Below are 288,358 nucleotides of genomic sequence, written 5' to 3'. Positions count from 1 at the left end.
TATAATCAAAATTATCCATTTTGCTTTTTATAATGTTCTCTATCTCCTGTTTGGTCATGAATTCTTCTGTTCTCCATAGATTTGATAGGTAAACTATTCCTCGTTTTCCCAGTTTACTTATGGTATCAGCCTTTATATCTAAGTCATGAACCCATTTTGACTTTATTTTGGTATATGGTATGAGATTTGGGTCTATGCCTAGTTTCTGCCATACTCTTTTCCAGTTTTCCCAGCAGTTTTTTTTCAGAGTGTATCCCCTACTCTCCACCCTTTCTCCCCATCCCCACTCCCCGAATATTACATCTCCCATCACTCACACCCTCTTCCTCTCTTACAACTTCCTCCTTCTTTCTCCTTACCCACTCTCCCGTCCTCCATCTCTGCCCTTCACATTCCCTCCTCCTTTCCTCCCAGCCCCCATCTTCATCCCCATCTTCTACCCACCTTTCCCCATTCACACGCCTTCCCCCTTTTCTACTCACCCTCACTCCCTCCCCCATCCCATCCCCCACGTCCCCATCTCCCTCTTTCATCCCTCACTCCCTACCCCTTCTCTTATCCCCCTTCACACATTTCCCCTCCCCCACACTTCACAATCCCACTTTCTACCATTCCTCACTTCCTCCTTCTCCCCAGCTCTCACACCAGTTTTCCCTCCCCTGCCATCCCCTTCCCATCCCTCACACGTGCCCCCCCTCCCATTCTCCTCCCCTCCCTTCTCCTTCAGACATTCTCCCTTTTCGTACATTTCCCCATACCTCTCTCCCTCCTTCCCCTTCACAAAAACTCTGCCCTAATTAGTTGACAGCCTCTCCTCAGTCACCCGGGCCCAGCCCCCACCCAGCTCCTCCTTCATTCCACCGTAGCTACCCCCCCCAGCTCCAGGACGAAATCCGGCTCCACGTTTTTCCGCTCGCTCCAAGTTCAGCCCCGCCCTTCCCCGCCCCCCACCCCCCACGAGCTCTCACCCAATTACCACGCGCCTCGCCCGTCCGCACTCGCTCACTGGCTACCTGCCCGCCTCAGCCCCGCCCCCTCCTCCTGCTCTCCACCTCTTCCCCTGTCCGGTCTTTCCTCTTGTTTTCATTCCCAGAGTCGCACGAGGCGTGTCGGTCGCGGGGGGAGTGGGGGCGGGCGCGGGAGACCGGCGCCTTGGGCGGGAGGGAAGAGCACGTTACCCACGCCTCTCCTCCTTTCCCGCTGCATTGTGGGATGCTGGCGTCCCAGCTCTATCCGTGACCTCCACTTCCCTTCCCCGCCCGCGCTCAGCCGGGCTCTCCGCGGCTGAGGGGGAAGAGGGGAGGGGGGGGGCCCGGTCGAGGCTACGGAGGCCGGGAAGGGCCGGCCCGGAAGAGGAAGGCGGCAGTAGAGGTGCTGTTTGCTCCAGCTGCCGCCATGGCCGCGCACCTAAAGAAGCGGGTGTATGAAGAGTTCACCAAAGTCGTGCAGGTAAACGGCCCTCGGTCTGGGGGACCGCAGCAGCGGCCGGGGAGCAGGATGCTGGGTCCCGGGGCGCGACCTGCGAGGGTTTCTCTCGAGGCCCGGCCAGCCCGGGCTAGTCAAAACACCTGGGTCCTAATTCCGCATCCATCCCGCCGATCTCTTCTCTCTCTCGACCTCAGTTTCCTCCTGTGTAAAATGGGCACAGTGATCCCTTTGCCTTCTGGTTAGGATTGTAATAAGCCTAGCCCATACCTGAGCATAGGTTCCGGCCCCAGCCCCTCGCAGCTCTGATTGTTCGGAAGTTCTGGCTCACTCCTAGCCTAACTTTGCCTGTTTGCTTTTGTTCTGGCCCTGACCTGTATGTGTAGTCAACAAACATTATAGTCCTAGGAGAAGATAACGGGAACCTAAGGCACTGTCCCTCCCATCTAGGAACTCACTCTGTAGTAGAGAAATGTGATAGCCACATAAACTCTTTGGGCCCCAGTGAGCTCATCTGTACAGTGGGCTGGTTGGACCAGCCGACCTGGGCTACATACCGGTAGACGGAGGACACAATTCTAGAGGCGTTTATTTTATAAGCGCCTTGCATGTCAGGCAGGTGCAAAGACCAAAGCATGGCCTCTGCCATCAGAGAACTATGCAAGGTGTCCTGAAAGTTTTAGGGAAGTTTTGTTTTTTTGGGGGAAAAGAACAGTACACGGAATAGTAGATACAAAGTATATATAAAATAAATGAGACGTTAATTTCCCAGGTTGTGGCCTAGAGGGAGCAGCAAAGGCCTCTTGTAGAAAGTGGCTCTTGATTGCAGACCTAGAAGTGTCAAGGTGAGCAAGTAGAGCATTCCAGGCATAGGGGGACAAGTTGTGTAAAGATGCGATGACTGTGAGTGGAATATGGTGTATGGAGAGCAGCCATGAGGGCAGTTTGGCTGGATTGTATCAGGGAGGGGGCGTGACACGTAATCAGCCTTAAAAACAGGGTACTACCAAATTGTTGAGAACTTTAGAAGCCAAATAGAGGTATTTGTGTTTTATCCAAGAAGAAGTAAGGAGCCACTGAAGCTTCTTGAATGAAAGGATGAGGAGGTTAAAAATGGGTGAGTTAGCTGGCCTTAGTAAGTGCTGGGAATACAAGAAAGGCAAAATCAGTCCATTCCATTAAGGAGTTCACAGTCTGATGAGGGAGATGACCTTCAAACAGCTATGTAACCACAAGATATTCTAAAGACTGTGTTTTAGGTATACCAATTTGATAGTTGTTTGGAAGATGGATTAGAGAGCAGAGTTTGAATGTAGGAAGACCAATAAGATAAAAGGATATGAGGGTCTGAACTAGTTGTGTGAGTGGAGAGAATGAGACAAGTGGTAGAGATATGGAGGTAGAATCAGCAAGATTTGTTAGCTGATTGGATAATGTCAGGGTGGAAGAAAGAGAGAAGTTAAGAGTGAGTCAGCGATGCTAAGTACAGACCTGTTGTGTTCTAAATTTGAAGCAGTGCATAGGTTTATTTTTTTAGTTGCATCTGACTCTCTGTGACCCTTTTTGGGATTTCCTTGGCAGAAATACTGGAATGGTTTGTCATTTCCTTCTGTAGCTCCTTTTTACAAATGAGGAAACTGAGGCAAACAGGGTTAAGTGATTTGACCAGAGTCACACTGCTAGTAAGTATGTGAGGCTGGATTTGAACTTGGATCTTCCTGACTCCACTCCTGGAGCTCTATGTACTTCACCTAGCTGCCAAATATCTCGATTAGAGAAGTGGAAAACAAAGTCCCATGTCAGTCCCATGGAATTAGTCAGTTAACAAGCCTTTACTGGATGCCTCCTGATGTGCCAGGCATTGCTAATCACTGGAGATGCAAACAATCTATAGAACCTGGCAACTCATCTGTAATTTGGTTTTAGAGAATTGCCTGGAGGTATTTTTTATTTTATTTTGCTTCATCAAGATAATCTGCTTTAATCCATTGCAGCAACAGCATGAAGAAATTGCAACCAAGAAGCTCCGGCTGACAAAACCAAGTAAATCAGCAGCACTCCACATAGATCTCTGCAAAGCTACATCACCAGCAGATGCCTTGCAGTATCTCCTTCAGTTTGCTCGGAAACCAGTGGAGGCAGAGAGTGTGGAGGGAGTCGTCAGAATTCTGTTGGAACATTATTACAAGGTGAGGGGACTACCATTGAAGTCCTCCTGTGATGCCTCAGTGTGGAGTGCAGGGGGATTCTGGGTTCTCAAAGTCTGGGTCAGAAGAGTGGTAAGCCTCTGGAAGAGCGTACCAATCTAGACTGGCTTAAGACATTTGACTAAATTGTAGATTGGATGTAGGAGGGAACTAGAGGAAATGATAGTGTAAAAGAAAGAGGTCTTAACAGATGCTGAGTGCCCATACTGTGTACAAAGCTGCTTGGCTGGGTGCTGGGGGAGATGAGTAAGGCACCATCCCTCATCAAGGAGTTTACAGGCTACAGGCATACCTAATCTTATTGTATTTTGCTTTGTTTTGCTTCACAGATAATTGCTTTCTTTTAAAAAAATAATTTGAAGGTTCATGGCAGCCCTGTAGTTGAGCAAGTCTGGCTGTGCCATTTTCCCAGCAGCATGTGCTCATATCATGTCTCTGTGTCACATTTTGTTAATTCTTGCAATATTTCAAACTTTCATTATTATTATGTCTGTTAGGGTGAGTGGTGTTCCTTGATCTTTGATGATACTGTTATAATTGTATGGAGGAAACAGGCGGGAGAAACTGTACCCTTAGAAGACAGTGAACTTACTAAATGTCGTGTGTTCCCCATCCTTTGGCCTCCCCATTCCCTAAGACACAGCGGTATTGAAATTAGGCCAACTAATAACCCTGCTGTGGCTGCTAAGCTTTAGAGTGAAAGGAAGAGACAATTAGTATGGCAAATTTCATTGTTGCCTCATTTTAAGAAATTGTCACAGCCACCCCAGCCTTCAGCAGCCATCACCTCGATCAGTCAGCAGCCATCAACATTGAGGCAAGACATAATGTTTGTGTAGTACCCGAAGATATTAGCAAATTCATGGTGTAGATTGTATATGTAAGTGTGAAATGTCTTCCGTTGGTCTTCCTCCTGCAGAGTGATGCAGTCTTACGCTTTTCATAATGAGATGGCACCGTGATTAGAGTGCTGGGCCCAGAGTCAAATCCTGCCTCAGATACTTAATAGCTGTATGACTATAGACAAGTCACTTAACCTATTTGTCCTCCTCAGTTGTAAAATGGGGGTGACAATAGCCCCTCCCTCCCCAGGGTTGTTGTAAGGATCAAATGAGACAGTGTTGGTAAAGTGCTGGGCATGTCATTGTTCTTGCTGTTGCTCAGTTGTTTTCAGTCCCGTGTGACTCTTTGTGATCCTCTTTGGAGTTTTCTTGGCAGAGATACTGGAGTGGTTTGCCGTTTCCTTCTCTAGCTCAGAGGAATCTGGGACAAACAGGGATAAGTAACTTGCCTAGCTAATAAGTGTCTGAGATCAGATTTGAATTTGGGAAGATGTATATTCCTCATTCCAAGCTCAGTGCTCTGTCCACTGCACTAACTAGCTGCCCTGTGGCACGTAGTAGTCATTCAATAAATGCTTGTTTCCTCTTTCCCCCAACTTAGCTAGCAGGAGGTGAGAGGCATGTTTCGTATTCAGTCTTCAGGACTTGTCCCTATTGTACAGAGAGGTTAAGTCAGTCCATAAGCATTTATTAAGCACCTACTATGTTCCAGGCCCTGTGGTTTAATGACTTGTCCAGAGTCACATAGCTAGTTAGCAACTGAGGCAGGATTTGAATTTAGGTCTTCCTGACTTTCAAGTCAAGTACTCTAACCACTATGCCACCTTGTCTTCATAAATATTTGTTAAGTGCCTACTATGTGTCAGGCAGTATTAGGCCAAATAGAATAGAGAGCTAGTCAGTGCCCTAAACAAGGTCACATTTTATTAGTATAAGGAAGGCTGAGAATTGGAGAGACCCATCAGTGTTGCCTGTGAGATGATGAGTGTTTCATCCATAACAGCTCTTGAAGATGATGTACCAAGTTAGAGGCTTATTGTGATTTTTTGTTTTGTTTTGTTTTTTTAGTTGGACAGTGGGGGTTAAGTGACTTACCCAGGGTCACACAGCTAGTAAGTGTTATGTGTCAGAGGCTGGATTTGAACTCAGGTCCTCCTGAGTCCAGGGCTGGTGCTCTATCCACTGTGCTACCTAGCTGCCCCCAATTGTGATTTTCTAATGGAGAACCCATGTTAACAAAGTTCCCAATCCTTAAGTGCTGATAAATTGATATAGCATTATGTAGCCCAAGGGTCTGACCTTCTCTTTTTGGCTGTGTGCCATCTTTTGGGGCAGCTAAGTGGTGAAGTGGGTGGAAAGTCCCAGTTCTCTCTTATCCCAGAATAGCAAAATTAGTAGTTCTGAACTGAATCCCTGGACTAGATAGTCCACTGAGTCTCTTCTACTATTTTGCTTCCGTTAATCTGTTGGTTTATGGTTAATTGAAAGAAGCATGTAGGGGGCAGCTAGGTGGCACAGTGGATAGAGTACTGGCCCTGAAGTCAGGAAGACCTGAGGTCAAAAACACTTGACACTTATTAGCTGTGTGATCCTGGACAAGTCACTTAACCCCAGTTGCCTAAAAGACAAAAGAAAGAAAGAAAGAAGAGTGTGAAGGTAACAATCACTTCTTTTGTTCCAGGAAAATGATGCATCTGTGAGACTGAAAATAGCTTCATTGCTGGGTTTGCTTTCAAAGACAGCAGGATTTTCACCTGACTGTATCATGGATGATGCCATTAACACCCTTCAGAATGAAAGTAAGTTACAGTTTTTAAAAGCAATATACAGGGCAGAGACCTTTGATTGCTTTTATACTAAGTTTCAGATGGTGACAGAATTGATAAGAGGAATGCATTTTCCTTACTTGAAATTTGGTCGCAATTACAGGAGCTGTCATGGTAAAAAAATATCATTTTTAATTTTGGTTCCATTTAATGACATCTACCTTCATGCAGGATTTATTTCCCTCTTATTCTTTTTGCTTCTGCCTGCTGAAAATTTTTTGTTCTGAGGGAGAGTGGGAAACAATTTGATGTGTTGCTTGCTTGTCTGTCCTATATAGGTTAGTTCTGAACAAGGTATTTTAGGTATAATCTGTTAGTGAAATGATTAAGTTTTAGATTTTAAAAATAGCGATTCTAATGTTTTTTGAAAAGTGTGAACTTTTACTCAAAAGCTTATGGAAATGCATGTTGAAAACTAAAAATAAATTAATTTAAAAAAAAACAGTACTGAGGATTATGAAGTCCTGAGCAAGAAACTAAAGAGGTTAAGGACTGAGGTGGTGTCTTCCTCAGTATTGCTGTTGGAAGGCAGGGGTTTCAGAAGAAAGGTAGAGATTTGGGAAGTAAACAGGTATTTAAAAAGATTGTGTTTGAAATTGGGTTTTGCATTTCTGTACCGCAACTTAAACTATAGGAATGATGTCCGATTAGAGATAAAGTATAGCAATAAGGGCTGGTTAAAATATAGTTGCCTGCAGTCTTTAAAACATAATTGAGAGAATTAACCTGAAAAGAAAGAGGAGGGAGAAAAACATTTACAGATACCCACTAAGCGAGATGTCATGGGAAAAGCCATCTGTAACATACAAAGATATCAGTAGAGTTATATAGTAATTCTTAGGAGATAAAGTACGAGGACATGTCCTTTAAAAGTAAAAATATTTTTAAAAAATTTTTTGGGGGCGGAGCCAAGATGGTGGAGTAAAAGTAGTGCCTTGCTTGAACTCTCCCCCAAACCCCTCCAAATACCTGTAAAAAATGGCTGTAAACAAATTCTAAAGCAGCAGAACCCACAGAAAGACAGAGTAAAACAAATTTCCAGCCCAAGACAACCTGGATGGTTGATCTGAAAGTTATGTCATGCCAGGTAAGGAGAGGAGTGCAGTGCGGCGTGGGCGCGCAGGCCGCAGCAAACCTGGAGCAGGCCTCAGAGGATTTCAGGCAGCTATGGTGGTTTCCAGACATCTCAACCCATGAATGCCAAAGACAACTTAGAAGGTCATTGGGAGGAGTCTGTTTCTGCAGTACTGAGAGAGGAGCATGGGGTCTCAGCTCCATTCCCCTAGGAAATTGGCCCCGGGGAGGTGGCTGCGTCCTGAGCTTCCGGCCCACAGACTGAGGGGGAATCCTGTGGCTGATCAGAGGTGGATTGCAGGGATCTCTTGCTTTGCCCGTGCTTGGATCTGGGTCACAGTTCTGGGTGGCGGTCCTGGGTTGAGGAGGAGCACTGATGTGGTGGAGCTTATAGTGGCGGTGGAAACCCTTGTCACAGTTCCGAGACAGAAAAGACTGCTTATGGTTGGTCACTCATAGACCAGAGCACAGGCCAGGAAAAGAGTAAACACCTTGACCCTTATCATACCACCTTGGAAGAACTGAAAATTTACAGGTCCCTACAAGTATCTCTGAAAACAGCTGTATAAACCCCCAAAGCTTGGGACAGTACATTCTCCACATATGAAGCAGAGTCTTACCTTAACAAAGAGTTTAAAACCCAGGTAGTTGGCTGGGATCATGAGCAAACCTCGCAAAAAGAGTCAGACTATATTATCTTACTTTGGTGACAAAGAAGATCAAAACATACTACCAAAAGAAGACAACAAAGTCAAAGCTCCTACATCCAAAGCCTCCAAGAAGAATATGAATCAGTTCCAGGCCTTGGAAGAGCTCAAAAGGGATTCTGAGAAGCAGGTAAGAGAAGTAGAGGAAAAACTTGGAAGAGAAATGAGAGTGATGCAAGAAAATCATGAAAAACAAGTCAACAGTTTGCTAAAGGAGACCCAAAAAAATACTGAAGAAAATAACACCTTAAAAAATAGCCTAACCCAAGTGGCAAAAGAGGTCCAAAAAGCCAATGAGGAGAAGAATGCCCTAAAAAGAAGCATTGGCCAAATGGAAAAGGAAGTCCAAAAGCTTACTGAAGAAAATATTTCCTTAAAAATTAGAATAGAGCAATTACAAGCTAGTGACTTTATGAGAAATCAAGACACTGTGAAACAAATCCAAAAGAATGAAAAATTAGAAAACAGTGTGAAATATCTCATTGGAAAAACAACTGACCTGGAAAATAGATCCAGGAGAGAGAATTTAAAGATTATTAGACTCTCTGAAAGCCATGATCAAAAAAAGAGCCTAGACATCATCTTTCAAGAAATTATCAAGGAAAACTGCCCTGATATTTTAGAACCAGAGGGCAAAATAGAAATTGAAAGAATCCACTATCTCCTTCTGAAAGAGATCCCCAAAGGAAAACTCCTAGGAATATTGTAGCCAAATTCCAGAGTTCCCAGGTCAAGGAGAAAATATTACAAGCTGCTAGAAAGAAACAATTCAAGTATTGTGGAAACACAATCAGGATAACACAAGATTTAGCAGCTTCTACATTAAAGGACCACAGGGCATGGAATATAATATTCCAGAGGGTAACGTACATAGGATTACAGGCAAGAATCACCTACCCAGCAAAACTGAGTATAATCCTTCAGGGGGAAAAATGGTCATTCAGTGAAATAGAGGACTTTCAAGCATTCTTGATGAAAAGACCAGAGCTGAATAGAAAATTTGACTTTCAAATACAAGACTCAAGTGGAACATGAAGAGGTAAACAGGAAAGAGAAATCATAAGAGACTTATTAAGTTGAACTGTTTACATTCCTGCATGGAAAGATGATATTTATAACTCATGAGACCTTTGTCAGTATTAGGGTAGTTGAGGGAAAAAATTATGTGTATGTAGATAGATAGTAGTAGATAGTAGAGGGCACAGGGTGAGTTGAAGATAAGGGTCATATCTGGAGAATAAAATTAAGGGATGAGAGAGGATTATACTAGGAGAAGAGAAAGGGAGAGGTAGAATGGGGTAAATTATCTCAAAAAAACAGAAAGAAAAGTCTTACAGTGGAGGGGAAACGGGAAGGTGAGAGGAATGAGGAATCTTATTCTCATAGGATTTGGCTTAAGGAGGGAATAACATACACATTCAATTGGGTATGGAAATCTGTCTTACCCTACAGGAAAATAGGGGGAAGGGGACAAGAGAGCAGGGGATGATAGAGAGAGGGCAGATTGGGAAAGGGTAATCAGAAGAAATACTTCTGAGGAGGGACAGGGTCAAAAGAAAGAATAGAATAAATGGGGGGCAGGATAGGATTAAGGGAAATAGAGTTAGTTTTTCACAACATGTCTACTATGGAAGTGTTTTGCATAACTGCACATGTATCATATATTGAGTTGCTTGCCTTTTCAATGAGGTGGTGGGTGGGAGGAAGGGAGAAAATTTGGAACCAAAGTTTTAAAAACACATGTTTAAAAAAATGTTTTCACATGCAACTGGGAAATAAGAAATACAGGAAATGGGTACAGAAATCTATCCTGCCCTACAGGAAAATAGAAGGGGAAGGGATAAGAGAAGGAGGGGGAGAGATAGAAGGAGGCAGACTAGGGGAAGGGTATTCAGAATGCATGCCATCTTGGTGGGGGAGGGCAAGATGGGGTGAAAATTTGGAATTCAAAATCTTGTGGAAGTAAATGTTGAAAACTAAAAATAAATTTATATTTAAAAAAATTTTTAGGCAATTGGGGTTAGGTGCTTTGCCCAGGGTCACACGGCTAGTAAGTGTCAAGTGTTTGGTCTGAGGCTGGATTTGAACTCAGGTCCTCCTGACTTCAGGGCCGGTGCTCTATGTACTGCCACCTAGCTGCCCCTAAAAGTAAAAAAACTTAATTGAGATTAAAACAATTAGCAGTGGGGGAAAAAATGGGTAAACTTTTATTTATTTGACATACTTAAGGTTTATTGTAGTTGAATAGACTAGCTCTATTTCTAGTAATCCAGGAATGTTTAGAAAACATTTAAAGAGTAAGAATGAGAAGGCTGACAAATAAGCTCTGCTGAATATGCAAATTTATCCATTATAATGACTTGTATGAAGTGTTATCTGGAATAGTGAGCCATTTGGTCAGTAAACAAGCACTTATTATGCTCTTTCTATGTTCCAGACACTGTGATAATCCTAGGGATTCAAAAATGCAAAAGCAGTCTTTCTGTGCTCAAGGTTCCCACATTCTGTTGGGGAAAACAGCATGTAAATCACTAGGTACATGGAGGATATGTTTTCAGAGTTGTTACAAGATGGTTTTAGAGGGGAAGGGTCTAGTGGCTGGAGGGACTAGGGAAGAGCCCCCTTTAGAAGGTGGGGTTTGAGCTGAGTCTTGAAGGAAACCAGAGAACATGGGACATGGGAGTGAGGAGAGGAGCCATTTCAGCCATAGGAGACAGTAAGAGGAGGTGACATCTGAAATGTTGGTGGTGGGCTAGTGTAGCCAGACTGTTGACTCTGCAGACAGGTGTAAAGTCTAAGAGGACTGGAAAAGTAGCAAGGGCCTGCTGGTTAAGATGCAGAGGACTTTATATTTAACCCTGGAGTGAATAGGGAACTACTCGAATTCATTGCTTGGGGGGGGTGTCACATGGTCACACCTCCACTTTTAGAAAATCAGTTTGGTAGCTCTATGGATATGTTTAATAGGAATGTATATGTAGAGTCTGTATCAGATTGCATGTCGTCTTGGGGAGGGAGGTGGGGAGGGATGGGGAGAAAATTTAAAACTCAGAATCTTATGGAAGGTAGCTCTATGGAGGCTGGATTGGAATGGGGAGAGACTTGAAGCAGGGGTATCAGTTAGAAGCTTTTTCAGTAATCCAGGCAAGTGGTGGTGTGGGCCTGAACTAGGGTGGTGGCTGTGTAATTGGTGAGAGGGAACATCGATGAGAGATGTGAAATCCAGTAGATTGGATAAGTGGGGTGAGGGCGAGTGAAGGTGGTTATATAAGGGCCTAGTTCAGTGAGAGAATGGTGGTGTCTTCAATAGTAAGAGAGAAGTCAGTCCCATCAACAAGTGTGTGTAAGTGCTTATTGGAATGTTTTTCTTATACTAAAGTTACACCGTTAATAACATTTGTACTCGGGTGTAATTTATAGCTTCTATGGAATTATTTATTAAACAGAGGAAATTTTTTTTAAATAATGAAAGTATTCATTGTCTAGATACAGGAAATGTCTTTTTCATAAAGAAAAATATGGTTGCAATTGAGTGAATTTCACATGTGGAGATGGAGAAGAAGAAGAGTGTAAGGTTCTTACAGTCATAGGATGTGATCTCAGCTCATCTAATCTAACCTTTTCAGATGAGGAGACTGAAGGCTGAAAGATATAGTAGCTGGGCTGTGACTAGAACCCAATCAAGACTCTTTCTATTTACTGTGTTTTAAATAAATTTTTTTTTCCTAGAAAATATATTCAAAAGGAAAAAAAAATAATGTGGTCCAGGCCCTATCCTGTCTCTTAAATAGGACAAGGACTTTATATTATTTCCAGCAGGAAAAGCTGATTCTCCTTGAATTATTTAGTATTTCCATTGTAGTGTTCTGCTTAACAGTCTCATTTCTTTCCTGCTAATATTGTCTCTGCATTGGATTCATGGAGTAATAGAATTTGAGTGGGAAGGGAAATCAACAGTGGGCTCATGAAGCTGGAAGGAAATGGACATTGTGTAATCCAATCTGGGAATGTTTTCTCACATGTATAATAAGGGATCCATGTGCAGTGGCACTAGTAAATTTGTGGTAAAGCTAGAATGGAAATCAAAATCTTCTGAATAAATCCACTGTACTTTTTGGTTTTTGTTTGTTTGGTTTTTGTTTGTTTTTTATTTTTGTTTTAAATTTTATTAATTTATTTTGATTTATCAACAATCACTTCCATCTGCTTTTGAGTTGAAAAATTTTCTCCCCTTTCCTCCCCCCCATCCTCCCCAAGACGGCGCACAATCTGATCCCACTGTGCTTTTTGCAATGAACGTGTGTAACATCCTACTGAGATGTGATTATGGCCCCCAGAGAATCTGGCTTAATAGATACGTTCTTAGTCTTTGGATGGGGACTGAACGTATGATTTCATTGGCTTAGGGAACTTTGAGGAGAGGAAACTCCATTGACCAGTTCAGACCATGCTGTTTTCTGCAGTTGAGGCTCTTAGAGAGCAGCCCAAAGAACTAAGAGGACAAGTGACTTGCCCAGAGTTTCAGAGCCAGTGTGTGGCAGAGGGGGACTTGAGAGTCCCGGGTCTTCCTGGCTTTGAGGCCAAGGTCTATATGCTAAACATGCTGCCTCTCCCAGAAGGCTTCATTTGGTTAAAATCAGTCAATTTAGAAGTATTTATGGAGTCTATGCTATGCATTTAGCATAGATGGGTGCAAGGAAAACTGTAGGATAATTTGACATGGTCTCTACCCACATGATGCTTACATTTTCTTGGAGAGACAAGACTTAAACTCCCAAACTCTCATGACCAAGTAGACATATGCTCTTGTCTCATTTTCATATCTATAATTCTACTTTGCTTCTAGAATCTCATCAAGTCCTTGCTCAGCTTCTGGATACACTTTTAGCAATTGGTACTAAACTTCCAGAGAATCCAGCTGTTCAAGCACGACTGATTGATGTTGCCTGCAAGGTAAGAGAGTATGAGTTTTAAAAAATTATTCTTTAATATGTTATTTTGCATTACCTCATATGGTGGTGTTTTCCATAGGTGTGATTCAGATAAAGTTGTTCTTTGTGTCTTATATTTTCAAGCATGAAGTTACTGAATCCATTTTTTTATAATCTCTAAAACAGTACTTCATTTTTACTTTGTGTTCAGTTGAGGAAGATGCTGGCTATTTACATAGAGAGATAATCAAAACTCTCCGGGGAAAACAAAAACAAAGATGTTTAGAAAACCTTGACTTGGAAAATCATAGGTCCTGGATTGTTTGTAGATATTCTCTAATCAACTCACATTTATAGTGTTTACTTTCTTCACAACAGCCTTATGAAGTAGATAGTGCCTGTATTATCCTCATTTTACATATGAGGAAACTGAGGCTAAAAGAGGTACCTGCCATCACATAACTATTAAGTGTCAGAGTAAGAATTCTCGGGGGTTTTTTCCAAAATGTTTTCTGTAATGCCTTTTTTCCCCTTTGAAAATGTAGTTTATTGATTGGTAGTTATCTCAGTAATGAAATAATTAAACTAATTTTGAAAGGAAAAACAAGTAGCATACGTTCTTGGAGTTATCATGAGTATTAGTCAAGGAATCAGGAGACTTGATTTCCCTTCTGTGCTGTACCCTTTAGTTTCCTCACGGCATCCCTGTGAGATTTGTAGTGTGAGCATTACAGTTAGATGAAGTACCCAAGATCACACTGGCCACGATGGGATAGAGCCAGGGCTTGACCCTGGATCTTTTGGTTTAATCTGAGCCCAACTTCCTCACCTTGAAAAGGGGGATAATGACTGTGTGTGAACCTGCTCTACAGGGCCAGTGGAAAGAGAGTGTTTGGGAAACCATAGGATGTTTTATAAGTAGGAACTCTTATTCTTCTAGTTTAGTCTTGGTTTCTAATCAGCATTCTTTTATGCATAGCATTTGCATAACATTATATGCACTGAGTGCTTCATAAATACCTTTTCAAAAGATTATTTTGAGATTCTGAAGAAAAAGAATCAAAATAGGTATGAAATTAGGTAGCTATTTTTGATTTCTGGGACTTGATTAATTTATTCCTTTTTAAATACCTTTGAGGATAGGCATAGTAATAAAATGACTTTATTCTAAACTATTATTTTAAAGCTGAGGATTTGGTCCTTTCCAGCTGTGATTTCATTCTAGTTTGAGTTCTGTAGGTAGCATGTGCGTTATCACATGGTGCTGGTCATTGGTGGTGGGAGCTTTTAACCATCCTTAATATGGGTTTTGAATTTGCCTCTTTGTTGTATAGAAGGCTCAAGACCTTTGCTTCTAAAGTGATTTTTAATAGTACAGGGCAGTCTTTTCATCTGTACTATTTGGTGGGATTGTTGGGTTTTAGCAATTGTTACTGATTAGTGATAATTTTCTTAATCACAGTAAGTGAAATGGTCTTTCTTTGTGTTATGTTTTATCTGTGAACTCTTAGAAACCTTATTTCAAAGAAAATGAGCCCAATAGCACAGAACTTTAACTGTAGCACAAGTGGTAAGGAATTCTGGGTATTTAACTCACTCATTTGTTCAAGTCATCTATTAAGTGCTTCCTGTGTACAGATGACCATTCTGGGCACTTGGGGGCATGCAAATATAGCATCCTTTGTGGCCACAGAATCGTTAACTAGAAAGGGACATAAAGCATAGATAGGCATAGTGAACTATCATGAATCACTTTTTTCCATTTTTAGGATTTAAGTATTTTATTTTTCAGATTGATATTTTGAACTTTTTAAATTGGAAAAATATCTAAATCAACATCTAGACAAATGTTTTGCACATAGCAAATGCTTAACAAATGTTGAAAGAATGAATGATTTGTGCAGTTTGTAAAGAAAAAGTTATATGAATTTGAAGAATTTAGCTCCCCAGAAAATTCAAATAATACTTTTTTGTTGTTACTCTAGCATGATAGTGATTAGGGTAATTCACACTCTGAGCTTTATAAAGTGCTTTCCTCACAAAAGCCCATGAGGTAGGTAAATAATTAATTGCTAATATTTAGGACTTTAAGGTTTGCAAAGTGCTTTATATCAGGGGTATCAAACTCAAATAGAAATAGATCCCTGTGGTGCATATTGACTTAAAAAGCCATAAATTAATTTTATCCATATTTTAATTTATTTTTCAAACATATCCCAATTGCATTTTAATCTGGTTCTGGCAGTTTTGCGACAGTTTGACACCCGTTTTACATACATTATTTCATTTGATCTTTATGACATCAGTGAGGTGTAGACACTGCATGTGTTACCTCTAATTTGCCAACAGGAAACTGAGACTTAGTACATCTTAACAGTATTCTAATGTTTTTTTTAATTGGGTAATCTGTAGCATATATATGGTAAAAGATTAGCAGGGGCACTCCATTTTCTGGTCATTCTGCATAAATGATAATAACTAGAACATTTTGGGAGGAAAATTGTCTGTGATCTGTTAGGAGTGCTTATTAGAATCAAAATAATAGATTTTGTTCCAACCCTTTATTTTAACTCTGTGTCAGTCTTTATGTTTCAGGTATGTTTCTTATAAACAACATGTTGTTAGATTTTGTCTTCTAATCCATTTTGCCAACCTCTTGCATTTTATGAGTTCATCTCATTCATATTCAGAATCTTGATAGTTAATTGTTTATTTCCCTCATTTAATCTCTTATACTTTTTCTTCTTTATGCTCCACTGTCCTTGTTTATTTCCAGTGATTAACTTTAGAATTGTTCATTGGCATGTAATGACGACTTGTCTTAGCATACAACGCATAGTTTTTTATTTGCTGTGTCTTACTACTGTCTTCACTTTCTTCTAAATCGGAATTTGTGATTTCATCAGCATGGTTAATTCTATTTAGAAATTCCTGTCAGTGGAGCAGATCTGCAACTCACCTGTAACTTTATACTTAACAGAGAATTGGCTGGTATATTGAGAGGTTAAATGCCCTGCCTGTGGCTGCTCACCTACTTATAGTGTCAGAGGCAGTATTTGAGTCTGGATCTTACTATGAAATGCTTGGTTTGGTTCCACTTGTTTTCATTGCTGACATTTCATGTAAGTCTTCACATATATCTTACTATTCATCAAATTCATCATTCTTTTTAGTGCAGTAATATTTCATTAAATTCATACACCACAATTAGCCATTGTCTAGTCATTAGACACATACTTTATTTTCATTTTTTTCTTATTTAAAAAAGTGCTGCAATATTTTTATGCAGGTGTATTTTCATTTTAACAACTTCCTTAGGGTATAAATTTGTAAAAATGAAATTGCTACCTCAAGGTGTATGAATGTTTTTTGCAACTTTTACTGTATAATTTCAAATTGTTTCCCATGATAGTTGAAGCAATTCATAGCCCCACCAGCAGTGAATTCGCATACCTATTTTCCCATATCCCTACCGATAATGAATTTTTTTTGTCTTTTACCATTTTTTATCAGTTTAGATATATGGTAGTAACTCAAGAGTTGTTTTAATTTTATTAGTGGTTTTGGATACATTTACAATTGTCTGTCAGTAGTTTGCATTTCTGCTTTTGAGTACAGTTGTGTTTTTTTTTAATATACTTTGACCACTTAACTATTAGAAAATTATTCTTAGTCCAATAAGCAAGCAGCCTTCTATGTGACAGATTCTGTGCTTGGTGCTGGGGATACAAATACAAAGAAAGAAAAAATCCTTATTCTCCAGGAGTTTTAAAATCTTGTATAAATTTCACATAGATTTGAAATAATCAGATTTTGATCAGAAATACCTAATGCAAAGATTTTTTTCCCAGTTCATATTTTTCCTTCTTATTTTGGTCGCATTATTAATTTTTTATCATTGAAATCATCTGTTTTTTCTTTTTATAACTTCCTTTGAATTGTGACTTGTTAAGATTTCCCCCCTCTTTTCCAGTTATAAAATTATAAAACATTCTCTAATTTGTGATACAGCTTTTAAAAAAAATTTTAGGTGTTTGAGCCTTTTGAAATTTTTTTTGTTGTATATTGTGTAAAGATAATGGTATAATTCTGTTTTCTGTCAAATTTGTATCAAATTTTTGTCATATTCCACTTTGAAAAACTTGGTATTTATTCCTTTCCTGCCAAGTCCTTGAAAAAAAAATGTCCAGACTAGATCTGGGGGATGGAGGACTTTCCATTAGACACCCGTTCTAGATTGACTTTGATTCATTATTGCCTACTCACAGACTCCTCAGACTTGGAAGGGACCTGACAGGCCACCCAGCATAATCTATACAAGAATAATTTTATAGCATATCCAACAAATGGTCATTGGGCTTTGCTCAAAGCCTCAGGTGAAGGGAAAACCACTCTTTCCAGAGGCAGACTATCTACTTCTGAGTGGCTCTAATTGTTAAACTTTTTTCTTTTCATCGAGCATAAATCTGCCTCCCTGCAGTTTCCACCGATTGCTTATACCTCTCAGCTTTATCTTTTTCCGTAAATTTGATAAGGATTCAATCTATATCTTTATTTAAGTCATTGGTAAGCACTGGATTTTGGGTCAGAGGACCTAGTTTCAAATCCTGGCTCTGGCCCTTACCATCTGTGTGACCTTAGGCAAGTCCTTAATTTCTCTGGACCTTTGTTTCCTCATCTACAAATGAAGAGTTTGGGTTAGATGAGCTTTAAGGTCTCTTTTAGCTGTGAATATGTGGTCCTGTTTTAATTATCACAGGGCCACGGACAGATCTTTGGAGTATTCCACTGGAAACCTCTCTCTAATTTGACATCAAACCAGGAGTGGCTACTCTCTAGATTTGGCCATTTGGGTATTCCCATATGCACTTAACTTCATGTTGTTGAGCCTAGTAATTTCTAAATTTTTTTGAGTACACACCCTAAAAGTAAAAAAATTTTGAGCATGGAGCCCCAGTGTTATATATTTATAATAACTACTGTACTAATATGTACATCATAAAACATTCACAAAATAGAAATTAGAAAAGGTGAGATGAAATGAGCTTTTTAAAAATATATATTTTTCATTCTATTAATAGTACAAAAAACCTTTTTGCTTGAGCCAGAGGTCTTAGAAAGTTTGTGTTTCTGCAATAAGGGCAGAGGAGGGAGACAAGGTATTCTAGGGCCAGGGGCCAGGTAAGGAATAACTAACTGCAATTCTGAGGAGAAGCACATGAGTAGGAGGCTGTGGATGGGGATGGAGTGCAGCAGAGGAAGGTGGGGGCCATAAGCATGCTGTTCAGTTGTGATACTTCCTCAGTTCTAATAATTTCTTTATCCCCCCCCCAGTCGATTTTCTTGTGCACTCCACTTTGGAGACCACTGGTCTGACGTGGTCACATGAACAAGTCATTTAAATTGTCAGAGGCGGGAATGAAAGCCAGATCTTCCTGGCCTCCAAAAACTGTACTCTCCTTTTTACAGGGCTGTTGCCTTTCATCTGCTTGTCTACTAATCATGTCAATTAAAGAAATTAGGTTGGTGTGTCATGACCTTTTTTTCCCCTTTTATTTGTTAATTTTGTTAATTTTTATTTTTAGGTCTGAATTCTCTTCTTTCTTCTACTCCTTTCTCCATTTATTGAGAAGGCAAGCACTATGATACCCCTTATGCAGACAAAGTTGTGCCAAACATGTTTCCATGTTAGCCAGGTGCTGGGGAAAAAAACTAAGAAAACTGCTTCAATCTTGTGCTCTGAGTTCATCAGTTCTCTCTGGAGGTGTGGATAGCATTTTTTATCATGAGTTCTTTGGAATTGTCAAGGATTATTGTACTGAGGGGATGAGCTAAGTCTGTCACAGTTGATCGTTTGTTACAATATTGCTGTTACTGGGTACAGTGTTGTCCTTGTTCTTCTCGCTTCACTTTGTATCAGTTCATATAAGTTTTCCCAGGTATTTCTGAAATCATCCTCTGCATCATTTCTTACAGCACAATAGTGTTCCGTCACTTCCGTGTACCATAACTCGTTTATCCATTCCCCAACTGATGGACATCTCTTCAGTTTCCAATTCTTTGCCCCTACAAAAAGAGCTGCTGTAAATATTTTTGTACATATGGATCCTTTTCCTTTTTCTTTGATCTCTTTGGGATACAGACTTGTATCGGTATCAGAGGATGTGCACAGTTTTATAGCTCTTTGGGTATGGTTCCAAATTATTTTTCAGAATAGTTGGACAGTTTGGTTGCACAAACATTGCATTAGTGTACCAGTTTTTTCACACTCCCCTCCAGCATTTGTCATTTTCTTTTTCTGTCTATTAGCTAATCTGATGGGAGTGAGGTAATACCTCAGAATTGTTTTAATTTGCATTTCTCTGATTATTAGTGACTTAGAACATTTTTTCATATGGTTATTGATAGCTTTGATTTCTTCTGAAAACTTCGTGTTCATATCCTTTGACCATTTATCAATTGGAAAATGGCTCTTGTTTTTATAAATTTGGCTTCGTACCCTATATATATGAGAAATGAGATCTTTATCAGAGAAGTTTGCTGTAGACTTTTTCCCAGTTTCCTGCTTTCCTTCTAATTTTGACCGCATTAGTTTTGTTTGTACAAAACTTTTAAATTTAATTTTATCAAAATTACCCATTTCACCTCCCATGATCCTCTCTATCTCTTATATTTGGTCATGTTATGATCTTTTCTTCAAGAAACAGTGCTGGCTTTTGGTGACTACTAATATGAGTCCTTGTCTAGAAGTCCACCACTTATCCCCCTTTAATATAATACATTTTAGAATTCTATCAGGAATTGAAATCAGACTTATTGGGCTGAAGTTTGTGCACTAGAATGTCTTCCCTGTTTTGAAAATCAGAACATTGATTCTCCTACAATATACCAGCACCTTTGCACAGTCTTTAGAAATCAATGATAATGGCTCATCAGTCACCCTTGCGAGAGTTTTCATTATCCTGGTGTCTAGTTGTTGAATTCTGGTGACTTGAACTCATCAAAGGCAAATAAGTACCACTTCTTCCACTGACAGAAGAGATGGGAATATTCTCTCTCCACTATTCACCTTCTCTTTGGTGGTGGGGGGATGCCCCTACCCTCACTTACTATCATTCTATTTATTTCGAATCTGTATTTCTATCAGTCATTCTTGTTCTTTCCTTTCAAAAACAAAGATGATTCTTCTTGGTAGGGAAAACAGAAGCAAAATAAGAGCGACTAGTGCTTCCTTCTCTCCACTGTCCATTATCCTAGCTCCTTCAGGCTCTGCCACTGTTGTTTATTTGTCCTTTTCCGCCCCCTCTCTAATAGAGCTTAGAAAGTAAAACAAAACCCTTTTTGTTATTCTTAGCCTGAGCCTTAGTAATCCTGATGAGGTTATTACAGACCTTGCCATGGCACTTGTAGTCATACTATCACAGGGGATCCCTTAGTTCTATCTAACATACATGCTTTTAAAAAATCTAGATTGGTCAATGCATTCTCTGGGCCTCCATTGATCTTAGGCAGTTCCCTCTTTTCATTCTTTTAAAATTGTTTCTCATTGTGCATTCAGAAAGCTGAGTTAACTTCTGTAAAATTTTAGGCCTTGATATTCTCACTAATCTCTTGGGAGACCTGTTCTCATAAAATCTATGGCATTCTTCATGCTGTGTTTGGCTTTATTCTCCTTATTCTTTGGATTTTGTTATTCAGCCGGTCACCAAACTACCTAATGGAAGACTCTTCTAGCCCATATTTCTTCACATTGTCTATATGAGTATCATGAGAGACTTTGTTGAATTCAAACTTTGCTGAATTTCAGTAGGCATCTAACCTTAACAGAAAAGGAAATTAGGTCAGTCTGGCAGATGAACAGACTGTTCTTTTATTTATTTTAAAATTTTTATTTTATTCTACGCCTAGGAAACATCAAAAGAAAAAAAATGAACATTTCCACATACATGGAACAGGGGAGAAAAGTGATTACATGAGTCCACAAATTTCTGTTATGTGTAATTAAAGGTGTATAATAAATTCGTTACTTCTTTGCTATCCTGCTTATCTGTCTTTGCTTCTGAACCTCTCTTCTCCTCTGTGCATTTTCTTTAAAATGTTTGAAAGCTTTTTTTTTGACACATTAATGCTGGTATCCCATTCTCCCCATGTCCCCCACATTGGAGAAAAAGAAACAAAAATTGTGTAACAAAAAAACATGGTCACAGAACCAATCCACATGCTAGCCATGTCCAAAAATGTATTTCTTCTCCTACACATTGAATCTGTCCTTGAATCTCTCAGGAAGGGAATAGATCCCTTTAGGACTGGGCCATGACCTGTTCTTAATGAAGCCATGCTGGCTCTTGTGTTGTTTGTGAAATCTAGGTAATTTTAATTTAAATTTGACCCATGTCATATTATAGTATAGAGAACAGGGGGCTTGGAAGTTAGAAGACCTGAGTTTTAGTTCTGGCCCTGCTGTTTAATAATTCAGTACACATAAGCATGATTCTCCTTCATTTCTTAGAGCATCAATACCAGTATCTGGAACAAGGATGATAATGTTTACAATACATGGCTTATGTGGAGGTGTTGTGAGAAAAACACTTTGTTAACCATAAAACATAGGAATGTGAGCGAGCTGCTGTTATTACTTCCATGTTAAATTTAAAACATGACTTTTTAGAAATTTTATAACTTTTCTACTTTGATTTCTTTAGAGCTAGACAAGGCATGTAAAGGGAGGATGGCAGGTAGTTTGTTTAAGTGACATTAAAGGGGCAGCCGTTATCACTGATTTCTAAAGACTGTGCAAAGGTGCTGGTATAGAGCACCAGCCCTGAAGTCAGAGGACCCGAGTTCAAATTCGGCCTCAGACCAAACACTTGACAATTACAAGCTGTGTGACCCTGGGCAAGTCACTTAACCCCAGTTGCCCCCCACCACCAAAAAAAAAGACGTTAAAGAATTTCTTGTGAGGTCTTGAATATAATTTGAGATGAAATGTGCTTATAGCATTTAAAATTCATCTTGGGTTGACATAGTTTTCATTGTTAATTACTGAATTATCAAGCCAATTTGGTAGGTTAAGAAATAGAAATTGATCAGTGGAACATATTAGGTACACAATATATGGAAGCAAACGAACACAGTAGGAAGCTCATTTTGTGGGATAAATTCCAAAGTTCATCAAAACTGGTGTTTGACAAACTAAAAAATCCCAGCTACTGGAGCAGGAACTCACTCTTTGACAAAAACTGTTGGTATAAGTGAAAAGCAGCCTTACAGAAATTGAGTATAGACTAGTATCTCATACCACATTCCAAAATAAGACTCAAATGGGTACGTGACATAAACAGATTAGTGGAGTGAGTAAGAAATTGCCTGTGAGATCTGTGGAGAGGGGAAAAGTTTATGACCAAATGATAGTGTGAATTACAGAAGGTAAAATGGACAATTTTGATTCCATAAAATTGAAAAGGTTTTCACAAACAAAACCAATGTGACTAAAAATTGGAAGGGGAATAAATAAATAAGAAAAATCTTTGCAAGCAGTTTTCTCTGATAAAGGTCTAATTTCTAAGATATATAGGGAACTGTTTCAGATTCATAGGAATAAAAGCCATTTCCCAATTAACAATTGGTCAAAGCTTATAAATAGGTAGTTTTCAGAGGGAGAAATCCAAACTATCCACAGCCTCATGAAAAAATGCTCTGAATAACTACTAATTAGAGAAATGCAAATTAAAACAACTCTGAAGTACCACCTCCTGCTTACGAGATGTTGGAGGGGCTGTGGGAAAATGGGTACATTAATGTACTGCTGGTGGAACTGTGAATTGGTCCAGGCCATTTTGGAAAGCAGGATGAACTGTGTTTAAAAAGTTACTAAAATGCCCATGCCCCTTTGACCCAGTGATACCACAACTAGGTCTGTACCCCAAAGAGATTAAAAAAACAGAAAAAGGACCCATATGTAGAAAAATATTTCTAGAAGCTCTTTTTTGTGGTGGCAAAGAATTAGAAAGTGAGAGAATGATCACAAATTGGAGAATGGATGCGTAGTTAGTAAGAGGCCTACACAAATTGCGGCCTGTGGGCATGCGAAAGGATTTCTGTTGGCCCCCGAAAAATGCAGATGAGAGGATGTTTTCCTCTATGTTTTTCATGGGCCGCCAGAAATCCTTTAGTGTGCCACAAGCGGCCCCCAGGCCACAGGTTGTACTGGCCTGGTTTATTCAATAACAACATTTTGTAAAGACAAAAAACTTTGAAAGACTTAAAAACGATTATAGTCAACACAAAGACCAACCATAGTTCAAAGGATTCATGATGAAACCTTGTCCCTCCCATTAAGAGGTTTGTTTTGTTTTTCTTACTTTCTCAATGGGGTGAGAGGTGGAAGGAGGTAGGGAAAGAAAGAATGCTGAACTGAAAGTAATGTAAAATTGCATTAAAACTTTTTTTAAAAATTAACCTCAGTAACACCTTTTGGTTTCTTCTTATTATTGTAGCATCTCACTGACACTTCCCACGGTGTAAGAAACAAATGCCTGCAGTTACTCGGCAATCTGGGCTCTTTGGAGAAAAATGTTGCTAAGGATGCTGAAGGCCAGACTACCAAAGACGTCCAGAAGATTATAGGGGATTATTTTGTGGATCAGGACCCTCGTGTTCGGACAGCAGCTATAAAAGCAATGGTAAACAAAGTCGTCAAAATGAATTAGGGACAATTGTGATTGTTTTGTTTTGAATTTGGGTCAAACTATTGTTAGTGTATCATGTGCCCTTGTATATATCTTTTTCTTGGCAGGGCCTTCAAATTTAGTTTCAGAACTAAAGATTTTCTAGAAATGAAAGACATGGATTCTTCTATGATGTGATTAGACTTTATGATTCCCTATGAATCTGGACTCCTTGAGGTCGAGACCTCTGGGGTTTTTGTTGTTGTTGTTGTTTGTTTGTTTGTTTGTTTTTAATCTTTGTGCCCCTTACAATGCCCACTATAATGAGTATTCGGTAAATGTTATGTGGTGTCTTATGGCATGTTTCAAGATGTGTGTGGTTGTGGGTGTGTTCCAGTGTTTCTGTGTCTGTTATATATACTTCACATGTGTGATTCTAAATGTGTCTGCATCTGTGCACCTCTGAGTAAGTTTGGGAGTATGCACAATTCGATATGTGCCTTGTGTACATACTTCTGTAAGGTCTGTGTGCCCAGGTGAATGTGATTAGAAATAGAAATCATCACTAAAAGTTAGCATGTCTTCATACAGACCAGGTCCTATCAGACTGACTGATGATGAGTTGCCATCCAGATTATAAATTTAGGTTTCAATAAAACGTGTGATCGATTTTCTTATGTTCTGATTGTGAATAAGATGGAGGAAGAAGGTTGAGGCTTGGTGAGCCACAGTGAGTGAAATGACATGGGAATAAAGGACTTAATAAGAGAACAGTGGAGCTCTGAAGTGGTTCACCGAGGGTCAGTATGGGGAAAGGAGGAGAGAGGGGCCAGTCTAGGCTACACGGCCTGGGAGAGAGCTGACTAGAGGTCACAGTGTGGACGACAAGCAGAATTTGGGAAGGGAAAACAGGGAGAGGTGGAAAGCCAATAGATTATGACTGGATAAGGGGATTTCAGAATTTTTGAATACTTCAGAGGCCCGGGCTCAACTGTCTCTGATGCGCACCACTTGTGTGACCTTGGGTGGGTCCCTTCACTTCCCTGGGGCTTTCATTTTCTCCTCTATAAAATGAGAGGATTGGAGTTGATGGCCTCTGGGGTCCATTCTAGCTCTAGCTCTGTGATCCTGTGATGGAGTATTTGAAGGGCTGCCATTTGGAAAGAGGATTAGACTTGTTCTGCTTGGCCGCAGAGGGTGGAAGTTGTACAAAGACATGTTGAAGGCTGACGTAAGGAAAATCTTCCTGAGCATTAGAGCAAGCCCCAAGTACAGTGGGCTGCCTCAGAAGGTAGAGTTCCCTTCATTGAAGGGGTTTGAGAAAGGGCTGGACAACATATGGCTTGTTGGGGAAGGAATTTTTGTTCAGTTATAGTTTGAACTGATGTCTTCGGTGCTCAGGTTATTCATTCCCTGAGATTTTACATGTATCTGTGTGTGAGCATGTGATTGAGTGTTATGCCTTAACGAAAGTTCCCATGGGTTTGTACATAGCACCTAGGACTGATTCAAGTATTAACTGGCTTTTAATGCTGTGGAGGTTGAAGGCCTAATGTTTGACAGGTGTTTGGGATTTTTTTTCCCTGCTTTTGAAACGCAGGTGAAATGAATTTTTGTTTCTTTAGTTCTTCCTTTCTCAGACAACCTTTTTTGTTAGTTTTATTGCTGCCTTTCTCACTTCTATCTCATTCGTTTCTGACTATAACCCTCTTACTTCTCCTTCTTTTTAACAAAGAGTAAAAAAAGAAAAAGGGAGCAGTAAGATTAGCCAACACAGTAACCACTTTCTAACAGCATGTGCACCATTCCTCACCTCTCCAAGGAAAGTGTAGAGATACTGTTTTTTATTTATCCTCTAAGGCCAAGCCCTGTTTTTATAACTGTACAACGTTCACTTTTCTTTTTCCTGCCCGTTTTGTTGTGCTAGTATAGATTTTTTCACTCTGCCTCAGTTTATGTAAGTTTTTCCATATTTCCCCTCAGGCTGCTTGTTAATATAGCCAAATTTTTCTCACAGCCATATCTGAAAACTGAGAGGTTGATGCCTGGATTCGCTGAGTTTGCCTTATTTGTTTGACATCTTCAATGAAAAGTTCTCACGAAATATTTCTTCATGTTCTTTGATTGTGTAGCTCTGATACTGAGGGAGAGTTCTCTTAACTTTATTTTCCTCATCTATTCAATGGAAATGGTGTTTCCATTACCCACTCCCCAGAGTTGTTGGGAGGAAAGCACTGTGCAGACTATGAGGTCCCTTGGAAATGTTAATAGTGTTATGTTAATATTGGATAAACATGCTGTCCAAATGTTGAAGTTGCCATTTCTTTCTTCTTTAGTTGCAGCTCCATGAAAGAGGACTGAAATTACATCAAACGATTTATAACCAGGTAACTTAATGACTTTTGTCGTGGGGGTTCGGTGAAAATTGTTGTTTTTGGGTGATGGGAGGTTTTATCAGGGTTCCACAGAGCAGGTGGGTTTTAGGAGAAAAACAAAACAACCAGTCATTCCAGCTCTTTGTGACTGGAAGCATGAAAGTAATCTCTCCTGCTTAGAGTTCTAGAATCTTCCATATACTGTTCATTGAATCAGAAAGCTGCCCTGCTTTGTTGTCAGGGTTAAAATGGAAATAAAAGGCATTTTTAGTATGAGGGCAATACCTTGATCCACCATCAGCCTCTTCTAGGACACGTACCAGGCAATACGATAATTTTTGTGTGCTGTCTCTGGCATACTGTGCCTGCAGCCCCTCCAGATCTTACCTCATCCTATTTTCCTCATGTACACTGTGCTCTAGCCACACTGTATTACTTTCTGTCCCCAGTTATGTCCTGTACTCTACTGACTTATAATGTTCCCAGTCATGGAATCTTCCTTCCCTTGTCTCCCACCTCTACCCAGTGGCATCCTTCCACCTTTCAAGGCCTATCTCAAATGCCATTTCCTAGAAGAAGCCATTCTTAATCTCATCACACAGAAGTGATTTCTTCCAATCTGATCTCATAACACATTATTTCCCTGAGCTCTGATCATGTTCTAATTTAATTGTATATCTCTTATCTCCCCAATTGGATTCCAAGCGCCTAGAAAATAGCAGCATAGTTTATCTAATTTTGTTATCTTCCTCAGTGCCTAACAAAGTATATATTGCATGTGCTTGGATTTGTGATCTTATCATTTTGAGTACTCCCTCCACTGATGCAAATTGCAGTCTGCCCATATTGCTTGTTCTGTGAAATTTTTTGTCCATATATATATATATATTTTTTTTTTTTTTTTTTTTTTTTTTTTTTTTTTGGTGAGGCAATTAGGGTTAGGTAACTTGCCCAGAGTCACACAGACAGATTTGAACTCAGGTCCTCCTGACTCCAAAGCCAGTGCTCTATCCACTGCGCCACCTAGCTGCCCCTTGTCCATATTTTCTAAGAAATCTTAAATTTTCTAATATGTTGTTGTACTTGGGAGGCCTCATTCTTGTTCTGTTAGGGTTTTAGGAGTGCTGGTCTATCTGTTTATACTCATTCTCAGTACGGTAATGGCCTACTTCCTGTTCTGGTCGTACACATTCTTCATAATGCCTTTCATTGTTATTTTGTTTATATGATTGATCATACTAATTGTTTTTTCTAATGTTGAACTATCCTTGTATCCCTGGTATGGATCAAACTTGGTTATAATATATTATTTTCAGGTTAGGTATAGACATGCATGAGTACATACAAATATCCTTGTGAGGGTTTTATTTAAAATTTTTGCATCAATATTTATTAGTGAGATTGGTCTGTATTTCTCTTTCTCTACTTTGACTTTTCCTGATTTGGTTATCAGGATGGATGATATTTGTTTCATAAAAGGAGTTTCGTAGGATGCTTTTTGTCTCTATATTTGAGAATAACTTTTAGCATAGATGATAATTGCTCTTTAGATATTTGATAGAATTCACTCATAAATTTGTTTGAACCATGTTCCTTTTCTTTGGCAATTCATTTGTGGCATTCTCAATTTCTCTTTTTTTAGGAGTGGGTTAGGATTTGTATTCCTTGGTTTTTTTTAGCTGGAATATTTTATATTTTTCTAGATACCCATAAATTAACTTTGAATTCTCAGTTTTGTTGGCATATAATCATGTATAGTAATTTTTGACAATTCTTTTCCTTTATGTTATGAATTTACCTTGTTTATTTTCTTTTTCTTAATTATGTTGGCTATTTTTTTGTTGATTTTGTTAGTCTTTTAAAAAACCAACTTTTTATCTGTTCTGTGGGATTTTTTGCTTTTGAATTTGTTTCCCCTCTAAAGTTCAAGATTTTTCCTTTTATACATGTTTTAGAATTCCTTTAAGTCTGTTTAATTGTACACTCAGTTCATTGTCTGGTCTATGTCATTTTTGCTACTCTTCTGTCACAACTCATTGTCGGTAGCACTCTGCATCCACTCATATCCATCATTTATGTTCAGTTGGCCTTTGAGGCATTTGCAGTAACTCTTTTGTGGTCATGATGTTCTCTGATTCACAGTCATATTTAGCACAATGTGCAGTGTTAAAAAGATTGAGTTTTTATAGACTTGTGATCATTGAAAGTATTACAAAATTTCCCAAATGCATTTTAGTCTTATCATTTCCTCTCCAATTTGGCCCCAGCTCATTATCCACCTTTATGATTTGTTGAATAGAAGCAACTAGGTGGCACAAGACTTGGAGTCCAGAAAGATCTGGGTTTGAGTGCTGCTTCAGCCCCTTACTAGCTATGTGACCTACAGGCCACTTAAACTTTCTCAGTCTCAATTTCCTGCTCTATAAAATGGGGATAATAAGAACAATACCTGCTTCATAGGGTGATTATTGAATTAAGTGAGATGACACGTAAAGAGCTTTGTAAATCTTAAAGTGCTATATAAAGCATTATTGAAGTTATGGTTACTAGTAGACTAACTGGATGTCTTATCTGGCTGCATAGTGTAATCTGGGCAGTATGTTTTTTCATCCAAGGTTCCTTTACCCCCTTCCACCCCCCAGTGTGGATGATAACAATGTTTCATATTGCTGTGGGTTTGTCTGAGGAGCTTCTATAGGGTTCCAGGTTTTAAAACAATTTGTATGTTGCCATCTGCAAATAGTAATGTGATGCAGTGGATGGCGTGGACCAGGAGTCAAGAAGACTTGAATTTAAATCTAGCCTCAGATACTTAGTTGTGTGACCTTGAGCAAGTCAGACAACCTTTGTTGGCCTCGTTTTAATTCTTTTTTTTTTTTTGCTTTTTGGAGAGGCAGTCAGAGTTCAGTGACTTGCCCAGGGTCACACAGCTAGTAAGTGTCAAGTGTCTGAGGGCAGATTTGAACTCAGGTCCTCCTGACTCCAACGCCAGAGCTCTATCCACTGCATCACCTGCCTGCCCCTTTCTTCATCTTTAAAGTAGGGACAATAACAGCACCTACCTTCCAGAGTTGTTGCGAGGCCAAATGAGATATTTGTAGAGCACTTAACACAGCACCTGGTACATAGTAGGTGTTTACTAAATATTTGTTTCCTTCCTTCCTCACTTTTTCATTGATAGTCTTTGGCTTGTTTTTGATACTCTAGTGAGTGTCAGTCATGTGAGATTATAGGCACCTTGTGGCCCAAGGCATGTGAAAATACTGGTTTGCCATAGGACTTTTATGTGGCACGACACCCACTTCAGAGAGTGAAACATTGTTCCCAAAGTTTGTGTGATTGTGTTACCTCAACTACAGTTGCTTTGGTGATAAGGGGTAAGTAAGCAATTCTATAGTTGTTAGATGAAATACTAGAAAAATCAGAATTATTTTACTCAGCTGTAAGTTTCTGTTTACTATCTTATCCAAATCTCATCCCCATTTTTGTTTTTTTCAGACAAGTGTGCAAGAAGGCTGCCCTAAGGGGCAAAGATTCCACATCCAAAATCTGTAACAACAAATGTTTATTAAGCGGGCACTATGCACAGTGTGGGGGAAATAAAAATTTTAGATCAAAAATGGAACTTATAAGTTATATTAGCGGTTAAGATGATAATATTACAATGTAAATAGATTAAAGAATTATTTTTTAAAAAGTTATTTATTGTAATGGCCCAGGTATATTTTAATTGCCCTAATGTAGCTATCTTTTCTTCTTTTCAAAAATAGTTTGAAAATCACTTTGGGGGATGAAGGAGGAATATGTAATTAAAGTGTTATTGGAAACTTTCCTTACAGGCCTGTAAACTGCTCTCCGATGATTATGAACAAGTACGCAGTGCTGCTGTCCAGTTGATTTGGGTTCTTAGTCAGCTCTATCCTGAAAGGTTAGTGTGGGGGTGAAAAGAAACTTCTGTTCATCGTCACACAATTTTTTTCCTTCCCACTCATAAAGCCCCAAAAGAACTCACTGGGGATATACAAGGTTCACATACTGGAAGGATGTGAAAGTGCTATGTAATTATTACTGAACCAAATAATTATAAATGACTGCCTGTTTCAGAACACTAAATCGTCATGTTTCCCGGTGCCATAGCCAGACTGATTTTATGTTGCTTCATATTCCAAAAGTAAAAATATTTACTTGCTGTTGGACTAGTCTTATTTATTGTTGTATCTTTAATGTTCCCATGCACATTACAGTCATTTTTATTATGTTGGTTCCAAACCTAAGAACTCATGGTTTAGATCGTGCTTTTTGTTGTTGTTGCTGCTTTGTTTTTTTAGCATTGTCCCCATTCCTTCTTCTAATGAGGAAATTCGCTTAGTTGATGATGCTTTTGGAAAAATTTGTCACATGGTCAGTGATGGTTCTTGGGTGGTTCGAGTCCAAGCAGCAAAACTTTTGGTAAGTCATTTACTTTTTTCTCCCTGCCAATATTAGATACAGGGTTTGGTTTGGGAGGAGGGAAAGTTTATCAGAAACATTGAACATTTATTTTTAGGGGGTAATTAATGTGATGATAGAATTTACCCTTTGAATAGTAAGCTTTCCTAGTTCATTTCAGTATGATTTAATTTGTGTACAGCTGTTCAGGATTGTGCAACTCCTATAAAACAAGGCATTGAATGAAAGCATTCATGTCCTAGCTCTCAATAACCAGTGATGTCACCTTGAAAAAAATTACCTAACTCTTCTTGTGTGTGATACCTTATGTAAAGTAATGTAATGATATAAAGCTTTATTTAGAGGCTTGTAGCTGCATGATTGATTGATTAGTGCTCCTGCCCTGTGAATTAAATTTTGAATCAAGCTCTCAGTGAAGATATACTTTCTTTACTAATGCCACTGGTCTGCAACTAAATTACTTGCCCAAGGTCACACAGCCAGTATGTGTCATAAATAGGACTTGAATTCAGGCCTTCGTCTTGGAAGTTAGCCCTTTCTCGGGGGTACCATCCTGCCTTGTAGCTACATTGGAAAACCCAAAATAATTATCATATTTGATCCTCCCTGAGTGAGGACACCACAGCCCTGATCCAACTATTGCCCTTCCAAAAACCAGGGTAGGTTTTATGGAACAAAATTTTTCTTGCAATCTCTATAGAGATTGTAAGAGATTGTAATTGTTTCTAATGTAGAAACAGTCCTAGTTATAGAACAGGTGTCTTTGGGCCTCCTGTGGAGGCTTGAACTTTTGGCATCATTGTCATTGTTATTATAAATAGGCATGATAATGACAATGACAAAGACAGTACTTTACATTCATAGAGGACTTTTCAGTTTATGCACTGTGTAGGCGGTGTGTTGGTCCCATTTTACAAAACTGATGAAATTGAGAAATGATGAGAGTAGGTCTTACCATGTGTTTTCTACTTTAGATAATAAAATGCAAATCACTTTTCAAAATTTAGTATATGTATTGGTCTAGAAAATAACACACCATATATGGTTGCTTCACTTCAGAATATTTCAAAAAGGAGCCCTTTGAAGGCATCTAGCCCTGAAATACAGTAGAAGAAACTCTTTTGACTCAGGTTAGGTAGGCGTAGGCTCTTCCTAGAATGTTAGAAGTTATGTCAAAAGTAAAACAGAACTCAATGGGAATATACCAGGTTCACATGATGGAAGGATGTGAAAGTGGTGTGCTGTTATTACTTAACCAAAGATGCCAGGATCATGCACTGCGTCCTAGGCTATCTCCAGCTACTGGACTTTTGTCTGTGTCATTTAAATACAATTCACAAACAAGTCAAGACATCACCCTCTGGTAATCTTTGAAAACAAGGGGAAAAAACAACCAGTTATCCTTCTCTTTTTCTCATTAGATTGTAAGCTCCTTGAAGGCAGGGACTGTCTTTACCTCTTTTTGCATCCCCAGTGCTTAACACAGTGCCTGGCACTTAGTGGGCACTTACTAAATGTTGATTGATTGATTGATCTTGACTCTCTCTTTTTCGCTCTCTTAACTGCCAGTCTCCCTTAACTGTCACAAGGACACTCCAGAGAATCAAGTCAACTCATTGACATTTACTGTGATCTTCCTTCAACTTTCTCTGTAACTGAAACAGAATCATTGTTGTATTTACTAATTGAAACGTTTTAAGGTCCTTTTGAAGTCCTTTTATTTTTATTTACTTTTTTGAGTTCTGTTACTTTTCTGTAAAAGGACTTAAAATTATGTTTGAAAATTTCCTAAGATTTAAAAATGAAAATGTTACTGCCAGATGGTAGAAAAAAGCATTCTCCTAGGACTTAGGTGACTTTGGGTGTAGCCTTGGCTCTGGTGCTTTCTGTCCATGTGACATTGGGCAGGGTCTATAAATTCTTAAGGCCTCAGTTTCGTCATTGGTATTAATGGTGATAATTCCCATTTCTTTTGTGCTTTACCATTTTCATATGCCACTGTGAAGTAGATACACTAAGCATTAGTCTCTCTCTTTCTTTTTCTCTCTCTTTCCCCCCTTCTGTTTCTTTTTTTAAAGTATCTCTTTTTGACAGATGAGGAACCAGGCTCAGGGGGCTTAAGTGAACTCTGCTCTGCTTCTCTCAGCTACAAAATGAAGGAGTTAGACTAGGTTATCTTTAAGGTACCTTCCAACTCTGATCTTCTTTGCTTCCTGGAAGTTGTCAGTCAAGCAGCACGCATTTATTAAGTGCCTGCTGTGTTGGGCCAGGCACTGTGCTCTGTGTTGGGTCAGGAAGACAGAAATGGAAAACCCTTCAGAAGCTTTTGTTCATTGAGAGAGACTGTGTGTAGGTCAATAAGTGGATGTAGAACATTGCCCTGGGGTGGAGAGGTGGGGGGCCTGTGAATCAGGAGAGGCTTCCTCTTTTCTCTTAGGGGTCAGTTTCCCAGGAGGCAAATTTTTGTTCGCATATTCACTAGCACTAAAGATGTATAAGAATTATAGATTTTTTAATGGGTTTTTCATTTAATATTTACCAAATAGGTGGTACCTAAAAGCTTTAAACCAGTGTGGAAAATTGCTATTAGACTTCTAGATTTATTAAGAGTTAATTTCACATATTTATCAAGTATCTTCTTTGTGCCAAAATCTTGGCTGTGGTACTTGCAGAGAGAAAAAGCTGACCTCAGATGTGTTCTGTACTTCATGAAGCATGCGCTCTGCTTGGGAATGTGTAACATGCACATCTTCCCCTTTCAGATTCCTTATTCTTCAAGAATCGACTCAGGTGTGACTTAGTGCAATTAGCCTTCCCCAATTTCCTCCCTCCCTCCCTCCCTTCCATCACACCCTCCCCCCAACAAATGGTGTTTTCACCCTTCTCAGATATTCCTAGAAGAATCAGAACCAGTTAATATTTATTAAGCACCTTCTATGTGCCAGGCACTGGGCCAAGTCCTGGGGATACAAAGAAAGGCACAGGACAGTGCCTGCCCTCCAGGAGCTGACAGTATAATGAGGGAGACCACATAAAAAGCTGAAAAGTTGGGGGTAGGGGCAGAGAATAGGAGAGAAAGATCATGGGAATGGGGGAGCATGATGAAGTTATGGAGCTGGGGAGTGAAATGAACTGAAATGATCTGAAGAGGTATGGGTTTTCCACTTTATCATTCAGGCGACTATTATTTATTAAACACTTAATATTTGTCAGGCACTGTGCTAAGTGCTGGAGATACAAGGGAAGGCAAACAACAGTCTCTGCCTCAAGGAGTTCACAGGCTAATGGGGGAGATAACATGTAAACAGTTAGGTACAAACAAGATCTATACAGAATAAATTGGGGGTAATCTCGGAGAGAACGTACTGAGATAAAGGAGGACTGGGAGGTACTTCTTGTAGAAGGTGGGACTTTAGCTGGCATTTGAAGGAAACCAAGACAAGTAGGAGGCAGAGATGAGGAGAGATCGTGTTCCAGGCATGGGAGACAGCCAGGGAGAATTCACTGAGTCAGGATGGGGAGGATCCTTGTTTGAACTCTGGATCACCGAGTCCATGGAGGGGAGACAACTGGAAAGGTGGGCCAGATGATGAAAGACAAAGAGAAGATTTTGTATTTGATCCTGGAGGTTACAGGGAACAAATGGAGATTATTGAACAGGAGATGATGTGATCAGACTTGTACTTTAGGAAGATCAATTTGACAGCTGAGTAGAGGATGGATTGGAGAGGTGAGAACAAGACAGGGAGGGGCAGTTAGGTGGTACAGTGGATAGAGCACAAGCCCTGGAATCAGGAGGACCTGAGTTCAAATCCAGCCTCAGACACTTGATACTTACTAGGTATGTGACCCTGAACAAGTCACTTAACCCTAACTGCCTCACGCCCTCCCCCTCCCCCCAAAAGGCAGGGAGACAAGCCTGCAGATTCTTATAATAATCCAAGCATTAGAGGGTAAAGGTTTGCATGAGAATAATTGCAGTGTCCTAGGAGAGAAGGAAGCATGTATGAGAGATGTTATGAAGGTAGAAAAATAGGACTTGACAACTAATTAAAAATGCAAAGTGAGAAAGAGACTCTTCTGGCACCTGGCTTGTAAGCCTGGGTGACAGGGAGAATGGTGGGGGAAAGATAACAAGTTTAGTTTTGAACATGTTGGGTTTAAGATGTCAATGAGACATGCAGTCTGAGATGTCCATCAGGTAATTGATACTGTGAGACTGGAGGTTGGAAGAGATGTTTGAGCTAGACAAGTAGAATTGAGATTTATCTGCATAGCGATGATCATTGAAGCCTTGGGAGTTGATGAGTTCACCAAGTGAAATAGAGAAAGAAAAGAGAAGAGGGTCCAGGAGGGAGCCTTGGGAGGACCCCCATGGTTAACAGGTATGATGTGGATAAAAATCCAGCAAATGAGAATGAAGCAGAAGTGGTCAAGCAGGTGAAAGGAGAAGCTGGAGAGAGCATTGTCAGAAAAACTTAGAGAAGAGAGCATCAAGGAAAAGACAGTGATTGACGGTGTCAGAGGCTACAGAGAGGTCAAGTAGAGTGAGGACTGAGAAAAGGCCATTAGATTTGGCCATTAAGAGATAACTAGTTACTTTGGAATAACTTTATGAGCCTTCTCTTTAAGACCCATCGTTCCCTGCCCTGTGTTAAGCTTATCTGTGTATATTGTGTCAACCCTTCTACTCAGTAGACTGTGAAATTCCTGAGGACAGATGATATTTTTGTTATATTCACTAAATCAGATTTTTGCACATAGTAGTATCAATATTTTTGCCCAAACTAATAAATGTTTGCTAAACTTAATCAATTACATGATTAGTTCATTATACAATTATAAAACAAAGGAATATGTGAAGTCCGAGGGGAAGAAACCATTATCCTGACAGGAAAAGGATAGGGAAGGCTTCCATAGAAGTAGTTGCATATGGATTGAAAGGAATTGAACAGGTAAAGAGGAAGAGAGAATGCTCCAGACATTAAGGAACAGATCTCTGCAGAGACAGAGAGGGTGGCAAGCACATTCTTCATTCTGACATCAAGAAAGAAGCACTTCATAAATAAAAGACTTTTCAGAATTACAGAGATGCATGTCTGTATGTGGACTCTACTGCCAAATGTTCTTCTTCAGTGCTGGCAAATTTAGGCTCATTCTAAAATGTGATAAATAATGGTGGTACTGCAAGTTGAGGGAAAACCTAATTTGTGTGCATTTGCTACTATTAAAGTGGATGAGAACTCAGTTGGGTGTTTTTTGTTGTTGTTGAGGTGTTTTTTTTTTTTGGAGGGGGATAGGTGAATGAAGGCTCTGTGTGTATGTGTGTGTGTGTTTAGGGACTTTACCTACATGAAGTAGGTAATATATGTAAGTAATATAAGTAGGTTATATATATATTTAATATAAAGTAGTACATAAAGGTAATAACATAAAGTAGGTGATAAGATGGGAAGAGCACACAAGACTTAACATCAGGATATATAGAATCTTATCTGGATGATGCTGTTTGAATCTCAGTTTCATTGGTAAATAGGGATGAGCTGGACTACATCCATCTCTGGATAGTCAGTTGGGGTGGTGAGAGGACTAGAAACCATGCTATAGAAAGATATCCATCAAATATAGCATTTCAGTGTTGTCTTTACAGTGCTCTGCCCTGTGAGAACACATCTGGAGTATTATACTTATTTCTAGGTATCACATTTTAGAGTGGATATTGATAAACTGGAACAGGTCTAGAGGAGGACAGCCAGGATGGAACAGGGATTGGATACCATGCATTAAGGAGGATTGGTTGGAAAGTTTCATTTGGAGAAAAGAAGACTTAGGTGGTTATGGTCCAGTATTTGGAAGACGGTCTTTTTTTTTCTTCTCATTAGCCCTAGGGGGCAGAACAATTAGTAGTGGGTAAAAATGGGAAAAGAGCAGGTTTAGCCTCCACATAAGGAAAAACTTAATAAGAATTAGATCATTTCCAATGTAGAATGGACTGTCTCAGGAGGGAGTGAACTCCATATCACTAGGAGTTTTCTAACAGACTGATGACCTGATACTTGTCAGAAATGTTGGAGAGGAGATTCCTATTCAGGCATTGTTCATCATGTTTTAGACAGATTCTGAAAGGTTGGAAGTTAGTCTTACTCTGAGATTCAATACTCACCCTCCATTTTTTATTCACAGGACTGTTGTGATTAAAAAACACTTTCAAATTATAAAGAACCATAGGCATTTGAGCTACTACAGTATTTGTTAATAAACTACATGTGAATTGTAAGACCATGTTCAAAGCATAGAAGCCATTTTATGTACTTAATTGATTCATCATTTTACAGGGTTCCATGGGGCAAGTTAGTTCCCATTTTTTGGAGCAGACCCTTGATAAGAAGCTCATGTCGGATCTCAGGGTAAACTGATATTTCTTCACATTATCTAGACTTTTGTAACTAATGTTCCTTGGTTGGATATATGCTGAGTTAATCTAATATACTTTTCAGTTTTATCCTTTTCTTGAGACATCTAGTGAGTAGTTAGCTGATTAACACTTTGGAACTGAAAAACTAATTTTAAAAATTCTATTAGTTTATTTTGATTTATCAACAATCACTTCCGTATGCTTTTGAGTTGAAAATTTTTCTCCTCCTTCCTCCCCCCCACCCTCCCCAAGACGGCACACAATCTGATATAGGCTATACATTTACATTCCTATTAAATATATTTTCACATTAGTGAAGTTGTGAGTAAAAATTAAAACCAATAGGAGGAATCATCAGAAAGAGGAAACAAAACTCAACAGAAGAGAAAAAAATGATAGCGATTCAACTTCCATAGTTCTTTCTTTGGATTTGGATAGCATTTTCCATCACGAGGCCTCTGGAGATGTCTTAGATCCTTGTAATGCTGAGAAGGGTTAAGTTTATCAATATTAGTCACTGCACAATGTAGCTGTTATTGTGTACAAAGTTCTCTTGGTTCTGCTCACTTCACTCAGCATCAGACCATACAAGTCTTTCCAGGTTTTTCTGAAGTCAACCTGTTCATCATTTCTTATAGCACAGTAGTATTCCATTACATTCATATACCACAGCTTGCTCAGCCATTCCCCAATTGATGGGCATCCTCTCAATTTCCAATTCTTTGCCACCACAAAAAGAGCTGCTATGAATATTTTTGTACATGTGTGTCCCTTTCCCATCTCTATGATCTCTTTGGGATATAGCCCTAGAAGTGCTATTGCTGGATCAAAGGGTATGCACATTTTTATAGCCCTTTGGGCATAGTTCCAAATTGTTCTCCAAAATGCTTGGATCATTTCACAACTCCACCAACAATGCATTAGTGTTCCAATTTCCCCACATCTTCTCCAACATTTATCATTTTCCTGTTTTGTCATGTTGGCCATTCTGATAGATGTGATGTGGTACCTCAGAGTTGTTTTGATTTGCATTTCTCTAATCAATAATGATTTAGAGCATTTTTTCATATGACTATAGATGGCTTTAATTTTTTTAAATTAATTTCTTTTGATTTATCAACAATCACTTCCATATGCTTTTGAGTTGAAAATTTTTCTCCCTCTTCCTCCCCTCCACCCTCCCCAAGACAGTGCACAATCTGATATAGGCTTTACATTTACATTCCTATTAAATGTATTTTCACATTAGTGAAGTTGAAAGTAAAAATTGAAACCAATGGGAGGAAGATAGCTTTAATTTCTTCATCTGAGAACTGTCTGTTCATTTATCAATTGGGGAATGGCTTGTATTCTTATAAATTTGTCTTAATTCTCTATATATTTTAGAAATGAGGCCCTTATCAGAGAGACTGGTTGGAAAAATTCTTTCCCAGTTTTCTACCTTCCTTCTAATCTTAGTTGCATTGGCTTTGTTTGTGCAAAAACTTTTCAATTTAATGTAATCAAGATTATCTATTTTGTTCTCTATCTCCTGTTTGGTCATGAAGTCTTCTGTTCTCCGTAGATGGAACTGAAAAAACAAATAACAAATTACTTCATAAGTATTCATTGTATAGTAGGAGGAGGAGGAAGAAGAGGAGTCATCAAAAAATTAGTGTGGGTAATAAGTTTCCTTTAAAAAGAGGAAGATTTAACGTGGAAAGTCTCCTGACTTTACTAAGTCTCATTTGATTGAGGCAGAATGATTCAGTTCTGATGTTTGAAATGCTATTGTATATAATGTCTTGCAGCCCATTTTCAGCATTAGTTCCTACTTGGTAGCAATGGAAGCTTCACTTTCTTCAAAATTCTTCCCAAAATTCTTTTTTGGTAGGATTAAGCTGTAACTAGGAAACTCTCCTGACTCCTCTGTTACTTTGGTGGGAGCTAGGGGGGAAAATCATTTTAAATTTTATTGTAAATAGACTTTTGTGAGTGTTTTCTACGAATGTTAATTTTAATGTTGGTCTTTGCAGAGGAAGCGCACAGCGCATGAGCGTGCCAAAGAACTGTACAGCTCAGGGGAGTTTTCTAGCGGCAGAAAATGGGGTGATGATGCCCCCAAAGAGGAAATAGACACAGGTGCTGTGAACTTGATTGAATCTGGAGCATGTGGAGCCTTTGTCCATGGGTTGGAAGATGAAATGTATGGTAAGCAGTAGCTGAAAGCCTTCTTAGACAGGAAAATGGAGAAAGCTGGTCCTAGAAGTGACCTTAATAGCAGTGCCTCAACTAGGATAATGATAAAAACTCACCCATAGGGCTTTTAAGGATTCCAAAATGCCCTCCTCTTAACAGGAGGTTGCAATCTAGGTGAGATCCGTATTAACATCCCCATCACTGAAAGGCATCATACTACAGTGCAAAGTGGTACATTTGGAGTTCGAAGATCTTGGGTCAGTTATTTAACTTCAACTGAACCTCAGTTTCTATTACTATAAAATGGAGGTTATAGTACTTGTATATCTACCTCATGCTGAGTATACAGAGTAATAAAAAACATGATCTATACGTCTCTCAATGGGTATACAGTTGATTCAGGGCGTAAGTTGGCTAACAATGTAGTTTATAGCATGTGCTGAGTGCCATGTGAGTTCTCCCCACAGAGCTGTGGTAATGATCATTTGAGATGATGAACATAAGGTGCCTGAGAACCATTTTCTAAATATAAGCTATTATTGATATATAATTATGTGACCTTTATTACTAACCCGCATGGCACTATTTCCCTACTGACTTAGGGCTTGTCTTAATTAGAAGAATGTATAAGGGCAGCCTGGCTGAGGTTCAGTTAAACCAAGATCAGAAAATTCTATTGCAATGCATTATAAGCAGTAGGTAGAGAATATAATATTCTAATTTCTTTCTTTCTCTTGCTATCCAATTGAGATTTACTGGGTTTGTCAAATTAACGATGTTTTCAGGGCTTATGGAAAGACATTGCATGCTTCAAATAGGTGGAAAAATTAGCCAACTGTTTGTATGTTTGGGGCCTGATTCCGTCCCTGAATTTCTCTGTAATATTTGGCAAGTTCATTAATGTGTTCATTATCTTGTATTCAATTTATTTGCCTCAGAAATCAAGAAAATACTTTATCTTTTAGACAATGGAAAGAATTTCCAAAAAAATTGTGTGTTGTAGTAGAAAAAATGGACTTTGAGTCTGCAGATGTAGGTTAGAATCCCAGCTCCGATGCTTCCTAGCTGTGTGGCCATTGGTAAGTCACTTAACCTTCCTGAGTTCTCGGCATCCTCAGCCTTTTTTGATTTCACCAACATTTATTAACTACTTACCCTTGGCCAAGTTCTTAAAATTAACAGCTATCAACAGATGTATAATTATAAGCATAAAAATAAGGAATAAAATTTTGCATAAAACCCTTAAAACCTTAAGTAAAATCAAACACAGTAAACAAAAAATAGTTTTATCCTATGTTTTGTCAAGTCTGTCTAAAGTTCTGCTGCCTTTGACTTTGTTTTCTCTTTTTCTGAATTAAAATCGATGTGAATGCAGTTCTGGTTCTACTGACTTCACTTTGGAACTTGTGTATTTAAGGACTTGGCCTGCTAAGATTTTTATTCTGAGAATCTGGTCCCTCTGCTAAGCAGCAGCCCAGAATCCCTCACCCCTCCACTCCAGGACGGGCATCACTTAGATAAAAAAGATTAAACATGTTTTTTATGATTGTAAAATGCCTTTTAATTATTTGAGATTTTTGCTCATAAGATCCAAACTGCTGATTTATAGGAAAGGCTCTTGATCATCTTCACCTTGAACACATTGGACAGGTGCTATTGACACACACATCACATTTCTTAAAGACTTTCCTGCTTACAGGCACTAATAGGTCTGTAAGGTGAGTAGTGCAAGTGTTTTTATTCCCATTTTACAGGAAAGCAAACTGGCAAAGAGAGAGCAGGTGACTTGCTCCAGGCTGCTCACAAGCTTGTGGTGGAGCCAGGACTGAAGCCTGGCTGGGTTTGTACAAATCCTGGGCTCTTCCCACAGTGGCATGTGTGCTTATTTGGCAGAGCACTGGTGAGTGAGACTTTGAGAGGCTCACAGCTGGAGTCACTCAGGCTGCTGTTCCCCCTTTCTCTCCATAGAGGTCCGGATTGCTGCGGTAGAGGCTCTATGCATGCTGGCCCAGTCTTCGCCCTCTTTTGCAGAGAAGTGCCTTGATTTTTTAGTAGATATGTTCAATGATGAAATTGAAGAGGTGCGCCTCCAGTCAATACACACCATGAGAAAGATCTCTAATAACATTACCCTCCGAGAGGATCAGCTTGATACTGTGCTGGCTGTCTTAGAGGTGAGTAGGGCACTCTCTCCACACCTTCTATCATCTCTTCGGGGTTTGACTTCAGCTAGCAGTAACTGTGCTTCCATCGGTTTCATTGGGCTTCCAAAGTAGGGGCTTTGGATTTTTCAGCTATTTATTAATTAATCCAACAAATCTTTATTGTTATAGTACCTGCGACTGTGCAAGGTCCCATGCTAGGCGTCTTAGAAGAGACAAAAATAAATAAGATACCATTGTTGCTCTCCAGGGAATGTGGGGTTTAGTAGGAGAGAGAAGACATGTTTACAAATAGCTTTATTTCAAATGTAAGTACAGTAAGAGGTATAAACAAATCCTTTTTCCTTATTTTTTAACAAAACATTTATCTGCACTAAAATCATCCTTTAGTGCAAGATTCTTGCGCTGAAGTCCACAGACCTTCCTTCAAGAGGGCTATAAACTTGGATGAGGGGGGAAAAAATCACATCTTTATTTCGCTATAATTTGTTTACTTTGTAACCCTATACATTTTATTTTATGCCTTTTAAAAACATGATTCTAAGGGGCAGCTAGGTGGCGCAGTGGCTAGAACACTGGCCCTGGAGTCATGAGGATTTGAGTTCAAATGTGGCCTTAGACCAGATACTTGACACTTACTAGCTGTGTAACTCTGGGCAAGTCACTTAACCCCTTGCCTCAAATAAGTAAGTAAGTAAATGAAATAAAGTAGAATAAAAAAACCACGATTCTGAGAAGGGAGCCCTGGGCTTCCTTAGACAGACTGACTGCCTGAGGAGACCAGCAGAGGGGAAGAGCAGCTGCTCTAGTGCTGGCTCTGGACCAAAGCCCTTCCCAAGCTGCAAAGGTCTCTAGCATAGCGTAAAAGAAGTTTCAGATCTGTGGTCCCCTGTCATTTGGTCACAAGTTGACAACAATTTTCTGACTATAAGAACTCATGAAACTGGCTCCTGAGGTGGAGAGGGGCTGTGGTTTGCAGCTCTGGAGAGTGTATACACGCCGGTGATGTCACAGAATCTCGGAGGCCTTCTGGTCCCATCTCTCCCCTGACAGGAATCACTAAAACAATGTACTTGAAAAGTGTCCTCCAGGGAGGAGTCCGTTCAGCCCCCACTCCTTCTGCAGGGAGGCCTTAGGGAGTTGGTCATCACACAAAGCCTGAGTCAGCTTCTCTGCTGCTTGGAACCATTGCTTTAAGTTCTCCCCTGTAGGGCCGTGCATAGTGAGCCTGACATCTCCTCTGGGTGACAGCCCTTCAGACACTTGAAGACCAGTCTCACAATGCCCCAGTCTGCACCTTCCTAGGCCTCTGCAGCTTGGATCCTTCAGCTTGAGACCCTTCTTTCTTGATTGTCTTGAGGGAACACAGTCAGCCAGGCGTGTTATAATTAGGTCCAGGGAGAGCTTTCTATCCCTAGTTGCCCACTTCTCTTCATGCACAAGCTCACTTTACACTGTGGTGTCATTTAGCTTGCAGTCCATAAAGACTCTCTTTTTTGGGGGGGGGTTAGGCAGTGGGGTTAAGTGACTTGCCCAGAGTCACACAGCTAGTGAATGTCTGAGGCTGGATTTGAACTCAGGTCCTCCTGAATCCAGGGCCAGTGCTCTATCCACTGTGCCGCCTAGCTGCCCCAAGACCCTCTTTTTTCAAACAGGTTGCTGTCTGGCTATGTTTTTTCTATCTTAAACTTGTATAAAGTTGATTTCTTGAATTCCATTGTAAGATTTTACATTGATCCCTATTAAATTTCATCTTTATTGGCTTCACCCCAGCCTGCCATTTGGATATTATAAATCTTTGGAGTAATTTAAGTCCAGAGACAGAAATTATAGATTGTAATAGTTCTAGTACTGCCCTTGAGCTTGAACAGCAACCCTAGAGGATCCAAAACCAATATGGAAAAGAATGTCTCCGTTATAATAATCATAATATCATCTGAGTCATAACATCACTTAGAGAATTCAGCTTTGCATTGCCTCCCAAATACATTTCCTTCTAGTTTGGAGTGGGCTGGGCCTGGGAGTAGGATGGGATGGGATGGGCATGGGGTGGAGGTGGGGTAATGGCTTCGACAGTGCATGACACCGATTCAACTAAATTCAAGAAAATTTTTTAAACATCAGCTTTGTGTAAGACACTTTACTTAGTTGCAGGAATACAAAAATGAACAACAAATACACAGCAGAGTTTCAGCTAGAGAAATGAGGAAATCAAGGAGAGGTTTCACTTCTTGCTTGGGGAATGGAATTGGAACCCAAGAAGGCTTCCTGGAGGAGGTGGCATCTCAGCTGGTCATTGAAATAAGAATTTCAGGAGCCACAGATGGGCAGGAAGTTTCTTCCAGGTTTACGGAATAGCCTTCATAAATGAATGGAGATATAAGAGGGCAGGATGAGATTGAGAAGAGGTTTGTTTGGTTGGTTTTGGTTTTTATTTTTTGAGCTTCTTTTATTTACTCACTTTTTCCTTGAGAAAATTTATTTCCATTGAAGATGGGAAAATCCTTAGAGATGCCCTGTATCAGTTTGTTGTTGTTGTTGTTGTTGTTCTGCTGTCTCTTTTCTCTTTAAATTAAATTTTTGTTTTTTTCAATTAATCAAAATCTGCCTTCTCTCTCTCCCATATCTCCTTGCCTCCCTACTTGGAAAAGAAAAACAAAGCTTTGTAACAAATAGGTGTAATCAAGCAAAACAAATTCCCTCATTGGCTAAGAAGACAGATAGGTCTCATTCAGTGTCCTGAGACCACCACCTCTCTTTCAGGAGGTGGGTAGATAGAATGTTTCATCGCTAGTCCTCTGGAATCATGGTTAGTCATTATAGTTATCAGATTTCTTAAGCCTTTCAAAGTTGTTCTGATATAGTTAGTTTTAAGCCAGCATCATTCATATGGTAGTATTACTATTTTTTAATTGTTTTCATTTATTCATTGTAGGATAGTAGCTCCCATGACGCTCTAAGTTTTAAAAAATATTTTCCTCATAGCAGTTATGTGAAGTAGATACTATATGTATTGCTACATTATTAATATTAGTATTGCTATATTACAGATGAGGAAACTGGGGATGGGGTGAGTGGGTTATGAAATGATTTGTCCATGATCACAGCTAGTAAAAAGAAAAGAACTGCCATTTGAACCCAGGTCTGTGTCAAGGATGATATTCCTTTCTACTATAAAGTGCTGCCTTTGTAAAATATTGTTAGTCAAGACTTTGGAGATTGGCTTCTAAAGTAACATAAGGTTTTACCAGTGTTTCTGCTAGGCATATATGCATATATACATACACATACACACACACAACACATCAAAGATGCCATATTGCACCAATGTGAAAAATAAAGGGGAAAGGATCTATGTATGCAAAATGTTTATGGGGGAATTTTTTGTTGTTCCAAAGAATTGGAAGCAAAAGGGGAATATCTGTGCATTGGAGAATAACAGTATGTAGGTGTGATGTAATATTATTGTGCTGAACGAAATGGTAAATATGAAGAATTGAGAAAAACTTGGGTAGACTCATGCGAACTGAAACAGAGTCTAATAAGCAAAACTGGAAGAACATCTTAAATGATGAACAAAATTATATAAAGAAAAACAACTTTGAGGCCACTCCAGCTCTGAATGTTTGTGATTGGTGGGCTTTTCACCCTTCTGGTGTGGTGAATTGGATCAGATGATGTCTGAGGTTGCTCCTCATTACTGTAGGATCATAGACTTAGAGCTGGAAGGGACCTGAGAGACAGTTTTGCCCGGCCTTTTAAGAAGCTAGGTATCCTCTTAGTTTCCTGGCCTAGAAATAAACGTGAATACAGCTTGGCCCAGGTGAAAGAATGCTGGATTTAGAGTCAGAGGACCCAGCTGCCTCTTACTTCCCTATGTGACCGTGGGAAAGTAACTTAACCTTTCTTGGCCTGAGTCTCTTCATCTGTAAAAAGAGGAGACTGGATTAGAGGCTTTTACAGTCACTTTCATGATCCTATAATACTATGTGGGCATCTTGTTTAACATAAGTGTCTTTAAATTTACATTTGTCTTTTAAAAAGGATTCCTCACGAGATATACGGGAGGCTCTTCATGAACTACTGTGTTATACAAATGTGTCAACCAAAGAAGGAATCCATCTTGCACTGGTTGAGCTCCTGAAGAATTTAGCTAAGTACCCAACAGACAGAGAATCTATATGGAAGTAAGTCAATTTTTCTTTTTTTGATTTGTTCACTTGAGATAAAATCATCTGTAGTTTACCATATTGGTCCAAGTAGAGGGTTCACTTTTCCCACCAAATCTTGTTTATGTAAAATATGAATGTAACTGTAATGGGTATTAGATTTCAGTGTTTCCATATTTTTCCTTTCAAATACTATATTATATTTCTGTGTCTTTTTCACTCTTTTTCACAACAACCTTTTGACCTAGTTTACAAATTAATTATTAGAGCAGTTTTACAGATGGCAAAACTGATAATACACTAAGATTAGTTAAACTTGCTCTGGGTGACATGGTAAGCAGTCATACAAATATGAAATTAAACACAATCCCTGCCCTTAAAAAGCTCAAAGTTCAGGAGGAGGAAGAAGATACATGTACACATACCTGTAAGATGAATTAGGTACAGAAGAAATGTCTGTACGATTTGTTATGAAAAATTCAAGAAGAGACAGCTCAGTTTACTTATGGAGAATTAAAGAAGGCTTCATGGAAGAACTGTAATGTGAATTGGTCCTTGAAGGAAGGGAATGATTTGAACAGACATTGATGGAATGGAATCCATTTCAAAAAGTAACAGGTGTGACATGAGGATTGATTGAAGTGACCGAGGAAACAAAGGTTTGAGCTTCTGAGCATATTGATTTAGTAAGCAGTGCATGCCAATTGTATAACACATTGGGACCAGACCTCCAGCTTGGCATTAGACCCTCAATACAGGGGGAGACAGACTTTTGTGCACTAAAAAAACCCAATTAACAGGATATAAACCAGGATACAAAATTAGATAATCTGATTTATAATTGGGAGAAAGATTAGGGACTTTCCAAGTTGGGAGGGGGAGAATAGACAGATGCAGTTCCCTGAAATCAGAAAAAGAGGTGTCGAGGCAGCTAGGTGGCAAAGTAGATAGAGCCCAAGCCTTGGAGTCAGGAGGACCTGAGTTCAAATGTGGTCTCAGACACATGACACTAACTGGCTGTGTGACCCTGGGCAAGTCACTTAACCCCAATTGCCTCACCAAAAAAAAAAGCAAAAAAAAGAAAAAGGTGGCATCCCCCCAAATGTCTGTATTCAGTCAAAGGAAAAAGGAAACAGTAACTGATTGTCCAGTATGGGATCAATTTTTAGATAAGACGTATAGATTACTTGAGGTGTATAATTGTGAGAAAATTCCTTACATCAGTCTTTGGATCTGACTGGATTTCTGGTCAGGATAACCTAGGTCCTTAGTTAAGAGTAGAGGTGGTCTAGTTTCCCAACTATGCAGGGCTAGGTTCAAACAATACAGTGACATTTTCTCACGAGACAGAAATTGGACCAGACTCAATCATAATTGAATAGAAAGAAAACTGAGCTAGATCCAGAATTCAGTCACAAGATGGAGTCAGGGTGGTTCACTCAATTCCCAAAATTCCCACACAGGCCAGGAAACAGGACAAGGCAGCATGGGGGACGCTGAGAAGCTGCTTTTGTCTCCAATAAGAAGGTGCTAAGGGGAGTAATTGAAGTAAGGTTAGAGTCAGATTGCATAGGGTCTTAAACGTATTTGGCTGTGGAGTTTATGTTCTGTTATGTACCGTGGGGATTTAGTCAAGGTTTGTAAGTGAAGAAGTGACATGGTCAGTGCCCTGGGCATTAGGAAGATTGTTTTGTCAGCTAAATGAAGGATAGATTGCACAGAGACCAGCAAAGAGGCTGTTACTATAGTCCAGGTGAGAGATCATGAGGGTTTCAGGATAATGGCTTCAGGATAAAGTAAGAGTAGAAAGGAGAGGGCAGATTGGAGTTTTGTTACAACCAGACATGACAAAGGTTCGCAATTTTAGCACTTCATGTTTTAGATCCTTTTAGATATAAAATGTATGTCTACCTCCTTAAATACTTAAATGAGGTTTCTATGAAAGGTCATAAAGGCTCCATTTTTTCTTTCCTTTTTTTTAAATAAAGATTTGGTGCTAAAAATTAAAAGAATGTTGTATAAAATATAAGTTTGAAAGGTTGAAACCTAAAAATACCAAAGAAAATGAGCCAGTGACTTTAGGGTAACATTTTGGTATCTGGCTTCTGGTTATTCTGCCTATATTCCTATTTCTCCCATGAACAGAATAAAACTTATGTAGGCACTTGATCTGAGTCTGTTTCAGTGAAGATAGTCATTAAACTGAAATTTCTTAAGCATACTGCTATCAAAGAATACTTTTGATAACTCTTCTGCATATTGTATAAAATGTAGGATAAATAAGCTACATCTGGAATATGACAGTCAGTTCTGAGTTTCATATTTTATTGAGCAATGTTGATGGGTTAGAGAGCAACCAGAATTGGGAGAGAATCTTGAAACAATGACATTTGACGATCAGTTGAAGGAACTCCTGAGATGGGATATAATCATGATCAACAATATTTAAAGGGTTGTCATTTGGCAGGGTGAGGACTAGGTTTATTCTGCTTGGCCCCAAAGGAATTAAGTAGATATAAATTATAAGAAGGTAATTTTTGGCTTATTGTAAGAAAGAACTTCTTTATAGAGTTACCCCTCAGAGAAATGAACTACTGCAGGAGGAATAGTGAGTGCTCCATATTGATAAGGGTTGGCTGATGACCTGTCAAGGATACTGCTGTAGGAAGGATATAGGTGAGGGTTAAATTAAGTAACTTCTGGAAGGGGAGGTCTCTTCCATCTCTGATAGTCTAGAGTGGGTAAGAGAGGTTGTTCCCTGGTAACTTCAGATTCATTAAAAATATACATAGTAACAGCCACATTGTGAGATGACTAATGTTGATAGATTTAGCCCTTCTCAGCAATGCAAGGAACTAAGACATCTGCAAAGGTCTCATGGAAAATGCTATCCACATCCAAAGAAAGAACTATGGAGTTTGAATACAGATTGAAGCGTACTATTTGCTATTTTTTTTCTTCTGTTTTGTTTTGTTTTCTCTTTCTTGTGGTTCCTCCTATTGGTTCTAATTCTTCCTTACAACATCACTAATGTGAAAATATGTTTAATAGGAACGTATATGTATAGCCTGTATCAGATTGCATGCCATCTTGGGGAGGGAGCAGGAGAAGAATTTAAATTTCAAAAGCTTATGGAAATGATTGTTGATAAATCAAAATAAATTAATAAAAATAGATAAATAGAAGCAGCTAGGTGGTGCAGTGTATAGAGCACTGGCCCTGGAGACCTGAGTTCAAATTTGCCCTCAGACACTTACTGTGTGACCCTGGGCAAGTCACTTAACCCCATTGCCTGGCCAAAATAAGTAAATAAATAAAGTGCCACTGAATGAAGAGCCCAGAAGTGACAATTTGTTTTTACATCTTAATTGAACAGACTTCAGTTGTTTCCCTCCGAGCTTTAGACCATGCCATTCCCCACTACTCTCTGCACTTTTGATTCTTATTTATCTTACAGGTGCTCAAGTCTCATGACTAGTCCAACCCACAGTGATATCTCTTCCTTCTCTGAATATCTATGGAATCTATTCTCTGCCGTTCATTTGGCACTTACTGCTTTCTGTTACCATTATCTTTGTAGGCCTTGGTCAGTTTATGACAAACCAGAATTTAAGGTTGGGGAGGTTGGAATGGAATGTAGTCTTTACTTGGACCAAAAAGCATTAGATTTGGAGTCACAACACTTGGTTGCAAATGTTGATTCTTTTACTGCATGTGTGATCCTGAGCAAGTCACTTCATGGTTTCTTCATTTGTAGAATGAAGAAGTTGGACTAACTGATCCCTGAGGGGCCTTCCATCTCAAAACTGACAGCCCTGCTGTCTTCTGCATGTCTGAATTGCACACTTCTTATAGACAGGGACAGTGTTTTATCCTTCGTGGCCTCCGTTACTCCTAGGACAATTCTTAATCCTACCAGTAGGTGCCTAATGAACATCTGTTGATTATAGCGGACCATTATCCACGTCTTTTTCAGATGCTTGAAGTTTCTGGGAGGTAGACATCCAACGCTGGTGCTTCCCCTCGTCCCAGACCTCCTGAGCACACACCCATTCTTTGACACTGCTGAGCCCGACATGGATGACCCAGCCTGTATCCTTTGTGCTTAGAGCAGGCACTGCTGACCCAGAAGGGAGTCCTGCATATCTCTGCATGCCGCGTCAATTAGAGAGTTTGTGTTTTGTTTGGTTGTTTTTATTTCTTCAGATGAGAAAGTGTCTTTCATCTTCATTCCTTAGGCGTTATGTAGTTTAACAAAAAGTACAGTTTATTCTTAATAATAGTAATAATAATGATAGCATCCCTTGTGCTTTACCATTTCCCTACAATTCTGTGAAGCAGATAGTGCAAATATTAGTCCTTTTTACAGATGAGGAAACTGAGGATCCAGAAAGATTGAGATTTGCCCATGGTCACATACCTAGTAAGTATTAGAGCTGAGATGTGAACTTGGATCTCTTGACACGAGGTTAGTGTTTTTTCCCCTTTGCTGTGTTGCTTCATTGAGGGTAGTAGTAGGGTAAAGTCAAACATCTACTCGCATGTTAAACAAGAGCTGTAGTAATAATATGCCATCATTAGAGCATTGGAAATGGGCTTGCCTTGATGTATCCATGGTATCTGACTTGGTCTCTGTTGTGGCTACAAGGATGTGTTTATAAGAAGACTAACTGGGGTGAAGGATGCAGAAAAGTTCTAACAAGCTGCGTAGGCCCTGGACCCACCACCATCCTGATTCTGCTACTGAGTACATGTGTGACCCCAGCCAGTGACTTCACTTAACAAGGCCTCAGTTTCTTCATGTGTAGAAAGAAGACATTAAACCTTAGCATCAACGTGGATTTGAAACACCAGAACTAACTGCCCTCTTACTGTATTTGTGTAACTCAGAGAATTTTAAATGGTATAATCATAATGAGCATAATGGCCATTTGGGACTCAACTGTACTTTGGCTACAACCACAGTTTGACTTTGGCCTTCCTTCAGGGGGTGCCAAAGCTTCAGCTTTGTGAAACTGCCATCAAGGAAGACTGGGAGTATTCAAAGCAAAGGCTGGATAGTGACTTCTTAGGCAAAGAACTGGACCAGCTGACTTCTGAGGTCCTCATCAGCCTTGGTGTTCTGTAATGCTAACTAGAGGGTTTTTGTAACAGTGCTTGGCATGCAGCATGATGTGGCGAGAGGTGAGCTCGCTGGATTTAGAAGTGGAAGACCTGGATCACTTGGGGTTCTTCCACTTAACCAACCGTGTGATTTTTGGCAAGTTGTTTAACTTCTTTGAATCTTGGCTTCCTCATCTAGAAAATGAGGATAGTACTGTGTGCATTCCCTCTCTCATGGAGTTGTTTTGAAGAAAGAACTTTTTAAAGCCTTCAAGCAGTATTGCAGTAAGCCTCAGTTTCCTTAACCTTCAAAATGAGAGGGCTGGGTCACTTGGTCTGACAGGCCCTTCTGGATATGTATCTGTGATCTGCTGGCAGTTGTTAACTGTTAATAATATTACTTTGAGGGTAGTTTAATTTACTTTACATGATCCAAACAAGAAGTAAGAAATCTGTAGCCCCTGGTGTAATTTTAAAATGTGCTCATTTGATAATTAATGGGGAGTGTTTCTTTCAAAGATTATGTAAGTGAGGTTTTTACAACCCCTTTTGATAGAATGCCTGCCAAACTTGTCTTCACTTTTCCTTTATGACGTTGAAGGATTTTTCCTTAACTACCTATGTTAGATATTGCTGTGTTGGTTCTTATCTTCAATGCCGCTGAAACCTGCCCCACCATGCCTGCTCTATTCTCAGATCATACCTTCAGACACTATGCTTACCTGCGTGACAGTCTTTCTCACCTTGTTCCTGCTTTGAGAGTATGCTAAAAATCTCCTTGGGTCAATTTTGGCTTCTTTGGTTGCCTTTTAAGGAAATAGGAAAAAGCAAAATCATACTTAGTCTCAGATGAAAGCCAGTTTATTTTTAAAGAAAAAATACTTTCCCTTTGCTACACTGTTCTTTATTTGATATTATGGAGGGTGAGGAAGAGGTCTGTGTGTATTGATGTATTTTAGGCTTTGAATTACATCATGGCTTATTACAGCAAAGACTTCTGATTGTCCTCATCTGACACTATTCTTTGTATCTTGTTTCAGACTCAAAGTTAGGAATAAATCACTCAGATACAGTGAAAAAAAAATGTAAAATGATGATGATAGGGAGAGGGAATGGACATATGAAAATGTGATGGTAATTAGGAATAACTTTTTGTCCGCATGAAATTGATTTCATTATTGTTTGAGCTCCCAGGACCCAGACTTCTTCTACCAAAGCAGATCATCAGCTCTTCTGCAGTTGTTTTCTTAGAGAGCTGTTTGGGATACTGGGAGGTGAAGTGAATCCCTTGCCCAGGTCCTGTGGCCTATCTGAGGCAGGTCATGGACCTCTGTCTTCCTGACTCCAAGGCCAGGTTTCCACCACAATCATACTGCCTCTTGTGGCATATTTTTATTTTTAATAAACATCATAGTAATATTAAGGGAGAGTCTCCCTAAATCTCTCCTCTGCTTCCTTGTGTTATGGAGGTGACCCTGGGGTCTCAGAGGTTCAGCCAGAAATCACAAGTTCTTGCTAGTCTTACCAAGCTAGAAAAGCTTGAAGCTGAGCCTAATGATGGACTGTGTTATCCAAAGACCAAATGAGCTAAGTTCAGAGAAGCCTGATCACAAGGTGGTTTTTTTTTTTTAGGCAATAGCTCATTAAGCCATCTCCTAAGACATGGAAGGGCTGTTGATGTGAGTCACTACCAAGCTTGTAATCCATTTCTGTCCTTTTTATAAAGCACAAGTCAGCTATGTGGGAACAGGTGATCATAATTTTCAGGGCGTTTCTTTAAAGAGCAGACTAGAATCTGGCCTCTTTTCACTTTGCCCTTCCCCCTGATTTGGTTGGTAAAAGAGAATGGTTCCCAGAACTACACAGAAGCAATAGCATATAATAGAATGAAGACCAGATTTGGACTCAGCAGACCTGGGTTTGAATCCTAGCTCTGCTGTTTGCTATCTCCTAACGTTTGGCAGGTATATTCACCTCTCTGAGCCAGGTTTATTACCTATAGAATGAGAAATTTGAACTCTCAGATAATCTCTGAGGTCTTTTCTAGCTTGATCCACCACTATATGAATAGTAGCATCACTCCATTGTGTTTGTTTGCTTAGTTACCAGGTAGAAAACTACTGTCATCACCTGTTTCCCCGAGCATCACGCCACATGAAGACCCTTCCCAACAGTTTCTGCAGCAAAGCCTAGAGAGGGTGTATAATCTTCAGCACCTTGATCCTCAGGGCACTCAGGAGCTGCTTCAGTTTACAATCCGGTAAGGTGATCTTCTTGGAAATTTTGTGATCTCGTTCCTTTAACTTAGTAATACATATGAGCTTTCTAACTGGATTGTTTTTTATTTACTGTGCAATCCAGCCAAACTAGACTAGTCACCATTTTTGCCAACCCTGTCGTGTACTTTCTTAACCCCGTGCTTTCATTCTCACTGTTACCTGTACCTTAAAAATACTCCTTCCTTTGCCACTTCATTTCTGGAAATCTTTGTTTAAATTCTTCTAAGTTTTCAAAGTCCAATTCAAATGGCATGTCCTTTATGAAGACTTCCCTGATTCCCCCCAAACTAAAAGTGATCTCTTGCCCCCCTGAGCTCTCATGGCACCTCATTTGTTCTTGTTTTTTTTTTTAACCTTTTTAGGCAATTGGGGTTAAGTGACTTGCTCAGGGTCACACAGCTAGTGTCAAGTGATTGGTCTGAGGCTGGATTTGAATTCAGGTCCTCCTGACTTCAGGGCCAGTGCTCCATCCACTGCGCCACCTAGCTGCACCATGGCACCTCATTTGGCTCTCTGTTTCCATTTCCTCTATATGTCTCCCCCCTTTTTCCTTCTGTCTCTGTCCCTTTTTTTCCCTCTCTCTTCTCTTTCTCCCTCTCTGTTTTTCTCTCTCTTTCCCTCTCCCTTTTTCTCTTCCCCCCAACATTTGCCCTTCTTCTCCCCTATTCCTGCCTGTATCCTTTTTTGCTTAGGGTAGGCATAGCCAGCCTGGCAGAGACACTTAGGTATCTTTCTATGCATGTTTTAGTTTAGGTTTTTATGTTTTGTAAATTTCTTTCAGATGAAAGATTTCATTCTTAGAGTTGTTTATATTTTAACTAAAATAACATAGTTTATCTTAATAATATTGATAATCAAGATGTTATTTATAGTATACAAAGTATTTTTATTTCAATAGTCCTAGGAGGTAAGTAGTACAAATAAGGATTGAGAAGACTTGTTACCCCTTTTTCTCCTCTTCCTACCTGCCTTCTTTACTCCTCCTGTCTTTACCTACTAGATTAAAAGCTATTAGAGGACAAGAACCTGTAAAAATCACCATTTTTTAAAAAAGGACCATATCATATATGTAGTAGACACTTAGTAAATATTTTGTTTGAGTGAATGAATTTATTAGGCTATTGTTTTGTTCTTATGATCTAAGTGTGAGACCATTTTTTTTTAAGTTCCTTGCCTTTTTTCCCCCTTATCAGATCTTGGCCTGATTGATGGTTAGTGAAGACATAGAATCCATTAGAGAGAAGTTCTTTGCAGTTTGACTCCTTGTCAGGGGAATTCAAATGAAAATGAAAGGAATAGAAATTTTTTAAAATGACGTTCAAAAGCCAAGTCTGGTTATCAAAATTTCGCACCTCAAGTCGAATTTTTATTTTAATGGACAAGAAAACAGTGTCTGCCATCTTTTACTTGTGGTTTAGTGGGATTACTTCTTCTCTTGCCCTCAAGAATTCCTGGTGCCAGCCATTATTTTGTTAATGTAATGGGATTTAAAATTTGATAATTTAGTCTGTTCCTTTTTTTTTTTTTAATTTTTCTTGCTCCACAATTATTCAGATATTTGTGCCGTGTCTATTATGTCCAAGCCCCTGTGTGAGGGGATACAAAAAAGTATACAGTTAATTCTTAACCTCCCTTTTCCAGAAAGTAAGAGATTGGAGGTATTACTCATGTGAAGAATTATAGAAAATTGGGAGAGTAGAAGGATCTTAGAAATTCATTCATTTAACATTTATTAAACACTGTGCCAGATGTTGTAATAGGCCCCCAGAAAAATACAAAAATTCTAGATGTAAAGCACAGTGTCTAACTAGATATCACCTCTGATACCATTTAATCTGACACTTTCAATTAGCTTTCTTTTTCATAGTTTTATTGTAAATAAAACTTATAAAACATATAAACATGTTAAAAGTTATTTTCAGTAAAAAACATTTTAGTAAACTAATAACAGCAAAAATCTCTCCGTTATTCCCTTCTTCTTCCATTTCAGCAGCAGTTCAACAGACATTTATTCAGTGCCTGTGTAGAGGACTGTGGGGGATATAAAGTTTAGGTAAAACTCATTGCTCTTGATGGAGTTTATAGTCTAATTGGAGAGTATGACATCTCTAGATACTGCCAGACTACATAAAAGAGATGTAGACAGGGGGATGGGAGGAAGGTCAAAAAGGCTTACTGAAGTGGGTAGCTTTTTAAGTGAGGGGGATGAATTCAGTAAGCTGAGGGAGGGGTAAAGAATATTCGAGTCAGAGCAGGAGCAGATGCTTACCAGTAGAGCTAAATAGCTTTCCTCCTGCTGCACAGTGTGGGATGGGCCAGGAACCCGAGAGGTGTGAGCTGACTTCCCTGGCTTCCACAAAACCAGCCTGGGCTGTGGCTATTTGGAAGCTGTAGTGGAGACCTGGGGCCATGGGAATTAGCATTGCCCCAGGTGGACTGGTGTGGGCCCTAGGGGCAAGAGGAATAGAAAAGGTTTTGAGACTTTGATTCTAACCTTTTTGTGACTCATTTGTTTTTGTTCTCTGAACTGCTTTTGAACTGCCTCGAAAAATGCTTCTGCCTGAAGACATTGGAATACAACTTTTGCAAAAGGAGTATTCATTTAAACCCTTTTGCTCTGCGTGGTCCATTGTACCAGATACAGGAGAGGGACTCCAGCAGAGGAAGGAGAGAATGGGTAGTGATTACAAGAAAATTTTAGAAACAGTAGAGGAAAGAGGAGCTCCCTTAGGTTCAGTGAAAATACAGCTCAAGAAAGCAATCAGTTCAGTGTCCATTTTTTCAGCCCCACTGGAAGAAAAATGGTGCTTCTGTCCATCCTCTGAGGGAGAGGCAGCATGGCATGTGGTCTGTGGATAGAGGTCTGGTCTGCATCAAGAAGGCTTGGGGTCAAACCTCCCCTTTGACACATACTGGCTGGCTGACCCTTAACTAGTCAAGCACTCTCTGAAACACCAATGAGAATCTAGATCCAGACCTAAAGTGAGGGCAACATGAACATAGGTGATGGGCACTTAAAAAAAGACAGCACTTACTATGCTTGTGGGCTGTGTGAAGTCTTGTGTGGAGATCACAGAAGGCACCGGCTGGCATTTCGATATTGCTCTAAGATTTACAGAGCCCCTGCTTCACAGCTCCTTTGAAGGTAGTGAGGGTATGTATTACCGCCATTTAACAGCCACAGAAGCTGAGGCTCAAAGCGGTTGGACACTTTTCTCAGACTCTCACAGTCAGTAAGTGCCAGAGCCCTACCATATGCCACATTGGTCAAATGACTTCTGCAGTACTGGGTTCAGCTGCAGGCAAAGCATTATAATATGAAAAGCATTTAGCAAGCAATTATGACTTATCAGGTGCTGAGTGCTACAGATAATTAAAGAAGCAAGCAAGACAGTCCCTCCCTTCGAGGAAGTTCACTTTCTAGAACGGGAAGAGAGCAAATATAGGGGAGCAAGAGTGGCAAAGCAGAGGTTAGGAGGGAGGGTTTGGCACATGGTTTGCATGTGGCAGCCTCCCTTGAAGGTGGCTAGGAAAGGAGATGATGGGCCCACAACCAGGTGGAAGCTCACCATTCAGAGCTTGGTCCCAAGAGAGGGAGATCTGCTAGGAGGAGGCAGGCCTGTGGACAGCACTGTTTAAAGATGGCCGGGAAGTGGCAAACTTAAGAGTGACTAAGATAGTATGAATTCAGGAAACCGCCTCAGACCAGGAATTCTGCACAGGTTTAGCCCAGAGAAGAAGAGACTAGAGGGTGATAAAGCTGCCTACAAATATCTGGACTGTTTCATGGAAGATACCACAGACACGTTCTGTGATTTTTTTCAGAAATCAGAACTCTAACAAAGAGGTGGAAGCTACAGAGAAGTAAATTTGGGCTTAACATAAGAAAGAATCTCCTCATTACTAGGAACTATCCAACACTGGATATATTTCTCTTTTATCTGAGGTTGAGAGCTCCAAGTAACTATTCAGTTGGTTTCTAGACGACTGTCTCTCAGAAATGCTGTAAGAGGGATTGCTGAGTGGTTGGGATTTTGGAATAGATAATGTTAAAATTCCCTTCCAACTTAAAGATTCTATGATTTTGATCTAAAGAAAATAAAATATTCCAGTGGATATGTGTTCTTACCAATTTGGAAATTCCTTCAAACAATGCAGATTGCGCCTCATCCATGCTTGCTGTCCTGTGCGTTCTCATCCATAAACTCCTAAAAGTTTGTCACAGCAGTGCCTGCCCAGTGGTATGGGGTTCTCTCCTCTTTGTTCCTGATATTGCTCACCCCTCATCCGTCACTCTCGTTTGTCCAGACCATTTTCTCTTTCTGCCCACATACAATTCCTTGATAGCATCTGCTGTTCTTGTTCTTTGGAGTTCTTCATTGGTTATGTCTTACAACTTCTGCACATGCACCGTATGCCTTTGCTTCACCGTCTGTGTGAAGATAGGTCTGAAATAATGCACTTTTAACCAACACCCGATGAGCATTTCCTAGTGTTAGAGAGCCTAGTACTAGATGCCAAGGAGATACCAAGACAAGCCAGCTCCTACTTTCAAGGGGCTTAGAATCTTCCTTATGTCTTTGAAGATATGACAAGGACCCAAATAACCAGAACAGAGTAGAGTGTGATAAGTTTGTAAGAGAGGTCTAGATGAGTTTCCACAATTCTTGTGTGAAAAGCCCTGATTAAGCTAAACCTTTTTTAAAAAATAAAAACCTAGTGATGTATTCTTATGTATACCATCTCCTTTCATTTTGGTAGCAACAGCTATGTATTGTAAGCTAGACCCTGATATGAGGCCTGACCTTAGTGAATGAGCACATAATTGCTTGGTTTGGAAATTTGGCTTATGCTGACCTCATTATGCCTCCTATAATGACTGCAGTCTAAGAGAAGCAGTAGCACAGTACAATTGTAAAAGCAGTGACTTAGGAATTAGAAAACCCGAGTTTATGTCCCATCTCTGCTAGCAGCTGTATATGATACCTAACAAGTTACTTAACCTTTCTCCTCTAAAATAGGGAAGGTAGTGTTGGCTCTGCCTGCCTCACAGGTTTCTTGTAAGCCATTTGTCAGCTATACCTCTTTGTATTACTCCAAGTTGCTCTTCTTTATCAGAGGTAATAAGTTTTAATCATAAAAGTTTAGGCTTCCTAATGAAAATGTGCCTGTTATTAGAGTATGTGTCACTGTACCACTTTGATAGGATCCCTGAGAATCCTAGAACCTCAGTGCTAGAGAGAACTGAAGCAATTCTGTAGGCCAGCATAATTTCCCTTGATGAACATGTTACGGGCGTGCTATACTCAGAGCTCTGTTGTGGGCGCCAAAGAGGATAAAATGTTTAGGTAACAGATGGTGCTTACTGCCATGGACCTTAGATTCTGGCAGGCTGTTCATTTCAACAAACATTTATTAAGCACCTTCTGTGTTCCAGCCGTTGTGTTACTTGTCAGGGCTACAAAGACAGAATGAAACAGGCTTTGCCCTCAAGGAGTTCACCTTCTGTTGAGGGTAGGGAGGGAACAATAGTTACATACAGATACAAAATATATGTATGAAGTCATTTCCAGAAGGCGCCCATGGGTCTAATAGGAAGGTTAGAAAGGGGGATAGAGATGCAGCAAGGATGAACCTGGCATGGAAATAGGTGTGAGAGAGCCCTGAGTGGCGGTCAGAGCTTCAGCTTTGACAGCCTGATATTCACAATCAGAGGTAGCCATAGGGCAATAAATTATCACATCTTTTACAATAGCGAAAGTAATATGAATAAAATACGTGTAACAGTACATGTATAAATAACTAATAAGTGAGTGAGAGAAAGACATGCATATAAATATGGTAAAAGGGAGAGTGAGCTAAGTGCAAAGGTGAGGTCCAGCCAAAGTGCTGTGATACCTCTGAGGAGGAACAGATCACTTCCACCTAAAGGTCATGGCCAGGAAGCCTTTATGTGGGAGGTGACACCTAAGGTAGTGCTCAAAGGGAAAGGGGTCTGAGGCTACATAGTCCATGCCATGTAGGAATTGGATGAACAAAGACAGAGAGGCAGGAGAGGGCAGGATGAAAACAGGGAACCAAGGATAAGAGTGTGTGGAAGGAAAGCGTGTGAGGCAAGCCTGGAAAGGTATATTGGAGCAAGGCGCAAGGCTGTGGAGGAACTTGAATTCCACAGCCAGCAGTTTATGCTGTTCTCGGTAGGCAGCTGAGAGCAACACGGCAGATTGTTTAACATAGAAGCAACGAGGTGGCATTGTGGATAGAACTCTGGTCCTAGAGACAGGAAGACCCAAGTTCAAATCTGGCCTCAAGTATTTATGAGCTGTGTGATCCTGGGCAAGTCACTCTGTCTCCATTCCTCAGAATTGAGATTATAAAATGGCAACAAAGGTAGCACATGCCTCTTAAAGTGGTTGTGAGGATCAGATGAGGTAGTATTTCTAAAGGGCTTTGCAAACCAAAAAGCGTTCTATATATTATATAGGAGTGACACGAGGAGCAGTCCATTAAGAAAACTACTTGGCCAGTGTTCTGAAGGAATGGATTGGAAAGGAGATAGACTGCAGAGAGGAAGGATTGTTTTAAGAGACTGTGGTGGGGGGCAGCGAGGTGGTACAGTGGATAGAACACAGGCCCTGGAATCAGGAGGGCCTGAGATCAAATCCTGCCTCAGACACTTGACATTTACTAGCTGTGTGACCCTGGGCAAGCTGGACAAGTCACTTAACCCTGATTGCCTCACAAAGAGAGAGAGAGAGAGAGACAGACAGACAGACTGTTAGAGGAGTCTAGATAAAAAGAGATGAAGGCCTGAACCAAATACTGGAAAGGCTGTCATGTGGTGTCTTCAGTTTCTGTGGGTTCTTCACTTTCTGAGATTCCATGAATGGAGTTTCAGTATATGTGCAGTTCTTCTGGGGCAGAGTGTGAAACAGATGGTATGCTTAGCTTGCTTAGAAGTGATAGTAATTTGTATAAAGTGCATCTTGTGTTTTCTCTTAGGAATGTTTTACCTATCAGCTTCTGTCTATGTGTGGTGTGATTGTGTCTTTTGAAACAATATGCTGCTGCCCAGCTTTGGAAGTCTCCCTAGAGCTGTGCACGTTTTCTGATCTGGGAACTATTTCAGAAAAGAGTGAGGTGCAAAGGGAATGTTTATAATCTGTAATCATCGGGGAGCAGAGTTGAAAATAGCTGTTGAAAACTCACCAAAACTCTGTTCTTATTTTGATCTTTCTAACATACCTTGTTACTATGTAAGCCTCTAAGTGGAATTAATAGTAAATTCAGTGTTTAGATATTCTCAGAGACAGAAAGAGAAATATTTGCCATAAATAACATTTGGTTTAACAATTTAATCAGCATTTAATTTTTGTGACTGGCTTTATCCATGAATTTTAACAGAACCAAGGATGATTTTTTAAAATTAATGTATTTAATCTGTTATATTGTTTGTGCAACTCATCAAACATAGCAAATGTATTTTTAAATGTTTCGAAAATATTTACACCTTCATATGGACTCAGTTCTGCTGAAGTGCCTTCTATTTGGAGTAGGGATGGGAATGGGAAAGACTATTTCTCTCTCCCAGATTTCACTGTATTTTCTTGTGGCTCCTTATGCTTGTCCTGAAATCAGTATTTTTTTTTCCATTTTGACTCTTGTTCTCATAGATACCTGATCAGTAAATGAATAAACGTTCATATATCAGTTGACTAATTGTTGGGTTCATGGAGAGTGGTAGAGGAGCATTGCCTTCAGAGAACTTCCAATCTAATTGTAGAAACAAAAGACAAATTATCGAACATATTGTGTTATTCTAAGTGCTGTAAGAGTTGGTGTAAGATTTACCTTTTGTATTTTTAATTTATTTTTTAATTAACAAAAAATGTGTACTCAGCCTCCCACACCCCAAAATTGGGTAGGGAGAGAAGCAAAATGAAATCTTTGTAACATTTCAAGCAAAATGAATTCCAACATTGGCCATATCCAAAAAATATGTTTCAGTGGGCATGCTGAGTCTGTGACCTTTATCATTAATATAATTAAAACTGTTCATTTTTTCTTTTGTGATCCGTACTGTCTCTTGTTTGATTATGAAGTCTTCCCCATCCATAGATATAAAAGGTAACTTTTTTCTTGCTCCTCTAATTTGTTTAGAATGTCATCTTTTATGTCTGAGTCATAAAGAACTTGGTGTAAGATAGAAGGTGTCGGTCTGCACCTGGTTTCTGCCAGACTTCTTCCCAGGTTACCCAGTAGTTTTTGCTGAAGAGTGAGTTCTTGTTGCAGGAGCTGGAGTCTTTGAATTATTCAAATATTAGGTTACTGTTTTTGTTTGCTTCTGTTTTATTTAATTAATCTGCTCCATTGATCAACCTCTCTATTTCTTTTTTTAAATTAATTCATTTTGATTTGTCAACAATCACTTCCATAAGTTTTTGAGTTTTAAATTTTTCTCCCCCTGCCTCCCACCCTCCCTCCCCAAGACGGCACCAATCTGATAGAGGCTATACATATATATTCCTCTCCCCCCACCCTCCTATTTTTGTGAACTCTGCTAGTTAGCATTTCCCTCGGTTGAATGGAAATGTGTTCCTTGGTTTTCTGTCCAAATTAAAGGTGATTGCATTCATTGTAGAAACTGTGATATCAGTAGGTTTCCCAGCGGTCTGTGGAGTCATGTACCATAATGAATGACTAGCTGCAGGGCCTGTTGTGCTAGCTAGCCAACAAAGAGTAGGATGAATTTGGCAGGTGCCCAAGTCGAGTTAGCTGCACAGCTGGTTCAGCATCTCTCACATGGCGAAAAATCTACCTAGAGAGCAAAGGAGAGCTAGGTCAAGGAAACAGACATAAAGAACAGGGATTCCACTGTGAGCTAGTTAGGGTTTTTAGGTAACATCTAGATGACACTTGTAGGAGATGACATCAAAAGGGATTCATTCTTCAGAGAGGGGTTAGACTAATGCCTGGCTTTCACAAAAGCAGTGTTCGGGCAGCTACATGGTACAGTGGATAGAGTGCTGGGCCTGGAGCTGGGAAGACTCATCTTGGTGAATCAAATCTGGCATCAGACACTTACTAGCAGTTTGTGTCTGGGCAAGTGACTTAACCCTCTTTGCCTCAGTTCCTCATCTGTAAAACGAGCTGGAGAAGGAAATGGCAAACCACCCCTGCCAAGAAAACCCCGAATTGGGTCTCAAAGAGTTGTATGTGAATGAAAAATGACTGAACTGAAGCTGTGTCTACTGGCCAGCTGTCCTACATACTCACCTGGTGCGACTTTAGCATAGGTCCTTTCACCTCTGTAAAAATGAGTGAATTGGACTACATCGCTGTCAGGTTCCTTTCAGCTCCAAAGTCTATGATCTATGAAATAAGAGAAGTGGATTACAGGCCTGATTCTGCCACTCACTACCAGTATGGCCTTGGGCATGAAACTCATAGATCCCTTGCTCTGAGCTCCACTTTTCTATCTATAAAAGAAAGGTGGCATAGTATATGATTTCCAAGGCTCCTTTTCATCTTCAGTATGTGTGGGTTTAAGACCTTTGAGGTCCCTTCTAATTCTGAGACTCAGTGTTTTAAGGTTTTTAGTCTCATATGGTGATTTTTATTTCTGTGTATTCCCTATCTACATTTGCTTCTGGGTTTTCTATCTTGCAGTGACCTGCAGAGACTTGGAGAACTTCAGTCTGACCTGGCAGGAGTAGCAGACTTTTCCGCCACTTATCTTCAGTGTCAGCTGCTTCTCATCAAGGTTGGGCCCTGTCTTAGGGTTGTGGTAGTTATGATGTAATGACATTTTTAAGCCTTGGGGCAAGTCTTAGAGACCACATAGTGTGGTGGGAACAGTGCTGGCCTTGGAATAAGAGGTTTGGATTGGAACTCAGTTCTGATACACTGACTAGCTTTGTGATCAGGACATAGACTGACCTCCTCTGAGCCTCAGTACTTTTCATTTGTAAAAGGGGAATAATGATGCCCAATACTGCCTGTGTCATGGAGTTTCAATGAAAAGTCATCGTGAGCCTTGAAGTCCCATAGAAATGTGAGAATTAGCGGTTGTTTGTTGTTAGTATTTACAGGGAGAAATTGTCCTCTTACAGAGACCACATGTTTACCAGTATAATTATGTTTGCCCTTTAATTAAAGAAATAATATCTCTTCCAGGAAATAGGTTATTTTTCTGATCCTTTGGGGTAGTTGCTAAAGACTTACAGTTTTGTAAATGTGAGATGTCAGCACAGCAGGCAGCCAAGGAGATGTGTTTATGTATTTAAGATGTCTTACCAAGGGATGTGTTTATATCAGCATCCCGAGGAAATCATTCTTTTGATGGAAATGTAAAAGTTGAATGACAAAGGACTTGCTTAAATTTTTTTGGTATTCTTTGTGGAGGCACAAGTCATTTTATTAAAGTTTTCAAAAACAACCCTACTTTTCTTTACTCTTCAAAGCCAACCCTTATTGATATTTCATCTTAGCTAGCCAATAAATCTTGGCACACAGGATTGTGATCCAAGAAGCTATTTTAGGTCAGCAGAAATAGACCGGTTAGGCTAGCCGAATGCTTTGATATCTTCAGTAGTTTTCTATACAATAAACCAATGCATCAGATTTAGGGGACACCTTAAGAGACTATTCCCAGTTGATAAATCTGTGCAGCAATCATACTTCACTTTTAGCCTGAATCTTTTTAGTATCAAAAATGATTAATGATGTTTTGGCTAAGGTCAGAATAAATGAGAGTTGGCAAGTGAGACCAAGATGATTGTCAGAGGCTATTTTCTCCATTAGCATGCCAGTGTATTATAAAAGAACACTGGGTTTCAGTCCCAATTCTACCAGTTAATTAATTTTTTTATTTTCTGTCAGCCTCAGTTACCTTATTTGTAAAGTATGCATAATAATGCCTTGCCCTGCCTAACATTGATGATAGGTTTTATTTACATAGCTCTTCCTGGCTACAAAATGCATGGTGTCAGTAACACTAGCCTGAGAGTCAGGAGACTTTGAACTAATACTTCTGCTACTATTTTACTGTTTTTCCCTGGAAGTATCACTTCTTTGTCTGAACTTGTTTCCACCTCTGTAAGAAAGAAGGTAGGGGGTTTTTTTGTTTGTTTTCTTTTGTTTTGTTTTGTGCTAGGCAATGGGGTTAAGTGACTTGCCCAGGGTCTCACAGCTAGTTAAGTGTCAAGTGTCTGAGGCTGGATTTGAACTTAAGTCCTCCTGGCTCCAGGGCTGGTGCTCTATCCACTGTGCCACCTAGCTGCCCCAAAGGTAGTTGGACTACATGATAGCACAGGTCCCTTCCAGCTCTGTCATTTGATGCTTTAATATGTGTACTAACATTCTGTACTTTAAAGTCAGTTCTAGCACTGTTAGTCTTTGTCCCAAAGGCCCCTCCAACTCTAGCATTCTCCATTTTAAAATCCCTTAGCTCCAAAATCCTGTGAATCAAATTTAAATGGCATGAAAAAGCAATTGCCAGAAACTTATCCAGCTACCTCCTCTGCACATCTCCTCATGAGTCAGCTATCTTGCTTCCTCATTCCCAGCAATAGGCAGAGGCCTTCAGTGCAGCAAACGTTCTTTTAAACTCCTCCTATGCACAGTTTTCTGTGTTAAATACTGGCCTTGATAATACATTTGATGGACTTGAGACTTAAGATCAAAAATGGATCATAAAATTTAGAGCCAGAAGGGCTTTAGAGATCATCTAATCCAATTCCCTCATTTCTGAGTTAAGGAAACTAATGCCCAGAGAGATGAAATAACTTGCAGAAAGTCACTGAGGTTGTAAGTGTTGGAGTTAGGATGCTGGTCTGGGGCCTTTTCCATTACACCACAGCTAGGACTCTGACAGGCCTAGAAACAGAAACCTCTCTTCTGAATCACGCCTGGCCTCTTCCTCTTGGCATCCTGCTTATTCTGCAAGGCCCAGTTCAGGTGTTGTCTCTCCTATAAATAAGACCTTTCCAAAGTCTCTTAGCTCTTTCACCTGACCTCAGAGAGCTCTGTATTTTTTTTAAATACACTTACATTCTAGTTTGTATATAGCGATTATCCTTCTGTTCAAATCTAAACTCCTTGAAGACAGGGACTATGTATTTTACAGCATCTAGTACTTAATATGGTGCAGTTAATAAGTATAATGATTTATTAATTTAAAAAGTATTTATCCCCATCGTTTACTATTCCCTACTACCTAGTCTCCTAGGGACTTTTCATTAGTCAAGATATACTCCCTGCCCTAAATTGACTCTTTCAGTATTTCTAAACTTTGTGAAACTGCACCGTTAATCAATAAACATTAAGCACTAGCTTTGTGCCAGGCACTGTGCTGAGCACGATGAAGTCTTTGTAGATGTTATTTCATTGATGGGCTGCTGCATCATGGTTCCTTTCTTTGCAGGCCTTGCAGGAAAAACTATGGAACATGGCTGCCCCACTCTATCTGAAGCAGAGTGACATGGCATCAGCTGCCGCCAGACAGGTGAGTTTGGAATGATAGCCCCTCAGACACAGCCTAGCGAGAACCAAAAACTGGCTGGCTGGGTCAGAGCTGTAGATTATCCCACCTTTTAATGAAAGAGTTGAGATAATATATGTAAAGCTCTTTACACACTTAGAGCACTATCATTCTTGATCCACAGCCTATTAGGCATCAAGGTAATGTATGGAATAGAATGCCACACTTATAGCTGCTAGAAAGACCTGAGTTTGAATCCTGCCTCAGACACTTACTAGCTCTGTAAATCCTGGGCATGTCACTTAACCTCTGGGAGTTTCCTCATCTGTAAAATGAAAATAACAATACACTTTCTTCACAGGATTGTTTGAAGTTTAAATGAGGTAACGTGTAAAGTGCTTTGTATGACTTCAATTTTTTTTTTTTTTGGCTAGGCAGTGGGGTTAAGTGACTTGCCCAGGGTCACACAGCTAGTAAGTGTGATGTGTCTGAGGCCAGATTTGAACTCAGGTTCTCCTGACTCCAGGGCTGGTGCTCTATCCACTGCACCACCTAGCTGCCCCATTAAAGTGCTTTGTAAACCTTAAAGATAGCTATAGCTATATAGTTAATATATTAATAATATAGTTAACAATATATAATATGTGTGTATTAACTATCATTTACATAGAATTTACTATGTGCCAGGAACTATTATTCTTAGTGTTTTACAAATATTATCTATTTTGATCCTCACAACAACCTAGGGAAGTAGGTGCTATTATTATCATCCCCATTTTACATTTAAGGAAATCAAGGCATATAGGTTAAGTTACTTGCCTAACTTAGCCAATAAATGTCCAAGGCCACATGTGAACTCAGATGTGCATGATTCCGGGCCCATCACCGTATCTACTGTTGTGTGTGTGTGTGTGTGTGTGAACACATATATGTCAAAGCTATGATTTTTCCAGTAGCAGTGTATGGCTATGGGAGTTGGACTGTAAGGAAAACTGAACACTGCAGATTAGCACTTGAATTGTGGTGCTGGAGAAGACATTTGAAAATCCCTTGGACAGCAAGGAGATCAAATCAGTCAATACTTTAAAATTTTAATTTAGACTGTTTATTGGGAGATCAAATTGTGAAGCTGAAGCTTAAATACTTTGGCCACATGATGAGAAGATAGGACCCATTGGAAGAGACCCTGGTGTTGGGAAAGATTGAAGGCGAAAGGAGAAGGGGATGGCAGAGGATGAAATGGATAGTGTCACAGAAGCAAAAAACATGAGCTTGGACAGACTTTGAGAGATCATGGAGGATAGGAAGGCCTAGCATGGTATGATCCATAGGGTCACAAAGAGTCGGACACAACTGAACACTTCTATACACATCTAATGCAATCTATAATTAGTTGTCATTGTTTATTTACTATTTCTCTGAATTATCCAAAGGTAAGGCTATTTGGGTATTAACCTTGATATTTTGCAATATGCTTAGAAGCAATATTTACATTTTTAAACAGCACTGATAACAGTGATGAACTCTAATTTCTTTAGTGCTTTAATATTTGTAAAGCACTATCTCTGTTGTGCCATACTCTGTCTCTCTAAAGCGCCCCTACCACAGAATCTTAAGTGTCTTAATTGTGTGTGGGATCATTATTGTCATTACTAGGCAATGCCATTTTGTTTATAGATCATGGAAGAAACCTACAAGATGGAATTCATGTACAGTGGAGTGGAAAGCAGACAAGTGGTGATCATTCACCACATGAGGTTGCAAGCCAAGGCACTGCAGCTTATAGTAACAGCCCGGACCACTAGAGGGTGAGTGATCCCTTGCATGTAGGAGGGATTGAATTTTTGCATCAGTAAGTGACAGGAAAAGAAAAAATACTCTTGAGATGAAGCTCTCTTAAGTGTAATACACAAGAAGGTGCCGGAGTCAAAGTCAGGAAACCTCAGTTCTATATTTGACTACTATCAATTTGCTACATCACCTTCAGAAAGTCAGTTTTCCCTCTGTGGGCCTCAACTTCCCATTCTTCCCATTAAAATGAGAAGGCTGGATTAGATGGCTCCTAGATGAGTCCGTTGGATCAAAGAATTCTAGATTTAGAGGTAGAAGGGACCTTGGGGGTCATCAAGTCCAGCCCTCCTCATTTGCATAGGAGGAAGCTGAGGTCCAGAGAAGTTAAATGATTTGCCTAGGGTCATACAGCTAGTGTCTGGGGTGAGATTTGGACTCAGGTCTTCTTGGCTCCAATCCTAGTGCTCTGACATTCTAGCATTCTGTTGCTATAAAATTTAAGTATGTAAGCAAGGGCTTCAAAATAATCAATCTGAATGGAGGCAAACTATTTTATTCCCACATAGTCCAGCAAAAACCTAAAAATTGCCCCAGATTGAATGGTGATTAAGAAATCCAATAAGAAACCACATTCAGTGATTCTTCTGCCTCAGAAATGCACAAGAAGTCATCCAGAAGTCCACACAGTAGGAAATGGGGCCACCAGCAAAGCCAGCACAGAGATGATAAGCTACTGGCCTTCCACTGTCACCAGGGACAAGCCAAAGACACATTTATCCCGGAAGGCTTTGTCTCTGGAGGCATCAGAAGTAGAATACACCTCTCTCTCAGACACCCCCCAGCCCCAGCAAAACCCCAAGTGGTTAGAATTCTCTAGTTAGGGATCTTAGTCCTAGAGAGGGGGAGTGACCAAAGCTGCCTAACAGTATTCAAACCAGGACAGCCCAAGTGCCTGGAGATCCCTAGAACTCTGTCCTGAGGTGCTGTAGAGGAGCCTGAACATCAAAGAGCTAGGGGGACTAATCCTGGGAGGGGGAGATCAGTGCAGAAACCAAGAGGACCCAAGGAGAGGCCAAACAGTGCCAACCATCCCATGCAAAAGGAAAATAAATTAAACAAAACATCAGCTATTAATGAAAAATTATTGTAGATCTAGAGATTGCCCCAAAAGAGGCGAGTGACTAACCACTGTGAGCAGAAGACTTGGGGGGGACATGGGCTTTTCATGAGGATTACATGAGTGCCTAGGAGAAAGGAAGCAAGAGATTTGAAATTAAATAATCCTTTAGAGGAAAGAATCGGAAGAGTAAGTAAGTTAGGAGAGAAAAGGTGAAGCTTACCCCCAAAATGGATTCCCTGAAGAGTAGACTAGACCAAAAGTCAAGGAGAAAGAATTTAAGAATCATTGGACTCTCTGAAAACCATGATTTAAAAGAAAATAAAAGCCTGCACATTGTATTTCAAAAATCATATGTGAAAGCTGCCGAGATCTATTAGAACCAAAGGACAAAGAGAAGATAGAAAAAATCTGCCACTTACCTTCTGAGAGAAACTCTAAAAGGAAAAATCCCAAGAATGTCGACAGTAGCCCAAATCCAGAGCTTCTACTTCAGAGAAAAACTGTTGCAAGCATGCAGAAAAAAGCCGTTCAGATACCAAAGGACAGCAGTCAGGATCACATAAGACCTGCCAGTCTGTACTCTAAATAAGAGATCTTGGAATACAGCAGTGCAGAAGGCAAAAGAGAGGCGTCCAGCCACGAATAGCTTACCCTGCAAAGCTCAGTGTATCATCCTACAGAGGGGAAAGGGATAGATGTCCCCTAGGCATCTTTAACTCTGCATGGTCAAAACTGAACTCATTAGTTTTACCCCTAGACCTTTGATTTTCCTATTTCTGTCAGGGGCAACACTCTCTTCCCAGTCCCTCCAATTCACAGCCTAGGTGTCATCCTCAGCTTCACACTGTTTCTTACCCATCCATCCCATCTGTTGCCAAGGCCTGTTGATTTTGCCTTTGTAACATCTCTTGAGTGCACCTCTGACGCTGTCACCATCTTGGTGCATCACTAAATGCCCAGACTATTCCTACAGTCCGCTGGTGGGTCTGCCTGTGTCAAATCTCTCCCCATTCCAATTCATCCTTCGTTCAGCCGCCAAAGTGTTTTCCTAAAGCATAAATCTGACCATGTCACCCCTCTAACTGCTCAATAAATTCCAGTGGTTCTCTATTTTCCTCCAAGGTCAAATACAAAATCCTCTGTTTAATGATCAAAGCCCTTCATAACCTGACCCCCTACTTATCTTTTCAATCTTTTTATACCTTACTCCCTGCCGAGTACTTTTTCATCCAGTGGCACTGGCCTCCTTGCTGTTCCACGAACAGGACACTCCATCTCTTAACTCTGGGTATTTCCTCTGGATGTTACCCATGTCTTGAATGCTCTTCCTCGTCTGCTTCGTCTGCTGACTTCCTTGGCTTTCTTTAAGTCCTAACTACAATCCCACCTTCCACCAGAAACCTTCCCTAACCCCTTTGTTAAATATTTCCTATTTGTTCTTCATATAACTTGTTTGTACATATTTGTTTGCTTTTGTTTCCCTCATTAGATTGTGAGCCCCTTAAAGTCAGGCATTGTTTTTCACCTCTTTTTTGTATCCCCAATGCTCTTAGCACATTGCCTAGCACATAGTAGGCGCTTATTAAATGTTTATTGACTGACAAGTAGTTGAGGGGATCAGAAAAGGCTTCATGTAGGAGGTGATCCTAACTTTGTGTTGAAAAAAGAAAGGGATTTTGTGAGGCAGAGGTGAGGAGGAAGTGCATTCCAGGCATGGGGGATGGCCAGTGGGAAGGCACAAAATGGAGTGGAAGTCTCCTATGCAAGAAACAGAAGGGGCTGGAGGAGGTCTTTCAGGCTGGCTCAAAGAACACGTGATGGGATGTCATGTACTACAAGGCTACCAACCACAGACTGGGCCAAGGATGAGAATAGCTTTAAAAGCTAAACAGAAGAGTTTATATTGTATCCTAAAAAGCAATAGAAAGCCACTGAAATTGGTTAAGCAGGAGAGTGACACATGGTCAGATAAGTGCTTAAGGAAAATTACTCTGACAATAATAGTGTTGATAGACCAGTTAGTAGATCTTTGTGATCATCTTGGTGAGAGGTGACAAGGGCCTGAGCTAAGGTGGTGCCTATGGGAATGGACAGAATGTTGTGGAGACAGAAATGGTGAGATTTGGCAACTGCTTGGCTGTATGAGGTGAGAATTAGTGAATATTTGAGTATAATGCCATATTTAGAAAGAGACCAGAACAGTGATGCCTTCTGCAAAAATAAGGAAGTTTGGAATTGGGGGTTAGGGATGAGGGTTGTGGGAGAAGGAAATAATAAGGCCTATTTTGGAAATACTGAGTTTGAGGTATTTTTAGGACAGCCAGTTGTACCATAACTAGGTAATTGATGATGCAAGAAAAAGGCTAAGGGGAGAGACTGGGGCTGGATATACTATGTCATCCACATAGAGAAAATAATGAAACCTATGCAGGCTGATAAAGTCACCAAGAGAAACAGTATAGAAAGAGAAGAGTTGGGGATCTAGCATAGAATCTTGAGGAACATAGAAACGTGGAGCGGCGGGGAAAGGCATGATGTGAATGATGATAAATCAGTAAAAAAAAAAATGTCTAAGTGATCAGATGGGAAGGACAGACAGCCAGGGGAGAATAGTGTCCCTAAAGCCCAGAGAAGAGAGAGTCTCCAGGACAGTGTCAGGTGCAGATGGGTCTAGAAGGATGAGGACTGCAGAAAGACCATCAGATTTGGCAATATTGCTAACTTTGGGAAGAGCTGTTTGAATCAAGTGAAGAATTGGGAAGCTGGACTGCAAGGAGGTGAGAAATGAGTGAAAGTGGTGGTGAGTGGGGGGCAGAGCCAAGATGGCGGAGTGAAAGCAGTGACTTGCTTAAGCTCTCCCTCAAACCCCTCCAAATATTCATAAAAAATGGCTCTAAACAAATTCTGAAGCAGCAGAACCCACAAAAAGACAGAGTGAAACAAATTTCCAGCCCAAGACAACCTGGATGATTGATCAGAAAGGTGTATTGCGCCTGCTGGGAGCGCAGCACGGCATTGGAGCGCAGGCCTCAGAGGAGTGAATCACAGGCAGCTGTGGAGGTTTCCAGACTCCTCAACTCACTAATGCCAAAGACAACTTAGAAGGTCAGTGGGAAAAGTCTGGTTCTGTCGGTGCTGAGAAAGGAAGGCTGGGTCTCAGTTCCATTCCCCAAGAGCCTGGTGGGGGAGGGCAGCTGGTTTCCCAGCTTCCCGCCCACAGACTGAGGGGGAATCCAGTGGCTGATCAGAGAGGGATTGCAGGGATCTCTTTGCCAGTGCTGAGGCAGGAATCTCTTGCTTTGCCCGTGTTTGGATCTGGGTCACAGTTCTGGGTGGCGGTGCTGGGGTGAGGAGGAACGCTGGCGTGGCAGAGCTTGTAGTGGCTGTGGAGAGGAACCCCTCCTCACAGTTACAAGACAGAAAGGAATACTTGTGGTCACAGGCCAGGAAAGGAGTAAACACCTAGTCCCTTATCATACCACCTTGCAAGAACTGAAAATTTACAGGTACCTACAAGTATCTCTGAAAACAGCTGTACTACAAACCCCTGAAGTTTGGGGACAGCACATTCTCCACATTGGAAGCAGACTCTTACCTTAACAAAGAGTTTAAAACTCAAGTAATTGGCCGGATCATGAGCAAGCAGCACAAAAAGAGACTATATTATCTTACTTTACTGACAAAGAAGATCAAAATATACAACCAGAAGAAAACAACGAAGTCAAAGCTCCTACATCCAAAGCCTCCAAGAATAATATGAATCAGTCCCAGGCCTTGGAATAGCTCAAAAGGGATTTTGAGAAGCAAGTAAGGGAAGTAGAGGAAAAACTGGAAGAGAAATGAGAGTGATGCAAGAAAATCATGAAAAACAAGTCAACAGCTTGCTAAAGGAGACCCAAAAAAATACTGAAGAAAATAACACCTTAAAAAATAGCCTAACCCAAATGGCAAAAGAGGTCCAAAAAGCCAATGAGGAGAAAAATGCCCTAAAAAGAAAAATTGGCCAAATGGAAAAGGAAGTCCAAAAGATTACTGAAGAAAATACTTCCTTAAAAATTAGAATAGAGCAATTGGAAGCTAGTGACTTTATGAGAAATCAAGACACTGTAAAACAAATCCAAAAGAATGAAAAATTAGAAAACAATGTGAAATATCTCATTGGAAAAACAACTGACCTGGAAAATAGATCCAGGAGAGAGAATTTAAAAATTATTGGACTATCTGAAAGCCATGATCAAAAAAAGAGCCTAGACATCATCTTTCAAGAAATTATCAAGGAAAACTGCCCTGATATATTAGAACCAGAGAGCAAAATAGAAATTGAAAGAATCCACAGATCTCCTCCTGAAAGAGATCCCCAAAGGAAAACTCCTAGGAATATTGTAGCCAAATTCCAGAGTTCCCAGGTCAAGGAGAAAATATTACAAGCTGCCAGAAGGAAACAATTCAAGTACTGTGGAAACACAATCAGGATAACACAAGATTTAGCAGCTTCTACATTAAAGGACCACAGGGCATGGAATATAATATTCCGGAGGGCAAAGGAGATAGGATTACAACCAAGAATCACCTACCCAGCAAAACTGAGTATAATCCTTCAGGGGAAAAAATGGTCATTCAGTGAAATAGAGGACTTTCAAGCATTCTGATGAAAAGACCAGAGCTGAATAGAAAATTTGACTTTCAAATACAGGACTCAAGTGGAACATGAAGAGGTAAACAGGAAAGAGAAATCATAAGAGACTTATTAAGATTGAACTGTTTACATTCCTGCATGGAAAGATGATATTTATAACTCATGAGACCTTTGTCAGTATTAGGGTAGTTGGAGGAAAAAATTATATGTATGTAGATAGATAGATAGATAGATAGATGGCACAGGGTGAGTTGAAGATTAAGGGGTCATATCTGGAGAATAAAATTAAGGGATGAGGAGGATTATACTCGGAGAAGAAGAAAGGGAGAGGTAGAATGGGGTAAATTATCTCACAAAAAAAACAGAAAAGAAAAGTCTCTTACAGTGGAGGGGACAGGGGAAGGTGAGAGGGAATGAGGAATCTTATTCTCATAGGATTTGGCTTAAGGAGGGAATAACATACACATTCAATTGGGTATGGAAATCTGTCTTACCCTACAGGAAAATAGGGGAGAAGGGGACAAGAGAGCAGGGGGATGATAGAGAGGAGGGCAGATTGGGAAAGGGTAATCAGAAGTAAATACTTCTGAGGAGGACAGGGTCAAAAGAAAGAATAGAATAAATGGGAGGGCAGAATAGGATTAAGGGAAATAGAGTTAGTTTTTCACAACATGTCTACTATGGAAGTGTTTTGCATAACCGCACATGTACAACCTATATTGAGTTGCTCGCCTTTTCAGTGAGGGTAGGTGGGGAGGAAGAGAGAGAATTTGAAACCTAAAGTTTCAAAAGCATATGTTTTTTAAAAAAGTTTTCACATGCTATTGGGAAATAAGAAATATAGGAAATGGGGTACAGAAGTCTCTCCTGCCCTACAGGAAAATAGAAGGGGAAGGGGATGAGAGAAGGGGGGGAGAGATAGAAGAAAGGCAGACTAGGGGAAGGGATATTCAGAATGCATGCCATCTTGGGGTGGGGGGAGGGTAAGATGGGGTGAAAATTTGGAACTCAAAAACTTGTGGAAATGAATGTTGAAAGCTACAAATAAATAAATTTATATCAAAAAAAGGGAAAAAAAAAGAAAGTGGTGGTGAGTGAAAGCAGTAAGTGTAGGTAGCTTTAGATAGCTGATGGTAGACTGAGGGGGACAGTAGGGCTTAGGGAAGGGTTTTTAAGGATAAGGGTGTTTGAAGGCAGAACTGAAGGAAGCAGTAGGTAAAGCGAGATCAGCTCTGTTCTTTGGTTTTCTAGTCTTTCTACTATATCATCTTGACTCTGACAAGATTTACAAGTGTCCTGTAGGATAAAAGATAAATTTGGGATGGACAGAAAAGGATGTTGATTACAAATGTCTTGCATAAGAGGCAGCAGCCAGTAGAAACAAGTACATCACTGCTGTAGTACAAGGAAGACCAACAAGTAGAAGAAATAGACGTCTGGAAAGACTTAAGAAATGCGAAATCCAAACTGAAGCAGAATTAGGAGAATAGCGTATACACATCTTGTCATTATATGAGGAAAAGTAAATGAGAATGAATGTACAACAAATTTTGCTGGGGACTTAAAAGATATTTACTGAAACAGGTAATACTTGATGCATTAAACTTAATTTAACTATAAGTAGTTTTTAACAAGTTTAGTTTTTTTATCACTGATCATTGCTAAGTTTTAAAAAAATCATTTGAAAAATAAGATCAATAGATCAGAATGAAAATATAGTTTTTGATTGGTAACTGACTGATTAGGCATGTACCTTGTATGTTACTAACCGGAGAAACCTAGATATGTACCCTGTGGCCTTGCTTTAATCAAAGATTCTCCTGAATCTCTTAGGTGTTGTCTCTGTATTAGAGATTATTTTTATAGTGTAAATATGTTCGTTACTGTATAATTTGGACCTTGAGCCTTCTCTCTTTGCAGATTTCGTACACAGAAGACAGGTTTTGCTTTTTTAGATTTGAAAATAAGTGCTTGCCACTGAAGTCTATGGCAGTGTCAAATGGTTTAACATCAGAAATTGATAGCAGTTTGTCAGTGGAAATGACATTACAAAGATGCATTGCTATGTGCTTTCTCACTGCACCCTAAGGACCATGGGACCTTTTCATGTGACGTGGAGCTGAAAGACTTCCATGTGTGTTGTCTCCTCCGGGAGAATGGGAGCCTTGTCGATTTGTATCCCTAGCACTTAGTGCAGAGCTTCGCACATGGTAAAGTGCTTCATAAATGCTTTCCTGCTTCATTGGTATTGGCATCTTGTTTTTCTCCCTTATAGAATGGAGCCCCTTTTTGGAATGTGTGAAAAATTTTTACAGGAAGTGGACTTATTTCAGAGGTAAGCATTTCATAGTGTACCCTGCAGTCACCCCTTATTTTACAGATGGCAAACTAAAGTTAATTGAAGTGACTTGCTCCAAGTCACATAGCTAGAAGGGGTAGAGGTAAGACTTGAACCAAAATGTCCTATCACCAAATCTAGTTCTGTGCCTAACCAGAATGAAAATGACAGGATCTTATGGCTGGAAGACACCTCAGAGGACATCAAGGTGCAGCCTGTAACTAAGCAGAATACCCTTTACAGTATCCCTAACTGTGATTTTCTGGCCTATACTTGAAGACCTCCATTGAAAGGTAACCCACTGCCTTAGGAAAGAGAACATTCCATTGAATATTAATTTTTAAGGTTATTATAAGAAATAACAGATTATTAGTTTTTTCTTTATGTTGAGCTAAATTTTTTCTTTTTATTTTTTATTAGTTTATTTTTAGTTTTTAATAATCTCTTCCATAAACTTTTGAATTTTAAATTTTTTCCCCCTTTTCTCCTCACCTCCCTTCCCAAGATGGTGCGCATTCTGATATAGGCTCTGCATATTCATTCCTATTAAACATTTTCACATTAGTCATGTTGTAAGGAAGAATTAGAACCAATAGGAAGAACCACAAGAAAGAAGAAACAAAACAAAATAGAAGAAAAAAAAGAGCAAAAAGTATGCTTCGATCTGTATTCAGACTCCATAGTTCTTTCTCTGGATTTTAAAAATTGTCAACTGTGACTTTTAGTCATTGGTCCTGGTTCTGCATTCTAGGGCCAAGCATTCTGTTCCCTCTTCCACAGAGGGTCATGAGGTCATGGATTGTGAGCTGGAAGGGACCTCAGAGGCCATTGAGTCCAGCTCCCTCACTTCACATGATCAGAAAACTGAGGCACAGAGAGATGAAGTAACTGAGGCAGGATTTGAATCCAGGTCTTCCTGACTTCATGTCCAGGGCTCTAACCACTATTACATGTTACCTTTAGACTAATGATGACAACTCACATTTCTATGTCACTTTAAATTTTCCAGATTCTTACCTTAGATGATCCCTGTGGGTAATCCCCATTTTACTGATGAGGAAACTGATGCTTGGCATTGTTAAAGCCAGGATTTGTACATAGTTTTCTCTTCATCTCCATTCCAGTCCTATTTCCTTTCTACCACATCATCTCCCAATCTCTTCAGCCTAGCCTATTTATGACCCTAAGTCCTTATACTAAAACTCATACACCATGACTTTTAGTTAAAGAACTTTTTAGACTCTTAATTTAGTGCTTATTTGGATGGTGTCGTGTGTGTGTGTGTGTGTGTGTGTGTGTGTGTGTGTGTGTTTTGTTTTTTGGTGAGGCAGTCAGGGTTAAGTGACTTGCCCAGGGTCACACAGCTAGTAAATGTCAAGTGTCTGAGGCCACATTTGAACTCAGGTCCTCTTGATTCCAAGGCTGGAGCTCTATCCACTGCACCACCTAGCTGCCCCCTTATTTGGTTTTATTTTACATATAATTCTAATCATCTTAGTGCTCATACTACCCTCGGAGGGCCAGAATTCAGATCTTGGGGGTAGGTAGGTGTCGCAGTGGATAGAGCTCTGGCCATGGAGTCAGGAGGAGCTGAGTTTAAATCCAGCCTCAGACACTTATTAGCTAGCTGTGTGACCCAGGGCAAGTCACTTAACTCCCAATGCCTCCAAAATAAAAAAAAAAATTTAAGATCTCAGTTATGGACTTTATTGCTTTATTATGACCTTTACCAAATTACTTCATCTCACTGAGCCTCAGTATTGTGAGGTAGGGCTATTTTAAGTATTAGATAGGAAGAGGGATGTAAAAATGATTCTCAATTTAGAGTTTCCATATAAATTTAAATCTGTTATAGTCATCAAGAATGTTGGAGGCTAATCGGGTCTCAGACCAAACACTTGACACTTACTAGCTGTGTGACCCTGGGCAAGTCACTTAACCCAATTGCCTAAAAGCAAAAAAAAAAAAAAAGAATGTTGGAGGCTGTTTATAGAATTGAGTTGACTGTCACTGAGCCGGAAGTGGTTTTCTCCTAGCTTCTCAGAAAGCAGAATTAGAAATAATGGGTACAAGTTATAGGAAATCTGATCTTGGCTGAATATATGTAAGGATTTCTTAGCAGTCAGAGTTGTCCAATAATGGAATGGACTTGGACTCTTAAGTGAGACCTCCATCATTGGAAGTATTCAAGTGGAATATGGATAACAACTTGTTGAGAATTTTGATATTCTTTTATGCTAAGAGTCTACCAAACCTTGGTTCACTGACTAAAATCTGTGAATGCTGAAGTGTCTTCTGTCTGATTTATTCCTGTGCCTTCAGCATGACCATTTTTCCAATCATAAACATCCTTCTGGCTTTAAAGAATGACAGAGACTCATTTTTTCTCACAAACTTGGTGCCATTGTCCATTGTTGCAGTTGCCTTGCTAAGCCAAGATAATGAAAGTTGGAATCAATGGAATTTGCTGTATTGGGCGCCTGATGAGCAGAGTTACACTCACTTCAAGCATAGTGGAGGTTGTGGCCATCAGTGAACCCTTCATTGACCTCAACTACATGTTCTATATGTTCCAGTATGATTCTACCCCATAACAGGTTCAGTGGCATTGTCAAGGCTAGGGATGGAGAGCTATTGGTCAGTGAAGGAGCCATTACTACCTTCCAGATGCATGATTCCACCAGTATGAAGTGGGAAAATATTGCAGCTAAGTCCATTGGTGTCTTTTCCACTTGAGGAAAAGACTAGGGCTGACTTGAGATGGAGCTAAGTCTGTCATCTTCTCTGTCCCTTTTGCCAGTGTTCCTGTATTCATGATACGCATGAAACATAAAAAATGCCATCACTAATGACTTCTGCACTACCAACTGCTTGGCTTCCCTGACCAAGGTCATCCATTACGATTCAGGCATTGTGGAAGGGCTCATGACCACAGTCTGTGCCATGACTTCTGCCTAGAAAATGAAAATAATAATAGCTAATATGTATATAATGCTTTAAGTTTTACAAAGCATTTTACATACATTATCTCATTTGATCCTTATAGTGACCCTAGGAGTAGATATTGTTCTTTCCATTTCCATACGGAGGCAGACATAGGTTAAGTGACTTGCCCAAGGTCAAGCAGCCAGTAAATGTCTGAGGCAGGTTTTGAAATCAGGTCTTCCTGACTACAGGCCCAACACTGTATCCACTGTGCTAGCTAGTTGTCCCAAGATAGTAAATGGCTCCTTAGGCAAATTGTGGCATGATGGGCATGACACTTCTCAAAACATTCTCCCATTGGAACACTAATGCATTGTTGGTGGAATTGTGAACTGATCCAGCCATTCTAGAGAGCAGTTTGGAACTATGCCCATAGGGCTATAAAAATGTGCATACCCTTTGATCCAGCAATACCACTACTAGGTCTGTATCCCAAAAAGGTCATAAAAAAAGGGAAAAGGACCCACATGTACAAAAATATTCGTAGCACCACTTTTTGTGGTGGCCAAGAATTGGAAATTGAGGGGATGCCCATCAGCTGGGGAATGGCTGAACATGTGATATATGAATGTGATGGAATACTGTTGTGCTATAAGAAATGATCAGTAGGGATCTAAGACATCTTCAAAAGTCTCATGATGGAAAAAGCTATCCATATCCAGAAAAAGAACAATGGAGTCTGAATACAGATCAAAGAATACTATTTGCTCTTTTTTTTCTTCTGTTTTGTTTTGTTTCTTCTTTCTTATGGTTTCTCCTATTCGTTCTAATTCTTCAAAACATGACTAATGTGAAAATATGTCTGTAATAGGAATGTATATGTAGAGCCTGTATCAGATAGTACGCCATCTTGGGTGGGGGGGATTTAAAATTCAAGAGCTTATATGAAAGTGAATGTTGAAAACTAAGTTAATTAATTTAAAAAAAAATTTTAATGATGAGTAAGGTGGATTTCAGAAAAACCTGGACTTATGTGAACTGATGCTGAATGAAATGAGCAGAACCAGAACATTGTACACAGAACATTGAATACATTGTAACAGCAACATTTTACAGTGATCAACTCTGATAGACTTAGCTCTTTTCAGTAATACAGTGATCCAAGACAATTCCAAAAGACTCATGATAGAAATACTAGTCACATTCAGAGAAGGAACTATGGAGTCTGAATGCACATCAAAGCATCCTATTTTCATGTGTTTTTTTTAACTTTGTCTTTCTCGTGGTTTTTCCCTTTTGTTTCTTATTCTTCTTTCACAGTGTGACTAACGTGGAACTATGTATAACCTATATCAGATTGCTTGCTGTCTAGGGAAGAGAGGGAGGGAGAAAAATTTGGAACTCAAAATCTTGCAAAAATGAATGTTGAGGGCAGCTAGGTATCACAGTGGTTAGAGCACTCACCCTGGAGTCAGGAGGACCTGAGTTAAAATCTAACCTTAGACACAAGCTCTGTGACTCTGAACAAGTCATGTAACCCTGATTACCTCAAAAAAAAATGAGTGTTGTAAACTATCTTTACATGTAATTGGAAAAAATAAAATACTATCAAGTTGGGGGGGGGGATTTTCCCTGCTTCTGCTGACACTGCATATTAGCCTACACAGAAGACCAGGTTGAGTCCTGTAACTTTTAACTCTTCCACCTAGAATGCTAGTGTGATATTGCTCTTAATTGTTCTGTTAGACTTATTTCTTGGCATGACAGTAAGTGTGGTTCTAGCATGTGTATAGGGGACTACACCAAAAAGTAAAGTGGAAGACATAGGTCTTCTTCCCCAGCCAGAAGAGGAGCTCCACCCCTGAGGAGCCCACATCCCAAAACTGGTGATCTCTTACCTCTCCCTACACACAGTCTCTACCTCAAGGCACCCCTGAAAGTAAGGCAGAGGCTCATCTGTAGAAGGTTACAGAGGAGGATTGTAAAAGGGTATGAGTAGTATTGTCACAAAACAGCACAGGCATGCTGGAGAAGTTAACTTGTAGGCAACTTGGTCTGAGATCCAACCAAGCCAGCTAACAGAGGGAAACTGGGACAGACCTGTCCATATTGTTACCACTGACCTATTTTTATTAGCTATGCTAAGACCTCCACGTTTGGATGCTACCCCAAGGTATCCAGTATATTGCATGAGGAAGGTGGCTCTTAAGATGAGGTCAAGGAAGAGCAGCTGACCCTCACCAGAAGGGCCCAGAAGAAAACCGAGGCTGGAGATGACCCAGTTTACAGCAGCACTTGGATGGTTGTCAGCATAACTCAGAGGGCTCCAGGGAATTCAGAAGACGGCAGAAGATCACAGAGGGGTGCTTCAGCAAGGGAAAGGCCGACGTCAGCTCCTGAGTTGATCTCTCTACTTGATCTCTCATTTGTATAAAATTATTGAGAATGATCTGCACATCCTTAATGAAAAGTTTGGAAGGGAACAGCCAGGTTTTTGCAGGTGGTTCCCTGTAGCAGAGCACATCTCTGAAGTCACATAGCTGATGACTTTACAGACACTGCCAATATTGCTTGTATTTGACTCTGTAGAATAGAACATAGTCTTGTAATTTCTTCTTAAGATATCTCTCAAACATTTGTTAAAGTTAGATAAGCTTCTGACACGTGGCAGTTATAGAAAGGGCGTGTTCAGGGACGTGCCGAGAATTGCCATAAATTTGGGTATGACCCAAGCATTCATCAGTGCCCTGTTATATCACTTACAACCTATGTTTTATTTCACCTCATGGGGTTTTCTTGTTTACTAAATGAGGTCCTGGATGATGTCTGAAGTCCCTTCTGTCTTCTGATGTTATGATATTATGTTTTGTGTAGCATCCAAACAAATAGATTTCCTATTGAAACCACATTTCTCTGACTGCCTCATCCATGAATAACATTCTGCTAATTATATTGAACGTTACAGGTTTCCTCAGGGAAATCAACAGCAACTGAGGATCTAAACACATGAATGAAAAATGCATGTTGCCCAGACATGATACACAGCTAGATGGGCAGCCTTTTGATTAGTCTTTTAATATTTGTGGGCATCAGTGCAGCACCTGGGCAGACAGATGAGTAGAGAGAGAAAGGAATGAATGAGATTTGGATGAGTAGCACAGATCTGTAGATGGACAATAAGGTGGGCCTAAAATTGAATGGGAAAAAATCAGGGTGGATTTTATTTGGGAAATTTTGCAGTACTTTGAATGGTGCCAAACTGCTCATTTCCTCCAAAGCCTCTCTAACAGTATTATCTCCTTTCGATGCTATAGAAAGGCAAATCAGAAACACTGTAATGTCTCAAAAACTGAAATTACTGTTTGCTCCAAGAGTGGTGTAAAGGCTCCTGGTGGACATAAAGTTGCTGCATAGAACCATCAATTAAATGCCTAGCAGAAGTGCTTTGAACCATCAGCAAGGACATACCTGATTAAGAAAAGCTGGTGAGATGGCAAGAAGGCTTCACCTGACCACTCCATTGGTATTCTGGAGATGCTCAAAGACCAGAGGCAGCTTCCAGCGTGGTGCATGCTTCCTCTGTTGAGGGTTTATAGGAGAAAGTGGCTAGGAATCCCACAGGATGGGCAGGCGGGTATGAGAAGGCTAGCATCTGCACTGGGACAAGGAGCGTGGCTCCACTGAAAAGGAAGACCCTTTGTCGAATCGATTGGGTGCATATAGTATCTCTGAGGAGGCCCTCAGGAAGGGCGTCCTGGGTTAAGTGCCTGCTCTCTGCCAGGGCCTGCCTGGGCAGCTCCGGGCAAGCCCTTCTTTGACCCTCTGTCACATACATGTCATCATTCTGGGGCTCCTTAGGCATGTTCCTTCATAGCACCATGATTCCCATTACTGCCACTGATTCTTGTCCTCATCCCCAAGCCTAGTAATATCTTACATTTATGTGATATCCGGAGAGGTGTCATTTAGGTAGCACTTGAAGAGCCGGCCCTGGGATTGGGGAGACCTGAATTCAAGTACCCCTATTGGCTCTGTGACCCTGGGAGCGTCACGTCTTAGTGCTCTGAATGGCTCTCCAAGACTGGATGCTGATCCTCATAAGTAGAGGAAATTTTGAGAGTTCCCTGTGCTGATCACATCACAGGTCTAGTCCTAAATATCAGATGTAACACTAATACATTGTCTCCTTAATACCCTACAATAATCTAGTGAAGTTGGCAACATAAGTATTATTACACCTGAGACAACTGAGGCTCAAAGAAATTGTGACTCATCTCAGTAATGTTGGGCAGGCTGGTCGGGGCAGAGCTGAGCTTCAGAACCTGGTCTTCCAAATCTGATGCCTTGTATGCCATACCACAGCGTTAACCACCGCCTTTCTGACACAGTTCCCAGAACTAGTTCTTCCCCATTTTGCTGAATGCTTGCAACTTCTTCTGAAGCTATGCCATGCCATCACACTTCGTCAGACATTATATGTTTTAGTCCAGAATTCCTGAAATTCATTGATTTGGATCAGTTAAGGAATTAATGCCTACTTTTGTACGTAGAAATATGTAAGTTTGAAATTCTGTATTTTTATGACAATTTTAATTAGTTTTTGGAGTGATTCACAGAATAAACACTGGTGATCTAAAACATGAAATAATGTGATGTAGCATAGAGAATTAATCAGAAGATGTAGTTTATTCCCAGCTGGTCACTTTAGTTACTTTTCTGAGGCATGGTTTCATCCCCTATTAAAAGTCCGATAACATTTGCAGCACCCTTCTTTTATTTATTTATTTTTAGTTTTCGTCATTCACTTCTGTAAGATTTTGAATTCCAAATTTTCTCATGTTGAACCTATTTTCACATAAATTATGTTGTAAAGAATCAAAACCAATGGGAGAAACCACAATAAAGAAGAAACAAAGAAAAAGAGCAAATAATATACTTTGATCTTCATTCGGACTCCATGGTTCTTTTTCTGGATTGCACCACCTTTCTTACAAGATTTTTTCAGACTAGGTAGTTGGGGGCTGTGTTAGCTCTGAGTTGTTATGTAAGTAGAAGTAGTTATTATCCTAGCATTAAAAAGGTGTGGGTGATTCCTAGGAATATTGTGAACAAAAGCTGCATGGTCGGTCATTTCCATGTGTGTCTTCCCAATCAGATGTTTCATCACCGAGTTGCCTCACTTGCAGGACAGCTTTGTGGACAAACTGCTAGACCTCATGCCTCGACTGATGACTTCCAAGCCTTCAGAAGTAGTAAAGATTCTGCAGGCCACTCTTCGACAGAGTACTTTCCTTCACCTTCCTCTGCCAGAACAGGTCCGTTTCTATGTGCATGGTCAGCAATTCAGTGGATATTCGCTAAGTGTTGTGTGTAAAGCTTGTGCTTGGGGGAGGAAGACCGAGGCAGCCAGCCAGACGTAGTCTCTGCCCTTGAGGAGCTATCTGCCGATACAAGGGAAGGGAGATATTGACTTGGAATAACAGCAGCACAAACTGTAATGTGGAAGTGCCTTTGAAAGGAGTACAGACAAAAAGTTGAGATTCCAGAGATGAGTTCACTGGGGGCTGGAGGAATTAGGAAAGGCTTCCTGGAGGGTGTGGCACTGGATCTGGGCTTGAAGGATAAGAACACTAGGGATAAGTGGAGCTGGAGGTGGTGAAGGGAACTTTAGGAGCAGAGGAGGAGAGACAGCATGGTGTACAGGGTGCCGTTTAGTAGGAGGCATATCACAGTCTGGTGCCAGCTCCCTGAATCCTCAGCTCACAGCTTTGGATTTGAGTCCTGTGGGTCATAGGGAGACACGAAAGGTTTGGAGCAGGAGAGTCACGTGGTCAGAACAGGGCTTTTAGGAAGATACATCTGGTACTATAAACCCTGAGTTTTGGGGAACAAGAGACTAAAATTGGGGGGGGTAAATGTACACAGATGAAATATTTGGTAGTAATAGGAACAGGTGAGCCAGAGAAATCCAGACTTTTCGGTACTGCCCTTATTCACCTATAACTTCAACAACATGGAAGAGCGAGAAAAATATTGAACTTAATAATAAAAAATAAATGAATAAATGACTTAATAAGGCATTTCCCTGCCTCTGGACCACAATTTCCTTATTTGTAAAGTGGGAGGAAAATATAACTCATATACTAGCTGGCTGCCAGAGCTTGTTAACACTTAAAGCTGTTTAAAAACATGGAGGATTATTATTATTATTATTATTATTATTATTATTATTATTTTGTTATTTTTAGTTAGGCTTGGCCCGTGAACCATTGTAGTGGTTGGAATGGGGAATCTCATTAAACTAGGAATACAGGCCCTTGGATATAAGCTCATTGTGAAGATTTTCCTTGTTTGTACTTGTATCTCCTGTGCCATCCTTTACTTCCCAAGGCCATTCTGTCCCCTCCATCACTGTGTGCTTCTCTGCCCTGCAGATCCACAGAGCATCGGCCACAATTATTGAGCCAGCTGGTGAGTCAGACAACCCTCTGAGGTTTACCTCTGGGCTGGTGGTGGCACTGGATGTTGATGCAACACTCGAGCACGTGCAGGATCCTCAGTCAATTGTCAAAGTGCAGGTCTGTCCACTTGAAGTATTTACGAGACTGAGATCAAAAATTATTTGGGTGTGTTTGGGGTAACTCAGATTTAGTCAGACTGCTGCTTGGGATTCATGTGATTTAGTCATGTAATGAGTCTGTTCATAGACAAAAGTACAGATATGGTTGAGAATTCACTGTTGCTTATCTGAAAACTGTAGTGTATAGAACAAATTTTGTATATTCACAATTCTTTAGAAAAAGGCATATTCCATTTTAGGAAGTGAATTCTGGGATGATTTTTAATCTCTGCAGTTAATATTTTAAAGAGATTTTCACTGATCAGATTTTTAAAAAATATAACACTATTCAATTCAGGAAGCCTTTATTGAGCATCTACTGTATGCTAAGCATTGTAGATGCCAAGACAGAAATGGAATAGTCTGTTTCCTTGGAGAGCTTATATCCTACAGTAGGAAACAGTATGTACACAGAGAAGTAAATACAAAATACCTACGGTGTAAATACACAGTCATTTCAGGGAGAGGGAAAGCACTCACAGCTTTCCAACAGTCACGTAAAATTTTCTCCATATGAGTGTTACAGTTAACTACACATGAATCTCTCCTGGGGCTGAACTGTGCCATGAAAGACACATGTAAGAGGAAAGTCTGGGCAGATGGACACAGGCCCTGCCTTGGTAATTTTCATACAGAATTTTTGGAGATGATTCTAAGTGATTGTTTACATATTTGATAAAGTGATAGGAAAGATGTTAGAAAACACCAGTATTAGGTGGCAAACAAACTTGGAAGTGTGAGTGTGACCAACAGGCATTCTGGGGTGGGGTAAGAACCTTTGTAGCACAATTTTTACATTTACCCTGCCTTTGGAGGATTGCTAAAGTCCTAATTGCAGGTCATGAGTAAAGAGGTGTACATGTGAGGAAGCCAAAGAGTTACTATTTTGGAGCCCTCTGGAAATTCACAAATGAACATTTTAAGGGAAGGAAAAAAACTCACTGTGGATGGTTCCAAGTCACATAAATTTTAAAAATGTTTGTTCCTCTGCTGAAAAAACACTTTTGTCATGGAGAAAAATATCACATTTGCTGTTGCTTCTTTCTTTTTAAAGAATGTTTTTATTTTTTTTTTCTCAATTACATATAAAATTTTTTAACATTCTTGTTTTCTAATTTTTGAGTTCTAAATTCCCTTCTTCCTTCCCTTCTCCACCATACTTGAGGAGGCAAGCACTTTGATATAGATTATATATGTGCAGTCATGCAAAACATATTTCCACATTAGCCGTGTTGCTGAAGAGAATGCACACACACACACACACACACACACACACACACACACACACGAAAAATAAAGTCAAAAAAGTATGCTTTGATCTGCATTCAAACTCTTATCAATTCTTTCCCTGGAGGTGAATAGCATTTTTTCATCATGAGTCCTTCAAAATCGTTTTGGATCATTGTATTGCTAAGACTAGCTAAGTCATTCACAGTTGATCATAGTATAGTATTGCTGTTACTGTATACAGTGTTCTTCTGGTTCTGCTTACTTCACTTTGCATCAGTTCATGTAAGTCTTCCCAGGTTTTTCTGAGAACATCCTGCTCTTTATTTCTTACAGCACAGTAGTATTCCATCACAGTCATATACCGTGACATGTTTAGCCATTCCCCAGTTGCTGCATTCTCAGTAAAAGAAATCGTTATTAGAGAGAAATGCTGAGGCAGCAGAGCAGAGTGGGATGAGTACTGGCATTGGCGGCAGGAGATCTAGGTTACTTAATAGTTCTGTCCATGCACAAGTAACCTCAGAGCATCAGTTTACTTCTCTGTAAAATGCAGTTCAGGTCACTACCTACCAAATAAGGTTGTTGTGAAGAAAGCACTTGTCAGATCTCTAAGCATTATACTAATCTAAGTTGTTATTCTTGAATGATGATGATTTCCTCAGAGACTTTGCACCACAACAATAGCCTTGGTTTCTTTTTAAGTTCTTCATAAAGAACATGTAATGATAGAAAGGAAGGATGGTTTTCATCGCCATTACAATGGGAAGCTGAAATTTAACGGATTTGATGTTTAAAAGTAGAATTATGGTTGAAATATCCCTCCAGAACTGAGCCAAAATAGGGTTGTGGGAAGAAAATCAGAAGACCTCATTCATAATATATTTGTGACCTGAGACAAGTCATTCAACCCATCTGAGCCAAAATTACCTCTTTGTAAAATGGGGCTGAGAATGCTTGAATTCCCTCCCTTCCAGGTTTATTGAGAGAAAGGCAGTATGAGGGCTGTAAGATGTTTTAAGAAATCTGAGTTCTGAGTTAGGTAAGGAAGACAGCCTGTAGCCAGTCAATTCAGCGTGTATTTGCATGTCTCCTAAAGGCTTCCTCTGCATTTTTTAAAGCTCTGAGGGAGGAGCTTAAGCTTAAGTGCTGTCAAGTCCTTCAAAGACCAAAATTCTGCCAGGGCAGGCCCAGCGACAAACTGGGATGGCCCCAGCCTCTCATGACATTGGCCACCACTGCCGTTCATGTTGTAGTCTGAACAGGTCTTATACGAATGCAGTCACAGAGATACTACGTGCTGAGTGTTCTGGAGGTACTGAAAAATGAAAGGCATATTGCTTGTCTTCAGTTCACTTACCTGAAGTGGGCAGAGGCTACTGATCTCTATTCAGGTTCTGACTTGACCTTTTTTTTTTTTCCTTTGTGATCTTGGACAAATCACTTAGCCTCTTTTGACTTTTTTTTTTTTTGGTCTATAAAATTAGGGGTTTGGAACAAAAATTCTCTGATTCTGAGTCATTTAAACTCTTTTGAGCCTTAGTTTCTTCATCAGTAAATAGAAGTGATAATCCCTGCTCTTAATAATCTCTTGATGGGGCTGTAGTGGGGATCAGATGAGATAATGGATGTGTAAATGCTTTGTCATTAGTAATGTTGAGGTCTAGGGGTGCTGGGAATCCTGAAATTCAAGGGCACAAGACACGAGTCCTGCCTCAAAAGAATTTGACTCAAGCCTTCTTTCAGTGAGAGACAAAGTTTATTAAAACACTGGTTTATAATAAAACTCAGATTTTAAGAATCTAAGCCTTTGTAATGGGAATACAACAGGGCCAGACTTTTAAGGAATCTGAGTGATTTAATGGGGGCAAAATGGATATTCATATACAGTGGTCCTGAAGTGGGTCTAGATGGAATCAAGGAGTGGTGGGAGCCAGATGCAGACAGTGAGGGCTGGACTGGGTTAGTGGTAACAGAATTGGTACTGGGAAGGGCTAGGTGCCCCAGGCCCAATGCCAGGGACCAGGGCCAGGGCCTTGTGGGAAAGACCAGGGCTTTTTAAGCATTCATCATTAGTGCCCCAGCAGTAATGCCCAATACAAGTCTAAATTGTTAGAAGTCTTACTCTAGGGAAGGACCTGTAGGGTTGTTTTGTTTTTCACCTTGCTATGATTTTGAAGCATAAGGATTGCTTTTGGCCCCAGCGTGATTTCATTGGTGTGGGAAACTCCCTCTAGCAGTGTAGGTTGGCATCTCTTCTGCAAATTCAAATCTTGAAAGGGAGCTCTGAAAGATAAAGGGGCTCAGTCTGGAGACACACAGCCCAGTATGGGGTCAGAGGTGGGGCTTGAGCCTAGGCCTTCTGACTCTGTGAGCAGACCTCTATTCCGTGGGCCATGCTGCTTCTCATCATCGTCATGACGATTACCTTTCCCATTTATGTAGCTGTCAGATTGACTGAAAACTTTCCTTGCAGCCACACTGTGAGGGAGGTAGTACAAGTGTATTATGCCCATTTTATAAATGAGAAACCTGAAGGACATGTGCAGAAGTTAGTTGGTTTGCCCAAGGTCATACAGTGATTTCCTTGCAAAGCTGGAAAAGGTCTTGACTCCACATGCCTCTCTTCCTCTTTTCTCTGTCTCGTCTCTCATGTTTAGTCCCACACCATTTCTTCTGTATTGTTCACACTGCCTCTAATGAATCAGAAGATAAGCTGTGTTTGTCTGGCTCTTTCTGGATACTGTGGAGTGATAGATGCAGAGGGAGTAGCTTTACAGATAAAACTGACAGGAATACAGGCAGCTTCCTTGGTTCAGAATCTGTGTCTTTTCTCTGTTTTCTTTAAATATCAGCATCAGATGGGTGAAACTGATTGTCTTACTGTGACTTCCACTTAGGTCATTTTTTCAGTATCTCCTCTTGGCATAGAGTGACCTTGGATTCTCAAAGGCCATCTCAGTGGAGCACAGTCTTGACTGTTGTTTCCAAGCTGGAAGAACTTGAGTAAAGGCCTGGTCTTATGTCCATCATTTCAGGAACCAGCCTGGTGAAGAGTGGAAACCTCATTACCAAAGAATTGGATACCAAGAGATTGATTTTTTTTTTAATCTCTACAACTCATGAAACTTTCTCCTAAGGTATCCACATGGATGGTATTATTAATCCTTGAAGATGAAATTAGAATATCCTGGACAAGTACATTCTATGCCAAAAGTGGTGTTTGCTTCCTTACATTCCTGATTTGTTTCTTTTCTTAGGTATTATATCCTGATGGTCAGGCTCAGATAATCCATCCCAAACCTTCAGACTTCCGAAATCCTGGGCCTGGAAGACACAGGCTGATAACTCAGGTTTACCTCTCCCATGGTGCCTGGACAGGTAAGGAGCGATGAGTCTGATTTCCTAGGCACTCCTGGGTCCCTCAGTCCTCAAGTGAGGGGAGAGTGTGCAAGGAAATAGGCGCTTCCAGAATAAGAAAATCTTCTGATGGAGCTAATTTCCTGCCTCTCCCAGGGATTTGCCTTCATGCCCAGTAGAAGGGTGGAATCTCCCAGTCTCAGAACTGGAAGTGACAGCAGAGACCCCCTCAGAATCCAACCTGTCCCAGAAGCAAGGATGCCTTCTACCACATTCCTGACAAATGGCCATCTAGACAGTGCTTGAATACTAGTGACCAAGAACTCTCTACTTCCCAAGGTAGCCCATTCAGTTTTTGAGAGCTCTGATTATTTCAAAGTCCTTCCTTCTCTTCAAAATCATAGGATCATAGGATTTAGAGGTCGAAGGAGCCTTAGATAAGGATGAAGTCAGCCTCCTCACTTTAGAGATGAACTGAGGTCCAGAGAAAAGGAGAGCTTTGCCCAGGGTAATACCTAGTAAATGACCAGGTACAGACTCCAATGTGAGTCTCCTAAGTACAAACCCAGCGCTCTGTGCATACACCCCTCCCCTTATCCCACTCCCTGCCCAGCTCCCCTTGAGCTTCACTCTCTTCTGTGGGGTCAGCTGAAAGGACTATGGGCCCTCCTCACCAGAACTGTCTGTTAGAAAGAGGTTAGGAGATATGTTCCTTCTCATTTTCTCTTCTCAAGGCTTCTTTTTCTCTGCTAGAGACTGAACTTCATGTTCCCAAAATAATTTGTACTGTTCTCTTACACAGGTCTGCCACCATAGGGGATCATTTTGTTTATAAAAATAGAAGGAAAGTAACAATAGAAAAGGTCTCATGTAATGGCAATAACAATGGAAATATTGATGCTATATGATTTATCCACAGAGAGGCAGCAGAGGGCATAGTGGGTAAAGAAAACCTGGGTTCAAGCCTGCCCTCTTGTGTCTCCTGGCTCTGTGACCTTGGGCAAGTCACTTGACTTCTTACAGTGCTCTAGACTGTTTATGTTGAGGTTCAGGGAACCATATGTTGAGGTTTAGGGGTTCTGGGACTGTGAAATAGCGACAGGAGGGTCCTGTCCAAATGAATTCAACCCAAGCCTTCTTTCAGCCAAAGACAGGGTTTATTAAAGACCTTCCATATTGAATCCAAACATTTGTGATGCTAGTATTGGCAAGCAGGCTAGAGTAAATCTCAGCCATTGGCTAGATTTTAAGAATCTGAGCACTTGGCTAGAATCTTAAAGAATCTGAGCATATTAATGGAGGCCAGCTGGACCTTATATACAGAAAGACTGTGGGAGGGATCTAGGAGTAGCCAAGTAATTTGGGGAGACTGGAGGAGAGTCTAGGGAGGATCTTGATGGGAGTGACTAGGAGATAGAATTGTGTCTAGATAAGATCAATGGTGGGAAAGTAGTTAGGTAACAGACAATGGAGGGCTGGGCTAGGTTAAGGGTTACAGAATTGAGAGATTGGAGGGAGGTGATGATGAAAGGCCAGTTGATAGTATTATAGCCTCAGGTGAGACCTCCTGGACCGAGTGGGAGAGTTCAAGGAGAGTCCAAGGTATGGTTTTCAAGGGCCTGTAGACAAATGGGACCCAAATTCTTTTTGGAGTAAAGGGCTAAGGTCTCAGCTTGGGCCCATACCCTGTCATTTACAATCGGTCATAGAGAAGGTTACAACCTGCATTGCTAGGGGGAATTTATTTGCTTGGAATTTCCCTGTACCAATCCAGTCCCTTCTCCTTTAGCAGCACAAATAAGTACTGCGCTGCTCCCCCAGAGTACTTTTTTCCTACATTTTCTCATTTGAGCCTTAAAATAACCTTCCTAAATAAAATATTGAGACTCAACATTGTGTAAAAGAACAGTCCTTTTAATTATCCCATATTCTTCCTGTCTCACTATGCCTACCCTAGGAGGCCCCTTTTGCCCCCTGTACCCATTGCCTTTGGGGATCATCTGTCTCCTAGCTATGGTGACAAGACAAGCTAGGAGAACCAGTGAGGATTAAAGGCGGCACACCAGCCTAACACTGGCTTCTCCGGGGGATGGTGGCCCTCAGGGTTGGGAAGTGAGTCATTGTGGGCAGGGGTTAGGGCTGGGACACTGAGAGTTCCCTGGAAAAAGAGACTAGAGGAAATTTTGTTGGGGAAGATCGCCTTGGTGAACTGAGTGGGTGGTGGTTGCAATTTTCCTGAAGATCAGAGCCCATTTTTTCCCCTTAATCTGCCCTGAGTTGATGACTCAGCTGTTGTATTTGGCAGGGATAAGTGAATTGTTCCGCAAGAGATCTGTGCATTTCTCAAGTAAGGGATTCTGAGAGCCTTGATGAGTTATTACCCTTCCAGGAAGCTTTGCAAGGCCTAGGTGTTTTGCTTTCCCACCCCCCACCCGTGTGTGTGTGTGTGTGTGTGTGTGTTGTGTGTGTGTGTGTGTGTGTGTGTGTGTGTGTGTGTGTGTGTGTACACACGTACATGTGTAGGCATACTAAAGATTGATAAACATGCAGGAGAGTAAGACATCCAGAGCCTCAGGGTCATCAGTATGCTGAGGATGCATGGCCCACAAATTCTGTTTTCCTCAGTGCCAGATTGAGTCTCTTTCCTTTTCCCAAAGCCTCCCTGAGGTGTAGGAAGCCTGGTTGAAAAGCAGCTAGCTCCTGTTCAGTCCTGCGGAAACAGAAGCTCTTCTGTAGGCTGGGGAAAAGAAGCAGGAGGACTGCTGATGCTTTCATGGGGCTCAGTCTGGGCTTCTGAGTTTGGGGCTTTGTAACTGTTGCCCACTTCCTAGTAGATTGTATTTGACACAGCTGCTACCTTTCAAGTAGCCTGTAATTGTTGAAGGTATTTTTAGTGGAAGAGACATTTAGAGCAGATAGAGCTAGAAAGTCAGGAAGCCTGGGTTCTAGTCCCAGGTTTTGCACTGATCTTGACAAAGTCTCTTTCTGTTATATCTTATTTCTTGTCCTTTTAAATTGAAGCTCTACAAGGAGTGCTCAGTACTAAAATTCTACAGATTTAATAAATAAATCTGGGCATTTAAGGGTCTTACTACACAAGAATGTTTTGTAGCTGCCTTTGGAAAATACTCACAAAGCAGGGATGCATGAAAAATCATCAGTGTGACTTGTACCTCTAGCTTATGGCTAAAAGGCCCTTTTTTTTTTAAGAGTTTTGGTTTGATTTTTTAGCTCATTCTTTGTTCCCTTTATCAGCTAACATGTCTTCCAACTGCTGGAGTGCTCAAACCTAAAGTTAGGATGGCACCCATTGCCATCTGTAAGATTAACCTCTAGATTTGGGCTGTTAAGCCAGAAGGATCCAGGAGCTATACCAATATCACAGAAAACCTTACTACTTCCATTGAAAGGAAAGGTTCTTAAGCTGGGGGGGGAGGGGTAGTCTGTGAACTTGTTTTTTAAAATAGTTTGATGACTATATTTCAATATGATGATGTATTTTGTTGTATGTACATGATTAAACATTAAACATTAATTCTGAAAAGGGGCCCATAGGGTTCCCATAGAAGCATGGCATAAAGAAGGTTAAGCACCCCAGATCCCCAGATTCCAGGAAAGCATAGCACAGAGATAAAAGCCCCTGTACCTTAGAGTCTAGGGACCTAGATTTAAATCCTAGCTTTCACTGGTATTTAAATCACTTAAGCTCTCTGAAGCCTCAAAGGTCTTCATGTGTAAAAATTGGGATAATGATGTTTACACTGCTTTCCTTATAGAGTTATGTTAAAGAAAGCATTATGTAGAGTACTTGTTTGTACGTATTCATTTGCTTATTGTCTCCCCTTAGATTGTGAGTTCCTGGAGAGCAGGGACTGTCTTTTGCCCCTTTTTGTATCCCCAGTTATTTAACACTACACCTGGAACATAGTAGGCACTTACATGTTTATTGACTAATCCAGAAATGGGCAGCTAAGCGGCCAAGTGGATAGAGTGCTGGGTCTGCAGTCAGGAAGACTCATTTTGCTAAGTTCAAATCTGGCCTCAGACACTTACTTAGCCGAGTGACCCTGCAAGTCACTTATCCCTGTTTGCCTCAGTTTCCTCATCTGTAAAATGAGATAGAGAGAGAAGTGGCAAACCATTCTAAGATCTCTGCTAAGAAAACCCCAAATGGGGTCAGGAAGAGTCAGACATGAGTGAAACGACTGAACGACAACGTCCTGACCCACGAAGAGTCAAACATAACTGAACAGCAACAGTACAGAAATGAAATTTGTTCCTAAAGTACATTTTTTACAATTGATTTGCCTTGATATTTCATGCAGATTTCCCAAAGCTGCCCAACTAAGTATCTTACTATGTGGAGGGCCTTAAATTCACAAGGGCTGTCTGTCTCTTCTTTTCAGAACCATGTCAGATTGAAGTGAGGCTGCTGTTGGCCTATGATTCCTCTACCCGAATCTCCAGACCTGCTTGTTTGGACAGCGCAGAAGCCTTGCCACTGGTAGAGAACAGTATTGAAGGAACCATCCCTTTTAGCAAACCTGTCAAGGTTTATATCATGCCTAAACCAGCTCGACGCTGAAATCTCCCCATCTCTGAGGTCTTCCTGTGTAAAGCAGCATCCCAGGGCTACCAGAAGATTGATTCTGGTCACCCTGTCCTTCACCTCTCTGGGCAGAGTTGACCTTTTCTTAATTCTGTCACTGAGCAGCAGCCCATGTTATAATACTTGGCTAATTCAGATTTGTGTTGCTGTATGCTCAGGATGGGCTGACCACCTCGCAGCTGTGAATGGACATGGATGCCATGGGACTCACAGGGTTAGTTAGCGGCAGCCAGAAGTTCCCATACAGTAAGGCTGGATTGTCATAGCTTTCCTCAAGGACTGGTGCACTAAGACTCTTGTTTTGCCCAGTTCAAAGCACAGGGTAAATAATTTTACATTAAAACAACCAAAAAATTTCAAGTCTACTTTTTTTTAATAATAAATGTTGAGAAAATATCCGTTTTTGTCTTAAAAACATAATTCTGTGTTTATAGGGATTTGCATTCTCATTGGAAAAAGTTTGCTTTCCTCAGATATTCAGCATAAAACCCATTTTTAAAAAAATCTACCCTCCAATCTCTTCCCCCGACAAGAATTGGTTAATTTTGCCATGTGTTTGCTTTACATGTGTTTGCTTGTGTGTTTATTGGGACCTGCAATTTTATTCGTTGAGGTAATGTACATTATGAAAATGCACCAAAAAATAGTGGAATCAGTTGAGCATTTATTAAGTCCTGCTTTGTCTCAACTCTGTGCCAGGCATTGGGGAACTTGGATTTTTTTCAGAGATGCTACATCTGACAAAATGTACCAGATAGACCAGCAGCTATAGAATCAGGAAAGGTTTCATGCAGAAGCTTGTACTTGAGTCTTGAAGGAAACAAGGGATGCTGAGCTGGAGGTGAGGGCATGAAGTCAGAAAATGGGGTGCTGTGTATGAGGAGTAGCAAGAAGGCCTTGCTGACTGATTGTCAGCATGGAAGCCTAGGAGATCGATTGTGGGAATGATCTAGGGTTGGGATTTGGCTTTAGGACAATGAATGAATGAAAAGGCATTTAATAAGTCCTTACAGTGTTCTAAGCACTAGAGGTACCAAGAGAAAAAGATGGCAAACTGTGCCATCAAAGAGCTCACATTTTAACATTTAGAACCATACATAGGAGGGCTCAAGTACAGGGAGAATGTCGGGCCGGGAGACTTTGGGGTCCATCCAGGCAATTGCCCCAAACAACAGGGAGCCTGGAGGGGACCAGCCCACTTCTGTTGGGAGGGGGAGAGGTGGGGCCTAAGATTCAGAGTGAAATGGAGATTCCGAGTTCCATCTCTCAAAGCTGGGGTGAGGAAGAGATCAGTGTCCATCAGGAAGGGGTAGGATCTGCAAGTTCAGGGTTCCAGGAAAGAAGATGGTGTGGAGCTAAGCTGGTTAACTAAAGGGATGAAGCTGGGAAAAATGGAAAGTGAAGCGAGAGGAGGAGTGACAGCTGGTGAAATACTGAAGGAGGGAGAGATTGGAGGTTACCGAGACTGAACAATAGGTTTAGAAGGAGTGAGGTGTAGAAGAGGGGTGTCCAGAGAGGGCCACTTTGGTCTTGTGAGTTATAAGAATGGTGAGTAGCGTCAGAGGGAAGTAGACTGTTGCATCCCTTCCAGGAACAATGTCAGAATTCATTTGACCATGGCTCCAGAATTGTAGAGATGGGCACGGGAATGGGAGTAGGTGAGATGTCCAAAGATGAGGGACTGAAATGCCATTAGTACAGTGGGGCCCCAGGCATTAGTTCTGGGGATGAAATGGTTGGAATGATAGGAGGTTATGATCAGACAAAGGAATTCCAGCATTCTTGATCGTGGAAGTGGAACATTTGTGGGTGATGGCAGGATCAAGGTATGGCCATCCCTATGTGCAGCTGAGATGGAGTAGAGAAGTTAAAGTTGGGGGTCCATAGATAATAATCACCAGGTAGATAGAGATGATGGTTAGGCGGGTAGATAGAGGAGAGACGGACAAGCACCTATAAAGTGCAATGTGCCAGGCACAGAGCTAAGCACTTTACAGTACTTGTTTGATTCCCACAACAACCCTTGGAGATGGGTGCTATTGTTATCCCCATTTTACTGTTGAGGAAACTGAGGCAGGCCAGGGTTAAATGACTGGTATCACACAGTAAGTATGTGTCTGAGAATTTGAAGTGGGGTCTTCCTAACTCCAGCCTCCCTCCAGAGAGAAGGGAAAGGGAGGGAGAAAATCGGCTGAGTTCTCACTCTGTCCAGCACTGTGCTAAGCACCAGAATCTAGCCTTTGAGGAGATTGGTCACAGATGGGGACATATGATGTACCCAAGTGTACACAGCCAACATCTTCATCACAGCTGGAAGTTTCCCTACAGAAATCATCCCTCGGACCACAACTTCTGTCCTTCAGCCTCCCTCTGCCCCGCTTCTAAACTCCTTCTCCATCCTTCTCTCTGCCCATCCCTCTTCTGATGTAATTCACCCCCCTGCTCTGGTCTTACTCTTTTCCTCGTGGTTTACCAATTCGGCCTTAGATCCCATCTTTTCTCCTATCAATCACCAGTTCCTCCTGAACTCTCAAACCCTGGGTTATCTCTTCCCTCTCCCAGCCCTCCATCTACCTTCTCTGCTCTTAACTGTAGTGCTTTGGGAGAAAGTCCACAGGACTGATTAGATTGACTAAGAATTTATGTTATGTAATCTCACCTGGGCCCTGCTTCACTTAGGCTCTACAACTCTACAATGACTATCCCAAGCACCTGTTTCAAACCTCTTAAATCATCACTTTCGCCCTTTCAACAGAAGACTTTGCCTCCTACATTACTTTAAAAAAAAATGGAGGTGTTTATCTCAAGCTCCCTCTCCTCCATACTTGGAAACCTCTCTTCATTTCTCATTCTCTCCTTTGCTCCAGTCTGATGAATAGGTAGTCCTGCTAAAGCCAACCTCTCCACTCACATTCATCCCATGCCCTTTTGTCTCCTCCAGCAGCTTCTCCCCTTAATCATTCACTCTTATCTTTAGTCTCTCTATCCACAGGCTCCATTCCCTGTTCTTAAAAGATCTTCATTTGATCATGCAGTCCCTTCAAGCTAGCATCCTATGTCACGTCTCTTGGAGCCAAACTCCTCAAAAAGCTTATACTCTGACTCTTGTTTACTCACCTTCAGTGCTTTGCAATCTGGTTTCCTAACTCACTGTTAGACTGAAACCTCTCCAAGGTTACCCAAGATCTCAGTCCAGTGGCTTTTCTTCAACCCTTACACTTCATGTCTCCATAACTTTTGACATTGTTGAAGCCCTCACATACTACCTCTGTTGGCTCTTTTAGTTTTCCTACTTACCTGACAGTCTCCTTTAAAGTTTTGTCATTTTGCTCCTACTCACAAAGCTTGGATGTGCTGAGGCCTTCTCCCTACACTTTCTCCTTTGGTGATCCCTTCAGCTGTTATAGTTCTAATAATCACTTCTGAGATGACTCCCAGATATATGTAGGCAGACTTAAGCTCTGTTGTATCATCAGCTGTCAACTGGAAACCTCTACTAGGTATCTAAAATGCTACATGTCCAAAATAATATTTATCCCCAACCATTCCCTTCTCTTCCCCCCTTCCCCTTTCAAATTTCTTATTTCTGGAGGGCATTGCTATCCTTACAGTCATATTGAGTCTATCTCTATATAAATCTCTATCATTCCCCTTTTCTCCAATTAGGTGGCCACCATCCTAGTTCAAGTCTTCAGCCTCCTAATTTATCCCTACTTCCGCTCTCTCCTCCAACCCACCCTCCACAGAATTGTCAAATAGATAATCCTAAAATGCAGCTATGACCACATCATTCCCCACATCAGAAATCTCCAGTGGCTTCCTGTTGCCTATAGGATGAAATACAAAATGATCAACCTGGCCTTGGCCTCCATGATGTGGCTTTCCCTTTTGTAATCTTATGTCATGTTACTCCCCCTTACACAAACTGTTCCAATCAAACTGCCCTGCTAGTTGTCCCATCTACACAAAAATCCATGACCCACCTCTGTGTCTGTGCCAGGTGGTCCCCCATGCCTGGAAGGTACTCATTCCTCACCTCTACTTGATTCTCTAGCTTCCTTCAAAGCACTGCTGAGATGCCACCTTATCTGGAGACCTTCCCTCATTCCCCCAACTCATAAGTGGTGTCTTTTTTGTTTTTTTGGGGTTTTTTTGGTGAGGCAATGGGGTTGAATGACTTGCCCAGGGTCACACAGCTAGTGTCAAGTGTCTGAGGCCACATTTGAACTCGGGTCCTCCTGACTCCAGGGCTGGTGATCTACCCACTGTGCCACCTAGCAGCCCCCTATAAGTGTTGTCTTCTTGAAACTGTGTGAATACTTCATTTTCTTTTGTACATAGGTTCTTCCAGTTGAACATAAACTTTTTTTTTGAGGCACACAGGGTTAAGTGACTTGCCCAGAGTCATGCAGCTAGTGTCTGAGGCTCAATTTGAACTCGGGTTCTCCTGACTACAGGACCAGTGCTCTATCCACTGTGCCACCTGGCTGCCCCAAACATAAGCTTTTTGAGGAACTTTGGTTTCTGTATTTGCATCCTTGCTGTATAGCACATTCCCTTACGTATAGTAAGTACTTAATATTTATTGAATTTAATTGAAGGACATTGAAGCAATTACTCCTGTTAAGGTATGGGTGAGAATAGATACCCTCTGAGAACCCTTCCAGTTCTAAGGTTTTGTGGTCTTGTGAAGGGATTGTAGAGCTCCTTCATTTTCCTCCCACCCCCAACCCCTATCTTTGACAGACAATTAAGGCACAGAAAAAGAGTGACTGGCCAGGATTAGAACCCAGGTCTTATGGTCTATTTTTCTATTTATTGTTCTGTCCTAAAAAGTGTTGCTGGTTTTGTACAAAAAGAAGCCTTAAAAATTGGAGTGGAGGTCTTAAACTAGACTCTGCATGCTATAAATGAGCTCTAAATGAGGCCAGGATTGAACAGGCTCATGCATAGCATGCCATTCCTCTGGCTTCTGTAGGCTACATTGAGATAGAAGGATAAAGCACTTTCACTGAACAAGCATCTATTAAGTGCCTACTATGTGCCAGGCAATACACTAGACACAAAAAGTCTCTTCCCTCAAGGAACTTGCTTTCTACTGGGGGAGATAACAGCATGTCCGCAGATAAAGTTCTACAAAGATCACATATGAATGTGTACAAGATAGATGTATATGAAATTAGTGCAAAGTAATTGAAGGGTGACAAAAAACAACTGAGAATCAAGGAAGTCCCCCAGAAGGAAACCTGAATAAGCCTTGAATAGAGCTAGGAATTTCCGGAGAGAGAAGAGAGGCAAGAGAACATTCCAGGCTGTCCAGATGCACAGTCTATGGAAAGGTGTGGAAGTGCCGTGTATGAGGAAATAGAGGCTAGTTTGGCTGGAGTGTGGGTGAGGTGGAGTCATGCAGAACCAGTCTGAAAAGAGAGTCCAGACCAGTCTATTGCTAAAGTCTTTTAATGTCAACCAAAGGAGTTTGTCTTTTATGCTAAAGCCTTAGCTACCTCCTGAGAATAAGCTATATGATCTTGGGCAGATCACAGGATCATGTATATTCAGGATTGTTCTAAGAGATCTTACAGGTCATTGAGTCCAGTCTTTATAGATGAGGATGTGAAGGCCCAGAATTGGGAAATAATTTTGCCAGGGTTACACATGTAGTAAGTATTGGAAGTAGGATAGAAACCTGGTTCTCGCACACTAAATCTAGGGCCACCGCACTATCTCTCTCTCTCTTACTCTCAATTTGAAATTCTGTAAAATGAGGGTGTCAGGCTAGGTGGTCTCTGAGGTCCCAGTTCTGACAATCTATACTTTCTCCCATACAAGCTTCCTTTGTGACATGCAAAGGCCCTTGCACTGGGAGGTCAAGAAATCCCAGTGGGATTATGCTGCCCAGGGAGTTCAAATCCTGATCTCTCTTTGCTAGAGTTCTTGAAAATTGTCTTAGAACTAATATATTGGACCACAAGAAAGAGTAGTACATCTGCTAGCACAGGTTCTGGCTGTGGTCATCTCTTGGGCTGGGAAGTTCACTGTCAGGAGCTTGAGTTTCCAACCCTGTGCTAGAAGAGACCTATGAGACCATCTAATAGAGTCATAGGATTGTGGGCAGTCAAGGGGAAAAGTGCTGAATTGGAGGTCACAGGACCTGAGTTTGATGCCAGCTCTGCCACTATATATGTGGCCTTGAGTAAATCACTACACTTCTGTCACCTTCTCCTCTGTAAAACAAAGGGACTACACAAATGATCTCTAAGTTTCCTTTCAGTGTTAGATTTTCAACCCTAAGATCCAGTCTAAAATTTTCACTTCATAGATGGGAAACTGAGGCCCTTAGAAGCAAAAAGTGGCAGAGCCTTGATTTGAACCTATGTCCTCTGATTCCAAATATAGCACTTTCCACCATAATACACCACTTTCTGTACCAGAAAGAAGTGATTTGCCCAGGGTTACACGGAGAGTTCTTGCTGGGGCCAGGAATAGAACCCAGGTCCTCCTTCTTCCTCCCAGACTAATGCTATGCTCTTCCTATACCTAGTTAAAGAATAAAAGGAGTACAATGAAGACAGATACAAGGATGATGAAGAAGATATGGGAATCTATGAAGCTGTGGCATTATGCCCAGTCTGTGTAGTTTTCACAAGTTCATTTACCACCAGGTGTCGCTGTGAGGCAAGGTTTGGCTATGTAAGAGCCCTGAAAAGGAAGAAAAGTGAGGCAGGAGAAGGGAACATATGCTTCTCTTTTTGAATTACATTTTTCTCCTTCCACTAGTGGCGTCAGAGGAATGATTTTCCTTTGTTTTGCACTCTGTTCAACCATCTTCATATCTGAAGCTGAAGTTTTCCCCTGAGGCACCCTTATTCTAAGTCATGCCTGGCTTTGGTTACAACAAAGTTTCATTATAGCTTGAGGGTAAAATAATCTTGGTTCCAAAGGACCCTCTATCTGTTTTGTTGTTCGGTCATTTCAGTCATGTCTGATTCTTTGTTGACCCCATTTGGGGGTTTTCTTGGCAAAGATACTGGAGTGATTTGTCATTTCTTTCTCCAGCTCATTTTACAGATGGGGAAACTGAGGCAGACTTAAGTGACTTGCCCAGGGTCACACAGCTGGTAAGTGCCTGAGGCCAGCTTTGAACTCAGGTCTTCCTGACTCTAGGCCCAGCACTGTATCCACTCACCTGGCTGTCCTATTCCCCAATAGAACACCCCTTTAGTTTCCCCTTTTTCACTACAAAAAGAGCTACTATAAATATTTTTGTACATATATAGTTTCTCTGACGTATAGATCTAGAGGTGGGGATAGATGGGTCAAAGGGTAGGCTTAGTTCAATAACTTACTGGGCATAGTTCCAAATTATAGCTGGATACATTCGCAGCTCCCCCAACTAATCAACCTGTTCACCCACACCCCTTCCAACATTACTTATCATTTTCCCCTTTTGTTGTTGTTGCCAGTTTGATAGGTGGCACCTTAAAGTTGCTTCACTTTGCATTTCTTTAAATATTAATGATTTTTAAAAGGAAAAGAAGGCTAGGGAAAATTTTCTTATATAGTCACAGTGTGCAAGGAGACATCTGTATGAACAAGGAAGAGCGCGTAGGGAGAAGCAGCTGTATGTCACTCTCATCTGAACTAGTCAAAGGAGGGAAGAATACACATACACCCACACCCATATGCACAGTTGGGTATATAAATGTATTTCATTCAACAGGCAAATAAGAGGGAAAAAGAGGAGGGGGAAGGGAGAATTGGAGGGAACATCAAAAGAGAAATCATTCCCAAGCAAAACAAATTTTTTACTGCGGATGTGCAGAAATGTTTATGGCTCTCTTTGGGATGGCAAAGAGTGAGAATCTGAGGGGGTGCCGCGATAAATCGGAGAATGGCCAAGCAAGTTGTCAATAGACATTTATTGTTTACCAAGTGCCAGGCACTGTGCTAGGAGATAGGGGTACAAACACAAATAAAAACAAAGACAGTCCTAGCCTCAATGAGCTTCCAATTTAGCAGGGGAAGACAGTACACGCAAGGAAGCTGAAAAGAAGGTATGGCTGGGAGGGATTCCAAAGAAGTCTAAAGGCAGTGTGGCTGGTGTGATGGAAGATGGGGATTAAATTGTGGTGAGCCCCTCCTTAAATAGAGGCCCTGGAGCCTACGGTCCTGCTCTCCTGTCAGAGGGGCAGCCGATATTGATGAGATTTGAATATCAGACATTTAATCTAGCAGGATAATGAGATATCCCAATGATGTGTTTCCTGGGGAAGGAAGGCGTGCTGCAGAGTCCAAAGAAATCTGAAAGCATTGAAACTGGTGGGGAATGTCATGGGATAAATACAATTATGCTGTAAGAAATGATAGCAAAGATGGCTTCAGAGAAACCTGGAATGGTTTGTATGAACTGATGCAGAATGAAGTGCACAGAATGAAGAGAACAATTTATAAAATAACAACATGGTAAAGAGAATCAACTTTGTATAGAATTAGGAATTCTGACCATTACTGTGACCAACCATAATTCCAGAGGACTAATGATGAAACAGGCTACCCACCTCCTTATGAAGAGGCGAAGAATGAGTCTTTTTTGGGATGTGGCCAGTTTAGAAATTCGTTTTCTTGACTATATATGTTTATAACAGGGTTTTGATTTCTTTTGTTCTCAGTTGGGGGGAAGGGTTGGAGTCGGAAGGAGAGGAATTGCTAATGGAGGAAAATAGAATATAATTAACTTAAAAAATAAATGTTAGTGATTTAATCGATACATATTTATTAAGTACCTACTATATGCTAGGTACTGTGCTGAGTGATGGAGGTGCAAATCCAAAAAAAAGAAAAAAAAAAGAATCCCTTCTGTCGAGGAGCTTTGCAATCTAATAGAAAGACAACACGTAAAAGATAACTGAAATGTGGGTGGGGTGTGGAGAGGTACTCCTAGAAGAGTCATGTTGGAGAAATCAAAGAAGTTCAAAATGAGTACTGCTAGAGGAGTCAAAAGAGATCCAAAATGAATGTAGCTGAGGGGGAAATGAGATGTTTAAAGAGATGTTTGTTGGGGCAGCTAGGTGGCGCAGTGGATAGAGCACTGGCTCTGGATTCAGGAGAACTTGAGTTCAAATATGACCTCAGACACATAACACTTACTAGTGGTGTGACCCTGGGCAAGTCACTTAACCCCAACTGCCTTAAAAAAAAAAGATGTTTGTCCTTAAACGGAGAAGTTTTATGGCTCCACCCTCCAATCAGAGGAGCAGGGAGTACTGATTTAGAACACTTTTTTCATATAGCTGTTAATAGTTTGGGTTTCTTTGAAAACTGCGTGCTCATATTCTTTGACCATTTTTCTATAGGGGAATGGCTTAGATATTTGAATATGTTCCTTATATATCTTTGATATGAAACTAATTTAGAGAAACTTGTTGCAAAGACTTTTCTCCAGTTGCTTGTTTGTTTCCCTTCTAATTTTCCCATTAGACTTCAGTGTGCAAAACCTTTCATTTGGTATAATCAAAATTGTCCATTTAATCCTTATCTTCTGTCCCTTTTTAGTTGAGAATTCTTCCCTATCTGTGGAGCTGAAAGGTAATTTCTTCCTCCTTTAGTTTGTTTATGCGATCCTTTATATCTAGGTCATTTTACCCATTTGGAGCTTATCTTGGTGTCTGGTGTGAGGAGTTGCTCTCCAACCAGTTTCTGCCCGACTGCTGTTCAGTTTTCCTAATATTTTTTGTTAATAGTGTATGTTCCCCCAAGTAACTGGGGTCATTGGCTTTATTAAACTCTATGCTACTGTTTGTTTGCATCCGTATGTTGGATGACTAATCTGTTTCCTGATTGACTTTTTTTTTAAACCAGTACCAAATTGGTTTAATGATTACTCCTTTGTGGTACAGTTTGAGATCTGGTGCTGATTTCTTTCTTCCCAATTTTTTTTTATCATCTTTGAGATTTTTTATCTTCTTCTATATGAATTTAATCGTTTTTTTCAAGCACTATGAAAGTTTCTTTTGGGAGTTGGGTTGGTATAGCACCAAGCAAGCAAACCAATTTAGATAGTATTGTCATTATGTCATATTGTCTTGACCTTCCCATAATCAATTGGTGCTTCTCCAATTATTTAGATCTTTCCTTATTTCTGCATCTTGGAAGAAACATTTTCAAGTATTGTATAGCTTCTGTAGTTATTTTGAATCAAATTTCCCTCCCTAGCTCTGCTTGCTGGCTTTTATTGGTCATATATGAGAATGCCGATTATTTGGTATGGATTTATCTTATATCTTGCAGTTTTGCTGTGATTATTAATTATTGTAATTAATTTTTAGTTGATTCCTCAGCTTTCTCAAAGTACACTGCATTATCATCTGCAAGTGGCAATAATTTCACTTTCATTTTGTTTATGCTTATTCCTTGAATTTTGTTTTCCTATCTTGTAGCTATAGCTAGAATTACTAGCAATATATTAAATAGTAGTGATGAAAATGGGAATCATTGCTTTACCACTGATCTAATTGGAAAGGCTCCTAATTATTTTCCATTACATATAATGTTTGTACTTGGGGTAACCTTGTACTCTAGACCCATCTCTCTCTTTTTTTAATTAACATTTTTATTTAAAGTTTTGAATTCCAAATTCTTTTTTTAGAACAGAATATTTTTTAATTTATCTATTTTTAGTTTTCAACATTCACTTTTATAAGATTTTGAGTTCTAAATTTTCCCTCTCCCTCTTCTCCGCCTTCCCCAAAATGGCATGTAATCTGATATATGTACAATCATATTAAACATATTTCCAGTCATGTTGTGAAAGAAGAATCAGAACAAAAGGGAAAAATCATGAGAAAGAAAAAAAGAGAAAAAACAGTATGCTTTAGTCTGCATTCAGAGTCCATAGTTCTTTCTCTGGATATGGATAGCATTTTCCATCATGTGTCTTTTGGAATTATCTTAGATCATTGCATTGCTGAGAAGAGCTAAGTCTATGCAAGTTGGTCATCACACAATGTTGCTGTTACTGTGTACAATGTTTTCCTGGTTCTGCAAACTTCACTCACTATTAGTTCATGTAATAAGTCTTTCCAGGTTTTTCTGAAATCTGCCTGCTCGTCATGTCTAATGGATCAGTAGTATTCCATTACATTCATATACCACAACTTGTTCAGCCTTTCCCCAATTGATGAGCATCCCCTCAATTTCCAATTCTTGGCAACCACAAAAAGAGCTATTATAAATGTTTTTGTACTTGTGGGTCCTTTACCCTTTTTTATGATCTTTTTGGGATACACACCTAGTAGTGGTATTACTGGATCAAAGGATATGCACAGTTTTATAGCCATTTGGGCATAGTTCCAAATTGCTCTCCAGAATGGTTGGATCAGTTCACATGAGTTCCAAATTCTATCCCTCCTTCCTTCCCCTCCCTCCTCCCTGAGATGGTAGGCAATCAGATATAGGTTATATATGTGCAATTATGTAAAATGTTTCCATATTAGTCATTTTGTACAAAAAGACTCACATAAAAGGAAAAGAATGAAAGAAAGTGGAAAAATAGCATGCTTCAGTCTGTATTCAAACAATATTGGTTCTTTCTCTAGAGACAGATAGTATGCTTCATCATTAGTCCTTTGAGATTGTCTTGGATCATTGTATTGCTGAGAATGGCTAAGTTATTCACAGGTCTTCATCATACAATATTGTTGTTACTGTGTACAACATTCTGGTTCTGTTCACTTCACTATGCATCAGTTCATGTAATTCTTTCCAGGTTTTTCTCTAGTCATCCTGCTTGTCATTTCTTACAGCACAATAACATACCACAATTATATTATTATTACATATTATATTACAATCATATACCACAGCTTGTCCAGCCATTTCCCAATTGATGGACAGCTGTGTGTTCCTGGGCAAGTCACTTAACCCTGTTTGCCTCAGTTTCTCATCTGTAAAGTGAACTGGAGAAGGAAATGGCAAACCACTCCAGTATCTTTGCTTAGGAGATTCCAAATGGGGTCGCAAAGAGTCAGACATGACTGAAAAATGACTCAATAACAACAACAAAAAGAAATTCTTCCTTTCTCCTTCAAGACTTCTATAATATCTTCAGCTGCATGCACAGGATTTACTCCAAATGTCAGTAATTTCTTTTGAATGTTAATATTCATAAAATGCCACTATTCTCTAAGTATTCATTATTATTTTTACAGTATTGATTCAAAATGCTTATATTTAGCCAATTACCAAATGGATAATTTCACTAAATGACCAAAAATATTGTCAGACTCCAAGATTATAGATACCTAGCAGTATGCAAATCAGCAGCAATAATACCAATAGCAAGTATTATCAATATATCAATTATCAGCAGATTACCAACAAGGCAAATATGAAAATAAAAATTATAAAAAAGGTATTCAACTTGTACATCAATAAGAAGTTATAGTTAGCGTTCATTTTGGCATCACCAAATAATGAGTTGCAACATATCAGGGCAGTAGATTGGAAGGTAGATGTACAGAAAAGGTGGATGGAGGGAGGGAAGCCACTAAAAAATAAATTAGAAAGCAACCAAATCCAAAGCATATTCAAAATGAAAAATTATCCATCTGATAACTTTAGTGAGATAGAGAAGAAAATTAAATATCACAAAAGGAAATAAAAATTATTTCAAAGAAAATTGCACATCAAAATTGAGAAAAATAGAGAAAAAATTTGTCAAATTTGAAATTAAATCAAAGAGAAAATTCAGTAATCAATAATCTTCCTCAAAAGTAGCAACTGTTGGGCTAAATTCAACTTCAAACTTAAGCTATAAAAGAAAAATGAATTATCATAAATTATTTTTTTGAAATTCACAAAGTAAAAATGAAAATTATAGTAAAACAAATGTAGCCAAAGAAATGCTACACAAGCGAAACTAAAAGAAAAATTAAAATACCAATTCCCAAAATACTAAATTAAAAGTATACATATATCCCAGATATAAGTCCCATCTGTAATGAATAGGTATCTCTGTGAGGCAAAGTTTGGCTATATGAGGCAGCTGGTGGTACAGTGCACAGAGTGCTGGCCCAGGCCTGGAGTCAGAAAACATGAGTTCAAATCCAGCCTCAGGTACTTAGTAGCTTTGTGATTCTGGGCAAGTTATTTAACCTGTTTGCTTTAGTTTCCTGAACTGTAAAATGGGGTTAATAATAGCACCTACTTTTCAGGGTTGTTGTGAGGATCAAATGATCCTCATTAGTTTAAAAATAAAGTGCTTAACACAATGCCTGGTATGTAGTAGGTATTAGATAAATGCTTATTCCCTTCCTTCTCCCCTTCTCTGTATCAGGGAAACCAATTTTATTTTATTTGGGGGAGGGGGTTGTTTGTTTTTTTAGGCAATTGGGGTTGAGTGACTTGTCCCGGGTCACACAGCTAAGTGAGTGTCAAGTGTTTGGTCTGAGGCTGGATTTGAATTCAGGTCCTCCTGACTCCAGGGCCTGTGCTCTATCCATTGCGCCACCTAGCTGCCCCTATTTTATTTTTTAAAGTCACTTGTTTTAGTCTCTCCTTTCACTGGATAGGAGGAGGGGCAGGACAGATTCCTTCTGAACCCCCTAGTTCTCTCACTAGGGAGCCCCAGAAGCATGACTTTCCTTCTCTACTATACACCCATTTATATCAAAGGATGAAGTTTTTCCCTGAGGCACTCATGTTTTAAGCCACGTGTGGCTCTGTTTATGACATTGACTTATTTTAGCTTCGGGGAGAAACAATTCCAGTTCACAGTAGTCATCTATCCCTTCTATGAAGGAGGCAATAAAATTTCCAATATCATGACCTTTTTTTCATGATTAAGTTGCCCTTCGTGCTCCTCCCACCACTCCAGCCAGGAACCCCTAGCATTCTGGCCAGAGGTCAAATCCTCTGACACTCTGTGTGTGTGTGTGTGTGTGTGTGTGTAAATCAAGCTAATCCTCCATTGCACTTTTCCCTGCATGCAATTAATATGTAGACGTGCGTCATAAAGCTATTAAGATTGATCATAATTTTATATCAAGGGTAGAATGCTTTTAAAGGCATGAATTAAATCGAGTTATAAACAGACTCAAATAATAGACACTCTGGGTAAATGTCTGCTATCTGCAACCAGTAGCAGAGGTAAAGGGTAACTGAAGCACTTTACCAGTTATCTCAGTCTCCTGGACCTCTCAGCCAGAGATTTTCTGGGCAGAAATGGTTTGACTTCCAAAAGTTTGGTCTTATTCTGTATTCAAAATACCTGTGATCTACTCGTCTGAATTGCTTGCTTTCTCCTCTTCTTCTATCAGTTTTCTTTCATCCGTCTCTCTCCAAAACTAAAAGCAGAACCCCCTTTTTACTTTATTTAGTTCAGCTTTAAAACCCCCAGTGAGGTGAGGACACTCACCTGGGCTCAGAGCTCATGATATCCTCCTCAGTCTCTCCATTGGCAGCAAGAGAATACTGTCCAGGATGGCAATCCCAGGATTTACAGTTAGGCTCTGGACAATGAGTCTACCACAGAGTCCTGTTACAAATGTATATTTACATTTTGCAAATTTTTATTTTCTTTTGCAAATGTTCAAGAGGCAATGTAGTGTTTGGCTTTGGCAAAGACTGGGTGTGAGCCTCACATGACCTTGGGCAAATTGTTTAACTCTTATGAATCTAAATTTCTTCACCTGTGAAATGAGGATAATAAATGATTACTTGTATGAATGTGAATCATGGAATGAATGACACGTGGTAGATGTAAATAGGCTACAGCACATTATTAACAATTACTTGTTTGAAAGTGGCTCAAAGACCTCCTCAAGGACACATATAACCAAGAAGGTGAACTGGTCATGGAACTAGAATGAGATAGAACAGCTGGATGGCTTTATTTCTGTACAAGTACACCTGAGACTTAAAAAAAAAGAATTAGGGGGAAACATTGAAGATGTTTAGTTAATTTCTCTATTCTCCCCTGGAGGATTCACAGAAAGATAGGGACAAGAATCTCAAAGGAAGAAAAGCTGCTGAGGAATTGCAATTGGCATAAATGGAAGATTGCATTATTTCATGAGTCACATTCATACAGTGATGCTATGTATCTATATCTTTGAAATATTACATATATACCATATATTTGAGGTATATATGAGACATATAGATACATATATGTATGTATATATCTATGTCTGTATCTTGGAAAGCATTGGTGTTAGAGATAAGCTTTTGCAGTTGTGATCAGTTTAGGATCAGATAATTTTTCCACTTCCCAAATGTAATCCAGACTTACTTCCTCCCCATATTTAATTCTGGATCCTGCTAACTCTCCATTTGCTATGCCTGTGTAGGAAATACATAAACTAATTCAATTCCCAGAATCACAGAATCATAGAGCTGGACAGGAACTAAGGCCATCTAGTCCAGCTTCTATCCAGTGGTATACTGGTAAAGGTTTAACACCAGAATCTCAGGGTGCAGGTAGGAGGAAATGTACACACGGCACACTTTTAAGGTTTACCCACATTATTAACATTTTCTCCATCACTTAAAAAAATTCAGATAATCAACAAAACAATAAATTAAGCCGTAATGTCTAGCATTTGTTTTATTTTTGAGGTATAAATGCTCACTGAAAAATGTAACAATTCAAGAGCTGGTTCCAGCACAACCCTGCCTATGTCCTAATAAGAATCCTCCCTATATCCAGTTAAGCTTTTATCAAGCATTTATTGTGCTAAGCTCTGGGAATATAAATACAAGCAAAAAGAAATAGCCCTCAAGGAGCTTATATCCTAATAAAGTAAGACATCACATAAAAGTAAGCTGAAAAGCTTGGAGGTCGGGAAAAGGAAAGGAGAAGGTACCTTTGAGAAGGCATAGTAGAGATAAAAGTTCAGACAGAGGCACGGATCCCAGAGAGGAATGAAGGAGTGAACATAACTAGCCAGGGATACTTTCCTTAAAATGGAGGTTATGGATGGAACTGACCAATCAGAGGAAGCCATAGGGGATGAGTGATCTTTCTGGTGAGTTTTTCTGGGTCATGATAGAGAAATAAGCCTGGAGAGTCCTAAGTGGAACCCAGACAAGAAGAAAGGAGTAACTATATCTGACATACGGTCTTGCTCAAAGACATCCATTGAGGGGATACCAACCCTATCATTACCTTCAGTGAGGGGAGCTCCATTTTTGGATAGCTCTCATTGTTCTCCTTGTGTTTATCCCAATTTTGCCTCCTTGGATCTTCTTTCATTGCTTCTAGTTCTGCCCTCTGATACCAAGAACAAGTCCAATCCCCTTTCCACATACTTAAAGCCCATACTTTACTTGCCCAACTTTGCTCTTCTCCATGCTGAACATTCCTAGTTGAACAACATGTATTTTAATCCACTTTGATTTTCCAGTGTCGAGGGTCAAGATGATTACCACAGAATCTGATGGAGACAGCCCAGAGCCCTAGGAATAGCAGTGTGGTAGAAATTGCTGGCCCTAATTCCAATCCAACCTCTGCAGTTCTGAGAATAAAACTTTGCAGAGATGCAACCTAGGCAACTGCTTCTGCATGGGCTGCAAGCCCTGTCTTCTCAGCAGCCAGAGTTACTCAGAACAGGGGTGTGGGTGGTTAATTTTCTGATTACTGAAATGCTTGGCATTTCCAAGTGGTTCAACATCAGACATGGATATAGTTTTATCAGTGTAAGCAACATTAAAGAAGAAATGTCAACAAAGTTATTAAACACTATATGCTGGGCACTATATTAAGTGCTGGGGATAAGAAGAAACAGTTCCTTCCCTAATGGGGAGTGTATGTACATATATATGTGTGTATGTATGTATGTACATATATGTACATACATATGTGTGTATATATACATTTATATGAATATTAAAATAAATGAAAGACTGGATCTCCCCCATCTTTCCTAAGCTGGAAGGGCAGAGATAACTTACAGGCCCAATCCCATTACTTACTGGCATGGGAGCTTTGACCTACTCTGTTTCTGACCTGGGCTGGTTTGCCTCTCTTTAGTCAATTAAGGTGGTTTCCCACTCCCCATCTTAATGCTGAATATATTTCAGACATCTGATTGGCAAAACCCACTGAAGTTCCTGAACTCAAAAGAGCCCCAAGCCTCCCTTGTGGCTGGGATTATAGGCTTCCACCTCCTTGCTTGGCACATTTAATGGGAGAGCCAATATGTAAATAACTAGCTACATAGGTGATATATACAAAGTTGATGGAAGGAATCTCCAAAGGGAAGGCACTAGCAGCTGGAGGGATTAGGGAAGGCTTCTTAGAGAAAGAAGAATCTAAGTTGAGTCTTTAAGAAAGCTAGGGAAACGGAAAGACAGAGGTGAAGGGACACAGCATTCCACATGCGGGGGGGGCACTCTATGCAAAGGCATATGAGAATGCAATAGGAATAGCAAGCAGATCAGTGCAGCTGGATTTTAGAGTTTATAGAAAGGAGTAAACTCTAAGACTAAAAAGGTAGGAAGAGGCCAGAATACGAAGAGCTTTAAGTGTCAGAGGAATTTATATTTGATCTTGGCAGCGATATACAAAATCTCTCGAGCTCTGTGGGCAGGATGGTTACATGGGCAAGCCTGGGCTTTAAGAAAATCATCTTGTCAGCTGAGCAGAAGATGGATTGGTGTGGAGAAGGCCTTGAGACTGGGGCACTAATTAAAAGGCTGCTGCAATAGTCCAAGTAAGAAGTACCGAAGGCATGAACTAGGCTGGCGACTGTGTGAGTAGAGAGAATGTGACATAAGGATGTTGTGAGAGTAGGAAAAACAAGATCTGGCAGCTGACTGGATATGTGGGGTGAGAGCAGGGGATTGAGGATGACATCAAAGCTCTGGCTTGGGTGACTAGGAAGACAGCAGTACCCACGACAGAAATAGGTAAGCTGGGGAGAGACGAGGGGTTAGTAGGGTAACGTACTGAGTTCTAGGGAGTCTGACATGTCTAAATGGCAGCTGGTAATAGAAGACTTTAGCTCAGGTGAGAGGCTAGCGCTGTATGTATAGGAATCATCTGCATAGAAAGGTTAAATGACCCCACAGGATCTTGGTGTAATCCCCCAGTGAAACAGTATAAAATGAAAACAGAATGAGGGCCAGGAAAGAGCTTCTGGGGCCACCTACTACTGTCAGTGCACGTGACATGGATGAAGAACCAGCACAGGAGAATTAAGAGTAATTAAACAGACAGGAAAACCAGGAGGGAGCAGTGCTACAAAAACCTGTACGTAAAAGAGTATCCAGGAGAAGAAGGTGATCCATCATGTCAAATGCTGCAGAGGTCTTAGTAAAGGCCACTGGATTTGACAATTAAGAGATCACTGATAACTTTGAAGAGGCAGTTTCAGTTCAGCAATGAAGTTGGAAGCCATATTATTGAGACAGCAGGTGAATCCAGTTTGGGAAATAAATAGTATGTTAACTTGACCACAGAGCATATGACAAGGAGTGATATGAAGGCTAGAAAATTAGTTTTTAGGTCAGGTAAGTCAGCTATCTCCTAGGCAACGAGGACCCACCATAAGTCTCAGAGTGGAGTCATGCCTAGACATTAGGAAGATTATTTGGATAGATATGGGAAAGATGAACTGGAATGGGGAAGAGGATATATGTAAAGAAATAAGGTAGGGGGCTATGCTTACAGTTCAGGTGAAAGGTGATATGGACCTGAACTGGCAACGTGGACAGAAAAGGAGATGAAACTGATGTTGAAGAGGAAGACTTGAATGGGGTGAGAGGGTGAGGATGAGGAAAGACAACATTCTATATCTTGGATGAGATTAGGGAAGTTGGGAGGAGATGCTGATTTAGGGGGAAATGATGTTCAGTTTTGGAAGGCCAAGCTTGAGGTCCCAAAAGGATAAAAGTGGGAGATGTAAAGGGAGGAGATTGGGCTGACATAAAAGTAAGAGTCAGCCTGAGGCCATTTAGTCCACATAGACACCCTTCGATACAGACATAGCCCCTGAGAGTGTTGCTGGATTATGGGACAGGGTAATAATTGCGGTGAATAATAATAATGTGAATAACAATATGATCCTTAAGTCATGAAGTACTGTTACATATAGTAGATTGTCTTTAATAAGGCAGGTGTTAAATGAAGTCATTAGAATGGGGAAAATCACCAACCAGAAAGGGTGCTGAAAGATAAGAAAGCCTAGGATAAAGCTTTAGAGGATGCTAGGCAAAGTATATAGGACCATGGTGGTTAGGTAGAAAAAGCAGTCTTGTGGTGATTACAGGAAGAGAGATTGTTCGAGAGTCAGAAGTGTCAAATGGTACAGAAAAGCCCAGGAGGTCAAAGACTGACAAAAAGATCATCACACCTTGCCAGTAATGTCTTATTGTGAAAGTTTTCCTCTGTTCCTCATTCTCCAGGCCCTTACTAAGCCTGGTTTAGACTCACGGAGACCTTTTCATTTCCTGACCAGCTGCACGCTTTTGGATTTCTTCCTTGTGCCCCAGGAACCTCACCATCCTGGAAGAGCCCATCAAGCCCTGGCACTCAGTCCTGCTTTGGGCCCCTCCCTCCCTTGGTGTCCAGGCCAGCCACCTCTGCATTTCCTACCTGGCTGCACTCTTTGAGACTTCTCCATTATGCCTCCTCACCAGATACCTTCCCTTCCTACCCCCTTTTCCCTTTGTGTACTGTCTTCTCCCGTTAGACTGTAAGCTCCTTGTGGGCAAGGAATGTCTTTTTCATATTTGTAATCTGCAGCATTTAGCACAGTGGTTGGCACACAGCTTGTTCTTAATAAATGTTTAATGACTGACTAGGGTGAAAGGAGAGGGTATAAGTGATAAGTCACATTCATGAATCAGTTTTATTTTTTTCTAAACTTGGAAGGTGCCATCAGCAGGTAGAGTGGAAGACACCTCCCACTTTGACTCCTTGAGCAGCTAGAGCATTGTATTCTTTCACAGCCTGTTCTGTCTGGAGGACCAGGACATTTATCCCTTGTCTCTTGAGGTAGTCCACGGTAGATGCTGGCACCTGGGAAAGAGATAAACGTGATAATAAAGCTTGAGCCTAAAGACCCAGCTACTGTTAATGGCCCCTTTCTCATTACCATTAGGAAACACAAGGGCACTACTCAACGACAATGATGAGGGTAACATCTCATTCATGGGAACATCACTTATCTAGCAACTTTGACTATTTGGAATACAGCTGAAAACCCAGAAGGAAGTATAAAGGGTGTCTGAACAGCTAAAAGAGATGTCTTGAAGTCTATGCTTTAAAACTCTCTTCATAAGAGGCCCCTGCTTCAAGCCTATACATTTATTCTTATTTTAAAATTAATTCTAACACCGGTTGTTAATCTCAGTTTCCAGTCTGCAGCAGATTAGAAGCTGTAAATCAGAAAGGCAATATCAGGCTACACAAAAACACCCTGAGAACAATAAAAAGTGACAGCTGATAACATGCCAGGGAGGAAAGAGCCAGAAAAGCTAAACGATGTAAATAGCAGACACAGAAAAAAACAAAACATAACAAACAAAAACTAAAAAATCCTCAAATATCTAAATGTATGGGGCCCCTCAGTGCAGGGGCAGTCTCAGCTCTGAGAGTAGCAATAGATTGTCGAGCTGGAAAAAAATTAATGTTAACAATAATCCCAAGTCATCAGGAAAGGTTTTGGTTCTATTCAATTTACTACATTTAATAAGACAGGGAACTGTGTTAGCCATAAAGAAAGCTTCCATCCAGTACTTCTATACATCTGCGTCTTCACTGGAAGGGGCAGTTGCTCCACAAATGTGTATCACAAATCTTAAACATTTTTGCAAATGGTCTTATAAATTACCAAATTGCCAAAATGCAATTCTCCCTTTACTGGCCAACTGTATGCATTTGGTTAGACTAGTTTTCTGACAACAGGCATGTGATATTTTGTCTTCAGGCCTTTCAGGCTGGCAGGACCTGCCAGAGGGTGTGCTCCACTGGTTTAGGCTCTGGCTGTGAAGAACATCGAAAATAGTTATAATTTAAAAATTAAAAGCTTGGTAAAGTTAAAGGAGCTACACTTCAGTTTTTTAGAAATTTTGCTTATGTGAGAAAATAAGCTCAGATCTTGTATTCGGTTCTCATTTAGCCAATGTATGAAAAAATGAGTCACAATCGAGAGTTTTTTATTTGTCTTTTGCCTGTGGCTTGCACTGAGTGAATCACTAGGTATATTTATGGCATAAAAGATGAACAGTACAGCATGATGAAAAGAGCACTGATGTGTAAAAGGTCAGTTATTGATCTGAAACTTCCCAGCTATGTGACTGTGGACAAGTCACTTAACTTCTCTAAGCCTCAGTTTTCTCATCAGTAAAATGGGGAAGAAAACACTTACCAATTACTTTTGTTAGTGAGAAAAAAGCGCTATAGAAATGGGAGCCATTTCCTACTGTTGGACAACTGGGATAATAGTTGCCTCTATGTACCTTTTAATAGTGTTTTGAAGATTATTTAAAAAGAGAAACTGGGGGTAACTTCTTTATAGATGTGAATTTTCTCCCCTGCTTCCTCCACTCTTCCTGGCTATGCCTTTCTGGGGAAGGTTTCAAGTGGAGCATTACAAGTACCTGTACAAAAAGCTCTATGAAAGTGCTTATAGCCAAGTAATGTGCATATATATATATATATATATATGGTATAGATAACCAAGTAATGTGCATACATACATACATACACACACACACACAAGCCAATTATACATAGCCAAGAAAGTGCTTACAGCCAAGGTTGTTCAGGAATACCACCACTACACCCTTCTTAGAAGAAAAGAAATCAAAGACCCAGAGATGGAATAGTACAATAGAAGGGAGAGGATACAGGCACTGGGCCTATTTCTGATACCCTATGTACCTAAAGCAAGTCCTGTATTTCAGGAGCCCCGAGACAGAGAATTCACAAAGCTACATACTCCATAGTAACAGAAAATGAGGATGGGGGAAACAGGGCCCTGGAGATCAATGCTGTGAGGCATGTCACCATGTCTAATACGCACCTTCAATGCTTCACTCATTCCACGGCCAATTACAAGGGTTTGGACCCCCTTCTTGGCTACTTCCTCCACATCTGCAGGCTGCACACCTGGGGAATGCTGGATATGGAAACAAAAAGTTTACTATGTGCCTAGGATACTGGCTTCTTTATCCTTCCTTTGCAAATGGGAGTTCCCATGGCATGTTATAAGAATCTCGCTGTCTAAAGGACTTTAAAAAACAGATCAGTTTTCACCTGACAGGGACAATGTAGTCCTGCCTAAAGACAGGCAGATGAGGAAGATAACTTCTTAAAGTTATCTTCCTACCCTATGATTCTATGAAATACTTGTCTTCCCTTATGTCATGTAAATTACGTTTTGTCTTTCAGGAGTCTTTTTTTTATTAACTGGTAGAGAATTTTAAATCACAATAAGGACATGGTTAAGTGTAAAATTTACAATAAGGAAAAATAATTCAAATACTTAGAAGCTGATGGGCTCTGAACTACCAGGGAAAGAGAACATAACAGAATATGACTGTACCTTGAGATTAACTGTATTGAATTTCAGAGTTGTAAGGGATTTTAAAAAACCTTTACCTGACATATAAATACCCTCTACAACAGTCTCAAGAAGTGGTCTTTCAGCCTCTTCCTGAATACTAGAAATGATGAAAAACCCACGTCTTCATTGGGAAACTCATGCTATGTTTGGACAATTCTAAATACAAAGTTCTTTTAGCTCACTGTGCTAAACAGTGCCTCCCTGAACCTTCTTTGCAATCTTCTAAGTTCTAGATTCTGGAGTTACACAGAACAAGTCCAAACCCTTTAGGCCTCATTTAACATTTAAAAAATTTTATTTTTACTCATTTAACATTGCTGACTACTCCTTCTTCTAGGACACTCTCTCCTGCCTAGGTTTTTGTGACATTTGTCTGTCTGGGTTCTTCTCAAGCTCCTTGCTGGATCATCATTCATGTCCTGCTTCTTTCTACATGGGTATGTCATAAGGTTCTGTCATGGTCTTATTTTCTTCTATGTTGTGTCTTGGAGATTTCATAAGATTCCATAAGCTCAATGGTGTACTCTATGTAGATAATTCCAAAATCTATGTATGCCCCAATATTTCTCCCAAGATCTGATCAAATCATAACTGCCAGATGGACATCTCCACCTGGATATCCCATAGGTATCTCAAACTCATGTCTAAAACAGAATTCTTTATCATTCTCCACTAAATCCTCTTCCCCGCCTAACTCCCCATTTCTGGTGAGGGTACTGCCAATGTTTTAGTAAGGTTCACAACCGTAGAGCCATCCCCAAGTCTTCTCTCATACACCCCATAACCAATGGAGGTTAATAACTCCTCAGTGTCTCTTATCTTCATCTCCCTATCTTTACTCATATTGTCATCCCTCCTCACTTCCCCTCTCCAAATTTATATTCCTAAAGCACTGGTGGCTCCTTACTGCCCTTAGTATAATGTACAAACACCTGTATTTGGCATTTAGAGTGCGTTCACATTCTTATTCTAATCCATCTTCACAGGCTTATTTCACATTCTTTCTCTTCATAATCCATACTCTAGCTAACCTACCCCTCTTGCTGCTCCTGTAGACGACATTCTACCTCTGGCCACAAGCTTCTGCATAGCCTGACCCCAATCCTATAATGATTCTCCTACTCACTTCTGCCTACTGGAACCCCTGGCTCTTTAAAAAAAGAAAACTGTTGGGCAGCTACGTGGCGCAGTGAATAGAGCTCTGGCCTTGGAGTCAGGAGGACTTGAGTTCAAATGTGACCTCAGACCCTTGACACTTACTAGCCGTGTGACCCTGGGCAAGTTACTTAACCTCAACTGCCTTGCCAAAAAACAAAACAAAACAAAACAGCATGGGACAGCTAGGTGGTGGTGGATAGAGCTCTGGCCCTGGAGTCAGGAGAACCTGAGTTCAAATATGGCCTCAGACACTTGACACTTACTAGGTGTGTGACCCTGGGCAAGTCACTTAACCCCGACTGTCTCATAAAAAAAAACAACAACAAAAAAGCAAAAAAAATTGTTTTCAATTAAAAAAAACTACTTTATCTTACTTCTACCACCCCTCCCTATTGGAAAGAAAAAAAGGAAAGCAAAAACCCTTGTTAACACATATGCATATACAAGCAAAACAAATTCTTGCACTATGTAAAAAAAAATTATGTCTCATTCTGACCCCCAAGTCCATTACCTCTCTGTCAGGAGGTGGGCAGTAGGCTTCCATCATTGATCTGCTAAAATTGTGGCTGGTCACTGCATTCATCAATGTTCTTACATCTTTCAAAGTTGTTAGTCTTTACGATGCTATTTGTATAGTACAAATTGTTTCCTTGGTCCTGCTCATTTCCTTCTTCATTAGTTTGTATAAACTTTCGCTGGGTTCTCTGAAATTATTTCCTTCACCATTTCTTTTTTTGTTTGTTTGTTTTTTTGTGAGGCAATTGGGGTTAAGTGACTTGCCCAGAGTCACACAGGTAGTGAGTGTTATGTGTCTGAGGCCGGCTGAACTCGGGTTCTCCTGACTCCAGGGCCGATGCTCTATCCACTGTGCCACCTACCTGCCCTTCCTTCATCATTTCTTAAGAGCAACAGTATCCCATTCATGTACAACAAATGGTGGTATGATACAATTTATGTACTCAGTCACTCCACAAGTGATAGGCAACTCCTTAATTTCCAGTTCTTTGTCACCACACAGAGCTACTATAAATATTTTGTACATATGGTCCTTTTGCTCTTTTCATCTCTCTTCAAGGTTCAACTCCAGTTTATCTCCTATACTTTTTCTTACATCCTCTGCTCTTAGTGTCTCCTCTAAAATTACTTTACATATATTTTCTATTTACTTTCCTGTGTACATGTTGCTTGCTTCTTCCATACTCTCCAGTAGAATGGAAGCCTTTTGAGGAAAGGGACTATTTTTGTTTTTGTTTCTCAAATGCTTAACACAGTTCTTGGCACATAGTAAGCACTTAATACGCCGCAGAAGGAAATGGCAAACCACTCCAGTTTCTTTGCCAAGAAAACCACCACGTGGGGTCATGAAGAACTGGACACAACTGAACAACAACAAAAAGGCTCAATGCAGGCTACTTGAAACAGGGTTATAGTTTGCCTGATACTTTTGTCTTTACAAGAACTTAATTCTCCCTAACAAATCCAAAGAACAGGCAACAACAAACAAAGACACCCAAACTCCATAAACAATTATACAAAGCAACATAAAAAGTGGTTACAAAGGATTGTTTATGGAACTGTATCCCTGTTATTTACCAGATGCTAAAAGAAATAATGGTTATGTATATTAAATTTAATAAAGGTAAATCCAAAATTATCCATTATATTTACTCAATGTTTCTGTTTGAGGTTAATTTTTTATGTAGTTGAAGTGTGAAAACTGCTTGACAGTTTGATTTATTATATGTTGTTCTTTTAGTTCTCTTTAAAAAAAACTATAATACTTTTCACAGAAATCTTTGCATACTTCTTTATAATCATATTCGTCATTCCTATGGCCTGACTTTTTTTTAGGCAATCAAGGTTAAGTGACTTGTCTAGGATCATACAGCTAGGAAGTGTTCGGGGCCTGCCTGAAAGAATTTTAACAAAAATCTTTTTACCTAATTACCTATGATGCCTTTCATTAAAGGTGATACAGAGTTGATCCTGAGTGCTTAAAGACTGTATCAACAGAGCACAAGCTCTGGCAGGTCAGACTGGAAAAAACTTTGAATATCAGTCCACCGTAATGGACTGTGTTTCTGTTGTCCAAGGACAAATTTAGCTTGAGAGGCTGGCTATTAGGTAAGTATTTCCTTTCTTGACTACAGCAATTCATGAAACTATCTACTATTGAGGGTTTGTGACCTCTATCGGTGAAAGCTGTACTCTGATCAATGATGTCGTCTTTCCTCCCCATCCCCCAATAGATCTTTTAATATAATGAAGAAGCTAGCATATATCACGTTAACAGAACCAGTACCCATCCGCCTGCTGATACCACTAGGTAGCTTCCAGACAGATAGAATTCTGATCATGTGACCCACTACTAAAAATTCAAGACACCTCTAATTCCAATCAAGTAGACCATGTTAGCTGCTTGGGTAAATAACTCTGGGAAGAAAAGGGGTGGGTAGCCATGGACCCATGACAACAGCAGAGATCAATGAGCTAACTCAGTAAGTGAAAATGCAAGGACAGGAAGAACATAGGTCAGCAGTCTGGGATTTGCTCAGTGAACATGCCCAGCCTTTATAGCCTCAGGGAATTGGCTGAAAGCATCTTTTAAAAGAAAGCATCACAGTTTCAGTAATGCAGATCTCTGAAATAGGTCTAATTATTCTAAGAGAGCCAGAACATACTGTATTATCATTTGGATGTTTATCATGGAGGCAGAGCTCTCTGAGATTTTTCCCCGATAAGATTCAGACCTCAAAGTGTCAGTTCTTTCTGGGAGAGTGGAGATGCCTTGGAGACATTCCAGTGGTCTTTTGTCTGTCAGTGGATAGCTGGAATAAGTAGATGACATACCTGGGGATTAATGCGATAATTTGTTTTTGATGGGGTACAAGCCTAGGCTGTGTTGGCTCAGCTTGTGCCTATGAAAGGCATTCTCTGTTATAATTAGGATTCATTAGCAAAGTGAGGATGCAGTTAGCTGGCTGTAAGCTCCTTGAGGGCAGGATCTATCTTATACCTACCTCTCTGGATCCTCTAAAGTGCTGAGCACTGAGCCTATTGAGTAGACTTGAATAAATTTTTTTTGAAACTGTTGTTGGCAATGATAATGACCACTTGTAGTCTCATCTTCTATGATTCCATGAAGGCATCCATGAGGCAATTCACTGTCCAATTCAAAGAAAGCCCCTTTTACCCCAATTGATAAATGGGCAAAGGAGATGAACAAGCAGTTTTCAGATGAAGAAATTAAAGCTATCTAGAGTCACGTGAAAAAATGCTCTAAATCACTATTGATTAGAGAAATGCAAATTAAAACAACTCTGAGGTACCTCATCACACCTGTAAGATTGGCTAATATGGCAGAAAAAGAAAATGATAAATGTTGGAGAAGATGTGGGGAAATTGGAATTTATTAAAGGATTTTTGGCAGAGTTGTGAACTGATCCACCCATTCAGGAGAGCAATATGAAACTACACCCAAAGGGCAATCAAAACTGTGCACACCCTTTGATTCTGCAATACCACTCCTAGGTCTGTATCCCAAAAAGACCATAAAGAAGGGAAAAGGACACACATGTACAAAAACATTTATAGCAGCTCTTTTTGTGGTAGCCAAGAATTGGAAATTGAGAGGATGCCTATCAATTGGGGAATGGCTGAACAAACTGTGGCATGTGAATGTAATGGAATACTCGTGTGCTATAAGAAATGATGAGCAGGCAGATTCCATGTGGATGATTCCATAGTCACTTAAGTGATTTTCCAAAAGCACTGATCTGATCATGTCACACCTTCTCCCCCATCCCATCCCCCATCTCTCCCCTTTAGCCTTCGTCTTTCCTCTCCAGAGCAAATACAAAACACTCTATTTGGCATTCAAAGCCCTTCATAATCTAGGCCCCTCTTCCCTTTCCAGTCTTCTTATATCTTACTCCCCAATATGAACTTTTTGATCCAGTGACACTGGTCTCTTGGTTATTCCACAAACAAGACATTTCCTCAGGCCTGGAAAGCTCTCCCTTCTCTGCTTTGATTACTTACCTCCTGGGTTTCCTTTAAATCACAGTTAAAATCCCATCTTGTACAGGATGCCTTCCCTAACCCTCTGAAGTCCAGTGCTCCTCCTCTTTTACTTATTTCCTGTTTCTTCTGCATTTAGCTTGTTTTGCATGTATTTGCTTGCATGTTGTCTCCCCCATTAGACTGAGCTCCTTGAGGACAGGGACTTTCTTTTGCCTCTTCTTGTATCCTCAGCACTTAGCCCACTGTGTAGCACACAGTAAGTCACCTAATAAGTATTTATTGAATGAATGAATGAATGAATGGTGGGAGGTTGTCTCAGGGGGAAGGCAAAACTAGGGAAAAGGTTCTTGTAGAGTATGGAACTTCAGCTGAGGCTTGAAGGAGTCCTGGGAAGCTAAGAGGTGGAGATGAGGAGGGAGAGTGTTCCAGCTGTGGGGACAGCCAGCTCTTGAAGTGATCCATCTCATTTTTGGACAGCTCCAAATGTGAGGAAGTTTTTCCCAAATATAAAGTCAAATTTTCCTCTTTGTAACTTCCATCCATTGCTTTTGGCTTTGTTCTGTGAGGCCATATAGAGCAAGCCAGCTCTCCAAGTACTTGAAGATAGCTATTCATGTCTCCACTGAACCTCATCTTTTCAGGCCAAACTTGTCCAGTTTCTTCAACTGATTCTCATATGACAGAGGGGTTTACCTTCTTTGCACATTTTCCAGCCTATGAAAGTCCTTAAACCGTGATGCTCAGAACTAAACACAGCATCCCAGAAGAGGTCTTAGCACGGAAGAGTACACTGGACCATCACGTCCCCATGCCTGAAAGCTAAGCCTTCTTAATGAAGCCCAAGATCACATTATCTTTTTGGCCGCCACACCACAATGCTGACTCATTAAATCTGCAGATCAATAAAACCTTCATCTCTTTCTCTATAACTGCTACATGACCATGCCTCCCTAATCTTATACTTGAGAAGTTGATTTTTTGTACACAAGTGTAAAACTTTATACTTATCTCTACTGAATTTCATCTATTAGATTTAGCCAATGCTCAGCCTGTCAAGATGGTTTTGGATACTGACTCTATCATCCAGTTAGCTGTTAGCTGTCTTTCCCAGCTTTGTGTCACCTATAAATGAGAAAAGTACACACCATTTATGCCTTTGTTCAAGTCACTGATCTGGACAAAAAGCAAGTTTTATCCAACAAATTCTGAATAATTGTATTATTGTGTCTAGTCTGTATTTCTCCATCTCATCCACAACAACAGTATGGCTGGCGCACCTGAGTTACTATCTTCAAATATCTGAAAATGTGTCATGACAGAAGGGGGGTTAGATTCATTCTACGTGACTACAGAGTGCAGAACTGAGACCTGTCTTTGTAAGTGAAGGGGAGACTACTTTTATCTTTCTGAAAGAGCTTCCTGACAATCAGAACCATCCAACAAAGGAACAAGCTGCCTTAGAAAGAAGTAAACTTCTTGCTGAAAGTGTTCAAGCAGAGGCTGGATGTCCACTTCAATCAACAAGCATCTAACAAGCTTCTACTATGTGCTAGCTACTGGGGATACGAATACAATAAATGAAACAATCCTTACTTGAAAGGCACTTATATTCTGTGGGGGAGAAAACAAGGAAAAGCATGTACTGGAAACAATGTAAGGAGACCAAATACAAAGCAGCCAAATACAAAAGAGTTTGAGAGGATCAGGAAAGATTCCATGGAGAAGGCAAAAGAGAGGACGCTATGGGGTAGAAGGAGAAAACACATTTGGGGGAAGGGATGGAGCCAGTACAAAGGCACTGGGCCAAGAGATGGATGGACAGGTGGATGGATGGAGAGAAAAAGAGGGGGGGGAGAGAGAGAGAGCGTGTGAGAGTGTGTGTGTGTGTGTGTGTGTGTGTGTGTGTGTGTGGCCACTTTGGCCTTTCTCTCCATCCATCAGGGATGCTATGCTGTAAAGGAAGGCTGTGTGGGAGACGGCGGGCTGAATTAGATCATCTCTGGAATCTCTCCCAAGTCTGAGCGCCTCTGGTTTAGTACTCCCTGGATTGACAGAGACAAAATGTCATGTAGATAGTGTTGTTGAGTCTAGAAACATAAGCCTTAACTGAGGAAGAGATGATGCAAAGTGATCAGAGAGGACTGACCTCATGCCTGTGAAGTCTGATTTGCTGGATACTGAGAAGGTTCCACTTCCCCCTCCCTAATCCCCAGTATCTGAAATTTTACCACTAGAAATATATTCATTGGTACAAAAGCAATGAACTCCAAGTTTTAAATATGTGAATAAAATATCTGAGTGTGAATTTTTAAAAAATATAACATATCCTTCTAATACAGCAAGCTAAGATCAGGACACTGAGTCCCTTAAATTCAACAAGCATCAGGTGCCTACTATGTACAAGACACTGTATTAGGGATAAAGAAAAACAAAACCAGTTCCTTACTACAAGGACCTTACATTCTGTTGGGTCACATTACAGGTAAATAGATGAACAAATGCAAGATCGTTGGATAAGGGATAAAGTATGAACAACTAGGGGATCAGGAAAGACTTTCTGGACGAAGTAGCTTGTAAGTTGAGTCTTCGAATAAAGTTAAGGATTTTAAAAGGTGTTAGTTGGGAAGCCATCTGGCTGTTTCCCCAAAAACCACACTCCATCTCTCACCTGAAGGCATTTTCTCTGGCTGTTCCCCATGCCTGGAATACTCTACCTCCTTCACTCCAACCACAGACCTCCCTGGCTTCCTTTAAGTCCCCATTAAAATCCTACTTTCTACAGGAAGCTTTCCCCAACCCTCTTAATTCCATGTGCCTTCCTTCTGTTGATTACTTTCTATTTATTCTGTACATAGTTTGTTTATAAGTATTTATTTGCATGTTGTTTCTCCCATTTTAAGTTCCTTAAGGGCAAGGGCTGCCTTTTGCCTCTTTTTGTATCCCCTGAACTTAGCATAGCATTTGGCACTTAATAAATGCTTATTGACTGAGGGAGTGTTATAATCACAGGGGACAGCCAGTAAAAAAGCAGAGAGGCAAGAGATGCAGTATCAACTTAGGGGAACAGCAAGTGGGTCACTTAATCTGGAATAGTGTGTAAAGGTGAGAAATGTGAAATAAGTCTGGAAAGGAACCCTGGAGCTGGGCTGTCTAAGATTTTATGTACCCCACTGAGCAGTATGTATTTTTATTATAGAGAAAACAGGAAGGCACCAAGGACTCTTAGGAAGGTGAGAAACCGTTGGTTACTCAAGCATTAGAGAGAGGGGGTAAGAAGGTGGGAACTTAATCTGCGATTTCACTGGCATGGCTAGAAATTCTCTCTACAAAGAGACTGGCCCTAATTCTGTGATTTCTAGTCTGAAAGTTGCCTGAGGCACTATGAGGTCACTCAACCAGCATCCATCAGAGGCAAGACATGAATTTATGTATTCCTGACTATAAGAACAGGTCTCTCCTGGGCAGCTAGGTGGCACAGTGTACACAGTTCTAAGCCTAAAGTCAGGAAGACCTGAGTTCAAATCCAGCCTCAGACACTTATTAGTTATGTGACCCTAGACAAGTCATTTCCTCTATTTGCTTCAGTTCCCTCATCTATGAAAATGAGCTGGAGAAGGAAATGGCAAACTACTCCAGTGTCTTTACCAAGAAAACCCCAAATGGGGTCACAAAGAGTCTGACATAACTGAAGCGACTGAACAAGAAGCTACCCCTCCTACACGATGGGAAGCCTGTTTTGACAGCTGAGTAGAGGACAGACTGGAGAAGTTGGAATCAGTAAGGCTACTGACATAGTTCAGGTGAAGGTGATGAAAGCCTAAATTAGGGTGGTGAGGGAATAAGAATTTTAAAAATATTTTACTGATGCAGATTTTTAAAAAATTTTGGTCACTTGCCAATACCCAAGCCCCCTGCTCCAAAAGAATCCTTGCTTGTAACAAAGAAGTATAATTAATCAAAAGAAACCAGCACATTTATCATGCCTGAGAGTACATTCTTCAGTCCGCATTTTGTTTGCAAAAAGATATTAAAAATCCTCCTTTTTAGTAAAACTGAAAATATTAAGAAATAACATTTTTCTCTAAAAAACCCCTTCCAAGATGTTAGGAAAAGACCCTTGGAAAAATGAGTGATAGGTTGAGGAAAGAAATTCTTTTCTTAGGGAAAAGGCTTAAGGGTAATAAAAAAGAATATCCCTAGTCTACTTCTCTCATTGTGTCTTTACCCATCTGAAGTAATGAGTGATAGAACTCACCCTTCTCTATTGAGAAAAAATTAAGATATCTATGGAACGAAGGAGGTCCCTTAACTCCAGGAACGAGGTGAGTAGTTTTGGGGTGAATGGGATGGTGACTTGGTTACTCAACAAATTTTGGAAATATTAATCCATATTGCATATTTTTAAAAAAGGGATCTTTTCCTCATTCAAGATTCCTATAAATGTTATCCAAATGTTACAGTACTAGTATTAAAAATTTTTTTCTCCAACATAGTCTATCACTTCTCTATTTAGAAGAGAAAAGTATGATCCTCTGGAGGCAAGATTGGTCAATGCATTAATCTGTTTTCTGATATCTTTTAGTGTTATTTTCCTTTATTATATTGTTATTGCATATATTTATTATTCTCTCAGTTCTGCTTATATCACTTTGAAACAGTTCATATAAGATTTCCCAAGTTTCTTTAATCTTCACATGGGAATAAGAATTTGGATACAATAGCCCTGAAGTCAGGAGGTCCTGAGTTCAAATGCAGCCTCAGACCAAACACTTAACACTTACTAGCTGTGTGACCCTGGGCAAGTCACTTAACCCCAACTACCTAAAAATTAAAAAAAAATTTGATCAAGAAGGTAGGAGAGAAAATTTCAGAGCCTAGAGTATTACTTAGAGGCAGTCAGGTGGTACAGTGGATAGAGGGCTGGGCCTGGAGCCAGGAATACTTGAGTTCAAATATGACCTTAAATACTTACTGTATAACTCTGGGCAAGTTACCTAACTGCTGTTTACCTCAGTTTCCTCAACTGCAAAATGGAGATAATAACACTTACCTCACAGGGTTATTTTATTTTGAGGATCAAATGAGATAATATTTGCAAAAAGTGCTTAGCATGATACAAAGTAGGCTCTATATAAATGCCTGTTTTCTTCCCTCCCTCCTTACTTAGGAAAGGCAAACCTGAATGTTTTTCTGCAGTGACCGTTGAGTGAGGGACACTTGAACACTGAGGAAAAAGGTGTGGAAGAATGTCTTCACTAGCTTGTCTAAGGGTATCCTTTTCCTTTTTTCTTTTTGGCAACTGGGGTTAAGTGACTTGCCCAGGGTCACACAGCTAGTAAGTGTCAAGTGTTTGGTCTGAGGCCAGATTTGAACTCAGGTGCTCCTGACGTCAGGGCTGGTGCTCTATCCACTGTGCCACCTACCTGCCCCTAAGGGTATCTTTAATGTGGGCACACCATATGGGGTTGAAGGGAGCGGGGAGAGTTTCAGATTGTGATTTCCTACCATTCATACTTTACCTCTTCCTGGCTTTCTTTACTTTACCAATAAAACCAATTTTATTTTCTAAACTACAACTCTCACATATCATCTAAAGCAGTGCTTCTTAAACTGTAGGTTGAGACCCCATATAGGGGTTGTATAAATGAATGTGGGGGTTGTGAAAAATTAGGCAACAGTGAAAGGTTTCTGACTGCACAACAACCAAAAATTAATTCAGAATCAAACACGTAATGAATTCAAGGTGTTTCTGGCAGTGCTTGCCTGTGCTGCATCACGTAACTTCACTGCAGTCTTGGTTCTGAACACACAGCATGCACACTTTGCGCTGCGCGTGCTGTCACACCACGCAACGCCAACAAATGCTGCCAGAAATACGCTGGCTCAGATTCGAGACTAGTGTATCTTGTCAATTGCAGTGTTTTCACTGTACATACAAAATTGTTAAATGGATTTTGGCTTGGGATTAGGACAGAATTTCCAACAATTTCTGAAATGACCTTAAACATACTTCTGCCATTTTGTACCATGTATTTATGCAAAGTGGTGTTCTCAGCATTGATAATTATAAAATCAAAATGTCAGTCAACTCTGAAAAATGTTGAAGATGCTCTGTGTTCTGCAGTATTAAATATTCTGCCAAGATTTAATTGTTTATGTAAAATATAAGCAAGTATGCAAATTTGCTTTTGTCTTTAATGGTAAAATTATATGTATACCAAAGAATTGTTTTAAAATAAATTTCTTTATGATTTATTATCAGTAAATGTTTGATTTGTACACCTATTTTATATACCTATATACCCAGGGTCATGTAAAAATTTCTCTGGTAAAAAGGGGTCATGAGTGGAAAAAGTTTAAGAAGCCCTGATCTAAAGGAATGTTACTTTAGCCCCATTCACCTTTCTGAATTGACACTATCTTCTTCACCCAAGTTTATCATCATTCTTCCACCCTCACTGCCCCACCCCCCTTTTCTAGGTTGAATAGTCCAACTCTCACCCTGCTAGTGAACACCTGGTAGATCTCTGGAGAGTTGCAGACAAAAGATCCATCAGGTTTGCTTCCTATAGTAAGTCATACCGTCATGGGAGTATTTAAAATTTGGTCACTATAATGATGGATATTGATTAGAAGCTGTGGGGAGGAGACTTGAAGACTGCATTAACATTTTTTCATTTCTGAGGCAAAAGCAGGTAGAAGTAGAGGGTTTGGCTGATGGAGAGAGAAGAGAAAAGGACAGGAGAGGAGAGAAGAGGAGAGGGCAGAGTATGGCTCTGTTGTTTCTGGATTGTTTTTCCTATGTGTCTGTGTTGCTCTGCATTTCATGTATTCCTGGAGACATCTTGTATGCTTAGGCATACTATAAGCTGCCTAACCTCTGGAGTGAAGATAATTCAGGCTTTGGGCAGCAATGATACTGTCTCATAAGGTTGGCAAAAACTTCCTCTTTAATAGCATCTTTTGAATTTTTTTCTTCATATCCCCAGTGCCAAGCACAGAATGGGCACTGAGTAGATATTTAATAGATTAATTCAAAATTTTAATTAATAAAAATATTTAATTAATGCTTGTTGATTGTTTGAATACTCTTATGTTCTCTTGGCTATACCTGGATTAGAGTTTTGGGACTCTGACATTCCCTTTGGCTTATACTTTACCTCCTTAGGCCTCAGTTTCCTCTTATGTAAAATGAAGCGGTTTGCTGATATTATGTATAATGTCCCTTCTACTTTTAATATTCTAGGATTCTATGACTCTGAACAGATAAGAAGCTGTCCTGTTCATAAGTAAAACACTGGTCCCAGTGTCATGTTCTTTTTTTGCTAGGATGGAGAGATACTTAATTGGTAGGTGAAGAACAAGAGGTGATGAAGTATAGGCCATGTGGGTCAGATCTGAGAGATCAGGTCAGAAGGCCAGGGTTCAGGAAGGCTGAGGTCCAGGGAAAAGTAGGATTAGAACCCTTAAAAGCTACAAATAGAGCAGGGAGACTGTATGTCAGTCACCTCATCAGTGGCCTAGATGGGACCAAAGGCTTTTTATGATTCTGTTCTTTGCTTATTTAAAAGGCCTGCAGCTTTTGCTTTTGATGAAAGGTTTCAAGTTTGCTGGATGGCTCAAGTCCTCAGGAGGGTATATCCTCAGTAAAGGGGCTTCAGGAGCCCTAATGGATGCTTAGGCTCCCCAGGAGTTTGGGGTTTTTCAGGTTCTTTTCAAAATCATGTTGTCCTGCAGTTTCTGAAGTCCCTGATGACAGTGTGAAAGCCTATACTACTATGCACACTTAGACAAAATCAATTGATCTCTCTCTCTCCCCCGCTGGGTTCACAGAGTCACTTACTCTCATCTGTTCTATAAACAAAAAAACCCAAGCCATTAGTATGTATCTGAATGAAAAAATCACGTTAGAAAAAAAGATTTAAAGGTACAGAAGGCAGGGGATATATGACTATAATTAGAACTAATTGCAATGCTGAAGAGGACTTGCTTGCCTGCAAGAGACAATCTGTCTCAGAACAAAGAAGCAATTTCATTTCTCAGTTTCAAAGGTGTTGTCTTTTTTCCTTTCCTCTTCTGTAGAAAAGAAGACTAAGTGGGGACCTGATCAATCTCTTCAAGCATCTGAAGGGCTATCATGAGAGGAGGGATTAAACTCATTCTGTGCAGCCCCAAGGGACAGGTCTAGGACCAATGAAAGGAAATAATATGGAAGCTTGTTGTTGTTTTTTGTCCTTCGTTCTTGAAGAAGACCATGACATCTGGAAGGTGATGCCATGACTTGCAAGTGAATTGGATTTAAGTGAGGAAAGGCTGTGCAAAGTCACCAGTCTCACTTTCTCCTCCAGAGCCATCTGGATCCAGTGGCAAGATAAAGATCAGGACGACTGAAGACAGCCTCCAACAGGGAAGCAGATTTCAATTCAATATAAGGAAGAATTTAGGGTTACAGTGGGTCTTCCAATGAAGTCCCTTCCAACTCTGAAATTTAGTGAGCCATCAGAACTGGCCGACAGTGGAAGCGGCTGCTTTGGTGGGAGATGGAATGTCCTGAGGAAGAGGGCATTCCCTATCATTATAAGGAAGCAGAGGCAGGATGAATTTTTGTTGGAAATACTAAGAAGGAGATTCATGTATCAGGAGGTTAGAAGAGATGACCTCTTAGGATTCTTTTAACCCAGATTCTACTATTTCTGGATTACTGGATAGCAGAATAGTTACAGGATCACACAATTTCTGAACATCCAGTCTCTTATATGGTAAAAATGAATTTAGGAACAAGATTCTGGAACTCGTTCTTTTCTGCCCCTCCTCTTGTGGGCAGCAGGAACAGGGACTAGTCCTAGTTGTAAGCAGTGGCTCACTGCGCTTTGGGATGTAAGGGACCTAAACTGGTATAAACACTGAGAGACACTTCTCAGTCCCAGACTAGTTGTCCCATTTTCCCACCTTACTGAGAGCTACAGGGACATTAGTTTTCCATTTCATTTTCCCTACTGTTTTTCATCAGTAATTCTCTCTTCCCCTGATCCATGAAGAAAACAATATAGTTTCACAATATCTCCCCCATTATACTATTCCTGAAGAAAAGAACTGGCTTAGAAAACTAAGTAGAAACAGTTGTAGGATTCTGCAGCAATTATTCAGCTTAATAAATACAGGGTAAAAACCAAAACAAAACAACCTGAGACTTGGTAGGATGGGATCTGTGACTGGAAAATAACTGAAAGGGTATGTCTTATTCAGAAGAGATAGAATAGACAACAGGGACAGTGGAGCAGCATTGTTTTTAGATTAAGGAAATAGACTCATGTGAAGAACTCTGAGAACCAGAGGGAAACAGCATTTTGGAGAAAATTTGGGGAAAGATCAATGCAAGGAGAAACAAAAGTCATATGATGATGGGAAAACACTACACACTACCCATACAGAAGGAAGACAGAGATGAGGATCTTCTCTTGGCCATCCTTTTACTCAGAAGTTATAGGGAAATAGAGTAAAAATAATGCAACAACATTTATTAAACTCCTACAGGAATGCTGGGAATATAAAGATGGAAAATGACATAGCCCCTGCCCTCAAAAACCTTACAGTTTACTACAGGTGAAACAGCATGTATACAAATAAGTATCAGGTAGACAGAGACAAAGAAGAGATCCAAGAAAACACGGGAAGGGAGAGGTCATTTTTGGCTGTAGGATCAAGAAAAGGTTCGTGGAGGTGGTGGCAGCAGAGTACGGCCTTGAAGGAAAGGAAGGATTTGAAGGGAATGTGTTCCAGGCATGACTGATTCAGACAGGAGAGGGCAGGATGAGATCATGAGCTGTCTAACAATTCAGTCTGATTAAAAGCCAGAACTGGACTAATGGACTGTGAGAACAGTGAGGGATTGATTGGGACACTGGATATCACAATGAGAGTAGAGAGCAGGTTCAGGAGTGAAGCTATAGGAGGTCAGGAGAATGACCAGAGAATGGAATTTCAGAATACTGGGTCTTGAAGGTGGAACAACTTCAGATGAGGTTGAGGTCTGAGGTGGTACCACCCTATGTGTCACTGAAGCAGACTGAAGATGGAGGTCTTGGGGGTTGAAGACAAATGAATTTGAAGGCCTAGGTATTTAAAGGATCATCAGTAGATGTTAATTGTGTGTGTGTGTGTGTGTGTGTGTGTGTGTGTGTGTGTGTGTGTGTGTGTGAGAGAGAGAGAGAGAGAGACAGACAGACAGACAGACAGACAGACAGACAGACTACAGAAAAGGATCAAACCCAAGTTTCAGTTACATTTCAGAGGAAAATCCAGATTTCTAGGAATTGATGCAAGAGCTCTGGCATGAACACCAAAATAAGGTCTCTCCGGATGGGATAAGATAGAGCAATAATTCACCTATTTGTGAGACCAGGTTTTGAGGCTCTCATTAGATTGTGAGCTTCTTGAGGGCAGGGACTATCTTTTGCCTCTTTTTGTATCTCCAGAGCTTAGCACTGTGCCTGGCACACAGCAAGTGTTTAACAAATACTGACTAATCGATTGATTGATGGGGAGGCAAAAATAGTCTCTCTGACTACCCAGTTACCTGATTGGGGTGTTGTTTCTAAGGGAAATTACATTCAGAACCCTAATGAAGGGCACCAAAAGCCCATCTCTCTCTGCAGCAAGAACACTCCTTTCCATCCCCTCCCCTCACTGCCCTTCTCAGGCATTCTCTAAACCTGCCCCTTCTCTCCTTTCACCCCTCAGTGCCTTTATTCATGCTGCTCCTATGCCTGTACTGACCTTTCCTACTTTAAAGTCCATCTCCAATGCCACCTCTTTCATGAAACCTTCCCTGATCACAATACACCCCCAGAAACCAGGTCACCACCTTCTTTCTTGGATCTCAAAAGGCTCTTTTTTTTAATACCTGTCTAATGAATACTTACAATGTAATATTGTGTCTTTTATCTCCCTACTCGACTACAAGCTACAGGAGGTCAGGAGACCTGTATTATGTAAACTTTACAGCTTCTCTAGCATCAAGTACAAGCTCTTCCCACAGCAGGTACTCGATAAATGTTTGTCAAAAGAACGAGAGGAAAGAAATTTCCATAAATCTGGATAGACCTCTTAACTAAAAAACTGCCAATACTGGCCCAATGCTCCCCCGTCAAAAAATTCGATGCTATTAGCACTTACTAAAGAACTGGAGCTATTTCTAAGGTAAAGTGCTGGAACCTTTTTACAAGCAGTCTCCACTTCTTTTTAATCACATCAAATTTCTCCACTCAGCTCATATGACAATGACAACTAAAAAGATAAAACTTATTTCTCTACTTGCCTTGTTCACTCACATGGGGAGTACAATCATATTTGTGGTCAGGAAAAAAGCACTGGATTTTACATAAATGCTAGTTATTGTTGTTGTTGCTAGTTGCAGTCATGAAATATGATGTGATTATATTTATTACAAAGTAAGGTACTGAATAAATATGGAGTGAATAAATGAACAGATGGATGAGGAACAAGTTGAGGTGCTCCTAGGGCGCAAGATATTAAAGGTATGGTTAATTAGGGAGTAATAGAAACCAAAGATCAAATGATTACCTCAGTTCCTGTTTCTCTCCAGTCCCAGGACCGACTACCCCCTGGCCACACTTTGCAGTCCTTATAGACTGTGCTACAATCTTGTACCTTCATTTGACCCCAAGACAGTGAAGCAATTTTTGGGGAAGACATAATGGAGCTGAATCAAAACCTGAAACAAAGGCCACAGATGCAGTCAGTTGAGGTTTACCCATATCTAAGAGAATAGAGATAAGCAGCTTACCAAGATCATGAAGCTAAAAGGGACCTTAGAGATCATTTAGTCTAATCCTTCACTTTACAAATGAGGCCACTGAGGCTCAGAGAGGTTCAACTGCTTAACCTTTATTTTTAATATAATTGTTATTTTTAAATTTACATATTTATTTTCTCCCCTTCCACTCACTCCCCAATTGAACAAAATAGGAATAAAACCTACATAACAAAGACATAGTTAAGCAAAGCAAATCTCCCTTATTAACAATGTCCAAAAATGTATCATTTTTTTAAATAATATTTTATTTTTTCCAATTACATGCTAAAACAATTTTTAGCATAAAAAAGTTTTGAGTTCCAAATTCTATCCCTCCTTTCCTCTCTCCCTCCCCACCTCTGAGATCGTAAGGAATCTGTCATAGGTTAAATATGTGCAATTATGCAAAACATTTCCACATTATTCATTTTGTACAGGAAGACTTGAACAACCACAAAAGAAAGGAAGGAAGGAAGGAAGAAAGAAAACTAGTTTGCTGCAGTTTGTATTCAGACAATATCAGTTCTTCCTCTGAAGGCAGATACTACGTATCATTGTGAGTCTTTTGGGATTGTCTTTGATCACTGTATTGCTGAGACTAGCTATGTTATTCACAGTTCTTCATGATACAATATTGCTGTTATTGTGAACAATATTTTCCTGGTTCTGCTCACTTTACTTTGCATCAGTTCATGTAAGTCTTTTCAGGTTTTTCTAAAATCACCCTGCTTGTCATTTCTTATAGCACAATAATATTCCATCACAATCATGTACTACCGCTTGTTTAGCAATTGGGGAATTGCTATCTAGGGGCATCCCCTAGATTTCCAATTCTTAGCCACCACAAAAAGAGCTGCTATAAATATTTTTTTACAAGTAGGTCCTTTTTTTTTTTCTGGACCTCTTTGGGATATAGACCCAGTAGTAGTATTGCTGGATCAAAAGGTCTGCAGTTTTATAGCCCTTTGCACATAGTTCCAAATTGCTCTTCAGAATGGCTGGTTCAGTTCACAACTTCACCAATACTGCATTAGTGTCCCACTTTTTCCACATCCCTTCCATCATTTATCATTTTCCCTTTTTGTCATATTAGCCAATCTGATAGGTATCAGGTAGTACCTCAGAGTTGTTTTAATTTGCATTTCTTTAATCAATACTGATTTAGGGCATTCTGTCATATGATCATAGGTAGTTTTGATTTCTTTGTCTGAAAACTGCCTGTTTATAGCCTTTGATCATTTATCAACTGCAGAATGACTTGACTTGTATTCTTATAAATTTGACTCAGTTTTCTATATATTTGGGAAATGAGGCCTTTACTAGAGATACCTGCTGCAATATACTTTCCCCAGTTTTCTGCTTTCCTTCTCCTTTTGGTTGCATTGCTTATTTTGGGCAAAAACTTTAAAATTTTATATTATCAAAATTATCTATTTCATATTTTGTAATGCTGTCTCTCTATTGTTTGGTCCTAAATTCTTCCCTTATCCATAGATCTGACAGATAAATAGGTTAATTTAGGCAGAATTGTCATTTTTATTACATGAGTTCAGCTTACCTATGAGTAATTGATATTTTCCCAGCTGTTTAGAGCTGACTTTATTTGTGTAGAAAGTGTTTCGTAATTGTGCTCATATAGTTCCTGGATTTGTCTTAGCTGGTAGACTCCCAAGTTATTTCATATTATCTATAGTTATTTTAAATTGAATTTCTCTTTCTATCTCTTGCTACTGGACTTTGTTGGTAATATATAGAAATGCTGATGATTTATGTGGTTTTATTTTGTACTCTATAACTTTATTAAGTCGTTAATTATTTCAACTAGTTTTTTAGTTGATTCTTTAAGTATACCATGATATTATCTACAATGAGTGAAAGTTTTATTTCCTCATTGTTATTCTACTTCCTTCCATTTTTTTTCTTCTCTTACTGCTATAGCTAGCATTTCTAGTACAATACTGAATAACAGTGGTGATAATGGGCATCCTTGCTTCACCCCTGATTGTACTGAGAAGATGTCTAGCTTATCCCCATTATAGACAATGCTTGTTGATGACTTTAGATAAATATTACTTACTATCTTAAGGTAAGTGCCATTTATTCCTGTGCTCTCTGGTGTTTTTAATAGGAATAGATGTATTTTATCAAAATTCTCTCTCCACTTACATGTCTATATTTCTCACGACATTAAAATTTAATATGCTATTCTCTTTTTTATTAACACTTAATCAAGTTTAATTATAGTTACTATTCTCCCTCATTATGTGACTTTAAAGTCTTTAGGCTTGCAATTTTAGTTCCCTATTTTACTTTTGTAAGTCATCCACTACCCACTTTTTAGAGAAACTTACTTATGATAAAGGTCTAATGTATCTTATGAAGTACTGATACCAGATATTCCAAACTGTGTAAAAATCCCCAAGTTGTGTAAAATGCACATGCTCTAGGCTGTGAAAATCCCCTATTTTCTGGTTCTAGTCAATCATAACCTGATAATGCCCACATTACTAAAAACAGATTGTATCACCTTACTATAAAAGAACTCCCTTGACTATCAGGCAGGGTCCTTGGTTACTGAGGAGCCTTGGATCCTATTTATTGGCAATTCTAAGCTTTGCTAATAAACTAATCATGTCTGGAAATTTATTGCCTCATTTTCTGTGACTTGCAGATTTATATTGTGACATTTTGTAAAGTTTTAAAGTTGCATTCACACAATTCCTGTGTGCATTGGTAGACTGCTAAATATTACACATTCTGTAGTCATTTTGAATAGAATTTCTCAACATCTCTCATTGTCGAGTTTTGTTAATGACATACAGAATGACTGAAAATCTATGCAGGATGTTTAAAAAAAAATATCTTGCTACTTTGCTGAAGTTGTTTTAATTAATTTTTAATTGACTCTCTGGTTTTCCATGTAAACCAAAGGTTTCCAAACTTATTTGGCCTACTGCCCCCTTTAAAAAAAGAAAAATTATTCAATGCCCCCCTGGGGTTAGGTTAGGTTAACCTTTGTTTTTATTAAAAGCCTCCCAATTGAACCTGAGACTATTACTGCACCGCCCCCCCATCCTTCCAGCACCTCCCGGGAGACATTATCACCCACTTTGAGAACCTATGTTTGCAAACCATTATATTACCCTATGAAAAGTGAATTTCTTTTCCCTTCTTGTTTCTCCTATTGTCCTATAATGTTTATTCCCTCATTTTCTTTTTTTTAATCTTATTGCTATAGCTAGATTTGCTAAGAATATATTAAATCAGGCCCGTACAACCTGTGGCCTGCTTGCAGCACGCCAAAGGATTTCCTCTATGCACAGCGGATATTTTCCTCTACATTTTTCGCCAGCCACCCAGAATCCTTTGGCGTGCCTCAAGCAGTATGTGGGCTGCAGGTGGTGTGGGCCTATATTAAATAAATGTAAATGGACATATTTGCTTTACTCCTGATCTTACTGGAAAGATCTCTAGTTATCTACACTACACAAACTCAATCTTAGCTAGCTACTATTTGTCAAATTCAGAAAAGACCTGCTTAGTCCCATACTTGAGATAAATGTTGAATATATTAAATTTTTTTTGCATCAATTGACATAATCATATGATTTTGATTGTTTTATTAAGATGATCTATTATGCTTATAGTTTTCCTAATATTGCACTCTTGCTTTCTAGAAATACTACCTAGTCATAATGTACCATCCTTTTTTATGTTTTCTATAGCCTCTATGCTAATATTTCATTTAAAAAGTTTCACATCTATGTTTATTAGCACATACTGCTTCATAATTTCTTTCCATAATTTTTCTTTCCCTGGTTCAGGTACAAAGGCCACATATATCTCATAGAAGGAATTTAGTACAATCTTCCTTTTCCTATTTCATCCAAGTTATCATATTAGAAGAAATTCTTTAAATGTTTAATAAAATTCTCTTATAAATCCATGTAGTCTTGGTTTTTTCCCCCTTGGGGAGTGAATTTATCACTTGTTCAATTTTAATTTTTCTAAGTTTGAGTTATTTAAATTCTTTATTCCTTGTTCTGCTAATTTGAGTATTTAATATTTTATAGTCTCTTTAAATTGTCAAATCTGTTAGCATATAACTGGGCAAAGTAGTTTCTAATAATTTCCTTCTCTCTTTTATTTGCTGTGATTTCTCTTTATTCATCTTTCATACTGGCTATTTGATTTTCACTGCTCTTAATGAGAAAAAAAAGGTTAGCTAATGAAAACTGACTAGCTAATAATTTATAGAAAATATATAATTAAAAAAATAAGTCAGCTTCTTATTTCGTCAATTTAAAATTTATTTGTTTTTAATTTTGTTAAATCTCTTTGATTTTAGAATCTCTATTCTGGTGTTTAATTGGGTTTTATTTGGCTGGTTTTCTGTCTTTTCTTTTTAGTATCATACCCTATTGACTGAGCTGTTCTTTCTCCTTTTTTTGTTTTGCAATATAAAATTTCCCTGAAGGACTATTTGGGCTCTATCCCAAAAGTTTTGTTATACTGTCTCATTGTCCTTTTCTTTGATTTTATTACTTCTCTGATTTATCCTGTTACTCATGAATCCTTTGGGATTAAGTTAGTCTCCAATTAATTTTTAATCCTTCCTTAAAAGATCCCTTATTGAATATAATTTTTATTTCATCGTGGTTGACAGTAAAGGATTTTCTCTTAGAAACTTTTATAGCCCAATCCATACAATGGTTCTCAAACCTTTTGGTTTTAGAACCTCTTTATAAATCTTAAAAATTACTGCAGATCCCTCCAAAGAGCTTTTGCTTATGTGGGTATATCTATCAATTTTTACAGTATTAGAAATCAAAATTTGATATTATTTTGAAAATAGTTTTGACTTTCTGTGGGTCTTAGGGAATCTAAGGTGTTACTAAATTATACTTTAAGAACGAATGGGCTAATGCATAATCAGTTTTTGCAAAGGTACCACAACACCTGAAATAATTTACTATATCTTCTAAATCTTCTAAATCTTTCTTATTTGTTTTTTGTTAAATTTGTCTAAGTCTGAAAGAGGCACACGAAGTCTCCAACTATGATGTTTTAGCATCTGTTTCTCCCTTTAAATTGAAATACTTTTCAAGTATTTAGATGCTATTTCATTACTGATAATAATTCACTGTCTATAATACCTTTTTTTTTTTTGGTGAGGCAATGTGGGTTAAGTGACTTGCCCAGAGTCACACAGCTAGTAAGTGTCATGTGTCTGAGACCAGATTTAAACTCAGGTCCTCCTGACTCCAAGGCTGGAGCTCTATCCACTGCGCCACCTAGCTGCCCCATAGTACCTTTTAAGAATAACAGTTACCCCATTAATCTGCTGTTTTGTCTGAAATCATAATTGCCATCCTTTTTTTTTTAAAGCTTTGGTGAAGCATAATAAATTCTGCCTTAGCCCCATGACTGTATGAATCTTTGTTTCAAGTATCTTATAAAAATATACTGGTTTCTAATCTCTTTAGTATCCTTTTCTGTTTTACAGATGAGTTCATCCTATTCACCTTCATGGTCACAACTGTTAATGATGTGTTTTTCCTCCATTCCATTTTGTCATACTTTGTCTTTTCCTTACCAACACCCTCTACCTTCTTTACATAAAAGAAAGTAGCAGGAGTATGCTTAATCTTAGTGACTCTGGGGCAGCTAGATGGCGCAGTGGATAAAGCACTGGTCCTGAAGTGAGGAGGACCTGAGTTCAAATCCGGACTCAGGCCAAACACTTGACACTTACTAGCTGTGTGACCCTGGACAAGTCACTTAACCCCAACTGCCTTTAAAAAAAAAACTTACTGACTTGCTTCTGTTCCACCGACCTTCATCTCTTCCCCTTGACCCTAATCACATGCCTTTCTCATTCAGATGAAACTGATGTTCATGTGATGCCAGCTTTCCTTACTCCTTCAATCCCCGGCCTCCTCAATGAAGCACTTTGGGTTTCTGGCCAGGCATACTTGACTGGGGTCTCTGAATAAATCAGAGAAATAATCAATAATTTCATTTAAGATAACGATAAAAATAAGACAACATATCAAAGTTTGTGGGATGCAGCTAAAGTAGTACTTAGGGTAAAATTTATCTCTCTAAATGATTATATCATTTATTTATAATATATTAATTAATATAATATATTATAAATTATACATAATATATTAATTAATATAATGTATTATAAATTATACATAATATAATTAATTAATATAATATATTTATTTATAAATGTTAAATATCATCAATAAAAGAAAGAAAGAGATCAATGAATTGGGTATGCAACTAAATTCCCAATTAAACACCAAAATAGAAATTCTGAAAATCAAAGGAAAGATTAAATAAAATTTAAAGCTAAAAAACCCCACTGAATTAATAAAATAGGAGCTAGTTTTATTAACAAACCAATAAAATAAAAATTAAATTAAAAATCATTATTTATTTTTATGAAAAAAGAAAGAATAAAACAAAATTGCCCGTATCAAAAAAGAAAAGTGTAAATGTACCACTTGTAAAGATAAAATTAAAGCACTTATTAGGACCCATCTTGCCCAATTATATGCCAATAAATTGACAAAGTGAAATGGATGAATATCTACAAAAATATAAATTGCTCCCATTAACAGAAAAGACAAGAGAATATTTAAATAACCCTCTCTTAGAAAACGAAATCAAACAAACCATTAATGATTTACCTAAGAAAAAAATCTTACGACCAGATGGATTTACAAGAGAATTCTACTGAACATTTAAAGAATAATTAATTCCAATACTATATAAACCATTTTGGGAAAAAAAGGTAAAGAAGACATCTTATAAAATTTCTCCTATAACAGAAATTTGATTTTGATAGCAAACAACAGAAAAAGAAAACTACAGACCAATTTCTCAAAGAAAACTGATGCAAAAATTGTAAATAAAACACTAACAAGGAGATTACAGTACTATATCATAAAGATCATACACTATGACCAAGTAGGATTTATACCAGGAATGCAGGGCTGGTCCAGTATTAGGAAGACTATCAGCGGAACTGAGCATATCAATAACAAAAACTACAAAATCATTATATTTTTATCAATAGATGCAGAAAAAGCTTTTGAGAAAATATAATACTATTTCTATTAAAAACACTAGAAAGAATAGGACTAAATAGAGCTTTTCTTACAATGATAACTAGTACCTATCTAAAACTAAGAGCAAGCATTATTTGTAACAGAGATAAACTTGAAGCCTTCTCAATAAGATCAGGGATGAAGCAAGGGTGCTTATTACTACCACTATTATTCAGTATTGTACTAGAAATGCTAGCTATAGCAATAAAACAAGAAAAAGAATTTGAAGGAATAAGAATAGGCAATGAGAAAACTAAACAAATCACTTTGAATATAATATGATTGTATACTTAAAGAACTCTAGACAATCAACTAAAAAACTATGCAAAAACAATTAACAACTTTAGCAAAGTTGCAGGATATAAAACGAACCCAGAGAAATCATTAGCATTTCTATATACTGCCAATAAAACCCAGCAGAAAGAGATAGAAAGAAATATTCCATTTAAAATAACTGCAGACAATACAAAATATTTGAGAGTTTACCTGCCAAGACATATCCAGAAACTATATGAACACAATTAAAAAACATTTTTTTTTAGACAATTGGGGTTAAGTGACTTGCACAGCTAGTAAGTGTCAAGTGTTTGGTCTGAGGCTGGATTTGAATTCAGGTCCTCCTGACTTCAGGGCCGGTGCTCTCTATCCACTGTGCCACCTAGTTGCCCCTAAAAAACACTTCACAAAAAGAAAGCCAGATATATATAACTGAAGAAAGATTTATTGCTCATGGGTAGGCTGAGCCAATATAATAAAAATGGCAATACTTCCTAAATTAATTTACTTATTCACTGGCATACCAATCAAACTACCAAAGAATTATTTTAGACAACTAGAAAAAAATAACGAAGTTAATCTGAAAGAATAAAAAAAGGTCAAGAACATCAAAGGAAATCAATTTTTTAAAAAGTGAATGAAGGCAGCCTAACCGTAATAGATCTCAAACTATATTACAAAGTAGTAGTCATGAAAACAATCTGGTATTGGTTAAGAAATAAAGTAGTGAATCAGTGGAATAGATCCCGGTACACAATATATAAAAGTTAATAACCACAGTAATAAAGTGTTTGACAAACCGAGAGATCCAAGCTTTGGGGCAAGAACTCCCTATTCAACAAAAACTGCTAGGAAAACTGGAAAGTAGTCTGGCAGAAACTAGGCATAGATCAATATCTCACACCATATATCAAGATAAGCTCAAAATAAGTACATGATTTAGACATAAAAGTTGATATAAGCAAATTAGGGGAGCCTGGAAAAATTTACCTGTCAGATTCATGGATAATGGATGAATTTATGACCAAATGAGAGACAGAGGATGATAGGAAGTAAAATGGGTAATTTTGATTACATTAAATTAAAAAGACTTTGTACAAAACCAATGCTGCCAAAATTGGAAGGAAAGCAGGACATGGGGAGGGGGGGAGTTTTTTTGCAAGTTTCTCTGACAGAGCCCTTATTTCTCAAATATACAGGGAACTGATCCAAATTTATAAAAAATATGAGCCATCCCTCAATTGATAAATGATCAAACGACATGAACAGGCAGTTTTCAGAAGAAATCAATACTATTAATAGTCATATGAAAAAATGCTCTACATCACTAATAGAGAAATGCAGATTAAAACAACTCTGAAATACTACTTCATACCTATCAGATTGGCTAACGCGAATGAAAAGGAAAAGTACAAATTTTGGAGGGGATGTGGGAAAGTAGGTACACTCATGCACTGATGATACAGTTATGAATAGGTCCAACCATTCTAAAGAACAATTTGGAACTATGCCCAAAGGGCTATAAAACCATGTATATACCCTTTGACCCAGCAATACTGCTACTAGGTCTGTATCCTAAAAAATATCTAAAGTAGCTTCTTTTGTGGTGGCAAAGAACAGGAAATTGAGGGGATGCCCATCGATTGAGGAATAGCTAAACAGCTGTGGGGTATGATTGTGATGGTATACTATTGTATTGTAAGAAACAATGAAGGGGATGGTTTCAGAAAAACTTGGGAAGACATATGTGAACTGATGCCAAGTTAAATGAGCAGAACCAAGCCAATACTGTGCATAGTAATAGCAATATTGTAATGATGACCAGCTGTGAAAGACTTAGTTACTCTGATAAATACAATGATCTATGACAATTCCAAAGGATTCTTAATGACAATACCACCCATCTCTAGAGAAAGAACTAATGAATTCTAAATGCAGATTGAAGCAAATTTTTGTTTCACTTTATTTTTCTTGCCTTTTTTTTTTCAACATGGTTAATATGAAAATATATTTTACAGGGACAGCTAGGTGGCTTAGTGGACAGAGTGCTAGTCTTGGAGTCAAGAAGATCTGAGTTCAAATCCTGCCCAGACACTTCCTAGCTGTGTGAACCTGAACAAGTCACTTAACCTCTGTTTGCTTTAATCCACTGGAGATGGAAATGGCAAGCTACTCCAGAATTTCTGCCAAGAAAACCCCATGGCCAGTATTAGTGCTACGCATGGTCCACGGGGTCATTAAGAATTAGACAGGACTGAACAACAAATGTTTTCCATGACCTTACATATATAATGGGTATTATATTGCTTGCCTTCTCAGACTGGAGGAAGGGAGAGCATTAGAAACTGAATTTTTTAAAAAATGAAATAAATAATTAACTGAAAGAAATGTATGAAGAATCTTAAATATGAAAACTGATGAACCGTCTTCTTCCCTTTGTCTTCATCTTAACATCCCTAGACATTGATCATAATCTCTTCCCCCAGTCTCGGACAACGATGAAAAGGTCAAAGCCCCTGCATCGACCCTTGATCACATCCCCTCCTTTCTGCTAAATGTAACTTCAATCATCCTCTTGCTGATTTCATGTTCTCTTTTTTACCTTCAGCCTCTATCTACTGATTGTTTCCTTAGAGGTCTTTTAAATACTTCCAAATTTTCTCAGTCCTTAAAAAAAGCCTTTACTATAACCTACCATCCCCCTCAGCCTGTTATCCTCTATCTCTCCTCTCTTTTTCAGCCAAACTCCTTGAAAAAGCTGATACTACTTTATTTCCTCTCATTCCTCAAGCTTTTGCAAAACTCATTACTCAACTGCAACTACCATCTCCAGAGTTACCAACTGTCTCTGAATGACCAGATCTAATGGGTCTTTTCTCATTCCTCATCCGTCTAGAGCTTACTAGCTCAGACACTTACTAGCTGTACGACCGTAGTTAAGTAGGCTAACCTCTGTTTGCCTCAGTTTCTTGATCTATACAACTGGGATAATAACAGCACCTACTACCCAGGATTGTTGTAAGGATCAAATGAGATAATTAAAAAGTTCAGTATAGTGCCTGGCATATAGTTAAGTGCTGTGTAAATGTTAGCTATCAGTATTATTACTATTGCGTGTCAGTTATATCTATTGATATTTACCACATTTAAAATTAAAATGTCTTGGTATTATTATGAAAATAGGTATGATGCCCTTTGAAAACATTTGACTTCAAAGCCCTCCTGAAAGGATCTTAGGGTCCCTAGACCATATTGTAAGAAACACTATTCTGAACCTGCCTTTGACATTGTTGACTACTCTCTCTCTGAATACTCTCTTTGCTGGGTTTTCGTGACACTTTTTTTTTCTGGTACACCTCCTACTTGTATGACCACTCCTTTGGCCACCTCTGCTGGCTTATTATTCATATCACTCTCCACCCTCAACTGTGGGTATATCCTAGGGCTCTGCCCCAGGCCCTATTCTCTTATTTCTCTATGTAATCTCATTAGTTCTCATGAGTTTAATTATCATCTCTGTGCAGCTAATTCCTAGATCTATATGTCCAGTCCCAGGTCTCTCTCTCTCCCTTGAGTTTTGGGATTCAACATGTCTGATGATCAACTCATTATCTTTCTTCTTAAATATGACTCTTTCCCAAAGTATTCTGTCAAAGGTACTATCGATCTCCCAGGTTTGCAGTTTTGTTATTATCCCCAATTCCTCACTCTCCTTTACCTCATATTTCCAATCAGCTGTCAAATCTTGCCATTTTCTACCCCCTTAATATCTCTTATATCTGACCCCTTCTCCATTCTAACAGGTATTGCAATGGCTTCTTACCTGGTCTCCCTGTCTCTCAAATCTTTCTCTAAAAAACTATTATCCACACTGCTGCTAAAGTGACCTTCCTTATAAAATATGCATACCCTTTGACCCAGCAATAGCACTTCTAGGGCTATATCCTAAAGAGATCATAAAAATGGGAAAAGGACCCACATGTACAAGAATATTTATAGCAGCTCTTTTTGTGGTGGCCAAGGAGAAAATATTGCAAGCAATCAGAAAAAAACAATTCAAGTATTGTGGAAACACAATCAGGATAACACAAGATTTAGCAGCTTCTACATTAAGGGATCAGAGGGCTTAGAATATGATATTCCAGAGGTCAAAGGAACTAGGATTACAACCAAGAATTACTTACCTGGCAAAACTGAGTATAATCCTTCAGGGGGGAAATGGACATTCAGTGAAACAGAAGACTTTCAGGCATTCTTGATGAAAAGACAAGAGCTGAATAGAAAATCTGACTTTCAAATACAAGACTCAAGAGAAGCATGAAAAGGTAAATAGGAAAGAGAAATCATAAGGGACTTATTAAAGTTGAACTATTTACATTCCTACATGGAAAGATGATGTTTGTAACTCATGACACCTTTCTCAGTATTAGTGTAGTAGCAGGGAATATATATGGACAGAAGGCGAGTTGAATATGAAGGAATGAGATCTAAAAAATAAAATTAAGGAGAGAGGATTGTACAGGGAGAAGGAGAAAGGGAGAGGTAGCATGGTGTAAATTATCTCACGAAAAAGCTTTTACTGTGCAGGTGAAGAGCAGCGAGGTGAGAGGGAATGAATGAATCTTACTCTCACAGGATTTGGCTTAAGGAGGGAATAACATACATATTCAATTGGTTATGGAAATTTGTCTTACCCTACAGAAAAATAGGGGGAAAAGGGATTGGGAAGGAATGACAGAAGGGAGGGCAGATGGGGGGGGTAATCAGAAGCAAACACTTTAGAGGAGGGACAGGGTCAAAGGACAGAATAGATTAGATGGGGAGTAGGATAGGATGAAGGGAAATATAGTTTTTCACAACATGGCTATTATGGAAGTATTTTGCATGACTACACACGTATAACCTGTATCAAGTTGCTTGTCTTAGGAGGCAGGGAGGAAGGGAGAGAATTTGGAACCCAAAGTTTTAAAAACAAATGTTAAAAATTGTATTTACATGCAACTGGGAAATAAGATATACAGGCAATGGGGTATACAAATCTATCCCGCCCTATAGGAAAATAGAAGGGGAAGGAGATAAGAGAACTGGGAGGTGTGACAGAAGGGAGGACAGATCAGAGGAAGGAGTATTCAGAATGCACACTGTCTTGGGGTGGGGGGAGGGGAGAGATGGGGAGAAAATTTGGAACTCAAAATCTTGGGGAAGTGAATGCTAAAAATTAAAAATAAATAAATTAATCACACATACACACACAAATGTTGTTTGCGAAATCAAATAAAAAATTCAATTAATCTTAAAAAAAAATACAAGCCATTCCCCAACTGATAAATGGCCAAAGGATATGAACAGGCAGTTTCCAAATGAAGAAATCAAAGCTATCTATAGGCATATGAAGAAGTGCTCTAAATCACTTTTGATTAGAAATGCAAATTAAAACAACGCTGAGATACTACTTCACACCTATCAGATTGGCTAATAAGACAAAAAAGGAAATGATAAATATTGGAGAGGATTGTGAGAAAACTGGGACACTGATGCACTGTTGGAGTTGTGAACTGATCCAGCCATTCTGGAGAGCAATTTGGAACTATGCCCAAAGGGCTATAAAATTGTGCATACCCTTTGATCCAGCAATACTACTACTAGGTCTGTATCAGAGAGATAATAAAAAAGGGAAAAGGACCTACACGTGCAAAAATATTTATAGCAGCCCTTTTTGTGGTGGCAAAATGTTGGAAATGGAGGGGATGCCCATCAATTTGGGAATGGCTGAAAAAGCTGTGGTATATGAATATAATGGAATGCTATTGTGCAATAAGAAATGAAGAACAGCAAAGACTTATACAAACTGATGCAAAGTGAAATGAGCAGAACTAGAAAAACACTGTATACAGTTTCAGCAACATTGTGTGATCAACTATGGATTCAGGAAGGAAAATGCTACCTTTATTGAGATAAAGAACTGGTGGACTCTGCATATGGAAGCATATTTTTTTTCACTTACTTTACTCTTTCTTGTGTTTTTTTTTCTATTTGTTTCTTCTTTCACAACTGTGACTAATATGAAAGTATTTTTTTACATGACAGCATACGTATAAACTGTATCAAACTGCCTACCATGTTGAAGAGAAGGGAGGGGAAGGAGAGAGGGAGAAAAATTTGGAACTCATAATCTTGTAAAAATGAATGCTAAAAATTTTCTTGACATGTAACTGGGGAAAAATACTATTAGAAGAAAATATAAACTTTATTGTTCAGGTCTTAAAGCCCTTCACAATCTGGCCCCAACCTATCTTTTCAGTCTCATTGTAATATGACTCCCTCTCTTGTGCACCATTCAGCTAAACTGGCCTTATTTCTGTACCTCTGTCCCAGATGTCACATCATATCCCAAATCATTGCCTTTGCAATAACCATACCCCATGCCTAGAATAACTCCTCACTTCCCCCTTGTAGAGTCCCTCTCTTCCTTCAAGATGCAGCTTAAGTACCACTTTCCACGTGAAACCTTCCCTGATATTTCCAACTGCTAGTAACTTTTGTCTCAAATTACCTTGTATGTAAGTACTTTTTTTATTCTATTATTTATTCTGTATATACTTACGTCCTTGTTGTAATTTAGAATATATACTCTTTGAGAGTTAGGATTGTTTCATTTATTTATTTATTTTAGCCAGAAGCAATACTTGTTGATTAACGTATTACACTAATATCTACTAAATACCTATTACATAGGAGACACTTTGCTAACCCTGGGGATACAAAGGCCAAAAAAAATCCAGTCCCACTCCTCAAGAAGTCTGCACTATATTGGGGGAATAAAACATACACACAAATAAGTAAATGAAAAGTACACACAAGATAACATGAGGTGATTTCAAGAAATGAGCTTTAATAAACAGGGGACCAGAAAAGCCTCCCAGTAGGAAGTGGCAATTGGGCTGTATTCTGAAAGAAATAGGGAGCCTAAGAAGCTGAAGAGAAGATATTCTAGACATGGAGGAGGGGAGGACAGTGACTGGGATGACATATGTTTAAAGAGGGCCTGCTAGGTGGTTAGCTGGCACAGGAGATATAGCCCTTGACCTCGAGTTGGCAAGACCTCCTCAGTTTAAATTCTGCCTCAGACACTTAGCAGCTGTTTCATTTAACCTCTTCAGCCCAAAGCTCTGATCCTATGACCAACTACGCAAAGGTACAGAGCTAAGAGATGGAATGTCACATATGGAGACTATCTAACAAGCCAGTGTGACTACAAGAGAAAGGAGGGGCAGGGAGGGGAATGATATACAATAAGGCTGGAAGGGTGGTGGCAGGGAATATATTTTAAAGGGCTTTAAATGTAAAATGAAGGTGTTTGTATTTTATCATAGAGGCCACAGGGAAACAGTAGAGATTTGTAAGTAATTGGTTAACCTGGTGAGAGCCATGTTTTCTGTTTCTATCTCTTGCTGCTGGGTTTTGTTGGTATTACTATATAGAAATGGTGATGATTTATTTTATATACTGCAACTCTGCTAAAGCTGTTAATTGTTTCAATTGGTTTTTCAGTTGATTTCTCTAGGGTTCTCTAAGTATACCATCATATCATCTGCAAAGAGTGATAGTTTTGTTTCCTCATCACCCATTTTTGATCCTTTAATTTTTTTCTTGTCTTATTGCTATGCCTAGCATTTCTAGTACATTACTGAATAACAGTGATAATGAGCATCCTTACTTCACCTCTGATCTTACTGAGAAGGCTTTAAGTTTACCTCCTTCATAGATAATGCTTGCTCTTGATTTTAGATAAATACTAGAGACATGCTTTTGAATATCAATTTGGTAGCTATGTAGAAGAGGGATTGCAAAAAGGGAAAGCCTGGGAGCAAGAGATCAATTAATAAGCCTTTACAATAACCCAGGAGAGGCAAATGCAGAGATACAGTGCAGGTAAAATACACAATATAAATGCTATTCATCTGTGCTCTTAGTGCCTTTGCACTGGCTAGTCCAGTCTCCTATGTCTAGAATGCAGGAATTCCCCCTTACTTTTGCCTTATTGAGTCCTTCTATTCCTTTAAAGATACAGGCGAGACAAAGTCTGCTACATATAGTCATTCTGTATTTAATTACACACATACATATATATAAATATAAATCTATATTTGTACCTATGTTATACATTTTTGTATGTATTTATTTCCCCCATTAAAATGTAAGCTCATTTCAAGTAAGGACTGTTTCATTTTTTGTACTTGTATCCTCAGTGCCTGACACATAGTAGGCCCCTAATAAATACTTGTATTGATCTCATGAGATAACATTTAAAGTGCTTTGCAAACCTATGTAAAGTGCCACATAAATGCTGGCTATTATTATTATTGACTATATAGTTTAGGTGTCATCTACCTAGAGATAAGAGGGAGAGAGACAGTCAGTAAATGTTTATTTGGTACCTGCTGTGTGCCAGGCACTGTGCTAAGCCCTAGGGATACAAAGAAAAGCAAAAGACAGTTGCTGCCCTCAAGGTGCGCACAATCTAAGGGGAGAGACAACAAGGAAACAAATAAGTACAAACGAGCTCAGGATAGATAGGAAATAATTAACAGAAGGAAGGCACTAGGGGGAGCTGAGAAAAGCTGCCTGTAGATAATGGGATTTTAGATAGGACCTGAAGGAACCTGGGAGATCAGGAGGTAGAGATCGGGAAGGAGAGCACTCCAGGCATGCATGACAGATAGAGAAAACGTCTGGAGCTGATAGAGGCAAGTGTCTTGTTGGTGGGTCAGTTTCACTGGATCAAAACGTACATGGTGCTGAATAAGGAGCAAGAAGATTGGAAAGGTGGAAGTGATCTAGAGTAGGAAGGGCTTTGCCTGACAGAGGATTCTGTATTTGCTCCTAGAGGCGATAAGGAAACAATGGAGCTTATTGATAGGGAGTGGGAGGTGGGGAGAGAGAGAGAGGCAAGGAGAGATGCCAGGTCAGAATTCATTTTAGGAAAATCATTTTGGTGGCTGAATAGAGGGTGGATTGGAGTGAGGAGAGACTTGATAAAGGCAGACCCAACAGGAGGCTATTCCAACAGTCCAGGCTCCAGGGGATGAGGTTCGGCACTGAGGGAGTGGGGTGGCCATATCAGAGGAAAGAAGGGGGCCACTGGATAGATATTGCAAAGATGAAATCGACAGGCCTGGGTAAGGGATTGTATTGTACTGGGTGAGAAACAGGAGTCCTGAAGAAGGATCACGTGGTTTTGGGACAATATGCAAACAACTATGTATGAACAAGCTATATACAGAACAAATGGAAAATAATCCACAGAGAGAGGGTACCAGAATTAAGAAGCATTGGGAAAGGCTTACTGTAGAAGGTGAGATTTTAGCTGGGACTTCAGGGAAGTTAGACAGACCAGAGATGAGAGACAAAGTGGGGAGGGGAGTCAGAGAGAGACAGACAAGAAACAATCTACATTTATGAAGCGCCTACCATATGCCCAGGCACTGTGCTAAGCCCCGAAGAGAGGCTTCTCAGACACCCTCCTGTAGAAGCGCAGAGGATGGATGGAGGAGGGCCCCCGGGGGCATGAGAGCCAGGGGAGGGGCTAAGGACGGCAGGTGCCCCGAAGTGGACGAAAGGTCAAGAGAGTGAGGTCGGAGTTCCGGTGCGGAGCGGAGTGTCACTTTACAAAACCTGTGTCCTACCCTTCCCCGCTCTCCCCACTTTCTTTATAACTTTTCCCAAGTCATACAAGTTTTTCTACTCCCGGGAAAGTGAGCTGGGGGCGGGCCAGGTAGGGCAAGTCCCCTCCCTCGCCCCTCTGGATTGGTTCAGCCCTGGGGCGTGGGTGGGCTTGGGTGGGTGTCTCAGAAGTAGCTACAACAACTCACACTCCTAGGGCTCAGGGAGGGAGGGGGCGTGTGGAAGCCCGTGGGGCAGCAGGCCTACGTGTCACCCCCCCCTTGGGGAGGGGGAGGCCCCTGCGTGAGGAAGGGTCCTGGGGGGCAGCCCTGCGTAGGGGTGGGGGGGGAGTGATACCTCGTGGGAGGGGCACAGGCCAGTAAATAAACCATAGGCCCCTTCTGAAGAGGGGGCGTGAGGACTGAGGTCTCCCCGCAAACCAGTGGGGCCCCGTCCCCATCAGAGGTCAGCTCTTCCTTTCCTCCCACTCCGACCTCCTGGGAACCTAGGATCGCGGCGACCCCCCAGACTCACCCTGCGCGTCTGCGTCAGCTCGGCCCCGGAGCCTCGGGTCAAAAGTCCGGCTCCGTGTTTTCCCCCTCGCTGCGGGGTTCCGCGGCTCTCGGACGCGGAAAGCTCACTCCAGCCCAGCCCCAGCGCTCACGCTCGTTCCCGCCCAGCACGGTCCTCTCCACCATTCATCGCCCGCCGCCAACCTCCGGACCTCGAGGCCCCGCCTGCGGCTGAGCTCATTGGCCTCGAAACCTCTTCTCCCCTCCCCGCCCTCTCCGAAGCCCCGCCTCCATCCGCTGGGCTCCCGGCCCCGCCTCCGCCGCGCGCTCACCTTGTTTTCATTCCCGCTGTCACATGAATCGGTGACTGGCAACTCGAGCTCCGAGCGGGAGGGAGGAGAGGGGAAGGAGGGGGGCGAAGGGAAGAGGTGGCTCCTCTGCCCTCAGAGGGCCCGGGTCTCGACTGCTCCCCGCGGCTGTGGTATTGTGGGATCGCGGCGACCTCGCCCCCCTCCCCTCCGCGGCGGGGAGCCCGGCTCTCCAGCGCCCCCTGCCGTCCACCCCGCTTCGCCTCGCCGCCGGCCTCCCCCCTCCATCTCTCTCTACTCCTCCTCCTCCATCCTCCAGTCCAAGATGGCGGCGGCGGCGGCGACGGCTCCTCCGGGCTGCCCCGGTTCGTGCCCCAACTTCGCCGTGGTCTGCTCCTTCCTGGAGCGCTATGGGCCGCTGCTCGACCTGCCCGAGTTGCCCTTCCCAGAGCTGGAGCGGGTGCTGCAGGCGCCCACGCCCGACGCCGGCGACAGCGAGGGTAAGCGGGGCGGGCGAGCAGGCGGGCGAGCAAAGCGGCCCCGCGGCGGGAACAGGCCTGGGTTCCCTTTTCCACCTCTGGCCTTGGGGAAACAAATGCCTGCTTGGCCCAGCCCCGGGCCGCTCCCTCCCCTCCTGGGCCCCGGGAGAGGGGGCGGGGCGAGCACCCCCCCCCCGCGTGGGTTGGGGGGCGGGCAGCGATTGGGGCGGGGGAGCTGTAGTAATTGGGGCCGGGGGGGCAGGTATTGTGTGCTGTTCTCCTGGGCGGTCTTTCCACCCCCGCTCCCTCCCGGGCTGGGGAGCGCAGGTTCCGGCCCTCCCTGCGCTTTCTACGCCCCCCCTCCTTGCACCCCGGGGAGGCCGGGCCCAGCCCCTCTTCGGGACGCCCCCTCCCCATACCCCCACCTCTATGCGTGCTCCTGAGTCCAGGGACTGGGGGTCGTGGAGCTCCTGCAGTCCACCTCCCCATGTGCGCACTCCCCCTGGAAAGTGTTTCCTCCTCCACCTCCTCCTCCTCCTCCATTCCCTCCTTCCCCCCGCTTTATTCTTCCAAGGCTCTTTGCTCCGAGTGGGGACGCCCTTCAAGACCCTTCCTTCAGAACCCCCCACCGCCATCTCCTGTGAGAATGGAGCCTAGGTTTTTGCTCCATCCGGCTCTCCCTGGAGCCCCCTCCCGGGAGGCAAAAGGGTGCCTTCCCCTCCCCCCCAGATGCATTGGTGTATTTCTCCACTTTCGCAGTTCTTCCCTCCTTTTTCACCTCTGGCTGCAGGGATGGAGGGAAGAGAAAGGAGTCGCTGTCCTCTTTCCCTCATTTTTGCGGGGTGTGAGTGTGAGTGTATGTGAGTGTGAGTGTGTGTGTAGGGGGAGCGGTGGTGGGAGGAGGGGCTCGGAGAAAAGAGGTGGGGGGGGGACCGAGCAGAAGAAGGTGCTTGTTGCTCATGTTTCTCTCTGGGGCTGCTGGTCTATTATTGGTGTTCGCAAGTGGTGCTCCTTCCACATAAGGCCACCGCGCGAGTGCATGGCGCATGCTCGGCCCGGCCCCATTGAAACTTCCTGCTGCTGCTTTCGCTGGAGCATCCCCCCCGGTGCGCCTGCTGCTCTAACCCTCACGCTTCTGGCCAGACTGTATTTAACATTTCTAGGGCACGTTTCTTCTCCTCAAAGGCTGCCTTTTTGTTTTTGTTGATTGACACTTTAGCAAGGAACTTTATTGGGTTTCAGAGGACACAATTTTCAAATGATTTGTCTTAAATTAGGTAACCGTAGGACTAAAGAAAACCAGACATATGGAAGTCTAACTTAAAAAAAATAAATCAGGGTAATGATTGCTAATATTACTCAGGTATTCACTAGAGAAGTCCTTTAAATAGCAAGTTCAAACTGCATTTAAAAATACGATTGGTGGATTTAATTATAAAAAGCTTTTTGGGGAGTACATCCTTTTTGTGCTTTTAGCAAGACTGCTATGTGCAGAAAAACCTGGTTCAGGCTGGAGGACTGTGCTATATGCTGTGTTGTTTTTAGGATGTGTAGAGAAGTGGTGGCATGAGTGTTCCTCTTTGGGTTAGAAATTTGGGGTGTAAATTACTCTTGGAATTAACCTAGCCCAAGTTCGAGGGCAAACACAGCTTCTAGGGAAGTTTGCAGGATATGAAAGTTTGTCTTCCTATACACTCCCTTCTTTCGCAGTTTAGCCTGAGCTATTCTTTTTTTCACAGGTGATCAGTTTATCCTAATGCCAGAGAAAAGATAATAATGTTAAGAGTTAACTTAGTGTATAACGTTATCCTATAATATTAAGGGCAGCCTGAATTAATGGATAGAGGACTATCTTTAGAGTCAGGAAGATTCAAGACCTCATTCTGACACATAATGATTGTGTGAACCTACCTGGACAAGCCTTTTAACCTTTTAGTGCCCTAGTTAGTTTTCTTAAGTATCCGACTTAATTGCGCGACATCATTGGTGTAAGAATTTCTGCAAGCGTTCCCTTCCATCTCCCCAAAGATAAAAATTTCTTAACTTTAGGGGGTAGACCAGCTGCTAAGTAGAAGATGGGAAATCTAGGGACTAAGAATCATCTGGCTTTGCCCACACCATTAAGGTGATCTGGAGCCGTTACCTTTTTGTTATTGTTAAAGGGGATAATGGTAGTAGTTTTTTCCACAAGGGAATGTCTGGTAAGAATAGCTGCTATCTCACAGGACTGTTTGAGGAAATCAATGCAAGTTTTAAAGACTTATAAATTAGTTTATTGTTAATGTTATAAGGCACTTGGCCAGTGAACAGAGCTTATGGCTGTAGTAGTTTATATTTTTACTTATAGGGTGAATACATTTGATCATGGGCACAATTTTAAGCTATTTTAAATTTGGATAAAAGCTTTGTGTTGGGGTATAATACTGAAATGCCTACTGATCAATAGACCCAAGAGCAATATGAAGACATATTTTAAGCAATTGTTATGGAAAATTTTGTGAATCTGGTTTAAAAACTCTGACTCTTCCTGGCATGATTAAATTTGTCTTTTGATGCCTGTTTAATACATTCTTTGAATTACCAGTGCATCAGTAGAGGTCCACATCCTTTGAATGGGACCATAGTTTTATGTGAATAGTAACAGTTTAAACATTCTGTGATAGGTCCTTCCATTTACAGTGTTGGACTTTGGAATGATGTCCTCAGCTTGGATGTTCTGTTTTCATAGAAACTGTACCAAAGCCTATTAAATCTTTTTCTTAGGATTATAGAACTAGAAGGGATTTTATGTACCATCTTCTTTTATAATAGTGTTATAGCTTTATTTCAAAAGTCAGAGCAAAAAGAAGTAGATAATAACAAATCATATAAGAATTACAACAAGAAATGTGTATCTGTGGAAGTTATTGAAGATATTTAGTAGCAAAAAGTACTTGATATTTTTTATTTTTTGATATTTTTAAAAGCTGCTTTTGAACAGCTAATTTGTTTATATATAGTTTGAATATATATAGTGCTTTCAGGTTTGCAAAGCACTTTTCTCCACAGGTCCTCTGAGATTTGTAGTGTATTATTATCCTTATTCTACAAATGAGGAGCCTTTGCTCAGAGATAAATGAAGGGTCATAAAGTTAGTAAGTAGTTGAAGTGGCATTTTAAAACTCAGATTTTTTCTGACTCGGAGTTCAGCTCTCTTTCACTAGGCTGTGCTGCCTAAGCTAGTCATTGTGTAGTTGCTTCTTTTGAAAACATTAAACTTGGTCTGTTTTATTTTCCAGCCTGTTAAATTTTGTACTTCTGCTGTAACATACTAGGATTCCTGTAACATACCTTTAAAGTTGGCTTTTAATGCATGTTCAGAACTCATTTTTTCATTGAAATTGGACCATCAGTATTTTGCATTAATGGCCTGATTGCAGGAGGTAAATGTATTAATTTCCTTTTGTACTTAATTGGAGTTGACTGTTAGATAATATGATCTCTCTTACTGGTGAGTATTGTGTGATGATACTTTTTAGATGCTTTTTTTGCACCTAAAGGAAAGGTACTTATTAACATCATTGGAACTGTTTGTTGCCATAAATGAAGTTTGCCTTCAGATGCTTACGCTGGCTTCTGATTTTCTATTGTGACAGACCACCTTGGCATGCTGAAGTGAGAGCATATTTCACTTGACAGCTAGTGAATATACTTTTTGGCCTTTGAAGAAAGAAGTGGAAGTTAGGGATAGAGGGAAAGGAAAGGGTTCTCTTCTTATAGGCTTAAAGTTTGAGGAAGAAAAAAGCATAGGAAGTTTCTGGCATGTTACTCTATTGCAGAAGGTGGAATGGAAGGAAATTAAAGCCCTCTGTTAAAATATTCCTATTAATGAAACAGTCATTTTCCTCATCCGTATTTTAAATTATATATTTCAAAAACTTGACCAGGACCTGTTAGTGAGAAAGCTCACTACTTCATTGTAATAAGTACCTCCTCTAACTCATTTTCTGACTGGCAGCATCTTGCTGAATGGAGCGATAGGCCATGTAGTTGAAAAATGAATCTTGCAAAGTGATAGCTGCTGATCAACTTCTTGATATAATTCATTGAAAGTGTGTGAAAATACTGTGTTTTAATAGGTTCTGTATTGTCTTTATTAAAGAGATCAATGGTAAACTATATTTGCACATTCGAAGTTGAAAATTGAGACAGTTGTCTTGAATAATTTGAGCTGAAAATATATTTTTTACTTTTTAATGATTCACATACCATAGGCAAAGTATCAGTTTGAATTATCAAGAAAATGGCCACATTTCTCTATTGTGTGAAGTGGACAAAATCTTAGTATATACAGTTTTTAAAATGGCGTGTTATTCTAAATTAGTTTTGGTTTTCTGTTTATACAGTAGGTCAGATGCTTTTACCATGAATTCCATTGGACTGTCCAGGTTCTTTTGAAATTTATGTAGTGTTGACTATTACATGAAATAAGTAATTTATAGCTTGAATTCCAAACAAATGTTTTGTTGTTTTGTAGAATTTCTACAAATGAGTGGACCAACTTATAACGTTTCATTTGGAATGTACTCTTAAATATCAGCTATAAACCAATATAACATATATTTATGGTAATATATACTTATGTCCTTTTTTTGGTTCTAAGCTGGGATTTCATCTGTACAGGGAATTCCTGGTATGGAAATTCCTTCCACCTTAGTAAGGCAACTCATCTATACTTTATTATCTTAGTTACCAGGGGCACCCACTAAAAAGCAGCTAAGTGACCTGTCTGTAGTCATGTGGTTAGTACTTCTTCGGGGTGGGACTGTGAACCAAGGATTTTGGGATTCTGAGGCTGGTTTGTGCCATACTGCTTATAGATATAAGATATAGCTTATCTATCAGATATAAACAGATGTAATGTGCACTTGTTATACTTTATTTTATGTTATTTTTAAATGATACAAATGGTAAAAGGGTTTGACCTTTTTATTTTGTATTTTATTTTTACAATGTAGTATTGCATTTGTATTTATTATTACAATATAGTATTGCATTTATCATGTTTGTAAATATAGTTTATTTTACAGTTTGCTTCTAGTCTGTCAGTTTTTCCAACTGTTGTTCATTTTCTCTTGCCTTCTGAAAGCTCTAGACAAGCAGTTATACGGTACATACCTTCAGGTACAGTACCAGCAAGACTAGCAGGTGCTGATTCCTCTCCTTAGAAATGATCAATTTCCACCGTCTTTGAAATGTGAAAGTTTATTTTTTTAGTGTCAAGTTCTGATCCACCCACTAGTTTAGAGTAGAATGACTATTGTCAACTTCTCATCTCCATGCTCTCTGGGTACTGACCAGAGTACTAACTTTTTTTCTCTAATTGAATATGAATATAAAACTCAAATTTACATTTGGTCATGGTATTAGGTTCAAGTAGTTGATGCATAATTATTTAACAGTTAAAAAGCTATCTAATTCTTCCTTTTAGAAGACTTTTTCTTATTTTATTCTGAATTTTAGAATGTGTGCTTACCTGTAGTTTGACTGTAATTTTAACATTATGGTATCCACTTCAGGGAGTATCCGGGACAAGATCTTGGTGCAAGATTCTTATCTTTGCCAGACCTAGACCACCTTTTACAACTGTGAAATACAAACAAATTTAACTAAGGTCAATTGAATGTTATAAAAAAAATTACACTCCAAAATATAAAATTTTGAATCATGCCACATTAGCCCACTTGAATTAATAAAGAAAAATAATTTAGCGGGGAAGTATTTCAGTGCAATAGCTTCTATTGATAAAATCCGTTTTTTTCTTCTCAAATTTGTTTTAAATTTTAATCCTTATAAGATTATGAACTTTCATTAAGTTTTTACTTAAGTTCATATTTCCATCTGACATCTGAGAATAACTTTAGAATAACTTTTTTTTCCATATCTCAAGCAGATTTTTTTCTGTTCCACTTCAACAAGGAGAAATAATGTAATACTGTATTTTTAAACTAAATTTTTAATCTGGGTTAGAAATAAAAACCTCGGATAGTGGACATTTAGTAGTCCAGCGTTTGGGAAGTTAAATGTCAAATGTTCATTTCTGTTGTGTTTGCAAATAGGTTTAGAGCCAGTATAAATGCTAATTAAGTACTTAGAGTCCCCTGTGAATGAAAATATTAGTATAGTGATAGCTTGCACAAGAGATCTAATTTTACACACGACTATGTAAAATATTTGCTGCTTTGCCAGGTTCCCTATTCTGTGAATGAGACATGGTGTTGCTAGTGAAGATGACATGATTAATAGTATGTTTCAGGTATTAATTGGTAATCAGTCATAGACTTTTGTTTAGAGTTTTATAATAATCAAAGATTATTGAAATAAAGTGAATATACAAATAACCAGCTTTTGTGATTTTTAAAATTTTGTTTTATTTTATTTATTGCCTCTTGCCTTCAGAATGCTCCACATTTCATTAAATTGAGTATGTGCAACGGCTGGTATTTTTCACCAGTGTGTCCTAAAACTTCACTAACATTTGAGTACTTAAGGGCAGCCACAGAAATTCTTCTGCCTTGTTGTTCTTGCTTTGTTGTGAACGATTGGTTTTGTCACTGTGTGAAAGTAATCCTCTGTTCAATGGCTGTGCATTTCAGCAAACATTTATTAAATGCTTTTTGTGTAAAAAGGCACTTGGAAGTGGGGGGTCAGGGCATAAATGTTTGTGAAGTACCCACTGTGCATCAGGCGCTGTGCTAAGCACTCTACAGATATCTTATCTCATTTGGTCTGTCTGGGGATAGGAAGATTAAAAAAGTTCCTTCCCTTAACATTTAAGTTTCTGGGGATCTTGGACTGAGTAATAGCACATAAGAGGGTAAAAAAGTACAGTATAGTTTGTGGAGAGAGAGAGAGAGAGCATTTACTAACTAGAGGTATCAGAAAATGTTTTGAGTAGGAGATGGCACCTGAATTAAGCTTTTTACAAAGCTAAAGATTTTAAGAGAGAGAGATGAGGGGCTGCTTGCCAACTATGAATGATAGCCTGTGGGAAGGCAGAGCTATGAGAAGGAATATTGAGTTCTGGGCACAGCATGTAGATTGTTTGATTAGAATATAGAATGTGGCAAGTGGGGGTACTGGGAAAGGAGTCTTAAATTACGAAGGGCTTTCAGTACTAAGCCTGAAGTGCTATTTGATCTTAAAGGCAGTAGGGAGCCACTGAAGAGTTTTTTTTTTAGCGGGGAATGAAGTCAGATCCCTGAACCAAATTAGGAAGATTATTTTGGTAGCTGTGGGGAGGATCAGTGGGAGAGGGGAAGTTTGTTGATTCTCTTTTTTACAACTGTCCCCTTCTCTCCACTCCCATAGCTGGTGTTTTTAGTTCAAGTCTTTATCAGTTCTCTCCCGGACAATTGCAGTAGTTTCCCAATTGATCTTCCTTGTGTCTAGCCTCTTTCCTTTCCATCCTCTAATTAATTACTATAATGATCTTTCTGAAGCCCAAGTCTGACCTGGCAACTCCAGTGACTTCCTCTTACCTCTAGGATGAAATATAAACTCCTGTCTGGCATTTAAAGGCCTTTACAACTTGTTACCAGTCTACCTTTGTAGGCTCATTAGACCTTATACTGTTGTACCATCTTTAGTACATTAAAAATAGCCTTCTTGTTTTTTACACATAACATTCTATCTGCTGTCTTTCATTTTGAACAAGCTCGCTTCAGTGTCTGGAATGTATTCTCTCATGTCTGCATTGTAGGATCTACTCAGCTGCAATGCCACTTTTTACATGAAGCCTTTACTGACCTCCATAACCCCCGGTACTACCCTCCCCAAATTATCTGGTATTTATTTTGTATGTATTTATGTGTGTACATGTTGCCTCCCCCTATGAAATATAAACTTCTTGAGGTCAGGGACTATTTTGTTTTGTTCTCTGTGTCCCTAACACTTGGTACAGTTATTGGTACATAGTAGGTGCTTATTGATTGATTTGATTGACTGATCGAAAGTAGGAAGATGAATTAGGAAGTTGTTGTAGTAATCCAGGTGAGAGGTATTGACATCCCAAATTAGGATAATGTCTGATGTCTGTGTGTATAGAGGGAAGGGAAAAGAGGTGAGCTGTGTTTTGGAAGTATAATTGACAAGACTTGGCCTGTGTTTGGATGTAGGGGGTATTGGAGAGAGAAGTGTCAAGGATGATGCCAAGGTTGTAAACCTGAGCTGATAAAAGGATAGTCAAGCCCTTAATGTAAGTAGGCAAGTTTGGAGAAGGGGTAGTTGTAGAGGTGTAATGGATTCTGCTTTGGACATGTTGGGTTTGAGGTAACATCTGCCAAAGAGTCATAGATTAGAGATGGAAGGGATATGGAAAGTGAGGCCTATGGAGATTGTGAGTTATCCAAGACCACATAGATAGTGACAGAGCTAGGATTTGAACTCAAATCCTCTGACTCCAAATTCTTTACTCTTTTCACAGCACTTTGGTTAAGATGCCCAGCTGGCAGGACCCTGGGATTGGAGCTCAAGAGAAGGATTAGGGCTGGATATTACAAATGTGGGAGGCCTCTTCATATATAAGATAATTGAACTCATGGAAGCTGATGAGAGTTTAAAGGATAGAGCTTTGGAGGCCTTGAGATGTACAGTGATTCAAGAAAGAGAATAGAGTAAACCCAGAAAAATGGGAATAAAGGGTGATTGGGGAGGAGAAAAAATTGAGATGCAGGGAGAAAGTGAAATAGAAGGGGACAGAATGGAAAGGTGTTGGTGTCTGGTTGGAATATAGAATTGGTGGAAAGAAGGATGTGGAGATTGTGAAGAAGGGTGTGGAGATGATAGGAAGATGAAGATATAGAGGTTGACATGTATAGGAGAAGAATGTTGACATGACATATTTGGAGAGTGCCCAAGAGGAATAAAGGGTTTTTTCTTTTTGGTTTTTTTGTTGTTGTTTGTTTTTGGTGACGAAGTAGGGTTAAGTGACTTGCCCAGAGTCACGTAGCTAGAAGGATGAAGTTTTAAAAGAGGAAGGCAGAGGTGGGTACTTTGGAAGTTTATAAATAAGTATCTGAGAAATACATTATGAAGTTCATTTCTTGGCCCAGTCAAAATTGTGTGTATAGTAGTAGTCCTGCTCATCCATCCCACCTGTCTTCCTGCCATTTGCTCTGCTGTTGGCTGCTGCCTCTAGGTCAGTGAGGTAAAACTCAAAATATAAAAGATCCCTGCTGGTCGCATATTAACTTGGAAAACCACACATTAACAACATCTATATTGTATTATATTTTTAACAATTTTGTTAAACATTTTCCAATGATATTTCAGTCTGTTTTGAGTCTGTCTGTCTGTCTCTGTCTCTCTCTGTCTCTCTCTGTCTCTCTCTCTGTCTCTCTCTCTCTCTCTCTCTCTTCTCTCTCTCTCTCTCTCTCTCTCTCTCGTTGGACCCCTCTGCCCTAGACCACTTGCCTCTAGAGACCCTGTCCTGAGGTGCTTAACAGTTTAGATCTGCTTTGTATCTAAGCTGTGCTGATAGGTAAGCACAGATTCATTTGGCCAGCTCTCATGCTTCACATTCCCATCTGACTTTCTTCACTGGCCATCATCAGGAATTCCCTCAAACTGCACTTTTCAAACTTTTTGGTCTCGTAACACCCCCCCCCCTTCACATCCTTAAAATTTATTGAGGACCTCAAACAGCTTTGGTCCATGTAGGTTAGATACACATTTATCATTTTAGAGATTCAGACATCTTAGTATTATTATGAAGAAAGTTTTGACCTGACAGCTCTCCTGAGAGGATCTTGGGGAGCCTCAGAGATCCCCATGTAACACTTTGTGATTTCAGTGGTTTGGGAAGTGGTTCAGTGGTTTGGGAAGTGGTTCTCAAAGTGTTACACTTGCAGAAATAAATTGTTCTTCCATTCCTACCTGACCTTGTCCATAAGTGAAGACTGTTCTGTCCCCTTTTTTTGTTTCTCTGTTCCCTAGTCTCTCTCTCCTTTTACATTTCTTATCTGATCAAAGTTATCATTTTAAAATAAAAAGCATTATCGAAAGTATAGCATTTCCCATTATTTGATAGGTTTTGGCTTTATAGGTATAATATATCTATTTCTGTATACATATATGGTATATTCAGATGTGTGTGTGTGTATATGCTATTTTCTCCTACAACATGCCACTTACATGTTTCTGATTGAACAATGATGTCTTGATATCTGCCCTTTGATGTTCAGTTGTTTCAGTCATTCCAACTCTTCATTACCCCATTTTGGGGTTTTCTTGGCAAAGGGTGGTTTGCCATTTCTTTCTGCAGCTCATTTTACAGGTGAGGAACTGAGCGATAAACAGTTAAGTGACTTGCCCATGGTCATAACAGCTAGTAAGTGTCTGAGGCCTGATTTGAACTCAGTCATGAGAGGTGGTCCAGCCCTCTCTCTACTGCACCACCTACCTGCCCAAGGTTTCTATAGGTCTTACTTGGTTTTTTGTTAGTTTTCAATAAAAATAGTGTGACTTCCAATATTTAGGTTATGTATTCATTTTGAGCTCAATGTGTTATATAGGATGTTGGCCTAACCTTAATTTCTGCCAAATTTCCTAGAATTTCTTGTCAAATAGGAGTCCAGTAGTTGATGTTGAATTTATTAAAGGCTGTGCTACTTTGTTCATTTTCTCCTGGGTCTTGAGTATCTTATCTGTTCCACTGATCAATTTTTCTGTTTGTTTGTTTGTTTGTTTGTTTGTTTTAACTAGTGCCAAATAGTTATTGATGATTACTGCTTTATAAAATAGTTCAAGATCTGGTACTACTAGACTCCTTTCCCACTTTTTTTCCTTACTTCCCTTTCAATTGTTGATGTTTCCTTTCTCTAGATGAATTGTTAGAATTTTGTTTAATTCTTTAAAGTAATAGCCCTTTAGTAGTTTGATACGGGTGCTACACTTGTAGCTTAACTTAGGAAGCATTGTAATATTTATTTTATTGGTATGGCCCAATAATGAACAATTAATATCTCTCCAGTTATTTAAGTCTGTCATTATTTTTATAAAGAGTATTTTTAGTTGGATTCTTATAATTCCTATATGTGTCTTGGTAGGTAGACTTCCATATGTTTTATATGATCTATGTTTATGTTGAATGTAATTTCTTTTCCTATTTTTTCCTTCTGGGTTTTGTTAACAATATACTTTTAAAAAATATCAATTAATAATTAATATTAATTTCCCCCTCACATCCTTTGATACTTTTCATCTCTGCTTCTGTCTTTAGAAAGGAGGCAGAGAAAGATAAGGAATGTGTTTAGCATTATTAGTCTATAATTGAAGTGTTCTGCCCTTGACCCTCCTAGTTCAGACCTCTGTCACTGGTTCTTATGTTCTTTTTTAACCTCTCCTTCCTGATCCACCCTCTAAAGTTGAAGTTTGTTTTTCTTGTGACTATTCCACCCTGATTTTAACCTCCCTTATAAATAAACAGGACCTCCCTGATTTCCTTTAGATTTTAATATATTTTTATATGAAAGTCTTATGTTCAACCCTCCTTCAGGTAAGAGTGTTTATATTCTACCTATTTCCCTCATTCTTTCCTCCTTCTCTATACATATATATACTCTCCTTGTGTACTTTAATGAGTATTAAAGTTTGTACACATATTTCCTTTTTTCATTTGTCTGTTCCTTTTCTTTCCTCTGTTTAAATCAACAAAACAGAACATTACCACACTTAAGTTCTGAGTTTGCCTTTCTTAACTCACATATTAAACTCTTGGTGAAAGTAATGGGATTCTGGAGAGACATCTATTCTCTTATTAGAATATAAGTATTTGGTGAATATTTAGCTTGTTCTAGTATTGTGTTTTTCCTTTTTGTTTTATATTTTTCTAAGTTTCTCTTTGATTCCCTGTGTTTGAGTTTCAATGATTCTACTCAGCTCTGGTCTTTCCAACAGTAATGCTTGAAAGTCGTCTATTCCATTAAAGGCCCATTTCTGCCACGAGTTCCTCTCCCCTCCACTCCCCCCCCATTTAGTATCAGTTTTGTAGAGGCGCCTTATTCTTGGTTGTAAGCCTTTAACTTGTCTTTTGGACTGTCATATTCCAATATATTCTTTCATTTATAGTAGTTATAGTATAGTCCTGTGTTTCTGACTATGTTCCTTGGTAACTGAGCTCTTTCTTTTTGGTTGTTCGCAATATTTTTTTCTTTGACCAGGAGAATCTGGATTTGGGGTATATTTCTTGGTGTTTTCAATTTGAAGTCTCTTTCTGGAGGTGACCAGTGGATTCTTTCTATTTTTACATTTGTCCTCTGGTTCTGATAGATCTGGACAGCTTTCTTATGATTCATTGAAATAAGTATCCTAATAGTTTTTAGGGGAGGAGGGTTGTCTTTGTTTTAATGGAGTCTGATTCTTAAAGTACCTCTCTAACCTTTTTTTTTCTCTGTAGTTATTTGTTTTTTATAGTAGAGAATTTATTTATATATTCTTACATTGTTTTAGTCTTTGGATTTTATTCTAATATTTCATGTTTTCTCATAGAATCGTTGGCTTTTGTTTCCTTGATTGTTTCTCAGAAAATCCATTATTTGGTTAAGATTTTTCACCTTTTACTAGAGGCAGCCAGACTGGGATTTATGAAGACCTGAGCTGGAAATTCTGTCTCAGACCTTACTTATTAAGTGACCCTAATCAAAACGCTTAAACCTTTTTAGCTTCTGTTTCCTTGTGTGTAAAATGAGGGAGATAATAACATATTTCATAGGGTTGTTTTGACAATCAAATGAAATAACATAATGTATTTTGCAAACCATAAAGTGCTATATAAATACCGGTGGTGGTGGTAGTACTAATCTAATTTTTTTTTCCTTATAGCTCTAATTTTCATTATGTATCTCTTGCTTCATTTCTTCCAGTCACTTTTAATGTCCTTGTGGCCACACCATTCTTTATGTGCTTTACTTGTGGAATTACTCTCTTTCACATGAACCCCTTAGATTTCTTTTAACCCATACTGTTTCTTCATTGTATATGGTATTTTCTTGTTTGCTCATATCTGTACCCTCCATTTTCTAATTCATCCTTAAAGCCCTTGTTTGGTCTTGTTCTCTCTGTAGATTAGCTGCTGCTGTAATTCTGGGTGTATTAGCTCAGATCTAGCCTTCTAGATGACCCAGTCTTCTACTACAATTCCTGGCTTCTACCGCCTTTCCTGTTGGTGGCCTGTCCTTTTTGCATAATCCTTAACTGGGAGTTTGTTCTGTCCTCTGCTATGCCGCTAAAAGGCTTGAATATGATGTGGGAGATTAGGTTGTTGGGCCTACTTCAAGGTTCCAAGTACATGCATCCATTCTTCATGCTTCAGCACTGAAGATGCTAAGGCATACACTGCCCTCCCCTATTTATGGAGGCTGGGTCTGTCCCTTGCCACTGCTCCAACAGGCCAGTGTAGAGATCCTGCTGGTTTCAGACTTCAGTTACAGGTGCTGGTGCTGGCTTCCAGCTTCTTACAGTTTATTTCCAGCTGAGAGTAGCCTGTAGACTTCAGGCTGTTGGTTGGAGCTCCTGGACTGGATGGAGAAGTTTATAGTCTTCTTGATCATCACTCTGTCTGGTGACCTTTTAAAAAAAATTGTACTACTTTTTATTATTCTTAGCACCCAGTATGTTAATTTTTTTAAAAAATCACAGCCTTGGTCTTTTAAGAATTTTTTTCTTTTGATTTTTTTTTAAATTTTTTCACTCCTGCCATCCTTGTTCCCCTCTCCCCTAAACCTCTCTCCCAGTGAAGGAAAAAAGAAAAAAACAACCTGAAAACCAACCCCTTAATATACATATGTATAATCTGGCAAAACAAATTCCCATAGTGTCTGAAAATGTGTACCTCTTTCTGTATTTTAAATTCATCATCTCTCTGTCAGGAATTGAATGACATTTCATCAGCATTCTTTTGTTTTGGTATTTTGTCATTGTATTGATCAGAGGTCTCAACTGTTAAGCACCATAATTAAAAAAAATAATCACAACTAACATTTATGGCATTTTAAGGTTAGCAAAGCATTTCACAAGTGAAGAAACTGAGGTGGAAAAATTAAGTAACTTTTATAAAACTGGATTTGAATTTAAATCTTCTTAGCTGCAAGTCCAGTATTCTTATTTTCTTTTGTCACCTAGCTGCCTATATAAATGCTAGCTGTTAATGTTATGAAATTTTTTTTGCCTTATGATTTAAAAATTTTGAACTTAACATGCACCAAATAAGATGACCGTTTCCATATACAAAGCAAGACAAGAAAAGAAGATTGTATATGCAGCCATGTATCTGTATACTTTAAGTTTGCAAGAATTTCAGTGTTATTTTCAAAGCTGACCTGTTTGGTTTATGTTTCCTACTGATCTTCCATCTGTTTTTTTCTATACAATTTAAAAAATTAATTCAGTAGCTTTCTTTCTAAATTTCCTCCCTCGTTATGGTAACTATCCTATTGCAAACTATCCTTTCCACATCTCCCCGTTGCTGACAATTCATAGAGAAAACAAAAACAAAAGCCCTTGAAAAATAAAAACATAAAAAATACAGTCAAGCAAGCACATTCCGGAGTATTGGTCATGTCTGAAACTGTTACATTCTGCATCTTAAGTTCATTACCATTATCATAGGTGAATAAAAATAGCATGTTTTTCTCTGGGCTCCATTTATTAATTTATTAATTTATTAATTCATATAATTTTTCTTAGGTTTTATCCCTCTTACCATTTTTGTGACAGTAGTTTTCCCTTATTTGCATACCATAATTTTTCAACCATACTTATTCCTTTACAAGATATTTCATCTCCTGACTATGGGCATTTTCACTAACTGTCCCTCATGCATGGAATACTCCATTCTTTTCTCCACTTCCTGGATTCTTTGACTTCCTTCAAGTGCCAAAATCTCATCTACGGGAAGCCTTTCTCAGTCCCCCTTAATTCTTGTTCCTTACCTCTGTTGATTATTTCCCATTTATCTGGTGTGTATCTTGTTTGTACATAGTTCTTTGCATGTTATTTCCCCCTTTAGATTGTGAACATCTCAAGGACAGGGCCTACTTATCCTTTGCCTTTCTTTGTATCCCCAGCGCATAGCACAGTGCCTGGCATATAGTATGTGTTAAATAAATGTTAATGACTAATTGATGACCCTCCTTTCATTTCCAGATATTTACCACTATGTATGGGTCCTTTTTCTCTTTTTTTGGTCTCTTTGGAGTACAAGCATAGTACTTATATCACTGTGTTTCAAAGGATATATACATTTTAGAGATTTTGAGGCATATTTCCAAATTGCTTTCCAGAATGACTGGACTAATTTATAGCTCTACCAGAAATGTATTGATGTGCTTGTTTTCCTGCAGCCTCCTTTCTTGTCCCCCAACATTTGCCATTTTCCTCTTTTTGTCATTTTTACTAATCTCTTGGGTATGAGGTGGAGCCTCAGAGTTGTTTATTTTCCATTTCTCTAATTATCAGTGATTTGGAATATTTTTATGATTGTTGATGACTTGTATTTCTTCCTTTGTGAACTACTTGTTTATAAGCACTGGTTATCTATTGGGGAATGATTCTTTTTTTTAATATATTTTAATCCTTACATCTTAGACATAGAGAAACTAGTTGCAAATATATTTTTCTTAGTTTACTATTTCCCTAATAGTTTTAACTTCATTAATTTGGCCCATATAAAATCTTTAAAATTTTTTCAAATCAAACTTTTCCATTTTACCTTCTGTGATACTCTCTACCTTGTTTAGTCATGAATTCTTCCCTTACTCAAGTTATTTCCTTCCTTGTTACTCTTATTTTCTCTTCCATTAGATTGTAGGTTCCTTGTGAGTAGGGATTATTTCATACATTAGATTTGTATCCTTAATGTCTAACACAATTCCTAGTGCATAGTAGGCACTTAATAAATACAGGCTTGTTGATTGATTTATAGTATGACATTTTATATCTAAGTCATATATGAATTTGAAACTCATCTTGACATATGGTTTCAGGTGTTGATCTAAACCTAATTTCAGCCAGCTTTCCATTTTTCCCAATTACTTTTGTCAAACAATCCTTGTTCTGATAGTTGGGCACATTAGGCTTTTGAACACTGTGATACTATACATTCATTTGTATCTCTATTCTGTGTAACTGATCTGTTCCACTGATTGACTTATGCTGCTTTATAGTAAAATTTGAGATCTGGACCCTCTCTACTTTTTTCATTATTTCCATTTGAGACTCTTGACCTTATCTTCCTCCAGATGAATTTTATTATTTTTTTTCTAGTTCTGTAAAGTAATGGTTTGGTAATTTGATTGGTATGATCCTGAATATTAAATGAGCTTAGGTAGTACAATTATTGTTATTATTTTGTCATGGGCTAACCATGAAGAATTAATGATTCCATTGTTTAAATCTGTCTTTGTTTTATTCAAATCCCTATTTTATTCTGGCATGTATTTATATGTCTATTTATATATAGTAGCTAGAAGGCACAGTACACATAGAGGGTTAGACCGGGAGTCAGGAAGACTCAGACACTTACTAGCTGTGACCTTGGTCAAGTCTCTTAACCACTGTGCCTCATTTTCCTCATCTGTAAAATGGGGATAGTAATAGTAACTGCCACCCAGGTTCCTGTGAGGATAAAATAAGCTATTATTTGTAAAGTGCTTTGCATTCCTTAAAGTGATAATAACATGCTAGTTATTGTTATTTTAAAGAGTATTTTTTAGTTTTATTCATCTAGTTTCTTTGTGAGCTTCAGTAGGTATTCTCCTGCTATAAGTATTTTATATATTTGTTAGTAATTTTGCTTATGAAATTTAGAAAGATTTAAATGGGTTGTCTTTTGTGTTTCCTTATTTTTTCTTTTTGTCTTCACGGATTCCTATCCCATTTAAAGAGCATGACCATGAAATTACTTTGAGTATATTTTTGCTTAGTTTAATAGTAATATATTTTTACTATTTTTTTTTTGGTCTAGTCATTTTTCAATCATGTTCAGCTCTTTGTAACACTTATTTTGGGTTTTCTTGGCAAAAATACTGGAGTAGTTTGCCATTTCCTTCTCCAGCTTATTTTACAAATGAAGAAACTGAGGCAAACAAGGTTAAGTGACTTTTCTAGACAGAGCTAGTAAGTGTCTGAGGTTGGATTTGAACTCAGGAAGATGAGTTTTCCATGACTCTAGGCCAGGTATTCTGTCTATCCACTGTGTTGCTTAGCTGCCTCATGTGAAATTTTATTATTTGGTATTTCAAACAAAAATATAATTTATTCACTGAATAGTCAGTTATAACCTACTAGACTTTAAGACTTAACTTTTTAAAATGTTTAAGATCTTGAAAAATCATATTCTGGCTTCTAAAATTAAATACAAAACAGTTAAAGTAGGCCTGGATTTAGAGTCAGAGCACCTGAATTAAATCCCCCTCTGCTTAGAGGGAGTAACTTTATTTATCTCTGGGCTTTTTAAAAAAATCTCTAAAATGAGGGTTAGGATGGAGATGACTTAAGGCCCCCCTCCTTCCATTTCTAAACCTGTGGAGTTGATAGTGTAATAGACTTTGCCATTATGTTTCTGGAGAGAATTTATATGCTTGGCTGAATCCCAGATTGTATTCTGGGAAAAAAAATCTGAAGATGTTCTGCTTTTGTTATCTTTGAAAGTTCCCTTTCCAATATTAAGTCCTAAAAGTGTCCTATTTGATTTGCTTTCCATTCAGGTGCAGTATCTATACAGTCATCACAACTTCTTCCTCTTGGTAGTGACGGGGTGGATGACAAGAAGATGACCAGATCACATATGAATTGTAGTTAGGACCAGCTAGTTTGAGTGATGCACTCCCCAATTAGGATAGCTTTGGTTATGGAATGAGAGCCCCAGAGCTTAGAAGGTTAAATACCCTGGGAGGATTTAGTAGGTAGAGTAGATAACAAGAAAGTGACCATGTAGAACTGTTGGGATTTAATTCACATTTATTAAACATCTTTGATATACAAGGCAGTAAGCTAGGCACTGGAGACAGGAAAAAACTGAAATGCTTCCTGCCTCAGAGGAGCTTACCGTGGGGGTTGGGAGTGGTCAGGGACAATTACATGTACACAAATAAATCAATGCCAAGAAAATTTGAGAAGGGAGAAAGAATTAATGGGGAAGCTTAAGGAAGGCTTCTTTGTATGAGGTGGCATTTGGTTTGAGCCATGAAGATGAGGGTTTTGAAATCAAAGGATCATAGACTTAGAGCTGGTAAGGACCTGAGAGGGTCATTATAGGCACTAAGGAGGATGGATTCTGAAAATGATAGAGGATAGTAGATGGATTTTCAAGGTGAGCATGAAAAACTAGTATTCCAATTTGGCTAGAAAATAAAATTTGTGAAGAGATGTACTATGAAATAAGGGCTGGAAAGAGATAGGAGCCAGATTGTAGGGGGATAGAGAAACAAGTTAAGGACTTTTTAGCCTGTAAGTATTGAGAAGCTACTGAAAGACCTTGGGTGAAGGAGTGACATGGTTAAATCTGCACCTCTGGAGGATGATGTTGTCAGTTTTGTTTAGAATGGTTTGGAGTAGATGGAAAGGCTGAAAGCAAGGAGACCAAATAGGAAGCATTCATCTAAGAGAGTGGTGCCAAACTCAAATAGAAACCAGTCTCTACAGGTTGCATATTGTGGTTAGAAAACCAAAAGTTAACATTTTATTGATGGAGTATTTTAGAGTAATTTTCTTAGAGAAAATACTTTGAGTCAAGTGGATAAATACCTAGAGTTAAGTGAAATTTACTAAAGGGAAGAATACAGAAAGAGGAAAAAGCCTATGACATGGTCTTGGACATTGAGATCCAGGAGAGCAAGGAGAAGAGGTGAGGGTATGCAGGAGAAAGGATTTCAATGATGTCAAGTAGAGTAAGAACGAAAGTTATTCTGTTTAAGTGGATAACAGTGGTCAAACAGATTATTAAAGTTAAAGGAGCTTCCATTGCCATCCATCTCACACACCCCTACTACTCCTAAGGCAACCCATTCCACTTAGAGAGCTCTTTATTTGTTAGAGCTTGTCTTGCTCATGGAATTTGAAGATGGCAGTGATGCTGTCTGATTGGGAGAATCAGGGAAGATTTAATGAATTAGAGTCATGCAATTTAGAACCAGAAGAATCTTGAATCCTATATCACCCTTCATTTTGCAGTTGAGGAAACTGAAACCCGAAAAGGGGGAGTGACCAGGCCAAGGCCATATGGACAGTAAATAGTAAAGCTAGGATCTGAACCCAGGTCTTTTGACCTCACATTTAATGTTCTTTCTACTATTCCACTTACCCCTGGAAGCAGGGAAGGGTTTCTGCAGAGAAAGATTTGGTGGAACAAGTTCCACATGTATGAGCAGGGCATATATAAACGTTCAATAGTCATGGTGAAGTTGGAAAGCAACTCATAGTCAATTTAGCTGAAACACAGTTAATAAAGGTAAGTTTTGTGAAATAATGCTTTAAATATAGATTGGAGAAAGATTGTGGAGGTCTTTGAATGCCAGTTTAAGGAGTTTGTGTCATTAGGCAGTGGTGAAACACTGAAAGATTTTGAGTCATGGAAATGATGTAATGTATATTAAATGATGTATGTGAAGAAGAGTATTTTGACAACTGTGTGAAGGATGAATTAGAGTAGGAGAACCTAGAGACAGGGAGACTAGTGAAACCATTATACAGTTTCCCTTTTTGGAATTTTTTTTATTTTGTTGGTTTGGAGATGATCTAAGGCCATACCCTATTGCCATCTCTTCATTTCCTACTGGCCTGCACTCCTTTGGACTTGTCCGTATGCCCCCAGGAAAATCATCAGCTTTGGTACTTGGACCTCTTTAGTGCCTTCTTTCCAACTCTCTGATTAGAAGGTGGAGGGGTGAGCTCCTCCCAAACCTCCATTTAAAGAAGGTGGCAAGGTCAGCCTTCTCTTCATTTCCCTCCAGGATGCATTCCCCCAGACTTCTGTAATGCATTCGAAGCTCTTCATAATTTCCTTCCACTCTGCCACCTTTCCAGTCCTCTTAAACCTTTACCTACCCATATACTCTGTGATCCGTTGACATTGGTGTCCTTGTTGTTGCTCAAACAAGATTCTCCATTTCTTGACTCTGGGTATTTTCACTGGCTTTTTCCTCTTCCTGGAAAACTCTCTACCTCCAGGTGTTCTCAAAATCCCAGCTAAATTTCTACTTTGTACAAAAAGCCTTTCCTGATCCCCCTTACTTCTAGTATTTTTTCTTTGAGACTACCCCTTATTTATCCTATGTGTATTGTGTTTGTACATAGTTGTTTTTAAAAATCTTCTCCATTTGACTGTGAGCTGAAGAGCAGGAACTATATTTTGCTATTCTTTATGTTCCCAGGACTTAGTACAGTGTCTGACACACAGTAGGTACTTAATAAATCTTTAGTGACTGAATCATACTTTGATATGGTAGCCAAATCCAAAATCATGTCTTCTTTGTTCATTGCTAAACCTCCTCAGTTATTTTAGTTGTTTCTTGTGTGGCCTGGTTTTGAGACTTCTTAAGATCTTTGTTGTACACGTTAGAGCTTGTTAGTGTTCCTACTAAAATGGGAGTGACACAGAACTTATACATATGATTTGATTCAGGTTGTAAGATCCTAAACTAGAGTTGTAAGGATCTTACTTTACAGAGGAGTGACTATGACACAAAGAAGTTAAGTGACCTATCCAAGGTAAGAGGTGGTAAGTAGTAGAGCTGGCATTTGGATACTGGTCTTTGGAGTCGGAATCCAGTGCTTTCTTCACTGTACTGTTCAGTGTGGCCAGTCAAGGAGACGGGAGATATAACGCTTACCTTGCCTTGACTGTTCAGTGAGGGGATTTTGCTTACAGTCTGCTGTTTATCTTATCTCAAGCATTAGGTCTAGCATTTTTTGTGTGTGTAAATCATTTCTTTCCCCAGCATCCATGAATGAATTTGACCAGTGATAAAGTATGCTACTCATGGACAGTAGAGGATACTGTTGCTTTGGACAGGTTCATCAAGATGTCAAGATAAGGAAGGAGGAAGAGTATAGCCAGTTCTTGGATAAGGACCTGAGAAAGAAAAGAGAGAAGACAAAGAATAGGGTTATAGGTTTAGGTTGTAAGTCATAGTGCCAGTCAGTCAGTTCTCAAACAGGAACCCTTCCATCCTCTGGCACTGCTGCTACCCTTATCACGTCATACCTGCACTATTGTAGTAGCCTGCTGGTGGGTCTGCCTGCCTCAAGGCTCTTCTCACTGCACTCAGTTGTCACAGTGGTCTTCCTAAAGTGCAGATAGGACCATGTCACCTCTCTATTTAATACCTTCTAGTGGACTCCGTATCACCTCTAGGATCAAATATAAAATCCTCTTTGGTTCTTCGTGATTGCCCTAACCCACTTCCTCCACATACAACTTTCTAGTCTTCTTATATCCCCCCGCATACTTTGTGATCCAGTGATTCTGCCCTCTTGGTTGTTCATCAAAACAGGATACTCCCATCTCCTGTCTCTGGGCATTTTCACTGACTTTCTGCCATACCTAGAATGCTTTCTCTCCTCATTCATCTCTGCCTCATTCCTGGCTTCCCCTTGGCTTCCTTCAAGTCCTAATTAAAATTCCACCTTCTACAGAAAGTCTTTCCTGGTCCCCCTTAATTATAATACTTTCCTATGAGACTGTCCCCAAATTATCCTATATGTATTTTGTTTGTAAGCATTTGTTAAGCGTCTTCTGTGTGCCAGGCATTGTGCTAAGCCCTGAAGATACAAAGAAAAGCAAAGGAAAGTCCTTGCTCTCTAGGAGCTAACAGTCTAGTAGGGGAGACTGTGCAAACAAGCATATTTATTTCATTTTATTTTTTATGAGGCAGTCAGGGTTAAGTGACTTACCCAGGATCACGCAGTCAGTAAGTGTTAAGAACTCAGGTCTTCCTGACTCCAGGGCCAATGCTCTATCCACTGTGTCACCTAGCTGCCCTAGAAGGCACCAGCTTTCAAGGAGATCAGGAAAAGCTTTTTGTACAAGGTGAGACTTTAGACTGAGACTTGAAGGGAGCCAGTTGCACAATGGTTCTCTAACTTGGAATCATTACTTATATTTTGTGTTGTTCTTCACCCCCAATTAAATAATTGTTGCTTGGTGGGAAAGGAGTAAGTGAAAAAGTTGAGGTGGTGTTATGAGATTCCATGTAGAAAAGTATTATACTTGTACAATATGTTGTTATTATTTTTATAATGCTTATCTTTCTGTATTTCTAAGGCATTCTCAAGAGTTCCTTCTGACATTTATTTATTTATTTACTTGCTTATTTGGCCTCAGACTTGCATCACCAAAAAAAACCTACTTAGACAAGTTCAGAGTGATAGTGGATTTCTTCTCTCCACGTTCAAGCCATTATTTCTAGAGTTAGAGGTTTCACTGTTGATTTAATTGAACCCTCCAAACCCTAACCCCAACTGCACGCCTCAGACTCAGAAGGTTCAGATTCAAATTCTGTCACCACCTCTGACTTCTTGTAATACTCCAGGCTAGTAAATCTTTTGGGAGACCCAGATCCTTCATCTTTACAATATGAATAATAATTCTTACCTTAGTTATCCCACAAAGTAGTAGTGAAGGAATTACTTTTCAAATCTTAAAGCAGTATAGAAATGAGGCAGCTAGTGGCACTATAGTGCACAGAACAATGGGCCTGAAGTAAGGGAGACTCCATTTCAAACATGGCCTCTGACAGTTACTAGTTGTGACTAACTAGCTGTGTAACCCTAGGCAAGTCACTTCACCTCAGTTTACCTCAGTGTATCTCCAGACTTCTTGTGAAGATTAAATGAGATAATATTTGTAAAATGCTTAGCAAATCTTAAAACATTATATAAATGCTAGCTATTTTTTATTTTGCAGAATTTTAAACTGCTTTCTTAAAACTAGTACTGTATGTAAATGTGAACTAATATTATTTTCAGTACTTAAATATATTAAACTATTTCATTCAGCTGGTGTTAGATTATAAGTTTTTTGGAGTCTAGGATCAACAATATTATGTACTCTGTAGTATATTGCCAGATACCTTATGAGTAGTCAGATGTTTATTAAATGAATAAATTGAACAGAAGATGTAGTTTATATATATTGCAATACACACATGAGTATATCTTCACTCAGAGGAACTTAGTATTTCTGTCTCTTCTGTTTTCTCAGTTGTCATTTTTAATTGTCATCTTTAATTTCATATAATTAAACTTATTTTTATAGAAGGTTAATTTTGAGGATTAAAAATATTTATTCTGTACCTCTGTTTCCTTTGGTGATAGGGAACTCCTGTTGACGTAGGTCAGTCAACAGCTGTTCTGCAACTTAGATGTTTTAGAGACTTACCTACCATTTTAAAATGTCATATGGACACTTATTCTGCAGCTGTTTAGATTTTTAATTATAAACTGTTGGAATAATAATAATAATAATAATAATAATAATAAGCATTTATATATCATTTACGTACCAGGCACTTTTTTATTTCATTTGAGCTGAGAAGGAATGTTAGAGATAATCTAATCCAAACCCTTCATTGTACAGATGAGGAAACTGGGGTATAGAGACAAGTGACTTGACTAAGGTCATACAAATAATCAGTCAATTAGACTGAGCCCATTAAAATCAGTCATTCTTGGGTCAGAGTCCACTGTGGCTTCCGTTAGTCCCTACTACTATTTTTTTTTTCTGAAAGCACCAGATGGAAAATACAGCATCCCTGCTTTTTAATAGCCAAATCTGTTCTTATGATGGATAAAAAGCACACTGATTTCCCTCGTTAACTTATTTATCACTTTTAAGTTTCTTTTGATTTTTTTGTTTTCTATATAGGATGGTTTTTCCTTAGTGCGTAAATGCCATCTAGTGGCAAAAGAGGTAACTACTGGAAGAATGGGCTAGGTGTGAGGGAAGTTGCTGATTTGGGTTTCCTAGAATCAAAGGTTTAAAGTTGGAAAGGATGAATCATAGATCTAGAGCTGATAGGGACCCCAGGAGCTGCCTCGTTTGAATCCTTATTTTACCAATGAGGAAACAAGCCTCAGTGAGGTCATATGGTTTGCCCACTGTCATCTGGTGGTCCAACCCCCCTCATTTTACAGTTGAGGAAACAGGCCTAGAGAGGTCAAATGAATTGCCTAAGGTCACACCAGTCTTCTGGTATTAAATGCAGTGTATTTCCTACAAGACCACATCCTTCAAGGAAAGAGTTGAGAGGTGCTAGACATGGAACGTTCTAAATAACATGAACATGACTTTTATTTTAACAGACTTTTCCAGAAAGGTATTGTGATACTATTTTAAATTGTTGTTATTAAAAATTGAATTAAAATTATATGCAGTATTAGAAAGAAATTTAAAGAACTCTTTCTCGTCCCACCTCCAAAACAGAGAAAAACACACCAAAAAACCCTGACTCTCAGGATATTTGCAGATGAGATGTTAAGAGCTCTCTGTAAGTTGATGTATTTTCAAGTTGTCCATAAATAAAGCATTGGGGTGATTTTGTGAGAATTCCCTCCCCATCTCCCAGTATGATGATGGTGAAATCCTAAAGGCCTTCTCTGTTCAGAAGTTCAAGGTTTACTATTGCAAACTGTTTTTTAGCTCTGTAGGCAGGAGTTGAGTGCTTGACAGCAAGCCACTATGTAGATGTTAAATGAAATGTTATCTTTGAAAGGCACCTTTGTTGTTCATTTGTGTACAACTTTTTGTGACCCCATTTGGGTTTTTCTTGGAAGAATTGCTGGAGTGGTTTGCCATTTCCTTCTCCACCTTATTTTACAGATGAGGAAACTGAGGCAAACAGGGTTAAGTGACTTGCCCAGGGTCATACAGCTAGTAAGTGTCCGAGGCAAGATTTGAACTCATGAAGATGAGTCTGACTTCAGGCATGGCACTCTAGCTGCCTGAAAGTTACCTTAGAGATCACAAATAGGGTGTTACTAAATATATGAAGAGTTTATAAATAATTTATGATTTCCTAATACCAGGACCAGTAGAAATTGCAGAGCCTCTTATTTAGATGTCACATCAGGAACAAAGTCTAGCAGAGGATGGATTGATTCCCCACCTGTGTAAGGAAAGGCTTAGCTTCTTCACCTTGTATAGTGAAGGACTAGAAGGCACTCTGAGGTGCCTCTCAGTTCTAAATCTTTATCCTATGACCTCTTAAGACCTGTCAGAAATGATAACAGCTGCCTGCTTCTGATACACCTGTTGCTGCCATATGCAATCTGGGAAGCGTTATTAAAGGTTAGTTGGTTGGTTGTTGTCCTTAATTCTTGAGGAGGACCAAAATGACATCACTATATTAGAGTCAAGTTACAGGATGTCTGACTGACTGATCAGACCAATACAGGCTTGAAATGTTCTACCACAGGCCAGGCACAAATAGTCCATGTGAACATTTGGGATAGATTCTCTAAATTTGGGCATCTTGAGTTTCTTTTGAGCTGCTTCAGTTCTGCTTTGCTCATAGAGTACACTGAGTTTTTTGTGGGCACTCCATGTTGGGCTGTCCTTTGCCAACATCTACCATGTCATGCAATCAATTCCAGAGTTCTTCAGAGAGACCTTGAGAATCTCCTTGTATCATCTTTTCTGACCACCATGTAAGCCACTCCTGGTGTGAATTCTCTACAAAATAGTCTTTTAGGCAAGTGAATGTTTGGCATTCCAGTGTGCCCAGCCCATTGGAGTTGCATTCTCTACAGTGGAGTTTGAAACTTTAGGTGAGAACTTAGTGGATATAGGTGTTATTTTCCTGATTGTTGTCTGTCCAAGACAAAGGCTTTAGGAAAAAAACAAAACAAAACCAGACAAATTCTTCCACTGACTAAGGGCCAGGCATTGTACTAAGTCCTGTGAATACCAATGAAAGCAGAAAAGTAGTCCCTGCTGTCAAGGAACTTAAATTTTGATTGGGAAAGACATAACATAAAAGGGGTCTGAAAGGGGGAAGTGAGAGGAGGGAGGTGATGGTACCATGGAAGAGAGACGCCTATGGAGATGAGTCAGGAGTGCAACCTGGGGAGGAATGAAGACATGGTTGGCCTGGGACTCTTTCTTAAAATGGAGTTTCTGGGAGGAGCCAACCTATCAGGGAGAGGACACAAGGCTAGAAGATACTTACAGTGTGAGAAGTAATGTAGGGATGGAATAAGATAGAATAAGCTTCTGGCGTGAAGAGGTTTCTATGGCATGGATGAGAAAATACCGTGGAAATGAATCAGCAGTACAGCCTGGAAAGGATCAGAAAATTGCACCTGTGTTTCTGAAACGCTGTTTAAAATATAAAAGTGAAAGATTAGGGATTTGAAATATACTAAGAAGGGCTGTTAATAAATTAATTAGGCAATTGTGTGGTGCAACAAATAGAGTACTGGGCCTCGAGCCCATAGCACTAGTACTACTAAGATAGTTATACCTAGTATTAATATGTAGTAATATTAATATATACTAAGTGCTTAATAAGCTAGATTCTGATGATAAAATGATAAAAATGGAGCATTTTGTGCCCTTGAAAAGCTTGCTCACGTTGTATAGGAGAAACCTTATAAGTATATATAGAGTAGAGAATACCAGATAGGTTTAGGAGCTGGAGGGGCAGAGTAGGAGTCCCATATGGTGTGGATCAGGAAATGTAGAAGACAGAATTTGAGATGAGTCTTGGAAGGAGGGGGGGGGCAGCATTCCAGGGATTGGTGACAGCTAGTTTAAAAGTACAGAGATAGGGCATGGAGTGTCTTGTGTAAGAAACAGCAGGAAGGCCTATCTGGCTGGACTTCACTGTACTGGGTAGGGAGTAATATAGAATGAGGATAAAAAGGTAGGTGTGGACCAGGTTGTGATGGACTTCTAAAGTCAAAAGCGGGATTTATATTGGATCCTGGAGATAATAGGAGACTAGAGAAGCTTAAGAGGGAGTGACATGGTTAGACTTGTGCTTGGGGAAAATCACTTTGGTATCTGTATAGATGAGTATGGATTGAAATGAGAAGACATGAGGCAGGGAGACCACTTTGGAGGCTTTGGAATAATAGTCTAAGTAAGAAATGATAAGGGCCTCAGTTTCCATACCTGTAAAATTATGGAGTTTGAAGTAGATGGTTTCTGAGTTTCCTTCCCACTGATCCCATAAGATCAGTGATTATGTGATCTTATGAGAAAGGGACAGATGCAAAAGATATTGTGGAAGAAGAAATATAAGGATTTGGCAACTGATTGGACATGAGGAATGAGAGAGGAATCAAGATAATACTTAGGCTGTAAGCCTGGGAAACTGGAAGGAATAGTAGTGCTGTCATTGAATATTGTGAATCTTAGGGAAAGGGTAGTTTTTGAAGCAAAGATAATGAGTTCTGTTTTGGACATGCTGAGCTTGAGTTGGCTTTGCTGCATTATTTTACATGATTGGCAGAGTTGTAGCCTATAGACCTCAAGAGAGAGACTGAAAGCTATTTAGGTAGATCTGGAGGTCACCTGCTTAGAGATAAGGAGACCAGTGGGAGTCGAATAGGTCACCAAGCAGTAAAGTATGTATAGAGAGACGTCCTAGGACAAAGTTTGGGAAGTGCTCATAGTTAGGGGGCAAGGTGAGGTTGATGAGCCGGCTAAGGAAGCCAAGAAGAGGTCAGAGAGGACAAAGAGAGAGTAGTGCAAAAATCCAGAGAGGTGAGAGGATGGCCCACAGTGTCAAATGCAGCAGATGAGTTTACAAAGATAAGACTTGAGAAAATTAATTAAGAGGTCATTAATAAATTTAGAGAGTGTAGTTTCGGCTAAGTGATGAAGCTAGAAGATATATTGCAGAGAATTTAGCTGAAAGTGGGAAGGACATATACTGAGCATAAACCACTTTTTTCAAGGAGTTGAGCTGAGAAGAGAATTCGAGATATAGGGCAATAGCTAGAAGGGATGTTAGGTTCTAGTGAAGGTTTTTAAGGATAGAGAAGACTTGAGTACATCTGTAGACAGCAGGGAATGAACCCATAAATAGATCGAATATGGTATAAGTGATTATGAAGACAGTCTACTGGAGAAGAAAGGAGAATTTGGGATCAAGGTTACATATACTGAGAGGGATTGGCCTTCTTGAACTACCTCAGTAAAGGAATTAAAATATATAAAGGACGATGTCAAAGGATTTTAAAAAGATATGGGGAGAAACGTTCACATTTTCTTAATAAATGAAGTACTCAGCTGAGAGGTCAGAAAGAGGCCTAGGAGAGAAAAGAGGAGCTCCCTCTATGGGAAGCTGGCTAGGCAGTCCATTAGGCAGAAGTAAAAGTTAGATGACAAACTTTCAGCTCAGTTGTGTGTTTTTCTCCAGCTTCTTTTCAGCATTACAGAAGTAGGAGTGAAGATCCTATGATGGAAGCAGTCCAAAATTGGGGTTTGTCAGGGCATGAACAATGAATGAGAGGATAAAAGGGAGCGAGTGCTTGAGAATATAGTATCAGGTTTAACTGGCTAATTACAGGTTTGAGAAAGGGAAAGGATGAAAGTGGTTAGAGCAGGGTTATGATGACCTAGGAAAGTACTGAGGCTAAAGGGATTGGTGGTCTTGTTGAGGACAAGAATAAGGTTAGGGAGGGTAAGGTATTAAAGGAAAAGGGGAGGTTAAGAACAAAAATGTATTTGTCAGAATGGAAAGGAACACTTAAAATAATCAAGCTCTGCACCAGAGAAAAGATGGGAGACTATGTGTGTGGAACACTATTAGTAATAACACTGTTATACTCTGTTGATAATGTAGATTAGTTTTGCTGAAGTAGTTTTTTTCTTCTTATCCTTTGTTATAAAGAATGGATTGTAGAAGGGATATATTCAGAACTAAAGATAATATAAAAACAAATAGTAGCAATGAAAATTAATTTAAAAAAGGATGTATTTGCTTTGTCTTGCAAGTCTAATAACAGGGCTTTAAAATAAAAAGAAATGAGAAACCTAATTTTGTATCATAAATCTGTGTGTATACATATTGTTACACGCATATATTACAGACTAGATAAGATAGAGATTAATAGCTATAATGTAACTGCTATTTGCCCAGATCATCAGAGAGAGTGAAGTGCCCTACAAAATATCAAAGACCTTCAGAAATTCACAGGAGATAAGACATTCATGAGTGCTAACTATGTGCCAGGCACTATAGTAAGTACTGGAGATGTTGTTCAGTCACATCTGCCTCTTTATGACCCCATTTGGGGTTTCTTTGGCAGAGATGCTGGAACGATTTGTCATCTCTTTCTCCAGCTGATTTTACAAATGAAGAAACTGGTAAGGCAAATAGGGTTGAATGACTTGCCCAGGGTCATACAGCTGGTAAGTGTTTGAGGCTGGATTTAAGCTCACAAAGGTGAATCTTTCTGACATGAGGCCTCTCACTCTATCCAGTGCACCACCTTGCTTCCCCTATATTAACAATATGTGTATCTGTTTGAGCTATATTTATTTATATTCTGAACTTAATGACTGAAAGACGTTTCCATATACAAAGTAGAACAGAAGTATGGGGGATACAAACAAAGGCAAAAAAAACCCACTTACTGCTTTCAGAGAACTCACAGTTCAGTGGGGGAGGCTGCAAACAATCATAGAAATTGGTTATATAGAGGATAAATTTGAAATAATCAACACAGGGAAGGTGCTGACATTAAGGAATATCAAGAAAGACTTCTTGTAGAAAGTGTATAATTCAACATGTTATTTTCAAATTCTTTTTTTTCTTTTAATGAGGCAATTGGGGGTAAGTGACTTGCCCAGAGTCACATAGCTAGTAAGTGTTATGTGTGTGAATTTGAACTGGATTTGAACTTGGGTCCTCCTGATTCTAGGCAACATGTTACTTTCAAGGCTGTCATGCTTGTCTAGTTTCTTCTAAACTTCTGTTCTCCTGTCCATTTTTAAAAAATGCTTCAGTGACTCTTTTATTTTCTTCCTTTTTCGGCAACACGTGCTAGTTCCCTCACCACATAAAGAAAAACAATCCTTTTAACAAATAAGTTTAGTCAAATGAAAGACTCCCACATATTTGACATGCTGCTGTCAATGTATTTCTCATTCTGTACCTTGAGTCTGTCACCTCTGGCAGAGAAGGTGGTTAGCATGTTTTGTTATTGGTTCTCTGGAGTTGTGTTGGTCATTGCATTGATCACAGTTCTTAAGTCTTTCAAAGTTATTTTACTTTACAGTGTTGTTCCTGTATAAACTATTTTCTTGGTTCAGCTCAATTTTTCCTTTATCATTTCATACAAGTCTTCCCAGAATTTTGGCAACAATTTATTTAGTTATTTCTTATGGCAAAATAATATTACATTCTTGTGTTAAAATTTGTTCAGCCATTCTTTTTGGTGGGTACCCCTTTTGTTTCCTAAAGCAACAGTTTTTTGCTACAACAAAAAGCACTAAATATTTTTTGCATATGATTCTTTTCCCCCAAAAGAGTATGCACAATTGCTTAGCATAATGGCTAGATTAATAATTCACAGCTCTACATTAGTGTTTCTGTTTTTCCACAGCTCCTCACAATAATTTCCTTGTCTCTAATTTGAGAGATATGAATTAGAACCTAAAAATTGTTCTAATACAGATTTCTTTAATAATGATATGGAATTTTTTTCATATATCTGTTTATAGCATAGATTTCTTTGAGAACCGCTATTTGACATTTTGTCCATTCATTCATTTATTGGGGAATGACTTCCATTCTTGTGTATTTCAATCAGTTCTTTATCTTGGCTATTAGTCCTCTGTCAGATACTTGCCACAAAGTTTTTTTTTCTCTAGTTAACTGACTCCCTTCTGATTTTCACCTGTTTGATTTTGTTTGTGCAAAAAGTTTTAAATGTTATGTAATCAAGATTGTCCCCTCTCCCCCTTTTTCTTGTCATTGCCCTCTCTGTCTCTTGTTTTGTCATGGACTCTTACCTATCCATAGTTTTGAAAGGTATTATCTTCCTTGCTCCTCTGATTTGTTTATGATGTGAGCTTTTATATCTAGGTCATGTATCCATTTGGAGCATATTGTGGTATATGGTGTGAGATGTTGGTCTAAACCTAATTTCTGCCAGACTGCTTTCCAGTTTTCCCAGCAGTTTTAGTCAAATGGTGAGTCCTTACCCCCATAGTCGGGGTCTTTGGGTTTTTCAAACACTATGTTACTATGTTCATTTGCTTTTATGTGTTATGTGCCTTATCTCTTCTACCAATTCACTTTTCTGTTTTTTAGCTATTACTGAATAGTTTTGTTGACTACTGCTTTACGGTACAGTTTGAGATCTGGTTGCTAGGTCCCCTTCTGCCCTTTTTGATTATTTCCCTAGAGATTCTTGACCTTTGGTTCTTCCAGTTGAATTTAGTTATTATTTTTCTACTTCTCAAGAAGTAGTCATTTGATAGTTTTATTGGGACAGCCCTAAGTAAGAAAGTTAATTTAAGTAATATTGTCATTTTATTATATTGACACATATCCCTCCCCCCAACTATGAGCAGTTTCTCTCCATTTATTTAGTTTTCTCCTTTATTTCTGTAAAGATTATTTTGTGGTTGTATTCATATAGTTCCATTGGATATCTTAGTAGGTGGACTCAAAAATATTTTATATGTTTAGTTCTTATTTTGAATAGAATTTCTCTATCTTCCTGCTGAGTTTTGTTGATAATAAATAGAAAGGCTGATGATTTATGTGGATTTATTTGGTACCTGTCAAATCGTGGTGATAATGGATATCCTTGCCTTACCTTTGGTCTTAGAGGAACGACTTCTAATTTTTCTCTATTACATAAAATTCTGGCTGTTGTTTTAGATAGATATTATTTACCATATTAAAGAAAGATCCCATTATTCCTATGATTTTAGTGGGGTTTTTTCCCCAGAATTGGGTGTTATGTTTTGTCATAGGCCTTTTCTGTGTCTGTTGATTTGACAATTTGATTTTCCTTGTTTTTTGCTATATAGTTTTATTATGTTTATCATTTTCTTAATATTAACTCAATCAACAATCATTTGTGAAACAACTACTCTGCACCATCCATTGACCTAACCACTGGGGATAAAAGTACAAAGAAAGAAACAATCTATATTCACAAAGCGCTTGCATTCTAATAATTGAGCCAACTTTGCATTTCTAGTGTGAGTACTGTTTGATCACAGTGTACAGTCTTTTTTGATATCTTGCTAGAGACTCTTTTGTTGTTCAGTCATTTCATTTGTGTCCAACTCTTCATGCCCCCATTTCGGGTTTTCTTCACAAAGATGCTGGAGTGGTTTACTATTTCCTTTTCCACCTCATTTTACAGATGAGGCACCAAGGCAAACAGGGTTAAGTGATTTTCCCAGGGTTACATAGCTAGTAAGTTATCTGAGACCACATTTGAATCCAGTTCCTCCTGACTCCATGCCCAGCACTCTATCCACTGTGTCATCTAGCTTCCCCCCTAATATTTTATTCAAAATTTTCATATCAGTATCTGCTAAGTATATTGGTCTATATTTTTCCTTCTTTGATTTGTCTCTGGTTTGGGCATTAAGATCATATTTGTATTGCAGAAAGAACTTATTTCAATTGCTCTTCTTTTGAGCCATGCTTGTTCTTTATAATTTTGCAACAGTTACAGCCAGTTCTGCCATAATGCATATTTTGAAAGTATAAATTTGTTACAATGAGATTGATATATCAGGGAGCATTTTTAACATAAGTCAAATTTTGAATTTTCTTCTGTATGATTTGTTCCATGAGAAAACGGCACCATTTCACAGTAACTCACATTCTGCAACCCACTTTTTTTTTTTTGTGGTTTAGGCAGTGGGGTTAAGTGACTTGCCCAGGGTCACACAGCTAGTGAGTGTTATGTGTCTGAGGCCGGATTTGAACTCAGGTCCTCCTGAATCCAGGGCCGGTGCTCTATCCACTGTGCCACCTAGCTGCCCCCTGCAACCCACTTTAACAAGCAAACTTCTAATTTTTGTCAAGGTAAAGTACTAGTGTGATATATATTTTGTGGGAGGAGAAAAGCAGGCTGCTTCTTTTCCTTCTTCCGCTTTCCCCCATGTCTGAAGCCCTCTGAGACTTGAGTCATACTCTGCCCAAGTTGCTCTAGACTTTGTCAGCCCAATCCATAGGAAGTGGGTGGATACAGGAAGAACAGCAGGTGGAGGTCACATGCTGTCACTATTTATTGCAATAATTATTAGCCATTTAACTTGTATAGGACTGTGCTACTGTTTTTTTAAATTAAATTCTTATTTTTTTATGTGTTATTGACCAGATTTTTGAACATTATGCCCTTACTTTCATTTTTTCCGTGGTTTCTATTGCACAGTTTTGCTTAGCATAGTGCTTTTTAGGAAGGCGTATGTCAAGTTATAGCACAGTTGACTGATCTTTTGACTTTTTTGTGTGAGGTTCTTTACATTTACATCGTTGTTGTCACTGTGTATTTTGTTTTCTTGTGTCTGCTTAACTGTGCATCAGTTCGTGTAGATCTTTCTGTGCTTCTGTATTTGTCATATTCATAATTTCTTATTTAACAATATTCCATTCCGTTCATGTTTAGCTATTCCCCAGTTGGTGAGCATCATTTTGGTTTCCAGCTCTTTGCGTTCACAAAAATTACTGCTATAAATATTTTGGTGTATATAGGGACTTTTTTTCCTAATCCATAGCCTCCTTGGCATATAAGCCTAGTAATGGAACCAATAGGTAAAAAGATAAGGACATTTTAGCCACTTTATTTGCATAGTTCACAGGTCCATCAGCAATGTACCAGCAAGCTTGTCTTTCCACAAAACCTTCAACACTGACTATTCTCATATTTTGTCATCCTTGCCAGAATACTGTTTTGGTTTGCATTGGTTGTTAATACGTTTGCATTTCTTTTGAGAACTATTCATATCATTAGACTACTTGTCTAATGGAGAATGACATATATATATATACACACATACATATATATCTCCTAATTATTTCTATATTGTGAGTATCAAACACTTATAAGAGAAATTTTATACAAAGATTTTTCCCCATTTGAGTGCTTACCTTATACTAGGTGCATTAATTTCATGCAGAAGCTTTCAGTTTTATAAAATCAAACTTAAATAAATGTTTATTGACTTTTGTTTTTTATCTTTTGTAATTATCTCTGTCCCTTAGTTGTAAGTGTTTTTTAGCTGGGGTAGTAGAGGTAATAAGTGTAAGAGTTATTACCTATAACTATGAGAGGTATATTAACTGCTTTTCTTTTTAATATTTTTTTATAATATGATCTCCATACTTAGTCCTCAATTAATGTTAATCCTTTCTTCAGTGGCCCTTTATTGAATGTAATTTTTAATTGCATTGTTTTTAGTAAAGGTTGATTTAATATTTCTCTTTTTCTGTATCTGTGAGTTTTCTGTGTCTTAGTACAGTCAGTTTTTGTAAATGTGTCATGCACACCTGAGAATATGTATACTTTCTGTTTCTATTCTTTAGTTACCAGAGAGCTATCAAATCTAACTTTCCTAAAATTCTGTTTAGAAGTCTAACTTCTTATATATCTTTTCTCTAGTATTCAGTGGGAGGGTGCATTGAGATCTCCTAGCTATTTTATTTTTTGCTTCTTATAAATCTGGAATTTATTCCTGTTACTTTTCCTTAGAGTATTTAGAAGTTTGATTTTTGAATTTGATTGCATGTATTAATATATTGCATAGATTGCATTTGATACATATATTAAGTATTGATATTAATTCATTATCTATGCTTCCTTAAGCCAAGTATAACAGTTTTCCTTGGAAGATCTTCTAATCAAATCATTCTTTAGTGTTATGCTATCTGAGAGATCATGATTGCTATCCCTGCTTTTTTGAGTTTACTTGAATTGTAAAAAATTTTGCTCCATCCCTTTAATTTAACTGTTTAAATCTTTTTGTTTCTTATAAACAATATATTGTTAGATTCTGCTTTCTAAACCATTCTGCTCCCTCCTTCATTTTATTGGTGAGTTCATCCTATTTCCTTTTACAGTTATGATTATTAATTAGACATTTCCTTCCATTATATTGTCTTATAGTTTGCTCTCTTTTCTCCTGTTCCCCACTCTTTACATAGAAGAAAAGAATATTGAAAAGGGAGATTGCACAGTACTAATTAACTATATTTAATAACAGCCTGCTAATATTCTACTGTTCTTCTTCTGCTTGCCCAGTCCCTAATCATGGTTTCTTATTCTTGCTTTTTCTTCTTCATCTCATGGAGTCATTCATCTCTAATCCAGTCTAATTTTCAAGGAGACTCTGATGCTTGCTTCATTTTTTCCAGGAATTCTAGTAATTTGTGGCTTTGCTTGTGATAATGTAAATTCCTGGGTTTGTTTCTTCAGTTTCTGTGGCTCCATAATATTTTTGTCATTTTCTTCTGTTAACTCATTTTTCCAGCATTACTTCTCCAATTAGGACTTTGTGTCAGGGGTAGGTTCTATGTACTTCTGTAGGAAATGGTGGAACTTTCTTTGGTCTGGGTCTCTATTCTAGATAATCTTTATAAGACTATGCTTCAAAAGTTGTGTTCAGCCGCATGTTTGAGATGGGATGGTCTTGATTTTGGGTATTCGTTGCTCTCCAGATTTCAGCTCTATAGGTTCTGTGTCCTAGTTCTGGGTTTGACTTAGTGTAGGCTCCAGGAATTCTTGGTTAGACTTCTACTTTTGGTTTCATTTCCCTGATCGCTATACTAAGTTTCAATGTCTAGGCTTGTCTGGGTTCCAGTGCTCTTCCCCACTTTGGAATGCTTGCATTCCCTGACTAGCCTTTTCTTTCTTTTTTTTTTTCTTAGGCAATTGGGGTTGAGTGACTTGCCCAGGGTCACACAGCTAGTAAGTGTCAAGTGTTTGGTCTGAGGCTGGATTGAACTCAGGTCTTCCTGACTGCAGGGCTGGTGCTCTATCCACTGTACCACCTAGCTGCCCCCTGACTAGCCTTTTCTATCTGGACCTCTTCCTAGTACCCATAGTTTTCTAGCTTTCTCTTTGTGTGGACCTTGTCTAACAATGTGCAGTTAGTATAGTTTCTCCATAGATTTCTTAGTCATTACTAGGTATGGTGCTGTTTTTTCATATCTGTTAAAAGTAGTTTTGAGAGTGCCAAGCTGTTCTGTTTCCAGTCATTTTACTATCTTGAGGAAAGTCCATATGCATCTTTTATATTAATAGAGCAGCTAATAACTTATTTTTAAAAAATTGATTTGATTCTTCTAGTAATTGTTTTATATCAACATCATTTTCCAGTATATCGCTCTTCCATGCCTGGAGAGTCACCTCTTTTTACTAAGGAATTAAAAAAACAGAAAAGTAGTTTAGCAAAACTAACACATTAACCAAATTTAACATTATAGGCAGTATGCCATTACTATAATCCTCCATTCTTGCAAAAATGAAGGAAGAGATATGCATTCTTATATCTTTTTCAGGGTCAAGCTTATTCATTATTACAATACAGTGTTTGATTTCTCTCTGGAAAAGGACCAATGATGTCAAAGAGAGAAAGAGAGATATTATAAATAGTAAAATATTCATAACAACACTTTTTTTAAGTAGCAAGAAACTGGAAATGTGTACATAGAAGAAGGGCTAAAAATTATGTTACATGAACATAAAAAAATATTAGTGCATAATAAGAAAAGATGAATATGAAGAAAACAGAAGCATGGGAAAAGGTAGGTGTGTGTGTATATACATATATATATATATATATATATGTATGAACAGATGCAAAATTAAGTAAGCAGAATCAAGAAAACAATACAGGACAACAATAACGTAAATATAAAGAACATCAACAAAATAAAACTGAACACTGTATTGTAATATTGTAATAATGTAATAATTCCAGTTTGGGCTATATATACTTTTCAATGAGATCTTTAGATCAATGGGTATGGACATTTCAGTCAATTTGCAAAATTCCAAATTGCTTTTTTTTTCCTTTTTTTGGTAAGGCAATTGGGGTTAAGTGACTTGCCCAGGGTCAGACAGCTAGTAAGTGTCAAGTGTCTGAAGCTGGATTTTATCAAACTCAGATCTTCCTGATTCTAAGGCTGGAGCTCTATCCACTGCACCACCTAGCAGCCCCCCCAAATTGCTTTCTTGAATGATTTGACGAATTCACAGCTTCAATAGCAGCAGAATCTGTCATTTGGTACTACGTCTCCAAAAACAACAACAATGTATTCCATCTTTATACATCATAAAGATCACATTTCAAAAAATTAGAAGAAAATCAGATCAGGAACTTTCACAGCTATTGGTAGAAAGCAGATTCTTAAACAAAGAATAAGCAAGCACAAAACATTAAATAGGTAATTTTGATTTCATGAAATTGAAAAGATTTTCAGGGGATAGAGTACCAGCCCTGGAATCAGGAAGACCTGAGTTCAAATGTGGTCTCAGACATATAACACTCACTAGCTGTGTGACTCTGGGCAAGTCACATGACCCCAGTTGCCCTCACCAAAAAAAAAAAATTGAAAAGATTTTACATAAATAGAATCAACAGTTAGAATAAGAAGGGAAGCAATCGACTGGGGAAAACATCTTTACAACAAATAATTTCTAATAAGAATCTAATATCCGTTGTATCTAGGAAACTGATGCAAATGTACACACACACACACACACACACGCGCACACTCACTCTAAATTGAGTGCAATCTGCACCACTTAGCCTACTCTATCTACTGGCTGACTCTAGGCACTAGAACATGCTTCAGCTTTATATGGCATCCATCCATCAACCTATACCATCTTACTATCTGTCAGTCAACAAGCATTTATAAGCACATATTACGTGCCAGGAACTGTGCCAAGCACTATGAATACAAATGTAAGCAAAAAGAAAAATAGTACCCTCAAGGAGCTTATATTTTAAGAAGGAAAGTCAACACATAAAGAGAATTTAAAAAGTAGGGCAGAGGAAGAAGGAAGATTGGGGCTGGGGCATGATGGAAAGTCTATTGCAGCCTGGTGAGAAATGAAGAAATGGCTGGCCAGTGGAGGTTTTTGGGAAGGGCCAGTGGAGGTTTTTGGGAAGAGCCAGCCAATCCAAAAGAGGCCCTGCAGGGACAGGCCAAGGGTACTTCTCAGGTGTGATTCCAGGGCTGAAGTGATCTTCCAGGTTGAAGAGTTTTATGAGACTTAATGGAAAGTCTAGATTGCAGCCTAGTGAGAAAAGAAGAATCCTCTGCATCCCTACTCTTATCTCCCTCTGTCTGCCCCGCCCCCCCAGCTTCCTCCTTTCCAGTACATAACTCCCTTCCCTGGTCACCTCTTCCCAATATGTGTTGTCTTCCCATATTAGAGTATAAGCTTCTTGAAGGTAGGGGCTCTCTTTAAATTTTTGTATCCCCAAAGTGCACTGCATGCATGGATAGCACTTAAGAAATGCTTTTACATTTATTCACATTAAGCCTTGATTAGGTATAAATTTTGGAATAGAAAAAAGGAATTCCAGTGAGTAGGAACAAAGGAGAGTTCTCTAGCAAGAATGATGTGGACATATAGGGAGCTCATCAACTGTTTTAGATTTTTAAAATTCATGTCTACTTCTTCTTCCAGCCTTACTTCCCATATTGGAACTTTGTATTAAAGCTAAGCTCTGTGGACTTCTAATAAAACTTACGTGACCTTAGATGGTGATGGCCTGTTTTATCTTGTGTCCTGCTGCTGGAGTCAGCAGAAGTCCCATGGCCCTGTTTTGCTCCTGAAGTGTAGCTGCAGGATCCTTCTCCTGTGTTGAATGACTATGCCAAGAGGCTGAGTCCTAGATGCCCTCTTTGAGATCAGAGCTACAACACTGCATTTCTGGTCTATTCTTTTGATCTGGGTCGTCTGTCCTGGACCACCTCTTTTATAAAGTTCTTGCTCTTGTCACTTCCCTGTGGCTTGGATTTGTGATCTTTTGCTGGAAAGATGATCTACCTTTGTTTCTCCTTAGATTTCTAATTACTACTTAGTCTGGAACTATACTGCTTCCTCTTCTACAATCTTGACTGGTCTTCAAGAATTATGTACAGAAGATGGAAGCAGTGGTTCATAGTGGAAGATAAATGCATAATCCTAAGTATAAAATGTAAAAATGTCACAATTCTGTAAGGAGTGTCAGGACTTTTTGTGAATTGACATAGGATGGCATAAGCAGAACCAAAATGTAAATGAAAACACCAACAAAAGGCAGTTGAGCTGAGTTCCTGGTAAAATGATGACAAAACATACATTCCTCCTTTCATTAAAGCAATGTGAAATACATAGGTATATACCAGGGGTGGGGAACCTGTGGCCTCATGTGGCCATCTAGGTGCTCAAGTGTAGCCCTTTGACTGAATCCATACTTCACAGAACAAATCCCCTTAATAAATGTATTTGTTCTGTAAAACTTGGACTGAGTCAAAAGGCCGCATGCAAGGACCTACAAGGCCACATGTGGCCTCAAGGCTGCACGTTCCCCACCCCTGTGTGTTATCAGAATGAAAGCAAAGCCAACAAAAAGATTGTTTTAAAAATCATATTGAGGAAAAGGAGAATGATCAAAGATGGGAGATGGATGCTTTAGCTCATACAATGGTAACACATTAGAGAGAGAAGGCAAAGCTGTTCAAGTCTCTGCTTCAATTTTCTTCACAAAAAAGAATGATCTCCAGACTAGAAAGGACAGAACAAAAATGGTAAATAGGGAGGTATACCCAGAAGAAGTAAGGAGTTAGTAAGAGAATATCTGGCTTCCCTTGGAATTTAAGTTATCTGGATCCTTACTACTGATAGCATTGATAGGATTACTGAAGCCACCAGCTGTGATCTTTGAAATTTCATGGAACTAGGAGAGATACTTTAGGATTGGAGAATAAAAGCTAGAAGATAGCTTAGAGACAATTTAGTCCTGGCCTTCATTTTATAAATGAATAACTTAGGCCCTGGGTTAATTGACCTGCTTAAGGAACTATGGAACATATTTTTTTTTCTCACTGTAAGTCCAAGGTTCTTTCCACTGTCTTATGCTGTTGCCAGTTAAAAACAAACAGGAAAGGAATGGCCTCTTCAAGCCAGTGAGCTTGACTTAAAGTCTTGGCAAAATCCTAGAGTATATTGGAGTGGTTAGTGAACATCTAGAAAAGGTAGCCATGATTACAGAGAACATAGAATCATTAATAATAGATATAGTCATGTTTCTTTTTTAGACAGAGCTACTAGACTGGAAGTTGAAGGAATGTGGTGAGCTAGGCACCTAGGACAGTTAGGTGGATTAAAATAGTTATTACTAGCCCCAAGTCAAAAGAGGTTTCTAGTGGAGTGTATGTGGATCTGCAGTTTGCCCTGTATCAGTAACTTTGTCAAACATAGGTGGTATATTTGTCAGAATTGCAGAAGACAATAATAATAACTAGGCTAGAATTTTTATAGCATTTTAAGGTTTGCAAAGCACTTTTCTAATATTCTTTCATTTGAGCCTGAGAACAGTATGAAGTAGGTGCTGTTGTTATCCCCATTTTACAGATGAAGAGTCTGAAGCAGACAGAGGCTAAGTGACCTAACTAGGGTTATATAACTAATCAATAATTGAGGCTGTATTTAAATCTAGGTCTTCCTGACTCCAGATTCAGTTCACCGTCCACTGGGCCACCTAGCTACCACAAAGGTGGGAGGAATGCCCAACTTACTGATACTTGAGAGTAATAAAAAAAGATCTTGATGGGGTAACTTAGAGCATTGCATTGAATCAGCTGAAAGTTAAGCAGTTTAATAGCTATTACTTAAAATCCAAAATTTATTTGGTGATAAGAAAAGTCTATCTGTTGAATTGAATGGATTATAAAACCTTCAGCATACTTAGAACTGCCATAAGAAAATAACTCTTCAGGGAAACAGAGTAAGAAGGTTTCAGGTGTTTGCCCATAAATGCAGTGTGGGGTTCTAACAAACTTCCTTCAGTGACATGATTGGGAAGACTTTCTGTGACACAGACTTGATTCACTGCTTCTTGCTTGCTATTTGTACTTTTATCTTCTCTAACCTTTACCATAAACCCGCATTCAGAAATACTTATACTAAATCAAGGAACAAATCTTATGAAAGATGAGAGAAGGGTGGCTCAATCTGGGCAAACTTTTGGTCTTCTAAAGGTAAAATGATTTTAAAAGATGAAATGCCTCAAGAATCAGAAGTGCTGATAATGGGAGCTCAAAAAATGAAACTTAGAAAGACTCCTGTGTCAGAAGATATATTCATTGCATTTGGTTTTGTTTGTTTTTTAACCTGCAGCAACTTCAAAAAATGAGTGTTTTCTGAATCTTCTTGACTCTGCTATGGATATGAAGTTGTACTATATTGTCTGTAGTTTCTTTTATTTAATTTTTTTGTCTGCTATTCATGCATTGGCAAAAAGATCTTGGATTTCTAAAGTATTTGTAACAAAAATTAAAAATATTTAAAAGTAAATTGTCAGTAAATATTACCATTAGAATCATAGGATCTAGAGTTGGGAGAGACTTTAGAAATTATTTAGTACAATCCCTTCATTTTGCACATGAAGAAAATAAGATGCAGAAAGGTGAAAGTAAATTTATAAGACTTTGAATAAATTTTTACATTAAAAATTTCAAATATGATACCTTTATGGACATAGCAATTTAGAATATATTTTGTTTTTAAACATTATAAAGTGACTTCATGCTTATAAAAAATAACTGTTAAATCAAAATTAACTTTTTTCCCCAAATTGCCTTCCCTCAAATCTAAGGACTTCAAAATTTCTGATAATTTTGTATTTCCATTGAAAATAAGCCACTTACACAAAATAAAATAACTATATTCTGGGAGTCTGACTTGTCCTTTGTCTGTATGGAGAGCTTCACGAATGGAAATATACTTCTCAGGTTCAGATCAGCAACTCACTTGTAACTTAGAATCTTAGTGAGTTGACAGGGAAACTGGAAGGCTGTGCCCATCGTCATGTAGCCAGTGCAGGTTAGAGGCAGAATCTAAACCCCAGATCTTCCTGCCGTCAAATGTAGCTGTCTGTTTATACCATGTTGCTGTTGCTCTACCAATGTAAATCAGTAAGTGTCCAATTCATCTTGAATGGCACAGACAATAAATGCTATTATAGTTCAAATGAGGAAGTGCTCGCAGTGTATAGCAGTGTGATGTAGTGCTGGACTTAGGAAACTTGAATTCAGATTCAGTTGTGTGACCATTAGGCTCCCAAGATGTAAAATGGGAACAGTAACAACTGTAGTATGCACAAGATTATTGTGAGGAACAAATGTGATTGCATAAACCACTACGTAAATCTGAGGGAAAAAAACCTCTCAGTTATTAATATTCATCATTAATATTCAGAGAGGCAGTTTCTAGAAAAACTTTCATGGAGAATGTGGCAGCTGAGTAGCCTTTGAAGGATGAATGAACTTCAGAAATAAGATAGGGCGTAATAAGGGAAGTAGAGGGAAGAAAGAGGGAAAGTGGTGTTCAGGGTAGGATGAAGAGACCTACTTGACAAAAACAAGGAGATTTCACGTATGAGAGCAATGATAAGTAACAGGAAAGGTTAGACTATTTCAAATCCCAGATAGTAATACTTGTGAGATATTAGAAAAAGGAATTAAGATGATAATTGAAAATGTTTTGTTAATTTTGTAGACATTGAGAAGCAATTGAAGTTTTCAAGAGGGAATTAGAAGAGTAACAGGATAAAAGCAAATATTTGATGGATTTTGAACTGCCTCCATGTGCAGGATGAATTGGAAGGAGAAGGGTAGAGGAAGCCAGGAGATTATTTAGGAGACTTTTGTAATAGTTATGTCTTGAAGAAATAAGGACCTGTGCTAGGTCAATTGCAGTGGTAATGGACTCTGCCTTTAAGATGCCAGGCTCTGATAGGTGATCTTTTACTTTCTCTTACTAGGAAACAAACCTTCAAACCACTTCCCAGCCACTTTCTCCTACTACTCCCCATCTTTTCAAGCTTCCGTTGGCATGTTTTCTTCTGTGCTTAGAATGTAAGCCACTTGAGGGCAGGGCTTGTCTTTCTTATATTTGTATGACATGGTAAGAAAAGCATTAAGAAGGAAAACTTGATAATACAATGATCGCTTGAATATGGAGACAAGGGAGTAAAAGGAGTCAGTCCACCCTAAAGCTCCTCGCTTGTGTGACTAGGAGAGTGATAACAAAAACAACACTACCACCCTGGAGTTGTGTGATTTTTTATGGTTTTCTTAATGCTTTTATATATGTTCAGTTTTTTGTTGCTTACTACAAGGGTCATCTTTTCCCATGATTCTCCAAAGCACAAATTCCTTCTATGATATTCCTGATAAGTGGTTGTCTGGCCTCTTTTTAAACACTTCCAGTAATAGGGAATTCACTCTAGATAGGCTATAGAACTGTTTCCTTGTTTAGCTTAGATCAGCCTTTCTTGAACTTCTGGTGGAAGGAGGACCCTTACTGGACTATGACTTCAAATTGGTATAACTTACTTAAAATCCTTAGGATAGGTAAAGAGGTGACTCATTTTGTATCATGTAACTTACAGGATTTAAATCATGGTATGTTTTGTTAAACATTTCTCTATTTTTAAGAAATTGTTTCCAAATGCTTTGTTTTATCTTAATTATATATGAAATAGTTAATGTAAGCTAACTTTTTTTGTGTGTTCTCTTTCCTCTCTTTAAAGTACCAAAAGAATTGGTGGAGCTCCATTTGAAACTGATGAGGAAGATTGGTAAATCTGTAACAGCAGACAGATGGGAAAAATATTTGATCAAGGTAAATATTTTCAAAATCATCTGTTAATGAGATATTGCCTTTCTCAATCTAAACTTTATAATTTTACTTTGCACAAAATAAAAATTTGAAAAGCTAGTCTTGTTGATGTCATGTAAAATAGTTGTACATATTACAAAGTGTATGAGTAGATGGTGAAATTGTTGTGTGATATCTGTAAGTGGTTATTCAATTTTTGCTAGATAGAGCTGATCTGTGCTCTTACAAAGTAGTAGAGACTATGAAGTGATAACCTTGGATGCCAAAAGTGTTGAATACATAGGTGATTCTTGTAACTGAAAATATCTCAAAAGGTAAGTAATATATTTGTCCTGGTGTTTATAAAAGGCAGCTCCCAGGGGAGCTAGGTGGTGCAGTGAATAGAGCTCTGGCCTTCGAGTCAGGAGGACCTGAGCTCAAATCCAGTCTCAGACACTTAACACTTATTAGGTGTGACCCTGGGCAAGTCGCTTAACCCTGATCACCTCAAACCCCCCCCCCCAAAAAAAAAAGTCAGCTCCCAAAGACCCCTAGGTCCCTAAGTCAACCATATGCCAGGGTATATGTAGGTCAGTAGTTTGGGAGAATGAAGTTCCAGCAGGGTCCAAGTGCATCAACTCTGTATCAGAAAGGGACTTACTCAGAGTGATTCAAAGAAAGATCCAGTTTAAATTTTGTCTTGACCTTCCAGGGTGGCCTTGGGTTTGTTCCTCAACCAATATCTTTTTCAAAGTTGACCTCAAGGATTACAGAAGCTTTGGAAGCTAAACCCCGCCTCTCCCCCTCCCCCCTTTTTATTTTTTAGCTGGCTGCAACATTATCTATACCTTCCGGGCACATTTAATGGTTTGTTCTGGTTTATATCCACTTGGACGGACCAGGATGTCATGTAGCTGTTCAAACCCCTAAGAATATTTTTAACCTTTTGGTTACTTTTTCTTAATAGTTGACATTCAGTGATTTCATATAAGCAGCTTTTTGACCTTTGTGATCACCAGACCATGAAAAGTGAAGCTTATACTCCCAACCTCGCATAAGAGAAGGCCAACATTTCTCACACACACACACACACACACACACACACACACACACACACACACACACACACCCATGAAACCACACAATACATAATGTACTTCCATATATCAGTTCTTTCTCTGGAGGTAGATAGATTCTTTTAGTTGAACTTAGAATTTTTAAGAATAGAAATCTTCATTCTTTTGATGCTGGTTTGCCTTGCGACCTTAGAGAATACTGTTACAGTTTAATATTTGAAATTATTAAGTCCTTTAAAATTTTTTTCTTTATTTATATAAAATATGCTTGACACAGGTTTTGAACTAAAAAACAAAGAAACCAAAAAACCAGTACCAGAAGAATCCTATCTAGTTTTATAAATAGATAAAACTGCCTTATTGGTTTTGAAGAGTTTCTGAAATATATTATAATGAGAAAGATTTGAAATGGCAAATTAATTATGTATAGTATCTATAAAGTTGCCATTCTGCCTGACATAGTAGCTGCTAATAATGAATAGGGATTAATATTCTTTGAATCTTCTTCAAGGTTTGATTTTATAACTCAAAACAATTATTATAAAACAATAACTAATGTTATAAGAGCAAGACATAGAATCTTTCTTGAGATTCTCACTTTCTTCATCTGGAAAATGGGGATGATATAAGTGTGCTACCCACATCATTGGATATTGTGCAGAATGCACTCTGTAAACTGAAGAAATGTTAAATGTGAGGATGATATTTTGTTCTCAGTAATAATCACATATCATTATTACTCATTTGTTTTGTAGAGCACTTGATTTTTAGGAGGTCAGGAAACCTGGGTTTTCTAGCTCTATCTGTCACTTAACTTAAGCAGGTCCGTTTTCTGGGACTCAATTTCCTGTTCTGTAAGATTACCAAATGATTGAGTTTCCTTTTCATCTCTTTCAGTGACCAATTACATTTTGTGTGTATGTGCATGTATATGCAAATGTATGTGCATATATATGTGTAATAGCTGTGTGTATTGTGTATTGTTGATAGAATGTGAACTGTGAGATTTATGTAAAATTAGTCACATTTCAGTATTTGTCATATTCAGACATTGCAATAAATGAAGCCAGAGATTTATTTTTCATTGTTGTTGACAAGTACCAACTTAATTAATATAATTTTAAAAAATATTTATTTATTTGTTACATTTTGAGTTCTGAGCTGTTTCCCTCTCTCTCTCCCATCCGTTCTGCACTACAGAAGACCAGTGTTTGAGGTGGATAGCATCTTCCTTCATAGGTCCTTTGTAGTTGATTTGACTATTCATATGACTCAGAATAGTTTAGTTATTCACAGTTAACTTTTTGAACAATATTGCTGTTAATGTATATGATCTCTTGGTTTTTACTGTTTGTTATTTCATACAAGTCTCCCCGTCTTTTTTCTAAAATCAACCTACTCATCATTTCTTATAGCACTGTAATATTCTGTCACAATCATGTATCGCAACTTATTCAACCATTCTCCAGTTGATGACCTTCCCCTCAATTTCAGTTCTTTGGCACCACAAAGAGAGCTGCTATAAATATTTGAGAACATAAAGTCTTCCTCCTCACTGGAAGTGTTTAAAAAGAGGCCAGGTAACCGCTTCTTAGGAATATCATATGGGAGAAGATAGCCCTTGTAGTAAGCATCAAAAAACTGAACATATATAAAAGCATTAAGAAAACCATAAAAAATCACACAACTCCAGGGTGGTAGTGTTGTTTCTGTTATCATTCTCCTAGTCATGCAAGCTAGGAGCTTTAGGGTGGACTCCTTTTACTCCCTTGTCTCCATATTCAAGCAATCATTGTACTATTAAGTTTTCCTTCTTAATGCCTTTCTTACCATGTGATACAAATATAAGAAAGACAGGCTTTACCCTCAAGTGGCTTACATTCTAAGCACAGAGGAAAACATGCCCAAAGGAAGCTTGAAAAGGTGGGGAGTGGTAAGGGAAAGTGGCTGGGAAGTGATTTGAAGGCTTAGTTCCTGGATCGCCTTGCGAAATAGACGTAATGATGGTATTGCTAGGTGAAAGGGTATATACAGTTTTATAAATCTTTGGGCACGATTCCAGATTGCTCTCCAAAATGGTTGGATCAATTCACAGTTCCACCAACAGCATATTAGTGTTCCAATTTTTCCATATCTCTTCAAACATTTGTCATTTTCCCCTTTTTTCATTTCAGTTAATCTGATAGATATGAGATGGTAGCTTAGAGTTGTTTTAATTTGTATTTCTCTAGTCAGTAATTATTTAGAGCATTTTTTTATATGACTGTATGTAGCTTTAATTTCTTCTTCCCAAAACTGCCTGTTCATATCCTTTGACCATTTATCAACTGGGAAATGGCTCATATTTTTATGAATTTGACAGTTCTCTGTATTTGAGATGAGGCCTTTATCTGAGAAACTTTATATAAAATTTTTTTTCCACCAATTTTCTGCTTTCCTTCTAGTTTTGGCTACAACGGTTTTGTTTGTATAACACCTTTTTAATTTAATGTAATCAAAATTATCCATTTCATATCCCAAAATATTCTCTATCTCTTGTTTATTCACAAATAAACAAGATTTATTCCTATCCATAAATCTGGTTGGTAATATGTTCTATGTTCTTTTAATTTTCTTATGAAAATTCTTATGTTTAGGTCATGTATCCATTTTGACCTTATCTTGGTAAATAGTGTAAAGTAACAGTCAAAGCCTAGTTTCTACCAGACTGCTTTTCAGTTTTCCCAACTATTTTTACCAAATAGTGAATTCTTATCTAAATCTTTATATTTATCAGACACAAGATTGCTATAATCATTTACTACTGTGTATTGTATATCTACTCTGTTCTACTGATCTGCTATTCTATTTCTTAGTACCAGATAGTTTTGATAATTACTGACCTCTAATACAATTTAAAATCTGGTACTGCTAGGCTTCCTTCCTTTACATTTTTTTTCATTAGTTCTTAAGATATTCTTCGAAATGAATTTTGTTGGGTTTTTTTTTCCTAGCTCAATAAAATAATTTTCTGGTAATTTTATTGGGATGGCTGAATACTATATAAGTAGATTAGTTCAAGGTAGAATTGTCAGTTTTAGTATATTTTCCTCTGCCCACCTATGAACAATGAATATATCTCCAATTATTTAAATCTGACTTTATTTGTATAAAAAGTGTTTTATAATTATGTTCTTATAGTTCTGGGTTTTTCTTGGCTAGTGTACTCCCAGGTATTTTATACTGTCTATGGTTATTTTAAATAAAATCTATCTTAACCATCTCTTCTTGTAGTGCTTTGTTGGTGGTATATAGAAATACTAATGATTTTTGTGGGTTTATTGTATATCCTTCTACTTAAATTATTGTTTCAACTAACTTTTTATTTGAATCTCTATAGTTTTCCAAATATACCATCATATTGTCTGCAAAAAGAGATAGTTTTATTACCTTACCACCCATTCTGATACCTTCCATTTTTTTCTTCTCTTATCACTATTGCTAGCATTTCTGATACAGTATTGAATAATATTGGTGATTTTAGTCATCCTTGTTTCACTCCTAATCTTATTGGGAAGGCTTCTTGCTTATCCCCATTATAAATAATGCTTGCTGAATGATTTTATGTATATGCTTCTTATCATTTTAAGAAAAAATCCACTTATACCTATGCTTTCAAGTGTTTAATTTTAAAGAAGTCTAATTTAGGATTCTTAGATACTAATCAATATTTTCTAAAAATGATTTTTCTATTTAGGTAGTCATTCATTTTCCTTTCCTCCCTTTTAGAACTTTATAAATTGATTGGATAGTAATTCTTTTTGTAAGATAATGTTGTATATGTAAAAAATATTTTCATAAAAATGTTTTACTTGATATTTCTATAGGGGAGTTGATCAGAGTTCCCCAATGACCCTGATGAATTAACATTTCGGGGAGTGGTTTGAACCTTTGGGACTTTTGTTTCATCTACGCTGTTCTTTTGATCAATCAAGCAAGTCATTTAAGTTCTCGCTGTGTCAAGCACCATTCTAGGCCTTAGGGATACAGATGGAAACGGCGGTCTCTATGCTCTAGGAGCCCATATTCTACTGGGAATTCATCATGTTCACATATAAGTTAACATAGAAAAGACCTCTTGAAGGAAGTGACTCAATTTTCACCCTTCAGGAGGGAGCCAAAGTTTCCAAGAAGTAAAGGTGGAAGGAGGAGGTACCACAGAGAGGAATGCATTCTAGGCACGGGGAACAGCTTATGAAAAACAGAGGCAGGAGATGAAATGTCATGCATGGGGAGCAGCCAGTATGGAAAATTGTGATTCGTCCTTTGTTCTCCAAGAGGACCATGACTTCAGGAACAAGTTCCCGCTTGTTCACAGTTTGGCTACATCACAGAGTGTGTGAGGGGGATTATATGTAATCTGCCTGGAAGGATAAAATGGTAGCCAAATTACAAAGGGCTTTAAATACCAAATAAAGAAATTTTATCCTACAGTAGTAGGGAGTCCTTAAAGCTTCTTAAGCAGAGGAGTGACATGATCACATCTGCACTTTAATATTATCACTTTAGTAGGTGTATGGAGGTTGGATCAGAGAGGGGAGGGGCTGGGAACAGAGAGACCAATTAGAAGACTGTTGCTGTAGTCTAGGTGAGAGGTGATGATGAAAATTTTCTAATATTATCATTATTATTATTATTATTATTATTATTATTTTAGCTTTTTGACTTTTTGGTGAGGCAGTCGGGGTTAAGTGACTTGCCCAAGGTCACACAGCTACTAAGTGTCTGAGGCTGGATTTGAACTCAGATCCTCCTGACCCCAAGGATAGAACGCTATCCACTTATATTATTTCTTAACGTTATGGTCTTCAAGTGTTTTTGACTTGTTTTCTTTTTTTTTCTTTTTCTTGGTTAGGCAATGGGGTTAAATGACCTGCCTGGGGTCACACAGATACTAAGTGTTATGTGTCTGAGGCCGGATTTGAACTCAGGTCCTCCTGAATCCAGGTCTGGTGCTTTATCCACTGTGCCACCTAGCTGCCCCAACTTGTTTTCTTTTGAGAGCCATATAATCCTTAAGTTGTCTTGACATATGTTGTCTTTGAGACCAATATATTTTACCTACATAGAAACCACGTTTTCTTTAAAATTATTGCTTTATTCTTTTTCCAGATATTTCTTTATTTCTGTGTATTTGCATTCCAAATCATTTGTTCTCTCTTTTGTTTCTTAGGTGAGGGTTACCACTTATGGATTCAAGTTTTTCTATTCTCCCAGTTCTTTTGGCTGTGTAGGATACCAGTTTTGCTTTCACAATTCTTGTGGCTCTTTTAAACCATTTAGGAACATCCTGCTGTGGTTCCAGACTGTCTTGGGGATCCACAAAGTCCTCCACTCCATCAATTGTTGATTCATTTGCTTTTTTGTCTTGTGATGTTTATTCATAGATATCTAGACTTACAGCAGATCTGGAGGGCATATTCTCTTCTGTTATTAGTATCTTGTTAATTTGTATGCTTATGCTCAAAGTCTTTAACTTTTTCTTCCTCCTGAGATCTTTAGTAATTTCAGTCTTTGCCCCTAATATTTCTCCTATTGCTCACTTTTTGACTCCTCCTCTTATAACAGTTTCCTTCAGGGCTAGACTTCAAAGCTGTGTCAGCCTTCTCCCATCCTAAGGACTTTGCACTGAGTCGGCCTCAAGTGAATTATGTGGGACAGAATTGGCCCCAGCTAGGTGCCAGTTCCTTTTCCTAAAGGCATGGTGGAGGACTACACACACCAGTTCCCTCTTGTTCCTCATTTCTGTTGCTGACTTTGTGTGTTGTTTTGTTTTTGTTTTTAGCAGCCATTCCACAGTCTGGTGTCTGGTGAGGGTAGTGTTGCTGAATGAATGGGTTAGAGATTATTAGCCTTCTCTGCAGTTTAGTTCATCAGATTATTACATCAGATTGGGATTCTTGGTGTCTTAGACCATGTAGACAATTGAAACTATTTTTATCTCTTACTCATAATTCCTTATTTGGAGAGGTTTGAAAGGTTGCGAGGATGAAAATGCCTAGTACTAGAAAGTCCATGGCCACTAAACCAGTCTCCATTAAAGGCAGAACTTGTTTCCTAGTCTTCTTATTTGTCACATTGTATATAAATGCTTAAGAAATATATGGTACATGAAGCTTAATAGAGAAATATACTAATCTAAATTATAGTTTAAGAAAATCTGAGTAACTAGCATTTATGTCATACTTTACAGTTTATGATTCACATTCTTGAAAATAACTCTATGATGCAGTTAATGCAAGTATTATTTTCCTTATTAGATAGGTGAGTCAGCTAAGGTTGAGTGATTCTAGCAAGTGTTCCAAACTATGCTTAATCACTTGTCTGTGTCTCTAAATCCATTGTTCTATCTACTGGCTTCATCAAGATCATTAGGAGTTTCATATACCTTACACTGGCCTAGCAGTGTCATAGAGTGAAAAGAGCTTTAGTTTTGCAGCTTTTACTGTGTGACTCCCTTGCTCAATTAACTCTACTGGCTTCCTCTTACCTCTAGCATTAAAAAAAGAATTCATTGTTCAGACAGACAAGACTGACTCTTTGTTATGGAATGGCTCTTTGGAAGGGAAGTGGGAGGTAAAGGCTACAGGGAAAATTATGATTTGTCCTTCGTTCTCAAAGAGGACCATGATGACATCAGGAAGATGATGCTATAACTTGCAGATGAATTGGATTTGAGTGAGAGAGGGCTGTGCCAAGTCACCAGCCTCACTTTCTCCTCCAGAGCCATCTGGGTCCAGTAGCCAAATACAGATCAGGACAACTGGAGATAGCCTAGGATGCAGTGGAAAAACCTTGGCCCTTTTAAGTTAAAGTCTTTCTGAATTCTTACTTTGAGGTTTAGGTTATGTAAAAAGTCAAGTCAACAAGCACCTATTATATGCCAGGCATTGTGCTAAAAATACTGTTCTTCGATGTAAAGCAAAAAACAAAATACAAAAAAAGTTTAGTTGGGTTTTGTTTTGTTTTGTTTTGTTTTAACAGATAGTATGAGAAGGGAAGAGTGGGACAGGAGAGAGAAGAGGAAGGACAAAATCATGTAGGCTTCAGATTTCCTGGACTCTTTTCCTGAATACACCTAAAATGAGATTGGTGAAACCAACTAGAACTCATTCAGATTTGGGGAATGGAATGAATTTATCATTAAATAATCAACCAGCTCCATTTCATGGTCAAGAACAATAGATAGAATTTATGCCAGTCTAGAGGATTGGTCAATATAGATAATAGATTAACCTCCCAAGTTCAACCCGCCTCACACCCAGAGCTTCATACACAGACAACAGAAAGGGGAGAAGATAATTATTTTTATATCTGTCCATCACTATTGAGACAGATCTGGGGTGAAGCTAAAGCTGTCTCCATAGGGCAGTGAAAACGAAAATCAACTTTGTTAGCCCTGTACATTATTGCAGAGAAAATTCAACATCCTAATGGCCCTCCATTACAGAATTTTACCCAGGACACTGAGAAAATCAACATCAACAAATCTGTCCTTTATTGAAGAAGCCCTGTGAAAAGGCAAGAGGAAAAAAAAAGACCTGAGCCCTCAGTAACCATTAAGGGCTTAGATTATCAAACTCTGAATCCCGGCACTTTGTCTGGGACAAAGTCTCTTGTCCTCATTCAGGAAAAGGTCCTTGTACACAGATTTAGTGTTTTTGTACCCCTTGTGCCTGAGACATAATAACTCTGTCACTGTGTGTACTAAGTTACCAATGATCTCTTAGTTTCCAAAACCAGTGGCCTTTTTTTTAAAACTCTTTATTTTCTTGAGCTCTCAACAGCCTTTGACACTGTCAGTCAACCTCTTCTTGATATTCTCTGCCGTCTAAATTTTCTGAACACCACTTTCTCCTGGTTTTCCTCCTATTTGACTGTTGCTTTTCAGTCTCCTTTGCTGGAGTGTTTATCTGTGTTAGTTGAGCCCATTGACTATGGGTGTCCAATAAGGCTGTGTCTGGGCCCTTTTCTCTTCTCCCTGCTAATTTGCTTGGTGATCTCATCAGTGCCTATGATTTTAATTATCTCATTGCTGATAGTTCTCAGATCTACTTATCCAGCCCTGACCTCTGCTGACTTCCAATCTCACATTTCCAACTGTCTTTCAGACACCTCAAACTAGATGTCCTGTAGACATCTTAAAATCAACATGTCCATTGAAAACTAAGATTTTTTTTAAAAAGTCTTTAAACAACAACAAAAAAAATCAACATGTCCAAAACTGAACTCATTATCCTTTCCCAAAAATCCAGTATATTTATTTGAACATAGTTGCATATTGCATGTTGTCTCCCTCATTAGGTTGTGAGCTCCTTGAGGGCAGGGACTACCTTTTGCCCTTCTTTATAGCTCTAGTTTTTGGTGTTTTTTTTTTAATGTAACAATTTAAATTTTTTGAAAGTTTTAGTTTTCAATAGTCACTTTTATAGGATTTTGAGTTCTTCATTTTTTCCCCCTCCCTCCCCACCGCCCTCCCCAAGATGGCCTGCAATCTGATATAGGCTATACATGTACAATCATATTAAACATATTTCCATATTAGTTATGTTGTGAAAGAAAAAGCAGAACAAAAGGGAAAAACCACACACAAAAAGAGAAAGAAAGTAGTATGCTATGATCTGCATTCTGACACCATAGTTCTTTCTCTGGATGTGGATGGTATTTTCCATCATGAGTCTTTTGGAATTGTCTTAGATTCAAAGTTGGTCATCACACGCTGTTGTGTAGTCCTAGTTGTTAGCACAATTTGGCCTTTGGTAAATGCTTATTGACTCACTGACTAATAAATGCCTGTTGATTGATCATATCACTCATAAGTCTTCTCCAGGTCGATATCCCCAATTCCTTCAGGTGGTCCTAAGTTGCTTTTTGGACACTTTCTTTATATTAGGTTACAAACTAAAATGTGGAACTCGAGAATGATCTCAGGTCAGATATTCATGGCCTTCTACTCTTTTGGTAGAGTAGATGGCAAGGTCCTTGGCTGAAAGCAACTTGTATAAGAAGAAGAGGTTTGGAATAGAAGTTGTGGGAGAATGCTGTAGAGATACTCAAGGAATAATAAGATTGCCAAGCAGAAGTGAGGGCCCACTTGAGATCATAGAGCATAAGGTTTTATTGATCCCATTTTGGCAGAGTTCTGTGACTCCTTCTAGTGGTATCTAGCTGTGTACCAGTGTGATCATAGTGGCTGGCAGGCCTGAAGTTGGGGTTTTGCAGTTCATGAGGTGCATATATAACTCCACCAAGAACAGAATCTGTTTCATCTTTATCTTTGTATCCCCAGCACCTAGTAGATTATTGTTGATTTTCCTCAGTGGAAGACAGGAAGTCTCCAATGAAATTACATGTCTGAGCCAGATCCCCTAAACCTCCAAAAAATTTCTCAAGTTAATGACATTTTCAACAAATATAAAAGATGTGAGTTAACCAGAGAGTGCTTTTATGTCTTATAATATTTATAATATTTTATATTATATTAGAGAATAGTTTATTTTTTCTTTTTTAATCTGAATCTGTAATTTCATCTTTGCAAGAAACTCCCTTGACAACAAGTTGACAACTGTTCTATGGCTTAGCATCTTAAGAGTTTCTTGGGGCACAGAAGTTAATTTACCCAAAGTCACATAGCCAGCTTATCTTAGATACTAGACTTGAACCTTACTCCATTAAGAATTAAAATTGAGAAAGATTTCAAATAATTGAAAGGTCTTTGCTGAAGTTAGAATGTAATAACCACAATTTTAGAAAGGAGTACCTTAACTTATCTACATTAAAAAATACACCTTTAGCCAAAAAATTTACCTTCTATTATTTTTCCTCAGCTTATGTTCATTCATTTATGAAGGAAACATTGGAGACACTGTACTAGGGTCAGTAAATTGGTTCTGACATAAAACTGTATTGCCTTTTTGAAACTTGGGGAAATAATCATCTTTATAATTCATCCTCTTGAATTGTACATTCTTCGAAGACTAGAGTACTTTTTTTTAATCTTTGTAGTCCCAATGTCTGTCACATATTAGGTGCTTAATAAATGTTTATTGAATATTCTTGAATGAAAAAAAATGTGCATTATGAGCAACAGTTAACAAAATTTGACATAGATATCATGAACATTGCTGTTAGGCATTTAAATATTATGTTTATCTGACAGATGTGCCAAGAGTTCAATAGCACTTGGGCGTGGGAGATGGAGAAGAAAGGCTATCTTGAAATGAGTGTCGAATGCAAATTGGGACTTTTAAAGGTAATAAATTTATTGTTTCTTGTAATGCCTTTGTTTTAAAACATTTTGTAGCCCTCATAGTTGAATTTGGAGACCAGCTGAAAACCAGTATTATCATTATCGGGAGGAACAGAAGAAACTATTCTTAACCTAGATGGTTTTTGATTGCTTTCTAAATCCAGCCTTTTGCAATTATGTAAGTTTACAAGGATGGTGATAGAAAGGATAGAAATGCATTTTCAAATTAGCTTCAACCTTCTCAAGAATTGCTAATGTGTATAGCAAAACTTTGTTAATATTGCTTGTCATACTGGGTTAGTAACTTGAAATAATTGTTCTTCCCTAAGACTCATTGTATTTTAAATAAAATTGCTAGAAAGTACAAATCCAAATTGGAGTGTCGCTTGCTCTCCCTGCCCTCCTTCCCATGTAGGGCTACTGAAGAGTGAAATGACCAGCAGAGGGAAGGACGAACCCTTTCCACAGACTGGTTAAAGAAAGGCTAACTGCTTCTGAAATTAGAAGCTTTTTATAAACAGGTTGAATGATCAGAGGACCCCAAGATTACATACTTATTCTTAAATTATGTAAGTAAACATTCTACTTTTCAAAGATTGGCTCATGTTAGATATGTAATACATGTCACTCCCTTGTTCCCACACGGTAATAGACTGACTTGATCATCCATTAGGTTCCCTTCTAGGGAAACAAAAAGATGTAGTAGAATCAGATTCCAGTTTGGGGCCAGTATCAAATACAAGGAATCACAGAATTTGTCTTAGAAATCTTACATATCAGAATTCTGCAAGCAGACATCAAGCAAGACTAGGAAGACTGGTGATGTATTTCTTGACCCTTTTGGGCTCTCTGCTTCCATATAGCTTGAATTGGCCAGTTATCAAATCTCACAGGCAGTGCCATGACACGAAACCATAGTAGGCTAGAACAGGGAGAAAGCAGGGTGACCAGGGCATGAACTACATTTGTCGGGAGACTTGAAGAAGGAATCTGATTCAGGGTCCAGGTAGACCCTGACAGCATGCTGAAACTTAAATGAAAAGTGTCAGCTATTTTTATGAATAGTTAAAAATTAGACATGAGTGAGTATCATTTCATTAAGAGAATGAATGGAAGACAACATCTGCTGAATGAATATCTTTTTAAAAGGCTAAGTATGTGTTAGGCTTTAAAGAACAGCTTTTGAAAGGTTACCTGTATTAAAAAAAAAGATCATTTAATCATTTAGAAGCAGATTTTGCTATATGTGTGTTGTGCGTAAATTTTACTTAAGATTTTGGTGACAGTTGGAAATTTTTGAAATTGTGATGCTATATAATAACCCAGATATATACAAGGCTGTGTATGGTATGAGCTTATTTAAATTTACCATTTTAAGTAATGATAATTGTAGGATTTTTGCTTGCATTTTATCTACTTATATGAGCTATCATGTTTGATTCTCAGTATTGCAGTCATATCTGGCCCAGCTGGAATATTTCTTAGCTCTGTGCCTGTAGATCGCAGTTACACTATCACTCTTCCATTATTTTTGTGGGGAAAGTGCTTGAGAAACCTTAAGTGACGATATATGAACTGTTACTTTTTTATTATTGTAAGTCAAACAAAAACAGTGAGATGGAACGTTTTCAAAAGAGATGAGCATTTTGTTTATTATTTCTTACTGTGGTGGAAAAACATAGATGCAATATTTCAATCCACGTTACAATTTTTTCTAGTACCTCTGTGAATGTCAGTTTGATGACAATCTGAAGTTTAAGAACATTATTAATGAGGAGGATGCTGATGCCATGCGCCTCCAGCCAATTGGCCGAGACAAAGATGGTCTCATGTATTGGTACCAGCTGGATCAAGATCATAATGTCAGAATGTACATAGAAGAACAAGATGATCAAGATGGGTCTTCATGGAAATGTATCGTCAGGTACGTTTTTAATTGTTTTAAATAAATTTTTTGCTAGTAAAATTTTTGTGAATACACAGTTCTTTTTTCCCAAAAAAATTATTCTTAGAGGGAAATAAAAATATTAAAATTTTATTTTAATATATTGCATGTTTTAAAGATAAAAGTGTTCAAATTAGTGCATTTATATGAGAAAAGTTCTATATTCGTTCCTTCCCATGCACATAATTCAAATTTGTTGTTTTAAACAATTACCTGCTTAAATTCAGTTCAACAGACTTTTATTAAATGGCTACTGTATGCATATCCCAGTGTTAGGTTCTGGGTAGACCAAGATAAAACATATAGTACCTGTTCTCATGGAGTGCTAATACATGTACATAGTTAATTGTAAAGCAATTTGAAATATAGTTACAGGCTTTGAAGTTGTCTAACAGTAGCAGAAAAGATTTGAGAAAAGAAAAATCACTTCTCCATGGGAGTGTCATGGAAGGTTTCATTATGACCATTTCATTTTGGCAGCATTCTTTCTCTGTGTTGAAATTTTACAGAAGTTCAGTTTCTTAACTTGACACAGGAATCTGAAAAATCCTAACTTGTGTTTTGCCTTGGGGGGGAAGGGGGGAGGCTTGGAGAATTTTTTGGTTTTCTTACATATAGTAATTACAGTCTTTATCCTGAATCTCTCTTTATGTTTGTATTTCCCATACTGGAAGCTCAACTATTCAGAATTCAGTGATTATGCAAAGGCTGACACCTGTAGCTTACATTTACTTCTGTGCACTCTTCCATTGAAGTTCAACAGTTTTTTTTAAGTGAACATTTTAAAGAAGCATACTCTCATTTTTAGTGATGACCAATGTGTGGATTTGTTTTCCTTAATCATATTTGTTACAAAGAAGGACTTGTATTTGAGTGTGGGCAGATTTGTAGAGGGATAAAGACATATAGTGATGATAATAACAAAAGAGTAACAGAAAGGAAAATAAAAAAGAAACATTACAAAGTTCATGGTAAGCAGAAAGAGGTTCAGAAAGGTATATAGACAGGCAAGGCAATATTAGGACTACTATGTTATAGCTAATGTGTATTTTAAAATGCTAAACTCTGCATAATATTGATGTCAAGTACAGTCAGTCCTATTTTTCTCCTCTTTGTATAAAGAAATTTTCATGTTATTCAGAATAATTTAAAAAAAATTTTTAAAAAAAGAAATATACCGCAATTTTGAGTGTGCCTTTTTATTTGAGGTGATACTATGGTGCCCCTGAATACATTAGCTATTCCCTTTTAGCAGATGTAACATAAATTAACTAAGAATACTTATTTCCAAAGCTGCTTCTTTCAGACTATGGTAATCTGGTCTCCCAGTAGAGTTAACTTGTTATACTTAGATAAGCAGCCAAATCCCAAAGAATTGTTAGTAATCTGTTTCCAATATATAGCATAAAACAAAGGAGATTTTTATGATACTTTACCGTATCCCTCTGTCATTCCTCATATTACATTGAACATACCCATCTTTGTGTTTGGAGATCAAGGATTCTTAACCTGGGGTCCACATACCCTCAAAGAGTTTGTGAACTTGGATAGAGAGATTACATCTTTATTTCCGATAAACATCTAACTGAAATTTAGCATTTCCTTCAGTCATGAATGTAGGCAACACACATGATTCTGAAATAGAGTCCATAGGCTTTGCCAGACTCTGCCAGAGGGATCTAAGACACCAAAAAAGGTGAAAAACTCCTGTTTTGATTTAATAAAATGTGGTATATGAAAAGGCAAATTCTCTTATTATTGAACCCCAGAAAGATTAAGTGACTTGCCTAAGGTCACCCTGCTAATTAATGACAAAGCCAGAAATGTAGTCTTTCTATTTCTAAACAGCTTAGAAGAAAATAATTTTACTCATTTTCAAACAGCTTTCAAGTTGAGTGCAATGGGGTCCTTGGATCTCTGACACTTGGCAATATCTTTCTCTCCCTATTCCCCCTCTTTTCTTCCACCATAAAAAAGAGATAGCATTATATTGTCAAGGACATAGCTTCAGACGTCTGGGCCTTTGATTTTATTGTCAATCTATCCTTCTGTTAGTCAACAAGCATTTATTAGGTATTTACTATGTGCCAGACACAGTACTCTGTTAATCTTAGTGAAATTTTTTGTAGCATTCAAAATTAAGTGTTGTGTACCAGAATCCCCTTTTTTGACCACAATCTGTTGGCTTTCTCCCTCTTTCTCTGTTTTCCTTTGACAGACTCTGCTCTTCACCCACAGCATGACCTTCAATCTTTTGACCCTTCAGTTCTTTCCCAGGCCTTCTTCCCTACACTGTCCACTCTCTCCTTTTCTCCCCATTTTGACCTCTTGGTGAACCAGTTCAACTCTACACCAACCTTTTCTTGAATCTCTGGCCCCTTATCCTATCTCCAGTTGTGCTGTGCCAAACCTCAGCCTAGGAAAACTCTCACTATATTTTCTGTCTTCATTTCTACATACATGCTTTTGAGCAGAGGTAGAGAAAATCACACAAACATTTTGATTGGGTTCACTACGAATTTATGTTATACAATCTCACTTGTGTCCTCATTGCTGCTAGGCAATCCTCCTATACCTTCTTTTTCAACTCAATATCCCACTTTCCACAATGGCTTTTCCAAATCTTTTCATCCTTTCTCAAACCTCCCATGCCTCCCCTCCCCCTCCTTCCCACTACACTCTCAGCTGAGAACTTTACCTCATATTTTATAGAAAAAATCAAGGACTTTCTCCATGAGCTCCCTCTTCTCCCTGCTTCCTTGTCTTGTATCACTCAGATGCCTTCTGCTACTATGTCCTCCTCTTCTCACACAGAGAAGTGACCTTACTTCTTACCAACGCTAACTCCTTTTCCCGTATAAGTGATTTTATTCCATCCTGTTTCCTCTAACAGACTGTCTGTCCCCTTTTTCATCTTTACTCTGTCATTTATCTTTAATCTCTCCCTGTCTACTAGCCCCTGCTTACAAACATGTATCCTTATCTTCCCTATCCTGGGGGGAAAAAAACCTTACTTGACCCGTCCCTGCTTACTTATTGTCTTAGATCTCTTCTGACCTTTGTGGCTAAACTTCTTGAGAAGGCTGTCTGAAATAGGTGTCTGTGCCTTCTCACCTTTCCTCTTACTTCTTCAGACTCATCATTCCACTGAAACTGCTCTCTCCAAAGTAACCAGGGTTCTCTTAGTTTCCAAATTCAGTGGCCTTTTCTCAGTCCACATGCCACATCTCTGCAGCCTTTGACACTGTTGATCACCCTCTTCTCCTAGATAGTCTCTGTTTTGTTTTACAGAACATATCCTTTTAAGGAGATTTATTCTTTTAAAAAAATTTTTTTAAAATTTATTTTGTTTTCAATATTCACTTCCATAAGATTTTGAGCTCCAAATTTTCTCCCTATTCCTCCCCTGCTCCCACCTAAACATGGCATGCAATTTTATGTAGGCTTTACATATACATTCATGTTAAACTTATTTTCACATTACTCATGTTGTAAAGAAGAGTTAGAACCAGTGGGAGAAATCATGAGAAAGAAGAAACAGCGCAAATAATATGCTTCAGTCTGTATTCAGACTCCTTAGTTCTTTTTCTGGACGTGGATTGCATTTCTGCATGCTCTCTTCTCACTAGGTTTTTGGGACATCACCCTCTCCTGATTTTCCTCCTACCTGTCAGATCATTTCTTTCCAGTTTTCTTTGCTGACTCCTCATGCAGATCATCCCCTCTAAATGTAGGTGTTTCCCAGGACTCTGTCCTGCATCCTTTTCTGTTCTTCCTCTGTACTACTTTACTTGGTGATCTTATCTGCTCCCATGAATTTAATTACCATCTCTTTATTGATGATTCAAACCTACCTTTCCTGCTCGCTCTCTCCTGACCTCCAATTTTGCGTCTCCGGCTGCCTTTTAGATATCTCGAACTGAATGTCCAGTAGACATCTTAAACTCAGTATATCCAAAACTAGACTCATTATCTTTCACCCTAAACCAGGGGGCAGGGAATCTGCCACATGTGATTTTCTAGGTCCTTGGATGCGGCCTTTTGACTGTGTCCAAGTTTTACAGAACAAATCCTTTTATTAAGGGGACTTGTTCTTTGAAGTTTGGGTCACACTTGAGGACCTAGAGGACTACGTGTGGCCTTGAGGCCAAAAGTTCCCCACCCCTACCCTACCTTCCCTATCACTGTAGAGGGCAGTACCATGCCTCCAAACTTTAGACTCCTGGGTGTCCTTCACAGCTCTTCACTGTCTCTCCCTTCCTCCCCTCCAATCCATCTGGTGCCAAAGTGCTGTCGATTTCATCTTTGCAACATCTCTCCAATAGGCCACCTTTTGTCTTCTGACACTGCCAACACTCTGATGTAGGCTCTCATCCCCTCATGCCTAGATTATGGCAATACCCTGCCTACCTCAAGTCCCTCCTCATTCCAATCCATCCTTCATTCAGTCACTAAAGTGATTTTCCTAAAATGCAGGTTCAACCATGTCACCCCTCTGTTCTGTGAGCTCCAGTGTCTTCTTATCACCTCCAGGATCAAATACAGAATGTTCAGTTTGGCGTTCAAAGCCCTTTATAACCTAGCTCTGTTTTACTTTTTCAGTCTTCTTACACCTCACTCCCTAACAGGTACTCTGATCCAGTTACACTGGCCTCTTGGATGTTCCATCTCTTGGCATTCTTTCTATCTATTTCCTCTGCCTGGAATGCTCTCTCTCCTCTCCTCTTACTACTGACCTTCCTGACTTCCTTTAAGTCCAAACTAAAATTTTCTACAAGAAACCTTTCCCAACCCCTCTTAATTTCACTGTTTTCTCAATATTAATTATTTCATATTTATCCTATATGTAGCTTTTTTGCACATAATTATTTACATGTTGTCTATTTCATTAGATTGTGAGCTCTTTGAAGTTGTAGATTGTCTTTGTTTCTTTTTGTATTCACAGTCCCTGGCACATAGTAGGTGCTCAGTAAATATTTCTTTGCTGATGGACATAGCTATAATTACCTGATAATTTTAAAAGCACAGTACCAGGTCCTTGTTGAGATGAATTTAGATTCATAAATTTTAAGCTTAGTTAACTGTTAAAAAAGGAGTGAATTGGGTTTGTAGATCATGGAGTTGGTTAGTAAATCTCACTATGCAGGTACTTTAGACACTCTGCATTCTAATTCTAATACTAGGAATTACTTGAATTAAGACATTTTAGAATTCCTGATTTTCTAAATGAGTAGAGAAGATGAATCATTGTAAATATATCTGAAAGCAAATTTTATGTTGGCAGCATACTGAGTCCATTATCTGGTTTTAACCTTTTACTTGTTATAAAGCTGTGCATTAGTTTTGTTTTGGCTGTTTTCTCTCCAAAACAAAACCCAAAACTAAAATACTACTGTTCTCTTTGCCAGTGAGTTTGATACAGGTTTCTTTTCAGAGGGGATCCTAAATTCATTCTTCTAAGTCAGGTAGCCCTTTGTCACCCTGGTTCTTAGGGAGAGGTAAGTGACTCAGTAAGTATGTGTTGAGAAAGAAATACCAGTTGTGAACTAATCCAACCATTGTGGAGAACGATTTGGAACTATGCCCAAAAAGCAATGAAACTGGCCGTACCCTTTGATTCAGCATTACCACTACTGTGTCTGTATCCCAGAGAGATTTTTTGAAAAAGGGGGAGAAAGGGGGATAGAACCTATCTGTACAGAAGTATTTATGGCAGCTCTTTTTGTGGTGGCAAAGAATTGGAAATTGAGGGGATGCCCATCAAATGGGAAATGGTTGAACAAGTTGTGGTATATGAATGTAATGGAATATTATTGTACTATAAGGAATGATGAGCAGGATGATTTTAGAAAAACCTAGAAAGACATAACATGCACTGATACAAAGTGAAGTGAACAGAACCAGTAGAACATTGCACACAATACCAGCAATATTGTGTGATAATCAAATGTGAATGATTTAGCTATTCACAGAAATACAATGATACAAGATAATTCCAAAGGATTCATGATGAAAAACACTATCCACATCCAGAGAAAGAACTGGTGGAATCTGAATGCAGATCAAGGCATACTATTCTTCACTTTCTTTATTTTTTTCATACTTCTTGTTTATTTTTTGTCAATGTTTATTTCACAGTATGACTAATATGGAAATATGTTTTGCATGATTACATATGTATAACTATATCAAATTGCTTACTGTCTCAGGGCATGAGTGGGAGAGAAAGGAAAGGAGAGAGTTCAGAGCTCAAAATTTTAAAAATAAATGTCAAAAATTATATGTGTAATTGGGGGAAAATATTTTTTTAAAAAAGAAACATTGATTTATTTAGACAGTTGTAATCTAGGAAGATTCCTTAACTTCTTAGCTTCTGTTTCTTCTTCTGAATGAATTTAATAATTACTTTGATTACCCATGTCACAAGTTTGTTTTAAGCAGAGTGTGGTGTAATTGCAGACACTCTTTTTACCTCTGCTGAAGTCCTATTCAGATGATTCACTACAGCGTGGAGGTCCATACTGCTTGGATGCAAGCTCCTTGGACTGTCTTGCAAAGCTGCCTTTGAGCATTGCTCAGCCTAGCTCAGCTCAGAAACACTAATTGTCAGTGCATAATGAATCAACAGACAATTTAATTTTTCAGCCATGTCAACTTATAAATGTTGTTTACTAAGTGTTAGAGGAATTAGGATCTGCATTGGTAGAAGAAGTAGCCACAATGATGGAGAATTAGACTGAAATAAGAGTTCTTTTTTGAATACTTATCTTGTAAGGAAGCAGTTGATGGGGTCAGTGGTGGTGTTTGTACTGTATAAATAGAAATCAGTAGGATAACTTGTGAGCAGAAAAATGGATTTTCATGGTGTCATATTTCTTTGCCTTGTTTAGAAATAGAAATGAACTGGCTGAGACTCTGGAACTCCTGAAAGCTCAAATAGATCCTGCACTTTTGAAAAACTCTAGCCAACAGGATGCCTCCTCCCGAGAAAGCCCCAGCCTAGAGGAAGAAGAAACTAAAAAAGATGGAGAAACAACTAAACAAGGTTTTTTTGCATTTTTTTTAAACAGCTCTTCACTCCCACACCCTGCCCTACATTTCTCCATAGCTCCCAAAATACATACAACAGTATCCTATTTTAATTTCAGAAATTAGCATCTTTGTCTGAAGAAGATTGCCAAGCTAATATTTTCTGGTCTTTCAGTTAAAAAAAAAAAAAGAAAAGCATAAATGTACAAGTTATAAAAAATAATTCCAGGGCAGCTAGGTGGCGCAGTGGAGAGAGCACCGGACCTGAAGTCAGGAGGACCTGAGTTCAAATCTGCCCTCAGACCAAACACTTGACACTTACTAGCTGTGTGACCCTGGGCAAGTCACTTAACCCCAGTTGCCAAAAAAATAAAAAATAAAAATAAATAATTCCAACAGGGTTCAGTAAGAAAATGCTTAGCCACTTATCAAAATAAGTAAGAGCTGACAATAGTGGCAGAGGTACTTGGAGTAAAAAGGCTTATGCTCAAGTCCCAGCTCTGCCATTAGTTAACTACATGATGGCAGACCTCTCTAAGCCTCAGTTTACCTCACAAGGTTATTGTGAAGAAAATGTTTTGTAAACCTTAGAGTACTGTAGAAAATGTGAGCTGTTATGATTAATGAATAGATAGCAATGATGTCTAAATGTGTAAAAGATCACTAATTCATCATGTCTAAGCTATGACATTTATGAATGTTTGGGAAGTTGCCACTGAATGAGTAAACGCTTTAAAATTCCAGTTTGATTTTAAGCAATGAAATTTGACCATCTCATTTAGAACCACTCTAAATGTTAACATTTTTTCTTGCACAGATCCAAAATCAGTGTCCACATTCATTGGCCTCTGGATTCAACCAAAACAAGTCAAGGCCATCTTCCACATGAAAACCTTTCATTGTATACTTAAATATGGCCATTATACCCTGCCTAAGTCTTTTTTTCCAGGTTGAAACATCCCCTAGTTCCTTCGTATGATAGCATCTGGAGTCCACTAACTTTCCTGGCTGTTTACCTCAGATTACAATTTAGATCTGATTCTTTGCATTGACCTCAGTCTGCGTCTTATTCATTTCTCTACTCTGCTCAGTATATAGAAAGAGCAAAATGTAGGAAACGTGGCTTTTATATAAAATGCTTGATTAATCTCTCTCGAAATGTTTTTAGGGAAAAACAGTAATTGACAGTATCTGTGGTGGATTTTGTTTTTTATGGCATCTGAACAACTCTTGATCTGTATTTGAAATAGTTTTAAAATAATGTGAATACATTCTTTAAAACCATATCCATTTGTGACATAGAAACATGTGACTAGATTGTTCTTTAAATATTGATTAGAATTCATTTGTGAATACATGTGATCCTGGAGGTGGTGGAAGGTTCCTTTCAGGAGTCATTTATGACTTGTTCAGTTTCTTTTTCTGATATCGAATTATTTAAATTCTTTCTTGTTTTGATAATGGGGGTATTTTTTAACTATAAAGATAACCATTCCTTTTTGTAAATTTTGTTGTCATATACTTGAGAAAAATCTTTTTCTAATAAATTCTTTTATTCTTTGTGAAAATTTCTTATTACTTCCTGACCCTGGAAGTTTTTTTTAAGCTCTCTTTTTTAAAAAATCGGACTTTTAAATTATATAATATTTTATCTATTTTATTGTTTTTTCCTTTCAAACAATAACCTTTTTTTATTTCTCAATTTAATGGGTTTTTTCTTTTTATCTTTATTAATCTTATCTTTGATTTTCAGAATATCTTTTTTGCTCTTTAGTTGGTTTTTAAAAATTCTAGGAGTTCAGATTTTTTTTCTTTCATTTTCTTTCATATCCGATTCATTCATCTGTTCTTTCTCTTCTTTGTCGATGAAATTGTTTAGAGAGGTAAATTTTCCATTCGTTGCCACTTTGGCTGCGTTCCAGAACTTTTGGTATGGTGTCTCGTTTTCTTTCATGAAATTTTCTATTGTTCTTGTGCTTTGTTCTTTTACCTAATGATTCTTTAGGATTAAGTTAATTGCTAATAAATTTTTAATTCCTTATAGGCCCCTTTATTGAATATAATTATTGAATTGTTATCAGTAAATAATAGTTTTGCTTTTTTTTTTTTGCATTTGTGAGATTTTTATACCTCATAGGTATAGGAGGTGGAGAACCTGCAGCCTCCAGGCCACATGTGGCCTTCTAGGTCTTCAGGTGTGGTCTTTTGAGTGAGTCCAAGTCTTACAGAATAGATTGTTTTATTAAGGGGATTTGTTCTGTAAGGTTTGGATTCAGTCAAAGGGCTACACTTGAGGACCTAGAGGGCCACATGTGGCCTTGAGACCACAGGTTCCCCACCCTGCCTAATGCATGGTCAGTTTTTGAAATAATGATCATGCTGAAAAATGTGTTTATACTTTCGTTTTTCTGTTCAGTAGCCATCAGCAATCTTATCATTTTTAACTTTCTAAAATCTATTTAGGTCCTTAACTTTATTGCACATCTTGGTTAGATTTGTGTTGGTCTGAGAGTGAGTGGTACATCATTATAATCCCTCACTTTTACCCTTATGATTTTTAAAATAAATCAACTTATCAAACAATTAATTAATTAATTAAACAAATAAGTCATATTTTCTTTTAGGTATTTAGATGTTATGCCATCTGGCATATGTATAGATAGTAATTAATTTTCTGTGATACCTTTAAACATTGTGTTATCCTTGTTCACCCCTTTTAAATAATTAAATCTATTTTTTAATAATCTAATGCAGTGTAAATCTTTTTGTTTTGAATATGCTTCTTGTAAATAGCATTTTTTTTTGGATTCTTATTTCTTGTTCATTCTGCCAACCTTTTCTGTTTGTCGTTGAGTTTATTGTAAGTATTTATCATTCGTTATTATCTTTGTCTTTAGTTATGATTAACTTTTCTACATCCTCTCCTGTTATACTTTTTCTTTATTTGATCTCTTACTCTTCTCTTTTAAAAGATACATTCATCTTTTTTTTTTCCTCTTGACTCCTGTATATGCTTTTTAAAAGTATCTCCTCAGTTGTGGTCTCTTCATGAGGAATGTTAGGAAGCTTTCTGTTTTGTTAGAGGTCCTTTCTGTCTCCCCCACCCCCTGCTCTCCCTTACCTGGTAAGATTAGACTCAGCTTTCCAGAGTAAAGCTTTCTTGATTGTAAGCTTGTATATTTTGCTTTCTGGTATATTGCGTTCCATATTTCCCTCTCCATTATATGGGTAGCTGTCTGATCTTGTATACCTTTGCCCCTTTTTAGATGAACATTTTCTAGCTATCTTGGCTGCCGTGTGTCTGTGTGTGTATTTTTTAAACTTGGACGTTCTAGATATTTTGACTATGATATTCCTAGGGATTTTCATTTTGGGAATTCTCTCAGGAAATGACTAGTTTATTCTTTTCTTTTTTTACTTTGTTTTCTGGTTCATCTAGGTTTGGGCAGTATTAATTTGTGCTTTTAAAAAATCTGCTGTGAATGCCTTTTTTTTATTGTTCGGTAATTCTTAGGTGTTTCCCATGTCCTATTTCCCAGGTCAGTTATTTTTGATAGGAAATAGCTAACATTTTCTGATAATTTCTCAGTCCTCAGATTTTGGTTTAGTGTTTCTTAGTATATCATCAAATTATTAATCTTTCTCTGGTACAATATAATTTGCAGGGAAACTGTTACTTGAATAAGGCTTTGTATCTCCTAAAATAATCTGTCCATTCTCATTTCAGTTCTTTATCCAAAACTCCAATTTTGTTTCTTTTTGTTTTCTCTTGTTTCACTTATCTAATAGTTTTTTAATTTAAAAAAGTGCTCATTATTATTTTCATCATCAACTTGTTTTTCATTAGAGTGCTATGTTTCTTAAGGATATCAGGAATGTTTAACCAGAGCAGTCTGATTTAGGGCATGCTTATATTACTGTCCTCCTTCACAGAGTCCTGCAGGTTTCTGAACACCGCAATATCAGGCTTCAGGCGTCCTTGGTTAGACCCAGGTTTAGGCTTCCACTTTGCAGACTCCAGCCCACAGCCATGGGCTGTTGATATCCATGGCTTTTCCTTGGTCTCTGTGCTATAAGCTGCAGGCCAGGCAGGCTTTTCTGGTTAGATGCCTTTCCCAATATCCTAAGGCTTCTGGAAGTCTGTTTGCATAGATTTTAGCTTGCAAAATGCACTTATTGTAGTTTCTCCTTGTATTTCTTTTTTTAATTATTATTTGTATATTTTTAACATTTATATTGAAAATTTTTTCAGTTAAGAATTCTTTCTCTCTTTGCCCCTCCCCCACCCATTGGGAAAGCAAGAAATGTGATATTGATTACACATTTGAAATTGTGCAAAGCATATTGGAATATTAGCCATGTTTTAAAAAAAAGACAAGAAAAATAAAATGAAAGAATGAAGCTTCAGTCTGCATTCAGACTCCATCAGTTCTCTCTCTGGAGGGAGATAGTATTTTTCATCATATGTCCTTTGGAATTGGATTGTGTTAAAGTAGCTAAGTCTTACATAGTTGATCATCATTCCAACATTACTGTAATTGTATACACTTTTCTCCTGGTTCTGCTTACTTCACTTTGCATCAGTTTATATGTCTTTCTAGGTTTTTCTAAAAGCATTCTGCTCATCATTACTTGTAACAAAATATTGCATTGCAGTCATATATCACGATTTGCTCAGACATTCTCCAATTGATGGGCATCATCTTCTTTGCACCACAAAAAGAGCTGCTAGAAATATTTTTGTGCTAATAAGTCCTTTTCCTTTTCCTTTAACCTCTTTGAGATATAGATCTAGTAGTGGTATTTCTAGATCAAAGGGTATGCACGGTTTTGTAGCCCTTTGGGGCATAGTTCCAAATTGCTCTCCAGAATGGTTGGACCAGTGCACAATTCTACCAACAGGGCTTTAGTGTCCTAATTTTCCCACATCCCTTCCAGCATGAATCCTTTTCCTTTTCTGTCATGTTAGCCAATCTCGTAAGTGTGAGGAATTGTTTTAATTTGCATTTCTCTAATCAGTAGTGATTTTTTCATGTCATATCCATAGCTTTGATTTCTTCTTCTGAAAACTGCCTATTCCTATCCTGTGACCATTTATCACTTGAGGAATAATGCATGTTTTTGTAAATTTGACTCCGTTATGTATATATTTGAGAAATGAGTCCTTTATTGAGAAACTTGTAAAAAAAATTTCCTCCAGTTTCCTGCTTTCCTTCTAAACTTGGCTGCATTAGTTTTGTTTGCGCAAAAGCCTTTTAATTTAATGTAATCAGAATTATCCATTTTACATCCCTTAATCCTCTCTATCTCTTGTTTGGTCATCAGTTCTTCCCTTATCCACAGATGTGACAGGTAAAATTGTTCCTGTTCCCCTGATTTGCTTATGATATCGCTTTATGTTCTCCTTATATTTCTTGATAATTTCTTGACATAGTGTTCTTTTAATTCATGCTGCGGAAGTTTGTGAGAGTTGAGCTATTCTACTTCTACTTTCTCATCCATCATGAAGAGCACCCAGCCTAGACTAATTCTTTCATTATTACATGCTTCTTGAGTTAATCTTCATTTATTTGAATGTTGAGATAAAGACCCTGTAATCCATGTCTAACCCATCCATGTCTACTAAATGGGAAAGAAAGATTATTTTGTTGGGGGGAAGGGGAAGAAAGATGAAAAAAGAATTACTAGAATCAATGGGCAGAAAATACTAATTTCAGCTATACTAATTAGAAGAATTATAGGAGATTGTAAATTAATTCCTGCATTAGCAGTACCTTACCATAAATATTAATGCTCCATCAAGTCCAGGCAATGGACCATTTTTAAACAAGTGTTCTCAGTATACTTGCTTAAAAGGAGGTTTTGATCATGTTAGAAAATTGAATTGCATTATTGCAATCATGTACCTCTAATGAAATTCAGTGATTCAGTCCTTCATTTTCTTACTTTTCAAATGGGGATAGGGTTATTAAAAGGACTACTTAATACTTTGGATTTCTCCTGAATGTTGTCATAATATTTTCCACCCATAAGGTCGCCACTTGGAACAGTCATTTGAGCAAAGACTTGGAAGGGAGTGAAAGTTAGGCATGTTTTGAGGGGATATTGAATAGACTAGTTTGACTGAAAAAGAGAGTTTGTTGTATTAAGCAGTGATAGGCAAGGGTAAAAAAGTCGTTTGGAACAGATTGTCCAGGGCCTTTAATTTTGATGAGGAATTTAGATTTTAGCTCTTGTCCATTGGGGAACTATTTAAAAGTATTTAGCAGGAGATACAGCTTGATGGAGCCAGTGTTTTGGGATGGGAAATTCTGTAGTGTGTATAGGATGGACTAAAGGCCAGAAAACCAATTAAGAGATTAGTGCACACAAGTCCAAATGAGATAATAAGGACCACTAGATGGTTGGCCATGAGAATGTAAAGGAAGAGACTGATGCAATATTAAATAACCAGTCGTTTGTATATTATTACCTAATGATAGATCCCGTTCTGTCTTTGATGTCTAAATAAAAAGATTGCAGTTATTGTAGGCTGAAAATATTTGTTCAATTTCCCACAGCCCAACAGGCTAACAAAATACTGGATACTGGAAACCAAATGGAAAGCATTTACTTCAGCCTTTTTGTATCAGAAATAGAGTTTTTTAAAGTCTAAAAAAGAAAAGGAACTCTTAACATTTATACCAGTAGGGCAAAGGTACTACCATATAGGACATATTAAAAATTAAGACCAAAAGTTTAAGAGACTGAATAGTGAAGTGGATTGATAGTTGACCTCAGAACCAGGAAGACCTGGGTTAAAACCCTGCCTCTGGAACATTGGCTTGTCACGCTGGGCAAATCACTTAACCTCTCAGTACTCAGGTCAGTTTTCTTAAGATTGTAAGTTGCAGAGAAGGTGCCAACTTGCATTGGGAGGGAGAGTTTTCTTGGATTTCCCTGTAACAATAAAATCACAGTTCAGTGCCTATTCCTAAAAACAACCTCGTACCATTCCAAAGGTTAAGAAATTCGTTAAAAAGATAGAGATAGACGTGCTTTGGTGGTGTTAATTTTTGCATAATTTACGCCCTGTTGCAGACCTGTAGGCCATAAGCAAGGTTAGATTTTTAAAAATGAATTAATTTTATAAAAGTTCTTTTTAATATGCATTATAATTTATGATTTCTTGATGAAAGATTGTGAACTCATTGCCATATTCTTTAAAATGATTGTAGCAAAAGGAAATACTGTAACACTTTATTTTAAAGATATAAAAACCTAAAAGGTTTATTTACTTGCTTTATTTTATCTTATATTATTTGCACATCATTATGACAAGCTATTAAAATAGGCATGAGATAATGAGGTCATAAACTCAGATTGTGGTCCTGATATTGATGATAAGATGATAAATGGGGAAAATGTGAAAGTAAAATCAACAGGACTTAGTGACTGATGAGCTATGGAGGTAGATGAGAAAGGAAAGATTCAGAGATGGCTCTTAAGATTGTAAACCTGCACAGCTAGAATGACATTGTTACCTTTTAAAAGAATAGGGACATTTGGAAGAGGGGTAAGTTTGGTGTAAATAATGATGAGTTTTATTTTGAGTATGTGGAGTTGGAGATGTTCATAGCACATCTAGATAACAATTTCCTTCAGGCACTTACAGATACAGACCTTAAGGTCAGGTGAGACATAAGGACTGAATATATATGTTTGGGAATCATCTGCCCAGTGATGATAATGGAATCCATGGGAGCTGATGAATCACCAAGATAGAGTCTTTTAGAGAGAGAAGGAAAGAAAACTCAAATAGCTCTTGGGTATAGCCCACTTAACGATAAGATATTTATGATGATTCCTCAAAAGTGTCTTAGAGCAGTCAGGTCAGAGAAAATCTTCAAGAGAAAAGTGTTTTAAAAAAACTAAACTAAACTAAACTAAATGAAAAGACAAGAGAATAAGTCTAATAGTCCATAGGAATTTAACACAAAGGCCATATTTCAGGACACAAATAGTCAAGGAATATGAATAAATAATTTTTAAAATAAGAAACAAATTATCAACAATTATTTGGAGCAAAATTCAAAATCATTAGTAATTACTAATATAAGTTAAAACATCTCTCAGGTGTCACCTTCCATCAAATTGACAGATACGCTAAGTGATACAAAAATTTAGTGTTGGCTAGCTGTGAGTAGTTAAGTACTTTAATTCCTTTTTAGTGAAGCTGTCATGTAACCATTCTGAGAAATAGTGTTAAAATTCTACAAGAAAAGTTATAAAATAATTCAAATCCATTGATCCAAAAATCTCTATAATGCTTGCATTTCATTGAGCTCAGTGATAGGGGAAAAGAAAGGACCCATATATACAAAAATATTAATTGCAGCTTTATTTTAAAGAGTAAAATGATGTTTAATAAACTGTATGTCTAATGATTGGCAAATGACTGAAGAAGTTGTAATATATGGATGTAGTGAAATATTGTGGATCCACGAGGAATGGCGGATTTGGAGCACATTTTCAAATGATGCAACTTAAAGAAAGCAGAACCAAGAGAAAAATATGCATAATGAATATAACTGTAAAGAAAGGGAATATAGAAAGAGAACAAAACTCTTCTCAAATATACTCTCACAGGTAAAGGGTACATTACTCTTCTTCAAACAATTAACTGTTTTGGGGGGTATATTTTGCAGGGTGGTTTATTCAGATGGTTTATTCAGATGTTTTATGGAAAGGGTCTGTAATGGGTGGGGAAATCTGTGGCCTCTAGGTGCTCAAGTGCAACCCTTTGACTGAATCCGTGCTTCACAGAACAGATAGATTCACTTAATAAAAGGATTTGTTCTGTAAATCTTGGACTCAGTCAAAAGGCTGCACCCAAGGACCTAGAAGGCCACGGATTCCCCACCCCTGGACTGTTTAATGTTAAAACCAGACATAAAAATTTAAGCAAAAACTAAAGTGATAAATTTTAAACATTTAAAGAAGAAAATGGCTTCATTAAAAAAAAACTAACTTCATTTCCTTTTTGGAAAAATAGGGGTACCAAGTTGATACTTCGTAGGAATGTTATACCTATAGTTAACCTGTTTTTCTGCTCAACATTTTATACTTTAATACTGTTGGGAACAAGATGGGGAAAAGCTGTTTGTGTACTGCTGGCCTGAGGTGTCCTCAGAGCTGGCTGAATGACCAGACCAAGAGTAGTGCCCTCCAAGGGTGAGGTCCTTTGTGGAGCACACTAGGTTGTGTTCTGATCAGCATTTTCATTATTGGACAGTAGTCATATGTAGTGTGTTGATCAGATGTGGAAATGATGTGAGACTAGAAGGATGGGCTAAAACACATTGGATGTCAGAAAAGTATGGAACCAAATAGACTTTAACAGGCTAGAATAGTGGGCTGGCCTGAGTAAGAGAGGTCAGTCTTAGAGTGATATGGTCATGGAAGTTACCTTTACTATTTGATGAAACTAAGTGAGGATAAATAAAAAGTGTATTTTCTCTGGGCTAAAAATCATCCACATAAACACAGAATGGTGGAAAGCAGACCAGACATCAATTTTTGTGGGGGAGGGAGAAAACCCTGCAGACAATTTCTTTGCATGGAGTCCCTCCATGAGGTCCCATGGCCCACTAACTAGTACATTTTGAGGCTGCATTGCTAGAAGCAATATTACAACACTTGTCCTCATACCTCATGTTGAATATTTTCTTTAATTCTGGACTGGACATTTTAGGAAAAATATCGATCACCTTGAGCAAGTCTTTAGGAAAATGACCAGAATTATGAAGGGAATCAAAGTTATGCAAGAATTTTTGAAGGTCAAATCAGGTATTTTATTAGGCACCTGCTATATGCTAGGAACTGTGCTAAGTACTAAGGATACAAAGAAAAGCAAAAAAAAAAACAAAACACCAAACCATTCCTGCCCTCAAAAAGCTCACAGTTTAATGGAGAAAACATGCAAACAATTAACTGCATAAACCATATATACAAGGTAAATTACGTATTAATCACAGAGAAAAGACATTAGCGTTCAGGGGGATCAGAAAAAACTTACTTTATGTAGAAGGAGACAGAAATGAGGATAGAGAGCATTCTAGGTTTTGAAGACAGCCAGTGAAAGTGCACTCGGTCCAGAGACATAAGAAACATCAAGGGGACCAGTGCCACTAGCCAATGTTCACAGAATATGTGGAATTAGTATGTATGGCAAGTGGTGGGCAGGCAGGTTATAAAGGACTTTGAAAGCCAGTGTTGGGGCAGCTAGGTGATGCAGTGGGATAGAGCTCTGGCCTTGGAATCAGGAAGACCTGAGTTCAAATTTGGCCTCAGACACTTGACCCTGAGTAGCTGTGTGACCCTGGGCAAGTCACTTAACCCCAATTGCCTCACCAAAAAGCAAAAATAAAAATAAAAGCTAGAGTGTTTTGGATTTGATTAACCAAGTAATATCTATTGAGGAAAACAGCATGCTGTAAGAAAACAGGGAATAAGAATGAAACATAACTGTTTTCAGAAGGATATTTCAGAGAAGCAAAAAAGGGAAAGGGGAAGACCAGTAGAATAGGCAGAGTATTTAGAAGTTAAAGCTTCTGTCTTTGATTAAGGAAAAGTTCAGTTTAAAAGACCTAAGTTTGTTTAGTGCGAATTTTGTTTATTTGGATTAAGCACAGAAGTCATAACATGAAATTATATTTATTTATTTATTTAATTTGTTTTTAGTTTTCAACATTCACTTCCAAAAGCTTTTGAGTTTTAAATTTTCTCCCCCTCCCTCTCCAAGACAGCATGTAATTTGATATAGGCTGTACATATACATACATTCCTATTCAGCATATTTTCACATTAGTCATGTTGTAAAGAATTAGAAACAATAGGAGTAACCACAAGAAAAAAGAAACAAAACAAAACAGAAGAGGGGGAACAAAAAGAGCAAATAGTGTGCTTTGATCTGCTTTCAAACTCCATAGTTCTTTCTCTGGATGTGGATAGCATTTTCTGTTTTTGTTTTTGTTTTTGGATAGGCATTGGAGTTAAGTGACTTGCCCAGGGTCACACAGCTAGTGAGTATTATGTGTCTGAGGCCAGATTTGAACTTAGGTCCTCCTGAATCCAGAGCTGGTGCTCTATCCACTGTGCCCCCTATCTGCCCCCATGGATAGCATTTTCCATCATGAGACTTTTGGAGATGTCTTAGATCCTTGCATTGCCGAGAAAAGCTAAGTCCATCAAAGTTAGTCATCATACAAGGTGGCTGTTACTGTGTACAAAGTTCTCCTGGTTCTGCTCGCTTCACTCAGCATCAGTCCATACAAGTGTTTCCAGGTTTTTCTGAAGTCCACTTGCTCATCATTTCTTATAGCATAATAGTATTCCATTACATTCATATACCACAACTTGTTCAGCCATTCACCAGTTGATGGGCCTCCCTTCAATTTCCAATTCTTGAGGTGCTATAACTTTTTTTGTACATGTGGGTCCTTCATGAAATTTTATTTAGATAGAAATGACTAAAGAAAAAAAAATAAAACGGATTATTAAACCCCTCAATAAAATGTATAAATTAAAAGTCATTCATTAAGTACTTATTTTATGCTAAACCTTGTGCTACACTAGAGGTACAAACACAAAAGTAAAGATTCTTGATGTTCTCAAGAAGATGGGGCTTTGGGATGAGAGTGTGTGTATGAACAGGTTAAATCTTAGGGTAAGGAGATGGTTTCTGATCCAGGAAGCAAGACAGCTGAGGAAGACTTTGGCTAGAGAATGAAGTTAAGCGTAGCCAGACCTGGGTTTAGACATAGTGGGCAATGGAGGCAACCGTGTGTGTGTGTGTGTGTGGTGTGTGTGTGTGTTGGTGTGTGTGTGTGATATAAATAATTAGCAAGTCTAATTGAAAAAAGGAGGGAGCAAATACAAATCACCAAAAGTAGACATCACAAATTTGAGATCACATTGCACATAAAGAAATCAAGAAAATTGTCTAATATTACCGTACTTAGCTTTGTGTTAACAAATTTGAGTCTTAAATGGATAACTGTCTAGTAATTATCTGTAGAAGTATAAAATACTAAAACTTATAAAACAAGAAATTATATAAACCAAATAAACTCATCTCAAAATGAGAAATTCTGTTTCTAGTTAAAGTTCTTCCTTATAGTTTCCCAAGAAAACTTTACCAAATTTAAAAAAAAAGTGACAGAGATACTGGATAGACATGACACTAGATATCTCAAACGTGTTAAGCTATTAAAACTACACGAAGACTTTGAGACACCCTGTATAGTATGACTAGCAAGAAATATGAAAGAAGTAGGCTACTCAACTCCGAACAGACAGGTATTGTTTTGATTCTTATTTTGATTATTCTTATTTTGATACTTATTTAAAGTACAAAATTGGGAAATAAAACTGTACAGCAGTTTAATCAATGAACATTTATGCAGAAACAGAATACAGTAAATCACTCATCATTACCATATAGACTTTCATAAGTTGGGAGGGTTAAATAAACTGGATACTGTCCCAGAGCAAGGCAGCCAGCTCATTGTAGACAGGAATTTTGGTTTTCTTTTGTCTCTGTAGACTCATTACCTTATCTATAGTAGATATTTAATAAATACCTTTTGGGTTAGGTGGCAAAAAGCCACTACAAATCTCCAAAAGGGTGGAGACGTTGTTTTATGAGAGTCAATAGAAAGAACTCTTAAGAATGTGTAACTTACAGAAGAGAAGACTTCGGAAGAACATAGTAGCACTTATCAAACATTTGAAGAGCCTAGATGTGAACAAGGAGCTCAGAGCATTGGGTAGAAGTTCAGTACTTAATTCAGGCTTAATGTCAGGAAAAACTTCTGTTTGTTCACAAGTAGAACAGGCTGCTTGCAGAGCAGATTCCTCTTCCCTAAAGCTCTTCAAGTCTCAATAATTACAGGCTGGATATAGTATAGGGAGCATTTAAAATGATTTTTTAAAAAGTTAATATTTTATAAACCCACACTCACAAAACACTGGGAACAAATTCAATTAAAATTTGTAGGAAGATTGCAGAATTTTGTGACCAAAAAAAGGCAATTTGGCTCTGTACCTCACACAGTATACCATAGTAAACTTGACCTGGTTCAACAATAGTCTCTCTTAAATATTAAAAAAAAAAAAAGAAAATTTTTAATGGAGAAAAAGTTATAAAAACTGTAGAAAAAAGGAAGATTTTCTTCAGCCAAACAAATAGAAGAAATTATATGATGACAAAAGTAATGTGACTTATATAATGATATAAAAATAAAAGAATGTGAAGAAAATATTTGCATTATAGATAAGGTTTAAGGTTAATCTTTGAAAGAAATGCTTGTAAATTTATGTGATTTTATAGATCACCCACAAGAATAGTGGTTAAAGGATAAGAATAGAACATTTACAAAAGACGAAATACAAACTGTTAACCATATGCAAAGGTGTTCAAATACCCTAATCAGAGAGGTACCCATCGTTGATCTCTTTTTTTTTTCTTTTTGGTGAGGCAGTTAGGGTTAAGTGACTTGCCCAGGGTCACACAGCTAGTAAGTGTCAAGTGTCTGGTCTGAGATTGGATTTGAACTCTGTCCTCCTGACCCCAGGGCTGGTGCTCTATTCACTGCATTACCTAGCAGCCCCTACATATCATTGATCTTAAGACATTAACTAGAATGGCAAGTTGAAAGAAATATAAAAATCCAGTGGAGATTACAGAACTAATGGCGAAGCTGAGAAGAGGTACAAAAATTTTTTATGCCAATATGGCTAAATACAGTGAGTCACAAAACCATTATGTAAAATCTTATTGGTCCAATTTTTATACTAAAAACATCTTTAAAAACAAGAACCTCTGTGTATGAAAATATTCATAACTGCTGTATTTGTATTAGCCCAAAAAAAGGAGAATAACTAATTGTCAAACAATTAGAAAGTGGCTGAATAAATTATGGTATGTTGGTATAATGCTTATTGATTGACTGACGTTCCAGTTTTAATTCTGTGAAAGTTGCTTTTTCGTGTAGTTTATAAATCATACCTAGTTATTGAGTGTTTATAATTAGTGTTTAAATTTTCTTTTAACTCTGGCCTGTGATCCCTGTAATGTAAAATGACATAAAAGCCTCTGTCTAAAAATTAACCTTTATCTATTTTTTGTAGAGGAAGAATTAAAATCAAAAGATGAGAAGGTGAAAGTGGAGGAACCAGCAAAAGAATCAGAAAATCTTCCTGTACCCACTACCCTGGAAGAGAATCTGGTAAAAACTGAGAAGCCAGAAGAAAAGGAACTTGTAAAAATGCCAGTCATAGTGAAGCTAGAGAAATCTTCACCAGAAAATGAGGAGAAAAAGATCCCCAAAGAAGAAAGTGATTCCTTCAAGGAGAATGTTAAACCTATTAAAGTAGAGGTAAAGGAATGCAAAGTGGAAGCAAAAGATGTTAAAAGTAGCACAGACAAAATGACTATTCATGAACCTGAGCGATTAGAGATTGGCATTAAGCCTCCTCCAGAAATTATGGAGAAATCTACTGAAGAAACTGAAAAATTAAAAAATGACCAGCAAGCAAAGATACCCTTGAAAAAACGTGAGATTAAATTGACTGATGATTTTGACAGTCCAGTCAAGGGACCCTTGTGTAAATCAGTGACTCCAACAAAAGATGCGTTGAAAGAAGAGGTGAAATCTGAGGAGGAGATTTGTAAGCGGATTCCCACAATCATGGCTTTGTGTCCTGAGGGAAAACAGCTAGTCAATGGAGAAGTTAGTGGTGAAAAAAACACTCCGAGGAATAAGACAGAACAACTAGAAACCAAGCTCTACAGCATAAAAGAAGGGGGTATTCATCCATCCAAGGAGAAAAATGGCTTGGTGGGAGACAATGGGGCAGAATCTTTGGTGTCTCTAAATAAGAGCATAAAAACAAGTGAATCTGGGAAAGATGGAGAGGGCCCTACTCAGAGAGGTCAAGGACTGGAAGAACCTGGTCCTCCAGAAACTGAAAAAACTCTTGAAGACACTTCAGAGATGTCAGAAGATCTTTCTTTGAAAACAGCTTTTTCCACTGCTGAAGCCTGTGCCAAGAAAATTGAAGAGAAGTCCTCCGCCAAAAATAAGAAAGACAAACGGCCTCCACTCCTAGAATGTCTAGAAAAGTTAGAGAAGTCCAAGAAGACCATTCTTGAGAAGGACACATCAAAACTGAGTCCTATACCTGAAGAGATTGCAAAGAGCATTGTAGATCCAGAGAAGACACCATGCTCTCCAGAGGCGGCAGACATCTCCCTACCTTCTGCTGCTTCTGATTACCAGGATGGGTTAGATTCCAAAAATACAAAGCCCAGTGAAGATAGCCATCTCCTGGAGAAAACGGACCCTGAGGTCCTCAAGGAGGAAGTGGAACTTTCCAAAGCTGGAGTAGATAAACTGGACAGTAGCCAACCTTCTAAAATAGAAGACTCTTCAGAGACCAAGAAGGGATCCACCACACAAAAAAGTAAATTTAAATATAAATTGGTTCCTGAGGAAGAAACCACTGAAACAGAAAATAAGGAAATAACATCTGAAAGGCAGAAAGAAGGCATCAAATTAACAATCAGGATCTCTAGCAGGAAGAAAAAGCCTGACTCTTCTCCAAAGATTCCGGATACAGAAGTAAAGGAAGAGACAGAAAAGGAAGAAGAGAAAGTAACTCCTGGTCGAACTTTAAGAAGGTCGCCAAGAATATCTAGACCCACAGCAAAAGTGGCTGAAATAAGAGATCAAAAGGCTGATAAAAAACGGGAGGAGGAAGAGAAAGGAGAAGACTCAGCATCTGTCCAAAAACAGGACAAAAAGGAGAACTCAAGGAAGCCTGACAAGGATGCTAATTCTAAAGTCAACAAGGTAAAACTATATACACACTATTTTGACTCCAAGAATAGGTTCATTTTTAGTTCGAGATGTTTGAATCTTTGTGTGTCTACAATTCTTTGATTTGGATTGATAAGTGATACTTTAAATTTATCTGGATACCTAGTTCTAGAAAATGAAGACATTCGACTAGAGTCTACTAAGGCTCTTGTTCTAAATCCTTTTGTTCTGTGAACATGGTAACTTGGGTGTCCTTTTTAGGCATCCTCAGAATGATGCCAGGTCTCAGGTCATATAAGATTTGGTTCATTTTTAAATATAATTTTAATTTACTCTAGAAGCCAGGATTTCTCCCATCTTGTGGTTCAGTGATTTAAAATACTAATTGGTGTAACATAAATAGTTTAGATGTACTCCCTCAAAATTTGTAATTAATACAATTTGATAGCCTCCTTGGAAGTATTGATTTTCATTTTAGAGTCTTTTCTGCATTTTTACACATGTTCATCCTGTTTATAAAATGCCAAAAAGACATTTTTTCATTGTCTTCTTTCCTTTGTTACATTGACATAAGGAACATTAAAGTAATTTAAAAAAATTTTCTTTCTGTTAGAATCTTTTGTGCTATCCTAGTAGATCTACAGTGTAGACTATGTAATGTGATAGTAATATAAGATTTATAGAATGTGTACATCAAATTGACTTGTTTTCTGTTCTGTGCATAAACAGAACTTTTAAATATTTTTAAATATCATGAAAGTCATATGATGATTGGTTAAAGGAATTGGAGGTAACTTGCCTAGAGAAAAAGTCTTAGGAGGAACGTAGTCACTCTGTCTTCAGATATTTGAATAGCCTTCTTGAGGAAGAGGGGAGTAGATTCCAGAAAGCAGAAGTAGGTTGGAATATAGAGAATATAAATTACTTGGAGACAAATTTTAGCCCACTCTAAAGAAGAATTTTCTAATCACCAGTTAAATAAACATTTGTTAAGCACTTAATATGTGCAAAGTGCTGATTGCCCCAGGTCTCCTTTCTTGAGAATGAGTTCCCCATGCATGGTGAGAAATGTCCAGGTAGGGGCAGCTAGGTGGCGCAGTGGATAGAGCACTGGCCCTGGAGTCAGGAGGACCTGAGTTCAAATCTGGCCTCAGACCAAACACTTGACGCTTAACTAGCTGTGTGATCCTGGGCAAGTCACTTAACCCCAACTGCTTAAAAATTAAAGAAAAAGAAAAAAGAAATGTCCAAATAGAAATTAGATGACTCCTTTTCTGTTATTCTGTGAAGAGCATTCTTGCCTCAGGTAGAGTAGGAGTAGATGACTTCTGGAGTCTCTCATACAGCTCTGCAATTCTATAATTTACTTCTGACTTATTTAGATTTTTAAATTCACTTTAGTTTCTAATTAGAATATTTTAATAACAACAGTTTGTGAGAGTCAGTGATCCTTAGTGTTATAAGATAAACATCCTCCCACTTTTTATTTTATCTAGATGAAATCCAAGAACAAAGTCCGGTGGACGGGTTCTCGAACACGTGGTCGATGGAAATATTCTAGCAATGATGAAAGTGAGGAATCTGAGAGTGAGAAATCATCTGCAGAATCAGAGGAGGAGGAAGAAAAGGAAACTGAAGAAGCCATGCCAGCAGATGATGATGAACCATGCAAGAAATGTGGCCTTCCCAATCATCCTGAGCTGGTATGTCCCTGCTGTACATCCATCCCTTTCAAACCTCTGGATTGTAGCAGTTGTCACCGCCCATCTTAGTTGTAGCACATGATTTATATGTTTCTTAATTTTTTGTCTTTTGTAGTCCTTTCGCTCCATATGGTTTAAGGAGGAAAAGAACTTGTAAACCGTGTCTATGGGGCAGCTAGGTGGTGCAGTGAATAGAGCAGGGGTCCTGAAGTCAGGAGGACCTGAGTTCAAATCTGGCCTCAGACACTTGACACATGCTAGCTGTGTGACCCTGGGCAAGTCACTTACCCCATTGCCTTGCCAAAAACAACAGTAGCAGCAACGAAAAACCAGTGTCTATTAAGTCCTATCCTAACTGAAGTGAGAAAACATTGAAGGGAACAGGAATAGAATGCTGTCCTATGAGCCATTGTCTCTCCTTACAACAACCGTAGAGGGAGACAGGACAGTGATTATTAACTAACTTCTCTAGGCCTCAGCTTTTTTTTTGTTTGTTTAATAAAGGGGTTCGTCTAGATAAATGATCTTTCAGGTTTCCTTCAGCTCTAAAAATCCTATGATCCTGTTTCCCCCATTTTGCAATCGCCGAAACTGAGGTTCAGGGAAGTTAGGTGACTTGTCCAGTCACGTAGATAGTAAATTACAGAGCCAGCAGAAGAATCCAGACCCAAGGAGTCTTAGACCAATAGGCCAGCCTGTTTTACCAGACTACACTGGGTTAGAGCATATTGCAGTTACCAGGACCAAGAATGAGAAGGGAATTTATAGAATTATAAATAATTTCTTGAAATGATGATGCCTTTGGTTACTATCCTAAAAGTTCTTTGATAATGCTAGCATTTCTGGCATATGTAAACCATGTTTGAAGGCTCGATTGAATTACAGGAGGATACTCTTTCTTGTAGCCTTAAAATAAGTAGCCCAAATAGGCAGAATAAAATAGAGAAATAATACAATATGCTCAGAGGAATGGTGGTAGATTTTTATGGCCTTTTTTTTTTTCTGTTCAGCTTACTTTTTCAAAGTGAATGGCCCAGGTCAGTAGAACTAGAAACTAATATCTGATTTATTTGTCTGCCATGAGAGACAAATTCTTAAGTATCTGGTGAAGAAGCCTTCCTGTTGTATTGGGGCATAGAGTCGTAGAGTTTTGCCTGGAGTGTAGAATAGCTGGATGGCAAGAAGATGAGATAAGATTAATTAAGGTAAGGTGATGCCAGCTTGTCAGGATTTAGAAACTGCTCTAAGAAGTTTAAATTTATTTGCTATAAGACGTTGATGGATTTTTAGCAAGAGAATGATGTAACCAGATCTCTGCATTAAGAAAATTACTCAGGCAATAAGTGAAAGAAAAATTGGATAAGGAAGAAAGAGGAGGCAGGAAGATCTGTTTTGTGGCTATTATGTGGAAAGTAATGAGGGTCTGTCTTAGAGCAATGGGGGTATAAAAAGAGGACAGTGACTACCTAGCCATTATATTCCATTACATTCGAGTGAATATTCTTGGTGAAGATTATAAACACCAAACAACGAAGAGACTACAACTCTAAAGCAAGATATTCTGGGATAGGCCTGTGTCACATTCACAATGCAGGCAGTTATACTGTTAGAGAACCACACGATTCTTCATTTATGCTCTCAAATGTAGATGCTTTGGGTGCATTCTAGGTTCAACTTGAGATCTTTATTTTGGCAATATAAAGTTATGTAGGAGCATTAGTAATAGTAATAAATTTGCCATGATAAACATATTATATGTTTGGGAAATTAATATGAAGATGGATTCCAGCATCTTTTGTCCAATGTCTGCACATCTTTGTGGTCAATGATGAATAGACTGGTAAAGCTAACAGTACCCTTATCCTTGACATTCTTCTGGCAAGTGTTTACTGCAGGAGAGTGACTGCAGCCCTGACAATAGAATCCATGAACTGCTTTTACTGGGCAGGTGTTCATTGATTTAGTAAGTTTTAAGTGTCTCACTATATTCTAGGGATATGCATTAGAGTTCTCCCTTGAAGAATAAAATCCTTGAGTATTTGCTCCTGGCAAAGAGTACTTTGGACATGTGCCCTCTTTTTCTCTACACTAGGGACAAAGATGGAGAAATGTTTACAAAACAGCACCTTCATGAGTACATAATATGTTTTAAATCTAATAAAAATAATCTTAAGTCAGCCATCTTAATGATTTGTTATCCTAAAATTTTATCAATAATACATTGAAGCCTAAATTTTATCAATAATACATTGAAGCCATGTGTGTGTTAAAGTAGAAAGAGCACTGAATTTGGAATCAGAGGCCCTGGCTTCCAGTTCTGTCTGCAAAACTTACTCTGTGATCTTGGGCAGGGCAGGGAACTTCTGGGCCACAGTTTCCTCATCTGTGAAATTATGTCGGACTAAAGGCCCTGCTGACATCCCTGCCAGTACTCAGGAACATTTAATAAGAATTTCCTTTGGGCCTGGTCTAGCAGTATAAACACAGCAAAAGAAATGGTCCCTAGTCACAAGGAGCTTGTATTCCAATGAAATTTGCAAAGGGATTTACATATATTATGTCATTTGATCATCACATTCATGATGCTACCAATATAATTAGAAATAAATATATTAATAACAATTTTTAACTGAAATATGTGTTGTGATGGTATTCCTTGTGATGAAATTTGATCTGTTGTATGTGCAGTCAGTAAAATGGGGGACCCACAGAATGAATGTGGGTTTTACTCAAAGACTTTATCTATACTTTATGTTTATCTACATGTTACTGTGCTTTAAAGCACTTTTGCATATATAGCATATTATGTAATATAGTCATCACAACCTATTAGATAGTCAAGGTAGCTATTATCCTTAGATAAAAATCACATCATACTCTGAACTTGTTTTATGGATAAGTAAACTGAGGCTCAGAAAGATTTAAGTAACCTGAATCTAATTCAGCAAACATATAGTGTCTCCTTTGAGGAAGCCACTGCTATACACTGGAAATAGCTCCTAAAAGGACCTTACCAACCATTTCAGATGTGATATGTCCATAAGAGTCAAAGGGTATTGCTAGGAAAATTTGAAGAGGCCTGTAATTGCTACAGAGTTTACCAGTTCATAAATTTAGAAGGTCGTTCCCGTGATGAGTACTCAATAGAGAAGCTTCAGGATGGTGATTTAATTTTGCATTAAGATAAACAAATTACAAAATAAATGAAGTTCGTGCCTTTAGTGCTCATTAGGGATCAATCATTACTTGCTTCCGGTGAGTAGTTTCTTGCAAGTTTGTCCTACATTAACAATTCTAACTTCCCCTTAAAAAGGTATCAGGAAATGGAGCATCTCTTGGACACACACTGAATGAAGGGGCTAGTAAATGGCAGCGGTAAGACTAGAACCACAATCTTCTCTTTCCCAGTCAGTGCTCTCAGCTAAACAACATTGCCTCCCAAATGAATCAGTCACAACTTAGAACACATTTTCCTATAAAAACAGTGTTGTAGATAGTACTTAGAGTCCCAGGCCCATACTTCTGTGATATTAGCACATCAGTTGGAATGCCAGCAGCATGCCTCAAAAAACCATTGTAGTCTGTAGTGGAAATCACTGGAGGCCATGCGATGTGCCCCATCTGAAAAATGGAGATGATACGTTTATTTCTTATCTCACAGGGCTAGAGGGAGGAAATGCTATAGAAAACTTAGGACACTGTATAAATGTGAGCTGTTATTGTTACAAACATTAATCATTTTCATAAATCAGGACCCTGGACGCATAGGCTGTGAGAGGGATTTAGAGGAGGACAAAGAAGACACTTTACTCCTCTTTTCCAGGGAATGAGGTTGGCCTAATGGAAAAATTTTAAATAGGCTTTATCATCATCCTTTCACTCACCTTATCGCCTGCCTCCAAGCACACCTGTCTCCAGTTTCTACAGGCACTCAAGCTAGATGCTTCCCTTGAGTCTGAAGATTTGGATTTGCATGAGGCTTCTCCTGTCACGGTTAACACTCTGAATCTCTTCCCTCATTTTAAAACATAAATTATAATGCTTGGATTATTGTGAGAAAATATTTTGTAAACTATAGCACTCTATAAGAATGAGCTTTATAGCTGACTTAACATTTGAGGAAAAATAAAGATTCTGAAAGACTTTGAAGAGTATGGAGAAAAAATACTGTAATGAAAAGCAGTTGTCCTGAGGGCCAAGCTCTTTCGATTGAAGCCCTTGTTCTATCACTAACTTGTTATGTAACCCTGGCCAGGTCATTTTTCCTATCGCAATCTCAGTTTCATTGTATGTAAAAAATTAGGAGTACAGGGAATTCAAATAGGTGATCTCAGAGGTCCCTCCAAGCTATAACTCTGTGGTTTTATCTTTTCTAAAAATGGAATAATTTAATTTTTCCCATAGAATTAGGGTGACACTAATCTGTTTTTTATTTCCAGATTCTTTTGTGTGACTCATGTGACAGTGGATACCATACAGCTTGCCTTCGACCACCTTTGATGATAATTCCTGATGGAGAGTGGTTTTGTCCCCCTTGCCAACACGTATGATGACCTTTGTTTGTACTCACTCTATAATCAGTGTTTTTAGATTTAAATTAATAATGAGTGGCATCTCTATGGCATCTTTTATTCTCATAGCAATCTGTAAACACTATTTGTGGCTTGTACAGATTTCTTTACTCACAGAAACTGATGAATTATCAAAAATTATAATAGCATCCTTTGAGAAGCTATTTTTTTCTGAAACAATCCTCTCACTCCCCCTGCCCCATTCCTCTTCATTTATATATAACTCTTATTTTTAGCTTTATTTTGATTTGTATTTGCCTGAGACCTATACACCTTCTCCAACTTGATGCAAGTAAAATATTTTACATTTTGTTAATCTTTGGTTTCATTCTCCTTTTGTTTTCTACCTCTCTGCTTGCAAACAGTATTGTAGTGGGATTTTTCTTTTTGTTGTTGTTGTTCTAGGAGAGATAAAAATTTCTCTCCTCTTAGATGTTTATCCAAAGAAATTCCTTTGCAATACTGAAGGGATGGGATACAGGACTTTGTGTGGAGTCTCTATTTTTCTACCTCTCACCAAGTGTAATAGACTTTATCCCGACTTTGTTTTACAGATAAATGAACTTTGTGTGTTACTCAGTGAAGTAAAGTTGCCACATTCAGGCACATCTTTATCAGTTCAGTAGTGGATCAGTTCTGTTTTAACTTAGTATCCATTTTTCTCCCTGTGGTATTTAAGTCTTTTTTTATCTCGTTTTCTATACCTGTTGGCCAGATACTGCTGCAGCGTGAACTAGTGTGTAAGAAGTATGTGTCCCTGCATAACTGATCGTTACCTATTACCCTCAAGAGTACTTCACTTCCGAGAATTAGAGCTTGTGTTGAGTTCAGTGGAGCTCTGGGCCTTTAGTTTATCTGTCCCAGCATTTTACTAGTCTCATTTAACATGTAGCCCTGTATTAGCTCCTCTGTGATAAACATCACTTAACTTAACTTAGAAATGTCGGATGATATATATAGATATATCTATATAGATGTAGATATATCTATATATATCTATATCTTTATATCTATATCTATATATATGTATGTATGTGTATATATAAAAAGAAATGTCAGATTATTTGGCCAAAATGATTTCCTCATATGGAAAGTTGAGACCTTGTCTGTTTTTCATTACAGAAACTTCTCTGTGAGAAGCTAGAGGAGCAGTTGCAGGATTTGGATGTTGCCTTGAAAAAGAAGGAGCGTGCTGAACGAAGGTACTAAAGGTTGTATAGGGATGTTCACATTGATTCATCTTGCAGAAGTTCAACTCTACTAGCTAAGTGTTTCTTGAGGGTCCATTATATATCCAACAATGTGGAGGGAGGGTAAAGGAGAATATAAATATTACCTATCTTTAACTGTTTTGAAGGAGTTACCCTACTAGCATGACGCTGAATAAATAAGTAAATATATAGGTAACCTCAAAATAGAGGATCTAAAATGAGATTCTTTGAAAAATAAAATTATAACCAAATAATAATTATGTAAAGTTCACTGTGATGCTACATGATTGCATAGAAGTGGCTGTAGAGGTTGTCCAGTGACTATACCAGTAGAACATATGCTCTGGCATGTTTTTGCCAGACTGGAAAAGTGTCAGGTCCAGTCATGACAATGAACTGTTTAAAGATGTGTACAGAGAAGCATGTCACCAATAGGTTGATCACTTGGTGAGTTATTCTTTGGATAGGGCAACCCATGAAACAAAGAAAAGTAGAAAATGGCTCCCAGTCCTTCTATTTGTTCTTTAATGATGGTAGCAGAGCATTAGAAAACAGGACAGAGGACACTAAAACTACACAGTCTTTAGACCACTGACAAACTTCACTGTTTCTCATTAAATGTAAGGTCCAGTGACCATTTTATACTCATAATACAAGAGCAGGGACTCTTAACCTTCATAGTGTCATGACGCCCTTTGGCAGTCAGTCTGGTGAAGCCTGTGTATTCCTTCTGAGAATAATGTTTTTAAAGATAGACCATAAAATACATAGGACTAAAGAAAACCAGTTATACTGAAATACAGGTATGAAAAGATTTAAAAGTCCAGGTTCACAGACTTCAAAGTAAGAACTCCTGTACCAGATGAACATAATCTTGCCAATTTTGAGATATGCTCAGCAAAACCACAATGCAGAAGGAAATTAAATCTGAATGGAAGGACGCCTCCAGCACGTCCTTGGAAAGGCAAAGAAGGGGGCTAACAGTGACTTTTAGTATGCATCCAAAGTCAGCAAGAAACACAATTTTATTGGGTGTTTGTCCTTTCATATTATAGCGTTCATAAAAAAGTATTTTCAGTCACACCAGTTTGCAAATAGTTAAGAGTTCATTTGAAAAATAATCAGAAGGCACTAGACATGGTGCACAGGAAGGAACATGACAAGTTCCTTACAAACTTTCATATTTGTCCAAGGCACCATCGTTTCTCCAGACTCCTAGGTCTGCAGTTTGAGCACCACCATTCCTTTAGACTCTCAGCTTTGTAACTTCAGCATTATCCTCCACTCCTTACCCTCCTCCAGTAAGTCATTAAGCATTTATTAAACTCCTGCCATGTTACAGGCTTTGTGCCACAGCTTGTAAGTGTTTGAGATGGAATTCAAACACAGTTCAGCCAGAAATTTTGCAAAATGCAACAGAAAGTCCATGCATGTGAGGTCTAAACATGTTATGACATATTATAATCGAGGACTTATAAATGAGAAGTAATGTAAATGAGGTGATGTGGTGGTTATGTGTTGAGAGTGATACCATCCTCACTTGCTTTGTTGGAATCCTCATGATGTCATGATAACTCCAGCAAAACCCTTGGCATCTATGGTCAAATGTAAGCTTATTGGAAAACATGGGTGAAATTCACTGAGAATGGACATGCACGGTTGGATTATATCATTGGACAGGATACTAAGATCCTTCGGTGAATTAAAGTATAATTATGCAAAATTGTTTTTTCCTTTAATTATATGTAATAAAACATCACTTTTTTTGACATTTATTTCAGTAAATAATGATGTTTTGCTAATTTTTATCATAACTTTTTAAATGTTGCTTTTGTTGACATATTTGACTAAAAGGTAATCATAGGTCATGTTTATGCTTTATATAAGCCAGATGTAAGGAGAAAGAACAACTTATATTTAGATCATGTCTTGCCAAAGTGAAGCTATTTTCTTTTATTTTATAGTGAAAGGAAGTATGCACACAGTATAGCCTGTGGATTTGTTATTGAGCCCCCTATCTTTCACCTTGGCATCTTAGAATTTATTTACTCCTACATAGTTATATTATTGTTTCCCTTAGAACCTTTAGTTGGACCCAGGGAGGAATCATCCATTTAGTGTACAGCTTTAAAAAAAAAAGTTCCTATTGTATGAGCCTTTTTTTTCCAGCATAGCTTACACTGTCTTTCTGCAGTGATAAAGCTGATCCCACACATTGAATATTTATTTACACCTTGGAAAATGGATGTGCAGATATATGCTTGTTGCATCTTTAAAGTCGGCTTGCGTCACCGGGGAGGTGTGAAAATTTCATATTACTGACCTTAGTTTAGATAAGTAGGCTTTGCCAGCAGAGGGAAGCAGAGTACATATGATTTCTGAAGAGGTAACACTGTGTGTAAATTACAGAGCACCTGGCTTGGCTTCAGTAGAAGGAAAATATATATTTTTAAAATTTTATTAATTTATTTTGATTTATCAACAAGAGTTTAAAATTTTTCTCCCCCTTCCTCCCCACCACCCTCCCCAAGATGGCACACAATCTCATAAAGGCTATACATTTACATTCCTATTAAACATATTTTCACATTAGTGAAGTTGTAAGTAAAAATTAAAACCAATAGGAGGAACCATTAGAAAGAGGAAACAGAATGCAACAGAAGAGAAAAAAAAAGATAGCGATTCAACTTCCATAGTTCTTTCTTTGGATGTGGATAGCATTTTCCATCACAAGGCCTCTGGGGATGTCTTAGATCCTTGTATTGCTGAGAAGGGTTAAGTTTATCAATAGTAGTCATCTCACAATGTGGCTGTTATTGTGTACAAAGTTCTTTTGGTTCTGCTTATTTCACTCAGCCTCAGACCATACAAGTCTTTTCAGGTCTTTCTGAAGTCAGCCTGTTCATCATTTCTTGTAGCACAATAGTATTCCATTACATTCATATACCACAACTTGCTCAGCCATTCCCCAGTTGATGGGCATCCTCTCAATTTTCAATTCTTTGCCACCACAAAAAGAGCTGCTATGAATATTTTTGTACATGTGGGTCCTTTTCCCATTTGTATGATCTCTTTGAGATATAGCCCTAGAAGTGCTATTGCTGGGTCAAATTGTTCTCCAGAATGGTTGGATCATTTCACAACTCCACCAACAATGCATTAGTGAGAAGGAAAGGATTTCTAACAATTAGATTGGTGCAAAAATAGAATGAATGGCTTCATAAAATAATGAGTCTCCATCATTGGAAGTCAAAAGATTTATAAAGGGAAGAAACACCAGAGATTATCTAGTCAAATTCCCTTATTTTACACATTAGAAAACTAAGGCCAGATTTGTTAAGTGACTAATCCAAATTCATACAGGTCCTATAGCAAAACTAGGATTTGAAATTAGATTTTCTGACTCCACATTTAGTAATTATCATTATCAATAATAACAAGAGCTAGCATTTGTTAAATGTTGACCCTGTAACAGGCACTGTGCTAAATACTTAATAGATATTATGTCATTTGATCCTTACAACAAACCTGGGGAGTAGGAGCTATTATTATCTCCATTTTAAACTTACGGAAACTGAGGCTGACAGAAATGAAGCAAATTTTCCAGAGTTACTCAGCTAGTTAGTATCTGAGGCTGATTTGAAAGTCAGGTCTCCCTGACTCTAGGCCCAGCACACTATCCACTATCTCACCTAGCTGCTTCTAGGTGCTTTAATATTCTTTTTATTGTGCTACAGTGCCTTTTCAAATAGAGACTGGATGTCCGATTGTCTTCACAGTTATAAAATTGATGTGTGTAGGAAAAGGTGTAATCCTTTTATTCTATATGGATTCAGAGGACAAAAGTAGGACAACTGCAATTAACACTTCAGAAAAAGGTTAGACTGGATGGCTGTTGAGGTTCCTTGCAATAAATTTAAAGCTTCAACAACTCTTTTTTTCTCACCTTCATTAGCCTTACACCTGCACAACTTAGCTGCAGAAAATACAGGGTGATATGATGTGATTGAATAAGCCCTAGAGACTGGGAGTTGGAAAATGTTGAGACTTGTCTCAGCTGATGCTAACTCTTTGTGTTAACTTGGGCTAGTTCTACAGGGTGTCCAAAAGTCTTAGTCTTACTAATATGTAATCCTTTCTTTGCCTTTATTCCTAATTTATAAAATGAACTGATTGGGCAAATGAACTCTAAAATCCTTCCTAATACTAGTAATTCAATGTGTATCTGAATAGACATGTTAGTTGAAATTGCAGATAAATTAGGACCAAGATTGACTCTAGGGAAATATCCACTTTAAGTGAAGCAGCCAGGCATATTGCCTAAAGAGCCACTTTATAATCAAGAAGACCTGAGATCAGTCCCATGTTTTAAATGAGCAAAAAGAAAAAAAAATCAAATAACAATCTTGTGTAGTCACATAAAGACAATGTGTCATTTGTAATTTGATCTTAGTCTCTAATATAAAGTTAATAGTTGTTGTATTAGTAGTTTTTTACACAACTCGATATTTACAAAGCTTTCTTAAGGTAATTTTGTTTTGCTTCCTCTTTTTTTTTTTAAGGAAAGAGCGATTGGTGTATGTGGGTATCAGTATTGAAAACATCATCCCTCCACAGGTAAGGTGGTATGCTTCTAATATAAAGTAAAAATACTGATAATTTTCCTGCAAATCATTCTACCTGGAATGTAGCATGAATGGTTTGGTTTTGTTTTTGTAACAATGCAGAATGCTATTTTTTTTAGAACCAAAATTTCAGCACCTAATAGTCATTACTAAAATTAAAAAATAAGGGAACTTTACATGCCAAAAAACTATGTAAAACTGATGATGTTTAAGCATCGTTGGTATGTTGCATTTTAAGCTTTCCTAGTTGTTTCTTCAAATTAAAATTCTTTCCCAGAAAATTAGATCATAGTAAGGATTCTAAATAAGGTCAACTTTTTGGAAACAATTAACATTATTTGCCTTATGTATTCTGTTCATTTGGTTAATATTTATGTTACTTCAGTTATATGTCTGGATTTCTTTCCTCATCTCTGCTTAGCTTCCCTGACTTCAAGTCCCAGCTAAAATCCTACCTCCTTATAGAAGGACTTTCTTGGCCCTTCCTAAAGCTAATCTGTTGGCTCTTTCCAATTCATACAGTACATCATTCCTTTGTACATAGTTGTTGTTGTGCTATGAGTTTCTTGAGAGCAGGAACATCTTCTTGCCTTTGTGTGTATCCTCAGTATTTAGCATGATGCTTGGCACATAATAGACACTTAACAAATGCTTATTGACTTTACTTATTAAATGACTGTTATATCGAGGGCACTGTACTGAGAGCCCTGGAGGAGATGCAAAGTTTAGGTAAGTTATAATCCTGGTGCTAGGGTAGCTTACAGTCTCATAGGGTGATCACAGTAATACTTGATAAGTACATTGCAGAGATGCCAAACAAAATACTATCAGAGATCTCAGGGGGAGGATCATAGACAACTCTGTCACTCAGTGAAGGTGTCAAAAAGTAGCATTGAATTGGACTTTAAAAAATGGTTGGAATTCAGGCAAATAGGAGAGGAGACATTCCAGGCTGAGGGAGTGGTAGGAACCCTCTTTGTTATAGGCAAGAAAGAGCACTAGGTTCTAGAAACAGAGTAAGCAGGTCTGCTTGAAGAAATTTTCCAAATGTGCAAGAAAATAACATAACTCTGAAAAGAGAGATGGAGGCAAAAATTTGTTCTTTATTCAGTAGACAAAGAAGAATTAAATAATTTTGAGAAAAATAGAGGGCTAGATCTCTACATAAGAAAGGTAATCCTGACTGTGGTATCAGGCATTAAGTGCCTATAGTGCAAGGCCCCAGGGAGACAAGTACAAAGAATGAGATAGTCTCCTGTCAAGGAGTTTACATTCTAAGGGGAGAAACAAGTATATTGTTCCATGTGTGTCTGTAGGCGCGTGTGTGTGTGTGTGTGTGTGTGTGTGTGTATGCATGTATACATGCACAGGGGACTCTACTAGCCTTTTGGTGATCTTCCTGAAGTTCTCCTGAAATTTCAAGGTACCAGTGAAATACATGACCGACACTATATAGTTGACCAAGTACTTTACTTATAAAAGTCTTTGTGAGGTAGAGAGGTACAAGACTTTTGTCCTGTTTTACCGATCAGGAAATTGCCACTCAGAGAATTTGAATGATATGGCCAAGGTCATACAACTTATCAAAGATAGATATGTAAGTGTATGGGTAGCATTTGACTATTCACTAAGGAGGATGGCCTAGTGATAGACTATGTGTCTGTTTAAGTATTAGCTTGGCCTGGTTAAGTTGAAAAAAGCTGATCATTCTAGGCTTGACTAGATTGATGAGTTTTATTTTATTTTTCAGTGATTAAGCATTTTCTCATCCCCAGCCCCACTGGAAAAAAAAAAAAGAAAGAAAAAGGAAACTCTAATAACAAATAGTCAAGCAAAACAAATTCCCATATTGACCACATCCAAAAACATGTCTCAGATGTTTCTCATTCTTCTCTATTGTGAACTATTTTCATGAACAGTTCTCTAGAAATATGGCTATTCATTGCATTGATCAGAGTTCTTAAGTCTTTTGGAGTTGTTCATTCTTACAGTTTTGATAGTATAAATTATGATGGTTCTCATTTCACTCTGTATCAGTTCTTAAAATTTTTCCTAAAACCATTCATTTTATACAGCACAGTTGTATTCTGTTGCATTCATATAATGTTATTTGTTCAGTCATTCCTCAGTTGATAGACACCTCCTCAAAGAACTGCTATAAGTATTTTTGTGCATACAGGACTTTTTCCTGCTTTTTTTGGGGGGGAGGGGGGGCATATAGGCCTGGTAACAGGTATAGTTAAGTAACCCGGGGGGGGGGGTAGTTCCATATTGCTTTCCAGAATGACCAGTCCAATTCATCGCTCCACCAACAAGATAAGTGAGTTAACCTATGAATGAAGCGCTTTGCAAACCTGAGATCATTATGCAAATGCTAGCTCTTATGATTATTACATCAATGTACCTATTTTTCCCACAGCACTGCCAACATTTGTGCTTTTTTCCTTTAGTTTGGGGCACATTTTCATGTGGGTATAGATAACTTACTCAGTTAGATGTACAGTGGATAGAACACTGGGCTTGGACTCAGGATGACTCATCTTCATGAATTCAAATCCATCCTCAGATATTTGGTATCTGTGTGACCTTGGGCAAGTCACTTAACTGTTTGCCTCTGTTTCCTCATCTGTAAAATGGGTTGGAAAAGGAAATGACAAATGACTCCAGTGTCTTTGCCAAGAAAACTCCAAATAGAATCACAAAGAGTCAGATACAACTGAAATGATTTCGAAACAACAACAAATGGATGACTTAGATTTCTTACTTAAAAAACCTCTGTTCATATCCTTGGACTATTTGTCAGTTGAGGAATGGCTTTTATTCTTAAAAATTTTGAATCAGTGCCTTCTATGTCTTAGAAATGAGACTTTATCAGAGAAACTCACTGCAAAAAATTTTTTTCCTAGTTTAACTGTTTCCCTTTTATTCTTCACAAATCATGAATTTTAGATAAGACAGTGTAAGATCACTTGTTAAAGATTCTTACCTTTCTCTAGTAAGCAAGGTGCTGTGGAATTTAAAGTTTGATTAGTTGCTTATATCTGTAAATTTTTTAAAGCTTGGTATGGTGGAAAGAACATGATCTTTGCAAATTTTATTGCAGTACATTTCTAGTTCTTCTCCACCTACCAAACAAATGTATGTCCAAGAAATGATGAGCTCACAGATGTATAATGGCCTGAAATAAGTGGATCTTCCTCACTTGATCATACGTTTTCTATCTCATCTTTGTTTAGTATTACTGCTGAGATTTTAACAGCAAGATGGTCTAAAGGCAGTATTGGTTTCTCAGAGCTTAAACCAGCAGATCACAAATCTTACCAAGCAAGAAAGGCCTTAGGAATGGCCCAGCAATGGACTATGTGTTTTTCAGCTAAGGACTAGCCAGACCTCGTTAAGCTAAATAAAAGCTAATTATTATAGGGTTGGTTAGCAAAGTGGTCAGTTTTTTTTTAGTGAGAGCAACTCAATGAAACAATTTTATCTCCTAAGGCCCTGAAGGGAATTTCAGTTCATGTCTGTAAAAAGACGAAAATATAAATCCATGGTATATTTAGAGAAGTAAGAAATAATGTGTATACAGACTGCCCATTTGTTTTATCTTTTTGAGATATTAGAACCCTGTGAAGGCTATAAGTAAAATTTCTGTTTGATCATGAGCATTACCTACCTAATCAATATTTTGTTATTAAAACAGGAACCAGAATTAGCTGATGATCATGAAGAAAAGAAGAAAGATTCCAAAAAATCCAAAACACACTTTCTTGAAAGGAGATCAACAAGAACAAGGAAGTGTATAAGTTATAGGTAGGAAATTTTGTTTCCGTGGTTTAATGCAGGGGGAAAAATCCTAAGAAAGGCCTTTTTATTACAGAATCAACTCAGTGTGCCTCCTCCTTGTAGGGATCAAAGTTGTATTTATATCTGTTATTAGCTATTTGTAGCATGTTAGAGTTGGAAGGAACCTTGTAAGTCTCTTACTCCAGCTCCCTCATTTTACAAAAAAAGGGAGTTGAGGCTCTGTGAGATTAAGTGACTTGTTCCTTGTCAGTCATCCTGGTAGCGGCAACACCCAGATAAAAATCTTTATTCAGCTGATCTCAAGTTTCTTGTTCTTTCCATTAACACATACAACTTTAAAACTTAAAGATTTGCATGCTGGTTATCTTGCAAAACGCTGCATGATTCTTTGCAGTTAAGACCTATAAGACTAAGGACTGACTGTTTTTGTAGCACGTTCAGTAGTATGTTTCTTTGTGACTTTATTTCACAGACTTCATCACTGATCAGGGAATGAGAATCACAGAATTTCAGCATTAAAAGGCTAGTTAGTATAACCTATACCTAAATATTAATCCGCTGAATGTGATAGGGCCATTCTGGAAAGCAATTTGGAACTGTGCACCCAAAGTTATTAAACTATGTGAGTCTTTTAACCCAGTAATACCACTACAGGGCCTGTATCTCAAAGAGAAAAAAGAGGAAAAGGAATCCAAAAAGTGATCCCCGACATTCTTTTTGAGGACTTCAGATAAGGAAAAACCCACTTCTCCTGAGACATTCCATTCCATTTGATACATTTCTAATTGTTAGTAAGTCTTTACTAATATCAAGACTAAATTTGTTTCTCTACAACTGCTGCTTATCAGGGCCAAGCAGAATAAGACCCATGACATTGTCTCATGAAGACTACTGACATATATCCCTGAAATATTTCTTCTCCAGACCCATCCTATTTTTTTCAGCTGTCCTCATGTTATGCTATGAGGGAGTGGTGCAGTGGAAGAAGCCTAAACTGCCAATCCTTCATTCACTGTACCTCTTGGTATAACCTGCCAAAAGCCCATACATACACACTTAACTATGTGTGCAACCTAGATTCCTTGGTGAGGAATCTGTGTTGATTTTGTGGAAATATTTTAAGAGAACTTGATTGTGGTATTTATCTTCACAAACTTGATTATGGTTCCACTAGGAACCTTCACTGCTTTAGGAGGTCCGGAGATACTAAGAATATAATTCTCTTTTTCCCCCCCAATTTTATTAATTTATTGATTTATTAACAATCATTTCCATATGCTTTTGAGTTGAAAATTTTTCTCCCCCTTCCTCCCCCCCCCACCCTCCCCACGACGGCGCACAATCTGATATAGGTTTTACATTTACATTCCTATTAAACGTATTTTCACATTAGTGAAGTTTTAAGTAAAAATTAAAACCAATAGGAGGAACCATCAGAAAGATGGAACAAAACTCAACTGAAGGTAGAAATAAGTGATAGCGATTTGACTTCCATAGTTCTTTCTTTGGATGTGGACAGCATTTTCCATCCTGAGGCCTCTGGAGATGTCTTAGATCCTTGTAATACTGAGAAGGGTTAAGTTTAACAATAGTAGTCATCGCATAACGTGGCTGTTATTGTGTACAGGAGTCCTCTTGGTTCTGCTCACTTCACTCAGCATCAGACCATATAGGTCTTTCCAGGTTTTTCTGAAGTCAGCCTGTTCATCATTTCTTATAGCACAATAGTATTCCATTACATTCATATACCACAACTTGCTCAGCCATTCCCCAATTGATGGGCATCCTCTCAATTTCCAGTTCTTGGCCACCACAAAAAGAGCTGCTATGAATATTTTTGTACATGTGGGTCCTTTTCCCATTTGTTTGATCTCTTTGGGATATAGCCCTAGAAGTGCTATTGCTGGATCAAAGGATATGCACGTTTTTTTAGCCCTTTGGGCATAGTTCCAAATTGTTCTCCAAAATGGTTGGATCATTTCACAACTCCACCAACAATGTATTAGTGTTCCAATTTTCCCACATCCTCTCCAACATTTATCATTTTCCTGTTTTGTCATGTTGGCCAATCTGATAGGTATGATGTGGTACCTCAGAGTTGTTTTGATTTGCATTTCTCTAATCAATAATGATTTGGAGCATTTTTTTTCATATGATTATAGATGGCTTTAATTTCTTCATCTGAGAACTGTCTGTTCATATCCTTTGACCATTTATCAGTTGGGGAATGGCTTGTCTTAATTCTCTATATTTTAGAAATGAGGCCTTTATCAGAGAGACTGGTTGTGAAAATTCTTTCCCAATTTTCTACCTTCCTCCTAATCTTAGTTGCATTGGCTTTGTTTGTGCAAAACCTTTTCAATTTAATGTAATCAAAATCATCCATTTTGCTTTTCATAATGTTCTCTATCTCCTGTTTGGTCATGAATTAAGAATATAATTCTTGCTAAAGCAACTGGCCTTCTAGTTTGGTGCTGTCCTCACCAGGGTCTCAGATCCAATGCCTATTGCCTGAAGGAAAGGACCAAGGGCTTTGATGCCAAGTGCATATTTGATTTCTCTCAGTCTGTGTCATCCTCAGCCATCTTGGTGTGCAGCTGAGGAGCTATGGCCATGTGTAAGTTCATTCTTTACCTGGGGACACAGACCTGACTCCTGGCATACTCCTAGCATCCAAATAGCCCTCTGCCACTATCAGTCAGCTAACCCTCCTTTTTGTTCATTCCATTCACTTGTATCACCCTTATTGTGATTGTCATCTACATGCATCCAGATTAGTCCCCTGCCTTTATTTAGGAATTTAGTACCTAGTCGTTTTCTTTCCTGCTCACCCCCTTCCCTTATGCAGAGCAACTAAAATGCATAAACATGCTAGCTGACTAGTACACTCAACTTCCACGACCTGTCTTAACAGCCATCCTCAAAAACAATAATTCCTTAGGACTCAGCATTTCATGTACTTGTGCTGTCTGTATGCTTTTGAATGTGAAATTCTTCTTACTGCTCATAATCTCCTGTGATCTCTTTCTCTCTGACACTTCCTAAGTCTGTTTTTTTACATTACTTCTCTTCATGCTTGCTAACAGCCAGCCAGATTGGCCTACATGTGGTCTCCCATCTGTGTGCCTTTGCACTGGCTTGCCCTATGCCAATTAGACAGTCAACACACATTATTATTAAGTGCCTACATATGCCACACACTGTTTAAGTGGTGGAAGTTCAATGAAAGGGAATAAGGAATATCCTCCTTACCTTTAACCTCAATCCCTTCAAGATGCAGCTCAAGCAGCCTCTCTATGAAACTGTTGTTGATCCCCCTCAATTTCCCTTCCCCCCTAAATACCTTGTATTTATTTGTATCTATTTCTTCTGCATATACATTTATATGTATTTGTTAATTTGGGCAGCTTGATGGTGCAGTGGATAAAGCGCTAGGCCTGGAGTCCAGAAGACCTATGTTCAAATCTGGTCTCAGACCCATATTAGCTTTGTGACCCTGGTTAGGTCATTTAGCCTTTGTTTACCTTGTCTGTAAAATGGGGATAATAACAGCCCTTGCCTCCTAGTGTTGTTGGGAAGAGCAAAAGACATAATAATTGTAAAGTGCTTCACACAATGCCTGGCACATAATAAATGCTATAGAAATATTAGTTGTTGTTATTATCTCCTCTAGTAGATAGTAAACTTTTGAGTAAAAATTATTTTGGGTTTTTTTTTAATCTCAGGTGCCAATATCGTGCCTAAAATATAGTAGACACTTAATAAATGCTCATTCTTCGTCATCCCAGCAGTTTCGGTTCTTTGTATCTCTCCTAGTCCATGGCCCTCATTCTCTTCTCACTTAACTCCCTTTACAATTAACCAGTTCAGCTGAACATTGCCCTCTGTCATTCATTTCCTGCCATTACTTCCTCATGCCTGAATCACTCCCACCCACTGTCAGCCTTCTTCACCTCTTAATTTGCCAAATGCTTCTGATGAAAATTGTGCCTCTGCACTGGGACACTAACTAGTTCATACTTTCTTCTCTGCTGGGCCCTCACAGCTGCACAGACAATTCTTTTAATCTTTTCATTTCCTCCTGTGCCCCTCCCCACTGAGAACCATCCCTTGTAACAAAGAACATTTTTAGGAAAAAGAAATGGAGGTAGAAGAGAAAAAAATAATGCAGTGAAATGAATTACATGCAATGTTGCATATACATGGACCCTGCCACCATTGCAAAGGGCTTGGAGGGAGTTGTCTTCTCATTTCTCTACTCTGGAGTCAAACTTATTCTTTGTAATTTTGCAATGTTCATTTTCATTTCTTTTGTAGTTGTTATTCTTTCCATTTCCGTGTTGTAATCCTTATGTGTATTTCTCTGGCTCTCCCTATATTACTTTGCATCAGTTCATGTGAGACTTTCCATATAATGGAAAGTGATATTCCATTACATTTGTTATCACACTCAGTGGATATTTTCATTTGCTATCAAAGAAAGTGTTGCTATAAATATTTTGATGTATAGTGAACCCTTCTTTTTGTCAGCAACCCCCTTGGGGTATATTCTTAATCCTGGAGCCCCTGAGTCAAAAGGTCTGTACGTTTTAGTCACTTTTTTCACATAATTCCAAATTACTTTCTAAATGGCTGCAGTGATATTCCTCTCTTTTCACACCCCCTCCCACAGTGACCCCTGTAGACTTAACTTTTGTCATCTTTGCCATTTTGCTAGGTGCCAGGTAAAACCTAGGGTTCCTTGCTTTGTGTTTCTTTTATCAGTGATTTGAAACATTCTTTCATATGGTTTTTGTCTGCAATTTTTCTGAGAACTGTTTGTTTATGTCCTTTTGTCACTTCTGTGTTGGGGAATGGCTTTTGTTTTTCTGTATTTCTCTTTGTTGTCTATATATCTTAGATACCAAACCCTTATCCAAGAAATTTGGTACACAGATTTTTTTCCCAGGCGATGGCTTCCCTTCTTATCCTAGGTGCCTTAATTTTTTGTGTGCACAAAAGCTTTTCAATTTCAGGTATTCAGAATTATCTCTTATTCTTTGTAATGATCTCCATTCCTTGTTTGGTTAAGAATTCATCTCCTACCCATAGCTGTGAAAGATATGTGCTCTTTTTTTTTTAAATGATATGATCTTGAATATTCAGGTCATGTATCCATTTTGAATTTATTATTGAATCTGTTTTAATATATTCACCTGAACTTAATTTTTGCCAGACTACTTTGCAATTTTCCCGGCAACCTTAACAAATATAAATGAGTTCTTTTAATGATTTGCACTTTTAGGTTTATTGAACAGTAGGCTGTTGTTGTTCCATTTCTCTTTTGTCTAATTTTGTTTCATTGTTGTATTTTTCTGGTTTTAACTAATAGTAAATGATTTTCAGTGCTTTATAATGTAATTTGAGGTCTGGAATTGCTATTCTTCCTTCATTCCTACATTTTTTTCATTATTTCCCTTGATATCCTAGATCTTTTGTTCCTTTAAATGAATTTTGTAGCATTTTATTTAACTCTGTAGGATTTCCCTTTGGAAGTTTAAGTACTGTTCTGAGTCTGTAAATTAACTTTGACAGTGTTATTCAGTCAGAGGAAAAATTATATCCCTAAAAATATACATTAGCAGAATAGAAAAAGAAAGCACTAATGAACTGAATATATATTTACAAATTCAGATCAATGTTACTAATGAATTAGATCATTTGCAATGGTGATACTCTAGAATAGGGATTTTTAAAAAAATTTTTTTTTTTGCTTTTTTGTGAGGCAATTGGGGTTAAGTGACTTGCCCAGGGTCACACAGCTAGTAAGTGTCAAGTGTCTAAGGTCAGATTTGAACTCAGTTCCTCCTGACTCCAAGGCTGGAGTTCTCTCCACTGTGCCACCTAGCTGCCCTTAAAATAGGGATTCTTTGCATTTTTTGTGTCATGGACTCTTGGTGTTATGGTGAAGTCTTTGGACTCCTCAGAATAATGTTTTTAAAAGTTAAGGGAAATGCTAAATTTCATTCAGAGGTTAGTGAAAAAAAAGATGTAATTTTTCCCATCCACAATCTCCTGAAATCTCTGAGTGCATTGGGGATCTCTGGGCTAGGTTAAGAACCTCTATTCCTGAAGTTTTCCCAGCAAATACAAGGATAAAGCAAAGGTGCTCACTTTCCCTATTATTATTTGATAAAGTTCTAGAAATACTAACAATAGCAGTAAGAAGAGAGAAAGAAACTAAAGACTTAAAGGCAGAGAAGAGAGAAAACTGTCCCTATTTTCTGATGACATGATGACTTATAAAATTCTAGAGAATCAGCAAAGAAAGTGGTTGAGACAACGTCAGTAAAGTTGCTGAAAATAATCTGACAAAAATAAAAAAAAATTCTATAAAATAACATAATCCCAAAAGCGATAATTGGGTGATCTTATTCAAAGTAACTACAAAATGCATAAAATAAATAGCTGCAATGATATTTAATGTTTATGGCTGTGCCTGCTTTACCAATATAATAAAAATGACAATATCATTAAAGTTAATGTACAGTTTTAATGCTCTACCAGATCAGGCTACCCAAAGGAGAGCTTATAGAGCAGATACAATGATAACAAAATTCATGTGGAGAAATCTTTTTTATTCTTATTTGATTTTCAATCACACTTAGCAACGATATTTTAAATTTTATCATACTTCTTATGCTCATTTCCTGCTCTACTCTTCAGATATCTTCACCTCCCACCTTACCGAGAAAATGTGGGCCATATGTTGCAAGCACCTTCATTTCTCCTTTTTCAAACTTCAATTTCTTCTTCCTTCTCTCCTATCTTTACAACTCTCCTTTCCCCTTTTACCCTCACCTAGTAGGAAGACGTTGGTTCTTCCTTCGCCAACACCAGCTCCTGTGATTGTGCTCTCTATCCTATTCTGTCTATAATCTCTTTTTCCTCATATTATTTCCTTTCCCTCCTTATATTCAATGTCACTCTATCTTCTGGGTCCTTTATTGCCTACAAAAATGCTCTGGTCTACCCTGTGTTTTTTTCATAGTTTCATAGAAACTTAGAAGAAATCTTAGTAGTAATGAAATCCAAACTTCTCATCTTAGAGTTCAAAAAACTGATCAAGGTGAAGGAGTTTTCCTTAGGTCTCACAGGTTTTAAGATGCAATCATATCAGAACTCAGTTCTTCTGACGTAAAATGCAGTAGTATTTCTACTGCACTACACCACCTTATGTGATCCTGTCAAGGTACCAGCCTATGTCTGTTTTCCCTTTTACTGACAGACTCCTAGAAAGAATCTTTTCTATTCACTGCCCCCTCTTGCTCATACCCCTTACACTCCTCAGCACCTTACAGTTTGGATTCTAGGCTTACTCCTTGACTCTTTCAAAAGTTACCATCAATTTCTTACCTCCTAAATTCAATATTCTTTTTTCAGTCTTCATTTTCCATGACCTCTCTGCAGCTCTTGACACTACCTGACTAGCTCTTTCTTCTGAAGATTCCTTCCTAGACTTCCTTAATGCTACACTCTCTTGACTGTTCCACCAGGCTGATTTCTTCTTCTCAGTCTCCTTTGCTGGACCATCTCTTGTCTGTGGTTATGTTGAAGGGTTCCATCCTGAACCTTCTCCTTTTTTCGCTGTTTTCTCTTCCATGGTGATTTCATCTGCTCTCATAGGTTAGAATGTCATTCCTATGTAAATGACTCCCAAATACACACGCACATGCACATTCTCACACATAATATATATGTTTATGAAATAGCTAAATTTTACGTAGGACTGTAAAGTTTGTGAAGCACTTTACATATATTAACTCATTTTACTGTCATAACAACCCTGGGAGGTAGGTGCAGTTATCTTTATTTTATAGGTGAGAAAACTAAAATTGAGATTAAGTAACTTGCTCAGAATCACACTAGTAAGTATCTGAGGCAGGATTTTTTTTTAATTAAATTTTTTTTTCAGTTCTGAATTCTCTCTGATGTAACATTTTGAACTCAGGTCTCCTTATCTACTGTACCACCTAGCTTTCTTTCGAATGTTTAAGTGTCTCCTGAACTGTCCTGACCTATGTTATTACTGGGCTATTGCACATGTCAATTTGGATGTCCCGTAGGCATCTCAAACTCAACATGTCCCAAATGAAAACCTAATCAAGCCTATCCTCCAACATCTACTATTTTCTCAGTCACCTGGGTTGACAGTCTCTTGATGCATCTCCCCAGTATCCAGTCAGTTGCTAAAGCTTTTCGAGTTCATGTCCACAATCTCTCCTATTCATACCTTTCTCATAACTTGTATCACAACACCCCCCACCCCCAGTCATATCTTCTCATCTCTGAGGTTCAATTTCCTTATCTGTGACATGGTGATAAAATTTGCCCTGCCACCTCACAGAGTTATAAAGAAATTATCTTGTAAAACTTCAACACTATAAAAATGCAAGTTAATTCAAGTGAAGCTGTATTCTTTTGCACATAATACTCAAGAAGAGGCAAAATAACATTTAAATGATCAACAAGATGTTTATATTAATTAAAGGAAGGTGGTATCCACATCATAACTTGTGTTAACTTTTACTTCTGGAGATATTTCCAAAATGCAAAGACACCATCTTTGTTTCTTTGAAAGAGCACATTTATGGGTCTTCATTTCCCACTAGCCTTTTCTTTCTAAAGTTCTTTTCTTTTGTTTCGGTCATGCATGAAGCTCTTCACGTATTCCCTAACTGTAAGTAAGGGGAGAGTGTTTCATAAAGCATGCACAATAGAATGAAGGGGAGGACCACACAGCTGTGAGTTGGGCAGGCTGGGTTTTTCTCTTATCTCTACTGTTAACCAGATATGTAATGTTGGGCAAGTTACTTAACTATATTTAGGTTAGGTTCTCGCATCAATAAAATGGGATAGTTTTTTAAACACGATTTCAAACCATGAAATTCTAGTTATTTATATAAATTATGTCCAAGTTTTAATGTAAACATTATGTGATTGTTTTAGATTTGATGAATTTGATGAGGCAATTGATGAAGCCATTGAAGATGATATCAAAGAAGCTGATGGAGGGGGTATGTCTCTATTATTTTCAGCCCTGTCGAAAATATACTCCACATACCCTGGAAAAGGACAACAGGTTTAAATATTATATAGTAAATGTTACTAGTGTGTATAATATGATGAGCAATCTCATTTTCAAATTAAATACTCCTGATTATTGTTAAAAGTGTAAAACCAGGCTTTATTTATTATGAGGGAGTTTTTGTTCTATGGCTGGTTCTAAATTCTATATTTTCATTATAAATATTAAAAGTGTTTACTTTTTCCCCCAAGTGGAAAATCAAAGGAAAGTTTTCACATGAGGTGTGTTGATTTAGAGTATTTGTTTTCAGAAAAGCTCATTGGTGACTTTTAGATAATCTGTTTTTCATCTTGATTTCATAATCAAGGCTCTCATAATCAGGATCTGTTAAGTTTTGTTACAATAAAAGACTGGAGTAGTTACTATAAGGGTACCTAATGAATTAAGAGACTCGATCATAGTTGCCTCTCGTAATCTGATCCTCTCAGGACAGCTTCTGGTTTTCTCTCAGACATCAACAAAGACCAATACATCCGCTTCTGAGAGACACCCATTATTCCTTGTGAATACGCAATGTGTGGATTCAGAGAGACAAAACAACCCAAAGTGTGCGGGAATCACATTCCAAAAAGCAATGTTGATATCTATATAATGGATGGTGGTGTGAGTGTTCCAGTTGTGGAGCCAACCCAGATTTATGCAACAATAACTTGCCTTCCCCAAGTAGAGGCAGGTAGCCTGACCAGGTTGCTAACATTGGAGTATTCCTGCTATTGGTTGTTATTGGCCTCTTCATTTAGAGAAAGACAGTAGAGTCTATTGATGAAAACATGCCCTGTTCAATATAAGTGCTTTTCTTTTTACTGCCAGGTCCTTGAACATTGACAGTTTCTTTGTCTCACTTCATAATCTTGTGAAGGATGGGGTCACTTCTATTGACTATAAATGGTTGTTTGTTTGTTTTTAACTTCTGTCAGATAACCAGACTTATAAACTAGAGATGACATCAGCCTGTGTTGTCTAGCTAGAGTATAATGGCACCAGGTCCATTCACAGGAAAGCTCTCAAAAGACCTGTCTACCAAGTAGGTTAACTGAAAGGCAGCAGAGGTGGAAATGGCCTTGCCAAGGGAGTCTGCCATTTTTTGAACAAAACTTAGACTTAATTAAATTTGTTAGCAGCATTACAGATTTACCAGCTGAGTTTTTATTGTTTTTCATTTTCAGGGATAATATTGCCTAGTAAACTGAGAACTAACCTGATTTCAGATCTCATCTCTGATGATCATTATCTTTGTGACCACTGTCAAGTCTTTTAACCTCTCTGTGCCTCAGTTTCGTCATTTGTGAAATAGGGATGTTATTACCTATAGTGCTCTTCTCATTGGGTTATTGCAAGTCTGAATTGTGATCATCTTTTTAAAGCTTCACAGACATGAAAGTGCCATCTGTTTGCTATTGTTATTAGTCAGTCCGGTGCAGGGTGGCCAAGCCTTCTCTATAATAAACAGGTTTGTTTGGCATAACTAGAGGCAGCTACTAACAGCCATTCTTTGACATTTTCTTGACTGTCTTGTTACAGCATAAATACTAGGTCTGGTTCAGTAGGCTGAAGTAGTGGGAAAGCTGCTTATTGGTTGAAATGGGGGGGGGTGAAGGGTCGCAGAGGAAGATGAGGTATTTTTTTGTAAAAGATAAACTGTGAATGCTCCATTTCTTCACTTTTTTCTCCTTTCTTTGATATAGGAATTGGCAGAGGAAAAGATATTTCCACCATTACAGGTCACCGAGGGAAAGACATCTCAACCATTTTGGAAGAAGAAAGGAAAGAAAGTAAGCGGCCACAGCGGGCAGCTGCTGCTCGACGGAAGAAACGGCGGCGGCTAAATGACCTTGATAGTGACAGCAATCTGGATGAAGAGGAGAGTGAGGATGAATTCAAGATCAGTGATGGGTAAGCTGGAAATGGAGAGACAGAGTCACTGGTATAGTCCAGCAGTGACCCAGCCAGAGATGCTCAGAGGCCTCGTGGGCCAGTTCTTACTGATATGGAGTAGAAAGAGAACTTGAACTATCAGAGAAGCTAAAGCTCTTTATTCTTTGTACATTGCAATAAAAATTAGTCTTGGGGGCAGCTAGATGGTGCAGTGGATAGATTACTAACCCTGGAGTCTGGAGGACCTGAGTTCAAATCCAGCCTCAGACGTGTGATAGAATCAGTCTTGAATTAACTGCTTCAGTTTTTAAACTTTTGTCCCACTTTAATTAACCACCATAGATGCAACTATGCCACTTAAAGGTATTTGTTAGCCGTTAACCAACTATTTCTTAAACACCCATTATTTGTAAGGCACTGTACTAATTAGCTTGTGCTAGAAGTGATGTTTTTCCCTTCCTCAAATCCCTTGTACCTTTCTTTTGAATCTCTCCTCTTCATTTATGACATTCTAAATATTAATATGCTTATTTGTGTAAATATCTTTTTTTCCTATTAGGTTATAAATTTTCTTAGATGAATGATCTGTTCTTTCTCATTTGTTGCCTTAGCACCTGTATTTATAGCACATGCCCTGTGTACAGGAGATATATTCCATAAATGGGTTTGGGAGTTTTTTTGCCATGTTTTTTATTTGTTTGGGCTTTTTGCATTGAATTGGACAACAGAGAAAAATAAAACAATGTATGCCTCCCAGGCACTTAAAATCTGGCAATTATATCTGAATCTAGCATGTTTATAGTTTCAGAGTACTTTATGTGGACCATCTCACTTGATGGGGAGGTAGCTTGACTATGTTATTCCCATTTTACTTAATTTCCTGATTATACAAGAAAGAAAATTCAGGCACATGATGACTGGTTCATGTTAGAACCCTTCCTAATGCTAAAGTTGGCATAATAAATTAGTACAAGGGCTGGGAATTGAAACTAGATCTCTCAGGTCTTGGCAAGTTTTCTCAGCAAACATTCCCAATCCATTCTTTATTGTCCATAATTTTCGCCTCTTGAACAGATCTCAGGATGAGTTTGTTGTGTCAGAGGAGAACCCAGATGAGAGTGAAGAACAGCCATCAAATGATGACAGTGACACCGAATTCTGTGCCCGAAGACCCCGGCGACACCACTCCAAGCCAATGAGGCAGAGCAGGCGTTTGAGAAGAAAGACAGTGAAGAAAAAGTACTCTGATGATGATGAAGAGGAAGACTCTGAGGAGAATAGCAGAGCATCTGGTAGGAATCACTCTTGTATCAGCATTTCATCCCACACCAATGTGTCTTAGCTTTATAATTTAAAAATGCCTAAGATAAGAAAAGACTTCATTCTGAAATGTTCAGATATAGTATGAGATTTCTTTTGTTCCAGGCATATTTTCTATCTTTAGTTCCTACATTTTTAATTCGGTTATATTCTGCCAACATTAACTAAGCATCTACCATGTCCCAAGCTCTTTGGGCTACAGAAATAAGTAACATGTTCCCTGAACCTCAGAGAGTTTACAGCCTAATTTGGGGGGAAAGATGTACACTCCAGTAGACACATACATCCTTGTGTCCTGGCACAGTATCTTACACACAGGAGGTTGCATAATGTCAATTGAATTAAATTGAAAATCACTGGTGTAGGGCCTAAGAGTTTAGCTGAGTGCTGATGGTGCTCACAGAAGATGGGGATTCTCAGTTCTGTCCTGCAAAGTCCACGTGTGTACTGGATGTGCCTCTGGCTGATAGTGCACAACAAAGAGTTGTGACTGTTGAACCAGGTCAGTAGTAGATGTTTCCATGAACAGACTGCATCTTATCAATATTTGAAGGAAAATTTCTCATTTGAGGATATTCATTCTCTAACATTTGTAACATCTTGACTCTCATTAAAATTGTAGACAGGAAGAAGTCTATTTACCATACTTACTCCTTATGAAAAGGACCCTGCTGTCAGTTAATTGATAAACATTTCCTAAGTACATAATATGTGCTGTTAGGTGCCGTGCTAGGCACTGGTGATACAAGGGTAAAGAATGAAATAGTTGCTACTCTCCTGGATCTTGCATCCATGTACTACACAAATAGACTTTCATTTATTATTTGGTCATTTTGCAGTCATGTCCAACTCTTCATGAGTACACATGTACATACAAAATAAGAGAATATTTACAAATAATGATAGTTGACATTTATTTATCACCTTAAGGTTTAAAAAGCACCATACATATATTACCTCATTTGATCCTTACAATAACCTTATGAGGTAGCTGCTATTAATACCCCCATTTTACAGTTGAGGAAACTGAGGCAGTGAGGTTAAGTGACTTGTCCAGGATTGCATACTAAGTGTTGGAATTTGAACTCAGGTGTTCCTGACTCCAGCTCCACTGATTTTATCCACTGTGCAGCCTAGCTGCCTATAGCAGAGTAGTTAAATGCAAGGTCATTATCAAGGGGAGCCACGAACAGTTGGGATAAGAAAAGGCTTCGTGGGGGCACAGCTAAGATGGTGAAGTAAAGGGAGGGACTTGCTTGAGTTTTCCCAAATTCCCCTTCAAACAACTTTGTAAGTAATGCCTGAGAATGAATTCTGAGCAGCAGAACCGACACAAGGACTGGGTGAAAGGTTGGCAGGAAAGGTCTGTCACACCAGGGTGAGAGTGGAGTGCAATACAGGCCACACATCTCAGCAAGACAGCACCATGTTTTGGGGGCAGTGGCTGCTACAGCAGTAGAGGCAGCTTCCTGAGCTCTCAGTCCACCGACAGTAAAGGGGTCGGACAACTGGTAAGAAAAACGGGACCTTTTGCTGGCATTTGGTCCAGGATACTGTTACATTGCCCATACGTGGTCCAGGTTGAATTCCCAGGACCAAGAGGTACACTAACAGGAGCAGGGACCCTGGTCACACTTCCTCACAGACCGGAACATAGACCAAGAGAGAAGTGATTACACCTCTCCTTAGATCATACCACCTTGAAAGAACTAAAAACCTTCAGACCCCCAGAACTAGTTCTGAAAACAGCAGTATGAAAAATCTGAACCTTGGGATAATGCCCTCTCTACCGTAGGAGCACAGCCCAACTTTAACATAAAAGTAAAAATTCAAGAAATAGGCTGGGAAATGAGCAAAGAACAAAAAAAGACCATAGAAAGTTACTGTGGTGACAAAGTAGGTCAAAACACAAACTCAGAAGAAGGCAACAAAGCTTTAATAGCTATGTACTAAGCCTCAAAGGAAAATGTAAATTGTTCTCAGGCCTCAAAAAAAAGAATCCCTCAAAGCGCTTAAAAAGGATTTTAAAAATCAAATAAGAGAGGTAGAAGCAAAATTGAGGAAAGAAATGAGAGTGATACAAGGAAATAGTCAACACTAATATGAAATATGTTTTATATGATTGCACATATATAACCTATACCAAATTGCTTACTGTCTGAGGGAGGGAGAAAATTTAGACCTCAAAATTTCACTTAAAAATGAATGTTAAAAATTGTCATTACATGTAACTGGAAAAATACTGTTTTTTAAAAAAAGATATCAAGTACATGATATAACATTTTATGTCCCTTTTGAAGCGACTTAATTGAAATTTTCAAATTGTGTTTTTATAGCATAGATGGAATTTTTCTGCTTTGCCATTATAGTAAGAAAGAATTTGTGTCCCCAATTTGTAAATTACCAGAGGACATTTTTGTAAATACATTAAAGCTTAATTTTAAAAATAAAAAGACATATTGAAGAAAAAGAAAAAAGTCAACACCTTGGTAAAAGAGGTACAAAAAAATACTGAAGAAAATAACACCTTAAAAAAAGAGAATAGGCCAAATGGTAAAAGAAGCACAAAAATCCACTGAAGAGAATTTCTTAAAAAGCAGAATTGACCAAATGGAAAAAGAGGTACAAAAATTCACTGAAGAAAAGGAACTCCTTAAAATTTAGAATTGGGCAAGTGGAAGCTAATGACTTCATGAGACATGAAGAAACAATTAAACAAAATCAAAAGAATGAAAAAAAATAGAAGAAAATGCAAACTCTCTCATTGGAAAAACAATTGACCTAGGAAATAGATTGAGGAGAGATGATTTAAGAATAATTGTACTACCTGAAGACCATGATCAAAAAAAAAAGCCTACACATATTTCAAGAAATTATCAGGTAAACTACCTTGATATTTTAGAACCAGAGGGCAGAATTGAAGTTGAAAGAATCTACCACTCACCACCTCCTGAAAGAGATCCCCAAATGAAAACTTCCAGGAATATTATAGCTCAATTCCAGAGCTCCCTGATCAAGGAGAAAATATCGCAAGCAGCCTGAAAGAAACCATGCAAATATTGTGGAGCCACAGTCAGGATAACAAAAGACTTAGCAGCTTCACATTAAAGGATTGGAAAACTTGGAATATGATGTCTGGAGGACAAAGGATTATAACCCTACCCAGCAAAATAGAGTATAATTCTTCAGGGGGAAAAAATGGATATTTAATGAAATAAAGGACTTGTAAGCATTCCTGATGGAAAGACCAGAGCTGAATAGAAAATTTGACTTCAAATACAAGACTCAAGTATAAGAAGATAAACAGTAAAGAGAAGGGAAATGAGCAGAACCAGGAGAACATTGTACACAGTAATATTATAATAATGATCAGCTGTGAGGCATTTGGCTATTCTGATCAAGACAATGATCCAAGACAGTTCTGAAGGACATATGATGAAAAATGTTATTCACCATCTAGTGAAAGAACTGATGAGTCTGAATACAGACTGAAACTTTTTTCTACTGTCTTTTTACTACTTTTTTTTAGTCTGTTTTCTTTTGCGATATCATTAACGTGGAAATACATTTTGCCTGACTTCACATGTATAATTTATATCAAATTGCTTGCTCTCTCAAGGGGGCAGAGGAGGGATTTGGAACTCAGAATTTTTTAGAAACAAATATTAAAAAATGCTTACATGTAATTGAGAAATATTTAATGAAATAAAAAATTTGTTGGTGAAAAATCCTTTGCAGTTTGAAAAAATAACTAATTGGATATATGGAAGGAGAATCAGGAGTTGTTGAGCACTGAAGTTACAAATTTGGGAGACTGAAATGGCAGTTGACTTCAAAAGAAAGTTTAAAACTTGGGGGAAATTTGGAACGGAGGTGATTTGAAAGGAATAATTTGTGGGATATTGAGTAGAAATTTTTCTTTAAAAAATTGGTAGAATTCTGAGGATGACATTTCTTATTCTAACCACATTGATTTTACTCATGTAAAATTTTATTAATTTTACATAATCAGACTATTCTGGCATGTCTTTTGTGATTTTCCAGACCTCTTCTGTTTTGCTAATAAGGAAACCAAGTTGCCTAAAATATGATAGATAGTAAATTTGAACTGGGATTGGAACCCAGGTCTTCTTCTACCATCAAATCAAGCTAAGGTGTGCTAAGGCCTGTTCATGAACAATAATAATAATAAAAAAAGTTCCCCATGATAAAGTATGTAAGAAGCCATCTTGCATGGTGGTTGGAGAGCCTTCTAGGACCACCTGGTGTATACCTGCTTATTCTGACCTATATGTGATCCTTGGCAAGTCCTTTAACCTCTCAGTGCTTAAAACAGCTCTTTAAGACTCTGACTTACAGATAAGCAGCTGCTTTGTTTTGGAGTAGAAACAAGTTTCCTCATCCCTCTACCAACATCACCAGTCCAATCCCTTTTCATCTGTCAAATATATTTAGCACTTTAAGGTTTGCCAAGTATTTTACAGACATCTCATTTGATCTTTACAACAGACATGTAACTAAGACACATAGGAAACTGATTCAAATTAATATGATTTCTCTTTTCATATTCATGTTTTTATGCTTCTCTTGAGTCTTGTGCTTGAATGTTGGATTTTCTGTTCAGCTCTAGTCTTTTCATCAGGAATGCTTGGAAGTCCTCTATTTCATTAAGTATATATTTTCCCCCCTGTAGGATTATACTCAATTTTGCTGGGTAGATTATTCTTGGTTGCAAGTCTAGTTACTTTGTGTTCTGGAATATCATATTCCAAGCCCTCCACTCCTTTAACATGGAAGCTGCAAAGTCTTGTGTAATCCTTACTGTGGCTCCATTGTTTTTGAATGGTTTCTTTCTAGCTGCTTGCAGTTCTCCTTGTCCTAGGAGTTTAGGAATTTGGCTATAATTGTGAGAGTTTTCATTTTGGGAACTCTTTGAGGAGGTGATCAGCGGATTCTAATTTCTATTTTCCCTTCTGGTTCTAATACATGAAAGTAGTTTTCCTTTACAGTTTTTTCAAATATGATGTCTAGGCAGTTTTGTTTGTTTGTTTTCCCCGTAGCTTTCCAGATAGTCCAAAAATTCTTCAATTATCTCTCCTCAATATGTTTTCCAGGTCAGTTTTGTTTTTCAAATGTTCACATTTTTTTCTGTTTTTTCATTCCTTTGACTTTGTTTTATTGTTTTTCAAGTCTCGTAGGGTCATTAGCTTCCACTTGCCTAATTCTAATTTTTAAGGAATTATTTTCTTTACTAAGCTTTTATACCTCTTTTTCCATTTGGCCAATTCTGCTTTTTAAGGTGTTACTTTCTTCAGTATTTTTTTGTGCCTCTTTTACCAAATTGTTAATTCTCTTTTCTTACATCATTCATTTCATTTCCCAGTTTTTTCTCTGCCACTTTTAATCCCTTAAAGTTGGGCTCTGCTCACCTTTGAGGTGGTGAGGCACTGTCTCAAGCTGCAGCGTTTTTTCAAGCAGTTCTTTTCAGAGCTAGTCCTGGGGGACTGCAAGTTTTTTATGCTTCCAGGGTGCTGTTATCTGGGGGAGAGGTGTCGTCACTGCTGTCCTGATTTATACTCTAGTCTTCACCCAGGAAGGGCCCCTGCTTCCCTGCAGCCAAAAGTATTAATGTTCTTCTTGGCCCTGGAACTGTGACCAGGGTTTCTGTTCCCTTGTGACTGCCCACAAGTGCTCCTCTCCACCCTGGAATTGTGACCCAGAACTCTTATGGGCAATAGAGTTTCCACACAGTGCCTGGGCCCAGCACTCAGGTTCAGTTCAGAATCTCTTGTAATCTCTTTCTGACCAGTTGTTGGGTCCCCTTACCGTCTCTGGACTGAGAAACCTAGAAGTTGCTGCTGCTATTGCTGCTACCACATCTGGCTCCAAGGCCCGCTGCTGGTATTGCTAACACATGGGCTGCAGGTTGACCTCTACCTCTCCTGTGTACCTCTTAATTTGTCTCAGTTGGAAAAATTTCTCAGTATGACCTGTTGGTGGCTATGCCACTCCAGAATTCGATTTGATGTTATTGTAAAGTTGTTTGGAAAGGAATATTGGGAGAGTTCAGCTGGGTTGCTGCCTCTGTTCTACCATTTTGGCCCCACCCTGGACTCACTCTTTATCTGGCAGCATTTTGGTCCCAGAAACTCTCCAAGTAAGTACTTGAAGGTTCTAATGTTTCATGTCCAAGTTGGTTAGGGAATCTGTTGTTTAATTTTATACGCATTTATTGAATGATGTTAACCAACATGTATAAATTATTGATGTTTGACAGCATATCTAAAGATAAATGACTCTTTTAGCGGCATTCACTTTATATAACAGTGAAAGTTGTAGTTTCTAATGTACAAAATTTCTAATTTTAATAAAAACTAATAGGATTCTCTTTTTGTTATTGTTGTTTTATTCGACATCCTTTTAAACAGAGAGTGATTATAGTGATTACAGTGAAGATTATCTGGAAACTAGACGGAGAAGGTCAAGAAGAAACCAGAAAAGACAGGTTAACTATAAGGAAGACTCAGAAAGTGATGGTTCCCAGAAGAGCTTCAGATATGGGAAAGAAATGAGACGAGTTCACAAACGCAGGCTTTCCAGCTCAGATAGTGAAGGTAAGGAATAGGATATCTATTTATTGAAACTTGATTGGAGGTGGGATATTAGCCCCAAGTAAGACATGAAGAGTAAAGCAAGCTTATGATGAGACATGCCATAAGATTTTTTCATAAAATTGAACTTCTTGGTTTTCCTGGTTACTAACTATATTTTTATCATACTATTTTGTGATGTGATTGTTTTGGACTTTTCTGCCGTGTCATCTCAAAGGCTGTGTAAGCAGAATCCAGAGCCTACTCTAGGTCCTACAGTTCTGGAAGGGCTGTGAGTATAGCCCGGGTAATATATACTCTCTCTAGGAAGCCTGGAAAACATCAGAGAGGCTCCTCAGTAGGTTGGTCACACTGTGATGGATTCTTTTGGCCATAACTCTTAAATGCCATTTACCAACTCATAGATGTGCTGATAATTTGCTTGCTGGAAGAAGTGCTCACACTGATAAAATTACAGATGCTTCCAGTAAATAAGGTAGATAAAAAAACTACAGAACAAGTTTCTAGCTTTTGTTTCTTGCTTAAAATCATATAGTTTTAATTAGAGGTTAAATCATCTTTTTAAAACCCCAGGCATTGCAACTGTTTTTCACACCTATGGTGGATAAAATGGGATGTTAGTGTTCTTACTTTGTAGAATTATAGATTCCCAGAATTCGATGGACTGTTAGGAATAATTTAGTGCAGTATCTACTTGAAGCGTTATTCATGAAGGAAAAGGCATTTATTGGGTGCTTACTATGTGCCAAACCCTGTGTGCTGAGTGGTAGGGAGACCAATAGAAAATGTGGTATAAGCTCTGCTCTCAAAGACCTCACATTCTAATAGGAGGAGGAGAGTTCAGCTAAAGGGTACCTGGAGAAACCCAGAAGTCCTATGGGCCCGGTTGTGGGGCTGATGGCAAAGCCTAGAGATTTTTTGGCGATGTCAGTAAGTCAAATTACAGTGCTAGAGTTCTGCATGCAGTAGAGGTAAGGGCAGGAGGACTTTAGTTGCAGTACAAACAGTAAGGCCTAGTGGTCTCCAGAGAAGGAACAGTTGTTGGTTCCATCTCATCTAAGCCTTATGAGCTATCTGGCAGGCCAGATAGGTTCTGGGTACTCTGAGCTGATGTAGGGATTGTGGGGGAAGACAGGATTCAAGGCAAGACAGATTATGTCTTCTCAAAGTCTTTTTTTCTTTGAGCTAAATATTTTCATAATTATATTTGTACATTTTTTTAAAATGGGTAGTCAGCAGGGTAAACTATAAAGCTAGATAACTTTAAATATTTCTTCCAGATATAAAATTACATAATCATAAAGTGACGAAAATGTGAGATGATGATATTTAAGAGGCCTGAAACAGTTTGTTGACAACTTTTTAGGAACTTATTTTGAACACTAATGGATTCAGCCTTTTTCTTATGCTGTAAATTTCCAATTATTTGAAATCTATTGGATTGTTTTTGTCCTTCCATTTTCCTTTCTCCCAAACTCCACCCCCACCCAACCACTGCCCTTTTGGGTCCTGATCTGCTAACAGAACAATCCATGAGAAAATTAGGTATGAGGTATTTTGGACTTAGAAGAGTTGAATGTCTTTTGGGGAGTACGTATATATCTGCGCTCCAAAAACAAATAAATTTTACATTATCCATTGTGCCTTGCACATACTCAGCATTTAGACGTTGAATTAAGTTGTTTTGTCTGTACTACTTCTCCCCTCCATTAATATCATTAGTTGAGCATTTGCTGAATTGGTTATAAAATTGAGAAAAAGTCAACAGAATGCAATTCCCTGTTTTTTATTCCGTTGTTTCCCAGTGTTGCCATTTCACCACATATAGTAAACTGTTCTTTCCTTAAGTGGTTAAAAACACTGATTTGGCATAGTAATGTATATTCTCTATGAGGATTTAAAGATATGTAATTAAAGTTTCCATGCTGAGTTGAATGTTCTTTCTATATAATAACATGTAGTCCCCTTGAATTTGGTGTCTAGTTCTACCCTGCTTCCCAGCCATCAGGATCTGAGTTTTGCACAGATATTTATTTAAAATGCGTACAAACATTTATTAAGTGCCTACTATGTAGTGCACTGTGCTGGGCACTGCAGAGGATTCAAAGATAACTGAGACATATTCCTTGCCCCTGGGGAGCTTATGATGTAGTAATTGTATATGCAACACTTTTTCTTACTTTGAGGACTAGAGAAAGAGAAAGGACCTCTTAGTATACAGTCATCATCATTTCTGTCAGTTCACTGAAAAAACCAGTTGGCTATGAAAGAAGTCACATACAAACTTGCCCCAGATTTGGAGTCAAAGTACAAGATTTCTGAGTTATTAGACTTAGTAGTGTGGGGGTGGGGGTGTGCAAAAGAAAATTGGGATAATTCTTGACAATTCTCGTGAATTGTCACAAAGATAGTATATAATAGTTTCTATGAAAGATAATTGAAGGATAGGGAACTAAATGTCCCTTCTTGTTTACTATATTGTAAACTTCTTAGGGGGAAATAGCACGTTTAAAACTTTGTATGCTTTCCCAATGCCTAGGACAGTGATTTGCACATTGTAGGGGCTTAATAAGTAGTTGTATTTATGAATTGAATGAGGCAAAGGGGGGGAGCAATTTAAAGAATCTATTTGCCATCTGATTTGCTAATGGTTATAAGTCTGCTACTTGTTCCAGAGAGTTACATGTCCAAGAATTCTGATGATGATGAGCCAGCTAAAGAATCTCAGCGATCCGTTCGGAAGCGAGGTCGAAACACGAATGACTGTTCAGAAGCAGAGGAGGAGGAGGAAGGCCCACCTGCCCGAAAACGACTGCATCGTATTGAGACAGATGAGGAAGAAAATGGTGAGAATGCTGCTGATGATGCTGTGGAGCAGCATGCAGCAGCCAGCAAGCACTCGGCATCACATGGGCAGCATGACCATACCAGGAAGCCCTATAGGATAGACAGTGATGAGGAAGAAGACTTTGAAAACGTTGGGAAAGTGGAAAGCCCATTGGACTATAGCTTAGTGGACTTGCCTTCTGCCAACGGACAGAGCCCTGGCAAGGCTATTGAGAACTTAATTGGCAAACCATCTGAAAAATCTCAAGCCCCCAAGGACAGCACAGCCAATGCCAGCTTAGCACCCAATGGGACGGGTGGTGGGCAGGAGGCAGGGGCACCAGAAGAAGAAGAGGATGAACTTTTAAGAGTGACTGACCTTGTTGATTATGTCTGTAACAGTGAACAGTTATAAGACTTTTTTTCCATTTTTGTGCTAATTTATTCCACGGTAGCTCTCACACCAGCGGGCCAGTTACTAAAAGCTGTTTTATTTTTCCTAGAAAATTCTCCACTACAGGATCACTTTTTAGAAGCAAAAATTTCACCAGTCCCTGCAGTTTTTCTGTGAAGTGACCAGTTTTGAACTTTGAAGATAAATAATCGCTGTAAATTCCCTTTGATGTTTTTTTTTGTCTTTTTTCCCCCCTAAGTTCATGGTCCTTGGTAATTTCATTCATGGAAAAAACACACACAAATACACACACAAACCCGTATTCTAATAACAACAAAAGATTTGTATATTTTTGACTTTGTAGTTCCTCAGCTCTCCTGACTTTGTGATAAAAGGATGGATAAGAATGCATTCCAAATCTGTCAGGGCCCAAAATGGAATTTGGGGGTGGGAGAAAGCACTTGTGCTTTACTGTTTTCATATTAAATATATATATGCACACATATATACTATATTTAAACATTCATAACAGATTACAATTAACAGACAGTTTGAAAGTACATGTCTGTATTATCGCATTTTGTGAATTGTAGATAACATCATACCATAGCTCATTTAGTAGCAACCTTCATGAAATCAACTTGTTTAATACTGGAGATAACCACACTTAATGCAAAAGAGACCAAGAAAGTACCATTAGTAAGAGCTCTAATTTTAAGTATCTGTTACAATGGAGTTTCTTTGTTTTTAAAAATAATAATCATCATCAGCATCATCTGAAAAGCATTTGTACCATAAAACATATATAATGAAGCTTGGGCAGCCAAATTGTGCTAGCAGCAAATTTTGTAAAATGGCTTTATGCATATTTGATCAGATCATCCCTACTGTACCGTGTCTGATGGAAAATATCAGTGTGATGATTGTACATATTTGGTCAATGTGACAAAAGAGATAGTGTAACCATTACAGATAGCATAAGTATTATTTTAACAACTGACCACTTAATGTCTAAACATTTGAAAGGTCATTTTAAGATGTATATATCTATATAGATATAGATATCTGCATATGCCATACATCAAGAGACGTCGAGCTGACAGTGGGATTTTAGCACATGTGATGATGGGAGTGGGTTTTCAGGTGACTCCTAACCAATCTGTTCTTGCCCTTAGTATCTACTTCAAATTGAAGTCTACAAACCAAGCAGTTCCTTTGGAAGGTTTTTAGTTTGAGTTTGTGAGAATGTGTGTGTGTGTGTGTGTGCGCGCGCGCGCGCATGTTTTGGCATTATTTGCCTAGATATATTAGCAGGTTTTAAATGTCATTTTGCCTTTGGCCATTAGAACTTTATTCAAATTCATACTTACTCGCGTGACCAACCTACAGAAGAAGGAAAGCAACCAGTGTATCTCCAAATTTATGGGCATAACATCCACTTACACGCCTTGACACTCTCAAGACAAAGTGATGCAAAGGGGGGGAGGGGGGATTGAAGCGGAGAGTTGAGCACCTGGTTGACCCTAACCATGGCCCTCATTTTATTCAGCCTCTGTATCCTGTGAATTTTCAGGTAGGAGCCCTAACATTTGGACAAAGCATAGCCTTTATGATGAACCTTCCATGTGTCCTTTTGAAACCAGAGATGGTCATTTCTGGTCAGCCCTTTTCTTGCAGAGGGATTTAGATTTTTCACCCCCTTTTCTGTCCATTGCTGGCAATGGATGCGTGTTACCTGCTAATGGCACCAAGGGGTCACATCCTGTCTCCTCTCCAAATTAAACCTTTTGTGTGCTAGTCAATCCATAATTAAGCACTTCTTTTTAAAATTTTTTTTAAGCTGGCGCTAGAACTACATATAAATACCTCTCTAGAAAACTTTGCCTGCCTGCCTTCCCTTTGTGTCCCTCCCCAATTTAATCTGCAGACTTAACTTTTGGCCTTGAAAGTTTATAGCTATTTTTTTTGACTGATGTTGGTTCTTTACTGTTTTATCCTTTTTCACTTTAGTTCTGTAGTTCACCTGTCCATTAATATTTTTGTTGGATTCTAGCAATGTATATTTCATCTGTTTTAATAATAAAATAAAATAAAATAATCAAAGGCAGCCTAAAATTAGGATGCACCAATAGTATGCTATGTGAAGAAAGTTGTGACTTTTTATTTTGAAGAGAATGTCCTGTTTTAAGGGGGAAGAAATGACTTGCATTAACAGGCCGCTAAATGCCTTTATAATCCGCGCAGTGTTTAATTCGAGTCCCTTGTCTGTTATTTAGAGGACATTACAGAGGGTTAATGTTTGAACTTCATTTTAGAGCAAGCTGGCAGAGGCAGGGCACCTGCCAGCACCAATTTCATGTAACCATACTGGGCAACTTCCCTTTGACAACATGCCTTGCTCCCCACTCCAGAAACCAAGCAGCCGCAGCCTCCACCTAAAACCTGCGCTTGTACTTCAGACACATCGACAGAAAATGGGACTGTGACAGGATTAATCTGTTTGTGCAGAAATTCAGAAGGTTCTTTGTACGTCTCCAGTTCAGAAAGTTGTGGATTTTTACGATCGTTTGGCAGGTAGATTCTGATTGTGGTACCAGCTTCTTGCAAGTTGCAGTTAGGCCACTTCGACCAGCTGATATTTAAGGTCATTGGATCCATGCCTGTATGCTAACCACAGCTTCTGGGAGAACCCTTCAGCCTAAGTCCGTCTGTCTATCTGTATAGTGAGAGTCTACGTGTATAGTTAGATATCTGCAGTGTTGCTCTCTAGATAGTCGTGGTTAACCCAACTAAAAGCTGGAGCAGACTGGGACTGGTTCTGCCCTTTGTTATGCACACTCAAGTTTGAGTTTCTTGATCACCACAAAGGAAATGGAAGTTTACCATAATGTAAATTCTAAATATATTTTTCATTGATATGTGAAAATAATGAGAAAAGCTCATATGCTTTCTCAAAAATATAAGAAAATAATTCAGGACTACCCCAGACCCCCAAAGTAATAGTGAGCATTCCATGGCCACCATATAACAAAGCTGCTTAACATACTGCAAAACCCCTTAGATTAGATCCAAACTATCGTATCCAATTCCATTCTGTAACAAATCTATTAGAGGTTCTAGTATATTCATTTTACTCAGCCTTATTACGTCAAGATTTGGAGTATTTAGGAGTAGACAGTTTCATTTCCTATAAAAATGTCTCCCTTGGTCGTGAAAAAGAATAGGACTTGTTAAATTACAGCTTGGCTTTGAAGGTTTTCTGCAGATGGAATAATGCTCGATGTAATATTTACTGAGTCTAGCATATTACTGCAAATCCAAAGGAAGAAATACAACTAATGACCAAATGGAGATCCTTTGGATGAACTGTATGCTTTCCGTATGGTGTGACCTAGCTAAGACTGCAGTCTTGATAAGGAAATAAGAGTGGTTTAGTTTAGGATATGTAAATAGTCAAAAGATTTTCAAATATTTTAAAACCACTAGAAACTCCTTGAAGTTTTTAAGTGGAATAATTGCAAAATAATTTCTCTTGTTGCCTGGTTCTTAGTTGTCACAACCTAGCCCGTTTTGTTTAATAACATTAGGAACCTGATTGGTCACTTCAGTCTAAGTTTATGGGGAAAAAGCACAGGTCTACGTAAGTGGAATGAGTGGTACTGTTTTCATCACAAGAGAAGTTTTTTAAAGCCTATGTTGCACATTTAAGAGATTCTGTTAGAAATAGGGACATTCTTCCCATGATTTTTCGATTTTCTCAGCCCTCACTATGAAGAGGAAAATGAAGTTAAGTTTAAAGTGTAGAAAACATAATAGACTTAGCTCCACTCTCATGAGGGTCTGTGACGTATTCATGTCCCCGTGTTATTTATTCAGACTCAGAGTCTTGTTTCCTTTGAACAAGTTCTCAACTTTAAAAATCTGCATTTTAGAGATGTATTACATAAAGAAAAATGATGAAACAGAATGCATTCGTTGAGCACCTTATATTTGTTTAATTTGGCATGTGTACACACATATATGAGAAAAATATATCTCAAAGATTTTTCTTTCCACAGAAAATAATGTTTAAAATAGTGGGTTTTGTCATTGCCATGGGACCAGAAGATAATAGTGATAGTTCTTCCCCTTAATCTGAAAGTAATGCTGTTCTCTAGTGGGCCATGATTGCCCAAGTTGCATAATTTGTTTCTGGTTTACTGGCTTTTGGCTGAGTATCTCTAAGCTTAAATCATCATTTATCATAACAGAATCCATCTTCTCTTCAGCACCAATGTCACCCACCATTCCCCATATTAAAGGTCAACTTGGTTTAAAAGTGGAGGGTGAGCTTTGTAGATTTGCTTTGTTATGGTAATCCTGGAAACAAGAAGTTTTAAATGTGGTCAATAATGTATAGACTATGTACTGTAGTTGTTTTAAGAACCTTTCCTTCTGCTCTGCCTTAAGTTATCATTAGCATTATCATTTCACATTTATTGAGTGCCAATAGTTTGCTAGGTGCTGTCATTTTTTTTTTTAAGTAGAGAAAGAACAAGTCCTTGAGACCTAATGGGTCTGCCATCAGTCACTACAGGCCAGAAATTTTTTGTAGTGAGTTTTGTATAGATGACTCAGATTCTACATTGTAATGCCTTTTCTTCTTTTACACCTCTCCACTCTCCCCATCGCCATGAGTTAAATGTTGTATAGATTACCATCAGTAATTTTTTTCTAAATATATAATTAAAAAGCCATTTTCACATAGGTTTGATTGTCTCATTTACCATTTCATTTTTGTGCAGTTCCTTGAAAAAAGTGACAATGCTAAGCACTACAAAAGCAGTCCTGGCACATTTGCAATGATTATAATTTAATGCACAGAAATATTCTAAATTGTAATACCTGTATGGAATACATTATCCTCCATATACCAGATTTTTGGGTGGGTAAAAATTATTTATGATTTCTGAATAAGCTATTTAGACTTTGGGAATAAGAACTTAAAAAAAAAAAAAGGATGCTGAACAGAAACTTCAGTAGAATAGAAACTTTAAATTCACATTTCTTAACACAATTTGGAAAATATGCTGAGGTCTCCTTTTGCCATTGGATGATGTGAGTTAAGAATGGAATTGTCAGCTCTAATTTTACACGTCCTCTTAACTTTCCTCAGTTTATTAAGAAATTTTATTGTAAAATATGTTTTAAAATCTGTATTTATTAAGTTCTGGTGGTACAACAAGTAGCTGCATGTTAGAAATACAGCCATCCAGAAAACCATTGTTTGGAAATTTAAGTAAACACTCGAGCTTCAGAAATCGTTTAACTTATTTTGTACGTTGCAAAAAAAAAATTTATTTTGCTTAGAGTGACATTTTTTATAATTGTGTACAGCTTTTAAGGGGGTGGGAGGTGGGGAAATAACACCCGAAAGTAGATTGTAGATTTTTACAATTGTGTTTGTGATAGAATATCCACGGGTCTATGCTGTAATTAAAACTAAAACTGCTTAACAATTTGTGCCATGGTCTTTTTCATCCTGCTGCCTGAGAGCTGGATTTTGCGGTTACAGATCAATTCTGCTACACAAAGGAGCTGCTGAAACCAGGGAAACTGACACAAGCACCATCCCCAGATCCCCAAAGGCATTTCCCAAAAACTCAAATAGAACTACAGTGTCTGTTCACATACATGAGTGATCAGGATCCAGGGGCCTGGAATGACCCTGCTTAGAAGAATTAGAGCATATTCTGAATATCTGGTTTTTCCAAGGGAATATCACAGCTGGCCTGATGTTTGGTTCTCCAATAGCCATTTGCAATTTGAGACTATTATCCTTGCAGAAGAACCTACAAATGATTTTTATATCTATCAAGGACAGAATACAGTACTGTTATTATAATTGCTTATGACTTATAACTTAAGACTACTGCTTTTCATGGATGCTAATTCATGTGCTTTTAAAATATATAATGGCAAGAAAAAAGCAAATCTTATTAAATTTTCTAATTCCACTCTCCTTCAAAAAAGATGGATTTTGGAATCTCATTCTTTTAATTAGTACATATCCATAGTTTATTTTTAAAAAACCAACTTGTTTAAATGCCAATGTGTTGCTCCCTTCTCCGCCGTGTAGCACAATGGTGCTCTTAGGACAAATTCATCTGCGAGAGTGTCACAGTAAACATCGAATCACGCCGATTTGTGCATCTTGTGTCTGCGGTTTTCAGATAGGACAGGCTCTTCAGTGTATTTATCAGTGCAGTCCTGGTGATTTTGAGTCTCCTGCCTTGGCATAAATAATAGAGATTACTTACTAGCAGATAGGGATTTGGGGGTTCTGTGTGTATTTGTTGTTTATTTAAATAATAGTATCTGGCATTCAGAAGAACTCATTGGATCAGAGCTGCCAGAACATGCCTTGCATTTTAAGATATGCTTACATGAAACACTTCATTTACTCCTATACTTCGGATGTTTTGTTGGGTTTTTTGCTTTTGTTTCTAAGAAAATATAAAATTTGTGGATTAGGTTCTCAGACTTGGGGAATGCCTCCATTTGTTTTGTTCTTGACAGACAAATGTTAAACGTTAAGAAGCTCAGCAGTTAAGGTCATAGATATCTTAGCCTTGCAAGAAGTCTGATCTTATATTTCTCGATGGAATCATGATCATTGCTAAAAGTCTGAAAGGAGAACCTAGGCTGATTTTTTTCTATATGGATGCGTCCTGAATGTGGTAGTGGGAGAATATATTTTAAAAACTGGAAGCGTGACTCATTGCACAGAAAACGGGTGATACTTATCACTCTTTTTTTTCCTACAACTATGCTATCACAAGCATGTAAATTTTGTGCATAAAAATAATGTGGGAAGAAGTCCTGGTAGCCTCGGTGCTTAAGGGGTTAAACTGCAATTTATGAACAGCTAGTGTGTTAAAATTGCAATGCACAACTTTAAATACTATATACCTTGTAAATGAAAAACAGAATATGTTAAGGCTGGTGCCAATATTTTTGTTAATGAAATGTTCAATGTTGTCTCACTACAGTCTGGTCAGAACTCTCTTGGTGTGTAAACTAGGCCGAAAGCCATTTTATAGCCGCTGGCCTAATTGTGTAACTTTTTCTTTCATAATGCTTTTGTTATAATACCTTCTGTCATTTATTACATATAAATATGACATGTTAAGTTGTCATAATAAAAAAATTTTAAATAACTTGACCTACCTAGCATGTTGTATTAGTAAACTTAGCTTTTGCTTCAAGCCCTAGTCTACAGCCTGTACATAATGGTTTCAGATCCTTGCTTCACTTCTTGTTAAGTTTGACTATAGGCAAATCTACTATCCTAATTTAAATTCAACATTTTATAAGCACCTAGTGTTAACAAGGCAATGGGGATTTTGTTTTTAACCGAGAAAATGATGGATAAAGCATGAAGGACCAATACCTAGTTGATGGGTACCAGAACTACGTTGATGTCAGTGTGAGTGAACGTAGAAAAGAGGACTGATTTGAGAGATGTGTGGATATAAGATTGGCAAGAATTAAAGATGATGCCAACATCTGAAACGTGGGTACCTGTAAAGATGATGCTGCCCTTGACAAAAATACGTAAGTTGGGGAGGGAGGGGCAAGATGAGTTCTATTTTGGACAAAGTGAATTCGAGTCGCTGGGACATCCAACTAGAGATTTCCAGTAAGCTGTGGGAATAAAGTTCGAGGTGTGTATGGGCAGGGGAGGCAGGAAGGGGATTGGGCTGAATATATGGATTTAGATTCATCTGCATTAAAGATGACAATTGAACCTATGGAAGCACGGGACATCACTAAGAGAGTTTAAAGGAGTAGAAAAGGGAAGCCAAAACCATGGGGGACACACACTTGGGAGGAAGACATTAAATTAGTGAAAGCCAAGAAGCTGTTCAGATAGGTCAAGAATGAGCAGGTGGCCCAGAGCCAAGACAGAAAATAACTACAGCAATAGGAGAGATTACTTAGTGACATCCAATGTCGTAGAAAGATCAAAGGGTATGAGGACTAAGGAAAGAGCCCATCAAATTGAGTGGTTGAAGTCATTTGGAAACTTGGAAAAAGCAGATTCAGTACAGTGGTAAGTATGGTAAGCCAGATGGCAAGGGGTTGAGGAGGGCATGGATTAATGAATGAATGTAGAACTGGAAGAGGAAAGGGAGAGGAGATAAAAGTAATAGCTTTAATTGATATTGGGGAAACCAATGGCAGGGTTTTTTGTTTTTTAAATTTTTAATTATGATGAGGCATGAGCGTATTTATAAGTAGTGGGAAAGGTGCCTAAAGATAGGGGGAAATTTCAGATTAGATGAATAGAGTATCTCTCAAGTAAGAAATAAAGGACACAAAGTGAAAGGTTAAATTTGAGTAAGAGAAAGATTTTTCTCATCTTAGAACACTAGAGGAAAGAGGACAGATAAAAGGTATAGAAAGTTTTTGAGATGTTAAGGGAAGGGAACATGAGGGAAGTCACATTGAAAGGCCTCAATCTTTTCCATCAGGTAAGAAGTGAAATCCTCTGCTGAGAAGAGAGGGATAGGAGTTGATATGAAAAAAGATAAGTATGTTTTAAATAAGTCTAAAAGAAGAGTGAGATGAAATGATTAAAAAAGAATAAAAGGATTACTCTCTAGCCTTGTGGGCCTAGGTGAGGTTAGATACCATGAATTTTTAGTGGACCCAGTCTGCTCTGTTTTATGACTTTATCCAGCCGTGCCTGGTGGCTGAGGCATACATAGAAACAGAAAAAAACAGATGGTGGGGTGTCTCAGCATTGAGAATTGTCAAGGCATGTCCAGTGATAGTGTAGCACTTCAAGCAATTCAAGAAGACGATTGACTGACTACAGGGTCAGTAATGTAAAGAGGAGAAAGTGAGGCCAGAATAGCAATGATGACTCACAGAATTAAAAGCATGGAGGAAATTCAGGTCTTCTGACCATGGTGGTCCCCCAAGAATCTCTTCTCCCTTTACTAGTACTTGGTGATCTCATTGGTTCCCATGTGTTCAATTATCATCTCTATGCAAATGATTCCAAGACCTATGATCTTTCTCCTGAGTTCCAGTCCCACATCGCCAACTGCTTTTTGGACATCCCATAGGCTTCTCAAAATCGATATATCCAAAATTGACCTCATTTGCTTTTCTTCCTTCTTTCTTTCCTTTTTTTCTTCCTTCCTCACCCAGGCTTACAAGCCAGTTGTCATCCTTGACTTCTCCCTCACTGCCACCACACAAATCCACCACGTTGCCGTACTTTGTCATTTCTACCTCTCTGAGGTCTCTCATAAATGTTCCCTTCTCTCCAGTCACACAGCCACCATCCTGCTGCAGGTTCTCATCACCTCAGATCTAGACTGTTGGAGTAGCCTGCTGGTGGGTAGCCTGCCACAAGGCTCTCCTCACTCCAATCCCATCCTCCCCTCGGCGGCCAAAGCGAGTTTCCTAAAGCACAGCTCAGACCATATCACACCCCTTTAACTCAAACTCCAGTGGTTTCCTGTTGTTGCTGTTGTTAAAGTCTTTTCAGTTGTGTCCGACTCTTTGTGACCCCATTTAGGGTTTTCCTGGCAAAGATACTGGAATGCTGTTTCCTTCTCCCGCTCCATTTTTACAGATGGGGAAACTGAAGGAAACAGGGTTAAGTGATTTGGCCAGGGCCACACAGCTAGTAAATGGTTGCAGCTGGATATGAACTCACAAAGAGGAGTCTGGGTGCTCTATCCCCTTCACCACCTAGCTTCCTGGTTTCTTTTTACTTCCTGGATAAAACACAATATCCTCTGTTTGGCATTCAGAGCCCTTCAAGCCCCAGCCCCTTCCTACCTTTCCAGTCTTCTCACACTTTTTTCCCTCCCTCCATACTCTACAATCTAATGACACTTGCTCACCCTCAGCACTCATTCTCCTGACTCCCTGCCTTTTCAGTGGGTTTCTTCCTATGCCTAAAAAGTTCTGCCTGCTCACCTCTGCTCACTGGCTTCCATGCCTTTCTCCAAAACTGAAGTCAAACTCCACCTTCTGCAGGAGGCCTTACCGCTTTCATCTACCCTTATCTAGGTTTTGTACACCCGTATCTGGTATCTGTTTGCATTTATATTTGTTTGCATGTTGTCTCCCCCATTAGAATGTGAGCTCCTTGTGGGCATATTTTTGTCTTTCTTTATATCCCCAGCACTTAGCAGAGTTCTTGGTACGTGTTAAGTGCTTTAATAAATTGTTAAAACAAAAAGCTGTGTGAGCTGAGCGAGGAAGCTGGGGAGGGTGGCCGTTCAGAACATTATGGTCTGGGAGTAAAATTTCAGAGCTTTGGGGTAAAATAATTCAGGATAATGGTGAAAAGTCACCAAGGATGAAGGTAGAGTATAGGCTGGAGAGGAATACTGAGATCCAGATGTGAAACTCATTAAGGAAGAAAATGAGGTGAGTACATAGGGTTCAGTGGCTGACAGCCATAAGATCCTGAACAGGGTGAAGTGCAACAGTGAAAAAGGATAGTATTCTAAGGATGGAGGATAGTCAATGCATATGGAATGTCATATGTGAGGGACAACATTTAGTCCTGGGTAGCTGGATCATAGAGTACGTGGAGGGATGTAAAGAAGAAGACTGGAAAGGTCAGAAGGGGTCATGTTGTGAAGGGCTTTAAATGCCAAACAGAAGATATCATATTTGATCCTGAGTTTATTGAGTATGGGGGTGACATGACCTGTACTTCAGGAGAATACTTTTGCAGCTGAGCAGACTAAATTGGACTCGAGTGTGGAGATACTTGAGGCTGGGAGACCACTTAGAAGATCATTGCCACAGTCCAAGACTGATGTAGTAAGAGCCTGAATAAGGATGATGGTGATGTAAGTGATAAGAAAGGGACATTTATGAAGGTAAAAATGATGCTACTTGACAATAGAGTGATAAGTGGGGCAATGACGACTCAAGATTTAAAGATGATACTGGGAAGATGGTGGTGGCCTTGAACATGGGAAAGTTTGCAAGAGGGGAACGTTAGGGAAGAGGGGAAGATACAGAGTTCTGTTTTGGACATTCTGAGTTTGAGATGTCTCGTTGATTTTAGTGTTATTTTCTTCTTTTGGTGATTTCAGCCACTGTGCCTTCTTATCATTGCTGTACAGATAATTTGGGAGGCAGCTAGATGGCTCAGTGGATAAAGTGCTGGGGCTGAAATCAGGAAGACCTGAGTTCAAGTCCAGCCTCAGACCTTTACTAGCTGTCTGACCTGGGCAAGTCACTTTTGCCCTGTTTGCCTCAGTTTCCTCATTAGTAAAAATGAGCTGGAGAAGGAAATAGCAAACCACTCCAGTATCTTTGCCCAATTGGGGTCATGAAGAGCCGGAAACAACTGAGCAACACAAATGACTGGGCTCTGCACATCCTACCCTAGTCTCTCCTGAGTACCAGTCCTGCATAGCCAGTTACCTGCTAAACATATCCAGCTGGGTGTCCCATAGGTGTCACAAGCTGTACATATCCAAACAGCTCATCTTTCCCCAAAACCTCTTCCTCTTCCTCGCTTCCCTTCTGCTTCCAGGCACCCGGCTTCACAACTTTGGAATCCTTCCCAGATCTCCTCTCTCCCCACCCTCCCTCCCCCAATATATCCAGTCAGTTGCCAGGTCTTTGTGGAGTCAGCCTCTTTTAACACTTCTTAGATCCTCCTCCTTTCTCAACTCCCAGCAAACTCTCTCCTTCAGGACCTCACTAACCTCTCACCTGGACGATAGCTTCTTCTCAATACTGCTGTCACGGTAATATTCCTAAAGCACAGATCTAACCACGTCACTCTCCTGCTCACAAAGTTTGGGTGTCTCTATTGCCTCTGCAGTTAAATAAAAACTCCTTCTGTCTGGCGTTTAAAACCCTTCACAACCTGGCTCCCATCTCCATTCCGGGGCTTATTATAAAGTACAGCCCTTCACCCTCTGGGCCAGCCAAACCACAGTCTTTTTGTTCCTCACTCATGATGCACCATCTTCCGTCTCAGGGTGTTTGTAGCCCTTCCACCCCTCACAAGTACCTTTGTGGTGGTTATTCAGCTGTGCCAACTCCGTGTGACAAATTCCATGGGGTTTTCTTGGCAAAGATCCTGGAGTGGTTTGCCGTTTTCTTCTCCAGTGTGTCCTCATTTTATAAAGTGAGTAACTAAGGCAAATAGGGCTTAAGTGATTTGCCCAGAGTCACACAGCTACTAAGTATCTGAAGTCAAATTTGAACTCAGATCTTCCTGACTCCAGGCCCGGTGCTCTGTCCACTGCACCACCTAGCTGCCTCCTTTAGAATCCCCCATCTGCTTTAAAGCTCAGCCTTTTCCAAATCCCTACCCCCAGCTGGCAGTGCCTTGACACCTTCTTTTTTGGTGAGGCAGTTGGATTTAAGTGACTTGCCCAGAGTTACACAGCTAGTAAGTGTTATGTGTCTGAGGCCGGATTTGAATTCAGGTCCTCCTGACTTCAGGGCCGGTGCTCTATTTACTTATTTACTTCTTATATACCTTTTAATCTACTTATATGTGTACATTTCGTTTCCCCTGATAGGATATGAACTGTGGGCATTGTATTATTTTTATCTTTACATTTTCCATATCCAGTATAGCACTTGGCATGTAGTAGGCATTTTGTAAATGCTTGTTCATTGATTCCTTCAAATAGAATCTATTAATTAACATGTTCAGCTGGAAGATGAAGATACTGCTATGTATGTAAGAGAAGAAGTATATCTACAATGATTTTTCCTAGATCTGGTAAAGAGGAGACTGCAGTGATAACATCTGTGAATAGATATCAACTATTCTGGGATCTCTGGCATCAGTCTATGAGGGGGGTGTTTTCTTCTTTGACATAACCTTTACACTAGAATATCCCTTCAAGCCTCCAAAGGTTACATTACAGACAAGAATTTATCGCTGTAACATCAAAAACGAAGGGGCCATCTATTTGGAGATTGTGAAGAACTGGAGCTTGGCCCTCACCATCTCTAAAGTGCTCCTTTCCATCTGCTCCCTGCTCACTGACTGCAACCCCATTGACCCCTTGTGGGAAGTATCCTCACTCAGCACATGACTAACAGAGCTGAGCATGACAGAATGGCCAGGCAGGGGTCCAAGAGATACACTACATGCATTGAGTTTTTCACCAAATTTACATTATTTGTCTATGATGAAGAGAGCTGCTTATGACTTTGAAGTGGTAGGGAGAGGGTGGGAGCTGATAAAGAGCAGGGGATTTCTACAACAAATTTTATTGAGTCTTCTATTTCCTAAGATTTTGTTGTGGTAACTTAAGGTGTCTTGCTACGGTAGACAGACTTGATAATAGCATCTTTTAAGATTGTCATTTGTTCTGCTATATTAGCTCAAATATAGTACAAAAAAGAATGGACATTTGGACATTTGGGCTCTGTTGCATGCAATATGCAGAAGATTAAAAAACGGCTTGGTTTTTGTACAAGTACACATTGCATTATATGAAGTCCTTCCAAGACTACCCTTTTTTTTCCCCTTCTCCTCCTCTTCCTCCTACCTCTCCTCTTCCTCCTCCTCCTTATTCTTCTTCATCATCTTCTTCATCATCATCTTCTTCTTCTTTTGGTAAAAAGATGTTGGTTTTTTTCCCCCATGAGAGGGAACATTGATATTTAACAATTGCTTTGTAGAGACTGTCATCTCATGATATATAATGTGGACAAGTAGATACATGGCACCACATAGAAATGAGTAGTTAATATATTTTATTTTATATGCCACTACTCTAGTGTAAAAAGATTAGAGGTTTTAATCAGGACTTACAGAAACTTGTAGTGAAATTCCTTAAGTTGTTTAACTATAAGGTATGGAATAAGAGTTACTCAGTGGATTGGTTATATGTTATGGGCTACTTCAGTCTGTATTTGTTACTGTGCTAATAAAAAGGTATTTAAAAAAAAGAGGGGACTGGATATGAAGGGTGAGGGTGAAGGAAGAATCAAAGATGCCTTTGAAGTTATTAACCTGGGTGAATGGAAGTGTGGTACCCTCAACAAAAATGGGGGCCTTGGGAAAAGGGCTAATTTAATGGGGAAGATAAACTGGGTTTTGGACATATTGAATTTGAGCCATCAGCTTGACATCCAGTGAACATTTACAACGAGCAGCTTGAAATGGGCCTAAGATTTAGGAGATGGATCTAATTTAGATTAGATCGAAATGTAAAATTTTGGAAATCATCTGCATAGAAGTGATAGTCAAACCCATCAGATTATCAAAAGACAAAATGTAGAGAGGAGGGCCTGAGATGTAGCTCTGAGGTCACAAAGATAACAGGTTTAGTGTAATTATTGTAGGTAACTTGTGTCTTTTACTGAACCGTTTTGAGGCCTGATTTAGATCTTAGATCTGTAGAGACCATTGTTTCCCATCCATAAAACATTGAGTGTGAGCCACTGTTATTCTGAATTATATTTCTCAATATTCAGAAACTTTCACAGAGGGTGAGCTAGCCGGGACCGCAGCATTTGTATAAGCAGAAACAGGGGTTAGGCATTCTGGCCACATAGTTTTCAGGTCCAAAATATACATAGTATTGATAGTAACTTTTATTTCCTCAATTTTCTCAACCTTCATTCACTCCCTAACCTAAAACAATCTATTTCAACAACCATCACTGTAGAAACTGCCCTTCCCAGGGTCCCAAAAGCCTTTTCTCAGTGCTTTTCCTCAGAATCAGACTTGGAAGGGCCCTCAGAGAGAGGTCCATCTACCCTAGAACAAGAATCCACTCTTTGCATCCTCATTGAGGGATCTCTGCCTAAAGACTTTGAATTCCTAGGCAGCCCATTCCATTTCTGGAGAGCTCTGATTGTTGGGAAGGTTTTCGTTACATTAAGCCTGTATCTACCTCTCAGCAGGTCCCCTCCTCCCCTTCCTCTTCCTCCTTTGGTCCTCTGAAGCCAAGCAGAGCTAAGACTATCAGAGCTAGGGTGCTCTTTGCCTTGTGCCATGCTATTTTATCTGTCAGATGAGGGGTCGGAGCTAAGTAATGGCTGTGGTCCCTTCTACTTTTAAAATGATTCCACTCACAATTTTCACTTACACAGAATTCACTTTCAAAATTAAAAACAGCTCAACAGTGTTGCTTAGGGAGATAGGTGTATCAGTTCTCAATATACATATTTTAATTTGAAATGTATTTAATTTTTTTTTAAAAAGCAAAATGCTGACATGGAAACCAGGTGGGATAGCAGCTAGAGTCTTGGAGTCAGGAAGACCTGAGTTCAAATCCATCCAGCACTAACTAGCTATATGACCCCTGGCACATACTTACCATCTCTGTGCCTCATCTGTAAAATAAAAGGGTTGACCTTGATACCCCTTCTAGCTCTGTATCTATGTTTTTATTAACTTCTCCTTTCTCCAAGGGTGGCTAATATCCATATAGTGTTTGTGAAACATACAAGCTAAATGGTCTTGAAAAGAGCTAGGATTTGGTTAGGGTTTGAAGCTAGAGGGAAGGACAGTACACCTTTTTTGTCCATGTTAATTCTACAGTATATGTATATATGTGCATATGTATATGTGTGTATGTGTATATATATAATGTTTGTATATATCTTGAATAACAAATCCTCTGTGAAGCATTTATTAAGCACCTACTATATGCAACACATTGTGCTTTTGCTAGAGAAACAAATAGAAAAGTAGGAAGTCTCTGCTGTCAGAGAGCTCACATTCTAAAGGGAGCAGGGAGGCAATACACATGGAAAATTTCAGCTGCAAGTCAGTTGGAGAGATCCCATGGTCCTTAGGGTACAGGAGCAAAGCAAATAATAATGCCTCTTCTGTAATGTAACTTCCACAGATAAAATCATATCATTTTCTGATGTGGAGCCATCGGATTTTGGTGGCAAGAACCTTCCTTTCTGGGTGTTCAGTAGCTGAGGCTATACCACTTTCAGGAACTTGCCAGGTAGATGGGCTGGAAGCATTGCTATTCATTTCCAAGGCTCTTGAGTTCAGGGTCCTGGACTGTCTCTAGCAGGGTCTGAGGGAAGATGGTGGTCAAGGTCGTTGGTAGTTTCCACTTTCTGTCCCTCCCTCAGGGTGCTTTGCTGATTCAGCCAGGCTGACTTGCCTATCCTGTGTGTGGCAATTGATTGACAAGGGGTGGGGTGACTGGCCTCTTTTCCACTTGCTTCTGCAAATCATGGCTGTTAGAGTTGATCCAGAAGTAGGACTGATGGACTGGGAGGTGCTGCCATTCCGGTAGCAGCTGGTTAGTAGCTGCTGCTAGTGGTGATGAAGAAGGTGGGCTTCCTCTCCACAGTGCCCTCTCCCTTCAATAATAGTTGTGCGGGCTGGGCTGGAAGCAGGTCCAGTGGGTGGGGTGGGAGACGACCGCTATTTCCAAGGCTCTGGTTCAGAGTCCTGGCTAAGGGGGGTGGAGGTGGGGTGGTTTGACTCGCCTGGCACACGATTCTTCCTGTCTCTCCCTCAGGGTACCTTGCTACTTCGGCCAGGCTGGCTTGCCTGCTTTACGTGTGGCAATTGGCAGGGATGGCTGGCCCCTTTTCCACAAGAGTTACTTCCCAAATGATGGCTGTAAGGAAGAATGGTGATCCAGGCCAAGGGTTTTATGTCAATATCTGAGACCAGAGCTCCTTTATAACAAAGTTGAATATGTTTTTGTTTTGTTTTATTTTTTTAACGACAAAAACTTTCATAGTTTGCCTGGGTGTGGAGATTAAGGTAAAGAGAAAATTTTGATAAGTGTGGCTTAAATGGAGTGGTGATAATTGACCCTGAAAAGGAAGTAAGGAAGTTATCTCAAGTATAGATGCTTCATCAACAGCCCAAGAACAGGCTGTTTACATGCCAATAAATTCCTGCATGCTACTGGAATCACTGAAGCAGAGGTGGCCTGTGAAGCTATCTGTTGCAAATACTAATAGCTAGAATTTATATAGAGTTTTAAGGTTTGCAAAATGGTTTACATATTAACATATGTACCTCATTTGATCCTTACACTAACCCAAGGAGGTAGATGTCATTATTATCCTCATTTTACAAATGAGGAAACTGAGGCAGAAAGCGATGGCGTGACTTGCCCAGTGTCACATGTAGTTGAGGGCAGATTTGAACTGAGTTCTTCTTGACCCATAGAGCAGTACACTGGCCACTGTACCATCTGACTGCCTATATTCATCTACTTCTCTTAACTCCCTAAACCACCATCCTACTCAGGACTTCCTTCACCTGGGCTGTTGCCATGGCCTCCCTGTCTCCAGCCTTGGGCCATGACAGTCTGTCCAAAACACAGTGTCAGATTAATTCCTATTCCCTATTTGACAGAAACCTGGGAAAACTGGAAAGAGTAAGGTAGAAATTAAATAGAGACCAACATCTCACACCAAGATATATCAAGATGAAACTCCAACTGGATATGTGATTTTGACGCCAAAAGTAACTTTATAAGCAAATTAGAGGACCAAGGAAGAAATTACCTTTCTGATCTATGGACAGAGGAGGAGTTCATGACCTAAAAAGGGATAGAGAAAACCACAGAAAATAAAATGGACATGGAAAAATGTTACAAACCACTTTTAGTTAGAGAAATGCAGATAAAAGCAACTTGGGGTTCCACCTCAGACTCATCAGATTGGCAAAGATGACAAAAGAGGAAAATGACAAATAGTAGAGGGGCTTTGAAAACAGTCACATTAGTGTACTATAGATTGACCAGCCGTTCTGGAAGGCAATTTAGAATTATGCCCCCAAAGTAAAGAAACTGCATACCTTTTATTTCAGCAATACCACTCCTAGATCTATACCCCAAAGAGATCAAAGAAATAGGAAAAGGATAAACATGTACAAAAACATTTGCAGCAGCTCTTTTCACAGTAGCAGAAATCTTGATACTAAAGTGGTCCCCACCTATTTATAAATGTGGTATTGTTGTTAAGTTGTTTCAGTTGTATCTGACTGTGTGACCCCTTTTTAGAGTGTCGTAGGCAGAGATACAGGAGTGGTTTGCCATTTCCTTCTCCAGCTCATTTTACAGATGAGGAAACTAAGGCAAAGAGGGTTAAGTGACTTGCCCAGGGTCACATGGCTAATAAGTGTTTGAGGCTGGATTTGAAGTCAGGTCTTCCTGACTCCAGGCCTGGCACATTGTCTGCTGTGCTACCTGGCAGCTCCATTTACAAATGTAATGGAATATTAGTACTCAAAAAAAAAATGACAAAATGGACAGTTTCAAAGGAAACTGGGAAGACTTGTATGAGCCAAATGTATGAGTATGAGTAGAATGAAGTGAACAGAACCAGAACAGTGATAACAACCTTATAAAGAAAAACAATTTTGAAGGACTTTAGAACTCTGACCAATCAAGTTACCAACGAGA

At 38.6% G+C, this 288,358-nt stretch overlaps 3 protein-coding genes and 1 long non-coding RNA gene across 9 annotated transcripts; 3 read left to right on the top strand and 1 right to left on the bottom strand.

The window, feature by feature from the left end:
* Positions 1–1,136: 1,136 nt before the first annotated feature.
* Positions 1,137–94,311, top strand: INTS4 (integrator complex subunit 4). Of its 3 annotated transcripts, XM_020989495.2 has the most exons (23): positions 1,143–1,449; positions 3,420–3,614; positions 6,156–6,273; positions 12,928–13,034; positions 23,509–23,694; positions 26,016–26,066; positions 29,894–29,982; positions 30,383–30,503; positions 36,839–36,910; positions 38,934–39,108; positions 41,065–41,270; positions 45,303–45,445; positions 49,404–49,519; positions 51,158–51,291; positions 52,633–52,790; positions 62,479–62,572; positions 65,234–65,314; positions 66,968–67,098; positions 75,113–75,172; positions 83,256–83,415; positions 84,535–84,678; positions 89,207–89,327; positions 93,713–94,311. In XM_020989495.2, exons 1-23 carry the CDS (start codon positions 1,396–1,398, stop codon positions 93,889–93,891), a joined length of 2,895 nt encoding a protein of 964 aa, XP_020845154.1. In that variant the 5' UTR covers positions 1,143–1,395; the 3' UTR covers positions 93,892–94,311. The 3 variants fall into 3 exon arrangements, 2 of the variants coding, with proteins under 2 accessions (XP_020845154.1, XP_020845155.1); XM_020989496.2 differs by lacking the exon at positions 75,113–75,172; XR_013487791.1 differs by lacking the exons at positions 84,535–84,678; positions 89,207–89,327; positions 93,713–94,311 and adding an exon at positions 75,333–75,468 and having other exon boundaries at positions 1,137–1,449; positions 83,256–83,337.
* A 19,435-nt stretch (positions 94,312–113,746) lies between these two features.
* AAMDC (adipogenesis associated Mth938 domain containing) lies at positions 113,747–151,477 on the bottom strand. Of its 4 annotated transcripts, XM_020989504.2 has the most exons (5): positions 151,080–151,165; positions 139,297–139,470; positions 133,251–133,401; positions 115,944–116,039; positions 113,747–113,935 (listed from the first exon to the last, which is right to left on the bottom strand). In XM_020989504.2, exons 3-5 carry the CDS (start codon positions 133,380–133,382, stop codon positions 113,795–113,797), a joined length of 369 nt encoding a protein of 122 aa, XP_020845163.1. In that variant the 5' UTR covers positions 133,383–133,401; positions 139,297–139,470; positions 151,080–151,165; the 3' UTR covers positions 113,747–113,794. The 4 variants fall into 4 exon arrangements, with proteins under 4 accessions (XP_020845163.1, XP_020845165.1, XP_020845162.1 ...); XM_020989506.1 differs by lacking the exons at positions 139,297–139,470; positions 151,080–151,165 and adding an exon at positions 151,390–151,477; XM_020989503.2 differs by lacking the exon at positions 139,297–139,470 and having other exon boundaries at positions 151,080–151,168.
* On the top strand, positions 148,060–277,158 carry RSF1 (remodeling and spacing factor 1). The gene is made up of 17 exons (XM_020989501.2): positions 148,060–148,077; positions 151,055–151,865; positions 195,622–195,713; positions 206,964–207,056; positions 208,772–208,977; positions 215,889–216,043; positions 230,200–231,923; positions 233,387–233,593; positions 238,033–238,137; positions 239,287–239,366; positions 243,938–243,992; positions 247,698–247,807; positions 256,790–256,857; positions 258,614–258,821; positions 259,878–260,095; positions 266,552–266,737; positions 269,410–277,158. Exons 1-17 carry the CDS (start codon positions 148,060–148,062, stop codon positions 269,973–269,975), a joined length of 4,902 nt encoding a protein of 1,633 aa, XP_020845160.2. The 3' UTR covers positions 269,976–277,158.
* A 9,002-nt stretch (positions 277,159–286,160) lies between these two features.
* On the top strand, positions 286,161–286,640 carry LOC110210740 (uncharacterized). The gene is made up of 2 exons (XR_002325157.2): positions 286,161–286,263; positions 286,454–286,640. It is a non-coding gene; the product is annotated as an uncharacterized LOC110210740 (long non-coding RNA).
* Positions 286,641–288,358: the final 1,718 nt, after the last annotated feature.

Source organism: Phascolarctos cinereus, unplaced genomic scaffold (genome assembly GCF_003287225.1).
Source record: "Phascolarctos cinereus isolate Bilbo 61053 unplaced genomic scaffold, phaCin_HiC Scaffold_726;HRSCAF=1367, whole genome shotgun sequence".
NCBI classification, from domain to species: Eukaryota; Metazoa; Chordata; class Mammalia; order Diprotodontia; family Phascolarctidae; genus Phascolarctos; species Phascolarctos cinereus.
This window is presented reverse-complemented; position numbering and strand designations above follow the sequence as displayed.

What these genes read in the sequence shown, in the direction of transcription:
- INTS4 (XM_020989495.2), top strand. Translation starts at nt 1,396, where the DNA reads ATGGCCGCGCACCTAAAGAAGCGGGTGTATGAAGAGTTCACCAAAGTC. An exon ending in CATCAGCTGCCGCCAGACAG is followed by an intron (nt 65,315 to 66,967) that starts GTGAGTTTGGAA and finishes TTTTGTTTATAG; the next exon opens with ATCATGGAAGAAACCTACAA. An exon ending in AGTCAATTGTCAAAGTGCAG is followed by an intron (nt 84,679 to 89,206) that starts GTCTGTCCACTT and finishes TTCTTTTCTTAG; the next exon opens with GTATTATATCCTGATGGTCA.
- AAMDC (XM_020989506.1), bottom strand. Translation starts at nt 133,382, where the DNA reads ATGTCTTCCCCAAAAATTGCTTCACTGTCTTGGGGTCAAATGAAGGTA. An exon ending in GGAGAGAAACAGGAACTGAG is followed by an intron (nt 116,040 to 133,250) that starts GTAATCATTTGA and finishes TTCCATATCCAG; the next exon opens with CATTCCCCAGGTGTGCAGCC. An exon ending in GAATGAGTGAAGCATTGAAG is followed by an intron (nt 113,936 to 115,943) that starts GTGCGTATTAGA and finishes TCTCTTTCCCAG; the next exon opens with GTGCCAGCATCTACCGTGGA.
- RSF1 (XM_020989501.2), top strand. An exon ending in AGGAAGTGTATAAGTTATAG is followed by an intron (nt 247,808 to 256,789) that starts GTAGGAAATTTT and finishes TGATTGTTTTAG; the next exon opens with ATTTGATGAATTTGATGAGG. An exon ending in CAAAGAAGCTGATGGAGGGG is followed by an intron (nt 256,858 to 258,613) that starts GTATGTCTCTAT and finishes TCTTTGATATAG; the next exon opens with GAATTGGCAGAGGAAAAGAT.